This window comes from Mobula birostris, chromosome 7 (assembly GCF_030028105.1).
Source record: "Mobula birostris isolate sMobBir1 chromosome 7, sMobBir1.hap1, whole genome shotgun sequence".
NCBI classification, from domain to species: Eukaryota; Metazoa; Chordata; class Chondrichthyes; order Myliobatiformes; family Myliobatidae; genus Mobula; species Mobula birostris.
The window spans coordinates 121,776,722-122,065,079 of record NC_092376.1 but is presented as its reverse complement, the minus strand read 5'-3'; the positions used below and the strand labels follow the sequence as shown (position 1 = coordinate 122,065,079).

Below are 288,358 nucleotides of genomic sequence, written 5' to 3'. Positions count from 1 at the left end.
ACATGCAGCAAATCTGAAATTTAGACCAAGGCTGAAAACAGCTGGCAGATCAGTCAGGGTTTGTCGGGAGAGAAGCACATTCCAAGCGGATAATTTTACATTAGGTGTCCATACCGGCTTCCTGCAGAGAGATGATGAGCTCCCCCATCATTGACTGGCAAGGCATCAGGTCAGCTGTTGTCAAATACTTGCTGCTGGCTGGAACACTGCCTGCTGTCTTCTGTGCCCACTCTCATGGAAGCCAATAGAGCCAGCGTAGCCTGCAAATGGGATCTTCCAAGGGCACAGGGTGCCAGAGTCAGTGGCCCACCATTGAATAAGGCAGGTGGCCAATGCCTTCTTGGCCAGCGTAGGCAATCAGACCTTCGCTGTATGGAAGCTTGTTAGAATGAATAGCTCCCCAGGTTTGAAGTTCTAACTACTGACATACAACATCATTAACTATGTACACACAGAGCTCTGAGCTCCCCAGATTACAGATTCGGAATCAGGTTAAATATCACTGTCATATGTCATGTTGTTTCGACCCAGCATTCAATGTAATATGTAACATTATTTTTAAAACTATAAATTATAAATAAGAAATATATATAATAGGTAGTGCAAAAAGAAAGCAAAAAATAGAAAAAAAGTAATGAGGTAGTATCCACGGGTACAGAAGTCTGATGGCAGCAGGGAAGAAGCTGTTCCTGAAATGTTGAGTGTCTGTCTTCAGGTTCCTGTGCCTCCTCCCTGATGGTAGTGATGAGAGGAGTGCATGCTCTGGGTGATGGGGAGAAGAGGGCATGCTCTGGGTTATGGGGGAGAAGAGGGCATGCGCTGGGTGATGGGGGAGAAGAGGGCAGGCTCTGGGTTATGGGGGAGAAGAGGGCAGGCTCTGGGTGATGGGGGAGAAGAGGGCATGCTCTGGGTGATGGGGGAGAAGAGGGCAGGCTCTGGGTGATGGGGAGAAGAGGGCAGGCTCTGGGTGATGGGGTGAAGAGGGCAGGCTCTGGGTGATGGGGGAGAAGAGGGCAGGCTCTGGGTGATGGGGGAGAAGAGGGCAGGCTCTGGGTGATGGGGGAGAAGAGGGCAGGCTCTGGGTGATGGGGGAGAAGAGGGCAGGCTCTGGGTGATGGGGGAGAAGAGGGCAGGCTCTGGGTGATGGGGGAGAAGAGGGCATGCTCTGGGTGATGGGGGAGAGGAGGGCATGCTCTGGGTGATGGGGGAGAAGAGGAATGCTATGGGTGATGGGGGAGAAGAGGAATGCTATGGGTGATGGGGGAGAAGAGGAATGCTATGGGTGATGGGGGAGAAGAGGGCATGCTCTGGGTGATGGGGGAGAGGAGGGCATGCTCTGGGTGATGGGGAGAAGAGGACATGCTCTGGGTGATGGGGGAGAAGAGGGCAGGCTCTGGGTGATGGGGGAGAAGAGGGCAGGCTCTGGGTGATGGGGGAGAAGAGGGCAGGCTCTGGGTGATGGGGGAGAAGAGGGCAGGCTCTGGGTGATGGGGGAGAAGAGGGCAGGCTCTGGGTGATGTGGGAGAAGAGGGCAGGCTCTGGGTGATGTGGGAGAAGAGGGCAGGCTCTGGGTGATGGGGGAGAAGAGGGCAGGCTCTGGGTGATGGGGGAGAAGAGGGCATGCTCTGGGTGATGGGGTGAAGAGGGCAGGCTCTGGGTGATGGGGGAGAAGAGGGCATGCTCTGGGTGATGGGGGAGAGGAGGGCATGCTCTGGTTGATGGGGCAGAGGAGGGCAGGCTCTGGGTGATGGGGTGAAGAGGGCAGGCTCTGGTTGATGGGGGAGAAGAGGGCATGCTCTGGGTGATGGGGGAGAGGAGGGCAGGCTCTGGGTGATGGGGTGAAGAGGGCAGGCTCTGGTTGATGGGGGAGAAGAAGGCATGCGCTGGGTGATGGGGGAGAAGAGGACAGGCTCTGGGTGATGGGGGAGAAGAGGGCAGGCTCTGGGTGATGGGGGAGAAGAGGGCAGGCTCTGGGTGATGGGGGAGAAGAGGGCATGCTCTGGGTGATGGGGGAGAAGAGGGCAGGCTCTGGGTGATGGGGGAGAAGAGGGCAGGCTCTGGGTGATGGGGGAGAAGAGGGCAGGCTCTGGGTGTTGGGGGAGAAGAGGGCAGGCTCTGGGTGATGGGGAGAAGAGGACATGCTCTGGGTGATGGGGAGAAGAGGGCAGGCTCTGGGTGATGGGGGAGAAGAGGGCAGGCTCTGGGTGTTGGGGGAGAAGAGGGCAGGCTCTGGGTGATGGGGAGAAGAGGACATGCTCTGGGTGATGGGGGAGAAGAGGGCAGGCTCTGGGTGATGGGGGAGAAGAGGGCATGCTCTGGGTGATGGGGGAGAGGAGGGCATGCTCTGGGTGATGGGGGAGAAGAGGAATGCTATGGGTGATGGGGGAGAAGAGGAATGCTATGGGTGATGGGGGAGAAGAGGAATGCTATGGGTGATGGGGGAGAAGAGGGCATGCTCTGGGTGATGGGGGAGAGGAGGGCATGCTCTGGGTGATGGGGAGAAGAGGACATGCTCTGGGTGATGGGGGAGAAGAGGGCAGGCTCTGGGTGATGTGGGAGAAGAGGGCATGCTCTGGTTGATGGGGGAGAAGAAGGCATGCGCTGGGTGATGGGGGAGAAGAGGACATGCTCTGGGTGATGGGGGAGAAGAGGAATGCTATGGGTGATGGGGGAGAAGAGGGCAGGCTCTGGGTGATGGGGCAGAGGAGGACATGCTCTGGGTGATGGGGTGAAGAGGGCAGGCTCTGGGTGATGGGGGAGAAGAGGGCATGCTCTGGGTGATGGGGAGAAGAGGGCAGGCTCTGGGTGTTGGGGGAGAAGAGGGCAGGCTCTGGGTGATGGGGAGAAGAGGGCATGCTCTGGGTGATGGGGGAGAAGGGGGCATGCTCTGGGTGATGGGGGAGAAGAGGGCAGGCTCTGGGTGATGGGGGAGAAGAGGGCAGGCTCTGGGTGATGGGGGAGAAGAGGGCAGGCTCTGGGTGATGGGGGAGAAGAGGGCAGGCTCTGGGTGATGGGGGAGAAGAGGGCAGGCTCTGGGTGATGGGGGAGAAGAGGGCAGGCTCTGGGTGATGGAGAGAAGAGGGCATGCTCTGGGTGATGGGGGAGAAGAGGGCAGGCTCTGGGTGTTGGGGGAGAAGAGGGCAGGCTCTGGGTGATGGGGGAGAAGAGGGCATGCTCTGGGTGATGGGGGTGAAGAGGGCATGCTCTGGGTGATGGGGGAGAAGAGGGCATGCTCTGGGTGATGGGGTGAAGAGGACAGGCTCTGGGTGATGGGGAGAGGAGGGCAGGCTCTGGGTGATGGGGTGAAGAGGGCAGGCTCTGGTTGATGGGGGAGAAGAAGGCATGCTCTGGGTGATGGGGGAGAAGAGGGCAGGCTCTGGGTGTTGGGGGAGAAGAGGGCAGGCTCTGGGTGATGGGGGAGAGGAGGGCAGGCTCTGGGTGATGGGGTGAAGAGGGCAGGCTCTGGGTGATGGGGGAGAAGAGGGCAGGCTCTGTGTGATGGGGGTGAAGAGGGCATGCTCTGGGTGATGGGGTGAAGAGGGCATGCTCTGGGTGATGGGGGAGAGGAGGGCAGGCTCTGTGTGATGGGGAGAAGAGGGCATGCTCTGGGTGATGCGGGAGAGGAGGGCATGCGCTGGGTGATGGGGGAGAAGAGGGCATGCTCTGGGTGACGGGAGAGAAGAGGGCATGCTCTGGGTGATGTGGGAGAAGAGGGCAGGCTCTGGGTGATGGGGGAGAAGAGGGCAGGCTCTGGGTGATGGGGTGAAGAGGGCATGCTCTGGGTGATGGGGTGAAGAGGGCAGGCTCTGGGTGATGGGGTGAAGAGGGCAGGCTCTGGGTGATGGGGGAGAGGAGGGCATGCTCTGGGTGATGGGGGAGAAGAGGGCATGCTCTGGGTGATGGGGGAGAAGAGGGCAGGCTCTGGGTGATGGGGGAGAAGAGGACAGGCTCTGGGTGATGGGGGAGAAGAGGGCAGGCTCTGTGTGATGGGGCAGAGGAGGGCAGGCTCTGGGTGATGGGGTGAAGAGGGCAGGCTCTGGGTGATGGGGTGAAGAGGGCAGGCTCTGGGTGATGGGGGAGAAGAGGGCATGCTCTGGGTGATGGGGGAGAAGAGGGCAGGCTCTGGGTGATGCGGGAGAGGAGGGCAGGCTCTGGGTGATGGGGCAGAGGAGGACATGCTCTGGGTGTTGGGGGAGAAGAGGGCAGGCTCTGGGTGATGGGGGAGAAGAGGGCAGGCTCTGGGTGATGCGGGAGAGGAGGGCAGGCTCTGGGTGATGGGGGAGAAGAGGACATGCTCTGGGTGATGGGGTGAAGAGGGCAGGCTCTGGGTGATGGGGTGAAGAGGGCAGGCTCTGGGTGATGGGGGAGAAGAGGGCATGCTCTGGGTGATGGGGGAGAAGAGGGCAGGCTCTGGGTGATGGGGGAGAAGAGGGCAGGCTCTGGGTGATGGGGGAGAAGAGGGCATGCTCTGGGTGATGGGGGTGAAGAGAGCATGCTCTGGGTGATGGGGAGAAGAGGACATGCTCTGGGTGATGGGGGTGAAGAGAGCATGCTCTGGGTGATGGGGGAGAAGAGGGCAGGCTCTGGGTGATGGGGGAGAAGAGGGCAGGCTCTGGGTGATGGGGGAGAAGAGGGCAGGCTCTGGGTGTTGGGGGAGAAGAGGGCAGGCTCTGGGTGATGGGGGAGAAGAGGGCAGGCTCTGGGTGATGGGGGAGAAGAGGGCATGCTCTGGGTGATGGGGGAGAGGAGGGCAAGCTCTGGGTGATGGGGTGAAGAGGGCATGCTCTGGGTGATGGGGGAGAAGAGGGCATGCTCTGGGTGATGGGGGAGAAGAGGGCAGGCTCTGGGTGATGGGGGAGAAGAGGGCAGGCTCTGGGTGATGGGGGAGAAGAGGGCAGGCTCTGGGTGATGCGGGAGAGGAGGGCAGGCTCTGGGTGATGGGGGAGAAGAGGGCAGGCTCTGGGTGACGGGAGAGAAGAGGGCAGGCTCTGGGTGATGGGGTGAAGAGGGCAGGCTCTGGGTGATGGGGAGAAGAGGGCAGGCTCTGGGTGATGGGGGAGAAGAGGGCATGCTCTGGGTGACGGGAGAGAAGAGGGCAGGCTCTGGGTGATGGGGGAGAAGAGGGCAGGCTCTGGGTGATGGGGGAGAAGAGGGCAGGCTCTGGGTGATGGGGTGAAGAGGGCAGGCTCTGGGTGATGGGGAGAAGAGGGCATGCTCTGGGTGATGGGGGAGAGGAGGGCATGCTCTGGGTGATGGGGGAGAAGAGGGCAGGCTCTGGGTGATGGGGGAGAAGAGGGCAGGCTCTGGGTGATGGGGCAGAGGAGGACATGCTCTGGGTGATGGGGTGAAGAGGGCATGCTCTGGGTGATGGGGGAGAAGAGGGCATGCTCTGGGTGATGGGGGAGAAGAGGGCATGCTCTGGGTGTTGGGGGAGAAGAGGGCATGCTCTGGGTGATGGGGAGAAGAGGGCATGCTCTGGGTGATGGGGAGAAGAGGGCATGCTCTGGGTGATGGGGGAGAAGAGGGCATGCTCTGGGTGTTGGGGGAGAAGAGGGCATGCTCTGGGTGATGGGGAGAAGAGGGCATGCTCTGGGTGATGGGGGAGAAGAGGGCATGCTCTGGGTGATGGGGGAGAAGAGGGCAGGCTCTGGGTGATGGGGGAGAAGAGGACAGGCTCTGGGTGATGGGGGAGAAGAGGGCATGCTCTGGGTGATGGGGGAGAAGAGGGCATGCTCTGGGTGATGGGGGAGAAGAGGGCATGCTCTGGGTGATGGGGGAGAAGAGGGCATGCTCTGGGTGATGGGGGAGAGGAGGGCATGCTATGGGTGTTGGGGGAGAAGAGGGCAGGCTCTGGGTGATGGGGAGAAGAGGGCATGCTCTGGGTGATGGGGGAGAAGAAGGCATGCTCTGGGTGATGGGGGAGAGGAGGGCAGGCTCTGGGTGATGGGGGAGAAGAGGGCAGGCTCTGGGTGATGGGGGAGAAGAGGGCATGCTCTGGGTGATGGGGGAGAGGAGGGCAGGCTCTGGGTGATGGGGGAGAAGAGGGCAGGCTCTGGGTGATGGGGGAGAAGAGGGCATGCTCTGGGTGATGGGGGAGAAGAGGGCATGCTCTGGGTGATGGGGTGAAGAGGGCAGGCTCTGGGTGATGGGGGAGAGGAGGGCAGGCTCTGGGTGATGGGGGAGAAGAGGGCATGCTCTGGGTGATGGGGTGAAGAGGGCAGGCTCTGGGTGATGGGGGAGAAGAGGGCAGGCTCTGGGTGATGGGGGAGAGGAGGGCAGGCTCTGGGTGATGGGGGAGAAGAGGGCATGCTCTGGGTGATGAGAGAGAAGAGGGCATGCTCTGGGTGATGGGGAGAAGAGGGCAGGCTCTGGGTGATGGGGGAGAAGAGGACATGCTCTGGGTGATGGGGAGAAGAGGGCAGGCTCTGGGTGATGGGGGAGAAGAGGGCATGCTCTGGGTGATGGGGGAGAAGAGGGCAGGCTCTGGGTGATGGGGGAGAAGAGGGCAGGCTCTGGGTGATGGGGGAGAAGAGGGCAGGCTCTGGGTGATGGGGAGAAGAGGGCATGCTCTGGGTGATGGGGGAGAAGAGGGCAGGCTCTGGGTGATGGGGGAGAAGAGGGCATGCTCTGGGTGATGGGGGAGAAGATGGCATGCTCTGGGTGATGGGGGAGAAGAGGGCAGGCTCTGGGTGATGGGGGAGAAGAGGGCAGGCTCTGTGTGATGGGGCAGAGGAGGGCAGGCTCTGGGTGATGGGGTGAAGAGGGCAGGCTCTGGGTGATGGGGTGAAGAGGGCAGGCTCTGGGTGATGGGGGAGAAGAGGGCATGCTCTGGGTGATGGGGGAGAAGAGGGCATGCTCTGGGTGATGGGGGAGAAGAGGACATGCTCTGGGTGATGGGGGAGAAGAGGACATGCTCTGGGTGATGGGGGAGAAGAAGGCATGGTCTGGGTGATGAGGGAGAAGAGGGCAGGCTCTGTGTGATGGGGAGAAGAGGGCAGGCTCTGGGTGATGGGGTGAAGAGGGCAGGCTCTGTGTGATGGGGGAGAAGAGGGCAGGCTCTGTGTGATGGGGGAGAAGAGGGCATGCTGTGGGTGATGGGGAGAAGAGGACATGCTCTGGGTGATGGGGGAGAAGAGGGCAGGCTCTGGGTGATGGGGAGAAGAGGGCATGCGCTGGGTGATGGGGGAGAAGAGGACATGCTCTGGGTGTTGGGGGAGAAGAGGGCAGGCTCTGGGTGATGGGGGAGAGGAGGGCAGGCTCTGGGTGATGGAGCAGAAGAGGGCAGGCTCTGTGTGATGGGGCAGAGGAGGGCATGCTGTGGGTGATGGGGGAGAAGAGGGCAGGCTCTGGGTGATGGTGAGAAGAGGGCAGGCTCTGGGTGATGGGGGAGAAGAGGGCAGGCTCTGGGTGATGGGGGAGAAGGGGGCAGGCTCTGGGTGATGGGGTGAAGAGGGCAGGCTCTGGGTGATGGGGAGAAGAGGACATGCTCTGGGTGATGGGGAGAAGAGGGCATGCTCTGGGTGATGGGGTGAAGAGGACAGGCTCTGGGTGATGGGGGAGAGGAGGGCAGGCTCTGGGTGATGGGGGAGAAGAGGGCAGGCTCTGGGTGATGGGGGAGAGGAGGGCAGGCTCTGGGTGATGGGGGAGAAGAGGGCATGCTCTGGGTGATGGGGGAGAAGAGGGCAGGCTCTGGGTGATGGGGGAGAGGAGGGCAGGCTCTGGGTGATGGGGGTGAAGAGAGCATGCTCTGGGTGATGGGGGAGAAGAGGGCATGCTCTGGGTGATGGGGGAGAGGAGGGCAGGCTCTGGGTGATGGGGGAGAAGAGGGCATGCTCTGGGTGATGGGGTGAAGAGAGCATGCTCTGGGTGATGGGGAGAAGAGGACATGCTCTGGGTGATGGGGGTGAAGAGAGCATGCTCTGGGTGATGGGGGAGAAGAGGGCAGGCTCTGGGTGATGGGGAGAAGAGAGCAGGCTCTGGGTGATGGAGCAGAAGAGGGCATGCTCTGGGTGATGGGGGAGAAGAGGGCAGGCTCTGGGTGATGGGGAGAAGAGGGCATGCTCTGGTTGATGGGGGAGAAGAAGGCATGCGCTGGGTGATGGGGGAGAAGAGGACAGGCTCTGGGTGATGGGGGAGAAGAGGGCAGGCTCTGGGTGATGGGGGAGAAGAGGGCAGGCTCTGGGTGATGGGGGAGAAGAGGACAGGCTCTGGGTGATGGGGAGAAGAGGGCATGCTCTGGGTGATGGGGGAGAAGAGGAATGCTATGGGTGATGGGGGAGAAGAGGAATGCTATGGGTGATGGGGAGAAGAGGGCATGCTCTGGGTGATGGGAGAGAAGAAGGCATGCTCTGGGTGATGGGGGAGAGGAGGGCAGGCTCTGGGTGATGGGGTGAAGAGGGCAGGCTCTGGGTGATGGGGGAGAGGAGTGCATGCTCTGGGTGACGGGGGTGAAGAGGGCAGGCTCTGGGTGATGGGGAGAAGAGGGCAGGCTCTGGGTGATGGGGGAGAAGAGGGCAGGCTCTGGGTGATGGGGAGAAGAGGGCATGCTCTGGGTGATGGGGGAGAAGGGGGCATGCTCTGGGTGATGGGGAGAAGGGGGCATGCTCTGGGTGATGGGGGAGAAGAGGGCATGCTCTGGGTGATGGGGGAGAAGAGGGCAGGCTCTGGGTGATAGGGGAGATGAGGGCAGGCTCTGGGTGTTGGGGGAGAAGAGGGCATGCTCTGGGTGATGGGGTGAAGAGGGCAGGCTCTGGGTGATGGGGGTGAAGAGGGCAGGCTCTGGGTGATGGGGGAGAAGAGGACAGGCTCTGGGTGATGGGGGAGAAGAGGGCATGCTCTGGGTGATGGGGGTGAGGAGGGCAGGCTCTGGGTGATGGGGGAGAAGAGGGCAGGCTCTGGGTGATGGGGGTGAAGAGGGCAGGCTCTGGGTGATGGGGAGAAGAGGGCAGGCTCTGGGTGATGGAGAGAAGAGGGCAGGCTCTGGGTGATGGGGAGAAGAGGGCATGCTCTGGGTGATGGGGTGAAGAGGGCATGCTCTGTGTGATGGGGCAGAGGAGGGCAGGCTCTGGGTGATGGGGGAGAAGAGGGCATGCTCTGGGTGATGGGGGAGAAGAGGGCATGCTCTGGGTGATGGGGGAGAAGAGGGCAGGCTCTGGGTGTTGGGGGAGAAGAAGGCATGCTCTGGGTGATGGGGAGAAGAGGACATGCTCTGGGTGATGGGGGTGAAGAGGGCAGGCTCTGGGTGATGGGGTGAAGAGGGCATGCTCTGGGTGTTGGGGGAGAAGAGGGCAGGCTCTGTGTGATGGGGCAGAGGAGGGCAGGCTCTGGGTGATGGGGTGAAGAGGGCAGGCTCTGGGTGATGGGGTGAAGAGGGCATGCTCTGGGTGATGGGGGTGAAGAGGGCAGGCTCTGGGTGATGGGGGAGAAGAGGACATGCTCTGGGTGATGGGGTGAAGAGGGCAGGCTATGGGTGATGGGGGAGAAGAGGGCAGGCTCTGGGTGATGGGGAGAAGAGGGCAGGCTCTGGGTGTTGGGGGAGAAGAGGGCAGGCTCTGGGTGATGGAGAGAAGAGGGCAGGCTCTGGGTGATGGGGGAGAAGAGGGCAGGCTCTGGGTGATGGGGGAGAGGAGGGCAGGCTCTGGGTGATGGGGAGAAGAGGGCAGGCTCTGGGTGATGGAGAGAAGAGGGCATGCTCTGGGTGATGGGGTGAAGAGGGCATGCTCTGTGTGATGGGGCAGAGGAGGGCAGGCTCTGGGTGATGGGGGAGAAGAGGGCATGCTCTGGGTGATGGGGGAGAAGAGGGCAGGCTCTGGGTGTTGGGGGAGAAGAAGGCATGCTCTGGGTGATGGGGAGAAGAGGACATGCTCTGGGTGATGGGGGTGAAGAGGGCAGGCTCTGGGTGATGGGGTGAAGAGGGCATGCTCTGGGTGTTGGGGGAGAAGAGGGCAGGCTCTGTGTGATGGGGCAGAGGAGGGCAGGCTCTGGGTGATGGGGTGAAGAGGGCAGGCTCTGGGTGATGGGGTGAAGAGGGCAGGCTCTGGGTGATGTGGGAGAAGAGGGCAGGCTCTGGGTGATGTGGGAGAAGAGGGCAGGCTCTGGGTGTTGGGGGAGAAGAGGGCATGCTCTGGGTGACGGGGGAGAAGAGGGCATGCTCTGGGTGATGGGGGAGAAGAGGGCAGGCTCTGGGTGATGGGGGAGAAGAGGGCAGGCTCTGGGTGATGGGGGAGAAGAGGGCATGCTCTGGGTGATGGGGGAGAAGAGGGCAGGCTCTGGGTGATGGGGGAGAAGAGGGCATGCTCTGGGTGATGGGGGAGAGGAGGGCAGGCTCTGGGTGATGGGGGAGAAGAGAGCAGGCTCTGGGTGATGGGGAGAAGAGGGCAGGCTCTGGGTGATGGGGTGAAGAGGGCAGGCTCTGGGTGATGGGGTGAAGAGGGCAGGCTCTGGGTGATGGGGGAGAAGAGGGCAGGCTCTGGGTGATGGGGTGAAGAGGGCAGGCTCTGGGTGATGGGGGAGAAGAGGGCATGCTGTGGGTGATGGGGAGAAGAGGACATGCTCTGGGTGATGGGGGAGAGGAGGGCAGGCTCTGGGTGATGGGGGAGAAGAGGGCAGGCTCTGGGTGATGGGGAGAAGAGGGCAGGCTCTGGGTGATGGGGGAGAAGAGGGCAGGCTCTGGGTGATGGGGTGAAGAGGGCAGGCTCTGGGTGATGGGGGAGAAGAGGGCATGCTCTGGGTGATGGGGTGAAGAGGGCAGGCTCTGGGTGATGGGGGAGAAGAGGGCATGCTCTGGGTGATGGGAGAGAAGAGGGCATGCTCTGGGTGATGGGAGAGAAGAGGGCATGCTCTGGGTGATGGGGGAGAAGAGGGCATGCTCTGGGTGATGGGAGAGAAGAGGGCATGCTCTGGGTGATGGGGGAGAGGAGTGCAGGCTCTGGGTGATGGGGTGAAGAGGGCAGGCTCTGGGTGATGGGGGAGAAGAGTGCAGGCTCTGGGTGATGTGGGAGAAGAGGACAGGCTCTGTGTGATGGGGAGAGGAGGGCATGCTCTGGGTGATGGGGGAGAAGAGGGCAGGCTCTGGGTGATGGGGTGAAGAAGGCATGCGCTGGGTGATGGGGTGAAGAGAGCATGCTCTGGGTGACGGGGGAGAAGAGGGCAGGCTCTGGGTGATGGGGAGAAGAGGGCAGGCTCTGGGTGATGTGGGAGAAGAGGGCAGGCTCTGGGTGATGGGGTGAAGAGGGCATGCTCTGGGTGATGGGGGAGAGGAGGGCAGGCTCTGGGTGATGGGGGAGAAGAGGGCAGGCTCTGGGTGATGGGGGAGAAGAGAGCATGCTCTGGGTGATGGGGGAGAAGAGGGCAGGCTCTGGGTGATGGGGTGAAGAGAGCATGCTCTGGGTGATGGGGGAGAGGAGGGCAGGCTCTGGGTGATGTGGGAGAAGAGGGCATGCTCTGGGTGATGTGGGAGAAGAGGGCATGCTCTGGGTGATGGGGGAGAAGAGGGCAGGCTCTGGGTGATGCGGGAGAGGAGGGCAGGCTCTGGGTGATGGGGAGAAGAGGACATGCTCTGGGTGATGGGGAGAAGAGGGCATGCTCTGGGTGATGGGGGAGAGGAGGGCAGGCTCTGGGTGATGGGGAGAAGAGGGCAGGCTCTGGGTGATGGGAGAGAAGAGGGCAGGCTCTGGGTGATGGGGGAGAAGAGGGCATGCTCTGGGTGATGGGGGAGAAGAGGGCATGCTCTGGGTGATGGGGGAGAAGAGGGCAGGCTCTGGGTGATGGGGGAGAAGAGGGCAGGCTCTGGGTGATGGGGTGAAGAGGGCAGGCTCTGGGTGATGGGGGAGAAGAGGGCAGGCTCTGGGTGATGGGGTGAAGAGGGCAGGCTCTGGGTGATGGGGGAGAAGAGGGCATGCTCTGGGTGATGGGGGAGAGGAGGGCAGGCTCTGGGTGATGGGGGAGAAGAGAGCAGGCTCTGGGTGATGGGGAGAAGAGGGCAGGCTCTGGGTGATGGGGTGAAGAGGGCAGGCTCTGGGTGATGGGGTGAAGAGGGCAGGCTCTGGGTGATGGGGGAGAAGAGGGCAGGCTCTGGGTGATGGGGTGAAGAGGGCAGGCTCTGGGTGATGGGGGAGAAGAGGGCATGCTCTGGGTGATGGGGTGAAGAGGGCAGGCTCTGGGTGATGGGGGAGAAGAGGGCATGCTCTGGGTGATGGGAGAGAAGAGGGCATGCTCTGGGTGATGGGAGAGAAGAGGGCATGCTCTGGGTGATGGGGGAGAAGAGGGCATGCTCTGGGTGATGGGAGAGAAGAGGGCATGCTCTGGGTGATGGGGGAGAGGAGTGCAGGCTCTGGGTGATGGGGTGAAGAGGGCAGGCTCTGGGTGATGGGGGAGAAGAGTGCAGGCTCTGGGTGATGTGGGAGAAGAGGACAGGCTCTGTGTGATGGGGAGAGGAGGGCATGCTCTGGGTGATGGGGGAGAAGAGGGCAGGCTCTGGGTGATGGGGTGAAGAAGGCAGGCGCTGGGTGATGGGGTGAAGAGAGCATGCTCTGGGTGACGGGGGAGAAGAGGGCAGGCTCTGGGTGATGGGGAGAAGAGGGCAGGCTCTGGGTGATGTGGGAGAAGAGGGCAGGCTCTGGGTGATGGGGTGAAGAGGGCATGCTCTGGGTGATGGGGGAGAGGAGGGCAGGCTCTGGGTGATGGGGGAGAAGAGGGCAGGCTCTGGGTGATGGGGGAGAAGAGAGCATGCTCTGGGTGATGGGGGAGAAGAGGGCAGGCTCTGGGTGATGGGGTGAAGAGAGCATGCTCTGGGTGATGGGGGAGAGGAGGGCAGGCTCTGGGTGATGTGGGAGAAGAGGGCAGGCTCTGGGTGATGGGGGTGAAGAGGGCAGGCTCTGGTTGATGGGGGAGAAGAGGGCATGCTCTGGGTGATGGGGGAGAAGAGGGCAGGCTCTGGGTGATGCGGGAGAGGAGGGCAGGCTCTGGGTGATGGGGTGAAGAGGGCATGCTCTGGGTGATGGGGAGAAGAGGACATGCTCTGGGTGATGGGGAGAAGAGGGCATGCTCTGGGTGATGGGGAGAAGAGGGCAGGCTCTGGGTGATGTGGGAGAAGAGGGCAGGCTCTGGGTGATGGGGGAGAAGAGGGCAGGCTCTGGGTGATGGGGTGAAGAGGGCAGGCTCTGGGTGATGGGGTGAAGAGGGCAGGCTCTGGGTGATGGGGGAGAAGAGGGCAGGCTCTGGGTGATGGGGGAGAAGAGGGCATGCTCTGGGTGATGGGGAGAAGAGGGCATGCTCTGGGTGATGGGGGAGAAGAGGGCATGCTCTGGGTGATGGGGTGAAGAGGGCAGGCTCTGGGTGATGGGGGAGAGGAGGGCAGGCTCTGGGTGATGGGGTGAAGAGGGCAGGCTCTGGGTGATGGGGGAGAAGAGGGCATGCTCTGGGTGATGGGGGAGAGGAGGGCAGGCTCTGTGTGATGGGGGAGAGGAGGGCAGGCTCTGGGTGATGTGGGAGAAGAGGGCAGGCTCTGGGTGATGGGGTGAAGAGGGCAGGCTCTGGGTGATGTGGGAGAAGAGGGCAGGCTCTGGGTGATGGGGAGAAGAGGGCAGGCTCTGGGTGATGGGGGAGAAGAGGGCATGCTCTGGGTGATGGGGAGAAGAGGGCAGGCTCTGGGTGATGGGGGAGAAGAGGGCAGGCTCTGGGTGATGTGGGAGAAGAGGGCATGCTCTGGGTGATGGGGAGAAGAGGGCATGCTCTGGGTGATGGGGGAGAAGAGGGCAGGCTCTGGGTGATGCGGGAGAGGAGGGCAGGCTCTGGGTGATGGGGGAGAAGAGGACATGCTCTGGGTGATGGGGTGAAGAGGGCAGGCTCTGGGTGATGGGGTGAAGAGAGCATGCTCTGGGTGATGGGGGAGAAGAGGGCAGGCTCTGGGTGATGGGGAGAAGAGGGCAGGCTCTGGGTGATGGGGGAGAAGAGGGCAGGCTCTGGGTGATGGGGGAGAAGAGGGCAGGCTCTGGGTGATGGGGTGAAGAGGGCAGGCTCTGGGTGATGGGGGAGAAGAGGGCAGGCTCTGGGTGATGGGGTCCCTATGATGGATGCCGCCAGTTTGAGGCATCGGGGTTTGAAGGTGTCCTGGATGTTGGGGTGGCTCGTGTCCGTGATGGAGCCGGCTGAGTTTACAACTTTCCGCAGCTTCCTCTAATTCTGTACAGGGCCCCACCATACCAATTGGTAATGCGGACAGTTAGAATGCTCTCCAACGTACATCCGTAGACACCTGTGAGATTCTTTGGTTATATAGCAAGTCTCCTCAAACTCTAAATGAAATACATCCACTGTCATGTGTTTGTAGTTGCATCAACATGGGCCCAGGATAGATCTTCAGAGATGTTGACACCAGGAACTTGAAACTGCTCACCCTTTCCACAGTTGGTCCCTTGATGAGGACTGGTGTGTCTTCCCTCGACTTCCCCTTCCTGAAGTCCACAATCAACTCATCGAATTTACTGACACGGAGTATAAGGTTGTTGTTCTGACACCACTCAACCACCTTACTCCCATATGCCTCCTCATTACCACCTGAAATTCTGCCAACAATTGTGTCGTCAGCAGACTTATTGGTGGCATTTGAGCTGTGCCTAGCCACACAGGCAAGGGGGTGGAGAGAGTAGGACAGTGGGCTAAATACACATTCTTGAAGTACACCATTGTTGATTGTCAGTGAGGAGGAGATGTTAATTCTGATCTGCACTGACTGTGATCTCCCAATGAGGATGTCAATGATCCTGGAGCAGAGAGAGCAGTACGAAGGCCCAGGTTTTGCAGCTCGTTGATTAGTATTGATGGTGTGAGTGTGTTGAACGCTGAGGTGTAATCAATAAGCAGCAGCCTGATGCAGGTATTGCTGTTGTCCTGCTGATCCAAGGCCGAGCAGAGAACCAGTGAGATTGCAGCTTCTGCAGACTTATTGTGTTGAAAGGCAAATTGCAGTAAGTCCAGGTCCTTGCTGAGGCAGGAGTTGATTCTGGACATGACCAACCTCTCAAAGCACTTCATCACAGTAGGTGTGAGTGCAGCTGGGCGATAGATATTGAGGCAGCTCCCCCTGATCTTCTTGGGCACTGGTGTTATTGTCACTCTTTTGAAGCAGGTTCGAACCTTCGACTGCAGCAGTGAGAGACTGAAGGTGTCCTTAAACATTCCCACCAGCTGGTTGGCACAGGTTTACAGTGCCCTAACTGGCATACCATCAGGCCTGCCACCTTGTGAGGGTTCATCCCCTCGAAGGATTTTCTAATGTCAGCCTCTGAGATGGAGATCACAGGGTCACCAAGTTCTGCAGGGTCTCATACAGGAATCATTTAATTCTCCCTTTCAAAACGTGCATAAAAAGCATTGAGCACATCTGGAACTGAAGCATCACAGTCGTTCATGATGTTAGGAATTAATAGCCTGCAAACCCTGCCAGAGCTGACGTGGAGCCAATTCCACCTCTAACTTCAATTGGAGTTGCATTTTTGCTCTTAAAATAGCCTTCCGTAGTTTGTATCTGGACTTCTGTATAATTCTGTTTCACCAGTCTGCATGCTACAGATTTAGCCCTCAGCAGAAAACGAATCTCTTGGTTCATCCAGGGCTTTTGATTTCGGTATGTTCTCACACACTCAGTCACACATGTCTTGATGAAGTTGATGACAACTGCAACATACTGTATTCATTCAGATTTGAAGATGAATTCCTGAATATGACTCAAAGCAGTCCTGTAAGAGTTCCTCTGCCTTCCTTGCCCATAGCTTCTTGGTCCTCACCACTGCCGCAGTGGTCTTTAGTCTCTGCCGATACACTCGGAATAGAAGTACTGTCGGGTGATTGGACTTTCCAAAGTGTGGTTGTAGGGTGGCACAGTGAGCCTTCTTGATGATGGTATAACAGTGGTCTAGTGTGTTGGCTCTTCTGGTTCCACTGGTGATATGTTGGTGGTAGTTGTTCACAGACTTCATCAAGCTGGCCTGGTTGAAATCCCCCGCAGTGACAGGGAAGTCATCAGGGTGCACGGCTTCATGATCACGGAGCTCAGCTTCTCCTGAGCCGACCTGATGTTGGTCAGAGGTAGAACGTACAGTCCTACACGTTTTTGCAACACAGTGAGATGTTTATCCAGTTGGTCCATAGTTCCCATCATCCTACCCAGTCCCACCCTCTTACAAACACAGGAAATAGGAGCAAGAGGCCACCTGGCCCATCTGCTCCAGAATTCCTTAAGATCATGGCTGATCTGGTCATGGACTCAGTCCCACCCACCTGCCTTTTTCCCATAACCCTTAATTCTTCGAATATGCAAAAACTTAACTGTAACTTCAATACATTTAATTGGGTAGCCTCTTCTGCTTCCTTGAGCAGGGAATTCCACAGGAACGCTGTTTTCCAGGAAAAGCTGTTCCTCCTCACCTCTGTTCCAAATCTTAAAACATAGAACATGGAATAGTACAGCACAGTACAGGCCCTTCGGCCCACAATGTTGTGCCGACCCTCAAACTCTGCCTCCCATATAAGCCTCCACCTTAAATTCCTCCATATACCTGTCTAGTCGTCTCTTAAACTTCACTAGTGTATCTGCCTCCACCACTGACTCAGGCAGTGCATTCCACGCACCAGCCACTCTCTGAGTAAAAAACCTTCCTCTAACATTCCCCTTGAACGTCCCACCCCTTACCTTAAAGCCATGTCCTCTTGTATTGAGCAGTGGTGCCCTGGGGAAGAGGCGCTGGCTATCCACTCTATCTATTCCTCTTATTATCTTGTACACCTCTATCATGTCTTCTCTCATCCTCTTTCTCTCCAAAAATTGAAGCCCTAGCTCCCTTAATCTCTGATCATAATCCCCACTCTCTAAACCAGGCAGCATCCTGGTAAATCTCCTCTGTACTCTTTCCAATGCTTCCACATCCTTCCTACAGTGAGGCGACCAGAACTGGACATAATACTCCAAGTGTGGCCTAACCAGAGTTTTATAGAGCTGCATCATTACATCGCGACTCTTAAACTCTATCCCTCAACTTATGAAAGCTAACACCCCATAAGCTTTCTTAACTACCCTATCCACCTGTGAGGCAACTTTCAGGGATCTGTGGACATGTACCCCCAGGTCCCTCTGCTCCTCCACACCACCAAGTATCCTGCCATTTACTTTGTACTCTGCCTTGGAGTTTGTCCTTCCAAAGTGTACCACCTCACACTTCTCCGGGTTGAACTCCATCTGCCACTTCTCAGCCCACTTCTGCATCCTATCAATGTCTCTCTGCAATCTTCAACAATCCTCTACACTATCTACAACACCATCAACCTTTGTGTCGCCTGCAAACTTGCCAACCCACCCTTCTACCCCCGCATCCAGGTCGTTAATAAAAATCACGAAAAGTAGAGGTCTCAGAACAAATCCTTGTGGGACATCACTAGTCACAATCCTCCAATTTGAATGTACTGCCTCCACCATGACCCTCTGGCCTTCTGCAGGCCAGCCAATTCTGAATCCACCTGGCCAAACTTCCCTGGATCCCATGCCTTCTGACTTTCTGAATAAGCCTACCATGTGGAACCTTGTCAAATGCCTTACTAAAATCCATATAGATCACATCCACTGCACTACCCTCATCTATATGCCTGACCTCCTCAAAGAACTCTATCAGTCTTGTTAGACATGATCTGCCCTTCATAAAGCCATGCTGACTGTCCCTGATCAGACCATGATTCTCTAAATGCCCATAGATCCTACCTCTAAGAATCTTTTCCAACAGCTTTCCCACCACAGACGTAAGACTCACTGGTCTATAATCACCCGGACTATCCCTACTACCTTTTTTGAACAAGGGGACAACATTCACCTCCCTCCAATCCTCCGGTACCATTCCCGTGGACTTGAGGCTATGTCTCCTAGTTCTAGTCTTACCAATCAGTGAAAACAACTTTTATGCCTCATATAAAATCCTTTCATAATTTTATATGTTTCTATCAGATTCTCCCTCGTTATTCTGAATTCCCATAGATATAATTCCAGGCCACTCAATCTCTCCTCATAAGCTAACCGTCTCATGTCTGGAACCGACCCAGTGAACCTCCTAATACACTACCTCCAACTCCATGTATCCTTATCTTACGGACATCTTTAACGCGGCCCCTTATCAAACACCTTCTGGAGATCCAAGTCAACAACATTCACCTGTTCCCCTCTGTCCTCTGCACTCATTATATCCTTAAAGAACTCCAGTAAGTTTGTCAGACAGGACCTGGCCTTCATGAATCCATGCTGTGTCTGCCTGATGGAAGTACTTAAACAGTAATGTGTATTTTAAATTGAATAATCAGCCTAAATGATGTTAATATTGATAATTCCCAAAAGGTTTTAATTAGTCGATATACAAATGAGTACAGCTTGAGGTCAATATATTTGACCAACATTTTATTACATTATTGCTTTAATTAATAAGAGATATTTGCCAGCATGCCATTTATAGAAGTTTTCCTTTAAAAATTTATCTGCAAACTTCACAAAATCTAATGTAGTTCAAAAATTTCACTCCAGTTTTCTTAAATAACAGTTCTAAGTATTGGGCACTTTAAAGTGATAATTCAGCTTTTAACTTAATCAGCTTATTTTCATCCACTCTGCTTTAACTAATAAATTAGAATGATCTAATGCTATATTAAACAGCACAATTAAGTTAGGGTGTTGATTAGTGCTGAAGCAAGAAACTCGGTGTGTGCTAGCTCCTAAACATCTCCCGGAATGCAATACAAGAGATTTCAGTGCAATAAAGGCACCTGACCAGAATTGGTACTGTTGCAGTGCTCAACGGGGAAGCAGGAGGATATTTCTGCTGACAAAGGAGTAGCTAATAACATATAATTCAAGGAGGCCAAAGATGATGGCGGGGGGGAATCTTCACTCAGAAGATGGAGGTCTATTGAATTGACTACCAACTGTAGCAGATGCTCAGTCATTGATTATATTTAAAGCAGAGATGGATAGATTTCTAGACATTAAAAATGAAAGGCACATGGGGATCAGCAAGAAAATGGTGGTTGAGGAAGAGCAGCCATAATCTCACTGAGTAGGAGAGCAGATTCAAGGGGCCAAACGGCATCTCCTTTCATTTATTTATGCTCAAGATCAGAACTTACATTTATCAGCAACCTTTAGACCCTCAGGATGTCCCAAACAATTGTACTAATTTTCTAATTTAATTTAGGAAGCATGGTATCTAATTCATGCCTTGCAGATTGTCACAACCAACAAATAATTAGCTTAGAGATTCAATAGCATTATACATTTTTTTGTTCTATATATGATTGAAAGAAAGACTAAACGTAAATACAGTTCCAAAGATCCTTGGAACAATTGGTAAGGAATGCCTCTGTGCAGAGAATGTATCTGTGCATGGATATTATTCAGCATGCAACAGCTAAGTCAATTGGTTTGCAGTGGGAACAGGGAGAACCTGGGCCACTTTGATCCTTTTCTCCAATATCCATCTCTGCTACTACAATATTTAACAGCCGAAGGGCTGGCTGTCTTATCATACATCTGCCTTGCCTTTCCAAACACACGTTTATATAGCAGAATTCACTCCTCTCCTTACAGCAACATCTCTCGGCAGGACAGCTGCCTTGGGAACTTCTAATATGGAGAGACGCCAGACAAGTAAACTTCTCCCCTGAACACCAAAGTTGTGCTTGATTACAGTGCATAAGTGTGATACAGCCTGGAAATCACCAGCAATTCACAACAGCCACGCCAAGAACCGATAGCAGTTAAGTGATCATACACCATTTTTTGCAAGTTTCCATCACCCACTCAGGGTAGACAGACCCACTTACAATTGGCCCCGTCTGGTTACATCTGTACTTTTCTGTCAATTGCATGCAGTTCTGCGAAGCCAGTGGTGCTCCAGTGTATTGCACAACACCATGAACAGTTTTTCTTTATCCGGAGAAACGCACCTTTCTGATGACAGTTCAGTATAAAGCACATGTTTATGACTTTGCCTTTAAGATAGAAAGAACAATGTTGGTAGAACAAATGCAGACAGCTAGCAAATTGTTCACTTGAACAACTGAAAGGATTCAAATTGGACAGACCGCGGAAGATTGTAACATCGTAGTGGCGAATTACTGGTCTCTGCTCTCGTTCTTGCAGGAGCGACCTCTCTCTTCCTGGAGAGGGACAGCCTGTCTGAGATGAAGAAGTGCTGAGTTATGAACTGTAGTTTTTGATGGGCTCTAGATCAAGGTCTCTTTGGGGGCTTTTGCTGTTGCTTGCATGGTGGGGGGGTTGATGCTTCTGCTGGCACAGGAGGTGGGCGAGGTGGATGATTCTACTCCTGCTTGTGCAATGGGAGGAGGCGAGGGGGCTTCAGGGTTCTGATGTTTCTATCATTCATTCTATGGGATCTCTTGTTTTCGTGGATGTCTGTGAAGAGTAAGAATTTCAGCTTGTATACTGTATACATTCTCTGATATTAAATTGAACCATTTGAACCACTTGGCTGTAGTGTATTTAATATTTCAGCGGTATTTGAGTAATATTGTAAATATGTAGTTTGATTAAACATTCTTTATTTATCTACATAATTCATTAAGGGTTATATGTAAGAAGTATGTGATTAGCATACATCATTGTGCCACCATGTCATATTTGTGCATTCCACTAAAGTAAAACAAAGTAGACATGTTTTTCCGAGCTCTCATGTGAGTTTGCCTGATAATGTGAATGTAACGCAGGAACAGCCAAAACCATTCTTGATTGCACAATGCTGCAGGTTTCCTAAGCATACTCAAAAGGCAGCTGAGTCCACTTCAGCTTATGTGGCCGAAATGAAGAGATTTTCTGAGCATTGTCAATTCCGTATTGGGTTTAATTTGCATTAATGATACATTGAGAAATCATGTAGTTTGTAGAATCTTACAAGAAAGCAATCTAAAATGGCTCCTAACTGAAGCATTACTCGCATTTAAAAGAGCAGTTGAAATTGCTGTATCAATGGAAACAGCAGCCAGAGATGCAAGTGAGTTGCAGTCAGTAATGAAAGTGAGGATGGACAAAATTGCAACATCTGAAACACAATTTATCGGCTTGAGATACCACTGTGGCTCATATACAAACACCAGACCAATGCAAGTTTAAAAGTGAACTTGCAGAAAATGCAACAAAGCAGGGCAGATACGTCCAACGAGCATGTCAGGTAGACAAAAATAAATTGATTGCACAGGGAAGAGAAAAAGATAAAATGTCAAGCTGCAGTTTCAAGAAAAACACTAATCTGCATGCTGCTGGTGAAATATCTGATAATGACGAGAGTGACACTGAACTTGAGTTTTATAATGTAAAAACTAACTAACAAGAGACAAGCGATATGGTTTACACCAGAAGTGAACCGAGCTAATTAAAAAAGAATTAGGCATCATTGGCTCAGCTGTTTCAGTTATTCCACACAATGAGTTTGAACGCCATTTCAAAGATACCAAACTGAAGCCTGCAGATATCCAGCTAAGAGTTTATATTGAAGGGAAGATAACTCCTATAGAAATGACATCCATAACAGTGAAATACAACAACCAACAAGCCACATTGAGCTTGTATGTGGTGAAGACAGGAGGGCCAGCATTTTGAAGCTGTAAGCGACTACAATTTGATTGGAGTTTCATCTACGATTTGTAAGCCACAGCCACTTCAACTGAGTCAACGGAAGGCAAATTAAGAAAGGTACTGGATGACGCCACAGCTGTGTTCAAGGATGGCACTAAAAAAAATCAAAACATATCAAGGGTAAAATAGTGATAAATGAAAATCTCACACCCAAGTTTTACAAAGCCTGTCTGGTTCCTTATACCATCCATGATGAATTAACCAGTGAGCTAGTTCACATTGAGGCTGAAGGAATTCCTTCCAAGGTTGAGTGGAGCCCATGAGCAATGCTAGTGGTCCCCGCAGCCAAGGAGGATAGGTCTGTCAGGATTGGTGGCGATTTTAAAGTCACCATCAAACTAGCACTATCAATACTCTCTGCCTAGAATAGAGGATATCTTTGTAAACCTTTCTGGGGAGAGACACTTCAGCAAAGTGGACTTAGCTGTGGGCTACATACCAATGGAGATGGAAGGAGCGTCCAAAATGTTTCTCACCATGATCACCCACAAAGGGCTTTATCTCTATAATAGGCTTATTTTTGGAGTAACATCTGCACTTGCACTCTGACAGAAGGCTATGGATCAAGTACTGCAAGGCTGTCCTCGCACTCACTGTAGCCTGGAGAACACCAGGTGAAAATGACAAGGATCATCTCCAAAATCTCAGCACAGTGTTGAAAGATTAGAAGGTTATGGGCTCAGAGCATGACGTCACAAGCATGAATTATTTAAACCAAGTATCACCTACTGTGGTCATACCATTGATACACAGGAAATTACACAAGTGTGCTGAGAAAATTCAAGTAGTGCTGGATACCCTAAGCCAAAGGATGTATCACAGTGCAGTCCTTTTCAGGATTTGTCAATCTCTATAACAGGTTCCAGCCAAACTTGGCTACAGTGCTCCACCCTTGAACTCATTACTACAGATTGGGAAGAAATGGCAATGGACAAAGCAGTGTGAGGTGGCTTTTCAAATGACCAAGGAAATGGTGACATCAAATGCAGAGATGGGCTCTGTTTCTTGGAGGACACAATTACAAGATCGAATTCAAGACCATGACCAATCATGGAAACGCTCATGGCTTGTTCCATTTACCCTTGGAAATGGAAATACCTGAAAAGTTTACAAAACAGCACAATTCTCAATGTATTCTCACTAACACAAATTAAAAGTCGGCAGAGGGAACATAAAGGGAAACTGGGATGAAATTGCCCTTGGTGGAGCTTGCCTTATGTGTGGATTGAGAGTTGTTGTACCATCCAAGTTGAGAGCGAAAGTGCTGGAAGAGCTACATGCCAGTCATTCAGTATCTTGCACAGCTTTGGGCTCCTTATCTAAGAAAGGTTGGGCTGACATTGGGCTTGGGTTGGATTTAGAGGAGGTTCACAAGAATGATTCTGGGAATGAAAGGGTTACCATATGAGGACCAACTGATGGTTCTGGATCTGTACTCACTGGACTTTAGAAGAATGTGGGGGCGGGGGGTGGAATCTCATTGATAACTATCAAATGTTGAAAGATCTCAACAGAGTGGATGTGGAGAGGATGTTTCCTAACGTGGGGGAGTCTAGAATCAGAGGGCACAGCCTCTAAATAGAGGCACATCCACTTAAAATGATGATGATGAGGAATTTCTTTAACCAAAGACTGGTGAATCTGTGGAATTCATTATCACAGGCGGCTGTGGAGGTCAACTTATCTGGTGTATTTAAGGCAGAAGTTCATAGATTCTTGATTAGTAATGGTATCAAAGGTTACATGTAGAATGGAGATGAAAAGGAAAATAAATCTGCCTTGATTGAATAGTGGAGAGGCAGTGTTAACTCAAGCCTTGGGAAGTTCATGGCTTTGGGTGAATGTTTAGAAAGGAAACCTTCTTCCTCAGATGAGGAATTCCTCAGAATTCGTACACTGAGCAGCACCAAAAGTAGTCTGTATCCCAAAAACTAACTGAGGATTATTCCCCCATTGTGGGCTTTGTTTTATACAACTGATTGCAAAGTTAAAAGATTAATGATGGAAAGCATAAGAAGGTATTTGTAATAATCGTGTGTTCATCTCTCTTCAGAATAGAAATATACATAAAGAATTGAAAGTCTGAAAGCCAGAAATTCATATGCAAATTGTTAACATGGATTTATATTACCAACGGTTATAGCGGGTAAATAATAAAACTGGGCTATCACTCACCATTTAAAGGGATTCAGCCATTCTGGACAAACAGCTTCTGAATGCTGAATGGGCAGGTCACACCTTGCTGGGGTGCCTATTACCTGAGCGACTCCATCTCCCATCTCTTGTGGCCGGGAACAGCTAGGGCTGATTAGGACTGCGCACAGCATTCACCTGACAGTGATGACAGAGGAGATGTGTGCAAGGCAGGCATGTGTTGTGAACAATTAGGACGAGGGAAAACAGGGCTCGGGTGACATAATCGTAAGTACAAAGTATCCTGCAGATGGTGTAAATCCAGAGCAAAATGCTGAAGGAACTTGGCAGGTCAGGCAGCATCTAGAGAGGGGAATAAACAGCTGACATTTCCAGCCAAGACCCTTCATCAGGACTGGAAAGGAAGAGAAAAGATGCCAGAATAAGGAGGTGGGGAGGTGATGGGAGGGGAAGAAGTACAAGCGGGCAGCTGATGGGTGAAGCCAGGTGAGGGGGGGAAGGTAGCTGGTTGGGGAGGCGAATGAAGTGAGAAGGTGGGAGGAGATAGGTGGGAAAGGTAAAGGGCAGAAGAATTTGATAGGAGAGGAGAGTGGACCATGGGAGAAAGGGAAGGTGAAGGGGCACCAGAGGGAAGTGATAAGATGTTGAGGAGAAGGGGAAAGAGTTGAATGAGAATGGAAAAAGAGAGAAGGAGGAGGGAGGAGAAATGACTGGAAGTTGGAGAAATCGATGTTACTGCCATCAGGTTGAAAGTTACTCAGATGGAAAATGAAATGTTGCTCCTCCTCCACCTGAGAGGTGCCTCATTGTGGTAGTGGAGGAGGCTACAGACCAACACATTAGAATGGAATGGGGAGTGGAATTAAAATGGGTGACCACTATGAAATCCTGTGGACAGTGTGAAGGTATTTGACAAAGTAGTCCCCTAATCTACGTCGGGTCTCACCGATGTAGAGGATGTCACACCGGGAGCACCAAATACAGAAGGTGATACCAAGAGACTTGCAGATTAAGTTTTGTCTCACTGGCAAGGACTCTCTGGGGTCCTGAATGATGGTGAGGGAAGAGGTGAATGAGCAGGTGTAGCACTTGTGCCTCTTGCAGGGGTAAGTGCCAGGAGGGAGATCAGTGGGGAAGGATGGATGGACAAGAGAATCACAGAGAGAGAGATCTCTGTGGAAAGCAGAGGAAGTTGGGGGTGTGGGGAGGTAAAGATGCATTTAGTGGTAGGATCCTGTTGTAGATGCTGGAAGTTGTGGAGAATGATGTGCCAGATGTGGACATAAGGACAAGGAGAACTCTATCCCTGTCATGGCAATGGGAAAATGGAGTGAGGGTCGATACTGGGAAATGGTGGAAACGTGGGTGAGGACAGCATCAACAGTAGAGGAAGGGAAACGCCATTCCTTGAAGAAAGGGGATATCTCAATTGCTTTAGAATGGAAAGTCTCATCTTGAGCTATGTCTGTCTTATCGTTAGCTATGTGGAACAGTCCAAGTTCCAAGCCTTCAAGCCTGGTAAAGCTCCTCAACTCTTTCTGCGCCACATTGAAAACTGCTTTGGTGTTGCTCCCTGCACCTATGCTGAGCTAATCAATTTCATCAACTTTGCCTCCAACTTGCACCCTGCCCTCAGATTCACTTGGTCCATCTCTGACATCCCTCTCCCCTCTTCTCCTTCTCTGGAGACGGATTGTCTATGGATATCTTTTATAAACCTATTGACTCTCATAGCTAGCTTGACTATATCTCTTCTACCCCCTCCCCCAACTGTCAAATTGTAAAAATACCATTCCCTTTTCTCAGTTCCTCTGTCTCCACTGCATCTGTTCTCAGAGTGGACCTTTCCATTCGATTTTATCCTCCATTTGATTTTATCCTCCACTGAGTGTCTAGTTGCTCACCACAACTTCATACGACCTTAGAATCTCACTGATAGTGCAGGATATACCAAAGGTTATGAAACATGACAATATTGCCGCATTAGTACTGAAGGAATGTACCATATCTGCTGAACATCCAGTCCAGTTATTCCAATCTGGCTCAGGTATCTCCAGTCCATAAGTTGGACAAATCCAATGCAGTCAAATATCGTCTCATTAGTCAATTCAAATTATTGATACATGATGAAAAATATCAGCAGAGTGGAAGTGATTGCTGTTTATTAAGAACAGCATAGCTGGTATAATTGCAAAATTACTGTATTCCTTTCTGATTACTTTGGTCACTTGTAAATTGTCTAAGTTCTGTCACTTGATCATTGCTCACCAAGAACGTGTGGAAATTCTGGAGTTTAACAAGTACCAGGTACCTCTTGAGATAATAAGCAAAACCTTAGATAATCTCTGGACAAAAATAAAAGTATATTTTGACAACTTTAAGATCCCCTAAAGTGCTATCATCATAATAAAGCAGTTTTGGAGTATTATCATTACTATAATGTTAACAGTGTGCCAGGGTCATCTACAGTATCCAGTGCACCCAGTGAAAGCCAACGTAGCCTTGGGAATTGCATTGTTCAGCACTTTTGCTCCATCCACAAGTAGGATTTCCCAGTGGCCAACTGTTTTAATTCCAATCCTCATACTCATTCCAACATGTTGGTCCATGCCTTCCTCTACAGCCGCTCTCAGGTTGGAGGGATGATGCCTCATATTCCTCCAATACCAACCCACAGACAAAGGGGGTGCTGTAGTAGTAAGGTGGACTGACTTCTATCCTGCTGAGGTCAGGTGGCAACTCTTAGACTCCTCCACTTCCTAACCCTTTGAAAAGGACCCCACTCCAGGCCATCAGGTCGCTGTCTCCCACACCACCACTAAACTGGAGAACTCCCGTCCACTGCCACCAACCTCATAGGCCCCATACCCTGCATTGCTCATTTCTACTTGCTATCCAAGATCCACAAACCTGACTGTCCAGGTAGGCCCATCTCTGCCTGCTCAGTCCCCAACTCCATTCTATCCATCCTGGATCAGTCCCTTTCCACCCGCATCCGCAACACTTCACATGCTCTTGATCTCCTCAACAACTCTCAATTCTCTGGCCCTGACTGCCTGATTATCACCACAACTGTCCAGTTCTATCCTCCATCAAGGAGGTCCTAAATCCCTCCACTTCTTTCTCAACAAGAGACCCAACCAATTCCTCTCCACCTCCACCCTCCTCTGACTGGCAGAACTTGTCCTCACTCTCAACAATTTCGCCTTTGGCTCCTCCCACTTTTGCCAGACTTAAGGGGTAGCCATGGGCACCCGCATGGGCCCCAGCTATGCCTGCCTTTTCATTGCCCAGTCCATGTTCCAAGCCTTCCCTGGTAATGCTCCCCGACTCTTACAGCACAATATTGACGACTGCATTGGTGCTGCTTCATGCACCCATGCTGAACTCATCAATTTCATCAACTTTGCCTCCAACTTCCACCCTGACTTTAAATTCACTTGGTCCATTTCTGACACCTCTGATTCCCTTCTTGATCTCTCTGTCTCCATTTCTGGAGACAAACTTCAAACCAATATTTTGTATAACCTACAGATTCCCATGGTTATCTAGAATCTGCCTTTATCTCTTCCCACCCTGTCTCCTGTAAAAATGCTGTTCCCTATTCTCAGATCTTTCATGGCACCACATCTGTTTCCAGGATGAGGCTTCCCTTCCTAGGGCATCTGAGATGTCCTCCTTCTTCAAAGAATGGTGTTTCCTTTCCTCCACCATTGATGCTGCTCTCACCTACATCTCCTCCATTGCAAATATATCTGCACTCACCTCATCTTCCTGCTGCCTTAACAGGGACAGAGTTCCTCGTGTCTTCACCTATCACCCCATGAGCCTCCCCATCCAACACATCATTCTCCACAACCTCTGCCATCTTCAAATTGATCCTACCGCCAAACACATCTTTACCTCCCCCCACTTTACCACAGGGATCGCTCCTTCTGTGATGCCCTTGTCCACCCCCCTCCCCCGCCCCACTTTCCACTAATCTCCCTCCTGATGCTTATCCCTGCAAGCAACAGGAGTGCTGCACCTGCCCATTGGCCTCCTCCCTCACCTCCGTTCAGGGCCTCATACAGTCCTTCCAGATGAGGCAACACTTCAGCTGCAAATCTATTGGGGCTGTCTATTGTACCAGGTGCTCCCGATGCAGCCTCCTCTACATTGGTGAGACCTGATACAAATTGGGGGACTGCTTTGTCGAGCACCTCTGCTCCATTGACCAAAAGCAGAATTTCCCAGTGGCCAACCATTTTAATTCCTATCGCCATTCCCATTCTGACATATTGGTCCATGGCCTTCTCTTCTGCCGCTCTCAAGGCAGAGGAGCAACACCTCATATTGTGTACAGGTAGCTTCCAACCTGATGATATGAACGTCGATTTCTTGTGACACGAGTCCTTGACGAGGATGGTTTGGACTCAAATACTGGAATATCCCAGCTGAGGATAGAGACACGATATCAAACTGGACTGAGAACTGAGCACAAAACAAACACTAGACGAAATCACTAGTTGGGCTTACCATTGAGCACTGAGGTTCCGTTCAGGTGCTCTTTAAATACTCGATTCTTGGCGCCCAAAACATGATCGCCAATTAGCAGGATGGTCCTGAATCTTTAAAGGGACTGCGGCAGTTATCCACACTGCGCAGAGTTAGAGCGTCTAAACCCCAGAAGATGGCATGGTTGGGTGCGTGTCGTGACAGGACCCCCTCCCCTATGGCTGACTCCTGAAGGCCCTGGCTGCTCGGAGTGACAATGATTGTAGTCATGGATGAGATTCAGATCCAAGACGTCCCTGTCAGGAACCCAGCACTGTTCCTCAGGTCTGAATCCTTCCCAGTCCACAAGGGACCGCCAAACACCCCGAACAGTTCAGAAATCTAAAATTCTTCATTTTAGACCTGTTCCCCATCAACAAACCAGGCTGGTGGCAGGGCTGATGGTGGGTGGGCTAATGCTGGTTGGGCTAACAGGCTGGTGTTCATCGGCTTTAATTTGGAAATGTGGAAAATGGGATTGATCTTGAGGTTTTTGAGGAACTGGAAGGTGTGCCACCGAGTTTACTTGCCTGAGAATCCTGAAGGGTCCAATGAAAATGGGCGCCAATTTCCCAGAAGCAAATCCTGAGTCAGCTTCCAGACCAGTTGCCCAGGCTGCAAAATTGGTCCCTGTCTTCTTTTGCAGTTAGCCTTTATTTCAGCCTTCTGGGTAGAAGTTAACAAAATCTCCCTCGTTCTAGTCCATTTCTACTTGCAGCGTTGGACAAGATCTTTGGCCCAGGAACCCCAACCTTGGCCTCCTGCTCAGGAAGAGCAGCAGACAGCACACAAGTGGGCGTTTGAAAGGGGACATCCCATGCACTGAATGCTGTAAAGTATTGTGGGCCACCTCCTCCCACATCAAATGGTCGCTCCACACACCGGGTCTTTCAGAGGCCAGGCACCTTAAGGTACGTTCCATATCTTGGTTCACCCGCTCTGTCTGGCCATTGGACTGTGGGTGAATCTCAGAGGAAACTCTCGCTGTTGCCCTAATCAGCTTGCAAAACACTCTCCAGATACATGATGTGAATTGTGGACCGCAAGCCGACACAATGTCCACCGGAAAACCGTAGATCCTGAAGACCTGGTGCAGGAAAATATCGGCCATCTTCATCGCTGATGGTAGTCTGTCCAAGGTGCTGAATTTGCAGGCCTTTGAAAAACTGACCCACAATTACCACAATGGCCTTCTGCCTGGAAGGAGGGAGATCCGTGACAAAGTCCATGGAGAAGTGAGCCCATGGTCTGTCCGGAACAGGTAGCGGTTGGAGAAGCCCTTGAGGTCAGGTATGGGGCTCCTTGTTCTGTGCGCACACTCCCAACGTCTGCATGTAGTGCCAAACCTCTCTTGTCATTCCAAGCCACTAATACCTCCTCTTGATAAACTTGAGGGTCCTGACAATCCCTGGATAAGTAGTCATTCTAGAGGAATGTCCCCGTTGGAGTATCTGGGATCAGATGGAACTTGGGACGAACAGCCAACCCGGAGGACCATTCTTAGGCTATGTCCACACTAGGCCGGATAATTTTGAAAACGCCAGTTTCAAGTAAAAACCACAGACATCCACACTACACGTTTTTCAAAATATCTCTGTCCACATTAAAACGGATATTTGGGCGAATCTACTCCTATTGGGCGTATGCAGACACATCTATAGAAAACAAGCGAAGAGGAAACGGTATAATATTTACATTTCCGCGGCTGCATTGTGCTATTTCCATAGAATAAAACTAGAGTACCAACAACAACAGCGAAAGAAAGTTTTCAACAATGTCTTCGAGGAATACGAAGAAAACCTCCACTGGAAAAATCAGACCGGACTTCTCCGTTTAGACCAGACAATGAGGTCGAGCTGTTTCTGCGAGTTACAAACGATTACAAAGTCAGCAAAGCAGTAGGGATGTTTAATTCCAAACAAACTATTAACGTAGACAATAAAGTAAACAACACACGCATGAAGCCATCCTCTACCCAAGATCAACAAGTGAGTGGAATCTTCTGCCACCAGACCTGCACAGTATTTCTGACATTAATATTTTTAAAGATAGACTCAATCAAATCAATTTAGGGGATCTAGTTAAAAAAGCTCACTTTACAATTTAACTCTCACGCCGTTCACACTGACTGCGCATTATAACAGCGGTGGTCAGTCAGTGACAGTGCCGGCTTGGAGACCCTGGGGTACAGGAGATCGAGGGTACGACCACCGCAGACTGGGAGACCAGAGGATACGGGCAGAAGAACAGAGGATGCAAACACAGAAACCGAGGGAACCAGCTTGAAAGCCACTTCCAGTTTAAATTCCATGCGGAATATTTTGGAGGATCAAGAACCAAGAACCAGGAACCAAGAACAGCCGTCCAGCAATGCTTGTGCAGCACCAAGCAAAAGCAGAAAAAAGCATTGTTGTTGTGGTGTTGTCATGACAACGTTTTAAAATCTCTCCGTTTACCCTGTACACACTACAACGCGAAACAATCGTTTTCAAATTTACACACTGTGGGGGATGTTTTTTTCGGGGGATGAAAATGCCGGTTCAGTGTGGATGGAGGGTCAAAACGAAGACAAAAAGCTTCGTTTTCAAAATTATCCGGCGTAGTGTGGACGTAGCCTTAGGAATCTCACCTTCCACTTGGGCCTCTCAAACAAGAGTGTTGATTCCCCGACGAATTGGCGCTACAACCCTGGCTTGAGGCAAAATGGCAGAAGGCTGTTCCTCTCGTAAGGGTTCATAAAGCTGACAGGACAAGGCATCTGGCTTCTGGTTCTTTGACTAAGTCCTTAGGTCAGGGTGAAATTAAAGTGGTTAAAGTACAAAGACCAGCTGGCCTGCCTGGAATTCAGCCTCTCGGCCTCCTGAATATGTCAACTTCTGGTAGTCTGTCCAAACCTCGAGCCATTGACACCTTTCCCCCAAATCTAACTTAACCAAAGAAGCTCCTGATTCACAATGTCATAGTTCACCTCTGCTGGAGATAGCTGTCTGGAAAGGAATGCATACGAGTGCAATATATTGTCCGAAGGTGTCTGTTGAGATAGCACTGCACCCACTCCGATGTCTGAGGTGGCCACCTCCACGATGAAAGGAAGGTCTGGGTTAGGTACAACCAAATTGGGAGCTGTCGTGAATCACTGTTTGAGCTCTGCGAAAGCAACCTCCGCTTCGGTAGTCCAAACAGGGCGCTTGGATCTCTTGGTTAGTGCTGACAGTGGAGCCATCACTGAACTGAAGTTCCTGATGAACTTTCAGTAAAAGTTGGCAAATCCCAGGAATCATAGGACTTGTTTCACACTGGATGTTGGTGGCCAATCTCAGACTGCTTGTGTCTTACTAGGGTCCATCTTCAGATTGCCATTAGAGATGATGAAGCTCAAAAATGAGATGGTGGTTGTATGAATTTCGGACCTCCCCAGCTTGACGTAAAGTCCATGATCTAGAAGCCCCATACCTGTCCTCAGGTACTCCTCCACGCACTTCGAGAAAAATAGGATGCTGTCCAAGTAGACAAAGGCATACTTATGGAGAGCATCCCAGAGCACGTAATTTATAAAGGCTTGGAAAACTGCTGGCGCGTTTGCAAGGCTGAAGGGCATGGCCAGGTACTCATAGTGCCCTGTCAGTGTGTTGAATGTTGTCTTCCACTCGTTGCGTTCCTTTATGTGAACCAGATTGTACGCACTGCACAAGTCCAGCTTCGAGAATACTCTTGCCTCTCAGAGAATCTCAAAGGCAGTGTTCATGAGTGGAAGAGGATAACGACTCTTGACCATTATGTGATTCAGCCCTCTATAATCAATGCATGACCTCAGGCTCCCATCCTTTTACAGTATGAAGAAGAAGCCAGCACCGGCTGGAGAGATGGAGGGCCAAATGAATCCCAGGGCAACAGCCTCGGCTATTAGCTCCTCCATAACACTTCTCTCTGTCTCAACAGTCTCTCTAAAACTACACATTGCCTCTGTTTGCAAACCAACTACTTCTTTAGCATTATTATCTACCTTTCCTACGATACTTCTACCATGAAACATATACAGCTCAGGACACTAGTTGCACCCTGCTCAACCTTTTGATTCCTAACTTTGTCTGAGGTCTTACCAACATCTGCCTCCACAACCTCTCCACTAACTGTTCAGCACTTGGGTTCCCATCCCCCCTGCACTCTGGTTTAAACCCCACCGTGCTAGGATATTAGACCCTTCCAGTTCAGGTGCAAGCCATCCCTTCTGTCCAGATCCCTCCTTCCCTGGAAAACAGCCCAATTATCCAAAAATCTTATGCTCTTCCTTCTACACCAACTCCTCAGCCACGTATTAAACTGTATAATCTGCCTAGTTCTGGCCTCACTAACACATGATATGGGTAGCAATCCTGAGATCACAACCCTGGAGGTCCTACCTATTAACTTAGCACCTATCTCTCTGAACTCCCAATACCAAACCTCGTCAGTCCACCCATGTTATTGGTCACCTTCCCACTTAAGAATGCTGAGGACTCGACCTGAGGTACCTGGCACTTGGGAGGCAACATACTATCTGGGAATCTCATTCTCACTCACAGAACCTCCTGTCAGTTCCCCTATCTAAAGACTTCCCTATCACCACAGCTTGCCTCTTCTTCCCCCTTCCCTTCTGAGTCACAGAGGCAGACTCAGTGCCAGAGACCTGACCACTGTGACTTTCCTCTGTTAGGTCATTTTCCTCCCCCCCAACAGTATCCAAAGTGATATACCCTTGTTGAGAGGGATGGCAATAGGGGCACTCTGCACCCACTCCTTTACCCCTTTTCCCTTCCTGATTGTCACCCAGTTTCCTGTGTCAATAGTTACAGTTCAATACCTGCAGTGAATGCATTATGTGTGTTAATGTTGCACTGGGTCAGCCACAAGTATTGCCACACACTCCAGCGCCAACATAACATGCCCACAACATTCAACAGAACAACAGCACATCACAACACAGAATAATGCAAGAAGCATCAACAACAACAGGACAAAAGACAACAGTGAGACAGGATTCTTTTCCACCCTTCCACTCTCTCTCACATGCACACACACACACACACATGCACACACACACACACACACACACACACACAGGGCTCCAACCCCAGGACAGGCTGCCTCCAGGCGTTCAGTTATTGGCTTCAGAATCTCGAATTTGCAGACACCAGGCCTCCATCCTTCAGTCTCATGCACAGACTCCCAGACTTACAGATATACCACTGAGCTCAGCCGTTTTTTTGAAGTACAAGTGGTTAGGTGTGGTTACCTGGGTAGAGGCAACCTGTAGAAGATGAACAAGTTGTGCTTGTAACGAGCATAAGACACAGGAGCAGAATTAGGCCATTCAGCCCATCGAGTGTGCTCCGTTATTCCACCATGGCTGATCCTGGATCCCGCTCAACCCCATACACCTGCCTTGTCGCCATATCCTTTGATGCCCCAACTGATCAGGAAAGTGGGGGTCCAATACCCTAGTGGGGAAATTTGCTTTTGCTTGCAGTGCTGGCTTAAACTAGACTGTCAGGGAGGGTTGGGTGGGACTCAAAAGAGCAAAGTCTGAAGAAGGCAGGAGTACATTCCACAACAAAAGAGTGTAAACCTAGCAATCAGGATAGCCATGTTTACAGTAAAAGGTCAGATAGGACCACGACTTTAAATTGCATCCGTTTCAATGCATGTAACATAATAGGTAAGGTGGACGAACTGAGGGCATGAATTGCCTCCAGGTCTGGGATAACATGGCTAAGAGAAGTGGAGCACTACCAACACAATGTTACAAAATACCAATGCTTTAGGTGTGACAGCAACAGGCAAGGAGGTAGTGGGTGTTGCCTTTTTGAGAAGGGAGAACATTACAGCAGTGCTTAGGATATTCCTTAGCAATTATCTAACAAGGTCATTTGGTAGAACTTGAAGTGAAAATCCTAGGGCTATATTATCGAATGTACCACCTTCAACCCCAAATAGTCAGTGAAACTTTAGGAGAAGATGTGTCAGAAAAGTTCATGTAGTTTTGAGAATAGTAGGGTTTCCCAATTTCCCAATACAGTATCGACTGAGCCATCCTGAATGGAATGGGTCTGGACGGTGCAGAATTTGTGTGGTGCATCCAAAACAGATTCCTCACACCATACATAAAGGAACCAACTCAGGAAGGAACAACCCTGGACCTCCTCTTCGGGAATGAGGTGGGCCAAGTAACTGAAGTGGCAGATGGGCAGCACTTAGGATCCAGTGATCACAATTCTGTAAGTTTTTAAATCTTGATGAAAAAAATCAGCTCCACAGGTTAAGGTCCTGAATTGAAGTGACATCAGCTTTGAGGACAGCAGGGGTCCACTGGGTGACTATATAAAGGCAAAGGAGCATTTGGCAAGTTGAAGACTTGGACATTGCAAAAATCCCAGAGGCAGCATGTTCCTGTTAAGGTGAAGGGTGGACATACCAAGTTCAGGGAACCTTGATTGACAAAAGAAAGAGGCTCTGGTGAGGAAAAAGAAGGAAGCATATGTTGCTTTTAAACAGCTAAGTGAAAATGAATCCCTCAATGAATATAAAAAGTTTAAGACCAAGCTCAGGAGAAATATCAGGAGGGTGAAATGAAATTACAAGATGGATTTGGCAGGCGAGGTTTAATATAATCCCAAGAGGACCTTCAGTTATATTAACAGTAAAAAGATGACTATAGAGAAACTAAGTCCACTTGAAGACCATTAGGGATGTGTGGAGCCACAGGAGATAGGTGAGATCTTTAATGTGCATTTCTCATCTGTGTTTACTAAGGAGAATATCATGGATGACAAGATTCAAGGTAATAAGTAGTGAGGTCTTGGACTATATGCATATTATGAGGAAGAAGGTAGCTCACATCCTGGCTACTGTTTGGAGGCCTGTAAATAAATCCCATCAGGGTCTTCCTACCCTTGCACCCACAAGGATTCTACATCTTTTAATCCTATGTCACCTCTTTCTAAAGATTCGATTTCATTTTTTACCAGCAGAGGCACTCCTCCTCCTCTGCCCACCTGCCTGTTCTTTCGATGCATAGTGTATCCTTGGATATTAAGGGACCCCTGAGTACATTTATTTACTTGCTGGCCATAAAAGAAAGTGTAATAAGATATTTGTCTAATGGAGAATTCTTCATTAAAATAATAGGATTCTTCACCATGTTCTAGTCCGGGGGTCCCCAACCTTTTTCGCACTGCGGACCGGTTTAGTATTGACAATATTCTTGCAAACCGGCCGACCGGTGGGGGGGTTTAGGGTTAAACTCACCTCAACATGTCTTTTACAGTTAGGGTTGCCAACTTTCTCACTCCCAAATACGGGACAAAAGTAGCAGTCAAATCTTGATGAAGGGTCCCGGCCCGAAATGTCGACTGTATCTCTACCTATAGATGCTGCCTGGCCTGCTGCATTCACCAGCATTTGTTGTGTGTGTTGACGGGACACTTGTGTTTATCTCGAGAAAGACTATCATGACCATGAAGCCTTTCGCGGGCACCTGCGTGAGCATGCGTGACGTGTGCATATGTGCCGATTTTTTTTTCCACAAATCGGTTTTGGCTTAATCTTCCCGACTACACTGTACATACGTTATTTCTACTTTATATAGGCTGTGTATTTATCATATCATTCCTGCTTTTACTATATGTTAGTGTTATTTTAGGTTTTATGTGTTATTTGGTATGATTTGGTAGGTTATTTTTTGAGTCTGGGAACGCTCAAAAATTTTTCCCACATAAACTAATGATAATTGCTTCTTCACTTTATGCCATTTCAGCACGAAAGGTTTCATAGGAACACTCTACCTTAGCAGGGGAAATACGAGACAAGGGCGGTCCCGTATGGGAGAAACCAATTTAGCCCAATATACGGGATGTCCCGGCAAATACGGGATAGTTGGCAACCCTATGTTCAAGTTCAACAGTGCGTGACAGGGAATGAGGAAAGGTGCAGATGACTCATGTCGTTTCCTAACGGCCTGGTAGCACATGCTTTGCAGCCCGGTACCGGTCCGCGGCCCAGTGGTTGAGGACCTCTGTTCTAGTCTAATGATTTCAATGCCATGTTCCTATGAGTGAGGCCATTCAATGATATAACAGCGTCTATACTTTTCTTCAAGCACAGAAGGATCCATATTAAGGGATTTGTTTATTAGTTTACCTTCAGTATCTGTGCTGGAACCTTTCAGGTTTGACAGGGTTTATTAATCATTTCAGTAAGTGATTCTTTGCCTTCTTGTGTATCTATGGTAATGTCATCTGCAATACCGTCTGAGTGAATGTTTATGTGGACTGGGAACAATCACTTTGCCAGAGGCAAGTTTTAAGGGTTCCCGTGTAGGAGTTCACATATGAGCAAGAGGTAATGGCCATTTAGTGATACTTAAATTAGAATCATAATTGCTCACAGATCCCCTTGAATAATATACCAAAATAGGATACCAATAGTTTCTTCAGATACATGAACTGTAAAAGAGAGGTGAGAGTGGATATGGGACTGCTGGAAAAAAATGCCGGAGAAGTACTGATGGGGGGACAACAAAACAGCAGATGAACTGAATTAGTATTTTGCATCAGTCTTAACTGTGGAAGACATGAGCAGTGTGGTGGAAGTTCCGGGCATCAGGGGGCATGAAGTGTGAGAAATTACCATAACTAGACAGAAGGTTGTTGGGAAACTGAAAGGTCTGACAGTGGATAGGTCACCTGGACCAGATGGTGTACACACCAACGTTCTGAAAGAGGAGGCTAAAGAGATTGTGGAGGCATTAGTAATTTATCTTTCAAGAATCATCAGATTCTGGAATGGTTCCAGAAGACTGGAAAATTGTAAATGTCACTCCACTCTTCAGGAAGGGAGAGAGGCAGAAGAAAGGAAACTAGGCCAGTTAGTCTGATCTCATTGGTTGGGAAGATGTTGGAGTCACTTATTAAGGGTGAGGTCTCAGGGTACTTGGAGGCACATGATAAAATAGGCTATGGTTTCCTCAAGGGAAGATCTTGCCTGACAAATCTGTTGGAATTCTTTGAAGATATTATAAGCAGGATAGACAAAGGAGGATCAGCTGATGTTGTGTAGATGGATTTTCGGAAGGCCTTTGACAAGGTGCCACACGAGGCTACTTAACAAAATACAAGCCCATGGTATTATAAGGAAGATTCTAGCATAGATAAAGCAGTGGCTGATTGGTAGGAGGCAAAGAGTGGGAATAAAAGGAGCCTTTTCTGGCTAGCTGCCAGTGACTAGTGATGTTCCACAGGGGTCTGTATTGGGACTGACTCTTTTTACATTATATATCAATGATTTTGATGATGGAATTGATGGCTTTTTTGCAAAGTTTGCAGACGATATGAAGATACCTGGAGGGGCAGGTAATTTTGAGGAAGTAGAGAGGCTACAGAAGGACTTAGACAGATTAGGAGACTGGACATAGAGATGGCGGATGGAATGCAGTGTTGGGAAGTGTATGGTCATGCACTTTTGTAGAAGAAATGAGAAGGCTGACTATTTTCTAAAAGGAGAGAAAATACAAAAATCTGGAGTTTGGGTCTGTCTTACTCTGAAAACAACAACGCATTCTCGATATATTATCCCTGGCCACTGTATCTATGAGATCTATGAGAACAGGAATTTTTTTACAATGCTTTTCAGACCTAAACATGTGTTATCTTTTCAATCTCACTCTCTCCACTCGTTTGGGTGTAGGGGATCCATGGTGGACCCATGTACTGCTCTAACGTAAGGGCTCCACTCATTCTGGAGGATAAATCCTGCTGGGACAGAATTGATGTTACTTAGGGAGACTGTTTTACTTACAGTCTTGTTTCTCCTCCTGGTCTCAATTACCACAGTCCCACCGTTGATAGCTGTATAAGAAGACAAGGAGGTCTCCATCCAGGAAGGAATCTTGGGTTGGAATTATTTTTATGGATTTTCTTTCCTTGGACCCAGTCCCCTTTTTGTGGTCTCCAAACTGTCTTGTCAGGTTCTTTTGCTTTCTCTTGAATTCCCATAGGAGTTTCTCTGGTTAGCGGATGATTTCCCTCCACGCCTCTCTGACGTCGTGGGGAACCACGTACGAAGCAAGTTACGGCAGTGGTTTGCCATTGCCTTCTACCGGGTGAGTTTCCAAAGAGATCACCAGCTCGTAACCCAGCACGGATGGAAAGCGAGCAGGGGAGCCAGCTGGATTCGAACTTAGGACCTTTCATCCCGAAGTCCGGCACCGATGCCACTACGTTCCCATAAGCTCTCTCAATTCCTTGAGGAGAGTTCTGTCGGGTGAGGGCAATGGTTGGCCTGAGTGGTGATCAGGGGTGTATTTAGGTGTATAATAAGAAATAAGGTACATTCTAGTGCACTCCTGTTTTCACAATTGACACTTTGATTATGGACAGTTGCACTTCGAGGACAAGTGTAGCCAACTTTGCCGCTAGAGTGGGCCAGTTTTGCCAGACCTCCTTAATCGCTCAGCTCCTTCAGTCCACCGTGCCATTCGATTGGAGTTGGAGTGGAGTGCTGTACTCCATTAGTATGCCTGTTTGTTCACACATGGCTCGAAATCTGTTACCACATTGGTCGACATGTGTGCAGGCAGAGTGCCAGCATGTGGGGATATAGAGTTTTGAAGTGCTGCGATGTTTGAGATCTCACTACACGGAGTCGTGGAAATTAACCACATATATCCTGTACAAAGATCACAAAAATATATTTATTGGGTTTCCGATAAGGTGGGTTGCTTTGTGGGATGCCAGAAATAGGCCTTTATATCAAGAGTTTGTTTACCAAGGCTGTAGGACAATCGTGTTGAATGCCGAACTGAAAAGTAGAAACAGTATTCTGACGTGTGTCCTTGTTTTCTAGTTGTGTCCGGGCCAGGTAAATGACAGATGCTATGACATCTGTCGTAGAGTGGTCCCTTTTGTAAGCATATTGGCCAGTGTCCAGTGTGGCAGGAATGGTTTTTGATATGCGTCATTACCAAACACTTCAAGCCAAGGTAGAGGATGCATTTGGGGAGCACCGAATACAATAAATGACCCTAACAGACTTGAGGGGAAGTGTCGCCTCAACCGGAAGGACTGCTTTGGGGCCCTGAATGGTGGCAAGAGAGAAGGTGCACATGCTTACAAGGGTAAGAGCCATGAGGGGAACAGCGGGGAGCAACTGATTATTAACCCTCTCCAGAGATGCTGCCTGAGCTAACCGTGTTTCTCCTGCACTTTGTACGTGTTGCTCAGATCTCCAGCATCCACCAGGATCTCTTGTGCTAATGGTGTGAGTGACAGCTGAAGATCGATTCTCTGCCTGGAACTTGAGACTCACAGTGCTGCCTTCAGGGTTAGTATTGGGACTACTGTTATTCATTATTTGTGTAAATGATATGAACGCACGTGTCACAATGAGCAAGTTTGCTTTTGATATTAAATTAGGGGGCCTTGTTGTTGGTGTAGCAGGTTGCAATAAAAATTGCAAAGAAATCTTGACCACTTAGGGAAATGGGCTGAGGAATGGCAAATGGATTGAGCTTGCAAAAGTGTGAGGTGACAGTCAAACCAGGTAGCACTTACAGAGTGAATGGATGGGCACTGACGAGTGTTATGGGACACTTGATCCTGCGAGTACAAGTGCACAGCTCACTGACAGCAGCCACACAAGTGGACAGGATGGTGAAGACATCGGTCAAGGCACAGAGTTTAGGGTGGGGACATTACGTGGCAGTTATACAAGCCAGTGGTGAGAGCGCACTTGAGTATCAGATACAGGTTGATCTTGTTACAGGAAAGGTATGGCCAAACTGGAGAGGGTGCAGAGAAACATGTGAGGATGCTACCTGGACCAGAGAGACTGGCCATGCTAACCTCTCAAAACAACCAAATCCTAATTCCCCGGAGCACGGGAGAATGAAGAGAGACCTTCAAAATCCAAAGTAAGTTTATTATTAACACGTCCAACCCTGAGATTCATTTTCTTGCGGGCATACACAATAAATCCATAATGGAAAATTAACCATAATATAATCAATGAAAGACTGCGCCAACTTGGGTGTTCAACCACTGTGCAAAAGACAACAAACTGTGCAAATACAGAAAGAAAGGAATAAAAAATAATTAAGTAATAATTTTCAAGAACATGAGATGCAAAGTGCTTGAAAGTGAGTCCATTGGTTGGGGAAACATTTCAGTGATGGGGTAAGTGAAGTTGAGTGAAGTTATTCCCTATGGTTCAAGGACCTGATGGTTGAGGGGTAATAACTATTCCTGAACCTGGTGGGGTGAGTACTGAGACTCCTGCACCTTCTTCCTGATGGCAGCAGCAAGAAGAAAGTGTGGCCTGAGTGGTGGGGGTCCTTGAAGATGATGGATGCTGCTTTCCTGCGACAATGCTCCATGTAGATGTGCTCAAAGTGGAGAGGGCTTTACCCGTGATAGACTGGGCTGCATCTGCTGGTTTTTGTAGGATTCTCTATTCAAGGTCATTGGCAGTTCCTTGCAAGGCTGTGTTGCAGCCAGTCAATATTCTCTCCACCACTTGTCAAAGTTTTGGATGTCATGCCAAATCCACACAAATTTCTAAGGAAGTAGAGGCACTGCCATGCTTTCTTAGTAATTGCACTTACATGCAGAGCCCAGGACGGTTCCTCCCAAATGATAACACAGAAGAATTTAAAATTTCTGACCATCTCCACCTCTGATCCTCTGATGAGGACTGTCTCATTGAACAGAAGACTGGTGTTTGGGGTTGAGTGGGATCTGGGATCAGCCATTACGGAATGGGTTGAGTGGAGAGCCAATGAGATGGCATCTGCTGTGGAACATGTTGTGCCAGTAGGTAAATTGGAGGGGATCTAAGTTGCTAATCAGGCAGGAGCTGATATATTTCATCACCAATCTCTCAAAACACTTCGTCACTGTGGATGTAAGCGCTACTGGATGGTAGTCATTGAGGCAAGTTACTACGCTCTTCTTGGGCACCCAGTCTGCTTGAAGCAGGTGGATACCTCAGACAGCCAAAGCGAAGAGGTTAAAGATCTCAGTGAACACTCCAGCCAGCTGATCAGCACAGGTCTTTAGTACTTGGCCGGTACCCCAACTGGGCCGGATGCTTTTCATGGGTTCACCCACCTGAAGGCAGCTTGCCCGTTGGCCTCAGAGACTGAAATCACAAGATCATTGGAGGCTGTGGGAGTTCTTCCATGCTTTGGTGATCAGAGTGAGTATAGAAGAAAAGCCTTATCACCTATATTGCTTGATTCTTCATTATAAGAGGTTATGGTATTCTAACCCTGCCCACAACCGTCAAGCATCATTTGTTGATTACAGTTTAGTCTGGAATTGCCACTTTGCCCATGAGGTGGCTTTCCAGAGATCATATCTGGACCTCTTGAGACTTTCTTGGTCACCAGACTGGAATGTCTCCGATCTGACCCTTAGCAGATCGCAGATCTCATGGTTCATCCAGATCTCCTAGCTGGAGAAGACTATGTGTCATTCTGAACTGTACGGTCACAACTGACTTTAAAAATTTTTATTTATTCAGATCCATAGATGGGTCCTTGAACACAGCCCAGTCCACCAACTCAAAGCAATCCCGTAGCCGCTCGTCTACCTCCCGTGACCACCTCTTTGTTGTCCTAATTCCGATAATGATCACGGATGGGAACTCCCCAAGTAAATTGAATAGACGGCATTTGATTGTTAGATTTAAGAGATTTGAGTGAATTAAGAGTGAGAGTGAGCAGCCAGAAGTTGCAGTACCAATGACAGGGGTAGGAAGAGTGAAGAGACCCTGCAAGGTAAGTTCAGGGAGTTAGATGCTAAGCAAAAGGACAGGACCTCTGGGGCTGTGACCTCAGGGTCGCTACCTGTGACACATGCTAGTGAGGCCAGAATCCGGAAGTTAATACAGATTAACATGTAACCAAGGAGATGGTGCAAGAGGGAGGGCTTCAGGTTTTTGGATCATTGGGCTCTCTTCCAGGAAAGGTGGGGCCTGTACAAGAGGGACAGTTTGCACCTGAACTGGAGGGGGACTAATATCTTTTCATTAATGCATGGTGGTGGGGCAGGGTGCAGTTTAAACCAGAATTGCAAGAGCCAGAGCAGAAACTGGGATGACTGTGGGGGAAAAGATGTTGTTCCATACAGAGTTAGGACTCGAAAGGTTGAGCATATTCTGAGCTGAGCATACTTCAATGCAAGGAGAATTGCAGGAAAGGCGGATAAGCTTAGGGAATGGATCAGCAAGTGAAATTAAAACATTAGTGAGACTTAATTGCAGGAGGGGCAGGACTGGCAGGTCAAGGTTCCAGGGTTCTGTTGGTTTAGACATGATAGAGCATGAGAGGATTAAAGTGGGAAGGGATGGTTTAACAGTCAGGGAAACTGTCACGGCTGTGTTCAGACAAGACAGACTGATGAGCTCATCAACTGAGACTATGTGGGTGGAACTGAGGAATAAGAAAGGTTTGACCACATTAATGGGATTATATTATAGACCACCCAATAGTCAGTGGGATTTAGAGAGGCAAATTTGTAGACTTGCAAGAAACAAAAGGTTGTAAGAGTGGGTGATTTTAACTTTGCACATATTGTTTGGGACTCCCATACTGTAAAAAAAGGGCTGGATGGGGTAAAGTTTGTCAAATGTGTTCAGGAAAGTTTCCTTAATCAATACAGAGGAGTCCCAACTAGAAGGAGTGTGATACAAGATCTCCTGTTAGGGAATGAGACAGGGTAGGTGACAGAAGTTTGTATAGGGATCATTTTGCATCTCGTGATCGTAATGCTAATACTTTCAATGTAATTATGGTAAAGGATAGGTCTGGTCCTTAGGTTGAGATTTTCAACTGGAGAAAGATCAATTTGATGGTACCAGAAAGAATCTGACAAGTGTGGATTGGGACAGGTTGTTTTCAGGCAAAGCTGTGCTTGGTAATTGTGACGCCTTCAGAAGAGAAATTTTGAGAGTACAGAGTTTGTATTTTCCTGTCAGAATAAAAGGCAAAGATAACAGGTTTAGGAATCCTTGGTTTACAAGAGGTATTGAGGGGTTTGTTAAGAAGAAGAAGAAGGGGCATTGCAGGTATAGGCAGGAAGAAACAAGTTAGGTCCTTGAGTATAGAAAATGCTGAGGACAGTCATGAAGGAAATCAGGAGGGCATGAGGTTGTTTAGCAATATTCCACAAAGAGTATTGAGTTAATAAATAATCATTAGTTAGTTACTACTGTTATGCCGCTGGTGTTTACGACAGCAATGAAGGTCCTCCATCTCTGCCTGCCCTTAGCCATCTTCCCTATTGTACCCCAAGTGTGGTTCAGGGTTCTCATTACTGCCTCAACAGTACGGCACCATGTTGGCTTCAGTCTCCCGTGTTTCCTCCGTCCTTCAGGACTGTCTTGATGATGGAGTTGGCCCCTCTTCTCATCACCTGCCCAACCCATCTCCAACATTGCCTCATGATGATTGTGGCCATGTCCTCTTGGTGACACTGAAGGAGTAGGGCATGGCTGGAGATCTTTCTTGACCAGAAAATGCGGAGGATCTTCTGGAGGCTCGTGGTGTGGGATGACAACAACTTGGCAAGGTCATTCTCTGTCGTACCTTCCAAAAACCAATTTTGGTCTTGATCTTGGAGGAGTTCAGGGCTTTCTTCATCATGTCAGTAGCTTGCTCTTGGTTTTCAGTACTGTCAGTCATGCAAGTCCCAGATGGAGACTCAGGAATACCATCGTGCACAGATATAGGATTCTTCATTGCTGTTTTTCTGACCAGTCAGGATCATTAACCCTGAGCTGAACCCCCAAACCTGGAAGACCAGTGGACCACTATTAGTCTGGCCTCTACCCTTTGACCTATTTGGAAAGGGTGACCCTACCAAGAGCCAAAGCTCAAGGCCCTGACTCCAGCCAACGTAGCTCTCCGGGTCATTGAGGCATGCAAGCCTCCAAACCCTACGACGAGGTTGTGGTCCTCCTGGAGGTTGATAAGTAATTAGTGATAATGATTAAGGGGAAGATATTGGTCAAAACTGGTGAGATCATCTGAGGACTTCAAAATACCACCTTTAAATCCTCCCCCCACTTGGGAGGGCAGATAGTGGTGGTGGGGATGGGGGGGGGGGTCAAGTAAAAGCATCTGAAATACACCACTCTTTCAGCATTGCACAGGAGCTATTCTATACTTGGTCCCACTTTCCGTGGCTTCTCTCTAAATTAAAGCCAACTGTTTCAAACTGTCATCATTATTGAAACCTGGGACATTGGAGAACCTTCACTGAAAGTTGAACATTTGCAAGGTGCAATCCAATCATGGCACCATACAGTTCTAATTACTGTGTCTGAAATAATCAGAGCAGAAGACTGACGAGGGAATTCTGTATAACCTCGGGTTCTAATTTGCCTGTGTCTAAACACGTCCTGTAAAAATTCCCCAACATTTATTCCATTAATTATTGTTCAAGCATTCATACAATAAGCTGACACAGAATGACACTTCTGTGAATTAGCATGAAAATAATGTGCCCCGAGAAGCATTTGGTAATATTTTCCTGTCTTGATACTAGAATAAAGAAGTGTTGCAGTCAATAGTTGAGAGTTCTTGGCTCAGTTTGAACTCCTCTGCTGAGACTTGCAATCAGGCACTGATGGGTAATATTTATAGCTACAGCTTTCAAAGGCTGCTGTTACTTGAAGTTCATTTTCATTGCAGAGGGACGTATTTTCACAAAGGACCTCTGGAATCATGTTTTTGGGGTGATATCACAGGGAAAAACATGCCACGTTCTTGACACATTCACCAGGCTGATCAAAAAGTTTTCTGAATTTGACGTTATTGAAGCAGCCAGCTATCCCGACACCAAACAAAAGCTCAATCACAGCTACGTTCTTAGCAACACGCGCAAGATGCTGGAGGAACTCAGCAGGCCAGGCAGCATCCATGGAAAAGAGTAAACAGTCGGTGTTTCAGGCCTTTCATCAGGACTGGAAAGGAGGGGAGAAGTCAGAGTAAGAAGGTGGGAGGAGGGGAGGAAGAAGTACAAGGTGGCAGGTGATAGGTGAGCGGGAGAGGGGGAGGGGTGAAGCAAACGGTGAGAGGGGGAGGGGTGAAGTAAATGGGAGAGGGGGAGGGGTGAAGCAAACGGGGAGAGGGGGAGGGGTGAAGTAAATGGGGAGAGGGAGAGGGGTGAAGTAAATGAGGAGAGGGGGAAGGGTGAAGTAAAGAGCTGGGAAGTTGATTGGTGAAAGAAATAAAGGGCTGGAGAAGGGAGAGTCTAATAGGAGAGGACAGAAGACCATGGATGAAAGATTCGCAGTTCCTAGTTCCTGGTTCTATTACCATTCGTCTTAAACTGGTTTACTGTGGTTTTAGGCCCAAACATCAGTAAAACAGAAGTTTTGTTTCATTTTCTACTCTATCACAACCCTTCATAATTTTGGGTAAATTGATTTTTTTTTAATATTCTCTGGTGCAAGGAGCACAATCTCTGCTTCTGCAAACATTCCAAATCTTGATAGACAGTAATTCCAACAGATTTCCCTGGGCCTGGAATGGGAAAGGAGGCAGAGAGGAGACATGAACACTGGCGACACAGGATCAGTGCAGAGGTGCAAGACGATGACAATGTCAACACCTGGGGTATTCAGCTCAGCTGGGGCAATCGTCAGACAGGGGCAGGAGCACAGTTGATGAAATGCAGTCAACAGCAGGTTTTACGGTTCAGTAATTAGTTCAGCGGGTGAATCAGCAGCTAGCAGGTTCATTGTCTCATGCCAAGCTGGGAGATCAGTGATTACTGGGTTGGGAGATTGAAGGGTGTAGGATTGCTTGGGATGGTGAGACATCTCTGCTGGAGACCCAGCTCAGTAAGTTACTTAAAGGAATGCGCCAGTCTGAAGATTACAATGCTAGACAGGGACCTGCTCCTTCTCATCGCCTTTAATGCTGCAGATGCACTGAAAGCCCATTGTGAATGTCCTATGTCAAAAACCGCCTATCCAACGCAGTTGTAAATTGTCGCGACATTCATTAGACAGGGAATAATGCAAACACCACTGCAATGCTTAGGCAGGCTGCAGATAGGTGCTGTGCATCAGATGCACAGTGTGTGCCTGAAAGAAGATTGCGTACTTTTTGATCTATGCTGTAAATATGATAAACACTCAGTGATCATTTCATTAGACACCTCCTGTACCTAATAAAGTGGCCACTGATTGTATTATGTTCATGGTCTTCTGCTGCTGTTACCCAACCACTTCAAGGTTTGATGTGTTGTGTGTTCAGAGGTGCTTTTCTGCACAGCACTGTTGTAACGCATAGTTATTTGAGTTACTGTTGCCTTCCTGTCAGTTTGAACCAGTCTGGCCATTCTCCTCTCACCTCTCTCGTTAACAAAGCATTTTCACCCACAGGAAATGACGTCATTTTGTTTTTTGCACCGTCCTCTGTGAACTCTAGAGACTGTTGTGCGTGAAAACACAAAAGGGATCAACAGCTCAGACCACATTGTCTGGCACCAGCGGTCATTTCACGGCCAAAGTCACTTAGCATATACTTCTTGCCCATTATGATATTTGGTCTGAACAACAACTGAACCTCCTGACCATGTCTGCATGTTTTCAAGCATTGAGTTGCTGCAACAGGATTGGCTGATTAGATATTTGCATTAATGAGGTGTACAGGTGTCCCTAATAACGAGACCACTGACTGTGTTATCATACGTTGGATTGCGTTGCAAAGAAAATCATGCCTTCACAGTACAACTTACAACGCTTCAATATCTCAGTCATACTTTCAGTTTACGGGACATGACATGAGGGAGGAGATGAAAGGCAGAGGAAGTTCTATTGATATCAATGGATCTGGGCTTGAGAGGGTGAACAGCTTTAAGTTCCTCAGCAAAAACATCACTGAGGATCTCACGTGGTCTGTACATACCGGCTGTGTGTGAAAAAGGCAAAACTGCGCCTCTTTCACCTGACGGTTGAAGAAGTTTGGTATGGGCCCCGAAATCCTTAGAACTTTCTGCAAGGGCACAATTGAGAGCATCCTGACTGGCTGCATCACTGCCTGGGATGGGAACAGTACTTCCCTCAATCGCAGGACTCTGCAGAGAGTGGTGCGGACAGCCCAGGCCATCTGTAGATGTGAACCTCCCGTGAGTCAGGACATTTACAAAGACAGGTGTGTAAAAAGGGCCTGAAGGATCATTGGACACCCGAGTCACCCCAACCACAAACCGTTTCAGCTGCTACCATCTGGGAAACGGTACCGCAGCATAAAAGCCAGGACCAACAGGCTCTGGGACAGCTTCTTCCACCAGGCCAACAGACTGATTAATTCATGCTGATACAATTATATTTCTATGTTATATTGACTGTCCTGTAGTACATACTATTTATTATAAATTACTATAAACTGCACATTGCACATTTAGACGGAGACATAACGTAAAGATTTTTACCCCTCATGTATATGAAGGATGTAAGTAATAAAGTCAATTCAATTTCCATTTCAAACTCATCCTGTAGAGGGAGTATGTCAGTATAACAATGGTGCCCTCCACCACCACCTCCCATCGCACAAGAAAATAGCCTATCAAACACACAAAATGATGGAGGCACTCAGCAAGTCAGGCCGTGTCAATGGAGGGAAATAAACTGCTGAAGTTTCAGCCTGAGATCTCTCGTCAGGACTGGAAAGGAAGAGAAGCCGGACTGGGAGGGAGAGGAGCACGAGCTGGTGGGTGATTGATGAATCCACTTGAGGGGGGTAAGGCATGAGGGTAGGGGAGGAGGTGTACAAAGGGAATAATGTGAGCAGCTGGGGGATGACAGGTGGGGGAGTGAAGGGCCGAAGATGAAAGAATCTGGTAGGAGAAGGCAGTAGACCATGGGTGAGAGGATGGTCGGGAACCAAAGGGAGTAAGGTGATATTGATGAGAGTGGAGTAGGGGAATGAGAACGGGGAACAGGGCCACAGGGATAAGGGAAAGTGGGGGGGGGGAAGAACTGGAAGGGAGTGGTTACCATGCATTAGAGAAATGGATTTTGACACTGTCAACCTGGAGACTATCGAGATAGAATAGGAGGTGTTTTTCATTCAGTCTGCATCTGGATTCAACTTAGCAGCAGGGCTGGATTAACCTAGTAGCAAAAGTAGCATATGCTACAGGCCCTGCACTAAATGCTTGCAAGCTGCAGTCTGGTGAAATCGGCATCTCACTGTATTCTCACCATGATCTGGCAACGCTGTTGTTTTCATGTCGGGGGAGCTGCATGGTATGTGTGTGCAGGCATGTGTTGGCTCCTTGCTGCGTCGTGGTGACCTTTGCGCTATCTCCCACACTCCTTAGCCGCAGCAGAGTGCGCTGCTGACTTTAACTGTGCGCTATGTTTTGCCGTCTGGACCAGTTGAAAGATTTGTGAAATTTTTGGATATGGAAGGTCATAACGCTGAACAGCTCACTCACAGTTTACTTGACTTTTTAAAGGAAAATGATATTGATATAAAAGACTGCCATGGTCAAAGTTATCACAATGCCAGCAACATGAGTGGCAAGTACAGTGGCTTACAAGCACAAACTAAAGAGCTGAATGAGTTTGCGGATTACATTCCATGTTTTGCACATTCACTAAATTTGGATGGAAAATGTTGTCAAGAAGAATTAGTTTTCTTTCAATTTGTAGAAAGCCAGTACACATTTTTTTCTGCTTCTACTTATCAGTAGGATTTCCTTTCTGCTGCATTATCTGATGGTGGTGCTCATTCGCCCATTGTGAAAAGAATGTCAGATATCAGATGGTCAGCTCATGCAGATGCAACAAAAGCACTTTTACACATCTCTTCTGCAATAAAACAAGTCTTGGATGATATTTCAAATAACAATGATCAGAAGGCAGAGTATCAACAATAGGCTCGTGGACTTTCAACCATGATGAAGTTGGAAACAGGAATAATGGTCATATTGTGGGATCAAGTGTTACAGCATTTTCAAATAACCAGTGCTTCTTTGCAATTTTCTGGCCAAGACTTGAACATAGCTTGTGCACTCTAGGAATCCTTGCATGGATATATTCAAGCTATACGGTCTACTTTTTCAGACATTGAGCAAAAAACCAAGGATCTGACTAAGTGTGAAGATTATCAACAGCAAACTCGAAGAAAACAGAAGCAAAATCGTGTGTATGATGATTTCAGTGATTCCAGCACTCTTGATCCACTTGTTGAATCTCAAACACCTTCTCAGAAGTTTAAAAACCGAGCATTTCTTGCCATTATTGACAGCTTGCTTTCTGCCCTGTCAAAAAGGCAGAAAGCTTATCTAAAGGTGAGTGGTGTTTTTGGATTCCTTCATCAGTTACAGTCATTTACACTCGAAGAGATTGTAAAGAGATCATCAAATCTTATTAAATCATATCCGGAAGATCTGGAAGAAGGTCTTGATGAAGAATTGTGCAGTTTACTGAACTGTTGAAAACTGATCTTGCTTCTCATATTGGTGCCAAACAAGACCTTGTAGAGTTACAGTTGTACCGTTTGATAACTGACAATTCTTTGGAGTCATGTTTTCCAAATGTAGAAAATGCTTTGCACATCTATTTGTCACTCATGGTTACCAACTGCAGTGGAGAACGCTCATTTTCAAAACTGAAAAGGATTAAAAATGAACTAAGGAGCACCATGGGTCAAAACAGATCGAACAATCTCACTCTAATGAGCATTGAACATGAACTTCTGCATGAAATAGACATTTCCAGTATCATCAACAAACTTGCTCATGCTAAATCTAGAAAATGTAACTTGTAAATTGTAGTTTTGTTACTTCTGACATTTGAAATTGATACTTACATGTAAGTAATACTATTACTGAAGTGTCAGACATTTGTCATATTATCAGGCTGTATAGCAAATGAAAAAATTGAATTACTTTACTATGCAAGTAAATAATTTATGATTTATTACATATGTGCATTTTTTAAATTTAGGGCCCCTTTATAACATATGCTACAGGGCCCACACTAGCTTAATCCGGCCCTGTTTAGCAGTGGAGGAGATAGACAGGTCAGTGTGTAAATGAGAAGAGGAATTAACTAATCTGGCCAGTAGGCGATCCTTGCTGTTGAAGCTGCTTGACAAAGCTGTCCTTCAGTCTGTGTCGGATCTCACCGATGTGGAGGAGGCCATGACGGCAGTGTCAGATACGATAAACAACACTGATGGATTTTCATACAAAGCGTTGCCTCTCCTGGAAGGTCTGTTTAGGGCCCCTGAACGGCGGTGAGGGAGAAGGTGTAGGGACAGGTGTAACACTTAGATAGTTGCAGGCTACATGCCAGGAGGATGATCTGTGGAGAGGGACAAGTGGGCAAGGGCGTTGAGGAGTGATCCCTGCAGAAAATGAAGAGGGCAGGAAAAGACATGCTTAGTGGAGGTGTTGGATGTGGAAACCAGTTGGTTAGTAGATAGTAAATACCTTTCACCTGTTGCCCTGCTCCCTCGTCCTAATCAATCCCACTAGTACAGTGCTGCTGACACCAGAACACATTCTATTTCAGAAGTATTTGCAACTGCTGTGGTCATACATGTTCCTGACGAAGCCAAAGCAGTTAGCAGCAGCTGGCATTACATACTCCATGTAAAGGGCAGACCTGCCTGGGTATACAGTATTCTGCTTTGGGTATTTCAGAGGTGAATTTTAAATAACTCTACCTACTGAATCTACCAAGCAGCACCCACCATCAAAGACCCCCACTGTCGAGGCCATGCCCTCTTCTCACCGCCATCAGGGGAGAGAAGGTACAGAAACCTTAGGTTTCACACCACTGGGTTCAGAAACAGTTATTACCCCACAACCACCAGGTTCCTGAATAAGCGTGGATAAATTCACTCACCGTTACTCCACACTGATTTACGACCTACAGACTCACTTTCAAGGACTCTTTACAACTCACGTTCTCAGTTAATTTCACTTCCATTTCCCTCTTTTGCACATTAGTCTTTGTCAGTCTCTGTTTACGTATAGTCGTTCACAGAATTCTATTGTACTTCTTTTTCCTGTGAATGCCTGCAAGAAAGTTTATCTCAAGGTTGTACATGGTAACATACATATCCTTTGATAATAAATTTACTTTAAATTGCAGAGAGCATAGGGACACCGGGTGATGGGCTCAGAGGATAAGAGAGTGAAACCTACCAAATATTAATAGGTCCAGGTGGTGTGAATGTGAGCAGGATTTTTCCTATTGTGGGAGAACATTGGACCAGAGGTCACAGCCTCAGAATAGAAGGATGTCCTTTTAGAACAGAGACAAGGAAGAATTTCTTTAGCCTAAAGGTAGTGGCTTTGTGGAATTCATTGCCACAGATGGCTATGGAATCCAAGTCATTGGGTATATTTAAAGTGGAGGTTGATAGGTACTAAGTTAGTAAAGGCATCAAAGGTTATGGAGGGGAAAGCTAGGAGAATGGGGCTGAGGGAAAATAAATCAGCCATGATCAAGGGTAAGAATAGAGTCAATGGGCCGAATGGCTTATAGTCATATAAACAGGAATCCACTTTTGAGATCTGGATGACAGTGTGACCGGTACTTTAAAGGAAGGAGCTGTCCCAATTTAATCTTCTCCGATTGTTAGAGAGGGGTACGAGCCACGTGCATGGAAAGTGGATCTCGCTACCCATTGACAAATAATCAGAGATCAGCGTGAAACATGGTGGATCTGCGCGGGGTGAAAGTTAATAACAGATAAGGACTCAGTGGTGCGAGTAACAGAAGACGAGGTTGGTAAAAGTGCAGTGCACATCCCCAATCTAGCTGAAATACATAATTCATGTTCTGCATGCAGAGTTGACAGCTCCACCAGAATGAATTATGCGAGCCGTGAGCGTTGGGGGGGGGGGGGAATCAAACAGCTGTGGGCTCATTCCGAAGAACAACTGGTGCGAGTTGCAGCCATAGCAACCCCTGCTCAATAGCTCAAGCTGAGCTATCTAGTGTCACTAGCAACGCACTCATGGTCTGCAAATGGGTTAAAATAGGTATGACTTTCTTGCTCAGAGGATAACACAACCACCAACCTGAAAAACATCCAGTGTAAGGAAATGCTGACAAAAACTTAACAATTCTGATTACATCGGAATTATAATCAATGTCAAACTAAAATTGGGGTTTGTTTTATTTCAATGAAAACAAAGCCTTCATGCTATCTGCTAGAACGTAAATGGATACAATGCATTATTCTTTGTATGAAGGGGAAGAAATTAGTTATATTCCTCATAGTAACAACTCAGAACAGCGATGGACTAAGAGACTGGTCAGATTATTTTGTGGAGTTTGAAGGATAAATGTGGGATAGGAAGCCAGAGGGGGAAAAAAAATCTGATTTGAACTGTTCAAAATAACTTTTACAATCTACTGAAACAGGCAGATAGGACTTCTGCATCACATATTGCGTGAAAGATGACACTTGTATTGACAGAACATCACTGAACAATTGTTTCTAAACTGAAACTCATTTTCTATTTCTTATAACTGAGAAGACAAACTTGAAACCTAACAGACTTGATAGAAATACTCCCGTGATCACTTTACGATATTAAAAAAATCTTGCTATGCACTATTCAGTTCCATTGGAGTCCACTTCATTTCAATAGAATGGGCAGTGTAAAACATTTTCTTCAGGTGAACGTCTTGCATTAAGTTCATATGGGAAAGGCTAGTATTAATTGCCTAAGATTTATTCAAATTTATCTGAAATCTTCACATTAGTAAAAAAATAGAAATGTGTTAGAAAAAGATCTTGTAGCTTCTTCACATTGACAACATTTATATGCTGAACAAATATGTATCCAATCTGCTGCCTCTACAAATCTAATGTTTTGTTTACAATAATGATATATTTGCAACAAACATTATCAAAAATTATGAAACTACATGTGGTACATGCATATTTCTTAATGACTCCAATATTGCCAGTGCTTTTTCACCCGGGTTTTGTGGAATTTGAGCAAGTAAGCAGTTCACCTTACAGTTCACATCTTTTGGTGTTTTTCCACCTCCTAGCCTCAACAAATGTGTTCATGAGGGGATGTATTTCCATAGACGCTGGTACTTTGTTCAAGTAGTCATTCTACTTCTGTGATTCACAATAGTGGATGTGGCAGGCTGTTCAATTGTGAGAATCAGTGTCAGATTCATTCCTAATACTGTTTATACTCAGTGCACTGTGTTTTCAACATGTCCAATGGACACCCATCAGAAACTTTTTATTCCCTTATTTCAATATTGTCAGGGGAGGACATAGCATCCCGCTTGGTCCCACTCCTTTTCCTCTTTAAGACTAGCTGCTCCTTAATTACCGACCAAGAGTAAAGTTTAAAATATTCTACATCTGTATGGTTCATTTCAAAATCCCATTGTTCATTACAAATGCTATTACGGAGAGAAGCTTGAAGTGCAGAATTTTAAATCTCAATCACAGCAAGTCCTTTGACAGCGTAATCATTTCATCTAACATTAAAATTATTAGGAAGACTTCCTGCGGCTTTCTAATTTTCACTCATAATAAACCAGGAACCACAGTGATGCAGATTTTATCAAAGGTGGAAACTAATTTTCCTAAACAAAAGTAATTCACCTTATAAGGATCTTGTGCATATTGATTCTATAACAGATTTGAGTACTTACAAAGTTGCCCGTTACAAACAGGGCTTCGGTTTGATGAGAATCCTACACAATGAGGACAATTTTCTTAAAATTGTTTGCTTTTGTGAGATTTAAATGAATAGGACGGTTAGTCTTAAAGTGAACAACTGTGACCTCCTACGATAATGTCTTTCTTTATATCATAATTTGCAAAGTAAGTTTGAAACGATGAATGACTAATTCTAACAAACAAGCCAGCGCGTTGCAGCGCCGTCAGTGTAGCCTCGTTGTGGATTCGAGATGGCGGCCGTGGGCACGGTCTATCGCTTTGGTGTGACGACAGCGAAGAGCGCCGGAAGTGCGACACAGGGCCTGTTGTTGTCGTCGGCAGTGGCCTGAATCCTGCTCGGGCGCTGGGACGAGAGGGTGCAGATGTAAGTAAAGTTCGCGAGTGATCGGCAGCGGCGGCAGGTTTCGAGTTGCACCTACTCGGCCTTAGTGCGGCGGTGATGTCGATATCGTGGGAAGAGCAGGCACCGTCATTTTGGTTTAACTCTCCTACCGTTGACGCTACCCACACTCTCCTCAGAAATCTACCCATGGTTAATGGTCCTAAACTCCGGTGCGAGCTAGTGGGCACCCAATGATTCTCTAAATGTGTTGGGAGAGGAAGGGAAGGGGAAAAGGGTGCTGTTAATGTCCCTTCTGTAGCCAGCTACTGTTTATAATTGCCAGGACAGTAAATATTGTAACCCTTATTGTCCAGGAGACGGTCAATGTCTGTTGTACGTCCTCTAATCTTATTATAGAGGACACCCTGTATCCGACTAGAAGTGTTTCGATTTTTTTGGATTTTGGAATAATTGCAGCTATATAATGGGATACCTTGGGGATCGGACCTAAGTCTAAACACAAAATTCATTTCCCTTACATGTACAGCTTATACATATACCCTGAAGCTAGTTCTATGTAATATTTTTAATAATTTTGTGCATGAAAATATAACGTACAAATGGAACCATCAGAAAGGTGAGCTGTTAGCACTTCGGCTGCCGAGATGGACAGTCATTGGTTGTTTGGCATCTCCATCATTTCTGACTGGCTTTATGTTCTACTGGTCAACAATCTTTCTCTTACACTTGTACGTCACACATGTACTTAACAGTAAACATGTTACATACCGAAAAAGGATCTCGTGCTTTCCCAGCATAAATGACGAATAAATCCTTCTCGGGCTTCCAGCCGGAGACAGGTATTGATTATAACCGACATTTTGATGACCGACTCTGCCACCTGCATCAGGGATACAACAACTTTTCAGAGACGACTATGACATCTTCGTAGTGTGGCCTCATGGACTCTGTGCACTCCAACAGTTCCACGACCATCTGAACAATATACATCGAAACATTCAATTTATGATGGAGATGGAGAACGGTGGTTCCTCTCATTCCGAGACGTTCTAATACAACAGAAACCGGACGGTAGCCTCGGACATGATAAATATCGGAAACTCACTCACATGGACTTATACCTCAAGAATAACAGCCACCATCACACCTCCCAATGTAGAGCAATTCTTTCTACTTTGAATAACTGTGCAAAAACTATTTTGGACCTGGAGAGTCTCCCTGAGGAAATAAGACGATTACGCACGATGTTCCTACAGAATGGCACAAGGTGAAGGAAATCAATTGGGCTCTTAAAAGGGCCGACGGAAAAACCAGGAAACCTGACAACGAGGAAGAACCCGTTGCTACCGCCTGTCTTCCCTGTATTTCCACAGCTTCTGAAAGGATCATCAAGATCCTGAAGAAATACCAATTAATACCATCCACAAACCTGTAAGGAAGCTCAAATCACAGTTTATGCGGGTGAAAGATGATCTGGGACTCCAGTCAGCTGACGTTTACAGGATTCCCTGTGAATGCAGAGCCACGTGTATCAGCCAGCCAGGACGCACGATGAAAACCTGCATCAAGAAGCACAGGAGGCATATCCGTTTGGATTATCTGGAGAAATCAGCAGTAGCAGAAAATTGCATTTGCAATGGCCATAAGATTGACTTCGGCAGCGTGAAACTACTGTGCCGTGCCAATGGCTTTTTGGACCGCCAGTGAAAGAAGCCATTGAAATTAAACTAGAGATAAAGAATTTTAACAAAGACGAAGGTCTCATTTTAAGTCACAACTGGAATTCGAAACAAGGTGGGAGAATGGAAACCTGATTGGATGAGGATTAACCGATCAGGAGATACGGATGATGGGGTTATAAATACCACTGGACTGGACATGCCCAGGTGTCATCCCTGATGAAGATGGCATAGTTTGTCATCGAAGCGTCGGTTATAATCGATACCTGTACCCAACTGGAAGCCCCAGAAGAGTTTATTCGTCTTATTACATACCATTAATATAAGGAAAATGCAATGTGTGCAGGGTAACAAAAGCAGCATAGCAGCATCGGGAGAATACCTGTATCAGCTGTTGAACAACAATGGCAGGCTTTCAGTCTCCACCTACGATGCCCTCTTTTGATTACGAGTTTACAGTATACTGTGTTTGTTGTTTTTCTTTTAGCTTTTACGTAAGGTATCAAAACAAAAGATTGAATTTAATTACAAGTGAATGTAATGAAAACTGTGAAAAAAGTCAGCATTTTGTTTTGAACGCAATGATGATGCTGATCGTGTTACACTCGGTGCAGATTCCCTGCAGTGTACACGAGCCACTGGTACAAAATCTTTGTGAAATAATTCAGAAAAGATCTCCTTGGCAATCCGTGTCCTTTTGTTAGCATAATGATAGACTGGTAAGGTCTTCACTCCTTTAAAACAGCAAGGACGTGCGCTTTTGCCTACCACAGCAAGTTTACACTGATGCACGTCAGTTGCATTAGCACATCCCAGTACAATTGTTCTGTCCTTGTCATCCTTCATTCCTGTAGATGATGTGGGTAGACTTGCTCTGGTCCGAGGTTTTCATCAGTGACGATCTTGGCAAACTCATCAATAAATTTCCCTGCTGCCTTGTGATCAGCAGATGCTTTATCACCACAAATCTTTAAAAATTTAATGCCATGCCCTTTCTTAAATTTCTGCAACCAGCCTGCTGAATATTCACAATTGACTTCAAATTTTGTGTTGGTGTGATCGACCTTTGCTTGTTTCATGATCAGTATACTCCGCTGACGAGTCCACTCTTTCAATACATGAGAGAATTTTTTTTTGCTTTATGTGGTGTTTTTTCATTTTTCATTAACTTCTGTTCACTACTTTCTTTTTGTTCTTCTGTTTCTTCAGGTTGTAGATGGTGGTCGTTCCTACATCATACTCTTCTGTCAGATGCTTCACACTTGCACTGCTGTCATGATTTTCTAACAACTTGACATTCTAATAATCAGAAATGCTTCCTCTTTTTCTTCTCACCATTACCAGGGGTAGCTGCAGATCTTTTTGATATTTTCAGCAATATCTCCACAGCGCAGAGCAGAGAGTAAGCACAAAACACATGGTAATCACCGTGAGTAATGCACAAAGGTCTGACTATGACTGCTGAGAAACTGGCACCAACAGGGCCCCACTCAGGCTGTGTGAGGTCACTGCTCAGAACTTTTTATCGTGTTCCTCACCTGGGAACCTTCCCAGCACATTGTGGAATTTCCCATTCGTGGCATCATGTCAGCACTTTAAAAAATTTAGGATTTCAGATAGGGGATGCTCAGCCTGTGATATACTGTAGGCAGATTTCTCCAGACAGAGCACGTATTATCCCTGAATGTGTTGGGTGGGGGGATGGTAGCAGGGAATCAGTTAATAAGACACAAAGCCATTTGTCCCATGGTTGCTCCATTCTAGAGTAACACGCATACAATGCTGTAGGAACTCAGCAGGTCAGGCAGCATCAATGGAGAGGAATAAAGAGCTGACGTTTCGGTCCGAGGCCCTTCACCAGGACAGGAATGGAAGGGGGAAGAAGGGGGAGGGGAAGGAGTATGTTAGAAAGTAGTAGGTGAAACCAGGTGAGGGGAAGGAAGGTAGGTGAGGGAGAGGGTTGAAGTGGGAAGCTGGGAGATGACAGGTGGAAGAGGTGGTGGGTTGAAGCCGAAGGAGTCTGATGGGAGAGGAGAGTGGGCCAGAAGGAGGTGATAAGCAGATGAGGAATGAGAAGGGGTAAGAGGGGAGCCACAGCAGGAAATAGAAAAAAGAAAGGAGGGGGTGGGGAGAGAGAAATTACCAGAAGTTAGAGAAATTGATGTTCCTGCTGTCAGCTTGGAGGCTATCTAGAACCAGGCTCTTGAACCAGTGGGGATAACTTCACTTGCCCCTTCACCAAACTGTTCCCACAATCACTTTCAATGATTCTTCATCTCATGTTCTTCAGACCAAGACTTCTAGGAACCTAAAGCTCTCAACCTCAGCGCTGTTGATGAAGAGAGAAGCAAGTGCATTACCTCCCTTCCTGATGTCAATGACCATCTCTTTTGTTGACATTGAGGGAAAGGTTGTTGTCATGATACTGTGTCACTAAGCTCTCTATTCCTTCCTGTACTCTGACTTCTTGTTATTTGAAATGCGACCCACCACGGTGGTAGCATCTGCAGACTTGTAGGTGGGCTTAGAGCACAATCTGACCATGCAGCCATGAGTGTAAAGGGAGTACTGTAGGGGTCTGAGGATGAATCCTTGTGGAGCACCAGTATTGAGAATAATCATGGGGAGGAGGGTGGGTGTCTTTCCTTACTGATTGTGGTCCACTGGGAAGGAATCGTGGGGTCCATTTGTAGAGAGAGATGTTAACTCCTATGTCTTGGAGTTTTTGTTGAGTTTGCTTGGAATTATAGTATTGAAGGTGGAACTGCAGTCAATAAACAACAGTCTAAAGTAGTAGTGTTTACTGTCTTGATGCTCCAGAGGCGAGTGTAGGGTTGGGAACTTGGCGTCTACAATATAGACCTGTTTCGGCAGTGGGTCGAAGGCTGTCTAAGCGGCCAGGGTTAATGCATGCCGTGACCAGCCTCGCAAAGAACTTCACGATGGAGCCTCTGAATGGTAGTCGTTTGGCACAATACCTTGTCTTTTCTTAGGTACTGAGATGATGGTGTTTTTCGTAAAGCAGGTGGGAACGTAGGACTGAAGCAGGGAGAGGTTAAGGATATCTGAAAATACTGCTGTGAGCTGATCTGTGTCTGATCGATGGACGTGGCCATCCGGGCCTGAGTCCTTCTGCAGTTTCACGCTCCTGTGGACTGATCTTGCATCTGCAGTGGTGATTGTGGGACTGAGTGCATTGGGGGCTGCTGACATACAAATCCCTTCTGTTCAAAATGACCATAGAATGCATTACATTCATTGGGAAGGGGTTTGTTTATGGTAGAGATGCTACCTGACTTAGTTCTGTAGCCCTTTAAAGCATGTAAGCCCTGCCACTAACGATGGCTGTCTGAGACTCAGCTTTGGAATGGTGGATTGTCTTTTGGCATAGTTGATAGTTTTATAGAAGTCATTTCATGATTTGTAGACAGTTGGTGTTACTTGATTTGAATGCTGCATTCCTGGACTTCAGTAGGGAGTGGAGCTCCTCGTCCTTCCAAGACTTCTTGGTTTGGGAACACACGGATTCTCCTCTGTGGTACGCAGTCCTCAACACGTTTGCTGATAAAATCCAGGGTGGTGGTGACATACTCATCGTACTCATCGAGGCCGGCAGCTGAGTCTCTGAACGTGGACCAGTCTGCTGACTCTGAGCTGTCATGTAGAAGCTCACCTATTTCCTCAAAGCTGCATTGTGTGGCTTCCTGGACTGGATCCTCCTGCTTCAGCTTCTGTTTTTTTTATGTAGGGAGAAGGAGCACAACCTAGTGGTCTGTTTGCAAATTCACAAATGTCACTCCACTCTTTAATAAGGCCAAAAAAACAGGAAATTATAGCCCAGATAGCCTGACTTCAGTAGCTGGGAAGACGTTTGAACCCATTATTAAGGATGACGTTTCATGGTACTTGCAGACGCGTGATAACATAGGCCAAAGTCAGCATGGTTTCTTCAAGGGTAAATCTTGCCTGACAAATCTGATGGAATTATTGTCGGGTATAACAGGCAGGATAGACAAAGGAGAGCCAGTGGATATTGTTTACTTGGATTTTAAAAAGGCCTTTGACAAGGTGTCACACATGAGGCTGCTAAACAAGATAAGAGCTCATGGTATTTCAGGAAAGTTACCAGCGTGGATAGAAGATTGGCGGACTGGTAGAATGCAACGTGCTGGAGTAAAGGGGGCTTTTTCTGGTTGGCTGCGAGTGACTAGCAGTGTTCCTCGGGGATCGGTGTTAGGACAGCTTTTCACATTATATGTCAGTGACTTGGATGACAGAATTGATTACTTTGCAGACAATACAAAGGGGCAGGGAATCTACAGAACAGCTTAGGAGAATGGGCGAAGTGGCAGATGGGACGTGCATGGTCATGCACATTGGTGGAAGGAGTAAATGAGTAGACTGTGTTCTAAATGGGTACAAAATTCAGAAATCGGTGGTGCAAAGGGGCTCGGGAGTTCTCATACAGGAATCCCTAAAGGTTAACTTGCCGGTTGAGTTGGTGTTAAGGAAGGCAAATGCAATTTGAGCATGCATTGCAAGAGGACTAGAATATAACAGCAAAGCTGTAATGCTGAGGCTTTACAAGCCATCAGTCAGACCCCACTGAACGACGAGTACTGTGAGCAATTTTAGGCCCCTTATCTAAGAAAGGATGTGCTGCTCTAAAGGGCCCTCTCCAAAACTAGCAAGAATGATCCAGGAATGAAAGGGTTAATGTATGAGGCTCTGGGCCTGCACTCTCTGGAGTTTAGAAGAATTAAAGGGTATCTAATTGAATCATATCAAGTATTTAAAGGCCTAGATAGAATGTCTTGGACAGAGGGCACAGCTTCAGATTGGAATGATGTCCCTTTAGAACAGATGAAAAGGAATTTCATTAACAAGTGGATGGTGAATCTGTGGAATTCGTTGCTATAGATGGCTGTGGAGGCCAAGACATTGGGTATACTTAAAGCAGTGGTTGACAGATTCTTGATTAGTCAGGGATTCAAAGGTTATGACGAGAAGGTGGGAGAATGGGATTGAGAGGGATAATAAGTCAACCATGATGCAATGGTGGAGCAGACACAACAAGCTGAATAGCCTAATTTTGCTCCTTGTGTCTTATGGTCTGATTTACCAAAGTGTGGGCAGGGTGGTGGGGGATGCCTCAGTAGGCACGCTTGGTTCAATAGCAAAGGTCAAGGTTGTGTGTGTGCATGGTAGAAGAGGAGAAGTGCTGGTAGTATTTTGATGACACATTCTGAAGTTGGCCCAATTGAAGTCACTGACAATGAAGAAATGGCTTTCAGATGTTGACCATAGAGTGTAGTTCATAGAGCATGGGCTTTGTGACCCTCCGAGGTGGGATTGAGACTGCCATCAGGACAGCTGAAGTGAACTCCCGTCGCACTTCATCTCTTTCTCTTTCATGTGCCCAACCACACTGGAGGCAATTTAGTTTGGCCGGTTTATCTATCAGCACATCTTATTTCTAGCGGTGACGATACAGTCCACAGAGGAGAGGTTAACACCCTGACACAGTGGTGCCAGGATAACAACCTCTCCCTCAATGTCCGAAACACAGAAGAGCTGATAGTGGATTACAGGAGGAATGGAGACAGGCTCACGCCAATCAACATCAATGGGACTGCAGCTGAGAGGCTGAGTAGTTTCCAGTTCCTCGGTATACACATCACCGAAGATCTCACCTGGACTGTACACACCAACTTTGTGGCAAAAAATGCATAACAGCGTCTCTTCCAACTCAGGCGACTGAAGTTCAGCATGAGTCCCAAAGACTCAAGACCTCCTACAGGGGCACCATTGAGAGCATCCTGACAGGCTGTATCAGCGTCTGGTACAGAACTGCACCAACCTTGGTCGCTGGGCACTGCAGAGAGTGGTATGGACAGCCCAGCGCATCTATGGATGTGAACTTCTCTCCAGTGACGACGTTTATAGCAGCAGGTGCAGAAAGGAGGCCTGGGAGATCATCGGGGACTCCAGTCACCTCAACCATAAACTGTGTCAGCTGCTTCCATCTGGCAAACGGTACCACCGCACTAAAGCCAGGACCAACAGTCTACTGGTCAACTTCTTTCCACAAGCCATTAGACTTATAAACTCACGTCTGTACATTGTGATGGAGTCGTATTACAAAGATTTTTACTCCCTCACATTGTGGGACGGATGTAAGATTTAAATAAATTCAATTCCATTCAAATTCAGGTGTGGGAAGAAACCGCAGCATCCAGTGGAAATGAGTGCAGTCACATGGAGAACACAGAAGCTTCATGCAAGCAGCACCCAAGGCCAAGAATTCTGAGAGACCAGCAGTAGCTCTTGTTCCTGCATGTCATCTATTTGTGGTTTGTTTTACAGCTCTAATGCTTATGAGTTTTGTTTGAATTTTCTAGGTGCAAGTTTAACCTTGTAAATTACTGAACAGAACCCTAACCCTAACCCAAACAGGTAACTGAATGGAATTCATCAATATCTGTTAATTGGATGTAATTCCTATGTGGGAATACAGGCCAATTTAGCTTAACAGCTGGAGGGGAAAATATAAGAAATAATTACTAATGGTGATACATTGACGTTATCAGAGAAATTCTAGATAAGCGGTCGTGTGACACCACGTGTAAAATTATTGCAGAAAACAGAGGCTCTGTGTAGGATGCAACGTATTGTTATAAATTGATTGACTAACAGGAAATGGAGAGAGCTGTAAATGAGTCATTTTCTGTTTGGTAAAATGTAGTAAGTGGTACCGATTGGTGTTGTCTCAACTTTTTCTACGTTAATAAATGATTTGGATGAAGACGTTAGTCTGATTGCTAAATGTTCAGACAGTTAGGAAACTAATTTGTTAAGATGGAAAAAGACAGGCTCTTTAAGTGAGTGAATGACGATGTAGCAGATATGACATTTATTTTGGCAGGAAAAAAACAAAAATAAATGTACTGTTTAAAGATGAGAAATGGATGGATTTGGGTGATTCACAAAAGGCTGGTTTGCATTTACAGCAGGGAAATGTGTAGGCTAATAAAATGTTAATTTTCATTGCTAGGGAATTAAATACAGAAGTGGGAAGGGGGTTATTAACTCCACTGTGGAGGGTCCCAAGCCCAGCTACGAAAGGAAGAGAGGTGGGAATGGGGCTAGCAGCCCCATTCCATGAAAACCCAGACTTTCAAAAATGCCAACAGAAGCTCCGAAGACCTCATCCGTGGGAGAGGAAGGATCTTTGCTTAGAAGGCATATGAAGTAGCACGATGAGTGTGGAAGCCACAGGGATGATCAACTATTGGCCCAGGACAAAGGACTCTGACGAGCTGCTGTCGGTGGCTTTGCCCCAGTAGGGGTGAAGGGCTTGAGAAGAAGAAGATTGGTGGAAGTGGATCAGTCAGGGGTTTTAATACGAAAGTGGCGAAGGAAAGTAAATTTTCTGAGCTATGGGGAAGGAGTTGTGGGTGGGCGGGCATGTATTGATTAAAGTGAGTTAGTATTGACTTTAAGTTCAGTGGACTCCTTCTGTGCAGAAATGGAAACAAAGAAATATATTTCCTTTTTGAGGGCAGCACAGTAACATAGTGGTTAGTACAATGCTCTACATTACTGGCGACCTGGGTTCAATTCCCACCACTGCCTGTAAGGAGTTTGTACCTTCTCCCCGTGACTGCGTGCGTTTCCTCCGGGTGTTCCGGTATCCGCCCCCATTCCAAAGACGTCCCGGTTGGTAGGTTAATCGGTCATTGTAAATTGTCCCGTGATTAGGCTCAGGTTGAATCGGGGTATTGCTGGGCGGCGCAGCTCGAAAGCCCAGAAGGGCCTTCCTTGTGCTGTATCTCAATACATAAATAAATAAAACTTTGACTGTAACTGCCTAGATTTTACTGGTGATTATTTTAAATCTGTAAGTTTAAGCTGTGTAAATACACTCAATGCCACTTTATTAGGTACATCTGCTCAATAATGCAAATATCTGATCAACCAATCATGTGGCAGCAGCTCAGTGCATGAAAACGTGCAGGCAGGGTCAAGCGGTTCAGTTGTTGATGAAAACAAACAGCAGAACAGGGAGGAAGTGTGCTGGAAGTGATTCTTGATGTTAGACGGGCTGGTTTGAGTATCTCAGAAACTGCTGACCTGTGTTTTTTGTGCACAACGCTCTCTAGTGTTTATAAAGACTGATGCAATGTCCAGTGAGCAGCAGTTGGGTGGGTGAAAAAGCCTTGTTAATGAGAGAGGTCAGACGAAAATGGCCAGACTGGTTCAATCTGACAGGAAGGCAACAGTAACTTGAGTAGCGTTGTGTTAGAACAGTGGTGTGCAGAATGCACAACACGTCAAACCTTGAAGTGGATGGGCTATCGCCCGTCAGACCATGAGCGTACACTCAGTACATACAGTACCTAATAAAGTGGCCACTGGAGTGTCTGCTTGTTTTCTTTTCCCAGTGCTTTCCTTGGTTAAGTAAGCTACCTTTTACTGACTTTTATCTGTCTCTTAGCTGCTCTGGTTGTTTTCATTAATCTACTTCCTGCTTTTCTCATCTTTTATTCTGTTTTTCTTTGTTCTTGCTTTGATGTTCAGATCCCTTGATCTGAAGTAATCACAATTGATGGGAGATTATTCCACATACCCAGCATGTCTTTTCTCATGTTACATCTGAAGCCATTCATTCTCTATTGCTTGTTCCAACCATCCACCTTGTCTAATTATCATCAGGCATAAAGTATCAAGGGATGGTAAATATTTAATTTTTTTTTCCCATTCTGTTCCTTTGTAGTGCCTTGAGGGATTTCCTATGTTAATTTTACTAACTGAATTCAGAATGAAGTTTCTATGGCTCAACCTGTTAAGAGAGGGAAAACTAAAACAAAACTCAGATATCAGTTGATGCAAAAGGCTTGATTATGTGTTGGAGCTGTCAAATTTTGCCTATTTCAATGCTAGGAAGTTTGTATTTAAAAACAGCATAGTCGAATGAGAAAGCCAATAACATAGTGATAGTGAGTTCTAAACTTTGCTCCTGTGGTGCTCAGTATTGGTAGATGTTTCAGTGTTAATACTGGAAACCAGTTCCTGTACCTCATGCCAATCTGCCCTGCATGGGACTCATGAATCCCCACATTGATTACAGTGATCTACAGAACAGGAAGTAAAAGCTATGTTCCTTTTCTAAATTACTTTAGGTTTGCTCCATTTAATTATTTTTAATGTCTTAGCATTTTGTAAACAAGAACATTAAACACAAAATAATCTGCAGATGCTGTGATCAAAGCAACACTTTCAGTACGCTGGATGAACTCAGCAGGTCGGGCAGCATCAGTTAGAAACGATGAGTCAACGTTTCAGGCCGGAAACCTTCGTCAGGACTGAAGAATGAAAGGTGGGGAAAGATTTGAAGAATGCTTGTAGCTTCAGTTGAAAGACCAGTAATTTGAAAGACAAAGGGGTGGGGGAGGGGAAGCGTTGATGTCATAGCCCTGAAAACAATGGGTAGTAGAAGAAGGAGGCGGAACCATGAGGGAACTGGGAGAGGGGGCAGAGTGACATAGGGATAGAGGAAGGGAGGGGGAGTCTCCAGCCCCTTGGTATGAACATAGAATTCTCCGGGGAAGTTGGAGAATTACCGGAAGTTGGAGAATTCTATGTTCATACCAAGGGGCTGGAGACTCCCCCTCCTTTCCTCTATCCCTATGTCACTCTGCCTTAAAAGTTTGTAGGATAAAGTATTTTCTGTGTTCAGCAACACACTAAAGGTGACGACTGGGCTATACCACTGGAATCTCAAACACTTTGGGTCAGGAAGCCAGACTACGAAATGCATAGTGACCATGAGCAGCAAGCTTGGCCCATTGCGTTGGTGGGAGTACTAGAAGAGCAAGAAAGAGTGTTGAATTGGGGCCTGTGGAAATCTTATTGCTGATATTTGCATCGGAAGTGGCAATCAGGGATCCTTGAAAGGATGGAAGCCCTGAACTTTAACTGAAAGAAGTATGTAGCTTCACTTTCTTACATGAAAGTTGATGTAGTAATCAACACATCAAAAATACTCTACAGTAGAACCTCTCCTTTTTAGTTGGACTGTACAAAAATTTAAGCTTGCTTGATTTCTTTTCTCTCTGTGCCCAGACAGTATCTACCCAGACACATTTTACACGCCACAGTTCCCGAGGAGAAATTGGATTGCGTAGAGGGAGGGAGAGTTTAAACGATGTGAGCAGGGGCATTTGGCATATTCTACACTGCACGATTCCCGGGGAGACATTGGATTGCGCATAAATTAGGCACTTGGCAAGATCTAATAAAAGAGAAGTTAAGTTTAAGCGGAGCAGCCATTGTGTGAGTGGGCCATTGTAGGAGTGGGGAGTTGAGGCTTTGGTAAAGAGAGGCTTAAGCTCCAGGGAAGTATCTTTCTTTGTTATTTATTCTTTTTTTCTTTCTTGGTGCTCATTTAGAGAAGTGGGAATGCCTGGCAGGATAGTGGAGTGCTCCTCTTGCAGAATGTGGGAAGGCAGGGAGACCTCCAGTGTCCCTGACAACTACACCTGCAAGAAGTCCATCCAGCTGCAGCTTCTAGCGCTCTGTGTTAAGAAGCTGGAGCAGGAACAGGATGAGCTCACGAACATTCAGGAGGCTGAGCGGTTAGTTGTAGGGTGGTAGTTGCACCCAAGGTACAGGACACAAGTAACCAGGTGAACGTCAGGAGGGGGAAAAGGGATAGCCAGTCAGTGCAGATACCCCGTGGCTGTTCCCCTCAGTAACAGGTATGTCACTTTGGATGCTGTTGGGAGAGATTACCTAGCAGAGGAAAGCTACAGTGGTCAGGTATCTGAGTCTGACTCTGTGGCTTCGAGGGATGGCAGTGGGGAGAAGAGGCAAGCTACAATGAAGGAGGTTCATTCCTTAGGGAACGGAAAGGAGGTTCTGTGGATGAGAACGAGATTCATGGATGGTATGTTGCCTCCTGGGTCAGGGTCAGGGGCACCTCAGATCGAGTCAGCAGCATTCTTAAGTGGGAGGGTGAGCAGCCAGAGGTTGTGGTCCATGTTGGTACCAATGATGTGGGTAGGAGGGGTGACTAGGTCCTGCATAGTGAGTACCCCAAGTTCTGATCTCAGGATTGCTACCCATGCCATGTGCAACTGAGACCAGAAATAGGAAGACCAGACAGTTTAACAAGTGGTGCAGGTAGAGGGGGGGGCTTCAGATTTTTGAATCATTGGGCTCTCTTCCAGAGAAGGAGGGACCTGTGCAGAAGGGATAGTTCGCACCTGAACTGGAGCGGGGCTAGGGGAGCTAATATCCTAACAGGAAGTTTTGCCAGTACTGCATTTGGGGGGGGGGCGGGGGTTAAACAAGAGTAAGACAGATAAGAACTAGGGTGCCAGGACAGATAGTGGAATGGTTGTGGAGACAGCCTACATACAAAGTCAGGAATCAGAAGGTTGAAGGTGGTGGGACTATTGTTTGAGCTGCGTGTATTTCAATACTATAAGTATAGTAGGAAAGGCGGATGAGCTAAGGGCATGGTTCGGTACGTGGAATTATGACATTGTAGTCATTAGTGACACGGTTGCTGGGGAGAGAGAGAGGGCTGGCGGCTCAGTGTTCTGCGGTTGTTATTATAGACATGATAGAGCAAGAGGGATTAAAGGGGAGAGGGTGGCATTACTCGTCAGGAAAAATGTCACGGCAGTGCTCAGAAAAGCCAGACTGGAGAGCTCATCTATTGAGCCTTTATGGGTAGAACTGAGAATTAAGAAAGGTATAGACCATGTTAATGGGATTATATTATAGACCACAGAAGAGTCCGATTTAGAGGAGCACATTTGTAGAGAAATCACAGAGTGTTGTAAGAAACATTAGGTTGTGATAGGTGATTTTAACTTTACACATATTAACTGGGACTCTGATACTGTAGAAAGGTTGGAAGTCAAAGAGTTTATCAAATGTGTTCAGGAAAGTTTTTTTTTAATCAGTACATAGAAGTCCCAACTAGAGAGAGTGTGATACTTGATCTCCTGTTAAGGAATGAGACAGGGCAGGTTTCAGAAGTTACAGTACTTTCTGTCTAGTGGTCATAATGCCATTAGTTTCAAGGTGATTATGGAAGGGGATAGGTCTGGTCCATGGGTTGAGATTCTAAGTTGGAGAAGGGCCAATTTTGATGGTATCAGAAAGGATCTGGCGAGTATAGATTGGGACAGGCTGCTTTCTGGCAGAGATGTACTTGGAAAGTAGGAGACCTTCCTTTCAGAATAAAAATCAAGATTAACAGGTTTAAGGAACCTTGGCTTACAAGAAATATTGAGGCCCCGGTTAAGAAAAAGGAGTAGGAAAAATGAGATATTTATGGAGTACAAGAAATGCAAGAGAACACTTAAGAAGGAAATCATGAGGGCTAAAAGAAGACATGAGGTTGCTCCAGCAGACAAAGTGAAGGAGAATCCTGTGATTCTACAGATATGTTAAGAGCAGAAGAGTGATTCTGGAAGGTCAGAGTGGTAATCTTTACGTGGAGCCAAAAGGGGTGGGAGATCTTTAATGATGTTTTTTGCATCTGTATTTACTCTAAAGACAGACACAGTCTATAGAAATGAAGCAAAGAAACAGGCAGGTCATGGACCGTATGCAGATTACGGAGGAGGAGGAATCGAGGCAAATTAGGGTAGATAAATCCTCAGGTCCTGATCAGGTAGACTAGTGCAGAAATTGCAGGGGCCTAGCAAAGATACTTAAAACATCCTTAGCCAGGGCTGAGGTGCCAGAGGATTGGAGGAGAACTTATGTCATTCCATTGTTTAAGAAAGGCTTTCAGGATAAACCAGGAAATAATAGGCTGGTGAGCCTGACATCAGCAGTGGGAAAGTTAATGGAAGGTATTCTAAGGGACTGGACATAGAAGTATTCAGATAGACAGGGACTGATCAGGGATTGTCAGCAGGGCTTTGGGCATGGTAAGTCATGTCCAAACAATCTAATAGAGTTTTTCAAGGAAGTTACTAGGAAAGTAGATGAAGGTAAAGGAGTGGATGTTGTCTACATGGACTTTAGCAAGGCATTTGATAAGATCCCACGTGACAGGTTAGTCAAGAAGGTCCGGTCACTTGGCATTCAAGATGAGGTAGTAAATTGGATTAAACGTTAGCTTGGCAGAAGTAGCAAGGGAATGATAGTATTTGTGACTCGTGGCATGCCAAAGGGATCTGTGTTGCGTTCATTATTGTTTATAATCTATAACAACAAGCTGGATGATAATGTGGTAAACTGGATCAGCACATTTGCAGATGACACCAAGATGGGGGTGTAGTGGACAGCGAGAAAGACTATCAAAGCTTGCAGCAGGATCTAGACTGGCTAAAAAATGACAGGTGGATTTTAATGCAGGAAGTGTGAGGTGTAGCACTTTGGGAGGACCAACAAGGGTAGGTCTTACATGTTGAGCGGTACAGCACTGAAGAGTGCAGTAAAACAGAGGGATCTAGGAATATGGATCTATAGTTCCTTGAAAGCAGCATTACAGATAGTTAGGATCATAAAGAAAAATTTTGCACATTGGCCTTCAAAAGTCAATGTATTGAGTACAGGAGTTGGGATATTGAAATGACATAAGACTTTGGTGAGGCCCAATTTTCAGTATTGTGTCCAGTTCTGGTCACCTACCAACAGAAAAAATGTAAATAAGGTTGAAGGAGTGCAGAGAAAATTTACAAGGATGTTGCCAGGACTTGAGGACCTGGGTTACAGGGAAAGGTTGAATAAGTTAGGACTTCATTCCCTAGGAAGAAGACGATTGAGGAGAGATTTGATAGAGGTATACAAAATGATGAGGGGTATAGATGGGATGAATACAAGCAGGTATTGCTCACCCACTGAGGTTGGGTGAGACTTCAACTAGAGGTCGTGGGTTAAGGGTGAAAGGTAAAATGTTTAAGGGGAACATGAGGGGGAATTCCTTCACTCAGGGTGTTGAGAGTGTGGAATGAGCTGACAGGGCAAGTGGTGTTTGCAGGGTTCAGTTTCAACATTTAAGAAATATTTGTATAGGTACAAGGACGGGAGGGGTATAGTCTGGGTGCAGGTCGATGGGACTGGGTAGATCAGTGGTTTGGCATGGACTAGGTGGGCCGAAGGGCCTGTTTCTATGCTGCAGTGTTCTATAGTTATATCTGTGACTGGAAGGCCTGAAATTTTATTGCTGAACGTCAATTCACTTCAGATTTGGTTTGGGACTGTTTTCCTTCACGCTGTCATCCTTGCTACGTGAGCAGTTTTGCTACATGAGCAGTTTTGTTACCTCTGGAATGCTGTTAGCTTTTACAGTGGAGACTGAACTCATTATTAGAACTGTATGTGGCAAATAACTTTACTAACTAGTAGCAAAAAAAAAGGTGATCTTGCTGCTGACACGTAATAAAATCAAGCACAATAAATCAGAGTTTCAAGGTTGCTGTGTTAGTATATATTTGTACCAGATGGCGGCAGAGTATGCTGCAGCTGTCAATCTCAGTACCGTACAGTGGAAATAGTCAAAGCTTGAAATGGAGCTGGTGGAGGATGTATGAAGAATCGTCAATGCCATGGAGACACTACATCAAGTTCACGGAATGAAAAGAGTTTATAAATCTTGAAATTTTGTCATGCAGTGTGCAATTAGTTTCAGATAAAATATTTGATAATTACGTTGCTGTACATTAAGTGGCAATCACCTCATAAATATAATGGAGCTTGACAAATGCCATTAGCTTCTATCTGCTACAGTCTTAATCACAACCTCACAGATCCTGGTTTGTATAATGATATAAAATTGAACCATTAGAATGGAAATATAAGAATTAATAGAACCAAGCAGTAGTATACATTTTTATTTCACTATATTTATGGAGTACAGTGCTTATTTCCTGAGAGAGGACATCTGCAGAAATCAGTGAATTATGAGGATCAGTTGGTAAGTTTTCTTTGTGTATAACACATGTCAGAACAAGTTACTGTAGAGCTGATTTCTGAATTAGTGCTCAGTCATTTTAGCTACTGGATATTTAAGACAATTAAAGGTTTTGATTTTTCACTTCTGAAAAAAGTTAACAGTGTTCGATTTATGGTACTTTTACCTGGGGGATTTGCGGTTCAGGTGTGCAAATAATTTTGGAATCAAAAGAAAGTGGTTCAGTTAATCTATGTACCATCAGGGAAAACCATTCACAAGGTTATGGGTAGTTAAAAACTATAATAATCTGACACCCTGGCACTTTGATGGTACTGGACCAGCAGATTTTCCAGGCTATTGGATGTTTCTCCTATTAAAATCTCAATACACACTATATTTAACTTTTAATATGTGCTGCACATGTGATTTTGTAAATTGTAGTATAACAGTTTTTCTCCACTGAGTTTAAAGGGAGCAGCAAACAGTACCTGGGTCCATTTCAGTTAATCAAATCAATCTGAACATACAAGCGTTCTGGACTCTGGCTGCTGCTGTAAGTTTCCTGATCTTTGGGGTTCTCACCCCTAACTCCAGCTCCGTTCGCACATACAGTCCACACTGTCAAAGCCCCAGGCAGCAGTCTGGACCCTGGCTTGCTCACCAGACTAATGAGTCAGCTAGATGGTGAACCACTGGAATTTCCAAGTAGTCAGAGGCTGAGAGATTTACTGTAGTACAATTTGAGTGGATATCACTATTATAAATTACCTTTGCAAATTTATTAAATTTTGCTTCAATGAAAGCATGCCAATCATTTTTAAGATAGGTATGTTATTACTAAATTAAAGTATGTTTGTTGCTTTCAGAAGGTTAGCTACTACTTTCCACAGAAAATTATTTGTACATTAACTGAGTGTCATGATAGTGTTTAGTTTTCAATATTTCATGTACTTTCGCACACTGTGCATCTTTCTTCAGCTTTAATCGGTTAGCATTCAGAACATTTTCACTTCTTGTTGTCACTCAGGGTTGGAAGATTATCAGGAGAGAGTGCTTTCCATTTAGGCTTTAGCAAACAGTTAATCTTAGAGATGTAATAAACTGCAAAAGCTAGAGCAAAAAACAAGCTTCTCAAGGAAATTAACAGGTCAGGCAGCATCCATGAAGGAAAATGGATAATGTGTTTTGGGTCAAGACCCTTTATCTCAACAGTTAGATTCTTTTTTTAATACTTTGTTACTTTCTGAGGCAGCGTGAATCGTCACTGCATTTGCCAGAGAGAGCAAGATTGCTCCATTTTGATTGGTTTCTTAATCTGCAGTAGTCTTGAGTAACCTTGTAATTTTTTTTTATTCTTTGTAAGTAAACTTTTTTTTGCAGACTTTTGATGAGATGACTGATCTCCTCATTGAATCTGTTTTCTCAGCAGCATAAAGAAATAAAATGTCAGTGATATCTCAGTAGTTAAAAGGTAGCGAGATTAAGTGAAAAATATTGTTTCCACACGAATGTTCAGGAAGAGAAGGCAGCTCATTTAAAAGCACTCTTGCCTCATGGGGCATTTTGAAATAAAAGATTTTATTAGCATGAAGTAAATTAAACTCAACTTAATTATATTGTTATGATCATTTCAAGATATGCTCTGTTGTAGTGTATATATTGGACCTCCTGTTAGAAAATGAGGCTGGACAAGTGGCACACACAAAATGCTGGTGGAACGCAGCAGGCCAGGCAGCATCTATAGGAAGAGGTACAGTCGACGTTTCGGGCCGAGACCCTTCGTCAGGACATCTTCCTATAGATGCTGCCTGACCTGCGGCATTCCACCAGCATTTTGTGTGTGTTTGCTGGACAAGTGGCTAATGTTTCAGTGGGGGTACACTTTGGGATCAGGACCATAATTCTGTCAGTTTCAAGATCATTATTGAAAAAGATAGTTTCTTGAGTTAAAGTTCTAAATTAGGGCACAGCTAATTCCAATGCCAGCAACTCGTGAAAGTTGATTGTGGAGAGGTTGTTAGGAACTAAGTAAAGGAACGTATGGCAGCTGGAATGCTTTTAAAAGTGAAATAGGTGGAGTTCCAGGACTAGCAAAGATGTGTACAAATACAATATTTGAAAGACATTTGTGCAGGTGGATGGATAGGAACGGTTTAGATGGATATGCCAAATGTAGGCAAATGCAATTAGATGATATAGATACCTTGTTTAGTGAGGACAGATTGAGACAAAGTGATGTGATTCATTGGTGTGTTACTTGAGCAATAACATTGTGAAGGCTTATGCTGTGTTTGTCCATTTTATGCTTGCATGGTATTATGCAGGTCAGCAGTCTGTTGTTTTTGCTGCCTAAAGGTAACCATCGAATCAAGAATAATCAATAATTAGAAAATCCTTCATTTTAGTTGAAAGATACATTTTGAAACCCCATAACAGAGTTATTGAGGTATTGACAGATATGATATTGCTTTTCAGTTTGCCGATGAAGATCGGGAATTCCTAAACTCAAGGCAGTGTAGAATCTGGAGCTGTGCAAAACATGAATCCGCCTGCTTCTGAGGAATCTGCTGGTGTGGTGGGCCGCGATGAACCAAAAAAGATGACACGCGAAGACTGGAGAAAGAAGAAAGAATTAGAAGAGCAGAGAAAGCTTGGTAATGCTCCAGCAGAAGTTGATGAAGAAGGAAAGTAAGTGACTGACCTTTAAATTTAAAACGTTTGCATCTAAGTTTGTTGCTAGAGGGACAGTGATCTGAGTTTTTGCAAACTAGGGCAGAAAGTGAATGTCAATGCATAAACTGATCACATTTCGTTAAGCACCTTTCTTCTGTCCGCCGCTAAATGTGGGAATCCCAGTGGCCACCCATTCCAACATGTTGGTCCATGGCCTCCTTTATGGCCAAAATTAGGCCATTCTCAGGCTGGAGGAGCAACATCTCATATTCCATCTGGGTATCCTCCAACCTGAAGGCATGAACATCAATTTCTCTAACTCGCATTTGTTTCTCTCTGCTCTCTCCTCTCTTTTACCATCCCCATTCTGGTATCTTCTCACCCATTCTCACCTGCCCATCACTTCCCTCTGGTGCCTCTCAACTTTCCCTCTCTTCAAAGGTCCACTGTCCTCTCCTCTGTCAGATTCCTTCTTCAGCCCTTTAACTCTTCCACCTATCATCTCCCAGTTTATTCTCTCATTCTCCCTGCCCCACACCCACCTATCCCCTCACCTGGTTCCACCTATCACCTACTAGCTTGTACTCCTTCCCCTTTCCCACCACCTCATTTTGGCTTCTGCCCTCTTCCTTTGCAGTCCTGATGAAGGGTGTCAGCCTGAAACATTGGCTGTTTATTCCCCTCCATTGATGCTGCCTGACCTGCTGAGATGCTCCAACATTTTGTGTGTGTTGCTCAAGATTTCCGGCATCTGCAGAATATCTTGTGTTCATATCTATCTTCTGATGGCTTTGCTTTGGAAGGGCAAAACTGTAGGACAGATGTTCATAGTGATTAGAGTTTGAATGGTAGGATGGAGTATGGAAACTCTTCGATATCATTTACTGCATTTATAATGTTCAGTTACTGCTTATTCAGTATGTTCGACTTTCTTCAGTTGTAGTATATACATTATTTTAATGTATGCAATAAATAATTCTTCTACAACTTAAATGTTAGCTTATTAAATTAAAATGCCTGATTCACTTTCCTGAAAGACCGAACTTGGAACTGTTGTGCTACTTTATTACAGCTAGGAGATCTTCATGGGCATTCCTCACGATGACAGGTGCACTGTAGAAATAGGTAAAACTAACTTCAGGCTGATTAACTTTGGGAGTTGATCTCAAGACTTGGAAGCCTTGACCATAGTCCAAGAGATTTGGAGAGGGCTGTCATTAGAACTCGAGGGTATTGAGAATCTAGCGATCCTGTCATCTGCTAATCCTCGAAGTCTGAGGTTACCAGAAACTGCTTTATGGATCCAGAATTGGCTTGCCCACAGAAGAGTGGTTTTAGATGGGTTATATTCTGCATGGAGGTCGGTGACCAGTGGTGTGCCTCAGGGAACTGTGCTGGGACCCTTCTCTTTGTGATTTTTATAAATGACACAAAGGTTGTGGGTGTTGTGGACAGTGTGGAGGGCTGTCAGGAGATACAACAGGACATTGATAGGATGCAAAACTGGGCTGAGAAGTGGCAGATGGAGTTCAACCCAGATAAGTGTGAGGTGGTTCATTTTGGTAGGTCAAATATGATGGCAGAATATAGTATTAATGGTAAGACTCTTGGCAGTGTGGAGGATCAAAGGGATCTTGGGGTCCGAGTCCATTGGACACTCAAAGCTGATGCCCAGGTTGACTCTGTGGTTAAGAAGGTAAACGGTGCCTCGGCCTTCATCAACTGTGGATTGAGTTCAAGAGCCGAGAGGTAATATTACAGCTATATAGGACCCTGGTCAAACCCCACTTGAAGTACTGTGCTCAGTTCTGGTCACCTCACTACAGGAAGAATGTGGAAACTATAGAAAGGGTGCAGAGGAGATTTACAAGGATGTTGCCAGGATTGGCGAGCATGCCTTATGAGAATAGGTTGAGTGAACTTGGCCTTTTCTCCTTGGAGGATAAGAGGTGACCTAATAGAGGTGTATAAGATGATGAGAGGCATTGATCGTGTGGATAGTCAGGGGCTTTTTCCCAGGACTGAAATGGTTAACAGGAGAGGGCACAGTTCTAAGGTGCTTGGAAGTAGGTACAGAGGAGATGTCAGGGGTAAGTTTTTTACGCAGAGAGTGGTGAGTTCATGGAATGGGCTGGTGGCGACGGTGGTGGAGGCAGATATGATAGGGTCTTTTAAGAGACTCCTGGATAGGTACATAGAGCTTAGAAAAATAGAGGGCTATGGGTAACCCTAGGTAATTTATAAAGTAAGTACATGTTCGGCACAGCATTGTGGGCTGAAGGGCCTGTATTGTGCTGTAGGTTTTCATTGTTTCTATGTTTCTAATATAGTTCATGTTTTTGTGAGAATGAGGTGGATCTGATATGTTAAAGAATTTGGAAAGGAACATCTGAACATTGGAGTTGTTGAGATCTGGTAATATTAAAGTAGTTGGCTCTAACACTTATACAATGGTGGCTCAAACCAACTACATCTTCCAGAACCTCTGTCACCTCGATTAACCATCATTTTCTATTTTTATAGTCTTGCCTAAAGCATCCCTGTTTAATTTTCTGCTTTTACATTGGATTAGAACGCATTAACTAATATTCACACATAGCATGTGTTTGAAACACAATTGCCAAAACTGCGAGCATGCTATTTGTAGTAAAATTATGAATTATTGAGTAAATCATTCAGTATATTGCTTATGAACTTATAACTTTCCACAAGCTTATTTAAAAATCAAAAATATTTTGAGATTTATAAATTGAAGTTATGGAACCAAAAGTAGTTAATTTGAAAGTTAGCTGTACCTATCAACAAAGATCCTTCAAAGCTTCTAATGTTACTTGCATTTTTATCTAATTTAGTTGTGTCCAGTTGTTAGTTGGTTTTAGTCTTTTGCCACTAAGTATTGCTGGGGTATGGTGTTCTGACCTGGTCAAGACACTGACCAGCATCATGGAGGTGGCACGTTTGATGTGCCATCTGCATTCCGGTCACCACTTGGATTCTTAAGTAAAATGGCAGCTTACTCTGGTTAAATGTAAAATGTAGTGTTATATAGTGATGTTTCCCGTGGAAGTCCATACTGCATTCCAACTGAAGGGAACAGATTCACCAGCTAGTAGGTGTGTAATAATCTATGATAAGGTAAATTAAGTGTTCTTGGGGATTGACAATCATTCCTTTCTTCATTAGATCACCCTGACCAACTCCATTTCTGATGTTCCATGCAGAATAATTTGAGATTTTTCTTTTTGGAGGTATTTTGGATGTTGTCCTTGGTTAGCAAAAACTCTTCATCCGTGCTTTTTCAAAACAAAATGTAGGCCCCTGATTATTTTTTGTTTTCACTTGTACCCAATAGAGACATCAATCCACACATTCCTCAGTATATATCATCGGTTCCATGGTATATTGATCCTTCCAAAAGACCTACTCTCAAGCATCAAAGGCCACAAGTTGAGAAAATAAGGAAATACAGTTCGATCGGAGAGTGGTACAAGAAGGGTGTACAGGAGGTATGCAGCGTGTATACATTTGCTTGTTTGTGGGGATTTTAATTTCCTTGTTTTAAAAGAAAATGAGAATAAGTACAATTGTAGAGATTTTCAAGCATTTTTGATGGAGACAAAATTTGTTGAATACTCTTGTAAAAAGAAAACGAAAAAGTAGCATGTTACAGAAGTAGACTGCGTAATCTAAAACTGAATATGCCATTGAATGTAATTCTAGTTTAAAAGCCCCAGAAAAATGGATTTCTTTAGCAATTAAATTTGACCCCAGAGAAGGTTTCTGGAAGGGTTTCATAACATACAAATCATTTAGACTAATTTTAAATTAACTTTATAAGTGGTCCCTAAAGTTAAAATCTGCCTTGCCAAAGAGAAATCTCGTTTAGTGTAGTTTGAGTGCTACTAGGTTATGGTGAAGCAATGGGAAATTTGAAACTTTTTCTTGAATTACTGCTAATTTGCACTACGGAGATACGGCATAGTATTTTTGTGTCTCTTTTGAGCTGTGTACGTTATTCTGTACATTATCAAGGGAGAATCTCTTCTGTGAAGATAATAGTGTGACACAAAATTCATTTGTTATGGTGCTAAATATGGGTATTTGTAAAGCCAAGGTAGTTAAATTCAGGAGACCAGACACAGTGATAGTGTGTGCTCTTTTACTCAGGGTTCCTTGGTTACCAAATACAGAAGAGGTGCATGTGAAAATTGTGGAGCATTAACACATGTGAGAAAAGATTGCATGGAAGTAAGTGATGCTTGGTTACATTTTTACATTATTGACTTCCTTGGGGGTTTTCTGATGGCACTGCTTTACGACAGAGACGTCAGAATGAGAAATTATTTCCAAAATCCTGTCTCTACGGAGGTGTACTGTTCCAGAAATAATCGGCCAGTTTCCTGAACTTGAGTTTCCAAGCATACCCTGAAGTGGTTCTGTTCACTTTAGTGGAGTATGTAACTCTACATTACCTCAGCTAACCCATCACCAATGCACCAAAACATAAACCCAAGTTCTTTATATTTTGCTGCTGTGGGTTATTTTGGTTTTAGAGTCTTGCGTTAGATAATTCACCATCTGATGTGGCACGTAGAAGTGGGAATGGGTTTGGAGTGAATTGGGAAGGTAGTGGATTACACTCTGATACTTGAATGTCTGAACTGTTTTACAGATAAAACAGTTCAGTTCTTTGGCATCGGTATAAACATTCATATTGTGGCTCCAGTGCCACCATATATAAAATGCACTGCAATTATGCATATGGCAAGCCTGCATTCCCCAACCGTTAACAAAGATGATCTAATGAATGGTAACATCACCACCTTTAGTTTCTCCTGGTTCATTCATAGTTTCTGGAACTCCCTACACAAGAACATTGTAGTTATGCTCACCAGTAGAGCACAGTTCAACAACTTAAGAACAATTATGAATAAGTGATGTCTGTATCCTTTAAGAATGAATAAATGTGTTGTTTAAGATTAATTGCCAGCCTAATTCAAAACTGTGACATTGGAATTGCTACAGAATGTAACTGATACTAATTGTGACTTATTTATTATAAGGTCCAAGGTGTATTCTCGGTTTAGCTAGCTACTGAATTTGTTTTAAACCCTGGATTGTTTGCCTCCCAATTACATCTATATCTCATATGCTATGTACAGAATTTTCTGCACTGCTGATTTTCTATTTGTGAAGGTATGAAATGAAAGTTTTTTTAAGAGAGGTAAAATACTACTTTTGAAAATATTTGGTGAAATAACACTACATATTTGTAGCTGCTTTGCTCAAATTCTGTGCTGTACTATTCTCTCTGATGTTACCCTTATTTTTTGAAAAGAGACCTAGAAAGGTAGGAGCAAAGTTTACCGGTATCGGCATTGCTCCAGATGAGCACATGCAGCCAACACTTGCGTTCGACTATGATGGAAAGCGTGATCGTTGGAATGGTTATGATTCAGAAGAACACATGAGGATTGTGGAGGAGTATTCAAAAGTTGACTTGGTATGTGATCGAATACATTATTGAATTTGTAATTAGCCGTGTGGAAGGATATCTAGGCAACATTCCAGTGTTCACACTTGCAGTTAAATGTTAAAACCAGGAAATTGCTGTTGCAGCTACCTGAACTCCCTCAAGCCTTGTACTGGAACTGAAAAATAGTAGTTGCACATTGTTGGCTTAGCCTTTCAGGCTTTAATCATACTTGGAAGCTTAAAGGTGCAAAGTAAAAACTTGCACTTTTTTACTCTGTCACTCCTTAGTCCTTTATTTCATTTTCCGTTTTTTCTCCAGTGCAATTTAACATTCTACTGAGTAATCTGACTTCGAGACACTCTGATGCTTTCACTATTGCAACAGATTATTTTTCCCCTTACAAAGAGGGTTGTTTCCTGCTTTGGCCACAAGGTCTTGGGCAAGTTCTTTCCCCGTTGAATGCAAAAATCCATGGCAATGATGCTGACATAGAAAAAGCTCTTCAGTTTAGAGGTTGAGGAGCAAATTGCATGGGGTGGAGGAGAAGATTGAGACTGGTTTAAAAAAAGGCATAAAAACCTGAAGTATTGTTATGTGACCTGTAGATGGAGCCAAATGCATGTCCTATTACTTGTACCTATGGATTTAAATAGCTGTTGAAATGCAGTTGAGAGAACACCCATGGTGTATTGCTGTTACATTTGTGTTGCTTCTACATCTTTGTACCTACACACAATTTGAGATCTTTGAGAAATAACTGATATGAGTATTTTTTAGTGCAAGATATCACACTGGTATTATAGGCACATAGGTGAGATTTCCCTGCTATAAAGATAACAGTTGAGTTGAGGTATAATGGGCTATAATAAAGGGTCCTGACAGCATTCCCAGTGGTGCATGTTGCTAATGACAAAGTCAGCCTTTCGCCAACAATTCTGCCTAAGTCAGTGCTGGGTCCAACATTCCAGATTGTCTTGGATTACACGGCTCTAGCCTTTTGGACCAGTTTTCAATATGAGTCAGAGTCAAAGGGCTTTCTGAAGTCCATGTAAATAATCAACTCTTGTATTGCTTTGGGGAAAAAAAGATCATTTAGCTTGGTGATACAGAGTCTCCTCCTAACAAAGCCATACTGATCATCACTGATAAATTCTTTCTTTTCAAGTGCATATTAACTTGATTTTGGAACTTCACCTCAAAAATAAGAGACACAAGTTGAGGACAAGATTTTTGATGTGCATTTGTGGATTAATGTTGGCTGACTGAAGTATTAGTAATTGTCTGGAACTTTTTAGTGAATAAAATAAATTTTAGTGAAGATGATTCAGAACTATCGAGTAACACAAAAAGGGGTTAATCATCATGTATATAGCTGTACATAGATTGCTTTTGTGTGCATTAAAGTAAAGTGGGTGAAGATTTGTTCATCAGTAACAAGCTGAATTTGTATAGTGCCTTTTGAAGTTTAAAGAAAATGTGATTTTCCCTTAGTAATTGTGTAAGTTTAAAATGTGTCTACAGAATCAGCATGCCTTGTGCAAACTGTCGGGAACTTGAACTCTTTTCTGGTCACAGCTTAAATTTTGTTCAATCATTTTAGGCCAAGCGGACTCTTAAAGCTCAGAAACTGCAGGAAGAGCTAGCGTCTGGGAAGTTGGTAGACTATGTGGTGAGTATAAGAGCCCAGAAGCACTTCATCTAATGCTTTGATGTGATGTTATATGCTTGTGCCGAGCTTCGTAGAAATTGTTGCTGGAAATGACCATGATCATATATAACAGTTTTGATAAATATGTTGATGTTACAGAAATAGATTTACATCCATGGAGTGCTGCTACCAATACCAAGGAAAGAGTTAGCTTTTGAATTGGGGTGGACTTTGCTTGAGGTGGGCTAGGACAAATGTTTCAGTGCTATACCTCTAAGTTTTCAGCTACTTCTCAGGTCATCAAGGTATTAAGAACATAAACTCCAAATGAAAGTCTGATATAAAACTGCAGATGATGGAAATACTTGGCACTTTAAGCTATTGCATATGGTTCAAATAAAAATTTCTAGATAACAAATCTTCTACAATAAAATGCTTCATAGGCCAAATAGCATTAGCAAAGTGAAAAAATGTTTTGGATCAATGACCTTTCATCAAAACTGAACTTTGGTGCTTGCTTAGTACATACACAGTGTGTGAAATTCACTTGTGACAAAATACCTATGACCAAATGGAAGGCATTTTTTAGTTTAAAAAAAGGTGACAAAACAGCATTTGAACAAGAAATATGTGGATGTTTGTTATTGCTTCTTGGAATAAACAGCAAATGATTGCTGTTAAAGCAACAGAATGGATACAAATCTATAGTTACTGTTGTGCAATTGTGCTGTGTAGTTGATCTATATTTCTTGTGTTACTGTAGAGTTCTTCACGATCTCAGCAGGGAGAAGAAGATCATAATTCAGGGGTATGCGTTTTAATTAAATGGAAAAAAGATTCTGATAAATCTTTTGTGTTTGATTTGGAACAATCTGCTAAGTGTTTCCACTTGGAATTGATGACCTATCCAATTTCTATTTTCCACTTTCTTCAGTTTGCATTCCTGATTTGTCTTTCAGTCTTGTTCCACAGAGCTAAGGTGCCATTCTTTTAGGACCCATAACACTAAAGAGCTCGTCTCAGCTGTGAAATTGATCTGTAGTGCCCTAGTGCAGTCCTCAACTTGTATATCCTTCACCACTGGATGCTGATCAGGAGGTTAAGCTTGAGTCTTTCCTCCAGCCAACCCAATTAAAACACTCTTACTTCTGAGTGCCTTTCACTTAAAATCTTACTATTCTGCATTCCATTGTTTTCCATTTGTTCTTGCAACCATCTGAAAATAATACACAAGTAATACTAGTTAGATAAAAACAAAGTTAAACAAATTTATATTTAATTATTAAGTTAGTTAGTAGACTGTTAAAGTCTGATTTATTCATCATGTATGATTCATTGTACCAGTGATAGAGCAAAAAGGGTGGTACTGTTTTTTTTTAATTATTTGGGACCTGACAAGAACAATTACAAGTAAATGGGTTTATAATATGATGGGTCACTACTGAAATTTGTTGCTTTTTTATGAAGATCTGGGCGTATATCATCGAACTTCGTAATATTTTTTCAGGAAAAGGACAACAGTGAAGATGAGGATGAAGATAAGTATGCTGATGATATTGATATGCCTGGGCAGAACTTCGACTCCAAGAGAAGAATTACAGTTAGAAATCTCCGCATCCGTGAGGACATTGCAAAAGTAAGAATATACAGTGCAAGTGTTTAGGTTTAAGCATAGTCATTTCTGATCTTCATTTAGACCCCTCTGCTGAACAGTATCATTTTCTGATATTGAGGCCTGAAATAAAATGACTGCAACTTTTAATGTTGTCAATCTACAGACTGAGACATTTTTATTTTATAAAGATAAATTTCATGTCCCTTTTGCATGGGCTTCAAAACTTCTCTGTATCATGTTATTAATTTGATAGTGCACCAGCCACGAAAATGTTTTCAGAGCCCACGTTTTTTCCCTTTTGGATCACATTCCACAGTAAGCAAACCCGGCTTGCTGTGTGTGCCTTCTGATTTAAGCAACTGATGTTTCTCAGCCTGCTTTCAGTAGCTGCTGAAAAATTACCCAGATTTACTTGCATTCCTGTAGTATTTCATTATTTAAAGTAATGTTCTGTATAATTCTGTAAAAAGCCTTTGTTAATTTCAAATGTAAATTATCTTTTAGAGCTCATTCTGATTTCTGTGACGATAAGGTCCCAGCCAAGCTGATTAAGTTCTTTTTATTATTTACATTTTCTAATCTATACAGAAAAATGTGCTTCCATGTGTTATTTTGAGCTCTACAGATACAAGTCTCTCATCATCAGTATTTGTAGAACATATCTTAGAAACAGCGTATGTTTTTGGCACTCCAAGTTAAATCAAGAATGGGGTTTCCTTTCACTTTTCACTTTGTCCATCCTCTCAAGTGCAGAGACAGACCGATTAGAACTCCACTGCCAGACCTTGATTGATCCGCACCACGCCAAAACCATACTTATTGAGTCAAGGATTTGTACGTCTCAAGAAAACTATATTTCATGCATGAGTGCTTAAGTTTTGTTGTGTTGTTGTGTCGAGAAACACCTACAAAAATGTATTTGCCATTCTTATTTTGTAAAAAGCCAAACTAAGGATATCAACAAAATAGCGAAGTCTGAGAAATTAAATCTGAATGAGAGGTGAAGGTTGTGACTCTGTACACACTGTGGATAATACTTCAGCTATAAAAAAACGAATGCTCAATTTAAATTTAATTGTGTTTCTGTGCTGGTAACTATGTTTTTGTACTTGGTAGTATCTCAGAAACTTGGATCCAAATTCAGCGTACTACGATCCGAAAACAAGAGCCATGAGAGAGAATCCGTATTCGAACACTGGCAGAAATCCAGATGAGTAAGCTATTGGTGATGAGCACTCACTTGAATGATTACCACAGTTTGATCAGGGGATATTTATTGCAATGTTTATCCATATCAGATTTTTTCTACATAAGCTGATACAATGTATTGTGCCAGTATAACAGGATAGCAGGGAGTGATTTAGAATTCCCAAAATGAGGACAGAGGATTGATCAAGAAGAGTAAATAGAGTATGAGAGTAAGCTTGCAGAGAACATAAAGTCAACAGTAAAAGTTGTTGAAGAATTTCATTGCCAATTTACTGTAAGAGAATTTACCCTGTTATCAAACAGAAATAAAGACAGCGACCTCGGTATACAGTTAACCCTTTAATACGTCATCACAGAGCGATTTCAAGACTCTACCAATGTCAGGTTACACCTTAAATTTATATAGTAAATTTTGGGCAATAGGCAACAGCTAAACATACTTGGTCAGCGATTTCAAGGAGCACCTGTTAGGTATCAGCCGGTTTACGGATGCTTCTGTGCAGTACACAAAATTAAATCTGCATGTCCACATTCAGTTCCTCTATTAGCCAGAGTCGGACAAAGGTTAGCAATACCTTATTACTGGCATAATCTAGCTAGCACAAGCAAGACAGAGTCTGTGTCTTATCCTGTCACCCTCTTGACCCAAATCTTGGGCAATACTTAGCTAGTCAAGCTTGACAACAGAATTTTATTTTCTTCCACACAGTTCAAAAATAACTCATAGGCTGGGAAAAGTTTTGGTTGTGCTTTAGTATTGTGAAAGGTGCATAATGAGTTAAATTCATCATGGCATGTGATGACAATGTTTACAGAACATTGTGCATAATTCTTTTGCATCTTTTTATTCTAGAGTTGGGTATGCAGGAGACAATTTTGTGCGTTACACAGGTGACACGGTCAGAATGGCCCAGACACAATGTAAGCTATCTAATAATTTAAAAGTTTCCTAAGCTTTTGTTTTCAGTTTGGAGTTTTGCTATCTATCACCACATGTTCTTTTCAACAGTGTTTGCCTGGGAGGCGTATGAGAAAGGTTCAGAGGTTCACCTCCAAGCTGATCCTACAAAGCTTGAAGTCCTTCATCAGTCCTTCAAAGTTAAGAAAGAAGAGTTTGAGAAACAACAAAAAGGAAGCATTTTGGAGAAGGTATGAATTATATTTTGATTATATAGCTTCACTTAAGTTGTATTATCAATATCTGGGCTGAGCAGTTTTCATCCTATTTTACTATTTTACTGGAGAACTTTTGATTTTCATTTGTGTTTAACTTTTTTATCTGCACAGTATTTCCTCATTTGGGTTTCCTTTTCTGGCTTTACTTGATACAACGAGGGTAAAGATTGGAAAGCCAGTCTGAAGCCTTGATCTTGTAGTCAGTTAGTGCATCACTGTTAGTTATGGCATTAAACCATACCTAGAAGTGTGAATAAATTATGCAAAAACTATATTCTTTGTCCCTTATTATAACCTGATTTACAAAATTAGGAATAATTATTGTTGCAGTGAACTCTGGTCGAGACCCAATCTTTTTACTCCAAGCGAGTGGATAAAATTCTGTTCAGAATTTGGTAAACAAGTTCGGCCTGTAGCTTATAATGGATTATGAAGTGCACAGGAGTAACTAAAATGATGATCTGAATACTTTTTATAAACTACTTTCTGTAATGACTATCATAGTAATCCAGAAATTGTTTTTAAATTGTAATTACTTATCATTACAGTATGGAGGCCAGGAACACCTGAATGTCCCACCACGGGAGCTGTTGCTAGCTCAAACAGAGGATTATGTAGAGTATTCAAGGCATGGTGCTGTCTTGAAGGGTCAAGAGAAAGCGGTTGTAAAGTCCAAGTATGAGGAGGATGTCCTGATCGGTAACCACAAAGTGAGTAATTGAGTCTTGATGTTAGAACTGCAATGCCTTTGATCTCCAGAAGTGTTTGATGAACTGTTTTTGTTACAATTTTCTCTTCAGGGACTTGGCATGGTTATGTAATGGAATTTACTTTTCACTAAGAATCCAACAGCTCTCTACTCCTTCCTCATCCCATCTGATTTCTCAGATCCGCGTTGAACCATCCTCTTGACACAATCACCAACCATTATCTAGTACTGTCTCCTGTTTACTTAAAAATATTTCCATGGATTCTGTACTTCGTAAAAATGTAATGATTAAAACCACTTTGCAGTAGATATTTTAAAAACAGGAACTGGCTTTTGTTTTGGATTTTTCGTTAACTTGACCAGTGTTTTATCTTGGGGAAATATAATTTAAACAGCAGGGTTCAATGAAATATGTTGCTTTTAGGTGTTGGCTGAGATATTAATGTTGACTGGACCCCTGTTCCTCTTCGTGAAGGGTCATAATGGAATAAAATAATGGAGAAAAAAATGAAAGTAGGCCGTGAAAAAGGCTGTGATTTAGGATTAGACCATAAGACATGGGAGCAGAATGAAGCTATTTGGCCCATCAAGTCTGCTTATATTATCCTTGACAATCAGGGTTTACAGGAGAGAGAGGGATAGACACTATGGAAAATAATTAGCTGAACTACAGGGAGTAGGGTTGACTGTGTTACTCTGCAGAGATCTGGTAGAGGCTCTGAGCTGAGTTCCAAACTGTTTCTATGGTTTTACACAAGGATGAGAGGGCAAAGAGGAATTGGAATTAATATTTCGTCCTTTTGGATTGGCGTAGTGTCACTTCTGGATTTTATCATGCTCTTGAGGGCATAATCTGGGATAGCATTAAATTTTCCTGAGACAAAATCCTTGACATCTCCTGAGAGTGTCTGTCAGTAGCCCTCTCTTTGCTTTTCACCCCCCCCCCATTTGCTCTCGTACCCTTCTTCACCCCACCACTCTAGTTTTGCATTTGGGGTATGTCTGGCCCCATCAGTTTGGACTCCTAAGCAAAAATGATAACTTTGTCATGTCTGATCTAGTTCTGTGAGTCATAATCGGTGTTGTATGGGTCAGCATTTCCTAATCCCCTGGTTATTTTTTCAAGTCACAAATGCCAGACTCGAATCTTCTGGCTGCTCTCCAGCCTTAGAGCATGATAAATGATAGCCATACATTATTGTATTATTTTGTAGCAAGGGGTGGGGGAGAGGGAGTTGAAATGTTGAAATGAAACTAAAATTATCAGTGAGAATGAAAAACCTTTTGTGAAAATAAGAGAGATCTAAATAAGAGTCCAAATACTCCAGAAGGAAGAATAAATCTAATCTGTTTATTAAAGTCTCAAAATGACAATTATTTTAGTTCGAGGAGAAAGAGATGTTAGCATAATAATTACAGCAGAATTACAAGTGCACAATACCACACAAAGTGAAATGTTCTGAAATTTCCACATCTAAAATAGTTTAATACAGAAATCCAGTTCCTTCCCACCTACATCTGCGACACTTCACGTGCTCTCGAACACTTAAGAAACTTTCAATTCATTATCACCATGGATGTCCAGTCCCTCTACACTTCTATACCCCCTTCAAGAAGGCCATAAAGCTCTCTGCTTCCTTCTCAGCGAAATGCCCAATCAGTTCCCCTCCTCCACCACCACCCTCCTCTATCTGGCAGATCTTGTCCTCACCCTCAACAATTTCTCCTTCGACTCCTCTCACTTTTTCCAAATTCAAAGGGTAGCCATGGACCCCAGCTATGCATGCCTTTTCTTTGGCAATGTGTAACAGTTCCAAGCCTTCCCTGGTAATGTCCCCCAACTCTTCATGCTCTACATTGACGACTGGATTGATGCTGCTTCAGGCACCCATGCTGAGCTCATCAAGTTAATCAACTTTGCCTCTAACATCCCCCTGCCCTTAAATTCACTTGGTCCATTTCTGGTACCTCTCTCCACTTAATTTCTCTTTCTCTATCTTTGGAGACAAACTCTCTACTGACATCTTTTATAAACCTACCGATTCCCACGGCTATCTTGACTAAACCTCTTCCCACCCTGTCTCCTGTAAAGATGCTATTCCCTTTCTCAGTTACCTTAATCTCCACCACCTCTGTTCCCAGGATGAGGCTTTCCTTTCCAGTACATCAGAGATGTTTTCCTTCTTCAAAGAACGGGGTTCCCCCTCCTCCACCATTGATGGTGCCCTCGCCCCGATCTCCTCCATTTCCCAGATATCTGCGCTCACCCAGTTCCTCTTGTTCTCACCTACCATCCCATGAGCCTCCACATCTAACACATCAGTCTCTGCAACTTCCGCCATCTTTAATGGGATCCTATCACCAAACACCTTCACATCTCCCACCGCCCCCATCTCCATTTTCTGCAAGGATTGCTCCCTCTGTGATTCTCTTGTCCATTTGTCCCTCCTGGCATGTATCCCTGCAAGTGAGAGAAATGCTACACCTGCTTCCTTACCTCAACTCAGGGCCCCAAACAGTCCTTCCAGGTGAGGCAACGCTTCACCTGCGAATTTGTTGGTTGGCTATTGAGTCTAGTGCTTTGGATGCAACCCCCTGTACATTGGTGAGACTCAACGTAAATTGGGGGGAGGGGGAGGGCTGCTTAATTGAGCACCTCTGCTCATTATGCCAAAAGCGGTATTTCCTGGTGGCTAACAACTTTAATTCCTTTTCCCATTCCCATTCCGACATGGTCTACCATGATGAGACCACACTCAGGGTGGAAGAATGACACCTTGTATTCTGTCACCAGCATAAACATCAACTCCTCCTTTTTTCCCTTCCTTCTTCCCTCTTCTTCTATTCCCCACTCTGGTCTGTTGCCTCTTCCCCTAACCTGCCTATCACCTGGTGTCCCTCCTCCTTCCCCTTCTCTCGTGATGTACTCTCCTCTCCTATAACCTTCTACCTCGTGTTCCTTCCCAGCTTTTTATTCTGATCACTTCCTCCTTCTTTTCCAGTCCTGAAGGAAGGTGTTAGCCCAAACCATCAACTATTCATCTATTTCCGTAGATGTTGCTTGATCTGCTGAGTTCCTCCAGCATCTTGCATGTATTATCCTGGATTTCCAGGATCTGCAGAATCTCTTGTTACAGAAATCCTGGAATTGGTTCAGACATCCTTGGTTAAAGCAGCCCTTTTCTGACAGTAATCATTAATTATTGAGCTGAGTCTCTGGTCTTTACAGATATATTCTGAAAATCTTTTTCTTTGTTGCATGAGATAGAAGTGATTCTTAATGTTGGACTCGGCTATAGTTGCTGCTTAGAAAGCCAGCCATCTCTAAAACAATCTATCTAAAAAAAGAGGATTTTAAAATTGTACTGATTAAATGTTTATCACTTTTATTATTTACAGTCTGTATGGGGATCCTACTGGAAGGAGGGGAAATGGGGGTACAAATGCTGCCATTCATTTATCAAAACTTCCTACTGTACTGGCGAAGCGGGGAAGCAGATTGTTGTAAGTACTGTAGTTCTACAGAACAACCTGTTATGTTATTGTAAGTGGGCATAATTTAGAGGTTAAAATGTTATAAGGTTTTATGGTTAGCTTTATTGCATTAATATCATTTGCTATTTCCTTCACCTTGTGCTGGCACTTAACAGATTTTGAGTTTTAATATTCAGTATTAGTTTTAGCCTGTACTTTTCAGGAAATAACATTGGAATCCACCGAGTAAAATGGAAAACTGTTCAGTTTTGACAAAGTGCAGGGCAGGTCCAATCTGACACTTGTCATCGTCACCCTGTCTGTTTGAAGGTTTCATCGACCGTGCATTGTTGAGGCACTTGTATTCTACTTACTGGTACACAAAATGGTTTACTTTAACAAGGTGAAAGTTGCTGTTCCTGAAATCATTATTTGACTGAACATGGTATTTAGAATACCACAGCACATCAGAATCCAGGAAAACATGCCTGTAGTTATGACTGCCTGGTATCATGTCTATGGGGTGGACTGCCATTTCCTGTGAGTTAAGTTATAAAAACATTTCAGCATGGACATGGATCAGCCAGTAGAGGGTGCATGCTGCTGCCTTAACAAAGGAGTCAGGAGTGAAGTTGATGACAGGAGACACCCTCCCCACCCCCACATTATAGCAGTTCAGATGATGTAAATTGGCTTGATAAGAATTCACAAATCACTAACAGGAAAATCTAAGATATGAAATAGTGCCAGGTTTATTTTATTTTCATCTTGAAGCAGGAGAATTATTTTCTGGGAGTGCATCCCCTCCACCCTCCCCACCACTCCCCCCCCCCACCTTGTGCGCAGGAGTTGCCAGTATTTAATGAATAACCTGCTATTGAGATTACAGTGAAGGGCGATTGCACAATAAAACCAGCAGCAGAAGTAAACTGAAGAGGCTTCTCTGTGTTTTCCCTCACTTGGAAGATTGGTCAAAGGGCAGAAACCAGAAGACACACTGAAACAGTAAACTTTCAAAAGAGCACTGTTTGAAAATAAAAACTAAAGTTTTATTTCTGCTTTCCTCAGAAAAAATCTGCACATGAAATTTTAATCTGTTTTTAAAAGTTTTAGATGTTGGTGAACTGCAGTGTTGTTCCATCAACATCAGTTTTAGCTACCAACAAGTTTTACATGGAATAAGCAATGTCCAATTGCTCTCTAAGCTATACTGTTCTTTACTTTCTCCTTGTAGGAGGAGGATGACGTGAACTGCCTTCCTGAAATTCCAGATTCTAACCAGGAAGTATCTGAGAGTATACCAAAAAGTTTAGTTGAGGCAAGTATCATTCTGTACAAATATAATGGAACATTATAACAGCATATGAAACAATTAAACAATGACTTGGAAATAACAGTCTTTGAATTGCTGATCTTGAGAACTGCGAAATCTTGGTGGCAACTTCTATAGATTTCTTTGTTAGAGTAACGAGAATGTTGTAGCGGATATTGAGGTGTGTACAGGTATTTATTTGGATCCAATGGTTCTGTGCAAGGGATTCTGTGTATATTAAATACTAATTAATTAATTATCTGCCAAATCAGGACTATTCATTGTAAAATAGCAGCAAAATGTTGGGATATACATGATGGAAAATGCACGGAGATCTGTGTGTCTTGCAAGACGATCCGGATATTCCCTAACTGGAAACCTTGGATGAATTATGAGGTCATGTCCCTTTTAAAGGCTAGAGCTGCGGCGTTTAGGTCCGGGGATACCAGTCGCTACACGGAATCCAGGCGTGAACTCCGGAAAGCCATTAAGGGTGCCAAGAAGCAATAACGATCCAAGTTGGAAGCCCAGGCTAACCAGAGGGATGCCAGTAGACCATGGCAGGGTCTAAATGAGATCACTGGGTGCAAAGAAAAGACTGGAAATATCAATAACTGTGGCGCTTCTCTTCCTGACAAACTTAACCTATTCTACGCAAGATTCGAAAAGAAGAGGAGCGTCCGGCTCCCTCCGGATGAACCGGACCTGGTGGCATTGAGATTCATCGTCGCCGAGGAGGACGTTAGAAGGGCCCTTCTGAACTTAAATCCAAGGAAGGCGACGGGCCCAGGTGGTGTTCCGGGACGGGTTCTCCGGGCCTGTGCAAGCGAGCTAGCTGGAGTGTTTGCTGACATCTTCAACTGCTCCTTGCTTCAGTCTAAGATCTCTTCGTGTTTTAAGAAGGCAACGATAATCCCAGTGCCGAAGAAGAGCAAGGTGGCATGCCTGAATGACTATCGACCTGTGGCTCTGACATCAATTTCTATGAAGTGCTTCGAGAGATTGGTTATGGCACACATCAACCGCAGCCTACCAGTCAACCTCGATGCTTTGCAATTCGCCTACCGGAGCCACAGGTCAACAGCAGATGCCATCTCTCTGGCCCTACATTCCTCCTTAGAACACCTGGAGAATAAAGACGCATACGTAAGGCTCCTTTTCATTCACTACAGCTCTGCCTTTAATACCATCATTCCAAATGTAGCCCCCCCCCCAGCCACCCTCAGGTTCGCTCGGCTCGCTGTCGTCTAGCGAAACGGCCCTCGGCCCCGGCAAACTGGGTAATTCGTTTGTGTGGATGCTGTGTGAGGTACCCCACCCCACCCAAATAACAGACAATACACCAGATGCAATTAAATGATATACAGTTTATAGATATTACTGGAACTATATAATTAAAAGAGAATAAAATATGAAAGGAGAATAAAAGGCGCCACACTTATCAAAGTTCAATCTCTTCGTGCACAAAAACCGTTGGAGCTCAAGGACGACCTTCACCTTGTGACCCCCCTCAGACCACCTCGACCGGCCGCCTGGGACCAGCAACGGTGGTCGACCAGACGCTCCACACGAGTCCGTCTCCGTCTCCTCACCGAACGCCCTCCTCGGGGTCCAACCCCGTTAGCGGTCTCACAGCACCTCGTCCATCCTCTGTCTCACTCTCCCACCTTCTTCTTACAGGCTCCCAAGAGCCGTCGCACCAGAGGGGAGTTAGTCCCCACCAGCAGGGCAGCACCACCGGTTTCTACCAGGTCCGGACAGACCAACACCAGTGTCTCAAAGGCTTCCGACACTCCCACACCTCCCTCCGAAAATTCCAATCTCACTGACAAGTACCCATTGTACGGGTAATCACCATCACTTATGCCCCAAATCTCCAATGCATTAAACGGAGTTACTGGCAAATGCTTCAGATATTTGTTGTAGAACAACCGGTACGGTAAGGTAACCTGCGACCGGGTGTCAAGGATAGCTTTTGCAAAGATTCCCTCTATCCGTAGGGACACGCTGGAACGGGGTCCCACCAGTCATCCACGTGGGCTTGTTCTTTCTGGGGTTCCATAGCTGTTTTCTGGGAACGTGTTCCTCCCGAGACTCCAGTCCATTCCCTCACTGAGCCTCTCCTAAGTTTCACGACACCTCTTCCTTCTTGGTGGCCCGGGGGCCCTCCCCCCTCGGCGCCATCTCGTCTCTCACAATCCGTCTGCAAGTGGCCCGCTTCCCCACAGCTGTAGCACGCCCCCGGCCACTCACATTCCCGCTGGAAATGCCCCTCTCTCCCACAGTTATAGCACCCGCTACCCGCTCCCTCTCTCCTCCCGATACGCCCTCCCGGGGACCCCTTGGATTTCTCTGATCTCACCCCGGCTACCACCTCCTGAACCGCTGAAGACCGTCCCTGGGGGTCCGAGCCCCCTGGTCAGCCCGAAGCACACTCCTCGGCCCGTACCTCTCGGATCAGCTGTCCAAATGATGGGAGGGGGCCCCACTTAAATGACTGCCGTACACTCCAAGCCACTCTGTCATCCTCGCGGGAACCGCTACATATCTGGCTCATCCTTAACTTCGCCACTTCGTCCTCCTTCACTACCCCTCGTCGCAGCAACCCCGTAAGCTTTCCTTCCAGCCTGAAAGCATAGTCGGAGAGCTTTTCCCCTCTTCTCTGCCCCATCCGTTGAAACTCCGCTAAATGCCACCAGGGATCTCCTGACAGTCCAAACACTTCCTCCAAAGCGTCCAAACACTCCGATAGGGAAGCCAAGGGGCGTGCCGCTCTCAGATCGCGGACCACCCGAGCCGCCCTGCCCCTTAAGCTTTCCACCAATCACTGTCTCTTTTCCTCATCCGAAACTGGCCACACTTCTAACAACTGGGATGTATCCTCAACCCAGGTCTCATATTCATCCTCTCCTTCCAGGGTGGGCCTGGCTCCCGAGAAAATTCTCAGCTTCGGGCGGGGCCCCTCAACCCTTCTCACCAGGGAGGTAATGGCAGCCGCTAACTCGGAAGTCTCAGCACGTCCATGGGGACGGGGTCTGGCCAAACCTTCCCACTCCACACCTCCACCCCTTGCTACTGACACCTCCCCTGGGGCCTCATCTAGCTCCTCCTCTGGCACCTCCTCACTTGTGTCCTCCGGGAGGGTGTGGAGACCCCACGGCCCTGCCTCTCCCTGGACGTGGACTGTCGCTGGTAGTTCCAACGTCATGACGTCGGCACTCGTCCGCACCAACATCCAGCTGGACTCCAGTTCTTTCCCACCCCTTCTAGCTACAAGTTCTACCTGCCCGATACCTTTAATCAGACTCAACCCTCGCACCAGTACATCTGCCGGAATGCGATAATCGACCCCGCTTAACACACACGCATGATTCACCGGTACCTCCTCCCATTCACACCAAGTTACAATCTTACCTCGATCCATCTTCACACCACTTAACGCGATGACTAGTACAACTTTACCGAAAATCCAAATCCAGGACGGTAGCCCCCACTTGTAACGTTCCGTTATATTGGCTCGTGTATGTCTAGGGAAAATCCAGCCCAGCACCTGCTTCAACACTCCCCACAGGGTCAGTCGCCGCCCGAATCAATCACAACATCAATCATCAGCCAGCGCACCCAGTAAATTTTAACAAATACACTCTAAAGCAAAAACAAGCTGCTAGCGCAAACTTTCTCAGCGTTTAACACAACAAAGCCACATTCCCCAGATTAACATAACAAAGACGCCATTTTAATTAGCCTCCGCAGTAACATAAAAGTCGAAACCCCCTTATGACAGGTTCCTAAACTGATTCCTAAGCTCCGGAACCTGGGCCTTAGCACTCAGATCTGCAGCTGGATCTTCAATTTCCTCCCAGACAGGACCCAGGCTGTAAAAATAGGGGACAAGCTCTCCTCTACAATCACTCTGAGCACCGGTGCCCCACCAGGCTGTGTACTCAGCCCCCTGCTGTACTCACTGTACACCCATGATTGTGCAGCCAAGTTTCCATCAAACTCAATATATAAGTTTGCTGATGACACAACAATTGTAGGCCGTATCTCGGGCAATGATGAGTTTGAGTACAGAGAGGAAATTAAGAATCTGGTGGCATGGTGCGAAGACAATAACCTATCTCTCAACCTCAGCAAGACGAAGGAATTGGTTGTTGACTTCAGAAGGAGTAGCGGACCGCACAACCCAATTTATATCGGTGGTACGCAAGTGGAACAGGTCAAAAGCTTTAAGTTCCTTGGGGTCAATATCACAAGTGACCTGACTTGGTCCAACCAAGCAGAGTCCACTGCCAAGAAGGCCCACCAGCGCCTTTACTTCCTGAGAAAACTAAAGAAATTTGGCCTGTCCCCTAAAACCCTCACTAATTTTTATAGATGCACCATAGAAAGCATTCTTCTAGGGTGCATCACAACCTGGTACGGAAGTTGTCCTGTCCAAGACCGGAAGAAGCTGCAGAAGATCGTGAGCACAAGCAGCACATCACACAAACCGATCTTCCGTCCTTGGACTCACTTTACACCGCACGCTGTCGGAGCAATGCTACCAGGATAATCAAGGACACGACTCACCTAGCCAACACACTTTTCGTCCCTCTTCCCTCCGGGAGGAGGTTCAGGAGCTTGAAGACTCGTATGGCCAGATTTGGGAACAGCTTCTTTCCAACTGTGATAAGACTGCTGAACGATCCTGACTGGGATCTGGGCCGTACCCTCCAAATATCCGGACCTGCCACTCGGTTTTTTTTGCACTACCTTACTTTCCATTTTTATATTTTCTATTTATGATTTATAATTTAAATTTTTAATATTTACTATCGATTTGTAATCCAGGGAGCAGGAAGCGCAGAATCAAATATCGCTGTGATGATTGTACGCTCTAGTATCAATTGTTTGGCGACAATAAAATATAAAGTATATACATGTACAGTGGGGATAAAAACTTATGCAAGCTTTTGTCCTGTGCCATTTGTGTTTCTGCTTATTTGAATGAAATTGATGACTTGTTCAACCATGTGACATTAACGTTTGTAACAGATATCTGTCATAACGCTCAGTAAGTGATTGATGATGGAATGCCACCTAATAGGAAGAGAATAAAGGTTCAGTATAAGTCCTGCAGTGGATTAGGAATTGAGTGACAAGACAGAGGGCCTTCTCGTGATATTTCTACTGGTTCATAATTGAAGTATTAGGATCTAGGTATTGTGTAGAAACAAATCTAACAATACATTTCCAGGACCAGGTTGCAGAATTACAGCATTTGAAATAGAATTTTATTGGTTCATATTTTTAGGATTCTGTCAGAGAACTACAAAGTGGAGTGTTGCATGGCCAATGGTGTTGCTTCGTTGAGGTGATCTGCAATTTCAACTTGTTGACCTAGTATGGCATATCATAGCCTAATAAAGTTTGATATTCAATTCTTCACATTTTCTCCTTAGTTTCCCTGTGAAGAGCTAAGTTGCTGGAGTTGGTGTGCAAGATCTAGGACACGGTCTTTGAAATGTTTAAATAACCTATGCATAACCTTAAAAAAGTACTTTACACTAATTAGGGATGTTCAGTAAGTACAGGTCTTGCCTGTATAAATTATTGTGACAGCACATTGAAAGCTTGCTGTTTTTGTAGATACATAAAGAAAAGCTTAAAGCAGAAAAGAAGAAGAAAAAGAAGAAGCACAAGAAAAGTCATGGCTCAGATAGTGAAGATGAAGATGCAAAAAAGAAAGATAAACTGAACAAGGTATGTTGCACTTTACTAACAACCTTGCTAACCAAAAGTAGAAGCAGTCTGCTCGTCCCCTCGAGCCTGCTTGGCCAGTTAAGAAGATCGTGATTGATCTGATTGTTACTCTCTATCCATAGTAACCTTTCGCCTCCCTTGCTCATCACAAATCTATTTATCTCTATCTTAAAAATAGTCACTGGTGCTTCCATCAACTTTTTAGACAAAGAGTTCATCAGATTCATGCCCCTCTGAGAGGAAAAAATTGCCACTTATATATTTTAAGCATGTCATCCCTCAATCTTTAAACTTAAACAGGTACATACCTAGTGTGACCAATTTTTCTCATAAGGCAACCTCTGAAAGTCAGTATCAGCTCACTTTTTTAAAATCTGGTTCCTGTGCATTAATATTCTATTTTAAGTAAGAAAACCAATGGAGTCCACAGTACTCTAGTGGAGTCCTTCCAATATGCTGTATATAATTGAGGCATAACCTCTCTACTTTTGCAATTAGTTCCCCTAGCAACAACATTTTGTTAGTTATCTAATCACTTGCTGTACCTGAGTACTGTTTTATGAATCATTTATCCAGACTCCCAGATCCCCCTGCATTCAGAGCACACCAAATTTTCTCAATTTGAAAAAAAAATTTCAAACCTTTCCTCCCATTATGGACGATTTCACATTTTCTTGTATTGCTTGCTGTTTCTAAACCGATTTTATTTGTCTATCTCTTTTTTTTTTGCTTCATGTTCATCACAACTTACTTTCTACCTATCAACAAATTTAGCAACTGTGCCTTCAGTGTCTTCATTGAAGTTATTTATATAAAATGTAAAATGCAGAGCGTATGCCTGCTGTTTCTCCTGAAGTTGCATATCTCTTGGAAATTTTGACCTGTGTGGTTTGACTAGCATTTCCTTTGCCTAACTTCTGTAATTCCTAGTTTTTGATAAATCAATTGATGCATGTGAATAATTCTAGTTCAAATGAATAAACAGTTATGACATTTTTAGCCCTTTAATCTTTTAAGTCATTTTAAAGATATTTGTTGCTAAATATATCATGGAAATTGAAAATTTAAAACAAAATCAAGCAATGTATGTTCAGCCAAAGTTCATACCTAATTTATGTTCACACTTGTATTTATACACTTACCCTAGATCACAGTTTTCAATAATTTTGTGACAAATTTTGGGAACCAAATGTTAAACTTCCAGGTTTAACAATGGAAGATAACATACTTCTTTTCCCTTACTTAGGCCCTGCTAGCTGAAGAAGCTCGTTTGAAGCAGGTTGAACACATTTTGCAAATGGATGAACGCAAACGAAGTTACAATAGCAGATATGAAACAAAAGAGCCCACAGAGGAAGAAATGGAGGCGTACAGAATGAAACGCCAGAGACCTGAAGATCCTATGGCTATATTTCTTGAGCAATAAGAAACACACCTTTTCAATCTCAGCTCATGTTGATGCCTCATTTATGCTACAGAAGATTAAACTTAAATTCAATACAAAATTTATTTGATGACTTCTTTTGAGGGACTACATAATATATGTAATATTTGCTGTGTGGTGAAACTGCCATTTTACATTGTCTAACCCTTATATGTCCGGTTTAGAGAAATAGATTTCTATTCTAAGATTTTCTCTGATAATGTAAGTCAGCATTATGTTCTCCAAGTAAGTTGAATTCATTTGTATGTGAAATACATATTTCTTAAGGTGAAAATCTGCCAGTTCATTTCTTGTTTTACCATAAGTTCTCAACCTTGAAATCATAGATACAGTTTTCCACAGAGAATGGATGCGGTTTCTCTTTTTTCCTGTTGATACTGTGCTCACATCATTTTACCAGCATCTCTTTTTCAATTTGGATATTTGAATTCCAGTCCCTTTGAATACAAATTGATGCTTACATTGCTTCTTATATAATAGCCTGCAAAGTAACAAGGCTCCAAGGCTATTTTTTCTCCATTTATGATGATCTAGTTATTAAACAATCCATCCCATATTCTTCTATTACATTCCCAAACTCTACCCTGTCACGTGGAACCTCGCTTTATCATTGCTGCTCTTATTTTGATCACAACTTTAGGGAAAGTGCAGCATGATTTTTGTAAATATATTGCATCTGTTTTCTGTATTTGCGACTATGCCTCCAAAGCTATATTCAAAAATTTACAGAACTTGTAGAGTAAGACCTGCCCATTCATCCTTCAGCATAACTGGAACACTGAGGAAGCTGTTTGAGCTTGCACTTAGACTAGTTATTCATTGTCAACTTGGGGTACACAGTAGCGTAGTGGTCAGCACAACACTTTACAGTGCCAGTGACCCGGGGTTCACAGTAACGTAGTGGTCAGCACAACACTTTACAGTGCCAGTGACCCGGGGTTCACAGTAACGTAGTGGTCAGCACAACACTTTACAGTGCCAGTGACAGGGATACACAGTAACGTAGTGGTCAGCACAACACTTTACAGTGCCAGTGACCCGGGGTACACAGTAACGTAGTGGTCAGCACACTTTACAGTGCCAGTGACCTGGGGTTCACAGTAACGTAGTGGTCGGCACACTTTACAGTGCCAGTGACCCGGGGTTCACAGTAACGTAGTGGTCAGCACAACACTTTACAGTGCCAGTGACCGGGGTACACAGTAGCGTAGTGGTGAGCACAACACTTTACAGTGCCAGTGACCGGAGTTCACAGTAACGTGGTCAGCACAACACTTTACAGTGCCAGTGACCGGGGTACACAGTAGCGTAGTGGTGAGCACAACACTTTACAGTGCCAGTGACCGGGGTACACAGTAGCGTAGTGGTGAGCACAACAGTTTACAGTGCCAGTGACCGGGGTAGACAGTAACGTGGTCAGCACACTTTACAGTGCCAGTGACCGGGGTACACGGTAGCGTAGTGGTGAGCACAACAGTTTACAGTGCCAGTGACCGGGGTACACAGTAGTGTAGTGGTCAGCGCGGCGCTTTACAGTACCAGTGACCCGGGGTTCACAGTAACGTAGTGGTCAGCACAACACTTTACAGTACCAGTGACTGGGGTTCACAGTAACGTAGTGGTCAGCACAACGCTTTACAGTGCCAGTGACCCGGGGTTCACAGTAACATGGTCAGCACACTTTACAGTGCCAGTGACCCGGGGTTCACAGTAACGTGGTCAGCACACTTTACAGTGCCAGTGACCCGGGGTTCACAGTAACATAGTGGTCAGCACAACACTTTACAGTACCAGTGACCTGGGGTCCACAGTAACGTAGGGGTCAGCACGGTGCTTTACAGGGCCAGTGACCAGGGTTCACAGCAGCGTAGTGGTCAGCACAACACTTTACAGTGCCAGTGACCGGGGTACACAGTAACATAGTGGTCAGCACAGCGCTTTACAGTGCTAGTGACCCGGGGTTCACAGTAACGTAGGGATCAGCACAACACTTTGCAGTGCCAGTAACCTGGGGTTCATAGTAACGTAGTCAGCACACTTTGCAATGCCAGTGACCCAGGGTTCACAGTAACGTAGTGGTCAGCACAACACTTTACAGTGCCAGTGACCGGGGTACACAGTAGCGTAGTGGTGAGCACAACAGTTTACAGTGCCAGTGACCGGGGTACACAGTAGTGTAGTGGTCAGCGCGGCGCTTTACAGTACCAGTGACCGGGGTTCACAGTAACGTAGTGGTCAGCACACTTTACAGTGCCAGTGACCCGGGGTTCACGGTAACGTAGTGGTCAGCACAATGCTTTACAGTGCCAGTGACCCAGGGTTCACAGTAACATGGTCAGCACACTTTACAGTGCCAGTGATCCAGGGTTCACAGTAACGTGGTCAGCACACTTTACAATGCCAGTGACCCGGGGTTCACAGTTACGTAGTGGTCAGCACAACACTTTACAGTGCCAGTGACTGGGGTTCACAGTAACGTAGTGGTCAGCACAACACTTTACAGTACCAGTGACCCGGGGTTCACAGTAACGTAGTGGTCAGCACAACACTTTACAGTACCAGTGACCGGGGTTCACAGTAACGTAGTGGTCAGCACGGCGCTTTACAGTACCAGTGACCCGGGGTTCACAGTAACGTAGGGGTCAGCACAACACTTTACAGTGCCAGTGACCGGGGTTCACAGTAACGTAGTGGTCAGCACAACACTTTACAGTGCCAGTGACCCGGGGTTCACCTCCCTCAGCTGCCTGTACAGAGTTTGTATGTTCTGTCCGTGGCTCTGTGGGTTTCTACCCAGTGCTCCGGTCTCCTCCCACAGTCCAAAGACGTACCAGTTGGAAGGCTAATTGGTCATTGTAAATTGTCCCGTGATTAGGCTGGGATTAAATTGGAGAATTGCTGTGTGGCACAGCTCGGAGGATTGGAAGGGCCTATTCCACGCTGTATGTCAGTCAATAAGAAGGAAGCCCCACCTTCCAGTATACCTACGTTCCATCTGACAACCATATATGCCTAGTGCAGTAGGACACTGGTTAAAGATCAGGAGCAGATGAGCTTTCTAGTTATATTAATTAATTAGATGGTGTGCCAGCCGACAGTAAATTGTAAGACTTTGTGTATAACTTGATACTTTGAAGTTTAATTACCTCATTCTTTCACCTATTATTCTTTCTCACAGCCATAAAATTGTCATTGACCCCACCGGCCCGTGTTCAGTGGACAGATACTGCTGCACTCGTGTTGGAGGTCAACACGTCCGTACAGGATACCTGGACCTATTAGTACGTGGGATGAATGCTGAGAGTTCTCCCTGCAGAACTGCCCAAGAAATTCCAGCCTAATGGTCACTTTTCCCTCTCCTCAGCCCAAGCCTTAACTTATTTCTGGGTCTGACCACTGTTCAGTCTTTGGTGATAACTCCTAAAGTCAAGATTTCAATCACTTAATCATTTTACACAGCTTGGTTTCTGACTTGGCGTCATTCTGTACCGTATCCAAGCCTCAAGACCAACCACAACAACAGAATGTAACAGTGTGATTAACAATTGGCAAGGAGTGTCTCCATTATTGGACTTGGTCCATCTCAATTTGCTGTTGAATGAGTTTTTAGGGATTTGAAAGATGAGCTTGCCACTCTGTTCCAAAAAGGAGCCGCAAATAAACAAGAAAAAAAATATTCATACATGTGCAGATGACAACTTTTGTTCACTCAGTTTCAGTCAGAGAAAGAACGTTTTTAGGATCGGGTGACATGATGAGTGAGGTTAAGGACCAACTAAATCTCCCCTCTGGTGTGTTCTGGTTGCTAGAATAAGGTTTGGGTATGTGATGGTGACAACCAAGTTTTTCCTCTAAATTAGGAACTCTTTGACTTGTGCCAAATCTATTTGTAAAATCTCAAGGAAAAGCTGAGTAACTTGTTAAGAGTATTACAGATAATTGAATTATTTCAAATATAAAATGAGTTGCAATAAAAAGATTAAAAAAGTCAATTAATTTAACCTTTTTAAAGATTGAGATAAAATCTAATCTAAATTATTGCCTCTGCTGATGGGATGGAAAATGGTGTTCCCAGTGAAGAGTATCATTTTATTGTGGTGTCCTGTCTGTGCTAGTTTATGTTTAGATATTACTTTCTGACTTCATTACAGCCTAGATGGACAAAGGGGACTGGACATCCATAGTGAAATTAATAAATCAAGGCCAGTGAACTGAAAGTTGTTGAAGAGATCAGTGATAAAATGGAGTCGAGGTATGCAGACACAAGTTCAGTGTGGCAGGAGCAGGCAGCAACAATGGGTCTACCTGGGCAGTCAGGTTTTGGATCTTGGGTAGGAGGTAGAGGAGCATTTCTTGTTGAGGAAAGTATGAGGTTGGTGACAGTGGGATGGGAGATCTTCTAAGCTGATGAGGTTGATGATGGTGCAGGAGACAATGACCTCATGGTCCTCTTCGAAGGGTAGATAAGAGGAGGTGTCTGAGAGTTGTAGCCTGGCCTCAGCAAGGTAGCAGTTAGTTTGCCAGACTACAACAGCAGCCATTTGTCTGTGGGTGTGATGGTGAGACAACACTTCCCATCGTTGAGTTAAGGTTCAGTTCAAGAACCTGCTGGTTATAACAGAGTACCTGTACACGAAGGTGTGAGTCCGATGGCAGGAGTGAGATGGTGGAATGACCCGGATGGTGAGGATGAGAGGTGAAAGGTGATCTGCAAGTCTGTGGGGGTCGCCTGTATCTGGCGTGGCTTCCACTACATTAGTGAGATTCAACATAGATTGGGGAACTGCTTTGCTGACCGTCTTTGCTCTGTCCGCAACAAGCAGGATTTCCCAGTGGACAACCATTTTAATTCCGCTCCCCATTCCAATATGTCAGTCCATGGCCTCCTCTACTTCCACAATGAGGTCACTCAAGTTGGAGGAGCAACATGTACTCCATTTGGGTTGCCTCCAACCTGACAGCATGAACGTCGATTTCTCAAGCTTCTGTAAGTTTCTCTCCCTCCCCCTTCTCTCATTTTCCATTTCCCATTCTGGCTCCACTCTTACCCCTTCTCCTTGCCTACCTGTCTCTTCCCCCCCCCCCCAGTGCCCCTTCATCTTCCATGCTCCACTGCCCTCTCCTTTCAGATACCTTTTGCAGCCCTTTACCCTTACCGTGTATCACCTCCACGATGGCACTTGCTGGCGATATACAGCGACATTTTGCAAGCAGCTAACAAAACTATTAGATGTCAGGCAGCAAGGTAGTGTAGTGGTTAGCACAACACTTTACAGTCCCAGCAACCTGAGTTCAGTCCCTGTAGCTGCCTGTAAGGAGTTGGTATGTTCTCCCCTCAACCGTGTGGGTTTCCTCCAGGTGCTCTGGTTTCCTCCCACAGTCCAAACGCACCCTGATTGGTAGGTTAATGGGTCATTGTAAGTTGTCCTGTGATTAGTCTAGGGTTAAGTTGAGGGGGTTTACTGGGCGTAGTGGCTCGAAGGGCCTATTCCACGCTGTATGTCAATAAAATATACTTCTGAACTGTGATTGGAGCAATCTGCAGTCTGTTATTTCCCTTTTAAAAACGTACTTTTGAACTGTCTAAACAAACTAGCGATTTTATGATCCCCTGATGGATTCCACAAACTTGACTCTCAGGAGTGCGGGTAAGGCACCTCGAGACAGACGAAGGCCGGGGTGAGTTTAGAGCCAGGTTGAAGCGTCAAAGCCAGAAAGCGGAAAACGAACTAGTGTTCAGCCCTGCTACTCTGTGCAAACCAATATACCCCACCTGAGCCTGCCCCACCTGCCTTTCTTTGACCCATCTCCCTCTCTGCCATCGGGCGCGAGGTGCAGGAGTCTTGGGTCCCATGCCAGCATGTTCAGAAACAGCTGTTGCCCTGCTGTGTGGCACTGGTGTGCGCGGCTTCGCCCACCCCAATGCTGAAATGACTCCACAGCCCGTGCACTCACTTTCAGAGATTCTGCAGCTCCTGTTCTCAGTATTATTTATTTACTCCTTTATCATCTGCACAACTTCTCCTCCTTTACACATGAGATCTTTGCCAATATTTGTTACTTTTGTATTTTTCATGGGTTCTGTTGTGTTTATTTTCCGGTGGGTATCTGCAAGAAAACGAGGCTCAAGGTTGTATATGGTATACATACCTGGATAATAATCTTACTTTGATCCATACTCTTACTTCCACCCACCTTCCCCCTCACTTGGCCTCACCTCTCACATCCCAGCTTGTACACCTCCCCTCACCCCCTACGTTATTATTCTGGCTTCCTTTCCACTCCTGATGCAACACCGACTCTTTATTCCTCTCCACACAGGTGCTGCCTGGCCTGCTGAGTTCCTCCAGTTTTTTTCTGTGCCAGTGGTGTGTGTGCAGGAGTAGTTTATGAAGTGGTTCCCTCTTCCTTTTACATGTACCCCAGATGCATGACCTTAGTACTTGAGATATTCCAAACACTCCTTCACCACTTTGGGTAGAACACCACAGCAGAGGACTGAGCCCTTTGTTCACTGTGGGCCAGAAGTTCCTTTGACAGAGGATGTTTCATCAAGGACTCTGAATGTTTTCATCAGCCCATCTGGTGATCTCTTCCTCAAAGTTCAAAGTACAACTGCACTGCGGGATCCAGCTCTAAGCACATTGTTAAGTTCGCTGATGACACATGTCCTCGTCAGCAACAATGACAAGTCAGCATGCAGAGTCACGGTAGAGTATCTGATAGACTGGTGCTAACACAGTGACTCGGGTTTCAATGTGGCTAAGACTAAAGAGACCATTGTGGCTTCAGGAAAGTGCAGGCTGACCACTCCCTATAACACATCAATCACTGCTCCATGGAGAGAACTGGAGGCACCAAGTTTCTTGGAGTGCACACCATGCCTGATCGCACCTGGTCCCCCAACACCACCGCTTTAGTCAAGAGAGTACAGCAGCACCTCCACCTCCTGAGGAGATTGAGGTGACCAAGACTCCCCACCCTCATTCTAACCATATTCTACTGGTGCATCTTTGAGAGTGTCCTGACCAGCTGTATCACCGTCTGGTATGCAAATTGCAAGACTCTGCAACAGATTGTGAGGACTGCTGAAAGAATCATTGGGGTCTACCCTAACCAGGACATACACCATAAACACCACATTTGTAGAGCCCTCAGCATTGTCAAGTGCCCTTCCCATACGTCCATCAATCTCTTCAACTCCTAACTTATGGTAGAAGATACCACAGTATAAGAACAAGCACTGTTAGGCTGGGTTACAGCGTCTTCCTCCAGGCCATGAGACTTCTGAATACCGTGTTACCATCCACCAGACAATATTTATGACTGCATCAGTAGCAGTGATACTGTTGTATATTTAACCATATTCTACATGTACTTTATGTCAATTTGTACTTCTACAGAATACTTTTTAATCTGTTAATATTATTGTGTTAACATTTTATGTTCTGTATGTGTGATCTATGTGCTGTATTTTGACCTTGGTCCTTGAAGAATATTGTTTCATTCATCTGTATCCATTGTGTATCATTGAATAACAATGAGCTTGAAGTTGAGTTAATGTCACCATAGGCTACCCCGAGATTCATTTCCTTTCAGGTATTCACGTTAGAACAAAGGAATACAATAGAATCAATGACAAGCCACACAAAAAAAAAGGACTGGCAAACACTAATGTGTAAAAGAAAACAAACTCTGCAAATACAAAAGAATAATAGTAATAAATAATACTAATAACATGATTATAGAGTCCTTGAATGTGAGCCTACAAGTTGTGGAATCAGTTCAGTGTTGAGATGAGTGAAGTTCTACAAGTTTGTGGTGGCCAGTGTGATCATGTTTGCTGTTGTGTGCAGGGGCAGCAGGCTGAGGGTAGCAGACACCAACAGAATCAACAAACTCATTCGTAAGGCCAGTGATGTTTTGGGGATGGAACTGGACTCTCTGACGGTGGTGTCTGAAAAGAGGATGCTGTCTAAGTTGCATTCCATCTTGGTCAATGTCTCCCATCCACTACATAATGTACTGGATGGGCACAGGAGTACATTCAGCCAGAGACTCATTCCACCGAGATGCAGCACAGAGCATCATAGGAAGTCATTCCTGCCTGTGGCCATCAAACTTTACAACTCCTCCCTTGGAGGGTCAGAAACCCTGAGCCAATAGGCTGGTCCTGGACTTATTTCATAATTTTCTGGCACAATTTACATATTACTATTTAACTATTTATGGTTCTATTACTATTTATTATTTATGGTGCAACTGTAACGAAAACCAGTTTCCCCCGGGATCAATAAAGTATGACTATGACTATGTTATCCACTCTGGTTCAGGAGCCTGACGTTGGAAGGGTAATTACTGTTCCTGAACCTAAGGCTCCTGTACCTCCTTCCCAACGGCAACAGTGAGAAGAGAGTGGGACCAGGACGGTGGGTGTCCATGACAGACATTGAAATAGAGTCTTTCAGAAATTTGGTGGTAGGCATGCAAGCAATGCAGCCAGTGAATTGAAAACAACTGATGGTAAGTAGGTTAATTAGTGGGAGGGGACATTGACGTTTGATCATTTGACCTTGCAGTGAATTTGGAGAGTTTTGCAGACATATCATTAGTGGTGTCTTCTAATGCCTCGAGAAACCCGGTGTAGGTGAGGTACTGCATTGACATCACAGCAGCACTTGGCCAAATGTGTACCATTTCCAAATAAATTTGGAGTTCATGGTAAGTTCAGGCTGAATTTGCATGTTGTACAAAGGACGTTGGTGTGGAGGTAAATCAAGTCAGCCTCTGGTATCACTGCAAAAGTTCCTTTGAGCAGCTCCCTAGGTCTAACCATTTGCGGCTTCCATCATTTTTGGTTAAATTTATTTTAAATAACTAAAATAGCATAACCTTCTCCATAATTATACTCCTGTTTCAACTTATCTGTAATTGCGATTTGATTAGTGTTTATACTTTCAACCTTCTGATCAATCACCTGTCCAGTAATAAATAGTTGGATGAAAATGCTATTTATTGTCTGACTCTCATGAATTTTGTCAGGGTCAGACAAATTGACTTGTATTCTATGTTTTAAAAATCCTTTATTTTCTTGGTTCTGTAAGTTGCATCATGTTTTCCAAGTAAATTAAATTCATTCATATGTAAAATACACAAATGTTAAGGTGAAATCCTAGTGATTCATTTCTGCCTTGGAAAAAGTGTTTTTGTGTGTGTGTGTGTGTGTGTGTGTGTGTGGGAGGGGGGTGGGTTGGGCTGTGAGACCATGTGCCCAAAAGATCTATGAACATGCAATGACCAATGATCACTTAAAACATATGAGAATCTAGCTATTTGCCCTAACTAATTAAATAGCAGCACCATCACTGAGCGTCTCAGCAATTTTTTTGGAAACCATCACTGACCACAAATCTAGCTCAGCCAACTACATAAACATGATGACTACAAGAACTGGCAAGCCTTTTCCAGCAAGCGTGGCAGGAGTGTAATAGAAAAGCTGTAAGTACAGTTCCAATAGTGCTCAGGGTCTGTACAGAGCAAATCATCACAAAGGAATTGTAACAGACCCATATGTACGACTGCGGCCTATACCATTTGTACCGAATGCAACATTGCCCAAGACTGTGACCCGGGAAATGGTACTATCTGCAAGTTACCTTGTCAGGTCACTCACTGTCTTGGTGTAAATATACCACAGCTGTGTTCAAAACCTGGGAACTCCCATCTAATATACCTTCACTAGAAGGTGCTAGTGTTTTTGGACACCTCAAACATAAAAGGGGATTGATAATAAACTTTGATCATGCAGAGTTTAACATAAAATAACTTCGGGAAACATTCTGGTAGTGAAGAAAAAGCATTCTTTCACAATCACACTTGGATTGCTTTTCTTAAAACTATTGGAGACTAATCTGTATATTTCTGTGGAGAAAAGAAATTAGAATCACATTAACAATTTTGTTGGGCCTCATGTTTGAAGTTCCTTAAAGTCGTTATGGCCAGGGGTGATAACGGGGACCAGTTCCTGTTACCTATTAAAATGTTCCCAATGGTGTGTGCCTCAAATAGCCTCTGACAGCCAAGTTCAGCTCCTGGCCTTCATGTGGATTAGCTACTAAGCCTGGTGGATCTGTTTATGTTGACAGGAGAAGGGGCAAAGGTGGGTTACTGGGGCCTTAAAACCAATTGCTTCAGACAGTTGGGGCTCGTCAGCCATAGCTGGCAGCTCAGCTAGGAGGAGGAAAAATCTGATCTCAAACCTCGGTTGCCTTGTGGCCGTACCCATTTATGGAAGTAAACCCAGAGGGAAAGATCTGGAGCTGGCGTCCCTAAAGCAGTCCCATGTTGAATTCAGCACTGACTGGCAACTCCTGCAATGCTCTTGGTACCAAACTGTATCGGTCTCTACTGTTCCTGAGGGTTCATCAGATCCGTGGAGAGGGGGAGTTTGCTACATGGGCATCAACTTGCTCTCCATATTGTACTGTCCAGGCTTGCCTATCTAGACAGTTAGGATGCAACATCCATGGTTGATCCTGACTGACGGAGGCCTCATGTGCTGGAAGTACATGTAAAAGAAATGTATTTTCTAAGTATTTTGGGTTGTATTAAACAAAAGTTGACTCCTGAAATGGTGGTGAAAGAGAACTGAAAGCTTTCCAGAAAATGACATGTTGCACAAGATTGTAATATAGTAAGAGTTTATTACTTGCCACAATCACCCACAGGTGTATTAAAAGAGGCCCTGGACTCTGATGAATGCCAATTAATATTTTAACAGGTGTTATTCAGCACTTTTTTCCTTTAACATTTTATCCAGGAAAGGATTATTTCCAACCAAATGTGCGCTCTGTGTGGAACTGGAAAATTATTGTTTTTTTTCCAAGTTTTGCTCAGCAGTACTGACAAGTGACAAACTATCGACTGGTTCATTGTCAAATAAGTGCAACAGCCCAAATGAGATTACTCTTAGAATTGGCCCCTCTCCAACAGAACTGCAGCTATACAAGCACAAACACTTCCCCGCTCTTCTTAAAATTGTCCTACAGGATGGTGATGTCAGGATGTTTTTCTAGTTGGAAGTCTGTGACTAGTGGTAATGCTCAGTGAACTGGAAGACAAGACAATGATGATTTAAATTTGTTATTTGGGTGGCTGTAGTGTGGATGTGAAGGGGAGGTGCAAAGGTTGTGTGTATTTGGGTGACTGTAGTGTGGATATGCAGGGGAGGTGTGAAGGTTGTGTGTATTTGGGTGTCTGTAGTGTGGATGTGAAGGGGAGGTGTGAAAGTTGTGTGTATTTGGGTGTCTGAAAAGAGGGAGGTGTGAGGGTGTTGTGTAATTCAAAGGAAGCATTGTAAATATGGAATTGTCCTTTGACCTTTAGCATATAAAATGCCGTGTAAGACCGGACTTTTTCCTCTGAAAGGAGTCTCAATATGAAGCTTGCTGTGTTTCATTTTGTTGAATAAAGACACCACTCCATATCTGTCAGTACTTCTCTCTGGTGCCCGTTCACACCACAACAGTTTGCAACAGTTCGCAAATGACATGAAAGCTGGTGGTGTTGTGGGCAACAAGGAAGGTTACCTAAGCCTACAGTGGGATGAAGATCAGATGGAAAGTTGGTTGGAACATTGGCAGATGGAATTTAATTCTGATAAGTGTGAGGTAAGGTATTTTGCAAGGGCAAATAGGGCAGTACATGTACAGTAAATGGTAAGGCACTAAGAGATTTTAAAGAGTGAGATGTAGGGATGAAGGTCCATAGATCCCTGAAAGTGGCAACACAAGTCGATAGGGAAGGGGCATTTGGCACACTCGCTTTCAGAGTTGGGATGTTGTGGTGCAACTTTTCAAAATGCTGGTTAGAATGCACTTGGAATATTGTGTGCAGTTCTGGTCACCATTCTGCAGAAAGGAGGTGACTATGCTGGCAAGAGTGCAGAGAAGATTCACCAGGATATTATCTAGATTGGATGCTGTTAGTCTTGGGGAGAGATTGGAGAGGTTGGGCTTGTTTTCCCTTGAGCAAGAGAGGTGGGGGGGGGTGCGGGGTGACTGGAAAAAAAGTATCTAACATTTTAAGAGACATTGATAAGGTAGATGGTCAAAATCTTTTTCCTACAGTCAGGATAGCAAAACCATAAGTTTAAATTGAGGAAAGGGTGTTAAAGAGGATCGGAAGGGTACACCATGTTTTTGCAGAGTAGTTGATCTCTAGAATGCAGTGCTAAGGGGGTAGGGAGATCAGATACAGTTACAATGTTTAGTGTTTAATGTTTAACCCTTAAATAGCCCAGGTAGAGAAGGAAGTTGAATCTGGTGCATTCCACCAGGGGCAGAGAGGTGCTGCGTCCAGGCTGGAGTCAGTGCTGCTCCCCTGTATTCGCTCGGTAGAAGACAAGCTGTATTGTGGTCGACTGCAGATTTCTGCAGCATTCATGGACTCGGCCACAAGCTGCGGTGCTGCCTGTTTCCAGCCGGCTGGAGAGAGATGTCAAAGCCAGTGTGCTCCACTGGGAGGCAGTGTCGCATGGCATCTGGGCTGTTGTCAGTGCTGCCCCCAGCATTCACTCAATGGAGAACAACCTGTATTGTGGTCAACCGCAGGATCTGGACTATATACTTTTGGCGTGGCTGCATTTTACTGATTTCTTACATGTGCTTCCCATTTGTACGTGCTATATGTGCCTTGTGCCGTGTGTGATTGTTGGTATTGTGTTTTGCACCTTGGCCCTGGAGTAACGTTGTCTCATTTGGCTGTATTCACGTATGGTTGAATGACAACTGAACTTGAATTGAATTGAATTGATATGCTCCAAATAGGATTGGAGTAGATGAACAAAAGGTTAGCATGAGAATGAAGGGCCAAAAGGCCTTTTCTATGCTGTACAACCTTATATGAGCATCATTGGCAATCCTGATATTCATCACCAAATGCCCTTAAATCTATATGGAACATTTTGTGGGCATTCAGAATTCTGGTAAAACATGTAGGTCACATTGGATAACAACATTTGGATTGATTCTCTAAACTGGATGTTTTATTTAGGAAAATCTATTAATAATATTACAGTATTAATTCCAAACATTAACTGGGTGTGTGGAGAGGGTGTCAAAGCATAGAGTAGGATCTGGTAAACGGCAGACTCGTGATCTCTCTTTGCCCTCGACGAACTAATTTCTCCTAATTTTTAAACTTTTACTTTAAATGGTAGGATACTTCTTCCCCCTTCCATTGCTGTCCTGATGAAGGGTCTCGGCCCGAAACGTCGTCTGTTTATTCCTCTCCATCGATGCTGCCTGACCTGCTGACTTCCTTCAGCATTTTGTGCATGTTTAAACATAAGCTGCCCTGCTGAATAAACACTAAAGATCATCATTACAGTAAAACACCACTAACCTGACGACATGAGACTCTGGCGCCAGACCAGCAGGTATTCTGGAATTTTGATATTATTCTATTAATGTTCCAACACATTTTAAATTGTTTTCGATGTTACACAGTAAGCAGTAAATCTCAAAGGAGAATGGAAAACAGAACCAGGTGAGTTTAAAGAGAGCACGGGAGCTGGGGCCCAAGGTGAGTGAAAGGGAACGTGGAATGAGATCCCCGTGGAATACCAGGAAGAGTGGGAAATGGGATCCCAGCAAATGGAATGGAGTGCAGGGATCTGGGAACGGGTGAGTGAAAGGGACACAGGAACTGGAGACTTGGTGTGTGAAAGTACTGTTGAAGTCAGCACATGGTATTCCAGATGCCAATTTTTTGGGATTTCCAAATTGTTGAAAAATGATTATCAGGATCTTTGGCATCTCATTCCATTGTGAAAATAATAAAATTTACTGGAATTGGAATCAAATGGAATCTGATGTAGTGCTGCAAGCTCCCTTAAGACTTTGCCTCCCTGTGAACAGGGAACCGCTTCAGACACATTTACAAATGGAACATTCTACGGTACATTTATATTCCAAAACTATGAACATAAACGTGGATCAATTTCAATAATTTTTTTTTACAAAAACATGAAATTGACAAATAGCTTCTTTAAAATCAATTGTAATCTTAAGGAAATTTAAAGAAAAACATGTGGTGCAGAGCAGAGATTCTCCATCTGTAACAAATCAGAATAAATTCCGTTTCAGGAGACCATGCCGTGCATTGTTTAGCGGGGAAAAGCAGCAGGAGCATAATTAAATCCTACATTGTGAAGCAAGAGCAAATTAACTTGTGTCCTTTTCTTAACAGCAAAGCTGGATATTTCTAGGAGTGACCATTGAAGCTGCTTGGATTGACTGTGTGCTCACCACCCAGTCAGACAGAGTGATCCCGTTAGTACCATTTCCCTCGTCTTTCTCCACAGCTCTGAAAACCATTCTCTCCAAGATGCATATCCATTGAAGGCATTGCTTCCATCACGCTTGGAGGCAGTGAATTCTGGATCAGGTTTGGCACATTGTGGACGGCCAGGCATGATCCTTTTCCTGTACTTTGGTCTGGATCCGAACCACTCCTGGAGTCCTACAGCACTGAAACAGGCCTACTGTGCCCTCGCTGATGTTTAAACATCCAACTAGATTATAAAATTGGTTTACTCCCTGTGACCGTGTGGGTTTTCTCGGGGTGCTCCGATTTCGTCCCTCAGTCCAAAGATGTACCGGTTGCTAGGCTAATCGGTCATTGTAAGTTGTCCTGTGATTAGGTGGGAGTTAAATCAGGGGTTGCTAGGCAGCCAGAATGGCCTATTCTGCACTCCATCCCAATTAAAAAAACTAAAATATTTGTTAGTATAGATTCTGCACTAATGCCATTTACCAGCATTTAGTCCATAACCTCCCAAGCCTTGGCAATTCAAGTACTCATCCAGAAGTGCTGCTTGTTAAATGTTTATTAGACTACCTGCCTCCACCACCGTCCCAGGTTGTGCGTTCCAGATGGCAGCCACCTCAGGGGTGGAAAATGAAGTTTCCACAGTTCCCCTTTATCCACTTCTGTGTGTCCTGGCTAATGAAACCCAGCATCCACATACCTGCTTCAACACCTTATCTGTCTGTGCTACTACTTTTATAGACTTGTAACTACTCAGAATGGGATCCCCAATAAATGAGCATTATTCCTAATGCTCCCTTTGGCACAATACTTTAAATCTGCTTCCTTGGTACTTGACACACCTGCCGGAGGCAGATTTCCTCAGATTAACTCGTCGGAACTAGCCACGATCTTTTACATGGAATCAGTAGACCGAAGTCATTCAGTCCCATCATGTCTCTCACTGAGTATGGAATCCACAGGTCCATTGACAATGCCGTCTGTTGTGGCCCTTCAATCTATTTTCTTTCAAACACTCTCACAGTTCTCTTTTGAACACTACTATTACATTTCAACTAAGAGGAGGTGCGGGTCCCTCATCCCCTTGGGCTTGCTGTGTCACTTAATATGACCATGGCCGATCTGATTGCAGTGTCCATTCTGCACTTCCCATCAAGAACTCCATGGTCACACGGCTCTTTGAGAGAAGGAGGTACCATGTTGCCTCTAATATAAATGCAGGCCCCTGATTTTTAAACTGTGGTCTCCATTTCAAGAGTCTCCCTCAAAAGGAAACATGCTCTTCACGTTCATCCTGTCAAGGCCCTTCAGGGTTAAACTTTTCAATCAAATCCAGCCTTATGCCTCTAAACTCCAGCAAATGCAAGTCTAGCTTGTCCACTCTTTGGTCGTAAGACAATTTGCCCTTTGTAGGTATTGGTTTAGTAAACCTTCTCTGAACTGCTTTAAATGCAGCAATACGCACAACACGCTGGAGGAACTCAGCAGGTCAGGCAGCATCCATGGAAACAAACAGTCAACGTTTCGGGCTGGAACCCTTCATCAGGACTGAAGAGGGAGGGGGCAGAGGCCCCATAAAGATGGAGGGGCGGGACATGGGAAGGAGAAGGCTGGTAGGTTCCAGGTGAAAAACCAGTAAGGGGAAAGATAAAGGGGTGGGGGAGGGGAAGCAGGGAGGTGATAGGCAGGAAAGGTGAAGAAGGAATAGGGGAAAACACAATGGGTAGTGGAAGGAGGCAGAACCATGAGGGAGGTGATGGGCAGCTGGGGGAGGGGGCAGAGTGAAATAGGGATGGGGGAAGGGAGGAGGAGGGAATTACCGGAAGTTGGAGAATTCAATGTTCATACCAAGGGGCTGGAGACTACCCAGACCGTATATGAGGTGTTGCTCCTCCAATCTGAGTTTAGCCTCATCATGGCAGTAGAGGAGGCCATGTATAGACATATCTGAATGGGAATGTGAAGCGGAGTTGAAGTGGGTGGCAACCGGGAGATCCTGTCAGTTGCAGTGGACAGAGCGGAGGAGCTCGACGAAGCGGTCCCCCAATCTGCATCGGGTTTCACCGATGTAGAGGAGACCGCACCGGGAGCACCGGATGCAATAGATGACCCCAACAGACTCACAAGTGAAGTGTTGCCTCACCTGGAAGGACTGTTTGGGGCCCTGAATGGTGGTGAGACCTCAACTATACCTCTTTCCACCCCGCCGTATGCAAAAATGCTATTCCCTATTCCCAGTTCCTCCGTCTCCGCCGCATCTGCTCCCAGGATGAGGCTTTCCGTTCCGGGACATCTCAAATGTCCTCTTTCTTTAAGGATCGTGGTTTCCCTTCTGCCGTCATCAATGATGCCCTCACCCGCATCTCCTCCATTTTCTGCACTTTGGCCCTCACTCCGTCCTCCCGCCACCACACCAGGGACAGAGTTCCCATTGTCCTCACCTACCACCCACCACCCTCCAGATACAGCACATTATCCTCCGCAACTTCCGCCACCTTCAACAGGACCCCACCACTAAGCACATCTTTTCCTCTCCACCCCTCTCAGCTTTCCACAGGGATCAGTCCCTCCGTGACTCCCTGGTCCACATGTCCTTCCCCACTGATCTCCCACCCGGCACTTATCCCTGTAAGCGTAAGTGCTACACCTGTCCCTACACCTCCTCTCTTGCCACCATTCAGGGCCCCAAACAGTCCTTCCAGGTGAGGCAACACTTCACTTGTGAGTCTGTTGGGGTCATCTATTGCATCCGGTGCTCCCGGTGTGGCCTCCTCTACATCAGTGAAACCCGACGCAGATTGGGGGATCGCTTCGTCGAGCACCTCCGCTCTGTCCGCCACAACAGACAGGATCTCCCGGTAGCCACCCACTTCAACTCTGCTTCCCATTCCCATTCAGATATGTCCATACATGGCCTCCTCTACTGCCATGATGAGGCTAAACTCAGGTTGGAGGAACGACACCTCATATACTGTCTAGGTAGTCTCCAGCCCCTTGGTATGAACAGAGAATTCTCCAACTTCTGGTAATTCCCTCCCCCTCCCTTCCCCCATCCCAGTTTCACTCTGCCCCCTCCCCCAGCTGCCTATCACCTCCCTCATGGTTCCGCCTCCTTCTATTACCCATTGTGCTTTCCCTTATTCCTTCTTCACCTTTCCTGCCTATCACCTCCCTGCCTCCCCTCCCCCACCCCTTTATCTTTCCCCTTACTGGTTTTTCACCTGGAACCTACCAGCCTTCTCCTTCCCACCCTCCCCCCACCTTCTTTATAGGGCTCCGGCCCCTTCCCTCTACAGTCCTGACGAAGGGTCTCGGCACGAAACGCTGACTGTTCATTTCCATGGATGCTGCCCGACCTGCTGAGTTCCTCCAGCGTGTTGTGCGTGTTGTTTTGACCCCAGCATCTGCAGAGTATTTTGTGTTTAAATGGAGCAACAATTTTCCCTTCATTAAGTTCACCCAACAATAACGTTCTGCTAGATTTCCTAATTAGTCGATGGCTCTAATTACTTGCGGAGGCTGCATTCCAATCTGTTGCAAGTCATGCACAGAGCCACTCAGTCTGCTGCATCCCAGAGCTCAACAATCTTCTGTCACTTAGGTAATATAACTTTGCGTCATTGAACCTGCCTGCAACACCCTCACTGCTTGTGTGAAAATTTTTCTTACGATCTGCATGTTTATGCGCCATCCCCATATCAAGAATTAGTCAGCCACAATAAAGATAGACAATCAAATTAAGACTATATCGGCAATTTAGAGAGGTGACACAAAAACATTTGACTGGTTTTTGTAGTTTGTGGGATTCCACTAGTTGCCACCTACGAAAACAATTTGCTTTGCAAACTTCTATGTGCTGGTTGCAGGCCACACAAGACCAGGCATTTTTACTCTCTCAGTATTAGGCGTAAGAAGTGGAGGTAAGAGTGACCCATTGGTATTCTGCCCATGGTGGTCTTTACCTTACAGTCACATCCCTGCACTATCCACCCCTCCCTTGATCCTCTGTTTGGTTGAAGATCTGTTCAAATTCTAAGGAATTTATTCAGTGACTAAACTCTCTGGAAAAATGACTTCCAAAGATTCCATGCCCACCCACTGGGTGAAGAACTTCTATCTTTACCCTGAATGGTTAATTCTTTAATGTAAGACTGTGATCCCTGTTTCAAACACCCCAGTCCACTCCTGCATCTTGCCTGTCACAAGTTTTGTCTTTTTCAGTTACATTACTTCTAATTCTTCTGGGCCTGTAACTATGAACTCAGACTGCCTCGTCCTTTCTGATATAATAAACACACAATTTCAAGATTCAATGTGGTAAACGTTCCTTCCGTTGCAAGCATATCTTTCCTTAGATAGAGAGATCAGACGTACAGACAAGAACTCAGCTGAAGTCTTACTCAGTAATTGGAGCAAGTTATCTCCAGTCACACCACAGATTCAGCTCCTGAGTCAACATGCTACAGGAATGAGCTCAAACAGCTAACCAGAAACAGTTGCCTTAAATGTGATTTGTAAAATTTTAATCAATGAATTATGACATTTACAGACATCCCACACTGCAAAAACTCACTTCAGGGAGGTAGAACCCCCGCCCCCCACAACACCATATCCCCCCCCCACATCCCCGTCGACCTCCAAGGGTGTATGTAATACTTTGTTTAGTGATTTTGTCTAATCTGTAAACCAAGTTGAGTATATGCAGAAAATGTGACATTAAAATATGTACTTATATTATATTATCATGTTTACTCTATTACAACTTTAAGCAAGTCTACAGGGAGTTTGGCCTCATCAAGTAGAACATCAATAGAGTAGCTCCTTAGCAGCTAGCCAGCTAGTTTAAATAACGTTAGCTACACTAATGAATGAATGACACCTGTTAAACTCACCTCAACATGTCTTTTACATTTTAACCCACCATGGGCAATAGAAAAGTCAGCGAGCAACACTGTCATTATTTGTGAGGTCGACTGTAAAGCCCGCCCACAGAGAAAACTGATAGGTCTACTTAGCAGGGGTCCGCAATCGTTTTTTCACCGCAGACCGGTTTAATATTTACAATATTCTTGCGGATCGGGCCGACCGGGGACGGGGGTGTTAATCACAACCGGAATATAAGTGATAAGTCAATCACATCATAACATTTTAAGTAACGTTTGGATATTAAACGCACAGCTCATATTTTCCCCGTATGAACATATAAAATCATTGCAACACACCAATATCGCTGAATCAGTGGGAACCCTGGGCTTGTTTTCCTGCAACAAGACGGTCCGATTGAGGGGTGAGGGGAGACAGCGATACTCGAAGGGGGTTCCTTATGTCCAGTCTATTCCGCAATTTAGTTTTCGTTGTATTCATTGCAGAAAACCCCGCTTCACAGAGATATGTTGGAAATGGAAGCAACTTTTTCAGTGCTTCTGTGGCTATCTCAGGACATTCAGCCTTATCTTAGATCCAGAACGCTGGCAAAGATGTTATGTCAAACATACTTTTCAGCGCGCTGTCATTTGCAAGCTCAAGGAGCTGATCTTTTTCCCGCGCTGACATGGATGATTCACCGGGGACAGTCACAAATGGGTCACGGATCCATTCCTTTGCACGCCTTGGGTCACTGATGACCTCGGTGCATTAAAATTCAACAGTGCGTGACAGGGAATGAGGAAAGATGCAGCTGACTCATATCGTTTCATATTGCCAAATCATATCGTTTCCTTGTGGCCCGGTGGTTGGGAACCACTCTTAGCACGAAGAGAGACCAATCAGGATACCGCTCTCCCTCTCCCTCTCAAAAAAGTCTATTTCCGGGATATTGTATATAATTTCTGGGCGTCAGGGAGCCACTATCGATATGCGGGAGACTCCTGGAACCTCCAGGAGAGGTGGGATGTCTGCATTTATAATAGAAGTCACTGGTTATTGGAAAGGTAGGAACTAGGCCTCATGCAATGATCAACTTATCTGCCTAATATTATAAGGCACCCAAACTGCCTTGGATTGTTTATTAAATTATTTAATGCAAGACATATTGTTTTGACTGAATACTTGAGCCTAAATGGATTCCTCTAGGTCACAATGAAAAACACCTACCAAGCAATCCAGTCTGCTGTGGACAACTGGACTCCACTTGTCCGTCCCAATAATGCAACAACGGAACGAGGTACTCTCTTGTGGGAAAAGTGGAGATGATTTCGTATTACAGAAATGTAATGTTACAATTTTGAAGTTTTCACAATACAATCCTTGTTGATTGTTTCATAGACTATCATTAATTCCGATCTGTTTGCTGCAGACTTTGAGAGGTGTTTGAAGCTGCCCTGCAAAGTCCCTCGACGTCCCACTAAATAGTGAGAAAAGTAAAATTAAAAAGTAGCGCATGACAGTCAAAGAACATCACTGAGAAACATTTTTCTTGGTCTCTGACTTTTATGACTTAGCCCATTCATTTGCCTGCGCTACAGTTTTCTGAAAGATAAATTATTTGGATTTTCTGTTAATCTTGGCAAAATCTAGAAGTGGAAGCATGCCTTTCAAAAAGAAATATCTTGCAATTGTTCTGGTCCTGTAAAATCCAAGCTGCACAACACACGCAGTGATTCTATAGCACTTACAACTCATCACTCAGGCATTTCCTCATCGTAGTTCTGTATATAAAGATATCAGTACTTTCAATGGTGATTAATTACAGGCAAGTCAAACATGGTACCAATTTAAAATTCCAGCCAAAATGAGAGACTAATATATTCTAAAAATGACACTTATACTAGATTGTTGTGTTGCTTATGCGGTTCAATACTTCATCTTCATAAATTTCATTCAATTGGAGGGGAAGTGATATTGATGGTCCCCATTGTTTTTATCCATATGGTACGATAGGTCTTAGCCCGTTTTTAAACCAACTGTGCGCTGTTATTGTTTTGTTTCATGGCTCGTCCAGGCTGCAGCTTTAATCTTCTATATTACCAATACAACTCAAGCAACGCTGTGCAGCAGTAAAATTGCTTTCACTGGGGTAACATCTACAGTCAGAGTAGCAATATATCATGCACTTTGCTTTCACTGGGGTACCATCTACCGTCACAGTAGCAATATATCATGCACTTCTGATAAGTCTGCCCAGCATCAATTACTAACAAAAATATTAATTAAGGAACTGTGTGGAATGAGCCTGGTTATTTCCTTGCATAAAATGGATTGATAAGCACAGCTCTGTCTGGTGCTGCCTGCCTGTTGTCAAGTTAAAATAAACTGAAAGATAGGGAAATCTCACAAGACCAGTGCTAAAAATTGACCAGATCCCTGTGACTTGAATCCAAGAACAGAACAAGCCATCGTCTTAAAACTGGAGTTAAGCCTGGTGAGATGCGTGCCTGGCTATCTTACCAACACATACCTACCCAAGTCATGAAAGCATTTCTTGAAACAGACTGGATACTAAAACCAAAAAGACAAATTATTTGATCTATTTTTAATTCAATGCTCTCTTTATATTTCGTCAATTAGTTGTGTTCCTGGACTGTCGCTGGGAAAAGCCTTTGGATCATTGTATACAAGTTAAAATACGAACTCAAAGAGAGACAACTTATTTTCACAATGGAATGAGATATCAAAGATTCTGTTTTGCAAAAGAGGAACCAGGAAAACACGTTTGTCCTAAACAGGAGTTTGATATCCAGTCAAAGTGGCTTTCAACTATTAATCCGGTAAGAAAGTTGGTATTGGTTCTGATTTAACAGAACTAAATTAATAGTGAATATAGCAAGTCTGAACTCCAAAGAAACAGATTAAAATGAAACAAGCTGAGACTGGCCATCTGACATTTTTGGCATTGCCCAGGGGGAAAGTACACTAAAGGTCCAGTTGGTTCATTTATGTGAGAAAATCAAATGAAGCAGCAAATGCGATCAGTGTCAAAATGACAAACACTATCCATTCCTTTTCCTTATTCGCTCTTTTTTGTATGCGGAATTTATGACATCATTGTGTTTCTAATCTTGTCATTCAACAAGACTTCATCAGAGATTCCCATCAAAAAGCCCGATTAACTGGAGACACAGGAGACTGTAGATGCTGCAATATGGAGAAACAAGAAGATGCTAAAGGAATTCAGCAGGTTAGGCTAATGAAGGGTCTCAACTCGAAACATCAGCTGTATCTTCCCCTTCACTGATGCAGCCTAATCTGCTGAGTTCCCCCTGCATCATCCTTGTTGCTACAGCATGATTAATGAAGGGAAAACTACGATGATTAAAGGCTGATTTATACTCTGCGTCAAATGGACGCCGTAACCTATGCAAGTGGCCTACGCACGTTGTGAGCATTTATACTTGTGTGTTGGTGTGTCTGCGTCGCTCTGCAATCCGGGCACGTCGCGCATGCGCACACACCTGCCCGTGCAAGGGCTTCATGGTCATGGTAGTCTTTCTCGGCGTAAACAAGTTTAAAGCGAGCCTCTTTTGTCGTAAGAGCGAAATGTGTCCTCCACAATTTCGGTGGTCTGTAAAGCTTTGTGGAAAGCATTGCAGCCAGAGTTCCTTCCCTGCCCTTCAGTCACCCAATGGGAAGCTATTGCAGCGTAGGAGGAAATGCGATGCTACCAAGCGGACCAATCACAGTTGTTGCGGTCTGCGTTGCTGCGACGCGCAGTTACATTTTGGGAGAGGTGCGTGTCAGCCCATGGCGTAGGGATCTGCATAGGCTCTGTGTAGGGTTCGTGGCCGCGCCGTACCTACGGCGTCGATTTGACACAGAAATATAAATCAGCCTTAACCCTGAATTCTTTGCCACGTATATGGACAATAGCCTGTCCAGAAAATGAAAAGGGCAAGGCAGAAAATCAGAAAGAAGAACAAAACTCAGGAGACAGATCTATGCACCAAAATATGTGAAAATAATTTTTTTATTGCACCTGTCTGGTAAAAGTAAGCTTATTCCCTGGTACATCTCACATCAGTGAGAGCACAACCTTTGAGCACACCTACATGAAATGCTGCTGCAGGAAAGCATCACCCGTCATCAGAGATCCCCACCACCCAAGCTATGTCCTCTTCGCGCTGCTGCCATCAGATAAAATGTACAAGAGCCTCAGGACTTGTACCACCAGTTTCACGAACAGTTACTACCCCTCAACCACCAGGCTCTCGAATTACAGGTGACGAGTACACTCACTTGCTCCATCATTGAGATGTTTCCTACAATCAATGATTTCACTTTAAGGCTTAATCTCATGTTCTCGTTATTTATTTCTACTTGCACATGCACAGCTCATTATCTTCTGCCTTCTGGTTGATCTTTCATTGATCCTGTTATAGTTACTATTCTATAGATTTGCTGAGTTCACCCGCAAGAAAATGAATCTCAGGGTTGTGTATGGTGACATGTCTGTACTTTGATAATAAATTTTACTTTGAACTTTGAGCTTGAACATTTACTTAATATATTCCTGGGTTTAAAGAGAGCACGTGTACTGAAGAAAAAGACTCCAAAGTACAAACTGATCAGTAAGAGGGAAGTGTTGTAAGGAGAAAAACAGGCCTGAACATGGGAAAAGAATTTGAGGAAAAAATGAAGCTAGCAATATGTACAAGTTGAGCCCTGTTCAATTATTTCAATTGTTTTCACTTTCTCTTAGAAAATCATAAAATGATTAATGAAAATTTATTGTTACAAATAGGTCCACATGCCAGAAAATCATGAAAATAGGTGAATAAAAAGCATATTTACGCACTTTATTTGTTAAACATATAACATGCTTAAAACATACAAAGTAAGCATGGAAAAGTAATTTGGCATTTAGCTCCTAGCAGAACATAGGATCAGTGTGCTTCGAACTCCAGAAACAATCAATGTAGGAATAGTGTGAATGGGTTCTTAATTAAGATGGGCTGTGTGAGCCGATAGGCCTGTTTCTGTGCTGTGTCTCTCTACGATGTTTAGCCCCATTCTGTCACTGGAGATCTTCTCCTTGTGCAGTTCCTCTGGACTGGACAGACCGTCAGATAGCTTGTGAACTGCCGCTTGCATTGAACCTCTCTGTGACTCTGACGCGTAGACTTGAGATTCTCAGTGTCATCGTCTATGCCCTTTTGCTGATTTGAGCGAACACAAACCAAAGGTTTAGCCTCCAGCGTTGAAGCTGATGCTGGCAAAAACCATTGCATGTTGGTTCTCTGTCAGGTTGAGCCTAAGGCACATGTTTCTGCGGAGAGTGACGCTAAGACGCTAAGACTAGTGACGCCTGATGATGATTCTATCTTCAGGGAGGTGTTCTCTTCTGGTTTGCCCCTCCAGAAAATGTACTCAGATCCTTGTTCCTTAAACCTTGCTCCTGTTCAGTAGCAACGTCGATCTCAAAGCAGCTAATTTCCCCGGCTCTGATGGAGGAGCAGGAGCAGCTGCCACCCTGTTGTGCAGTGGAAGCTGCCTAGGCATTGCTTCTTTTGGGGGAGGTGTTGCACTGGAGTTCCCACACGCTCTCGATCCAGTGGCAAAAGGGACCAATACATCTGGAGGCCAGATTCCACCACACGGATATTTATTTTTATTGGGTGATGCTCAGGCAGAATTTTAAAACCAGAGGACAGGGATTTTCAAAGTAAAGTTAAAAGGAACAACCACTCAAAGTGAAAGAAGTTAACAAGAAAACAAAGCGTACGCATTATAAAATGAGGAACCGGAGCAAATAATTTGTCATGAGAATGCATTGAGATAACCGAAATATACCAACATAAGGAACAGGACTTACCATTGAATATTGTAAGTTTATTTCACACGAAACGTACTAATGACACTGCATTAGAGCTGGTCCGTTCAGATTACCAATCTTTTCCAGTTCACGGTTCAATTAGTCCCTTCCCATGTAATGTCAACTACCTTTAACAACGTCATACAGTCCTGGTAGGTTAATTAGTCATTTTAAGTTGTCCCGTGGTTAGGTTTGGGTTAATCAGCATTGTGAGGTTGCCGGGGCAGTGTGGCTCAACGGGCCGGAGTGTCTCCTGGGGTGCTGAGAGTATGCAGTCTAACAGTAACACACAACAATATGCATAGTGCCTGCTGTGTAAATTTTTACCTGTACCAATATGATGATGATGGCTGATTCTTCGCTTGCGAGTCCTTTCTTCCCCTCTGCACTGCGTACGTTTATAGTGATGATCGGTGTGCCTGGGCCGATTCCACTCTGTAGGCCGGGAGGGCGTTCCACAATGGCACAGTGAGCTGCAATGACTGTGGCAATCACAAGGCTGCAGGTTGAGTATCGGAGTTTTCCTGCTCCTAGACAGACTGCCTGGTAAGGCCAACAAGTCCACCTACCCGGGTTTGGAATCAGAGTTGACCGTTTCCTAGGCTGGCTGCCTACGAAGGCTGATGAACCCAGCCTGTCCGCCCAGTTATGCCGCTGGACACTCGGTCGCGCGTGACACAGCAAACTCAGTAAGAACAGGGGCGCCATGTGAAGGCACAGCAGTGTGGGGGAGGCCATATGCGAGTGACCTCCAGCACGGCAAGCCCAACAGTGGTCCTGCAACGATCACTACACCTGGAAAGGAGAGGCTGTGAGAGATGCTTCACCTTCCTTAAACGAGCAGGATGTCCAGCCCAGGAATCACCTGCCTCCTGTACTAATTTACAATATTGTTATATCACCTTCAGTTATTGCATGCAAAACAAGTACAAAACCTTATAAAGGCAAACAAATTATAATAACATCATCGGTGAATTGTATCATAAGAGTGAAAATGAGATATTCTGTAACTGTGAGATTACTGTCAAACACAATACTATTGAATAATTATACTGCAGGCAAATACCATTGGTGGTTGAGGTGCATTTAATAATTCAGTAACATTGAAGTAATTTTGTAAATGTGTTGTTGATTAAGTATTCCTGTTCAGTTAAAATAATTCATCACGGGTTAGGTATAAATATGTGAAATGCATATGTCATCATGCTACCACATGATACACGTGTGCCTCGCTTCAAGTGAACACCAAGTTAGACCCACATTCCCACTCCTGTGTCCTCCTTTTAATTAGTTTAACGTTTTGAAGTTACAAAACATAACAGTTATGTTCATGGTAAATGGTACCTTTCAAGGTAATAACAGGAGTTCACTGCCACAATAAAACATGGAAGAAGATCACGTTTTCCACCATTGCATTGCCTGAATTAATCGGCTCTTTACGATGTCCTCCCCGTGGAACGCGTGGGTTTTTTCTGGGTTTTCCGGTTTCTTCCCACATTCCAAAGACCTATCAGCTAGTAGGTTGATTGATCGTTGTAAATTGTCCTAAGATTAGTCTCGGTTAAATGCAGGGCTGCCAGCAGCAAGACTCAAAGAGCTGGATAGGCCTATTCCATGCTGTATCTCCAAATAAAATTTTAAAATAAAATAAATAAATAACCACTATGTCACCATGACACCCATGTTTTGCTGCTTATAAAAGGCCAGGATGCATCTAATTAACTTAAATAAGTCTGCCACATTCTAATGCTTGCAAACTATCATCTATAACCAAACCATAGTTTGGCCAGGAATTGCTCAAGTCAACATACTTAAAGTGATGAATTCCACTTTTTTTTTGTATCACCTACTTCTGGTAAAATGTTTTGAATTCTTATTCGAATCTGCGTCATCGTCAGGCTACTCCTAGAACTTATCCTCACACCAGCAGTACTGGATGTCCGTCAACTCTGATGTACACTACTTTTAAACGTCTCCAACTTTTAAAGCACCTTCTGACGGAAATAGTTTGTCTATTTCTACTGGGAAAAGCCACGATGTGTTCTGTGTCAATAAAATCAGATTACAGGGGATTGAGAAGAGTATAGGGATTCCCAATCTATGGAAGAAGAGAGGAATGTCAATTTGTTGCCAAGAGCAGGATCATATTCTATATAAGTACTCTATATACTGTATAGTGTGTTGAGCATAGTTTTATAGCACAGAAGTACGACATTCAGACTATCGCATCCCTGCCGAGTTCATTCCTCCTCGGGAAGTTATATTGCAGCTTTATAAAGCTCTAGTTTGACCACATCGGGAGTATTGCATGCAGTTTTGGTCATCCCACTATGAGTAGGGTGTCAAGTCTTTGGAGAGGATGCAGAAGAAATTTACCAGGGATGTGTCCGGATTAGGGGGCGTGAGCTATAAGGCAAGGTTGGACAAACCTGGGTTGCTTTCTCTGAAGTGGTGAAGGCTGAGGGGAGATTTGATAGATATTTATAATATTGATAAAGTAGCAGCCAGCGTCTTTTGCTCAGGGTTGAAATGTCTAATAGATTTAAGGTGAGAGGAGGTCAGTTGAAAGGAGATGGATAGGGCAAGTTCCTTTACACAGTAAACCTTTATAGTATTGATTTTGATACTCATTCCACAGCAAAAGGATTTTATTTGCCCTAGCAGCCCCTGTTATAATTTTATATACCTCTGTCGGGTTTTCTTGCAGTTTTACATAAAACAAGCCCAGCCTATGCAATCTCTCCCAATAACTAAAGTCCTCCGATCCAGGTAATATTCCGGTGAACCTCCTCTGGACTTTCTCCAGTGCTCGCAGTGTGACAACCACAACTACGCACAATGCTCCAAGTGTGGCCTAACCAGTGGTTTGTAAAGTTGAAAGATAACATCCCAACTCTTATGTTTTGTGCTTCAGCCAGTGAAAACATATGCCTTCTTCACCAGTGTTGAATTTCAGGGAATTATGAACTTGAGCCTCAAGGCACCCCTGTTGATCAAAAGTTCCTTGGAGCCCTGCGATTCACTGTACATATGCTACCCCTACTTAACTTCCCAAAATGCATGTGCTTGCACTTGTCGGGATTGAGTTCAATATTTCAACTTTCCATTAATTCTACATCCTGCTATATCCTTAGACAAACTTCCTCACTGTCCACAAACTTACTAATCATACCTTCTACCATTGATATCAAAATCATTAATATACATCACAAACAACAAGATTCTCAAAAAACAATCAGAAAATCATCGTACCACCACAACCACCTTCAGAATCAGGTTTGTGAGTGAGACAGAAAACACCAACTCAAATAAGTATATTAATAATTTATTTACAAACAGTAAAAATTTGACCAAACATTCATGTTCCCCAAGTTACAGAAACTACAAGGAATATTCAACAAACATACTTAGCTAAAAGTGTGCCCGAGCATACCTTCCCGATGGTCATGTGCACTGATTGCCTCAAACAAAGGGGGAGAGAGCAAGCCTCTCCCATGTGCGACTTTATACCTGGGATATTTGAAACTGGACACTAGGAGGCTAAGCAATGGGAAAAGCAGCCGCAGTTTCTAAACTGCACGACAAAGCAACTTTTGAAATCAGAAAAAGCTATGCCCCCAGAGGACATTCCTTCCCTCGGAAGTTGTGATTGTGATGATCCACCCCTCAGATGTATGATTCTGGTGAACTCCCTACTAAGTTACATATAAAACACAAGAGTACAATACCTAGTACTGTAAACCCAGTTGTCACCTCCCGGTATACTACAGTAGGCCACTAGCCTCCCTGCACCCCAAAAGGCCACTGGCCCCACCCCGGAGAGTGATAGCTGATGAGTTGGTCCTCCCCACTTAACCTGATACACTGACTCTGAGATGTGATCAACCCGGTGAGCTACGTTCACCAACTCATCAGGAATGCAAGTGCCTTATTCTTCACCATTAACGGTACAAGTGCCAGCTTCCTTTGTGAGCAGGTAATCCAAGGCCATCAAAATCAGTTCCCGCGACAGCCTGGCCACATTCAAAACCTTCCTTCCTTTGTCATAACCGACCAGCATGGGCAAGGTGCTCATCTAGGGCTGGGGTGGGATACATACAGCACCACATATCAGCTGCACCGCCCTGTGGAAACTGCAGGTAGGCTTAGGAACTGCATATGCAGTAAGTGCCATTCAGCGTCCACCACGTGCCCATCTGGCATGGACACAGTCATCCCAGGATACTGTTCCTGCTCACACTTGCCATCCACCTTGCACGTTGTACCTGTACTCAACATACCACCTGCACCAACACTCTGCCAGGTGGGGAATTCACCCTAAGAGCCAGGACCTTCCAATTAAGCAAGTGGTACACAGAGAAATAAGAGCCCTTAAAACTTACTCCACTTGGCCTATTAAAGCTCAAATCCCTTGAAACTGTTACCATACTCTGGGTCGAGGTTGGCTGGGAAAGAATGCTCCCTCCCGGCTCCCCCAACACAGAGTGTCCAAACCGGTGAAGTCAGATAACTTTCCCCAATGGTTTCTTTCGTTGTTAAAGGGATCAATATCAGTGGCACCCTTTCTGCAGTGTAGTAAGGAGATCTCATATAAATTCACCAATCTGGCCCATTGGTCCAGAAAGCAAATTCAACGACATCCCCAGGAATGTATCACAGGATCTCCCACCACAATCAGCATCCACCACTTTGCCATTCTAAATGCAGGGGGATACAAATGCACTTGGTCCTGATTAGTCACTGGCTATTTAGAAAACACATAACAGAACTACTAGAAGTGTTCCCCAAATGATTATGCTCCTCTGAAATATCATTCTCATATCCAGAATAAAGTTGCCCAAATTTCTAAACACAAAATACTCTGCAGATGCGGGGATCAAAGCAACACTCACAACACGCTGGAGGAACTCAGCAGGTCGGACGGCCTCTGTGGAAAAGATCAGTCGAAGTTTCGGGCCAGAACCCTTCGTCAGGACTGAAGAGGGAAGGGGCAGAGACCCTATAAAGAAGGTGGGGGGAGGGTGGGAAGGAGAAGGCTGGTAGGTTTCAGGTGAAAAACCAGTAAGGGGAAAGATAAAGGGGTGGGGGAGGGGAAGCAGGGAGGTGATAAGCAGGAAAAGCGAAGAAAGAATAGGGGAAAACACAATGGGAGGCAAAACCATGAGGGAGGTGATAGGCAGCTGGGGGAGGGGGCAGAGTGAAACTGGGATAGGCGAAGGGAGGGGGAGGGAATTACTGGAAGTTGGAGAATTCTATGTTCATACCAAGGGGCTGGAGACTACCTAGACGGTATATGAGGTGTTGCTCCTTCAACCTGAGTTTAGTCTCATCACGGCAGTAGAGGAGGCCATGTATGGACATATCTGAATGGGAGTGGGAAGCAGAGTTGAAGTGGGTGGCTACTGGGAGATCCTGTCTGTCTTGGCAAACAGAGCGGAGGTGCTTGACGAAGCAGTCCCCCAGTCTGCGTCGGGTTTCACCGATGTAGAGGAGGCCGCACCGGGGGCCCAAATTTCTACCCCACCAACTCTAACTTCACATGGCCTGGGGAAACGTAACAAAGCACAAAGTAACAGATTAAGACACAATAAACGTGATATAGATTTTTTTAATAAAAGGGAAACAAAGTAAAAGACTACTGTAAAAAACACAAGAAACACACACATACACACTCACCCACAAAACCAACACATGCAGCCTCACATATTTCTCCACATTCAAATCATTCGCGCTCTATTTACAGGGAGGAGGGATGCAGGTCAAATGACCCGCTCCCTATGAGGATGAGATGTGAAGGCACTAGTCATACCCCGATTTCCACAGCAGCCAAATATTAGCCATGGCCCTTTGTAGGGAATCCTGAATGGAATGCGAGGAACCTGGCTGAGAAAAAAAAAGGGTCCTTATCAAGAGAGGACTTGAACAATGACCTGTGTCCTCAGCAGTCTCTTTTTAATATTTGTTCTGACACTGCTTCCTCCACATTGCATAGAGGGTGGAGTGGGACCCCATTTACCTGCTCCTCTGGAATTCCAGCTTTGAGCAATGCTAACAACATTTCTTTACGGGATGTACGGGATCCCCCACTCCTCATCTGATAATCTAATTTTTGTACTTGGCTATGGGCATCCTCTTGAACATACTCTAAACCTTGTAATAATTGAATCACTGGACTTACAGGATGACTGACAGCTGGTGCTATTAAAGACAGTGTTATTCCTTTTATCTGAGAAGCCGCCAAAACCACATGTTCTATCATTCCAGAAGTTAATTCAATGCCCTCTGGTGCATTACCACTATTGCGGTATATTTCTGTGATAAGAGAACTTTAGTAGAACTTTAGTACCCTTCTCTACTGTGCTCCATTCCACTTGGATTTTTTAATTCCAGTTTAATTTAATTGTCAAAATTTAACCGCTGCTATTACTCGATTCTATAGTAATGTATTATGCTCAGGGGAAGCAAGCAGCATTCTCAGAGTATTACTGATCACATGTTGGGATGATAGGCTCCCTAAAGCACTCATCTCTCTGTTAGATAAATCACTCCAGTACCCCCCTCATCCCATATCCTCAACAAACATGCGGCCAAGGACTCTGCAGGCTTTTGCCTGTACCAAGTTCCTGAGTGGACAACTCCCTGCTCCCCTCTAGCCTCAGAGAGGCCCAGTGCACCATCCCCCACACGGTCCTGATTCTGCTCCCCCTCCCCCGCTGAGAGGAAGAAGCTGCGGGTAGCTGACCCCATGGTGGGTGTGGGAACGCGTGATCACTGGCCTGACCCGTACTGTTTCAGATAGGCAGGGTAGAGGGTGATCTTTTTGAGGATTAAACTGAGATGTCCACACTACCCTCTCCCTCTCATTTTCATTCTCCAGCCAGAGATCCCCATCTCCCAGTCTCACGATAGGATCATGGCGCCACCTCATCATGGCTCGAACCTTAACAGGTCAGGCTGCCAACCAGCTCGGCATGCAGCGTCTAATTGCTGTACCTTCAGCAGCTAACAAGCCATCTCTATATCCTTATCCTCTAACCTTGTTGCCCTATCTGAGCCATCAACAGTGATTCTCTCAGAATAATACAGCGCTGACTGAGATTTTTCCAATTCATTCTTAAGACTCGCTATCGTTTTATACTGATGTCTTACTATCATTGCAAACAGCCAGAAAGCATCCCGTCGGCTATCCTTTCTCCTGGGAAAACCCAATGATTTAAGTATACAAACAACATGGTGTCCCTTTTCATCCCCAGTGAAATCTAACTGGTCTGACTGATTTACCGGTATCCCATAACCCATTGGTAGGTTAGCGAGACTTCCAAAGCCTGCACTATTATCTGTCCACCCTGGGACTCTGTATCTCTCAAACGGAGGGTCCTCTCTTTTTAATAACCTCTTAAAGAAAAGCATTTCTGCTCAAACGCCATACCCTGCTTGCAGCGCCAAAATGTAACATTGAATCAGGGTCAGGGGTCTGGTGAGTGAGACAGAAAACACTGACTGCAAATAAGTATATTAATCATTTATTTACAAACAATAAAAATTCAACCAAACATTCATATTCAGGTTACAGAAACTACAAAACTGAATATTCAATAAACATACTTAGTTAAAAGCGTACTCAGAGCATACCTACCCAATGGTCATGTGCACTGATTGCCTTAAACAAAGGAAGGGAGAGCAAGCCTCTCCCATGTGCTATTTTATACCTGGGAGATTTGAAGCTGGACATGGACAGCTAACCAATGAGAAAAGCAGCTGCAGTTTTGAGACTAACCGATCACAATGGAAGTGACTTTCAAAAACACAAAAAGCCTCACAGGATAGCATCCTATCACCAACTGTCTTGAAGAAGGGTCTCAGCCTGAAACAGCAACTGTTTATTCCTCTCAATAGATGCTGCCCGACCCGCTGAGTTCCTCCAGCGTGTTGTGAGTGTTGCTTTGACCCCAGCATCTGCAGATTACTTTGTATTCCTTTCCATAGATGCTGCCTGAACTGCTCAGTTCCTCCGACATTGTTGCATCCTATCACCAAGCCAGTTTTGGATCCAATTAGCCAGCTCACCTTTGATCCCATATGCCTTAACCTTTTGAACCAACCTGCCAAGGAGGATCTTATCAAATGCCTTATTAAAATTAATATAGATGTCTTCCACCTTGGCTTCATCAATTGTCTTAGATGCCCATCCATATTTTCCAAATTGTTTAGAAACACCATCCTTACAAAAAATAATCAGATTGAAGACTGGCATGAAAATATCTGTCCTCTCCTTCCCAGTCTGTAAGTGCCAGCTGACAGTGGTGGAAATCACAGCATCACTAGCTCCACACCACTTCTTACTAATGACCATTCTAGTGTGAGAATGCAAGGTATGTTAACATGAGAGACCGTAGAATCATTCACTCAATCCTGCCATCACTTGGCACCTGAATCTATGCACTATTTAGCAGAATTCATATGTTAGTGTTCTGGAATTGAATCTCTGGGAGTTTTTCCCTTTTAAAGGTGATCCCGCACATCCAAAATTGTTCACTTCCCCAAACCACCGCTCCTTCAACAGGGCTGAACCATGCCAACAACGCATTCCTCAAAAGAAGCATTTGAGAAGTTCATTAGCAATTGGTAACCGTTACACTGGACAACAAAGATTTTGCTGCATGAATACTTTTGGGCGCATTTTATGGATTTTGGGCTGATGATCATGAAAATCGCCATGAAATTTTCCTATCACGCACCATTTTTTTGAAACTGCCTACATTTGTTATTTCAATTCAAAATTTAAGTCAGAATAACTGATTGCAACATTACGGAAGGCATTTTTGTTGGTCCGCAAATCAAACAGGTCATCAATAACAGGCAATTTGAAGAACTTCTAGTGGAACCATAAAAACTGCGTGAAAGGACGTTGTTGAAAATTTTCTTGGCAATGCGGAGCACCAAAGTACATGCAGCTGGTTGACAACATGCTTCAGGCATACTAAACCAGAAAGTACAACACGTCACTGAATATTTATTTTCTGTGTTCCCAGTTAGACTTCTTTCCTGCAAATGTTGGTGCTGTCAGTGACGAGCATGGTGAAAAGTTTCACCAAGACATTGCGGTCATGGAGAAATGGTATCAGGGCAATGGAATCCATCAATGCTGGCTGATTACTGTTGAACACTTAAGCGAGAAGCCTCAGACATGGAGTACAAATGAAAATCATCAACACAACGTTCTTAGCTCAGTTGAACTACTACAAAGCATCAGCACTGTCATGCAATTAAACTAGTTACATTCAATAAAAGTTAATTTCATGTTTCTCTAAATTCCTACATGATACAAGTTGTCTGAAATAAGATTTGTGTTCAAGTGGCCTATCATAAACACCTTCAAAAAATGTTGCTGTCCGGTGTAATTGCCACGTGTACTCAGATGTCGTGAAAAGCTTTTGATTGCTTACCATCCAGACAAATCATTCTAGACACGTAATCAAGGCAGCATTTTTGAGGCATCGCTCCTTGAAGGTATCCTGGATACTACAGGGACTAGTGCCCATGATGGAGCTGACTGAGTTTACAACTTTTCGATCCTGTGCAGTAGCACCACCCCTACAAACCCCCCCCCCCACCCCCCATACGACAGCGAGGCAGCCAGTTAGAATTCTCTGCATGGTGCATCTGCAGAAAGTTAAATTTGTAAACTTTGGTGATCACAAAGGATCTAACTTTCAGTCTGACAACAGCACTCACTGAAAATTTGCTCGCCAAAATCAAATTTAACATGAATATTAAGCAAACGATAAATGTGTAGGTGGAAGATGTTTCGCTGGAGTTTAGTTTGGATGACTCAAGTTAACCTTCCATTTCCATTTCTGAGCTGAGTGAGGTCAGTCAATAATGAACGTCCCACTAGAGCCGCCAAAGAATTCATCAGCCAAATGTGCATTAAAGAGGAGCATTGCCCTTTAGGAGTAATTGGAGCATCTTTGTAGTTGCCGCTTTTTAAACAGAGGCACGGCTAACAATAAAATTATGGGGTATAGAACACAGTGAACTGTCAACTAAAAGCAAGGATAATGTATCAAAACCCTTGCTACATGGTACACTCAGTGTATTAAGATACACTGATACATAGGCACCCCACCATTAACAATGGTTATATAACTGTAAGCATTGTCGTGCCTACCTTTAAGAGCTGGGTCTGCCAAGTGAATTTTAATGCAATGCATTAGCACCCGCATCTCATCAGAGAAGTCTGCTAATCTTGTTTAAAGCTGCAATTGAGAATTCCCGAAGCTGAATGTTTGACCACACGTGTAGAGGAGAGATACCAAGTTGAAAGGGGGGTATGGAAGCATAATCCTGAGCATAGCTACCTTACAATACAGAAATATTGATCATTTCCTGATCAGCCAGGGCATCAAAGGATATGGCAAGAAGGCAGGTGAATGGGGTTGAGTGGGATCTGGGATCAGCCATGATGGAGGGTCAGAGCAGACTCGATGGGCTGAATGGCCTAATTCTGCTCCTGTGTCTTATGGTTTTATTGTCTAATATGCTAAGCAGGAGGTAACTAAAGAGATGGTAACTCACAAAGGGATTTAGAAGAAGCATCAGGAAGCAGAATCATCTTTTAATTCGTACTCTTGAATGATGATTATTATAAAAACCCAGATGAGGTGCTTCTTGTAAATATCACTGGAAGGTTGAGCTGGACGTGTCAAGTAAATAATCTGCACTTATGATTTGAAGAACTGGTGAAATTCACGTTGAATTTATGTTGCTCTATATTTAATACAGCACAGTTTCTCATGCAATTTTCTTCTTCTTTGACAAGGGTATGCCCATTCTTCTCAGCATGGCTGTCAGCTGCATTGAGCTGACTAATGTCCCCACTTGGGCAATGGTGGTGGAGCAGTCTGAGTCATCACAAATTGTGTCCTACCTGTCCCAAGGGTGCACCCCACCACTGAGCCTGGTGACTCCCAGGAAGGCTGAGGTCTTCAACTAATCCCAGTTGATTTGCCTTTACACCTGAGACTGATTGGAGGTTCAGGAAAAGGCCATTCAACGAACACAGCACTGACCATCATTCTGGTCGTAATCCCCAGTACTCAGTGGACGTTGATTTTTTTTATAATTCACTACCCATCGGAATAGAGGCTCTCTTTGTGAACAAAGGGTCTTTTTTTACGCAGAGAGTGGTGAATGCGTGGAATGCACTGCCGGCGATGGTGGTGAAGGCGGATACGATAGGGTTTTTTAAGAGACTCCTGGACAGGTACATGGAGCTTAGAAAAATAGAGGGCTATGGGTAACCCTAGGTAATTTCTCAGGTAAGGACATTTTCGGCACAGCTTTGTGGGCCGAAGGGCCTGTATTGTGCTGTAGGTTTTCTATGTTTCTATGAATTTGATAGAATTTTGAATATTAAGAATGACGAGAAATGGGCGGTACAGAAAATATCACTGAAGGAGAAAAGTCAAATGAAATGGTGCTGCAGATGCAGGGAGCTAAATATCTAACTCTTATGGTTATGTTCTTCTGTTCAATTTTGTTCACTGAAAGTGTGTTGCTGGTTAATATTTCTAATGCTGGTTACGTAACCTTTTTGGAATGGAATCAGAGCAGATTAGGAGACAACTTGTATGCAGCATGTGTATCACATCGCCTCCTGTGTGCCTCTATCTTCCTGAGGGCAACTGCTTTGTTTCTATTTCCATCTTGTTCAGTTGTTCCATTCGATGGGGTGGAATCTGAACAAGCTGCTTTAACAAGCAGGGAAGCCATTCGTCAAAACCAGTCACAGAATACCAGAAGAATTTCAGCTGTTTTCTTTGTCTTATTAATTTATTCTTTTCATGTAACACAGAAGGAAGCCATTTGACCCATCAAGTCCTTGCTGCCTGTGGAGGAGTCCGAGGGCAGACAGGTTGGCATAGGAAAGGGGAAGGGGATTTGAAATGCTTGCATCTGGGAGCTCAGGATGGTGACTGTGGCGAGAGCATAGGTGCTGTGCTACCAGCCGCCCAGCCTGCGCTTAGTCTCTCTGATGTAGAACAGGCCACATTGGGAGAACTGAATGCAGTAGATGAGGTTGAAGGCTGAGCTGGTGAAGTGCATTTGCCTCACCTAGACAGGGCTGCTTGGTTTCCTGGATGGCGGTGAGGAAGGAAAAGCATATCAGGGTAGTAATATGCCACGGGTCAGAGAAGGGTGGGTGGGGAAGGATGGGAGGAACTGGGAGTCATAGTAGATTCAGGTTAATTGTCGCTGACATACAACATAAAGCTTGTTGTTTTGCTGCAGTGGTACAGTTTGCGCATAACAAATTATGTAAGCTACACAAAATTCTGGAGGAACTCAGCAGGTCAGGCAGCATCTATGGAGAGGAATAAGGAGTTGACTTTGTGAGCTAAGATCCTTCAACAGGACATGAGTGCCTGATGCAGCACGGTAGTGTAGTGGTTAGCACAACGGTTTACAGTACAGGCGGCTCAGGTTCAATTCCCACCAATGTCTGTGGGGAGTTTGTACGTTCTCCCCGTGACTGTGTGGGTTTCCTCCGGGGGTTTCCTCCGGGTGCTCTGGTTTCCTCCCACAGTCCAAAGACGTATCGGTTGGTAGGTTAATTGGTCCTGTGATTAGGCTCAGATTAAATTGGGGGTTGCTAGGTGACACGGTTCGAAGGGCCAGAAAGGCTACTCCACGTTGTAGCTCAATAAATAAATAAATAACTGTCCTGAATGATGGATGCCGCCTTTCTGAGGCACTACCTTTTGAAGATACCATCAATGGTGGAAAGGCTTGTGCCTGGGATACAGCCGGTTATGTCTAAACTCTCTGAAGCCTCTTACAATCCTGTACCCTGGCGCCTCCATACCAGGTGGTGATGCAACCGGTCAGAATGCTCTCCATGGTACATCTGCAGAAATTTGCCAGCCTTTGATGACAAGCTAAACCTTCTCAAACTCCTAATGAAATAGAGCCACTGGCATGCCATCATCATGATTACGTCAGCATGGTAGGCCCAGGACAGGTCTGCAGAGATGTGAACGCGCAGGAACTTGAAGCTGCTTAACCTTTCCACTCCCAAGCCCTCAGTGAAGATCGGGGTGTGTTCTCTTGACGTCCACTTTCTCGTTCCATGCAGAGAGCATAGAGAGAGTGATTCCTGAGGAAAGCAGAAAGTGGAGGAGAAGGGAAGAGTGGCTGGTGATGGGAAGCCATTGAAGCTAGGGGAAAGGATGAACAATAATATGAAGGCTAGTCAGATGAAAGGTGAGGACCAGGGAAACTCTATCACCATTTGTTTTGGAGGGACAGGGCGTGACAGCTGAATTCCAGGAAGCAGAGAAAATGCAAACAAGGGCTCCATTACTGTAGAGAAAGAGAGAGGAAAGCATATTTCCTGATAAAGGAGGATGTTCCAGATACCCTGGAATGGAAGGCTTCATCTTGAGAGTCGATGTAATGGTGACAAAGAAACTGAGAAAAGGAGGTGGATTTATACAAGAGACAGGTCGAGAGAAGCGGTACTTGAAGTAGCTGTGGGAGTTTATACGCTTAAAGTAAATGTCAGGAAATAGTTTGTCTCCTAAGATGGAAGTGTCAGAAAATGGTCCAAGTGAATTTGAGGGCAGGGTGGAAGTTAGTAACGAAAGCAATCAAATTGGCAAAGATACACACAAGAAAAGGAAGCAGCACAAATGAAGTTCTCAATGAGGCAAAGGAAGAGCTGGGACTGGTACCAGAGAATATATGGAACAAGAGCTGTCTATATAGCCAATGGAAAGACAGGTGTAGCTGGGGCCAGTTGAGGTCCCACAGCTGCACCTTTGATCTGAGGGAAGTGAGAGAAATCAAAGGAAAAGTTGTTGGGGCTGAGAACGAATTCTTCAAGGTTGATGAGAGTGGATGTGGAGCTGAAAGAAGTGGAAGCTGTAGGACATTCCAGATGGGGATTGGAGGTGTATGATGTCTAGACCTCCATGAAGCAGTGGGGCCGGGGAACTGGCAATCATCAAAATGGTGGAGGGCATATGAGGTGTCTTGGCAGTAGTCAGGAAGGCACTGGGTAGGGGGAGACGGGAAAGAGTCAAAATTGTTTTGGAATTGATTTTGATTTCTCTTTCCCTTTTGCATCAACAGCAGCATTCTCAAGATCCTGATAATGTGGGAAGTGTGTAGGTAATGAGACTGAAGCAGTGAGGCTTATTTTTGTTTCAGACTGTTCAAAACCTGAAGAGGTTCATGATCATATTATTAAAAAAAAGTTTATGGGAGGGGTACAATATTGTTAGACTATGTAGAGTTGGATAAAATTAAACAAAGTATTATAAGCTTAGAAAGTGGGTGTGCGAGGAGAAAAGGGACGAACTGGAAAGGTGGAAATGACATTGACCTCAACCACTGTTGGAATAAAGCTCAAATTAAGACTCAGAACTTCCAGATTCACATCATCTTTCTGCAAAGCATCCTTCCTCTTGTTCCTCTGCAGGTACGCTTCAATTTTAACTTGATTTCCTAACTTGCTTCTGCTTTACACCTGACCATCAGGTTTTTAACAAGGCAGTGGCAGATTTCCTAATTGATCCCCAGAAGCCATTGTGTGTAAAGAATAGAGATTCAAATTCCTCTGTCAGGTAGCTGCTTTTCACCGCAACACCCTGGTGCGTCTGTTCATCTGGGTCACATAGAGCTCCTCGAATGACCCAGAATGTGTTGCGCACAAAAAAACTGAGTAAGATGTACCTCGAAAAGGAGTTGGTTTACAATTGATGACAGATCATCAGAATAGCATTCGTTTTCTTTCTTCTGCAAAATAATTCTGAACTACCTGCAGGTAAAGGTTCCCCATTTTATTTTATCTCCATAGAATGACAACTTTAGTTTATTATTATAAATCGATCCCACCCTGCAGATTGTGCACCTCAGAAGTGTTGCTTCAATGCTCTGACAGATATTTGGATCGCAATCCTTCTGTTTGACTTGTAGCTTGTTAGAAGGCAAAATATTTCACAAATGCCTTGTGCAGTATGCCTTGTATTATAAAAGGAATGTTAAACATGTGGATTATGATCTTGAATTTTACCAAAGGAAAAATTGGTTGGAGTCACTTAGCATGTTAGTGCAAGGGTGTTTATTAGGTGTGTCAAAAATCAAACCTATACAAAAATCAGTGAAAATAGTGCAAAAATGCTAGTATTTACAAAAAGATTTTTACAAAAAAAACCCACAATAACAGCTGCATACTTGTTCTTGTCCAGTGTGAACTCCTAACAGCCCCTATCTCTCCCTCACACTGAGGGCAATAAACTCCTATAGGCACTAGGACGTACCATCTTGTCATTCTGCTGTCTTTGTGGTGAGAGTATGCATTTAAATGTATTCCCTGGTATGTTCTCACATTAACCTACGCTTTCCCTTCCGCATTCAGAGTCAGACACCACAGCTTAGTTTAATTTCGTTCTTTATTTGTATGTATCTATCTCCTTTACCATAGCATTGGAGAGGGACAGGAGCAGACAAGTTAGGAAAGCGCTTAATTAGAGTAAGGGGAAATATGAGGCTACCAGGTGGGAACTTGGAAGCATAAATTGGGAACAGATGTTCTCAGGGAAATGTATGGCAGAAAGGTGGCAAATGTTCAGGGGATATTTGTGTGGTGTTCTGCACAGGTATGTTCCAATGAGACAGGGAAAGGATGGTAGGGTACAGGAACCATGGTGTACAAAGGCTGTCATAAATCTAGTCAAGAAGAAAAGAAGAGCTTACAAAAGGTTCAAAGAGCTAGGTAATGATAGAGATCTAGAAGATTATAAGGCTAGCAGAAGGAGCTTAAGAAAGAAATTAGGAGAGCCAGAAGGGGCCATGAGAAGGCCTTGGCGGACAGGATTAAGGAAAACCCCAAGGCATTCTGCAAGTATGTGAAGAGCAAGAGGATAAGACATGAGAGAATAGGACCAATCAAGTGTGAGAGTGGAAAAGTGTGTATGGAACCGGAGGAGATGGCAGAGATACTTAATGAATACTTTGCTTCAGTATTCACTACGGAAAAGGATCTTGGTGATTGTAGGGATGACTTACAGCGGACTGAAAAGCTTGAGCGTGTAGATATTAAGAAAGAGATTTTGGAAAGCATCAAGTTGGATAAGTCACCAGGACCAGACGAGATGTACCCCAGGCTACTGTGGGAGGCAAGGGAGGAGATTGCTGAGCCTCTGGCAATGATCTTTGTACTTCAGTCGTTGATAAGTTGATGGAGAAGATCCTGAGAGGCAGGATTTATGAACATTTGGAGAGGCATAATATGATCAGGAATAGTCAAAATGGCTTTGTCAAAGGCAGGTCGTGCCTTATGAGCCTGATTAAATTTTTTGAGGATGTGACTAAACATATTCATGATGGTAGAGCAGTAGATGTAGTGTATATGGATTTCAGCAAGGCATTTGACAAGGTACCCCATGCAAGGCTTATTGAGAAAATAAGGAGGCATGGGATCCAAGGACACATTGCTTTGTGGATCCAGAACTGGCTTGCCCACAGAAGGCAAAGAGTGGTTGTAGATGGGTCATATTCTGCATGGAGGTCGGTCACCAGTGGTGTGCCTCAGGGATCTGTTCTGGGACCCCCACTCTTCGTGATTTTTATAAATGACCAGGATGAAGAAGTGGAGGGATCAGTTAGTAAACTTGCTGATGATACAAAAGTTGGAGGTGTTGGGGATAGTGTGGAGGCCTGTCAGAGGTTACAGCAGGACACTGATAGGATGCAAAACTGGGCTGAGAAGTGTCAGATGGAGTTCAACCCAGATTAAGTGTGAGGTGGTTCATTTTGGTAGGTCAGTTATGATGGCAGAATATAGTATTAATGGTAAGACTCTTGACAGTGCGGAGGATCAGAGGGATCTTGGGGTCCAAGTCCATAGGACACTCAAAGCTGCTGTGCAGGTTGAGTCTGTGGTTAAGAAGGCATACGGTGCATTGGCCTTCATCAATCATGGGACTGAGTTTAGGAGCCAAGAGGTAATGTTGCAGCTACATAGGACCTTGGTCAGACCCCACTTGGAGTACTGTGCTCAGTTCTGGTCACCTCACTACAGGGAGGATGTGGAAACCATAGAAAGGGTGCAGAGGAGATTTACAAAGATGTTGTCTGGATTGGGGAGCATGCCTTATGAGAATAGGTTGAGTGAACTCTGCCTTTACGCCTAGGAGCGATGGAGGATGAGAGGTGACCAGATAGAGATGTATAAGATGATGAGAGGCATTGACCATGTGGATAGTCAGAGGCTTTTTCCCAGGGCTGAAATGGCTAGCATGAGAGGGCACAGTTTTAAGGTGCTTGGAAGTAGGTACAGAGGAGATATCAGGGATAAGTTTTTTACGCAGAGAATGGCGAGTGGGTGGAATGGGCTGCTAGCGACGGTGGTGGAGACGGATATGATAGGGGCTTTTAAGAGACTCCTGGACAGGTATATGGAGCTTAGAAAAATAGAGGGCTATGGGTAACCCAAGGTAATTTCTAAGGTAAGGACATGTTCGGCACAGCTTTGTCGGCCGAAGGGCCTGTATTGTGCTGTAGGTTTTCTATGTCTCTATGTTTCTAATGCCCTGGTTCACATTTTTACTGTTATGCTGTATGTTTTTCATTTTGGCAGCTCTGTATGAGCAGTCTGTTCTGTTTTCAGCTTGTTTGGGTTATTGTTGAATATAAGAGATGAGGAGAAATGTGTGCTATTCAATTAGGATGGTCAAATTAAGGGGAGGTTTCTCTGGTGAGGGACACTAAGTTTGGGCTTGGGTCTTTTGTTCGAGGGGAGATGGAGAGAGAAGACGCTGAGGAGAACCAGTCGTAGCATACGATCTGGCGGGAGACCCGTTTGTTCGAGTGACGTTCGGAAGATGGTGTGTGCTTTCCCGTTGACTAAGGGCCCAGCATGTGGGTGACAGAGAAGGTCAAGATGAGCTCCAACTTGTGCACATTTGACTGTTTAATTAGAATGGGCCCTTTTCTTATGTTATTCTTTACTAAACCTTCAGTTAAGATTCATAAATATAATTCCTTTAATCACATGCAGAGTACTGTCTGTCAATTTGTGGCATTAATTTGTAACAGGGCAGCAAATTACACAGCATCCACACAAACCGAGGTTTGGGGTGGGATCCAGCTGCTCACTCTCACGAGTTTGTCTTCCCTAGACTTACGCAGCTGAAGAAACCAGGGTGTTTCATGTACTTAACTGTAAGTGTGCAGTTGTATTGAGCATTCTGCTGTTTCATGCTGTTGTCTCCTGGCAGTTCCATGGCGTCTGCTGGGTCCTAAACTGAGCTGACACTTTCTGGTTAACTTCAGGGTGCCTTTCCCACCATACACGGTGAAATATTCCATTTCTTTAATAACGGGGATATGTAAATGTGTATATGTTGTTTGCATTTTGTATTTAATTTAGATACCTCTGTTTATTTTGTAATATGATTGTAATTATATGGTGGGGTGTTTCATATTCTAATTCATGTGCAGCCTTGATAATTTCCTTGGTAATTAAAGATGGTACGTCCTATTGTCTGTAAAAGGAGTTTATTGCCCTCAGTGTGAGGCAAATCAGGAGGGGGCTACCAGGAGTTCACACTGGACAGAACTATTTTTGTATTTCTTGTCTATAACTTTTTGTAAATGTTGGCATTTTTTCACTACTTTCACCAATTTTCATGATTTTTTAAAGTTTGATTCCACACCTAATGAAAACCCTTGCACTGAAGTGCTAAGTGACTCCAGCCATTTTTTTCTTTGGTAAAATTAGAGGTCATGACCCACATTTGTAACATATTGTATCGAGCATTCGGTCCATGTTGATAGACGAGAAAAGATCATTTAACTCAACAGTTGTTTCTATGGTGACAAACACAAAAGCAGACCAGGCGCTAAGACCCAGGGAGAGAAGGTACTCAATCACGTACAGGCGGTGGAGGTGATTATTACACACACTGGTTACAGTCAGGGTGACCCACAAACACACCAGTGAACAATTGTATAATGCAAGCTAAAATGTAACAGTAAATGAATTGAACATCCCACCATAGCCTGGCCACTAGGAATGCTGGGCTGGGCTGTCGACTATGCCCATCCCTCCCGCCCCCCCCGGAATGCCACACTGCCCCCACCTGAGGGTCAGCCACCCCTGGCAACCACAGAGTGCATAACAACGTCTGAAAATCCCGGTGTGGATCAATGCCGCCTCCTGGGGTGCTGTGGAGGGTGTGTAGCCTCCCCCCCAATAGGAGGTGCTGTTTCAGCTGAAGCAGGAGGCAGGACACCTGGAGTGTCACTTTCTTCCTTCAGCCTTACTGAGTCGGTGGTGGCCGAGGGTCGAGACAGCCTCAGCCGGTCCCAGCGCAGCCCTACTGGCTTCCGCTGCTCAGGCAACCACACCCAGAATACCTCATTGGAGGTGCAGACGAGCACCTTTCCTGGCCCCTTCCTGTGGCTTTCAAGCTTGGGGGATTGTCCCTTCTTCTGGGTGGGGCAGTAGGTTCATGCTTTGGACTCCCACGGGGTACTGTTGCATTGGCAGACTAGACTGGCGGCCCAGCCCCTTCTGGGACATGCAAGTGTCGCAGGAGTGTGTGACCAGCTCCACATCCTGTCTGTACCCAGGCCGATAGGAGCACTCGTGAAGCTTGCCCGTCGTCTTTGTGGCTCCAAAATGGCCGGTCTCCACCAGCCCGTGTGCCAACCGCAGCCCCGTGGTGCAGGACCGCCAGCTGCCGGAGATGCCCGTCAGCATTGGAGAACTGCCACCACTGGAACAGCAACCTGTAGCGTGCCCCACTGTGCTTTGGTCCCTGGATCCAGAGCAGAGGCCTCTGTCCACTCCAGCCGCCGTCCTGTGCTCAGAAACCCCCTCTCCTGGGCCAGCGCTCGCTCTCTGCGCAGCCGCTGGTCGGTGGTGAGGAGGACCCCGCCACCTCCGCTCTCCTCGAGTTCCGCAGTGTTGTGTTGGGCGACGGTGGGGTGCGCTGTGCTGTGGCGGGCCACTCTGACAAAGATGGCGGCTGTTGCTGCCCCCGCCCGGCCAGGTTTGCTTTCCGGAGCTGCTTCAGTGCTGAGGTAGAGCGTTGCCCCCGGCACGTCCACACGGGCCCCCCCAGCCGGACAACAGGTCCAGGCCAACGATGCAGGAGCCCCAATGTCACCTAGCCACACCCTGTGCTCCACGGTGTTTCTCCCCAATGTGATGCACAGCCTCCTCTTCCCTCGGTCATCGCACAGTCATCAGTGACCATAGCCAGCTGGACCGCCGTCATTGTCCACCCAGGCGGGGATGGCTGGTCTGTGTTGGGGAGAGCACCGGGACGGATGACAGTTATGGTCGACCCCATGTCCACCAACGCATGGCATCTGATGGCCTCCACAACGCGGTCCACATATAAGCCTTGCTCTTCAGCCAAACAGCCCACCGGGAGGGGTGACAATGGAAGGGTTCTGCTGGAAGTCTCTGCTGGCACCATCCTCCCTGCATTGCCCAATGGCTGTGCTGGGCAGTGGCATGGCGCTGGTGCGGGGCAGTCCGGGCACATGGCCTGCCTTTGCAAAGCAGCGGAGGACAAGCCCTTCCTGGGCCGGGGGAGGGAACTGGGGGGATGGGGGGTAGCCATGCTGAGCAGAGTGCACAGAACTGGGGGAACACCCCCAGGCTTTCTCCCACACAGTGCCATCTGCTGCCCGGTTCTTCCCTCATTGCTTCCTCCAGTGGCCTCTGCCCAAAACACCGCTCCAGAGGCACTACAAGGGCCCAGTAGTCATGTTGCAGGGCATCTCCCTCGAGAGCAAGGTGCACCGCTGTCTCGATGGGGCTCCGCCCATTGTGCCATGCAGCAAATCTGAGTTGCACCAGCTAAGGCTCCAGGCGGCTGGTACCATGGTATCTGGGGAGTTTCAGGGTGGACCTTGAGGTATTAACTGCTGAGGTCTGCTGGCCCTCCTCTTGCTCCTGTGGCAGTGGTGGGGTCTGCCATGTTGCCCATACTCCCATGGCTGCGGCATCTGTCGACCAGCACCCCCTCAGAGTTCCACAATATCCTGCATAACCACACCAAATATAGTACAGGCTTTGTCTGCTGGTAAATGTGTATGTTTGGTCATATCTGATCCCCATTGCTGGAGATGTATAGCTGCATGACTTTGCCATATCAACATGGGCCAGTACAAAAACGATATAAAATGGCCAGTTTGTGACTTGTCCAATAGAACAAATGTTGGTTGAAGAGATGCTCAGGGTTTGTCACCAACTGCTCAATGACATGGTAAAAACGATCTTCTGCTGAGTTGCACCAAATGGTTAGGTTGTCAGGGTTACTATTTAGACAGAGCTGGATCTTCAGACTGCACTTCTCTACAGAGTGAATTATCCATTTTCCCATCCATGTGGGCACTAGGGCCATTAAGTTGAAAAAAGAAATTCTGTTCTTGCCACACTTGAACTCATCAGCATGACCCTTTATAGAAACTTGCATTTCTACAGTGGCTGTCGCACCCTCGATAAGTCACGTACTTCTTGCCAGTAGCCACGAGTGATCAATTGTGCCTCAGCCAAGAGGAGAGAATGGAGTAACTCCCATTGCGATGGTCAGCAAGAGAATTGAGTGCCCAGAAACAGTGAAAATGGCCAAAGAAAAATCACCCTGTCTTCCACCTCTGGTGTGAAAACATGTACATCTGCTTCCACTAGCAAAACAGTCCACAGTTTACCATCTCATTCAGTTTCAGCTACGGGTACACGCATTGAACGCTTTTGTGGTACCATATATCGGACAGAATGGGTGCAAGCTGCCTACCAGAGAAGACCCTTGGAATTCAAAATTCAAAGTGAATTTATTATTGTCAGATTATGTACAGTATTTGTTACCGTATAAGGCATCACCTTCCAGGCCATTACCATCTAGAATGACGAGAACAGCAGATACCTGGGAACACCACCACTTCGAACTCCCCCTCCAAGTCACTCACCAGCCTGACTTGGAAAGATATCACCGTTCCTTCATTGTCGCTGGGTCAAAATCATGGAATTCCCTCCCTAACAGCACTGCAGGTGTGCCTACACCTCAGGGACTGCAGCGGTTAAAGAAGGCAGCTCATCACAGGCAGCTAGGGATGGGCAACAAATGCTGGCTTAGCTGGTGACACCCACATCTCATAAATGAATAAATTTTAAAATGAGATTTTTTTCTTGCAGTTATTTACAGGAAACAGGAATTTTATGAAAAACTATACCTAAGCATCTGAAGTCTGACAGGCAAGCCAAGTGCATAGGAAGACAAACCATGAACAAACCATTGCTGCAAGCAGGAGTTGCAAAGAATCCTTGAAAGTGAGTCCGTAGGTTGTAGAATTCGTTCAGAGTAGTGGTTATTGAAGCTATCCACACCGGTTCAAGAGCCTGGTTGTTTGGGTATAGATGTTCCTGAACCTGGTGGTGTGGGACCTAAGGGTTTTGTACATCCTGCCTGATGGTTGTAGTGAGAAGAGAGCATGGTGTGGATGGTCGGGCTTACAAAATAGTACAATCCGTGTTTGATCTTTAAGTCTTCATAATTGCAATATGAATTTGGGAGACTCCAGCACAGAAGTAAATTTAGAATAAAGTCATTTTTATAGCATTTTGCATTTTTGTCATCGCCTTTCCATCCATAGCCTTTTCAAAGATTCAAAGATTAGAAGTGCACTTATTATCAAAGTATCTATGCCTGGGAACACCATCTCCTGGAAATCCTCCTCCAAGTCACTCACCACCCATGGAAAGGCAATGACAAAATGCAAAATTCAACCCTGAGATTCTTCTTCCAACAGACAGCCACAAAACAAAGGAAACCCTGGAACCCATTCAAAGAAAACCATCAACCCCTCCCCCCAGGTGCACAAAAAAAACAAACAAATTGCGCAAACAGCAAAAAAGGGAAGAAAAATTGGCATTAAATACAGAATATAAAACACAAAATCAAAAGAATCTAGGCATATTCAGTTCAGTTCAATCTAGCTCTGTGCTTTTTGTTATCTATGGGCTACCCCGATCAAAATCACCCAAAATAGGAACAAAATGGGAGCGACCAGAAACTAGAACCAGATCATAACGTGAACTACAGAGTCTAACACACAGTGTCGATTAAACCTTGCCCAAGACTCGGGACTCCAGCACAATCCTCCGGCAGCATATCTATTGTACATATCTGTTGCAACTGTTATCTAGTAGGTTTAGGTGGATTTTACCTTGGGAAAGATACTTCCCTGGCAGATTGTTCAAACCACCTTCAGGAACAATGAGAAAACACAGCTAACACTACAGCTGACTGAAAGATTAAGTCTAGTTAAACTATGTTTTAACATGCAAGTTTCATTTAGTTATGAAGCAGTCTGAAACTATTTCAACACATATATCATTTAGGATTTAAATGTTTAGGAAAATTTCAACGTTAATTACTGATGGAATGATTTAGTGGTTTTAAAATGATTTCAGGTAATTTATGCTGAATCCCCACTATGGGATTTCCACCATTTGAAGTTCTGTGGTGCAGTGACAGATCGCAAAAACACATGCACAGGAATATATAAAACTTACAAACTTCATTAGAAAAACATTGCCAAAATTTATTTTAGGATTTTAATCTCAGAAAAATTAAATAAATGTAGAAGAGTTACAGGCCCAATCACAATTGCAATAATATTCATACAAAATGCAATCCTCATCTGTTCAAATAAAAATGATACAGAGAATTAACAATGTGCTTGGTTTAAACGATTGATATTTAGAGATTAACTTTCCCTGAGTGGCGCTTTTGAGAGCATCAAACTCCATATGGATAGTGTACACTGCCAATTTATTTTTCCACTAACTGTACTTCATTTCAGTTCCTATTCAAAACTATCCCTGCCATTTGCAAAGATGAACTCAATTGAATTAAACCATTGTTATTTCCATGTTTGCCACAAAATGGATTTATCTCCGGAAAAAAGTTAAATTGCTGGTTTCTGCTGAAAAGACTAACAAAGTGCTTGTGCTTTATTAACCTTTTATCCCCCATAATTCACTTAACTGTAGGAGTTAACTGAAGGAATTAGTAGAAGTGGAGTGAGTTCACGTTTAATTCTTTTCATCTCAGTATTGTTGAGCAAATCTAAAGAGAAAAAAATATCAAAGCAAATCCAGAAATAAAATCTACAAGCTAGTTTGGAGATAGCTGTCAATACAGCTTGGTGTAGCAGATGCAAACCGACTCTCTCTGACCAGTGCTAACATGTGCAGTCGTATTCTGAACGCAGTCAACATTTCCAGCTACATGTGACATAAATGGGAGGTTTTCCAACTCATTACATAGTGGAAGAAGAATGTACTGGAAAGAGGAAGAGAGAAGGGGATAGACCAAAAAAGCTGTTCGGAGTTGGGAAGGGGTTTAGGAAGAAGGATGTGTCTGTACTGCGTTGTTTTTGAGGCATTAACTTAAAAAGAAAATATTGTTTGAAAACAATGACCATATGACAACAGGAAAGAACAAATTGCTTTCCTGACCAAATGTTTGAAGCAGCTTATGGTACATGCTAGTTTAAAATTACTATTTTTAAACATCGCTACAACTACACCACCACACAGCTATAATCTGGTAAGTTTGTTTACATGTTTTTATCTTAACCTTTTACTTCTTCTCAGCGTATCAGTATCAGACATCTAGAAAAGGCTAACTGAAGGAAGTTTAATTTCCTCAGTTAGCAACAGCGAGACGATAGGTTACCCATGTAAACTACTGAGGGGAACAACTGGTACATTAGGCGATATGTAGTTATCTCTTCTCTCTTTAAACGTTACTTTTAAGGGTTGGATAAAGTGCTTAAATTATCAAACAAGCAATGCTACACCTTACTAATTTAGCCCCCAGTCTCACTCGAATTGACTTTAAATTGAAGTTAACAGAGAAAATTGCTGCAACACCAAGCACGCTTCCATTGGATTTCTGGCACTGTGTCAGGTCTGATAAACTATCAGAAGCTGAGATTAAAATCAGGAAGACCAACATCACCTTAGGAGACCTTATCCTTGACTTGTCATTTCTGTCACAGATTTATGTACTATTTCTGTAAAATAATTCTGTCAGCACAGACACCCTTGTGTATTTTTCACTATGGTTTGGCATAAACGTGTATTTTAAAATACGATTTGCAGAGGACAAAGTGTCCGACAATTGCAAAACATACTGAACGCTCCTTTATTATCCTTAATGAACAGAATCCCTCTAATGGAGGTTGGGAATTGGCAGATAATTGAACCTACATCCAAGTTGTGATAGCATTCTCTGATACTGTGCAATGTCAGGACAGGGAGAAGCAGTCTGTAATATTGTTTTATCAAAAAAAGCATAGTGTTTCAGTTACTGAATCAACTGTGAAAATGCTGCACCACTAGTCTGAAACATGAGTTCAAATTCTAAAATTGCAGCTGGGGACATTCAAGTAATTAAAAATGTGAAGAGCTAATGAAAAATAGTCTCTGTAAAAGTGACCATGAAACTTCCAGATTGTTTTAAGTAGAAACATCTGGTTCAGTAATGTCCTTAAGGAAAGGAAATCTGCCGTTCTTACCTGATCTGGCCCATACGCAAATCCAGACCCATCAATGTAGTTAACTCTTGACTGCCTGCTCAGTTCATGGACTATTAGAGATTGACAATAAATACAGCTATTGTCAGTGATGTCCACAAAAATTAATGGAGACATGAATGGAAGTAACAAACTTGTGCTTTCCAATTTAATCTGTGATTTTATTTTGTGACATTTTTGTTGGATAATTGCAATGCAAATGAGAGGACACATACTGTACATAAAATATTCTGCTTTAAGAAGATGGCGTATTTCATTTCAGTCATAAGTAATAGTTATTATATTATAAAATTAATTTACCAAGCAATATTTCCTGAACTCTGAGGCCATCTCTTACTAATTTTGGATATACCATGAGGGGGATGAAGTAGCAAAATATGATGTAAAGTATTTATTTTACTCTTACTTTGGTTAGGTGCCACCTTACAGAAAATGTAGCACTCAGTTAAAGAAAGATTAAGGATTAGTTTTATTTATTACATGTACTCCAGTGAAATGTGTCACTTGCGTTAATGACCAACACAGTCTGAAGAAGTCTCGGTGGCGGCTCGCGACTGTAGCTATGCTTCCGGCATCAACATAGCAGTCCCTCAACTTACTAAACCAAACCCGTACGTCTTTGGAATGTGGGAGGTAACCAGAGCACCCGGAGGGAATCCACATGGTCACAGGGAAAATGTACAAACTCCTTACACAACAACAGTGGGAATTGAACTATGTCACTGTAATGAATTATGCTGTTATGCTACTATGCAACAGTATTACAGTTAATACTGGCTCAAGATAATAGTATTTTAGAATGTTACTTGGTTGGGTGCAAGTTGTTGCTGAGTGGTGTGGTTGGAATCTTGAATTTGCCTGCACCGGAGTACTTGAATAATGTAATGCATTCTTGGTGTATAGTGCGCACAATGCCAAAGAATAAATTGGTGAGAAAGACAAAATCACAACTATTTATTGCAAAATAAGTGAACTTTATTTTTACACTGAGTTTAATGACAATAATGTGAACTGGATAAGTTGAAGCAACACTGTAACACATCATGGTCTTTATTTAGTAATGCTAGCTTGCATGAAATTCACCTCCTTAGCTTGGACTATGTTAACCTGGTCGCCCAGGATGTTATCCTAAACAGGGGAATTAACACCCAACACAATTTTTGAAACTGAGCATCAAAGTATGAGGCACCCTTGAAATCCACAACTAATTCAGTGTAAAACATTTGAAAAAATGATTGGGATTTAACATTTGATTCGGTCATTTGGTCATGAGGAATGCAAGAAAGATGCTGAACATACAGCAGGAACTAACGGTGAGTTACAGAAGATACTTGACTACTATAAGGGAGTAAATCTCTTGTTATTACTGTACGTTTAGAACATAGAAGGGTAGAGCACAAGACCAGGCCATTCGGCCCCCAATGTTGTGCCGAACCAGCTAAAAAGCAAATCAAAAGCACCCAAACAGCAGTCATTCCTACCTACACTACATCCATATCCCTCCATCTCCCTTACATCCATGTGCCTATCCAAGCGTCTCTTAAAAGTCTCTGATGTACTTGCCTCTACCACCACATCAGGCAGCACATTACAGGCATCCACCACTCTCTGAGTAAAAAACTGACCCCTCACATCCCCCTTGAACCTCCCCCCTCTCAGCCTCCGCCACTCCAGAGAAGACAAGCCAAGTTTATCCAGCCTCTCATGATAGCATATGCCCTCTAAACCGGGCAGCATCCTGGTAAGCCTCTTCTGCATCCTCTCCAAAGCCTCGACATTCTTCCTATAGTGGGGTGACCAGAACTGTATGCAGTACTCCAGAAGTGGCCTAATAAGAGTTTTATAACGTTGCAACATAACCTCCTGACTTTTGAATTCAATTTTTTGACAAATAAAATCAAACATTCCATAAGACTTCTTAACCTCCTTATTGACCTGAGTAGCCACTTTCAAGGAGCTATGAACTTGTATCCCAAATCTCTCTGCTCAGCAACACTGTTAAGGATTTTGCCCTTAACAGTGTACTATCTCCTTGCATTTGCCCTACCAAGATGCAACACCTCATAACTATCTTGGTTAAACTCCATCAACCATTTCCCAGCCCATATCTGCAACTGATCTATACTGTGCGGTATTTTTTGCCAGCTTCTACGCTATCCACGACTTCACCAATCTTGGTATCATCTGCAAACTTATTAACCCATCCATCTACCTTGTCTGCCAGGCCATTTGTATACATCATATACATCACAAACATCAGAGGTCCCAGCACAGATCCCTGCAGAACACCACTAATTAGAGACCTCCAGTTCAACTAGTCTCTCCAACCAGTGCTGTCTGTCTTCTATTCACAAGCCAGTTCTGAATCCAAACAGCCAATTCATCACGGACCCCACGCATCTTATTCTTCTGGATTAGCCTCCTATGAGGGACTTTCTCAAATGCCTTACTAAAATCCATGTAGACAGCATCCACTGCCCTACCCTCATCAGTCACTCTAGTCACCTTGTCAAAGAACTCATTTGAGTTGGTAAGACATGACATGCCCCACATAACGCCAAGCCGGTACTCCCAATTATGTCCTGGCCAAATGCTCGTATATCCTGTCTCCAAGAATTTTCACCAGCAGTTTCCCTACAACTGATGTGTCTCACCAGTTTATGGTTCCCAGTATTTTCCCTTGTTCCCTTCTTCAATATAAGTACAACATTAGGCACTCGCCAGTCCTCCAGAACTCGTCCTGTGCTAGAGACGACACGAAGATACTGGTCAGGGCTCCAGCAATGTTGTCTCAATAACCCGGGGTAAATCCCATCAGGGCCTGGGGACTTATCCACCTTAATACTCATTAGGAGGCCCAACACTTCCTCCTCCTTGACCTCTAAATGCTCTAATATATTTATACACTCAGCACTGATCTCCTGGACCTCCATATCCTTTTCCTTGGTAAATGCTGAAGCAAAGCACTCATTAAGCACCTCACTCACATCTTCCACATCAAAGCAAATTGTCCCCTCTTTATCCTTGAGCGGTCCTGCCCTCTCCCCAGATATCCTCTTGCTCTTGATGTATCTACAGAATGCCTTGTGATTCACCTTAATCCTACTTGCCAAGGACTTTTCATCGACCCTCCTGTCTTTCCTAATTCCCTTCTTTAGTTCTTCTCTAGCTTCTCTATACTCCTCCTGTGCTTCGTTTGATCTTAACTTAAAAGTTTTACATACTTTTCCTTTTTCTTCTTGACTAAATTCAGCACCTCTCTAGCTATCCAAAGTTCTCTTATCTTTCCATCCCCGACCTTCCTTCTATCAAGAACATACCTTTCCTGTACTCTGCGCAATTGATTTTTAAACACCCTCCACGTGCCTGATGTGGACTTGCCAGAGAAAAGGTGTTCCCAATTAATGCCTTTTAGTTCTTGCATTCTATACATACATCAAGAGCAAGAGGATAACTGCGGAGAGGGTGGGGCCACTCAAGGATAAATGGGGGGGTGGGGAACATTTGCTTGGATGCGGAGAATGTGAGTGAACATAATTTGCACTGCTCCAATTTAAAACTTTCCCACTAAGACCATATCTATTCTTATCTATAGCTATCTTGAAATTAAAAGAATTGTGGTTATTGTTCCCCAACTGTTCACCCACTAAATGATCAGTCACGTGGCTAGGCTCATTTCCCAACATCAGGCCTTGTACAGTCCCTCCTCTGGTTGGACTGATTTAAGAAACCTTCTTGAATACATTTAACGAATTCTGCCCCACCTAAACACCCTGCACTAAGAAGGTCCCAGTTTATATCAGGTAAGCTGAAATACCCCAGATCAACACTATTATTTTTACACATTTCCTTAATCTGATTACATATTGGCTCCTCGATGTTCTGGTGGCTATGGGGGGTCTGTAGTACAATCCCATCAGTGTGATTGCACCCTTCCCATTCCTGAGTTCCACCCGAATGGAGTCAGTGTCTGACCCTCCATTATGTCTCCCCGAGTGCAGCTCTGATGTTGTCCCTGATTAGAATCAGAATCAGAATCTGGTTTATTATCATCGGCATGTGTTGTGAAATTTGTTAACTTAGCAGCAATACATAATGTAGAAGAAGAAAAAAATCAATCAATCAATCAATTACAGTATATGTATATTGAATAGATTAAAAATCATGCAAAAAACAGAAATAATATTTATTAAAAAGTGAGGTGGTGTCCATGGGTTCAATGTCCATTTAGGAATCAGATGGCAGAGGGGAAAAAGTTGTTCCTGAATTGCTGAGTGTATGCCTTCAGGCTTCTGTACCTCCTACCTGATGGTAACAGTGAGAAAAAGGCATGCTTTATGGTGCTGGAGGTCCTTAACACTGGGCGCTACCTTTCTGAGACACTGCTCCTTGAAGATGTCCTGGGTACTTTGTAGGCTAGTACCCAAGATGGAGCCGACTAAATTTACAACCCTCTGAAGCTTCTTTCAGTGCTGTGCAGTAGCCCCCCACCACCTCCTCCATACTAGACAGTGATACAACAGCCTGTCAGAATGCTCTCCAGGTACATCTATAGAAGTTTTTGAGTGTATTTGTTGACATACCAAATTTCTTCAAACTCCTAATAAAGTATGGTCGCTGTCTTGTCTTCTTTACAACTGCACCAATATGTTGGGACCAGGTTAGGTCCTCAGAGATCTTGACAGCCAAGAACTTGAAACTGCTCACTCTCTCCACTTCTGATCCCTCTATGAGGATAGGTTCGTATTCCTTCATCTTACCCTTCCTCAAGTCCACAATCAGCTCTTTCGTCTTACTGACGTTGAGTGCCAGGTTGTTGCTGCAGCACCACTCCACTAGTTGGCATATCTCACTCCTGTACGTCCCCTCATCTCGACCTGAGATTCTACCACAATGGTTGTATCGTCAGCAAGTTTATAAATGTACTTAAGCTATGCCTAGCCACACAGTCATGGGTATAGAGAGAGTAGAGCAGTGAGCTAAGCACACACCCCTGAGGTGCACCAGTGTTGATTGTCACTAAGGAGGCTATGTTATCACCAATCCACACAGATTGTTGTCTTCCAGTTAGGAAGTCTAGGATCCAATTACAGAGCCCAGGTTCTGTAACTTCTCAATCAGGATTGTGGGAATGACGGTATCAAATGACGAGCTATAGTCAATGAACAGCATCCTGGCATAGGTGTTTGTATTGTCCAGGTGGTCTAAGGTCGTGTGAAGAGCCATTGAGATTGCGTCTGCCATTGACTTATTGTGGTGATAGGCAAATTGCAATGGGTCCAGGTCCTTGCTGAGGCAGGAGTTCAGTCTAGTCATGACCAATCCCTCAAAGCGTTTCATCACTGTAGATGTGAGTGCTACCAGGCGATAGTCATTAAGGCAGCCCACGTTATTCTTCTTAGGCACTGGTATAATTGTTGCCTTTTTGAAACAAGTGGGAACATAGCAGTGAGAGGTTTAAAATGTCCTTGAATACTCCCGCTGGTTGGTTGGCACAGGTTTTCAGAGTCCTACCAGGTACTCCATTGGGACCTTCTGCTTTTTGATGGTTCACTCTCTTTAAAGACAGTCTAACATCGGCCTCTGAGACAGAGGTCACAGGGTCATCAGGTGCAGCAGGGATCTTCACAGCTGCAGTTATATTCTTCCTTTCAAAGTGCGCATAGAAGGCGTTGAGTAGATCTGGTACTGAAGCATCACCGCTATTCATACTACTGGGTTTCACTTTGTAGGAAGTAATGTCTTGCAAACCCTGCCAGAGTTGTCATACATCCGATGTCGCCTCCAACCTCATTCAAAATTGTCTTTTCACCTTTGAAATAGCCCTCCGCAAATCTTACCTGGTTTTCTGGTACAGGCCTGGAGGAGGTAAAAGAGAGCAAGTAGTGCAACTCCCTCTCTTTTACCTCCTCCACTATCTTTTCTAAAACTTGAAAAACCTAGTACATTAATCACACATTCCTGCCCATCTCTGGACAAGTTTCAGTAATGGCTACAACACCGTGGTTCCACGTACTGATCCATGCTCTAAGCTCATCACTGTTATCCATAATACTCCTGACATTAATATAAACACACCTCAAACTATCAGGCCCTTTATTTCAACTTTACCTTTCAATACTTTCCCTGACATTTACCTGCAGGTCCCATCTCTCTCCTTCTGGCCTTGGGCTCTGGTTCCCAGCCCCCTGCAAAGCTAGCTTAAACTCTGCCGAGTAGCGTCAGCAAACCTCCCAGTCAGCATATTGGTTCCCCTCCTGTTCAGGTGCAATCCATCCCTCTTGTACAGGTCACTCCTTCCCCAGAAAAGGTTCCAATGATTCAAGAACTTGAAACCATGTCCCCTGCACCATCTCCTCAACCACTCATTAATCCATGCTCATTCCTACCTGCACCAGCCCGTGGCACAGGGAATAATCGGGAGATTACTATCTTGGTAGTCCTTCTCTTCATCTGTTTCCCAAACTCTATATATTCACTGCGTGGGACTTCTTCCCCTTTTCTGCCTGTGACGTTATAACTAAAGTGAAAATGTTAAGGCGGGAGGAAAAGATGACAATGCGACGCAGTGCGTGCAGCTCTCCGGTGAAATGATATACTTGTAAGTAGAATGCCATGCACAATTCTGATTTGATGGAAACAGACGTGAGAAGGCACAGAGGAACATCTGGAGAAATTTCTGAAATGCCCGGTTCACTGCCGCTGCTACTGTGCAAACGAGAATCTCCAGAGGGTAGGCCCCAAAATCCCCGGCTTTGCCTGCTGCTGGCGACTGAGCTGAGGTCGAAATGTTCGGATAGAGATGGTGCTCGGTACTCTGTGTCGGAGAGCCGATCGGAGTTTGAAGTTTTCGGATGACTCAGAGTCGGACTGTGGTCGGGCATGACAGGGAGAGTTTTCTTCCTTCTCCCGTCTGCGTGAGATGTGGGACATTCGAGAGACTTTGAACTTTTTTCTGTGACCATGGCCTGTTCTTCATCAAGTTATGGTATTGTTGTACTGTTGTAACTATATGTTATAATTATGTGGTTTTTGTTAGTTTTTCAGTCTTGGTCTGTCCTGTGTTTCTGTGATATCACACCGGAGGAATATTGTATCATTTCTTAATGCATGCATTACTAAATGGCAATAAAAGAGGACTGTGTGTCCTCATAATCTAATAATCTAATCTAAAAGATTTGCTGTTTGTTGCTGTCATAAGAGTAATCAAGTTACTGAAGTTTTCTGCTCGGAGACGGAATGTGTCATTTACCTCTGGTTGTTGTACAGTAAGCACGTGCACTAATGTAATCACATTAGGTCAGCCAGTCTCCAGACTCTGTTTCTGCAATTTACACAACATTAGCACCTGTACAATCGATGAGAGTACCAAACAAGCCATTAATCACATTGCCTCTCAGCCGATTAGCACCTATACAATCAGTTCCTCATTGATAACATGATCAATTAGTTAGTTAGTATATATATTTATATGCTCTCCCCCGTGATGCTGCAAACCCCCCGGTCCTCAAGCTTAACCCCTTTCCTCCACAGATGACTATTCGATGTTTGTAAAATCTGTGGGCTCAAACCTCTAACTCCAGTGCAGAAAGTACAGATTTATACATGAGGCCTGGAGAACTCGCTCATGTGTGTTCAATTTATTCACATTCTCTTCACAAACTGCCTCAGGAATTTTCTTCATATATTGTTGTTATTAAAACAGCATGGTAGTGTAATGGTTAGCACAACACTTTACAATACAGGTGACCTGGGTTCAATACCCCTCACGGTCTGAAAGGAGTTTGTACATTCTCCCTGTGTCAGTACCTCCAGTTGAACTCTGTCTTTTTGTGTGTTTCTCCCTAGCTGTCAGTCTGTGGTTTTGTATTGCCATGTGCTCCTGTCCCCGCTCCTGCTCTACTCCGGCCCCTGTATTACTGAGTACTCCGTCTCCCATCTGTTTCTCATTATTACCTGTATTGCTGCCACCTGTGTCTCATTGTGCTCCACCTATCATCTGCCTCTCTGTTTACTGCTCACTGTATTTCAGTCCTGTGTTTTCACCTGTTTGTTGCTAGATTGTGCCAGTGAATTTTCCTGAGCCATTCCAGCATTTGTGTCTGTCTGAATATCGACCCTGCCTGTTTCCCGATTCTGGTTTTTGGATTTCTCTGGATGTTTTGATCTCTACCTGAACTTTGACACCAACTTTGTTTGCACCTCAGGATTTGTTACTCAATTTATGTCACTGTGTGCACAGTACTGGGTCTGCAATTGGATCCCTGATCCAGTGTCCTGACATGCCCTCATTCACCCAATACCATACACACGTTAATAGATAAGCTGTCTTGAAGCAAGTACATGTGGCTACTTTACTATTGCAAATTGCTATGTCATTCTAGTCTTGTGGATGCAATAAAATTCAAGCACAAATGTTTAGGGCTATAGAGTGATCCCAAGGTAGGTTATGGATCCAGGAGCAGGAATTTCATACCTGTCGTTAAGAGAAAACAAGATGTTGGATTTGTTTCCCCTGACCCATGTACTCAAGAACCCACCTGTAGGCTGGGTTGTGTCACTTTCATTACCAGTGTGACAGGCGGCCCTCGTGTCTCTCTGCTTCAATGCTACTGCAAACCCCCCCACAAACCAAACCTGGCCCCGTGAACAGCACAATTGTCCTACCACCTTACAGTTCATCTTGCTTGCAGTTTCTCAATCCGGAATCTCTGTTTAGGAGCTGAGTAGCATTGGGGGTTTCCTTTTGCAGGTTATGAGAAGTATTGATTTAACTGTAATTTGTTTTGCCTGCGAGACTTGTCCCAACTATTTACAGGCTGTGCTTGTGGATCATTAACATCTGTTGCTTAAAGTCAGAACTGAAGAGAATTAAGTATGATTTTCCCCAGATGACTGTGTTTATAAGTTAATATGGAATTTCCTTAAATATTGCCATCACTGCCAAATTTCTTGAGGGCTGTGTCAGTGGTAATGCGTAATTATTGCAAGCTAGTATTCTGTAAATCACTAACACCTATGTGCTCAGTTATGTCGGCCTGTCTCATTATTATCCACAGCTTCCATTCTCACCGCACTACAGTTCCAATTCAGACGCACAACACAATAGCCAGGGGTTCCTTTTGCCTGGAATCTTCCTTGAAGCACATTTACCCTTGTATTTTTGAAGATGGATTGAGCATAATGCAAGTTTGTTTCAGGAATGTGGTGAAAACACACTAGTAATTCTTGAAAATCAGTAACACCTCATATCTGAGAGTGGACAGAGTGCTTCATCGGACTATCAGGCCATATATAGTAATAATAGGTTCAATAATCATAGCCAATCTTGTTGACTGTCCACATGAAGGTTGGAGCTGCAGCTTACTTTAACCTCCCTTACAGCTATTGAGTATGCCCAGTGCTGAAACTAGGTGGAATTTAAACATAGATAAAGCCATGATCTTACTGAATGGCCACAAGCAGGCTCATGAGAATGAATGGCTTTCTGGTTGTCATGTTTTAATAGGCAGGTTTTATTCAGCAGTACTGCTTCGATTTAAAAAAAAATGTACAAATGGGCTCATTTGTGGTGTGTGTGAGAGAGAGTGATGGGTAACTAAATTTGTCATTGTTATTTTGTTTTTGACGTGTGCCTGCGTGCATGCGAGTCTGTGTGTGCGTGTGTCCATGATGATGGCTTTTTCATGGCTTTTTACAAGGCGCAGAGAGAGAGAGAGAGAGACTGTGTGGCGCGCCACTCCTCACACAGCCATTTCGCAGTATTTTCCCCTTTATTTTACGAGGTTCAGTGGCGATCTTGACACTCAACCCAGCACGGATGGAAAGCGTACTCGGGAGTGGATCTGACTGGTTTCAAACCCAGGAACCTCCACTCCCGGGTCCGGCGCTGATGTTATTGCGCCACCAGCCGGCCCTTGTCATTGTTATTTCATTGAAATTAATTTCTAACAAACAATTTAAGTAATCTAATTTATAAAAAATGCAACTCAGAATTGGGTTTATTATCACCGGCATATGTCGTGAAATTTGTTAACTTAGCAGCAGCAGTTCAATGCAGTTCATAACAGAAAAAAAAATAATAAATAATAAAATAAATCAATTGCAGTATACGTATATTGAATAGATTAAAAATCATGCAAAAAAACGGAAATAATGTATGTTAAAAAATTGAGGTAGAGTCCAAGGGTTCAATGTCCATTTAGGAATCGGATGGCAGAGGGGAAGAAGCTGTTCCTGAATTACTGAGTGTGTGCCTTCAGGCTTCTGTACCTCCTACCTGATGGTAACAGTGAGAAAAGGGCATGTCCTGGGTGCTGGAGGTCCTTAATAATGGACACTGCCTTTTTAAGACATCAGTCCTTTAAGCTGTCCTGCGTACTTTGTAGGCTAGTACCCAAGATAGAACCGACTAAATTTACAACCCTCTGCAGCTTCTTTCGGTCCTGTGCAGTAGCACCCCCCGCCATACCAGACAGTGATGCAGCCTGTCAGAATGCTCTCCACAAGTTTTCGATTGTATTTGTTGACAATTTCCGATTTACATAATAGGAACTAACTTAAGACAGATTCAGTCCACACAAATTATACATATGCTGGAAATCTGAAATACAACCACAATGGAGCAGTTAGTACTGTTGCTGCCTCACAGTTACAACGATTGGGTTTCAATCCTGATGACTGAGGAGTTTTCACCCTCTCCAGATGTCTCCCACAGGCCAAGAATGTGCAGGGCAGTGGGTTAATTGACCAGTCTGGCACATTCTCAGTTGCAGGAGTACGTGCTGAGGGACGCATAGAAACTCAGTGCAGCCACCCCAGGGGCCCGGTGGGGAAGAACCACAGTATAGGTTTCTTCACCAGTGGGAGGGGTTGGGGGGGCGGGGAGTATACCCCTCAACGATGATATGGTTAGCTGAACTACTGGAGTGCCACGTGGGTGGCTATAAATACGGATATGTACTGACTATAATGGAAATGTATGTAAAGGATGAAAAGTTATTGAATGGTTCATTGTATATATTTATTTTTGAATAAAGTATATCTTGAAATAAAAAAATTGCCTGAATTGTGACTCGCAGAAAGCAGCGGACCGGAAGGCAGGCAGGGGGACTTGGAAGCTGAATGTAAAGCTGCTGACCCCAGAGAACATCGAGGAACTAGACAGGGAGTACACAGGTTGGAGAACCTTGAAAACCTTCTTTGATTCCCCTGTTCACCGGTGGGAAGCCACCAAGGAGAACATCAAGAGGTTCTTCATTGGCAAGGGTATCCAGAAAGCAAGGCAGGAGCAGAGGGAACTGTGTAAACTCCAGACAGAGCTGCAGCAACTTCTCCTTCTGCAGTTGAAGGGGGTGGATGTCAGGGATGAATTGCGAGACGTGAAGGGCCAGCAAGCCCAGCACCTCGCCACCGAATCCTCCAAGATCATCTTCTGATCAAAGTTCCAAACCGTGGAGCAGGACGACACGTGCTCACGGTTCTTCTTCCAAAAGGTGCACAGGGGGAACTCTGTGATCCACAACCTTAAGGAAGAGGACGGCCCAGTCGCATCCTCGCAGACTGACGTACTGAGGATCTGCAAGTCCTTCTATGCTGAAAGATGGCGCCGGTAACTGGCGACTCTGTGCATGTTCTACCGAGCAAACTGCCCTCTCCACTATCCTATAACCGAGAAACCCTTCTAAACCTACAATCTGCTACATCTAGCAAGATCAACAACACCCTGGCGAAGCTACTGACCCAGCTGGAGACCACCGCGCCAGAACTGCTTAAACTCCGGACCGCACCTGGACCCGACCAGCAAGACCCACCACGTTCCCGGAGACCCGCAGTCTGTTACCATGCCGGAGTGCTTGGAGATGCGGCCCATTCCAACCAGCACCTCTCTGGAGCAGACGGCCACACAGAAGTGACGGCGGAGACCTCAAGGTGCCCCAGACGCTTCCCCAGAGCGACCACTGTAAAGCCCCGTTGGTGGCCATCCACAGCTGCCGGAGGTGAGGCCTCTGCCGCCGACCTCAGAAATCGAGCCCGAGGCTCGGCTGGAGCAGAGGCCTCCGCAACCGTGACTCGGCTTAAGGACTTGTTTCAGCAAGGAGCCCGGCCATCCGGGATTAAGTGTTGGCATCGGGGCCCGACGCAATCAACAGCCTGGGCCCCCGGCAGCTGGAAATGGCAGCGGAGCCTCCCCCGTTACTCGGTCCGACCCGGAATGCACAACGTGACCTGCCCATTGATCCCCGCAGGATGCGTCCACCAACATCAAAGAGCTGCCAACAACACACTGCATCGATGGAAACCTGGAAAGATGCACTATTTACCGAGGAAGCGTGGGAAAAGAGCTGAGCTGCTGGTCAGACTGAAGCTGAGGGGCTTCAGGGTCCTATGCCCACCATCCTAACGCTAATGTGCAAGCCATAGAGAATAAGGTGGATGATCTTAAAGGGAGACTCACCTACTGCAGGGAGATGCAGAACTGCTGTGTATTCTGTTTCACCAAGACCTGGCTCTCCCCTGCCACCCCCGACTGTGCCATATGACCGGAGGGATTTTTGATCTATCGGATGGACCGCACGGCGTCTTCGGGCAAGACAAGGGGAGGTGGTGTCTGCCTACTGATCAACACTGCGTGGCGCTCGGACACAGTGGCACTGACAAGCTCCTGCAGCCCGGACCTGGAACGCCTGTGGGTAAAGTGTCGTCCCTACTATCTGCCACGGGAAGTCACCTCGGTCTTACTGACAGCAGTCTATATTCCCCCCCAGGCGGACGTGCAGTGTGCTCTGAACATACTGTATGCCAACATCAGTGAACTTGAGACCAGGTATCCAGAGGCTTTGCTCATTACAGCCGGGGACTTTAACCAGGCTAACCTCAGAAAGGCGCTGCCAAAGTTATACCAACATGTCTCCTGCCCCACTAGAGACCCAATTATACTTGACCACTGCTACACAGCAGTCAAGGATGCCTACCGTTCCGTCCCACAACCTCACTTTGGAAAATCAGACCATCAGGCCGTACTCCTCCTCCCGGCTTACAAACAGAAACTGAAGCGGGAGGTCACGGTATCAAAAGTAGTGTCGCGTTGGACGGAGGAAACGGATGCGATCCTCCGTGACTGCTTTGAATTAGTGGACTGGATAGTATTCAAGGACTCAGCAGCTAACCTCGATGAGTATGCCTCAGCTGTCACAGACTTTATTTGGAAATGCACAGAGGACTGTGTGTCTTGCAAGACGATCCGGGTATTCCCTAACCGGAAACCTTGGATGAATTATGAGGTCAAGTCCCTTTTGAAGGCTAGAGCTGTGACTTTTAGGTCCGGGGATACCAATCACTACACGGAATCCAAGCGTGAACTCTGGAAAGCCATTAAGGGCACCAAGAGGCAATTATCGAGCCAAGCTGGAAGCCCAGGCTAACCAGAGGGATGCCAGTAGAGTATGGCAGAGTCTAAATGAGATCACTGGGCGCAAAGAAAAGGCTGGGAATATCAATAACTGTGGTGCTTCTCTTCCTGATGAACTTAATGTATTCTACGCAAGATTTGAACAGAAGAGGAGCATCCCGCTCCCTCTGGATGAACCGGACCTGGTGGCATCAAGATTCATTGTCACCGAGGAGGACGTTAGAAGGGCCTTCCTGAAGATAAATCCAAGGAAGGCGACGGGCCCAGATGACGTCTCAGGATGGGTTCTCCGGGCCTGTGCAAGTGAGCTAGCTGAAGTGTTTGCTGACATCTTCAACTGCTCCTTGCTTCAGTCTAAGATCCCCTTGTGTTTTAAGAAGGCAACGATAATCCCAGTGCCGAAGAAGAACAAGGTGGCATGCCTGAATGACTATCGACCTGTGGCTCTGACATCAATTGCTATGAAGTGCTTCGAGAGATTGGTTATGGCACACATCAACCAGAGCCTACCGGTCAACCTTGACGCTTTGCAATTCGCATACTGGAGCAACAGGTCAACGGGAGATGCCATCTCCCTGGCCCTACATTCCTCCTTAGAACACCTGGAGAATAAAGACGCATATGTGAGGCTCCTTTTCATTGACTACAGCTCTGCCTTTAATACCATCATTCCAAATAAGCTGATTCCTAAGCTCTGGAACCTGGGCCTTAGCACTCAGATCTGCAGCTGGATCTTCAACTTCCTCACAGACAGGACCCAGGCTGTAAAAATAGGGGACAAGCTGTCCTCTAAAATCACTTTGAGAACTGGTGCCCCACAAGGCTGTGTACTCAGCCCCCTGCTGTACTCACTGTACACCCATGATTGTGTAGCCAAGTTTCCATCGAACTCAATATATAAGTTTGCTGATGACACAACAATTGTAGGCCATATCTCGGGTAATGATGAGTTTGAGTACAGAGAGGAAATTAAGAACCTGGTGGCATGGTGCAAAGACAATAACCTATCTCTCAAGGTCAGCAAGATGAAGGAATTGGTTGTTGACTTCTGAAGGAGTAGCGGACCGCACGACCCAATTTACATCGGTGGTGCGCAAGTGGGACAGGTCAAAAGCTTTAATTTCCTCGGGGTCAATATCACAGATGACCTGACATGGTCCAACCAAGCAGAGTCCACTGCCAAGAAGGCCCACCAGTGCCTCAACTTCCTGAGAAAACTAAAGAAACTTGGCCTGTCCCCTAAAACCCTCACTAATTTTTATAGATGCACCGTAGAAAGCATTCTTCTAGGGCGCATCACAACCTGGTATGGAAGTTGTCCTGTCCAAGACCGAAAGAAGCTGCAGAAGATCGTGAACACAGCCCAGCACATCACACAAACCAATCTTCCATCCTTGGACTCACTTCACACTGCACGCTGTCAGAACAGTGTTGCCAGGATAATCAAGGACACAACCCAACCAGCCAACACACTTTTCGTCCCTCTTCCCTCCGGGAGAAGACTCAGGAGCTTGAAGACTCGTATGGCCAGATTTGGGAACAGTTTCTTTCCAACTGTGATAAGACTGCTGAACGGATCCTGACCCGGATCTGGGCCGTACCCTCCAAATATCCAGACCTGCCTCTCGGTTTTTTTGCACTACCTTACTTTCCATTTTTTCTATTTTCTATTTATGATTTATAATTTAAATTTTTAATGTTTACTAATTTTTACTATTTTTAATATTTGTAATCCAGGGAGCAGGAAGCGCAGAATCAAATATCACTGTGATGGTTGTCTGTTCTAGTATCAATTGTTTGGCGACAATAAAGTATAAAGTATGCCGGTCTGTACGACGTAAAGGCTATAGAATCCACAGTCTCCCGCAACTTCCTGTCGTCCATCACGCAGGTCTTAGACGATGGCAAGTGGGAGAGTCTGGATCAGCCACTGACCCTGGACGAGCTGACAGGCTCCATCAGTTCCTTCGAGTCGATAAGACTCCTGGAAGCAACAGTTTACCAGCTGAGTTGTACACGGCTCTGTGGAACTGGATAGGCCCAGACCTGCTGAAAATGTGCAATGCTATGCTTCTGGCCAACAGTATGTCGGAGTCCATGAGGAAGGGCATCATCACCCTCACCTATAAGCAGAAGGGGGAAAGGGAGGACATTAGGAATTGGAGGCCCATCTCTCTCCTGAATGTGGATTACAAGATCCTGTCCAAGGCTATCGCCAACAGGGTCAAGTCTGCTCTGGGACAGGTGATCCACCCGGACCAAACCTGTGCTGTACCGGGCAGGAAGATCTCAGATAGCCTCGCGCTGCTGAGGGACACCATCGCCTACGTGCAGGACAGGGGGATGAATGCCTGCCTGGTCAGCTTGGACCAGGAGAAAGCCTTCGACAGGATATCGCACACGTACATGACGGACGTGCTCTCCAAAATGGGATTTGGGGAGGGAATCCGGAATTGGATCAGACTGCTCTACACAGACATCCATAGTGCAGTCCAGGTCAAGGGGTGGGAAACAGACAGCTTCCCCATCAGGTCTGGAGTCAGACAGGGCTGTGCCCTTCCCCAGTCTTGTTTGTCTGCTGCATTGAACCCTTTGCCGAAGCCATCAGGAGGGATGAGGGCATAAGAGGGGTGACGCTGCCAGGCAGTGGAGGGACCCAAGTGAAAACCTCCCTGTACATGGACGATGTCACCATCTTCTGCTCTGATCCGAGGTCAGCTCACAGGCTGATCAACATCTGCGAACAGTTCGAGCTAGCGTCGGGGGCCAGGGTCAACCGCACGAAGAGCGAAGCCATGCTCTTCAGCAACTGGCCTGACCGATCCAGTGTCTCCTTCACCATCAGGTCTGACCACGTTAAGGTGTTGGGGATCTGGTTCGGAGGGGCTGAGGCATGCAACAAGAACTGGCAGGAGCGGACTGCCGAGGTGAAACAGAAACTGGGACTGTGGGGAGGGTGCTCCCTGTCGATAAAAGGCAAGAACCTGGTCATCAGGTGTGAGGTGCTCTCAGGGCTGCCGTACTTGGCGCAGGTCTGGCCCGTTCCCTGCTCCTACAGCTCGGAAATCACCCGGGCTGTCTTCAGATCCGTCTGGGGATCCAAGATGGAGCGGGTGAGATGGACCGTCATGCACAAGTCCCTGGACAACGGAGGCAAGAACATCCCCAATGTCGACCTCACCCTGATGGCCAGCTTCGTATGTGGCTGCATCAGGTTGTGTGTAAAACCCAGGTATGTCGGCACCAAGTACCACTATGTGCCCAGGTTCTACCTGTCACCCTGGCTACGAAGGATGGGTCTGGCCCCACTCCCGCGCAACGCCCCAGTCAGCTGGTCATTGCCGCCATACCTGTCCTTTGTAGAAAAGTTCTTCCAGGAGAATGCCTTTGACCACAGGGCCATCAGGCAGTGGTCCCCGTAATGTCCTGCAGGCACTGCAGGAGAAGGACGTGATGGACACAGTGGGGTGGTTCCCTGAGCAGACTGTCCAGTTCATCTGGCAAAATGCCTCATCGCCAGATCTCACCAACAGGCACCAGGACCTCGCCTGGCTGGCGGTGAGAGGGGCCCTCCTAGTCAGAGCCCTCCTGTACGCCCGGAACGTTGTTTCCGCACCCCACTGCCCACGGGAGGACTCCAGTGAGGAGGAGTCTGTGACCCACCTCTTTGCACACTGCCAGTTCGCAAAGAGGGTGTGGAGAAGGATGGACGGGCTATTGTCACGTTTTATCCCCAGCAGCTGCGTAACAGAGGACTCTCTGATCTACGGGCTGTTCCCGGGGACGCACACGGAGACCAACATCCGGTGCTGCTGGCAGATCATCAACTCGGTGAAAGACGCTCTTTGGTCAGCCCGAAACTTGATGATCTACCAGCACATGGAGATGTCCGTGGGAGAATGCTGCCGACTGGCACACTCTCGGCTGCAGGAGTACGTGCTGAGGGACGCACTGAAACTTGGTGCAGCCACCGCAAGGGCCCGGTGGGGAAGGACCACAGTATAGGTTTCTCCACCCGTGGGAGTGGGAGGGGGCGGGTGGCGGGGAGTATACCCCTCAACAATGATGTAGTAAGGTGAACCAACGGATTGCCACGTGGGTGGCCAAAAGTATGGATATGTAGAGACCATAATGGAAACGTATGTAAAGGATTGAGAGTCATTGAATGGTTTATTGTATATAATTTTATTTTTGAATAAAATTAAAGTTAATTTAAAAAAATGCCTGAATTGTGTAGGCCTCGTAGAATTTAGGGGATGGGTTGACTGACAAGAGTGTGGAGAGAATAAAATAGTCTAGGATAAGATTATTATAAAGATGAGTGTTGAAGTTCAGCAGGCATTCAGTGGACCAAAAGGGCCTGTTATCATACTATGAGAGTCTAAAACGCCACATTTCAGAGAAGTGGTCCAGACCTTGCAGACAAAGCAATGAAAATTCACAAGATTGGTGCCTATTGTAAACCAAGAGGTTTTGGTTCTATAAAAAGACAGAGAAGGTGATGTGGTTTTCATCAGAGCAGAGATTTAAAGGAAGAAATTTAAAATCATGATTGAGTTTCATGGAATATATCGAGAGATTGCTTCAACAGACAGAAGATTATAGATTTTAAGTGATCGGCAAAAGTGCAAAAGATGAGGCGAACATAATTTTTGTTTTTTGTAACCTGTTATTACGTTCTAGAACAAGCTGTCTGAAAAGAAGGTTCATACAAATGTGCAGGAGTAATAAAAAACATACATTGATATAGTGCCCTCAGGGCATCCTGAAGCTGAAGCATCCGATAACTAGCTGTTTTTAAGGTGTCGCTGGAGTAATGTTTGGAAAAACTTATACGTAAAGTGCTCCCATAAAGACCTTGAATGGTGTTGACTGAGAAACAAATATTAGCCACCAGACAGCAGGAACAAGTTCCTGACTAAACAACGGTGCAAGATACACACATCAAAGTTGCTGGTGAACGCAGCAGGCCAGGCAGCATCTCTAGGAAGAGGTACAGTCGACGTTTCAGGCCGAGACCCTTCGTCAGGACTAACTGAAGGAAGAGTGAGTAAGGGATTTGAAAGTTGGAAGGGGAGGGGGAGATCCAAAATGATAGGAGAAGACAGGAGGGGGAGGGATGGAGCCAAGAGCTGGACAGGTGATTGGCAAAAGGGGATATGAGAGGATCATGGGACAGGAGGTCCGGGAAGAAAGATGGCGGGGGGGGGGGAACCCAGAGGATGGGCAAGGGGTATATTCAGAGGGACAGAGGGAGAAAAAGGAGAGTGAGAGAAAGAATGTGTGCATAAAAATAAGTAACAGATGGGGTACGAGGGGGAGGTGGGGCATTAGCGGAAGTTAGAGAAGTCGATGTTCATGCCATCAGGTTGGAGGCTACCCAGACAGAATATAAGCTGTTGTTCCTCCAACCTGAGTGTGGCTTCATCTTTACAGTAGAGGAGGCAGTGGATAGACATGTCAGAACGGGAATGGGATGTGGAATTAAAATGTGTGGCCACTGGGAGATCCTGCTTTCTCTGGTGGACAGAGCGTAGATGTTCAGCAAAGCGGTCTCCCAGTCTGCGTTGGGTCTCGCCAATATATAAAAGGCCACATCGGGAGCACCGGACGCAGTATATCACCCCAGTCGACTCACAGGTGAAGTGTTGCCTCACCTGGAAGGACTGTTTGGGGCCCTGAATGGTGGTAAGGGAGGAAGTGTAAGGGCATGTGTAGCACTTGTTCCGCTTACACGGATAAGTGCCAGGAGGGAGATCAGTGGGGAGGGATGGGGGGGACGAATGGACAAGGGGGTCGCGTAGGGAGCGATCCCTGCGTAGAGCAGTGAGAGGGGGGGAGGGAAAGATGTGCTTAGTGGTGGGATCCTGTTGGAGGTGGCAGAAGTTACGGAGAATAATATGTTGGACCTGGATGCTGGTGGGGTAGTAGGTGAGGACAAGGGGAATCCTATTCCTAGTGGGGTGGCGGGAGGATGGAGTGAGAGCAGATGTACGTGAAATGGGGGAGATGCGTTTGAGAGCAGAGTTGATAGTGGAGGAAGGGAAGCCCCGTTCTTTAAAAAAGGAGGACATCTCCCTCGTCCTAGAATGAAAAGCCTCATCCTGAGAGCAAATGCGGCGGAGACGGAGGAATTGCGAGAAGGGGATGGCGTTTTTGCAAGAGACAGGGTGAGAAGAGGAATAGTCCAGATAGCTGTGAGAGTCAGTAGGCTTATAGTAGACATCAGTGGATAAGCTGTCTCCAGAGACAGAGACAGAAAGATCTAGAAAGTGGAGGGAGGTGTCGGAAATGGACCAGGTAAACTTGAGGGCAGGGTGAAAGTTGGAGGCAAAGTTAATAAAGTCAACGAGCTCGGCATGCGTGTAGGAAGCAGCGCCAATGCAGTCGTCGATGTAGCGAAGGAAAAGTGGGGGACAGATACCAGAATAGGCACGGAACATAGATTGTTCCACAAAGCCAACAAAAAGGCAGGCATAGCTAGGACCCATACGGGTGCCCATAGCTACACCTTTAGTTTGGAGGAAGTGGGAGGAGCCAAAGGAGAAATTATTAAGCGTAAGGACTAATTCCATTAGACGGAGCAGAGTGGTGGTAGAGGGGAACTGATTAGGTCTGGAATCCAAAAAGAAGTGGAGAGCTTTGAGACCTTCCTGATGGGGGATGGAATTATATAGGGACTGGACATCCATGGTGAAAATAAAGCGGTGGGGGCCAGGGAACTTAAAATCATCGAAAAGTTTAAGAGCGTGAGAAGTGTCACGAATATAGGTAGGAAGGGATTGAACAAGGGGGGATAAAACCGTGTCAAGGTATGCAGAAACGAGTTTGGTGGGGCAGGAGCAAGCTGAGACAATAGGTCTGCCAGGACAGGCAGGTTCAGGGGCAAGCTGAGACAATAGGTCTGCCAGGACAGGCAGGTTAAGATCTTTCTTTTATGGTGCAAGATCTTTCTTTTATGCCCACCAGACATTAAACAAGATTTGGGTTAACATATCGGAGAGTTGGCTTTGCATCAGTTTATGCTTAAAGTATCTGACTAGATTTTTGTGCTTACATTTCTAGAGTGGGGGCAGAATTCACTGCCTTGAAGCAAATGTAAATACTACCGACTGGACCCCACCTGGCACTATAGTTTCAGTAGTAACTTTGGAAAGGGAATTGGACCTATATTTCAGAGTGGGGAAAAAGGAATAGAGTTATTTTGATTGTTTTTCTCAAAGACCCAGCATAAGGCCCTAAACTTTCCATACATTAAGATTTTAGGTGCCTGCTATGACAGTTGAAGTAATACTCAGAATGTGTTGGTTAAAGTTTGCTGCCGTGCTTCCTTACATCACAATGGTAATCGAATTTGTAACTGTGAAATGTTCGGGACATGCACAAGTATTAAAGTTTACTGCACAAATACATTTTTCTTGCTTTTGACCTATGGAACTAAGCCCAACAAAAGATGAAAGGAAAATTAACTTTTTTGAAAAAACAGGATTGAATATATATTATGAAGAATTGAAGATTGTGAAAGCCATGCATCTATTTTCTGTCTATCTGTGTTGTATTTTGTGTTGTGTGTTTATTAAGGGTAATTTGTCACATGGGTGAGGGCGTGGTAGGAATGAAAAGTATTCGTACTTTGTCTTTACTTCAGTTTTAGTCTGGTTAGATCGGGGATAAGCTGGGGGAATGATTAGTTACTTTTAAATACACTACTAATATTTAACTACGCTTAATGCTAATGGTTTAAATACATTTGAATATACATAGACTGCTTATTTCATTATATTGTTAGGTTTAGTTTCATTAGTTTTTTTTATTGTTACAAGGTTGTTTGTCTCTGCTGGTTTCTTACTAAAGCATCGAACATGCTTTTTTTGACTTCGAATTTCATTATTGTGGAGCACGTCATAAAGTTCCAATCTCTCCCCTCCCCCCCCGCCTGCTTAGCCTCTGAATGGCTTTGGTTTGTCTTAAAGGAACTGTCAACCAAAAAAAACTATACAAAACGAACCTCAGCCTACAGATAATGATTGCCTCGCGCCTGTTGGCAAAATTGGAATCACAACACTGAACTTGCAGCAAGTAACGACCTTTTGTGGATTCACGCTGTGTTTGTGGTTTGAACAGAGTTTGGAATGGTCAGAGCTGCCTGTCTATTGGGAATTATTTGCTTCATGATGTGGTATTTGCCTGAATGTTCGTGGCTTTGTTCCATTGAAATACTAAAGTATTCTGGTTACTGACATTTGAATTGAATGTAAGCAACACACACACACAAAATGCTGGAGGAACTCAGCAGGCCAGGCAGCATCTATGGAAAAAAGTACAGTTGACGCTTCAGGCCAAAACCCTTTGGCAGGACCGGAGAAAAAAATGCTGGAGTAGATTTGAAAGGTGGGGAGAGGGGAGAGAGAAAGACCAGGTGATTGGAGAAACCTGGACAGGAGAGGATCAAGTGAAGAGCTTAGAAGTTGATAGGTGCAAGAGACAGAAGGCCATGGAAGAAAGAAAAAGGGGGGAGGAGCACCAGAGGGAGGAGAGGGAGGGAAAAGAGGATAGAGTAATGGTGAAGGGGGGATGGGGTTGGGGAGCATTACTGGAAGTCTTAGAAATCGATGTTCATGCCATCAGGTTAGAGGCTACCCAAATGGAATATAAGGTGTTGTTCATCCAACCTAAGTGTAGCCTTATCTCAACAGTGGAGGAGGCTATGGATGGACATATCGGAATGTGAATGGGAAGTGGAATTAAAATGGGTGGCCACTGGGAGATCTCGCTTGTTCTGGCAGATAGAGCGTGGATGCTCGGCGAAGCTGTCTCCCAGTCTACATTTGGTCTCACCGATATGCAGGAGGCCACACTGGGAGCACTGAATTTGTATTGAATGCTATTTGTTTGGTCTGGTATAAGCACTGAGGATGCACGAACAATAAACTATGTTTATTGAATGGGAATTATTGCCAGTGTTGCCAGCAAAGAAAGGGTTATTTGTGAGTGGCACAGCTAGGAAAAGTAACATTAGCGAATTTAAGTTTGGAACTGATGTCAGTAACCTTGAAGTTGGGAATAAAAGAGAAATTAAACTTTAGCGAGTTGAATCGAAAGTCTTCAAAGGGAATATAAGAAAAATGTGAGCAAAGTTAAAGGTTTAATACCATCAATTACAGATCTGATGGGAGATGTGGAAAGTGCCTTCCAAGTGCAATCTTATCTTAAGGACTTGAATAGTCTCCGTGAAGCTGTTGATAAGCAGCATTACATGTTGTTGTTTTTAATTCCAGAGCCAAAGCAGGGTAAGCAAATGGAAAGTTTTGTAGATATTGAATCCCTTAGTAGTGCAATCTTTGGGGATGTTGAACAATGGCTGAACCAAACATATAATGTTGAAGGTCATGTTGTTGAAACAAGTGAAAATGTTTCTCAAATTTCAAGGCATGTTTTGACTATGCATATAGCGAAGAACCCACAGGGTGATGCAAACCTGAGCGTCAGAATGTCCAATGTCCATGCTCCAAGTTCTGCTGCAAGCAGAGCATCTTCTGTATCTAATACCTCTTCTGCGCATATTAAAATGGAGGCTAATTGATCACAAAGCAACAATTATTGAAGGACAAACAAGTGCTGGAAGAACAAGAACAACAGATGGAAGAACAGCTACGGAAAAGGGAAAACAACTATAGGAAGGGAAGGAGCAGCTACAGTGAACAAAGAGTAGTTGAAGTTGCAGGAAGAAATTGCCACGCAGATGGTGAAAGTTAATGTGCTAAGGGCTAGATGTGAGATGGACACTGAACGTGTTCCAGCAAGACAATCCTATGGTGTGAGTCCCTATATTGACAGGGCAGAGAGAAAACCCTACACACTCAATGTTGATTCATTTGTTCCTCAAATGTCTGAAACATGAGTTAGGACTCTAAGAGGCAGTTCAGGGTGTTCACTCTCAGCCTGCACTAAGGGAGGTATCTGAACTTATCACATCCAACAACTCACAGTGCTGACGAAGACATTAGCTTACAGTATAGAAACACTCTTATTTAGATGATAGAGGTCTGAATAGTACTGTGGGTGTAATGAAGAGGCAAAACCTTACTGATACAACAGTGTATGTCATCTCTGCCTAAAAGAGAGATTCCAATCTTCGATGGTGACCCACTACATGGTGACTGCAGTATTATGCATTAATGAGGGCTTTTAAGAACAGTGTTGAGGCAAAATAGACAATTATGCTGTAGCATTAGGCTACATCCAAAAGGACCTTGTTTAGGCACCGATCAGATCTGAAGACATGAACACTATGCAGGACTACGGCCTGTTTCCTGGAGGTTGTTGTAATGCCATGGAAGAAGTGCAGTACATGCAAGAGCCAACGTGTCGATTGTTATAAAGAAATTGCCTTGTGTGCTTTGGAATAATTGGAAAATGGCGGTCTGTAAATTGCAAGGAAGGCACAACTGTAAAATTACTTTCACCGACACTGTTAATTTTATTGAAAGGTAAGTAAAGATTGTTACACACCTGGTGTTTGGGAATACACAGGAAGCTACCTCACTGACACAAAGCAAAGGTGTGAACAAAACTAAGTCACAATATCGTTCTAAGGCTAAAGGAAGCAGCTTTGCCACTATTGTTACCACTGAGAGAAGTAAAGCTAAAACTGAACCTGGAACTAATGTAAGGGAAGTGGTCTCGTCAGCCAAAAGGGTTTGTTCTGCAAGGGTGAACACATGTTGGATTTGTGCCCTCAGCTGGAGGAAAAGGCTCATGGTGAGAAAATCCCCTTTCTAAAATAAAATGGTTTCTGCTTTAGTTGTTTATGTATGGGACACATCAGCAGGGATTGTAGGAAGCGTCTTTCGTGCAAGATATGTAGTGGCAAGCATCCCAACATACTCTATATTCACTCTGATGAAGAGGGTGCTGATCAAAACAAGCCGTGGAAAAAAATCAGGCACAGCAGTGAGTAGTGCCCTGGTATCTAATGGCTTTACAGGGAATGGCGATCATGATTGTAAACTTCACATAATTCCAGTAGAAATGAAGTCTAAGAAGGGTAACAAGAACCTGGTTACTTATCAAGGAAGTACAGCAGTGTTCTGCACAGTGGGCCTCATGAACAAGCTCAACCTCACGGGAACACATTGATGAAGGTAGAGCAGTAGATGTAGTGTATATGGATTTCAGCAAGGCATTTGATAAGGTACCCCATGCAAGGCTTATTGAGAAAGTAAGGAGGCATGGGATCCAAGGGGACCTTGCTTTGTGAATCCAGAAATGGCTTGCCCACAGAAGGCAATGAGTGGTTGTAGTCGGGTCATATTCTGCATGGAGGTCGGTAACCAGTGGTATGCCTCAGGGATCTGTTCTGGGACCCCCTCTCTTTGTGATTTTTATAAATGATCTGGATGAGGAAGTGGAGGGATGGTTAGTAAATCTGCTGATGACATAAAGGTTGGGGGTGTTGTGGATAGTGTGGAGGGCTGTCAGAAATTACAGTGGGACATTGATAGGATGCAAAATTGGGCTGAGAAGTGGCAGATGGAGTTCAACCTAGATGAGTGTGAGGTGGTTCATTTTGGTAGGTCAAATATGATGGCAGAATATAGGATTAATGGTAAGACTCTTGGCAGTGTGGAGGATCAGAGGGATCTTGGGGTCCAAGTCCATAGGACAGTCAAAGCTGCTGAGCAAGTTGATTGTGCGGTTAAGAAGGCATACGGTGCATTGGCCTTCATCAACCGTGGGATTGAGTTTAAGAGCTGAGAGGTAATGTTACAGCTATATAGGATCTTGGTCAGACCCCACTTGGAGTACTGTACTCAGTTTTGGTCACCTCACTATAGAAAGAAAGGCTGCAGAGGAGATTTACAAGGATGTTGCCTGGATTGGGGAGCATGCCTTATGAGAATAGGTTGAGTGAACTTGGCCTTTTCTCCTTAGAGTGACGGAGAATGAGAGGTGACCTGATGGATGATGAGAGGCATTGATCGTGTGGATAGTCAGAGGCTTTTTCCCAGGGCTGAAATGGCTAACATGAGGAGGCACAGTTTTAAGATGCTTGGAAGTAGGTACAGAGGAGATGTTAGGAGTAAGTTTTTTTTATGCAGAGTAGTGAGTGCGTGGAGTGGGCTGCTGGCAACGGTGGTGGAGGCGGATACAATAGGATCTTTTAAGAGATTCCTGGATAGATTCATGAAACTTAGAAAAATAGAGGGCTATGGGTAACCCTAAGTAATTTCTTAAATAAGTACATGTTTGGCACAGTATTGTGGGCTGAAGACCCTGTATTGTGCTCTAGGGTTTCTATGAAAAAGGACACACATTTTCTTGCACACCATGGTTCAAGAGAAGATCCTGAGTAGCTGCGTTGTTTCAAGATTGAAAGTGACTGACTTTGTTGTTGGTGTTCAATTGTTCAGTTGAGTCCGACTCCTCGGGACCTCATGGACCATAGGGTCCACAGGGTTTTCATGGCAAGATACTGAAGTAGATTGCCAGGCTTTTCTTCCACACAGATACTGCTGCTGCCCAGGTTGGGACCTGGCTGAGTTTGAACTCAGGACCACCTGCTCTGAAGTCCAGTGCTGATGCCACTACACCACCAGCCAGCTTAGATGTTGAAAACTATTGTGAATTAACTAACATCTATACGCAGGAAATTATGCTTGTCCACAAAGGGAACTTACCTCATCAGAGGGATCTACAGGGATGATCTCACCTGAAACAGCTCCACTTGCCAGAGATTAATTCAGAAATTGAGCTGCTGATAGGGACAAATGTACCTCAAGCATTGGAGCCATTGCCAGTGATTTGCAGTGTTAATGATGGACCCTATGCAATTAGACCAGTGTTGGGCTGGACTGGGAATGGACCACCGAAAGGAGACCATGGCGATGGAAGAGACTGTGCACAGCCAGAGCTGACAGTGAACAGGATCTCGGTTTTTAACTTGGATGAGCTTTGGCAGTGGCGGTTCCTGGCAAGCTTCCCTGAATGCAGTCAGGACGAGCAACCTGCTTTGTCAAGAGAAAACCACAAGTTCACAGAGCTGGTTGCAAATTCTGCAAAAACTGGTGGATGGGCACTACCAGACTAGTCTACCTTTGTGGAAGAAGGATGTTAACGTGCCTAATAATAGCAAGATTGTTGAACAATTTGTTCCAAATCTAAGGAAAAACTTTTGTCATTTCACACTGTAGGCACAGCTTTCATGAAGGTTGTCATCTCCAAAGGTTATGCTGAAAGTGTACCAGCAGAATCTGGGAAAGTCTGGTATAATCCACACCATGATGTTCATCACCCCAGAAAAGGGAAACTTCGTGTTGTGTTTGACTAAGGAGCAACTTGTCAGGGAATATCACTTAATGCTCTGCTTTCACAGAGAACAGATCTTACTAGCTCACTGACTGGAGTCATGACCAGATTCAGAAAAGAATCAGTGGCGATCATGGCAGATATTGATTCAATGTTACATCAGATTTAAGAAACTGCAGAAGATGCAGATCTGCAGAGGGTTCTCTGCTAGCCTGATGATATCGGCAGCCAATATGGTGGATTACGTCTCTTTGGAGCAACTTCATCTCCGAGCTGTGCCAACTTTGCCCTGAGGAAATGCACAGAAGACAATGAAGAACAGTTCAGCCGCGAGACGGTAGATAAGGTTTTGCATTGCTTCGATGTTGATGACTGCCTTGTGCCAGTGTCCTCTGAGGAAGAAGCAGCATCTCTATCATGCATCCATTTGTGCTAAAGGTAGCTTTTGACTCTCAAAGGGTTAACCGAAAGATACAGTGTGCTATCTGTGATACCAGAAGAGCAACAAGCGAAGGATAGGAAGGATTTGGATTTGGATCAAAATATTCCTTTGGTGGAGAGAGTACTGGGTGTGCAATGGTGCATTCAGTCTGACACTTTCATGATCTAAGATAGACCACGCACCAGAAGGGGTCCCTCTCCACACTTAGTTCCATCTATGATCCTTTACGAACCTTGATTCTGGTGGTGTTACCTGCTAAGAAGATTCTACAAGATATATGTAAGAAAGTGCTTGGCTGGGACAATGCTATACCAATATCAGTTGCTCATGAGGGGACAAGCTGACGGGAAGAACCCTGCCTGCTGGAAGACTTCACAGTTGTTAGATGTGTGAAACCCTTGGATTTTGGTGAAGTTACTGCTGTACAGTTACACCACGTTGCAGATGAAAGCGAAGATGGTTATGGAGCAGTGACCTGCCTCCTTTTTTTGCACAATACATGTTCTCAGGTGCACAGTGTTCTTATCATGGGAAAATCCAGGGTAGCTCAGTTGAAGTTGGTTTCTATTCCTCCTATGGAGCTCCTCACTGCTACAGTGGAAAGCCGCATGGACACCTTCTGCAGGAAGGAGTTCCACATGCAGCTTCAGGGCTCACTCGTTTGGACTGACAGCACTCCTGTGCTGAAATATATCAAGAATGAAACTTCCAGGTTCTGAATCTTCATTCCTAACAGAGTTTCAGAGATTATTAAGGTCTCACAAGCAACTCAGTGGAGGTATGTAAACACTTCAAGCAACCCAGCAGATGTGGCCTCAGAGGGCTGAAGGTGGAGGCTTTTCTGAAGAATAAGACATGGGTGACCGGACCTCAGTATCTTCTTTAGCTTGAAACCAAATGGCCTGTGAATCCTGATTGTTCTGGAGAACTTCTGCTGGATGATCCGAAAGTAAAGGGGATTGTAACAATGAATGTCATTCAGTTTGACAAGAAGGTGGATGCAGTAATATGTATAATCCATCACTTCTTGCCTTGGATCTGATTGAGAAAGACAATGGCCTGGAATCTTAGATTTAAGAACCTGCTCTTGTTTCTTAGTCAGAAAAGGAAGCAAGTGAGTATTATTCTTGTTCAGTCTAACTTGGCTGAAGAACAACAAGGATATTCTTTGGGGGGAGAGATCGAGAAGGTCAAAGGTCAGGTTGACTGAGACTGTCTTTCGGGGGGAGCTCGAAAAGGCTAAAATGGAGATCATTAGTTTTTGCCAAAGAATTTCCAGATGAATTCTTGAATTTGCTAAGAGGAGAAAGTGTGCAAAAGGTCATCAATTCCACTATAAACATACAGAATCTTGATGAAAAGGATTTCCACCCAGTTCTCTGTGAAGTAGAGGCCATTATCAATGGTGGTCTAATTGCTAAAGCATCATCCAGTCCTAATGATTGGAAGCATTAACACCCAACCATCTGTTGTTTCTGAAGATATTTATGCTTATCATGGATAGAAGCAAGTCCAATACATGCCAAGCTTGCTTTGGAAATGGTGGGTCAGGGAGTACTTACCACAGCTACAAGAACATCAGACGTGATCAGCTACAAAACACAATTTCCTTCCAGGAGATGTCGAGCTTATAGTTCGTGGCACAGCAACTTGAAGTTCATGGATCACGGCAAGAGTCATTCAAGTCTTTCCAGACAGAAGAGGATTTGTGCAGCAGCTGTGCATCAAGACCAAGATCAACTGTCTGGGTCGGCCTATAACCAGGATCTGTCTTCTACAGGAGGCAGAGGTTTGAGGAGCTACAGCTCTAGAAGCTTCATGACTTTGACTTGACAGAGAGTGGTGGTAAAGATCACTCTGTACTGGGCTAAGTGCTGGTAACCTCTAGCCTAGGTGACTGTTGCATGATTTGTCTGGAAGAAGAAAGGGGACATTTGTATAATGTTAAGATTTCATGTCCCTTACTTTTAGTAGTATGTGGTTGTAATTATTATAGTGTAATAATTAAGGGGCTGGGATATAGGAGTCATGTATTTATTTTCTGTCTATCTGTATTGTATTTTGTGTTGTGCTTTTATTATGGGTAATTTGTCACGTGTGTTGCGGCATGGTAGAAGTGAAGAGTATAGTTACATATTCATGCTTTGCCTTTAGTAAGTTTCATCCTGGTTAGAGCAGGGGGTAGGCCCAGCGAAATGATATTTTTTTTAATTGACTGCTTAATTATAGTTAAATATGCTAATATTTAAATAAGGTTAACACGAACGCTCAAAGGGATGCTTAGACAGCTTATTTTGTTATATTGTTAGTTTTAGTTTCATTAGCTTTTTATCTTGTTTGTCTTTGTTGGTTTCTTAATAAGGGATCAAGTGTACTTTTTCAACTTAGAACTGTGTTATTGTGGAGAATGTCATACAGTAACATTCTGTAATACTGCAGCCCCCTGCTGTACTCACTGTACACCCATGACTGTGCAGCCAAGTTTCCATCAAATTCAATATATAAGTTTGCTGATGACACAACAATTGTAGGCCGTATCTCGGGTAATGATGAGTTTGAGTACAGAGAGGAAATTAAGAACCTGGTGGCATGGTGTGAAGACGATAACCAGTCCCTCAACATCAGCAAGATGAAGGAATTGGTTGTTGACTTCAGAAGGGGTAGTGGACCGCACGACCCAATTTACATCGGTGGTGCACAAGTGGAACAGGTCAAAAGCTTTAAGTTCCTTGGGGTCAATATCACAAATGACCTGACTTGGTCCAACCAAGCAGAGTTCACTGCCAAGGGGGCTCACCAGCGTCTTTACTTCCTGAGAAAACTAAAGAAATTTGGCCTGTCCCCTAAAACCCTCACTAATTTTTACAGATGCACTGTAGAAAGCATTCTTCTAGGGTGCCTCACAACCTGGTATGGAAGTTGTCCTGTCCAAGACCGGAAGAAGCTGCAGAAGATCGTGAACACGGCGCAGCACATCACACAAACCAATCTTCCGTCCGTGGACTCACTTTACACCGCACGCTGTCTGAGCAGTGCTGCCAGAATAAACAAGGACACGACCCAGCCAGCCAACACACTTTTTGTCCCTCTTCCCTCCGGGAGAAGGCTCAGGAGCTTGAAGACTCGTACGGCCAGATTTGGGAACAGTTTCTTTCCAACTGTGATAAGACTGCTGAACGGATCCTGACCTGGATCTGGGCCGTATCCTCCAAATATGTGGACCTGCCTCTCGGTTTTTTTGCACTACCTTACTTTCCATTTTTCTATTTTCTATTTATGATTTATAACTTAATTTTTTAATATTTACTAATTTTTACTATTTTTAATATTTTTAAATATTTAAAATTTGTAATCCAGGGAGCAGGAAGCACAGAATCAAATATCGCTGTGATGATTGTACGTTCTAGTATCAATTGTTTGGCGACAATAAAGTATAAAGTGTCATCCCTGTCCTTGACCTCTGAGCTGTTTTGATTTGTTCTGAAGTACCCGCTTCAAAGATGAACGTCCTCCCAATCTCACATCCAAATTTATGTCAAAATCCATCCATCGGGGACATTTATCAGGAGCACTGCATACACAGGACCCTTAGCGTTATTAAGGATCGCACCCATCCATCCAGCATCCTCTGACATTCTACCATCAGGCAGGAGACTACGATGCATAAAAACAAGAATGGTCAGGATGAGGAACAATTTCTTCCCCCAGGCCATTAGGCCTCTGCACTTCCGGCTGCATTGTATTCAAATTGTCACTGGTTAATCTGTTCCAAACCTTAAAATATTTAATATTAATGTACTTCAGTTTGTTATATATGTGCTATTCACCTGTAGATTTTATCCTTACCTTCATAAGTTATCACAAACAAAAGAAAATCTGCAGGTGCTGGAAATCCAAGCAACACACACACACACAAAATACTCCAGCATAAGTTATTGTGTGTTATGTGCTATGTACCCTGGTTCGAAGAGATGTTTTCTTGTTTCTATATACAAACGTTTGTACATTATATGGTTATATACCTGTATATAGTTAAATAATAAACTTCACTTGACTTGATAATAGTACACTTTAAACCATTCGAGTGGTATTCAGTTGAACATTTGAAATACCATGGTAGAGAAAGCCATGAGGACCATGGAATTAGTGTAGATACAGTCAGTACTTGATGGCTGATCTGTCACGATGGGCCAAATGGCTGGTTTCAATGCTGTATGACAATAATACTCTGAAGATGGTATCAAAGTTAACACTGGTAATTTTACATGCAGAAAAATATCAATTGACAAGAAAAAAACAAGTCAGCAAAACTCTTCAGCAAACGATTCCAACCTTACCCCTAAACAATGAAATCAGAGAGAATGTATACTTGCCACTGTTAAGTTTTCAGGTTCATGCATGAAGATTCAAAGAAAAATTCTCATCTGTAAGTCACGGTACAATTCTTAAAGGAAGAAAATTGTGGTTCTTCTTGACTAAACTCCACAGGGATAAAAACTGAAGTTTATTACAAAGGAAGCAACTCACGAAGTAGCCAGAGGAAATGATTCAATAAATCCAAACCAGCTCAGATCATTGGAAACATTTGGTTTGCTTTGAAGATGTGGCCTAATTTCTTGTTAAATATACGATGGTGATCCCGTATCTTTATTTATAAGAGCCATCTGACGGGACCTTTAGGGTTAACATGAAAGCTGCTGAGGCCCCCTTCAATAACTCTGCTGGCTTGTAAATTGTAACATGCTGTACTTTTAAGGAAGGAGATCTGATAGCATCACAATAGAAGGCTGTACACTTATTAAATAATGTCACTGTTTGTAAACTCTGTTACAGAATAATCCCCTTTCAGGTAGAAAGACATCTAAACAGCAAGGAAGTGAAGTAGATGGAATAAAATGATTAAATGACCAATGCACACTACTGTGGGAGCCAGATATGATCTCTTTATAATTAGACTTCCTCCACCAATCATTACCTATGAGACTGTTCTACACACATACTGTACACCTCAAACAAGAGGTAGTTGTAGGTAACCTCACATGTGCCCTCAGCCACTTTCAAATTGTATCTATTTGCTTTCTACAATACTGCCCCATTCATTTTTCCTCCTTATGCCAAACCTGGTTGGGTCCAACTGACCTGGCAAAGGTTGGTATGGAGCTGTCTCTGTAACGTTCAGTCTCAACACAACTTCTTTTCCAAATGACCGTGTTTTTTACACAAGTTTCACAAATGGCCTGCTTCATATTTAGCCTCCATTCAGTCTTGAACTTGGGAACTGTCACAGGGTTAGCAAATGCTTTTGGATTTTGAGCTCGATGAAAAGCCGCTGAAAGCAATAAACAATAAGCTGTGTTAACTTTCCCAGATCTGATGATGCTCCAGCTGCTTCTACTTGCCTGCTTTACATCCCATGCTGCCAATCAACTCCCGACAAAACAAAAGTCATCCATTAAGTTTGATCCTTCCCAGCTTATCTGCAGTGCACCTGGACCTCCGGGAGTTCGTGGGCCTTCAGGCTATCCTGGACCTCCAGGCCCTATTGGACGAATGGGATTCCCTGGAAAAGATGGTATGGATGGGAAAGATGGTCAAAAGGGAGAGAAAGGAGAAGAAGGTAAAATAATGGTGCTGCTACTTTCAGTATTTTCCATCAGCATGTCTGGAATTTATAAATCTGGCTGTCAATATTTTTGCTTGATTACATGCAGAAAGCATGGTCACAAAGAGATAGATAACTTGTATAAATATTAACAAGTTTTACAACAATTCATCAAACTTGTAATAGTGTGCACCTTGCAAAATAATATCCTCATAGCAAGTGACCTATACTATAGTTCAAATTATATATAGTTAAGGACTAGTTCAAGTTTAGAATAGCAAACAACAGGAATTCTGCAGATGCTGGAAATTCAAGCAACACACATCAAAGTTGCTGGTGAATGCAGCAGGCCAAGCAGCATCTGTAGGAAGAGGTGCAGTCGACGTTTCAGGCCGAGACCCTTCGTCAGGACTAACTGAGTCAAGAGTGAGTAAGGGATTTGAAAGTTGGAGGGGGAGGGGGAGATCCAAAATGATAGGAGAAGACAGGAGGGGGAGGGATAGAGCCAAGAACTGGACAGGTGATAGGCAAAAGGGGATACGAGAGGATCATGGGACAGGAGGTCCGGGAAGAAAGATGGGGGGTGGGGACCCAGAGGATGGGCAAGAGGTATATTCAGAGGGACAGAGGGAGAAAAAGGAGAGTGAGAGAAAGAATGTGTGCATAAAAATGAGTAACAGATGGGGTACGAGGGGGAGGTGGGGCCTTAGCGGAAGTTAGAGGTCAATGTTCATGCCATCAGGTTGGAGGCTACCCAGGCGGAATATAAGGTGTTGTTCCTCCAACCTGAGTGTGGCTTCATCTTTACAGTAGAGGAGGCCGTGGATGGACATGTCAAAATGGGAATGGGATGTGGAATTAAAATGTGTGGCCACTGGGAGATCCTGCTTTCGAATAGAAATGTTTAGAATAGAAATGTTTTCATAAAGTTCTTAACCTCAGTAAATTAAGATTTTAAATCTGTTAAAATTATATAGTTTAAATAATAAATCTAGCACATTAACAAGCAATATTTACAATATTCAAAGATTTATTATCAAAGTATGTATAAATTATACAACCCTGAGATTTGTCTGCTTATGGGCAGCCACAAAGCAAGAAACCTGAAAGAACCCAATTAAAAAAAAGACCAACCCCCAATGCACAGAGAAAGAGAGAAAAAAACCCACAAATCATGCAAACAATAGAAGCGAGCAACAGCATTCAGAACAGAATTGAGTCCTTCGATCGGAATCCTGGGAACAGCCTTGGGTAGGCCCAAGCTTCAGTCTCAGTTCATCATATTAGCAGGGGGCAAACTGCCGCGAAGCCAGGGCAGTCTTACAGCCTCAGCGCGAAATCTGCCCAACTGCCACCTCCGTTCCCGACACCCTGACTTTCCCGTCTATCTGGGCTGGCTCTTAAGTTGTCCAAAGTACGGATCCTGCCTCGCATTAGGGCCATGGCCCCACCACGGCGATACGTTCTGGGCCTAGACCTCACTGCCCAGCACGAAAGCCTGTATTTTCAGTCTTACAACACTCAACATAGTTCTTCTAAAATGTCTAACTTGTTTATTCTTTATTTATTTTTATTCTGCACCACGACACAGATTGTGAACATTGATATGCATTTCTATTACACTTGAACATTTCAGAAGCAATAAAGAGGAAAAAATTGATTTGTTAATTTCTACTCACAAGCTCATGCTCTTTTTACCACTTTGCCTAACTACATCATCCAAACAAATTTAGAATGTAAAATAGCAATCTATTTTACATATTTTTCTGTGGAAACATCAAAATCAAAATTTCATATGTTCAATATATTAAAAAAATAAAAGGAACTATTTATGAGTGTAATGTCACAAAAACCTTCAGATATTAGTAATCATATGCACAAAATGCAACACATTTTCATTATTCCATATGGGATTTGAACAGTAACAATTAATATTTACAATGTATTTTAAATGATGACAGCAGATTTAGATCCATTTGGTATCTCTCTCCTGGCAGACCCAGTGATTTATAATTGTTAAAAGGTATTTCTCAGTTTGCTTTGCTGGAAAGGCTCTCAACTACATCTCTTCCGTTTCCTGCACTACATACTCAACCTGTCCTCTGCTTTGTCCTCATCTTCCACTGCATCAGCTTCAACATTCAGTGGATTGTTCACCCAGGCTTTCACCAAATCGAATAGCATTCCACCCCTGAAAGTATCATCTCCTCCCCGACTCACACAAAATGCCGGAGAAACTCAGCAGGTGTGACAGCAAATATGGAGGGGAATGAACACCCAATATTTTGGGCCGAGACCATTCATCAGGTCCTGAAACGTCGACTGTTTATTCCTTTCCAAAGATGCTGCTGAGTTCCTCTAGAATTTTGTATGTGTTGCTCAAATTTTCTAGCATCTACAGAATCTCTTGTGTTCATCATCCCATCCCCTCTCCTTTTAGCACTGAGCAGACTATTCCCTTTGTGAACACCCCGGTCCTCTTCTCCATCTCCAACAACCATTCCCCTTCTCAGGGCACTTTCCCATGCAATCATGTGAGATGCAATACCTGCACTTTTATTCCTTCTCTTATCATCAGAGGAAGCTAAACATACTTCCATGGGAAGCTGCAGATTGTCAACTGTATTTGGTGCTCACAAGTAACACAATGTGTATTAAATGTACCACCAATTTCTAGTCCTCTGTTTTCAAACTCTTTGACGGACTTCTTGTATGATAAGATGGACTTTTGGCCTCAAAATTCACCTTGTTATGATCTTCATCGTTTACCTGCGCTGCACCTTTTCAGGAGCTTTTACATTTTATTCTGCATTGTTATTGTTCTATCTTTCTCTAGCTCAATCCTCTGTGTAATGATTTGATCTGTATAAACCATATGTAAGACAAGCTTTTCAATGTACCTTGGTACACATAATAATAATAAACCAATACCAATGTGCCCCCCTCTACATTACAGAAACCAAATGCAGTCTGGGGTGCTTTGCAGAACACCCCTGTTCAGTCTGTATGCGTGACACTGGGCTTTCAGTCTCCTGAAGTTCCAGCCACCTGTCACTTTAATTATCCGTCAAATACCAATTCCGATCTCCCCAATTTTCACCTTCTGCATTGCTTCATTGATAGCTAACATAAGCTCTAGAAACATCACCTCATCTTCTGTCTGGGTACATTCAGGACTTAACAATTTTAGGAAAATTAACAATTTTAGGTAACCACTACCTTTCTGTTCCTCTCTTTAATCCACAATTGTATCTATACTTTTATTTCAATTTGTTTCTTCTTTTATTTTCTGTCCCAACTGCTGGTTTTTAATGTTCTCATGCCCACTTCTCCTCAATTTAAAACACTTTTTTTAAAACTTTTCCAGTCCTGATGAAGGATCCTCAATCTGAAATATTAACAAGTTCTCTTGTCAGTGAAGCTACTTGAGCAGCTTCCAGCATTGACCATTTTTGTTTTGTATTTCCAGCATCTGCAGATTTTTGATCCAGGTTTTTCCCCCAGAGTACTAGTTGGAAAAGAGTGAATTGCTTACAATTCCAGTTAATAGATATATGATATGAAAGGTTAATAGATCCCAATAAGCTAGTTGGTACATCTTTCTCTCAGAGTGAATAATGTTAGGTGTTGAGCCACTTAATCTCAGTCAGAATAAGAATTGAAGTTTTGTAGTAGCCCAGTCCTTGGAGAATAAATAAAAATGGACAGTTGTTCTCCCAATTAATCATACAAGGACTTCTGCCAGAAAATGCTTCAGTGGACACAACATTTTGATCAGATTGGGTTACCGTATGCTGAATGAAAATGGGCAATTCAGTCAACTCATTCCACTTCCAGTAGCTGGCAAGCACATCTTACTTATTGTCATAGGAAGACTTGCATCAAAAGCACTGGGAATCTTCTGTGCCCCATTTAGAATCATACTAAGTATCTAACTGGGCTCACCAGTGGGGTAGTGGCATCAGCACTGGACTTCGGAATGGATGGTCCTGAGTTCGAATCCAGCCAGGCCCCAGCCTGGGCAGCGGCACCATCTGTGCGGAAGAAAGGCCCGTAAATCTACTTCCGTATCTTTCCACGAGAACACTACAATCAATTACCCTATCCATAGGGTCGCCATGAGTTGAGTCGACAGCAGTCGATAACATAATTAGTCTATAACAAATGATAATTAAATATAAAACTCCCTGGACTTTAAATATAAAATCATAAACAGCATTTTCTTTTCCCAACCTTAATACTCCTCCAATCTCAGTCCTTTATAAGGTTAAAACATGTGAACAGACTTTGTTTTCTAATTTTATTCACTAATTTGAAACCAATGTGCATGTATAATAATAGAATGATGTGGTATGGAACTGTACACATATAGTTCTGATATTTGTACCATTCTAGCCCAAAGCTTGACTTCTGTTGTGATAGTGTTAGATTCACTGTCCTCAAAGCCCATCTGATATAAGTATCTGGGGGTACCCTCTCTACAGAGAGATTATACGGTATCACCTTGCTCTTCAGAGACTAGCTTTCTTCCCTGTCTAGTCTACATTTACATGTTTACATTTGGATGAATATTTAACAATCACAAAGGATTTTTGATTTATAAAGTATGTCCAAATTCCAAAAGACTTATAAACTACAACGGATTTCCAAACACAGGTACAATTCTTACAAAGTAAAAGAACAAACCTACAATTTGCAGATGAACAAGTCATCTGTCACAAAAACCGAAGACTGAGGAATGAAGTCGAGTTCTTCTTTCTGTCATTCTCCTTGTCATTTCAAACAATCCGCAATGCTTTCTGACATTTATACTGTTTTTCTACCATTAGACATTATCTGCATGTGACGTTTTTCAGATACCTTTGCAGGAACAAAGTAATTCACACAGATGGTCTGAAAGGTTCTGGTGACAGTGCTTCCAGTCACCCACATTAATGCTGTGAGGGCTGACTCTCTGAGTACACAAATTGTCCCAACTATTGATTGATCAACTATACCCGTGACTATGTTTGATGTGCTAAGTGACAAAATCTGTCTGGCCTGAGTTTAAGCTTCCTTAAACTCAGTCACAATGGCGCAAATAACTTAGCCAGGGTTGTCAGGTTTGATGCAAGCCAATTAACATAACCCCATTGTCTTCTTTAGTTAAACATAGATCCACAAGACCTCATTATTAACTTGTTTACAACAAGAAACTGAACAAGAAATATAGGCTAAAAGTTTAACATTGTCAGAGGCAACATTTGGAAAGGCCATGCTGCTGCAGTAGAAAGCTGAAGTTAACAATAATCCTCTTGGGCCCTGGAAAATCAATATCTATCTCATGGCCAGTATGGATTTGGGTTTCAGAATAAATTCTAAATTCTTTAACAAACATTGTAAATGACCAGAAAATAAAGAATGCAATGCTAACATATTACTAGCTTTTACTATCCACTCTAGGTAGTTGTACAGTTTAACATTAAAATTACAACATTTTAAGGATTACAACACGCAATAGTGTCATGAAAGAAAATGGAAAGCATCTGAAATACTTATACACACAGTAACAAACAGAAGTATCTATGATTGGATTTAGTAATTGTTCTGGCAGGTTCCTTAAACTTCATGCTAACATAGACTGATTCTTTAAACTGAAGTAGCTGTGCTTTGTGAAGGTAAAAATGATTCACCTTTCATGACCTCAGGATGAACCACTTAATAATAATAGAAATACTTTGGAAGTGAAGTCACTGTTGTAGCACAATTTTGCACAATTGTGACCAATTATGCCACCAGAATGTTTTGATTTTCTGTTTCAACACAGAACCACTATAATCATGCAGAGAAAAATAACCTTGTTTTCTTTTCAGGTGACAGAGGAAAAGAAGGAAGAAGTGGAAAACCTGGAATGAAGGGAATACGGGGAGCTATTGGCAAAGCAGGCCCCCGAGGACCAAGGGGTCTTAGAGGTGTTCAGGGTAGTAAAGGAATACGTGGACCAAAAGGCACTAATGGAAACAATGGTGAGCCTGGTTGGCCCGGAATCTGCAAATGTGGCACTAACACAGCAAGATCCGCCTTCTCTGTAGCCATCACCCATAGCTATCCCAAGGAACGCATGCCCATCAAATTTGATAAGGTTCTTTTAAATGAAGGAGGACACTATAATGTTTCCAGTGGAAAATATATATGTGATATACCTGGCATTTACTACTTCTCCTATGATGTGACCTTGGCTAATAAGCACCTTGCTATTGGGCTGGTGCACAATGGTCAATATCGTATAAAGACCTTCGATGCTAACACTGGTAACTATGACGTGGCTTCTGGTTCGACTATCATGTACTTGAAGCGTAAAGATGAAGTCTGGCTGCAGATTTTTTATTCTGAACAGAACGGCCTGGTCTATGATCGTAACTGGGCTGATAGCTTATTTACCGGCTTTATGATTTACGTTGACCAGGACTATCTCAACGAAATTGATGAAGAACTAATCTTCTAGGAAGCCCATTCTTTATACCATGATGGACGTCCAAAAATGCTGCAATAGTTTGTTCAACCTGTTTATAAATACCCTTTTCTGGAATTTACTCTCAGTGTTAACAGCCATCACCCTAACGAAGTAACAATACCTCGATCACAAGAGACAAAAGAATGCCACAAGGAGCAAGAAGGTTTTTAAGTAACATATTTTCTGAGCAGATACATTGACAAGTTTACATTTAGCACCCATGCCGGTTATCCCTAGAAAATAACAATGGTCCTAAATGATATTTTTCAGAACAGAATGATTTGCAGGGCTGTTTTGGAGGCCACAGTATCAGCCGATGAATGTGGCCTGGAACCGTTTGAAGATCTAGCTGGGTCTTCCAATTTCACCCCGAAGAAAAAAATGAATTATTTAGGATTTTACAACTGCCTGGCAGCTTTCAATGTGATTATTTCTTGAATAATAACCACTCTTAATTAATCTAGCCCCTAACCCAGCTCACAGAAGGCATGCTGTAATTTTTTTGCCACTCTCTGCCTTGACTGTCAGTGAAATTTTGACTTGCATTGAATAGTTTCCGTGAGAAAGAACAATATCCACTTTTAAGATCACTGATTTTGAGGAGAATGGGAGGTGGGTTGGGGGTGCTTTGGATTAAGAGGAAGGAAACGAGTACCCACTTGTGTGCTGATGTTGTGCTTCATTTCAACTCTGAGGAACTAGGAGGTCTGAAAGGGACACCAGAATTCTTTAGAAAAACACACCATTAGGGTTTCTATGATGCAATTAAGACTGTGGCTACGTCCACACTAGACCGGATAAATCCGTAACCAAAGCTTTTTCTCTTCGTTTTGACCCTCCGTCCACATTGAAATGGCGTTTTCCTCCCCCGAAAACGGAGATTTTCTAAAACGCCCTCCAGAGTGTGTAAATTTGAAAACGCCGATTGTGCAGAGCAGTGTGGGGGGGGGGGGCGGAATGGATATTTTTAAAAACGCTCTCATGACATGCCGGAACAGATGGCAGTAGCGCGGCATTTCATTTTCTGAACGCAACCCCCCACACAACCTAACAATTTCAGAACAGACGGCAACGAGACTGAAGCCAGAGGAGTTAGAAATGTACTCACCAAATACTTTGACCCATAGCTTACTGAATGAATAAGTATGCTCACTTTGCCGTTTTCTGTCCTTGCTTATATGAAGGTGCTTTACCTATTTATGCAAGTACTTCTCTGACAATAGATGTGTAACAGCCTAATGTAACATTGTGTGGAAATACAAGATAACACTGATGCAGACTTGTTTTATACATTTAACAAGGTGCTTTATTAATGCAACAGAGTTAGTCAGTTTTTCAAGGTTCGTCGTCAGCTGGGTCATACTGTCCGTGAGCTCCCCGTCGGTTGCCTCCATACGTTCCAGTATTTGTTTTTTTTAGTTTTAAGTCCTCCTGCGCGAGAGCCAAGAGCAATTCCTTTTAAGTTTTTCTAGTCTGTAACTGGACAAATGCGCACCAAGTATACTGTTTCTTCTTTGCTTGTTTTCTGTGTGTGCTGCGCATGTCCAGTAGGAGGAGATTCACCCAAATATCCATTCTAATGTGGACAGAGTTATTTTTAAAAATGTCTGGTGTGGACGCCTATCATTTTTATGCGAAACCAGCGTTTTCTAAATTATCCGGTCTAGTGTGTTTGTTGGGTTTAATAGAGATTCTGCCAGAGATTCTAATTGATAAGCAGAAATAGGGATAAGCAAGGTCGACAGCAGTCTTAAACATACCTTGACTGGTTGTCTTTCTCCTCCACCGCAACTTTCCTCATTCTCATATTCCACCAAACATTCTGTATCATCTGACCTTATGCTCTTTTCTGCCACCCAGTTGGTGATTTCAGTTAGGAGTCCAATCACAGGCAATGGAAGTGACATTTAAATCTCTCTGGGCTTCATGTGACAGCCAGGGTGTGATCTGATGACATTTCCAAGCACCCATGCTTGTACGTGGGACTGCAAAGATTATGCTTGAACTGTCAATCTCAAGGCTTGTGCTCCTACTTTGAAAAGTACACTACGAATATTCCGTTATGACCAATATAGCATGGTTGGATATATAATCATGGTAATGTATTCACGTACTAAACAACAGCACCATATAGCATCAGGAGTTGGACACAAATACACTTTTGGTAGAATAGGAAAAAAAATCCCAAATTTGACTTCCTACCACTTTGACTCAGATTTCTAACTCAGGTAGAAATCTTGACTTTTTACTTTTACTCTGGCCTTACTATGTTTTATTAAAATGTATTATGACGTGCAGTAGAAGTCTATTAACTTGATGTGGTGCTGCATTGATATGTGTATATTCTGGAATTGTGAAATGTTTGCAATGGAGACATGTAATTGAGGAACATTTGATTACAGATGGTATCCATTAGGAAACATGATAGAAACGTTGACAATGCTGTGTAAGGACATAAACATGTTGAAACTTGAAATAAAGAACATTTATTTGGGAAGTAACAACTCATTGTTATTTCATTAAAATTAAACACATAGTGTGCAAAGTTAAAAGCAATGAAACTTAGGATTAAAAAAATTAAAGTGTAACATACTGATTTTAAATGAGTTTTACAATCACTTTTATCATGTTTACTAAATCAACATTTCAAAGGTGATTCAAAAGTTCTTGGTGAGTGTGGAAAGCAATAACACAATGCTCCACTTCCATAAGACTACAAGAAATAGGAACAGTGGTATACCATTCAGTTGTTTGAGGCTGCTCCACCACTCCTGACCATGGCTGAATCAACCTTTGATTTTCCCACTGATTATCCATCACAAGGATCTTTATTCAAGGATTCAGCCTCCATTACTTCCTGGGGCAATAAAAACTTGTAAAGACTTGGAAGCCTTTAAGGAAAGAAACCCTTTCTCATCCCAGTCTTAAACAAGCTAAACTTAATCTTACACCATAACATCTGGTCCAAAACTCTCCCGTAAGGGAAAACAACCATACAGTATTTACCCACTAAGAGATCGCCAATGAGTACAGGCTCAGGTTGTTCAACCTTTCCCCCAAGATGAAGCCTCATCGCAGACAACCTTCTCTGAATTGTCTCCAATGTTAATATACGTTTCCATCAAGGGACCAAAACTACACAAAGTACTCTTTCGGTGGTCTCTCTAGTGCCTTGTACAGATGTAATAGATCTTCCTTAACTTTCACACTCCAACCAACTGAAATTAAAAGTTAGCATTGCATTATGTCCTGGCATAATTTACATATTACTATTTAACTATTTATGGTTTTATTACTATTTATTATTACTATATAACGAAAACCAATTTCCCCCGGGATCAATAAAGTATGACTATGACTATTACACATCCCAATTACTTACTGCACCTACGAGGAAATCTGCAGATGCTGGAAATTCAAGCAACACACACAAAATGCTGTTGGAACGCAGCAGGCCAGACAGCATTCACAGGCCCAAACATCGACTGTGCTTCTTCCTATGGATGCTGTCTGGCCTGCTGTGTTCCACCAGCATTTTGTGTGTGTTACTTACTGCACCTGCACACTAGCTTTGTTTTCCATGTAGTTGGAACCCCAAATCTTATTCTGCAAACCCCCACAGTATTTTTTTTTATCTAAATCAATTATTTCCCCTTTGAAACGAACACATGATCGTCTATTTGCCTATATTTGCTTACTCACTCAATCTATTAATATCTCTTTAAACTTGCATCATGCCCCTGCTCCTGCCCAACCCCACCAGCTTTTGTTTCATCAGCACAATTTGCTACAATGCCTTCACTTCCTTCCTCTAATTCATTAATATATACAATAAACAGCAACAATCCCATCACTGATCTCTATAGTACCATATTTGTTACATGTTACCTCCTTGAAAATGATAACGTTACTCTACTAAATGTGTCCGGCTAGTTAATCAATCCTCTACCTGTGCTAAATATATTTTGTTGAGCACCATGAGTTCTTAACTTGTAATATAACTTCCATGAGGCACCTTGCAAACTTATAAAAACAGAAATATATTACATTAACTGGTTCCTTCTATCCACTCTGAATGATACTTCCTCAAAAGAACTCTAAAAGATTTGTCCTCCTTAAGGGACATGAACTCCTTGGGAAGTGAGGGGGAGGTAAACTTATTGAAATATGCAAGATCCTTAGGGAGCGGGGGGGGTCAATAAAGTAGATGTTCAGATGTTTTCTCCACTAGGAGAATCACAAATAAAGAAATGAAATAAGGGGCTGGTGATTTAAAAATAAGGAGCATAGCAGTATCCCTTGGAGACGGGTGAATCTCTGGAATTCTCTGTTCCCAAGAATGTTGAAGGCCAGATTATACAATTAAAATGGAGATGGAGACGTATTTCAAAGATCAAGGAACAGAGATTGTAGGAACTAACAAAGAACAGTTAAAACCAGATTAGATTAGCCAAGATACACTAAATGGTGCAGTGGGTTTGAGGGTGCTGGTGGCCTACTCCTGCTTCTATTTTCCCATGTTTATTTCTGACACGATTTCCTCTTCATGAAGCTAAACTGATTTCCCTCGATCTGAATGCAACATTCCAAGTGCTCTACTATTACCTTCTTAATATGTGTTTCTAACATGTTTCCAATATTAAACATCTTCCCGCCTAAAGTTACCTGTTTTTTCGCCCCACTCTTTTTTAAGGATATAACATTGGAATTCCCTCTCAATTCTTTGGGATCTCTCCAAAATCAAAGAATTTTTGAAAAATTAAGGCCAATGCTTTTATTATGTCTCACTCCTTTTTTTAAAAAAAGTCCCTAATACGTAAACCATCTGCTTTAGCTAAACTAATTCTCTAGATATTGCACTTAATTTCTCCCTTGCATTTTGTTGGTATTGACAGGGTGTTTGTAGTATATTCCACTCTAAACATTCTGAGATAAGATCTTAGAGTAGAAGAATATTTATTCAATTTGTCTTATTAGATATTGCCCGATCCAAAAAAAAATTGTTCCTTAGTTTCCTCCATAACAAATTGCTAAAGGAAAATATTCTGAATGCATGTCAGTTTATTCTTGTGGCTACCAATTCCAATTTGATTAAAATCACCTATGATTAAATGACACTCCTTTTTTTTATTACCACATGATTTATGTCAATCCGTTTAAGCCACTAACAGTGCAGGACACAGATACATTTTGTTTTTTTATATAGAGGTCAGCATTAAGATCATCAAATCCTCTAGCATCAAGTGTCCTGGGATCACCACAGGTCAGAAAGCTAGCTGGTGCAGCAATATAAATACTCTACCTACAAGGGCAGGTCATTGACAGGATATGATGACTTCTTCACTCAGCAAGTAACTTTATAAATTATATATTTGAACTGTGATGAGTTCATTTTCAACAACATTCAATATATTCAACACTATCCAAAACAGAGCAGCCTTGGTTCACTCTCCTCTCCTATCAGATTCCTTCTTCATCCCTTTACCTTTTTAACCTATCACCTCCCAGCTTCTTACTTCATCCCCCTCCCCCACCCACCTACCCCTTCACCTGGCTTCATCTATCACCTGCCAGCCTATACTCCTCCTTCTCCTCTAGTTCTTATTCTGACACCTTCTCCCTTCCTTTCCAGTCCTGATGTAGCCTCTTGGCCCAAAATATTGATTGTTTATTCCTTGGATGCTGCCCAACCTGCTGAGTTCCTTCAGTGTTTCAAAGGTACATTTAATGTCAGAGAAACGTATACAATATACATCCTAAAATGATTTTTCTTCGTGACCATCCACAAAATCAGAGGAGTGCCCCAAAGAATGAATGACAGTTAAATGTTAGAACCCCAAAGTCCCCTCCGTCCTGTGCGTAAGCGGCAGCAAGCAAAGAATCCCCCTCCCCCAACCAGCAAAAAAAAGCATCGGCACCCACCACCAAGCACTCAAGCATGCAGCAAAGCAACAGCAAAGACATAGGCTTGCAGTACTCCAAAGTCTACTTGGTCACCCGCTATCTGACATACCACAGGCTCTCTCTCTCTCCCTAATAAGGGAGAAAGAGTCATCTCTGTTTCACAGCGAGAGGGGAGACATAACAAACAACTCGCTGGTTTACGATGTTAAAAGTCAGTTGCGTTGCTTTTTCCGAGCTCTGTGCCCAAAGATCTCAGGTCTCTGGACACACAGCCAAAGATCTTCCAGCTCCCATGACACACCGGTCCAGGACACCGACCTTCAATCTGCCCGTCTTTAGAACCCCCAGATCCTAGGCCTCCAAAGGCGAGCCAAACTTTTGGCATGTTGGATAATGGCTAGCCATGACACCCCGAGAGCAGGTCCCATTCCCGCAAAGAACTGTAGTCAGCATGTAACTCCAAGCCAGGGTCTTCAAAAGAACCTTGAAAGGGAAAAATAGAGATATTAAAGATGGAAATAGAGCTGTTTCCGAAGATGCAAACAAAGGAGTCGTCGTTTAGCACCATCTTAACTAAGTTCCGCACTCCGAGATTTTGCATGTGTTACTCTGGATTTCCAGCGTTTGCAGAACCTCTTGTGTCCAAAATATAGTAGTCTGCTTAGTCTAAGTATTCAATCCCTGCACAACCAGGGCAACATGGCTGCACTGCATACCACTATAAGCGGCCTGCACTGACTCTTCTACAACGCTACAATGACACCTTCCAAATGAAGAATGTGCCAGCTTAAAGGTCAAGGCCAGTTTCCCTTCCTAGTCACATACATCCCAATAATATAATAATGTTGGAAATATTTCCTCTTCCTCCTCATTCCACTACTGGAGATAAACCGCCAGCAGCAGCTCGCCAGGGTCCTGTGTCCAAGGCCAGTCTTTCAATTGTCCCCAGGTGTCTCCCATCTTTGAAAAGCCTTCCTCGCTCAAGAATGAGGCCTTTGGAGCTTCTCTTCGTCTTTCTGTAGCTCTGGGTTTTTATGGGATGGAGCTGCTAGCCCCATGCCCAACCTCCCCCTGGGCTTGGAACCATCCATGACAGAGTTAACCTTATTTCTGCTGGGTCAAAATACTGAAAATAAGCTATTTTAAAGACACAATGTGAGTACAATTCATCACCATTGCCTGCACTCCTCGTCTTAAAGGATGAAAGAGAAGCAAATAGCAAGGACTAAGATTTCGAGTTGTTCCAGTTTGAATAGTGTTCGACAATAAAGCTGTGAGTAACGAGACCTGGATTAAGGTTTGAGCAGCAGGGGAGGAGAGAGACTGTATGAAAGGTGGTAATTCCCTGTAGTCTCACCGCTCTAACAACCAAGTTCAACCCTGACCTCTGAGAACCACACATTTCCACGTGACCATGTGGTGCTCTAGATTCTCACACATGCAAAAAAATATACTTGAAAGTTACTGTAAATTAGCCTTCAGTGTGGGTGTCAAAATGGCCCTTTATATCCCATCATGAACCATTTCAATGAAGCACATTCAATAGTTTAATAGCTCCAGTTAATATACTATATACAACCTGAAATTCTTACTCTCCACAGACATCCTTGAAGCACAAGAAAAAAACCCAAAGAATGAAGGACAGAAAAAATATAAGAACCTGCTGCATCCTCAACACAGAACTACATACTTGCTAAGCAGCCTGCTTAGACAGAGCCAAACAATCACATAGTCAACTGATCTGATCAAAACTCTGCAGATATGCTATGTTCAGTCCTAAAGGGAAAAGGCAACTTCATGAAGAATCCCAAACTTAATAATAGTGGGTCCCAGCATCATTCAATATGGAAGGAACTGAAATGTCTGCAGAAGTCTTCAGGCACAATTCTTGAGTGAAAGATCCATCTGCCCTCTTCCATTACAGAAATCAGCTAACTGACTCTTTTATATTATACCAAGAAATGGCTGAATGTGCTGGATGTAGGACGATTTTTGGACCTCAAGCATAATACTGATGCTACCTAACCAAAACAATAGCTGATGTAACACTGCAAAAACTGTCTATTGCGCTGCATTTACCTTTAAAGCAATTCTGCCATCAGATCAAGTACAGAAAGAGACAAAAAGAGAGATGGAAATTGGGAGAAAAAAAACTTAAAACATGCAAAATATAACATTTTTATGAAATTTGAACAACAATTAAAATTGGATAGAATGAAATTCTATACTTAAAACCTGTAAGCAATCTGTCTCTTCAGGCCAGCTCTGCACTATTTTCAATGCCAATGACTTTAGTTTGACAGCTGTTTAAAGAAAACTTAGGCCGAGTTGGAAAAGTTCAACTTTTTGTTTTGAACTTCTCTTACATAGCATGTAAGCACAGAAACTACACATCACTCAAGTATTAAGGCAGAAAACAAAATGCCATGTCCATAAAACTAATACCAGACCAAAGACAGGATCTTTCGGACACAATTATTAACATTGTAACTATTTCTTGGCTGAAATTGCTGCATCGTGCACACATTAATTTCATTATTAATTTACTTGAAAATTCTGGCCTAAGGTTTACAAACTGAATAGGGAAAGTTACATTTAAGCAATAGATGCAAAAGCCAGGATGAATGAATATCTCTTTTATCAGTCCATCCCTTTCACTTTGTCAATAACTCTTCTTTAGTGTGTCTGTCATTAGACAGCTCATACTAATATGGTATAGTCAACAACTAGGCTTTCAGTACTGAAGTTACTCAAGGTCATCCTCGAAGTCATTCTGCAGTCTCCCTTCCAACAAGTCTGTAGCTTTCCATCATCTGTATTGCAGCCATTTTGTGGTAACTTCAGGACCTATTGAAAGATACACTGCCTGGACGGGTAAATGAATAATATCGCATCTACCAAACTGAGTAGTTTTTTCCCAATGAACCACATGAGACTATGGAAGAAATTGCTCTTCTCCAAAACCCACTACCTAAAGGACTGCTCAGAGATACGTGACACAGTTAAGGTTCTAGGAGACTGGCTCACCGGCAGGAGGCAAAGAGTGAGAATAAAGGGTGCCTTTTCTGGTTGACTGCTAGTGACTAGTGGTGTCCCAGAGGAGTCGGTGTAGGGACCACTTCTTTTCCCATTATATGTCAGTGACTTGGATCATGGAATTGATGGCTTTGTGGCCAAGTTTGCTGATGATCCAAAATAATAGGTGCAGGGGGTAGGCAGTATTGAGGAAACAGGGAGTCAGACAGACTAGGGGAATGGGCAAAGTGACAGATGGAATATAGTGTAGGGAAGTGTGTGGTTATGCACCTCGGTAGAAGGAATAAAGGTGTAGACTATTTTCTAAATGGGGAGAAAATTCAGAAATTGGGGTGCAAAGGGACTTGAGAGTTCTTGTGCGGGATTCCTTGAAGGTTAACTTGCCGGTTGAGTTGGTGGTAAGGAAAGGAAATACAATGTTAGTATTCATTTCATTAAGACTAGAATATAAAAGCAAGGATGTCATGCTGAAGCTTTATAAGGCATTGGTCAGACCATCCTTGGAGCATAGTGAGCAATTTTGGGGTCCCTTATCAAAAAAAGATGTGCGGGCATTGGAGAGGGTCCAGAGGAGGTTCACAAGAATGATTCCTGAAATGGTTAAAGGATGAGCAGTGTTTGATGGTTCTGGGTCTGTACTTGCTGGATTTTAGAGGAATGGTGGTGAGGGGTAGTGAAATCTAATTGAAACCTATTGAATATTGAGCCAAATAGAGTGGATGTGGAGAGGATGTTTCCTACAGAGGGGGAAGTTTAGGACCAGAGGGCACAGCCTCAGAATGGAGGAATGTCCCTTTAGAACAGAGATGAAGAGGAATTTCTTGAGCCAGAGGGAGTGAAACTGTGGAATTCATTGCCACAGGCAGCTGTGGAAACCAAGTTATTGGGTATATTTAAAGTGGACATTGACAGTTTCTTGATTAGTAAGGAGGGGTGAAAGGTTATGGGGAGAAGGCTGGAAGATGGGGTTGAAGAGGGATAATAAATCAGCCTTGATGGAATGGCAGAGGAGCTTTGATCACCAAATAGTCTAATTTTGCTCCTATGTCTTATGATCTTATAGTGTAATATCACTCTAGCAATTGACATGTTTAATGATTGTATTGCTTCTGTTAATAGGTTGGAAACACTTGCTCCTGTAGTTAGTCTTTACAATTCCTGCCCTCTGTCATAAATTTCAGCAGAAGAGGGGAAATAGTTTATGGTAGTGGTGGTGGGTTCGAGGCCTGAGAGCAGCAATAAGGTGAGCTGCTGTCAAAAGATGTGAAGATAACAGTGAAACTTCAGTCTTCACTCTGAATAAACAAATATAGACAGAGAAGAAATGTTCCTATTGAACAAAGCATGGTACAAGGAAGGTTTGTGTATCAATGGCTACTAGATCCTGGTATGCAACACAATCATTTGATGACCACTAAAGTATTATTTAATAGTAAAGGAATATTAGAGAACTTTGCAGGGACATGGTTACTGGAGGGAATGGATCTGCATAAACAAAACATCAAATTTAGCGGAGATGTTGCCTAAAGACTCGGACACAACAAAAAAGTGAATGCTGAACTGAATTAAAAAAGCAATGTGATCCAAGCATCAACCAACTCTATTATTTCTTGGTTAGTCTGTGATGCTGAGTTTTAATACATAAAGACTAAGTGCACACAAACTTTATTAACTGAAGAACACAGCTTGGCGAAATCATCTTCACCAGGAACCCGAGAACAAGTCAACAGAGAGAGAGCGAGCTGTGGGTGATCAAAAGTGCCATCATTTGGGTAGCTGATTCCATCTTATTCAATATAGAGGGGTGCAGGCTTTGCAAGTCATTAAATTATTGTATGAGGAACCAATTCTATCAGTAAGTTATATTGTGCCACTACAGGCCAAGTTTAGCTAGTATCACAATTGGCATACAATGCAGATTCAGATTTAATTATTTATCACATCCACACTGAAAAATAGAATGAAATGTGTCATTTGTGTTAACAAACAACACAACCTAAAGAAGAGCTGGGGCAGCTCGCACAATCCAGCTTAAGATGATCTTGGGCTGCCCACACAGTCGGCTTTAAGGTGGCACTGGTGAAGACCAGCGGTTACTTACTGGTGGCAAACATAACAACAAATACAGCAAAGTACTTTGTTAATAACACTTTTTCTTGTAAAATTTATGGCGAACAATCACCACAAACAATTGAGAAGTGAGCAAAGGCAAGGCTGAGTTGAGGGTTGAAGCTTGCAGGTGGGAGGCAAAGTTGAGGCACATTCGAGACAAAGTCGAAGTGAACAGATGAAATGGCTAGCATGAGAGGGCACAGTTTTAAGGTGCTTGGAAGTAGGTACAGAGGAGACATCAGGGGTAAGTTTTTTACGCAGAGTGCGGTGAGTGTGTGGAATGGGCTGCCGGCGACAGTGGTGGAGGTGGATACCATAGGGTCTTTTAAGAGACTCCTGGATAGATACATGGAGCTTAGAAAAATAGAGGGGTATGGGTAACCCTAGGTAATTTCTAAATTAAGTACGTGTTCGGCACAGCATTATGGGCTGAAGGTCCTGTATTGTGCTGTAGGTTTTCGATGTCTATGTTTCCATGTAACAGAGTGGAGGAAAGTCAGAGCAGAGGAGAGGCAGATTCAAGGCCTGTCAACCTAATCCAAGAGCAAGGTTTAATCCATCTAAATGCTGGCCGATTTGGGAAGGTTGGGTACGGGCCAAAATGTGGCAGAGGGGTCCAGACCCAGTGTATCAGCGTGACAGGTCCTCCGTCCTAGTGTGAGGAATGACCCAATGCTTGAACGATTTGAATGCTGGCCAAGACAGATCGAAAGGGCAGGACATCGGGCCAAGAGGCAAGGGTCGGACCGGTTCTGCTCGCTGCTCTGCAATCTTTACTCAGCTCCGGTCTGTTCTGGCTGCTCCGGTTGTCGTGTCTATGGCCTCACTTTTGTTCTGAATGCTTCATGCTTACTTTTATTGTTTGCACGAGTTGTTTTTGTTCCTCTCTACGCATTGGGTGCTTGATGGTCTTCTTAATGGGATTCTTTGTTTTGCGGCTGCCTGCAAGGAAACGAATCTGAAGTTGTGTAATGTATGCATACGTTGATAATAAATGTACTTTGAACTTTGAAGTGTCATTGCACATTCCTGTGCCAACTTATCATGCCCATTATGGTCTCAGAACAACACAATGGACAACGACGACAAAACAAGCCTGAGTCTTTTGTTTTCCAACCGCAGGACAGGCTGTGATTGGCTCCAGCCTACAACTACAACAGATTACAGGAGCAGTGAAGGTTCTTCCACCATCTGAAAAATACAAAGCTTCAGATGCTGGAAATCTGAAATAAACAATCTACCTGTGGAGAGAGAAACAAAGTAGATGATTGGGGTCAATGACAATTCATTGGAACTGGTTGTCTCTGCCTTGCTAAGTATCCCCTGCTTTTATTTTTTTTATTCTGGTACATTTCCCTGCTGTAAATTCCTTCCCATTGTTTTGGTTCCACCTCTTCCCTGCATTTTATTCATCTTCATCTGCTCACAGGTAGCGCCCCCCCCCCCCCAGTTCTCAGAACATTATGCACAACAGCTGCTGTGCTAACCCTGCGAGCAGAGATCCCATCTTCAGACGGCCCAACCACTGCAAGGTAAATACAGTGAGACCTGAAGAATTAAGTTCGATCGAGTAGAGCTGCTTGTCCTAGATGGGTCTCATGATAACTTCTTGGTTAGGAAGTTTCTGCACCATTTTGCATTCTGGTGAATGGCTTTTGACGAGTGTCTGAAAAAATATTTGTATTGTCTCAACCCGAAACATTAACTGTTTATTCCCTTCCCTAGATGCTGCCTGGCCTGCTGAGTTTCTCCAGCATTTTGTGCAAGTTACGCTGGATTTCCACCATCTGGTGAATCTCTTGTGTTTACATTATATGGTTAAAAATGGTCAAAAATATTTTTGTTCAATTGTAAAGGCAATATGAAAAGCATTAATATGAAGCATGTGTTATGTAATACATCCCTTTTCTCCCATTTCCAGTTGAATATTTCTGTAACGTTTACCAATCCCCAACTGATAACATGCAACAAACATGTTCTTGTGATTTTATTTTTCTCCATCCCCCCCCGCCTCCCCCTCTCCTATACAGCTGTGTTCTAGGCAATTAAGTATTTCTGATTTTCACATTAAGTTGGATTGGGGGTTAGAAGATTCATGATTTCTAGTGTCGGCCAAGTTTACGACCACAGGTAAAACAATCTGTCGTGATTAATGGCAGGAGCGAGGCAGCAGTCAATTAATCTGACAAGCATGGATATTTCAATGGCTTTGCTTAATTGATGATCAAGGTAGGTTAGTGATCACTTTGCTGGAACAAGCTCTTATCATTAGGGCCTTTGTTCAGCTTAAAAATATCAGAAATTTTGATACAAATAATCATTATGTTCTACAAAACTAGTGGAGACACCTACCGACCTGTAAAATACAACTTCAGAAAACACTAACATGGATGGAGATTTGAAAAATGGAATTGTTAAAGTGAATGACTCTGGGCAAAGACAGGGCAGCTTTTAGATCACCTTGAATCTCTACAGAGCATATGGTTGTCCCCTGAAGTCATTCAACCACTTCTATCCAACCTTGCTCAGTGAGTTAGAATAGATGACAGGTGAAAACACAAATAGCAAAATTCAACAAAAGTGCAATGATGCAGGTGGGAGTCTTGGTGATGAAAAATCAGACAGGACACCAAGCCAAGATATTTTGTGGTGAACTGATGAAGGCAAGCGGCCAAGAAATGGAAAAGTGCATGACTGTAATGGTATAAAGGCTGTTTGAAATCAGCAGTGAAGCACTGATGTTGACAACTAGGGATAGGTCATTTCAAATCATAAAGTCTGGCTAGGAATAGTCATTAGAGGACCAACTGACCATGAAACGTATGCATCAAAGATAAAACCAAGAAAAGATTCCTGACTAAATTGGACTTCTTAAGCTACAATGAATTTAGTGTAAACAGGGCAATTCAACAAATGATGACGTCTGGAGGGCAAGTCACATGGGAATCAGAATCAGGTTTATTGCCGCTGACATATGTTAGAGTGAGTTTTTGGGTAGATGATTCATTTACACTTAGATGACTCTGGCCACCAGTCTTCTGTTTGACAAAGTACTGTGGATTGAGTTCACAACAATGCACTTCCTAAAAGCTGTGAATATCGGGATACTAGCCAGACGGTGCGGATGGAAGTGTGAAGTTTACAGGTAGTTTCGAAGACAGCCTTATCTATAATTTATAAATATGAATTGTCCGCTATGTTAGCACGTAAAATACCAAGTAAGTGTATTGTAGATTTAACTTGCATTCCTAAAGGCTGTGAGTACCAACCCAGACATGCGGGCATCAGGAGGAAAGGATGAAGTCAGAAGGTGTGGTGTTTTGTATGTAGCTTCAAAAGAAAGCATTGTCTATAACTTCGTAAATAGGAATTGTCCTTTGCTTTTAGCAATTAAATATCGAGCCTACATTGGGCTAGGAGACCCTTCCACCGAAAGCGCCTCCGTCCCTATGACGCCTGCTGTATCTTGTTGTGCCGAATAAAGAAGCTGCTTTGTATCTACCAGTGACTCTGTCTCTCCGGTCATTTCACCCACCCCACAACATATGCTGTGAAATTTGTCATTTTGTGGCAGCGGTACAGTACAAGACATAAAACATTTACTGCAAGTTTCAATGGGGCACCATCGTAGCGCAGAGGTTAGCATGACGCTATTACAGCTGGGGTCATCGGAGTTCGGAGTTTAATTCCGACGCCATCTGTAAGGAGTCTCTGTATGTCCTTCCCATGGAATGGGTTTCCTCTGGGTGCTCCAGTTTCCTCCCACAGTCCAAAGACGTACTGGTTGGTAGGTTAATTGGTCATTGTAAATCGTCCTGTGATTGGGCGAGAGTTAAACCAAGGCCGAAGGGCATATTCCGTGCAGTGCCTCAATAAACTATAAACAAAATTAAATAGAGAGAAGGAGGAATTGTGAGGTGGTGTCATGGACCAATCAGAAATCTGATGGCAGAGGGCAAGAAGTTGTTCCAAAAATGTGGAGTGTGGATCTTCAAGTTCCCACAAAACACCCCCAATTCTACTCCAAATCAGGAAGTAGCTCTCTAAAATAGTGAGAGTTCATAAAGAGGAGAGAGAAGGTTTCATTCTAGAATGAAAAAATCTAATTGTTCCCTGCCTAGCTTCACAAGTAATGGATGAGTACAGGGAACAAAGCAACAGGAGTCATTCAATCCCTTGAGCCTGCTAAAGTATGACCTTGGTGGATCTATATTGTATTTTCTGCATAAGAGGAAAGGGTGCTGGAGGAACAACTGAAGTGGGGGGGTGCATAAAACAATGTTTTAGCTTACTTCGAGCTAGAGAATTACATGGGCACCCTATAGCAATAACATCATCGACCTTACCAGTAGCAGCAACTTAATAGGTTCCTGCTCTCTCCAGCACCACAAGTAGCTCCATAAGCATTCAGTCCACCAACAGGAGTTGGACTTCAACCCAATATTAAAATGAAAAGAGAAAAATCAGTGCTGGAAACTACTGCTGTTCCTGCTCCAATTTCCTTAATCTCCTCCAAGATGATGACTGAGATTTTGCCCTTTTGTTTGAAGGACAAAGGCAAGAAAGGGGAGCAGACGGTTGCTGACCCAGGCAGAGTGAGCTTTTATCAGAGTTTCAGCTAACCATGTAGCTGTTAATGACTGCCCTGTGGGTATGGCCACCAGTCCCAGGCAGATGGTTTCCTGCTTACGTTTCAGAATGCTTGGTAGAGTGGTTCACTGTCACTGCAGCTTCCGTAAACTCGATCACAGCACAGCACGAAGGGGAATGTCCCAGTATTTCTGGGTTTAAGTTCTTTAGCCATCTTTGAATTTCATCATTCTCCTGCATGAGGCCTAGTTTTTTTTTTGGAATTTTACACCCATCTGATCAGGAAGAAAACAGAAGATAGTCATTCTCCATCTTCCCATTCCCTGTAAACAAGGATGTCAACATCACTATGAGTAATCATCTGGGCTATTGTGCATGCATTTGAATAGAGGGATGTGCTTGTGGAATCCACGGAGTGTCACTGTGTCGCACAGCATGGAACCAGGTCCTTCCGCCCACTACGCTCATGCAGCCTGGCATGGCGAAGCTGACACTGTTGTGCAGGAGGAACCCGGAGGGCCGAGCCGGTCGAACCGCTGCCTCGCAGTTCCAGCTGCCCGGGTTCTAATTTGACCCAATCTCCGGCACTGACTGTGTGGAGTTAGCAGGTTGACGCGCTCCAGGTTCCTGCCACCTCCCAAAGAGGTGTGGTGTAGGGGGATGAGCGGCCACTGTAAATTGCCCCGAGTGTGTAGATGGCTGGTATAATCCGAAAGGAGGTTCCAGGAATGTGGGGCTCCCATGCTGGAGGAGCCACTGCCCAGACACCAGTACTGAGTGAAGTGCAAGCTTCTGCAACCCAGGCCTGTTCCTGTTCCAGATAGAGTAATTCTATAAATCTTCAACCATCGAGCACCCATTCACACCAATCCCATTTTATTTTTCCCACAATCCCATCAAAACTGTCCCATACCCCAGTCACCTACACACTTAATGCAAGTTACAGTGGCAAATTAATCGACTTACCTGCCTACTTCTGACATGGGGGAGGAACACACAGCACACAATGGACAGGGTAAAAATGCGCAAACTCCAAACGGACAGCACTGGAGTCACCAGAGGAAAGTCACAGCGACCAGGTGACTTCAGAAGGGAAGTGGTGGTGGGGGCTGCGGGGGGAAGAAGAGACAAGCTGTGGTGATGGTGTATTCTTTAGTTAAGGGAACAGAAAGGAGGTTCTGTGGACAGAAACGAGATTCCCAAAAGGTACATTGCCTCCAGGCTGCCAGGGTTCGGGACATTTATTTATTGACCTCTGATTGAGTATTCGGCATTCTTAAGTGGGAAGGTGAGCAGCCAGAGGTCACGGTTCATAAAGGTACCAATGACATAGGTAGGAAGAGGGACAAGATTCTGCATAGGGAGCTCAGGGACTTAGGTGCTCAGATAAAGGACAGCACTTCCAGGGTTGTGACCTCACGATTGCTATCCGTGCCAGACGTTAGTGAGGTTAGAAGTGTTACAACCAGTTTAACATAAGAGCATAAGAAATAGGAGCAGGAGTTGGCCATCTGGCCCGTCGAGCCTGCTCCGCCATTCAGTAAGATCATGCTGATCTGGCCATGGACTCACCTTCACCTTTTCCCCGTAACCTTTAATTTCCCCAACTATGCAAAAATCTATCCACCATGTGGCTTGAGGAATTGGTGTAGGAGAGAGGGCTTCAGAATTTTGGATCTTCCAGGGAAGATGGGGCCAGTACAGAGTATCCTAGTGGGAATATTGCCAATTAGATGGTACTGCATGGGGGTGGGGAGGATTTAACTTAGAGTTGTAGGAGGACGGGAAACAGGGCACCAGAACAGGAACGGTTGTGGAGAAAGATGTTATGAAGTCTACATACAAAATCAGGAATCAAAAGATTGAGCACAATGAGATTAATGTACTGAGTTACACATATTTCAATGCAAGGAGTATTGTAGGAAAGGCAGATGAACTCAGGGCATGGATCAACACATGAAATTATGATATTGTAGCCATTAGGAGGGGCAAGACTGGCAGCTCAGTATTCTGGGGTTCTGTTGTTTACACATGGTAGAGCGGGAGGGAACAAAGGGGGCGGGATGGCATTATTAGTCAGCGAAAATTTCACAGCAGTGCTCAATCAGGACAGACTGGAGAACTCATCGTGTGGCTTTTGAGTAGGACTGAGGAATAAGAAAGGTATAATCACATTTATGGGGCTATATTATAGACCATTCAACAGTCCATGGGATTTAGAGGAACAAAATTGGAGAGAGATCGCAGACTGTTACAAGAAACATGAGGTTGTGATGGTAGGTGATTTTAACTTTCAACATATTGACTGGCACTCCCATACTGTAAAAGGCCTAGATGGGATAGAGTTTATCAAATGTGTTCGGAAAAGTTTCCTTAATCAGCACATAGAAGGCCCAATGAGAAAGTGTGCAGTACCTAATCTATTAGGGAATGAGATAGCACAGATGATAGAGGGAAACACTTTGCATCTAGTGATCATAAGCCATTAGTTTCAAGGCAATTATGGATAAGGATAAGTCTGGTCCTCAGGTTGAGATTCTAAATAGGAGCAAGGCCAATTTTGATGTTATCATAAACAATCTGGCAAGTGTGGATTAGGATAGGCTGTTTTCTGGCAAAGATGTACTTGGTACGTGGGAAGTCTTGAAAAGTGAAATTTTGAGAGTACAAAGCTTGTATGCACCTGTCAGAATAAAAGGTAAAGATAACAGGTTTCGGGAACCTTGCTTTTTGAGAGATATTGAGGCCCTGGTTAGAAACATAGAAAACCTACAGCACAATACAGGCCCTTCAGCCCACAATGCTGTGCTGAACACCTACTTACTTAGAAATTACCTGAGGTTATCTATAGCCCTCTATTTTTCTAAGCTCCATGTACCTATCCAGGAGTCTCTTAAACGACCCTATCGTATCCGCCTCCACCACCGTCGCCGGCAGCCCATTCCACACACTCACCACTCTCTGCATAAAAAACTTACCCCTGACAGCTCCTCTGTACTCACTTTCAAACACCTTAAAACTGTGCCCTCTCATGTTAGCCATTTCAGCTCTGGGAAAAAGCCTCTGACTATCCATACGATTAATGCCTCTCATCATCTTACACACCTCTGTCAGGTCACCTCTCATTTTCCACCACTCAAAGTTCACTCAACCTATTCTCATAAGGCATGCTCCCCAATCCAGGCAACATCCTTGTAAACCTCCTCTGTACTCTTTCTATAGTTTCCACATCCTTCCTGTAGTGAGGTGACCAGAACTGAACACAGTACTCCAAGTGGGGCCTGACTAGGGTCCTATATACCCCTTGGCTCTTAAACTCAATCCCATGGTTGATGAAGGCCAATGCACCTTATGCCTTCTTAACCACAGTCAACCTGTGCAGCAGCTTTGACTGTCATATGGACTCAGACGCCAAGTTCCCTCTGATCCTCCACACTGCCAAGAGTCTTACCGTTAATACTATATTCTGCCATCGTATTTGACCTACCAAAATGAACCACCTCACTTATTTGGGTTGAACTCCATCTGCCACTTGTCAGCCCAGTTTTGCATCCTATCCATGTCCCGCTGTAACTTCTGACAGCCCTCCACACTATCCACAGTACTCCCAACTTTTGTGTCATCAGCAAATTTACTAACCCAGCCCTCCACTTCCTCATCCAGATCATTTATAAAAATCACGAACAGAAGCAGTCCCAGAACAGATCCCTGACGCACACCACTGGTCACCGACCTCTAATGCAGAATATGACCCGTCTACAACCACTCTTTGCCTTCTATGGGCAAGCTAGTTCTGAATCCACAAAGCAATGTCCCCTTAGATCCCATGCCTCCTTACTTTCTCAATAAGTCTTGCATGGGGTACCTTGTCAAATGCCTTGCTGAAATCCATATACACTACATCTACTACTCTAGCTTCATCAATATGTTTAAGTCACATCTTCAAAAAATTCAATCAGGCTTGTAAGGCACCACCTGCCTTTAACAAAGCCATGCTGACTATTCCTAGTCATATTATGCCTCTCCAAATATTCATAAATCCTGCCTCTCAGGATCTTCTCCATCAACTTACCAATGACTGAGCTAAGACTCACTGGTCTATAATTTCCTGGGCTATCTCTACTTCCTTTCTTGAATAATGGAACAACATCTGCAATCCTCCAATCCTCCAGAACCTCTCCTGTCCCTATTGATGATGCAAAGATCAATGCCAGAAGCTCAGCAATCTCCTCCTTCGCCTCCCACAGTAGCTTGGGGGTACATCTCATCTGTCCCGGTGACTTATCCAACTTGATTGTTTCCAAAAGCTCCAGCACATCCTTTTTCTTAATGTCTATATGCTCAAGCTTTTCAATCTGCTGTAAGTCATCCCTGCAATCACCAAGATCCTTTTCCGTAGTGAATACTGAAGCAAAGTTTTCATTAAGTATCTCTGCTATCTCCTCCGGTTCCATACACACTTTTCCACTGTCACACTTGATTGGTCCTATTCTCTCACGTCTTATCTTTTTGCTCTTCACGTACTTGTAGAATGCCTTGGGGTTTTCCTTAATCCTGTCAGCCAAGGCCTTCTCATGGCCCCTTCTGGCTCTCCTAATTTCATTCTTAAGATCCTTCCTGCTAGCCTTATAATTTTCTAGGTCTCTATCATCACCTAGTATTTTTTTAAACCTTTCATAAGCTTTTCTTTTCTTCTTGATTAGATTTTCAACAGCCTTTGTACACCAGGGTTCCTGTACCCTACCATAATTTCCCTGTGTCATTGGAAAGTACCTATGTAGACTGCCACGCAAATATCCCCTGAACATTTACTGCATTTCTGCCGTTAATTTCCCTGAGAATACCTGTTCCCAAGTTTCTGACTGATAGCTTCATATTTCCCCTTACTCCAATTAAACACTTTCCTAACTTGTCTGTTCCTATCTCTCTCCGATGCTATGGAAAAGGAGATAGAATTGTGATCACTATCTCCAAAATGCTCTCCCACTGAGAGACCGGGCACCTGACCAGGTTCATTTCCCAATACCAGATCAAGTACAGCCTCTCTTCTTGTAGGGTTATCTGCATATTGTGTCAGGAAACCTTCCTGAACAAACAAACTCCAGCCCATCTAAACCACCTGCTCTAGGGAGATGCCAATCAATATTTGGGAAATTAAAATCTCCCACCACAACAACACTGTTATTATTACACCCACAGAGACTCAGTAGACAATCCCTCCATGACTTCCTCCTTTTCTATAGCCATGTTACTATCTCTGATCAGCAGTGCCACCCACCCACCTCTTTTGCCTCCCTCCCTGTCCTTTCTGAAACATCTAAATACTGGCACTCTAAGTAACCATTCCTACCCCTGAACCACCCAAGTCTCTGTAATGGCCATAACATCATAGCTCCAAGTACTGATCCATGCTTTAAGCTCATTCGTTTTGTTCATGATGCTTCTTGCAGTAAAACAGACACAGCTCAAACTATTGGTCTGAGCACACCCTTTCTCTATCACCTGCCTATCCACCCTCTCGCACCGTCTCCAAGCTTTCTCCATTTGTGAGCCAACAGTCCCTTCCACCGTCTCTTCAGTTTGGTTCCCACCCCCCTGCAATTCTAGTTTAAACTCCCCCCATTAGCCTTTGCAAACCTCCCCGCCAGGATATTGGTCCCCCTGGGATTCAAGTACAACCCGTCCTCTTTGTACAGGTCATTCCTGCCCCAAAGGAGGTCCCAATGATCCAGAAATCTGAATCCCTGTCACCTGCTCCAATCCCTCAGCCACACATTTATCCTCCACCTCACTCTATTCTTATACTCACTGTTGCGTGGCACAGGCAGTAGTCCCAAGATTACTACCTTTGAGGGCCTGCATTACAACTTCCTTCCTTCTGTTTTCACGACCTCCTCCTTTTTCCTGCCTATGTCGTTGGTACCAATATGTACGCCAACTCAAGGACTTCTACAGATATATTAAGAGCAAAAGGATTGTAAGGGACAAAATTGGTCCTCTGGAAGATTAGAATAGTAATCTATATGTGGATCCAAAAGAGATGGTGGAGATCTTGAACAGATTTCTTTGCATTTGTATTTACTGTGAGACAGTCTATAGAAATGAGGCAATGTAGCAGTGAGGTCATTGATGCTATACAGATTACAGAGGAGGGTTTGCTGTCTTGAGGCAAATTAGTGTGGACAAATCCCCAGGGCCTGACAAGGTGCTCCCTCAGACCCTGTGAGAGGCAAGTGCAGAAACTGCAGAGGCCCTAGCAGAGTTTTTTTGAGGAAGCTACCAGGAAAGTTGATGAAAATAAGGCAGTGGATGTTGTCTACATGGATTTCAGCAAGGCATTCGACGAGGGCCCGCATGAGAGGAAGGTCAAGAAGGTAGTGGATTGGATTGGACATCGGATTTGCAGGAGAAGCCAGAGAATGGTGGTAGATGGTTACCTCTGCGACTGGAGGCCTTTGACTAGTGGAATCCCACAGGGATCGGTGCTGGGTCTGTTGTTTGTCATCTATATCAGCGATCTGGATGATAATATGGTTAACTTGATCTGCACATTTGCGGATGACACAAGATTGGGTGCGTGGTAGTTAGCGAGGAAGACTGTCAAAGCTTGCAGTGGGATCCTGACCAGCTGGAAAAAATGGACTGAGAAAACAGCTGATGGAATTTAATGCAGACAAGTATGAAGTGTTGCACTTTGGGAGGACCTGCCAGGGTAGGTCTTACACAGTGAGAGCTAGGGCACCGAGGAGTGTCGTAAAGAAAGATTTTGGCATATTGGCCTTCATAAATCAATGTAGGAATCCAGGAATTGAGAATTTTTGGGCTGAAGGGGATGTTCCTGTGTTGCAATGTTCTGGGTGCATGTTGTAGGGGTACAACAATTCACAGAACTGCTTTACTGAGACACGTCCACTCCTTCAGTTGGAAGCAGGAGATCACATTATGGCCTTTCACTTTCACTGTCCATCTCATTTCCAGTTTGCCCTCTGTTTACGGATTTCTATGAAGCTGATTGAATGTTCCCGAGATAGCACCTCATCTTCCGTGATTTGGCACGTCACAGCCTTCTTGAATTTGTTCATCTCCTGCCACCTTACTTCTCTTACAAACATACCTTTTTGCAGTTTACCAGTCTTCACCACATTTTTTAAGCTAGCACCACTACCACTTAAGATATTTTTTTCTGTTTTCTTAAAAGAACTTGACAAAGATCATGCACATAAACCAATAACTCATACCAGAGACAAGAAGTAGGAGGAACTCAGTGGATCAGGCAGCATCTGTGGAGAAAAATGGCCGGGCTTCAGGTCAAGACTCTACATCTAGAGTAAAAGATAGAGAGGTGCTAGCCAGTGTAAAGAGGTGTGGGAAAAGGTCAAGTACTCGAGCTGGCAAGAAATAGGCAGATCTAAGTAAGGAGGTCTGATAGGCAGGTAGCAGAGGGAAGAGAGGAAATAGAGAGGCTGGAAGTGTCAAAGGTCTGCAGGTGTTGGAATCTGATCAGAAAGGGAGGTGGAGCATGGAATTACATAAGGGAGGTAGGGTAGGCAGACAGGAACAGCGGGGTGAGGAGAGCGCGAAGGTGATAGTCAGTTGCTATAGTCGATAGGCAGCAGCTTTCAAAACTTTCTCGTATCCATTCATAGACTATGGCCACGTCAACGATCATCAGACCGCTATCTCCATTGCCTTTGAAGACATCATTACTTCAGCTGAACTCGTCTCCACTGCCTTTTGTTTGAACACTATCACGGTTCTTGCTCCACTATTTGCCTCACCTCTTTATTCTGACAATCCTTCAATCCAAGCGAAGGGTCCCGAGTGAAACGTCGCCTGCCCATCATCCCCTACGCAGAAGTTCCCTGACCCACGGAGCTCCCCAAGCATCTTGTTTGATCCGTCAGCAGCAGATTATTGTCTCTACAGACGTTCGCTGACCCGCTGAATGTTTCCAGCATTTTCACTTTGCATAACAAATTTCCAGCATCTACAGTTCAATTCACAGAACTGCTTTACTGAGACACGTCCACTCCTTCAGGTGGAAGCAGGACATCCCATTACGGCCTTTCACTTTATGGAGGCAAAACTTCATTCTTTCATTTCCATTCTACTTTTTCCTTTTCTAACATCTCCCAGTTAGCGTCGCTTCTCTCCACAACTGCTGCTTGACCCACTGCTTTCAGTATTTTTAGTTTGTGCAAATTTCCAGCATCCACAGGTGAAAAAAAGTCTCTTTCTCAGCAACATTTAACTTGCATCACTTCTAACTTTTTCCAGTTAACATTCGCTCTCTCTCCACAAATACTGTCTAAGCTATTGAATTGTGTAAGCATATTCTGTTTACAGTTGACAGACAGCAGCTCCACCACTCCGTCTCCACGGTTCTGTACACCGATCTCCTCTGCCAGCCTCATCATTTGGAGTACTACCACCCCTCTACCCTTTCCCCACAGCCTGTATCAAGCGCTCTTCGGACCCACCCGCGTCTCTGGCCCCGCCTCCTACGTCTAGCCGTGCCTGTGACTCCACCCCTCGACCGTACCTGTCTCCCGATAGCCCCACCTCGACCACGCCCCCTTGCACGGGGCCCTTCCCCCCGTCCCTGCCCCTTTCTCGGCCCCGCCCTCCAGCGGCTTGCTCTCGGCGCATGCGCAGTGTCTGCCGTTGGGCGGCCAGCCCGAGCTGCAGCCGCTAGCGCTTCGCTCGGAGCTGAGGTCCGGGCGGTGGTCCGTCCGGCGTCCGTGCGCCGCCAGCAGCTGCGTCCTCTGCGCCCTTCTTGCCGCCACTCGCAGGGTGTGGGGTGGGTGGGAGGGGGGGAAAGGCGGCCATCCCATCGCCCGGCCGCTGGCGGATGCCCGTGCGCTCGGATCGGAAGGGCCCCTTTGTGTGGATGGGAAGGATGGAGCCGGAGGAGCAGTGGTGGAAGGGGCAGCTGGCCGGCGACATCCACCAGGCGCTGAGAGTAAAGGTCTGCGCTTACACCTCGGCCGGAGGGCGTGGGCGTGGGTGGGGGTGGTACCGGCTCATCGGTTAGCAGCTTCGGAGCGGGGCCCGACCCGACCCGACCCTGCTCGGCTTGGCTTGGCTTGGCTTGTCTTGTGTGTCTTGAGCCAGAAGCCGGGTGAGGCGGCCCGTTATTATTGAACCGCCTACACCCCCGGCCCGAGCCATTTAACTGTCCCTTTTGTTCGGTGCGTCTCTTTGAAAAGTTTCACAACTCGAGGTCCCCCCCCCCCTGCCGCTGAGAAGGTGCTTGATTCCGTTTTTTTGTTAGAGCAGTTCTTCACAGCTTGTAACGAATATTGTGTTTTTAAAAAGGAACTATTTAAACCCAGTGGTTTTCCCACTACTGCCAGTTGTTTAAAGTCCTCTGATTGTGTTCGTTTGGTATGGGTGAAATGTTATCGAGTCGTTACTTTTGTTTTATTAAAATAACAGACTTGTTTCTGTTGCGCTTAGGTTTATTACCGATCAGAATTGTGAGAACTTTTTTGTTTTTGAGAACTCGGATAGTGACATTTCAAAGCATGTTTAGTTCAAAATCATAATAAAAATATGAACATGATGTAATGTTTCTGGTGGGATCTTTCGTACAACTGCAAAATGGTGATGTTGGGGTCAACAACAATTTGATGTCATAATACTGGTTACTGGCTTTTTAAAATAAGAACACCAATTTCCTTCAAGTTCTTAGAAACTTTTGATCTTTGCTTGTGGGTGGTGTATAAAAGCTTAAATCTTAAAAATGACAAAGCTGGCTATACAGAGCTCCAAATTGGTTATTGGAAGTATATAAATCACTTTGTTTCAAGATTAAGCATTTTTTAAAAATCCACGTTGTTCCAAATAAGTATGAATATTTATGAAGCCATTTTTTTGTTGAAATGAATATTGAAATATTGTCTATTTTATATTAGTCACTCCCCCCCCCCCAAAAAAATTAATTGGATGCTACTCAGCAATTCTTTATCTTTTGTTGTCCAAACAATACCAGAACATTCTAGTTATCATGGTTGGTTTTGGACTCAGTTGCTGCATTGAGTCAGGACTGAAGTAAGAAAGGAATGATTTCAGAATCAGGTTTAATATCGCCAGCATATGTTGTGAAATTCATTGACTCTACTACAACTGTACAGTGAAATACATGTTAAATATAGAGGGAAAAAACTTACATTTAGTGTGTGTGTATATATGTAGTGCAAAAAAAAGTTATTTTAAAAGAAGTGGTGAGGTAATGGGAAGCAAACCTACGGTTGTTTCCATGCCAGTGCTGGTTTTTTAGAGGCAAGCTATTCATAGGAAACCTCTTGTAAGAGGAATTTGATTGCCATAATATAATCTTTAAATTAACATGTACTATTTATTTTTGCTGAAACCTTTCTGAAGAACTGTGCCTTCCATGTTTGAAGTTATAGTTCCTGTTTTGGTGTTGAAGCCATTCCCAGTATATGAGCATTTTCTCTGATATTTACAAATGTGTATAGATATTGTGCATTTCCATTCTTTTTGAATACTGCCCAAATTGCAGGTGTGGCATCATTGTAGGTAGAATAACCTTTCTGTTGCTTTGTTTCTGTACATACCAAAGGAGGTCATCTGAATTTTATCCTTGTGCCGTGAATGTCCATATATCTATTACTTTCTCTTGCTAGAAAAGTTGACAGTCCTCACGGGAAATTATAAGTAAGAAACCAACATTGTGTGTACTTTCTCAAAACAATCAAGAGGTGGAAGTTTCAAACCCAGAAAATGATTTCAAAATTGCTTAAAATATATCAGGCCAAATCAAATATTCACCGTATTGTAGCTCATGTTTTGAAGACGGTCTGGGTGCAACTTTTGTTTTAGGGCAGTATGAAGTTTTCTAATTCCAATGTTTACTCTAGAGCGCAAGTTGCCAAATTAGTTATTTAAAAAGCAATCTGATACACTTGCATCACAAGGTTTCTTCCTCTGATGTATAATTCAATGAATATTTTTAATTTTCAAATCTGAATTTTCCTGAGGGGGATATGTTACCTGGTCATTTTTGAGATTCCAATTTGGTTCTTGAATGTAAACCATGAGGAAAGTAAACTAGGAGTAGCTAACTGTTAAAACAACAAATATCAATTTGACACATCTTTTTATCCCACCAGGAGGTCTAAATGGGTGATAGAATTTGAAGAGATGCTGGAAAACAATTGGAAGGGGGTCAAACGGCAAGCGTGAATTTTTTTTTGCCCTGTTAGGTGTGATTGCAACCAGTTAGACTGCTGTCTGAAATGTGGCTTTTTATTTACATTAATGAGGGTCACCTGCAAGCATCAAAGTTCTGGCTTCACCAAGCTCAGCATGCAGCTGTTCATTCATTGCCAAATGTGGCATTTGACACAGGCTCTGAAAAGCCTGGAGCTTACTGGAGCGTGCCCTGGTACTCTGCTTGGGGGTTTATGAGGTTTTCCTACCACAATGACACACCTCCCAATGACTGGCTGTGCTTTGCAATTTTTTTCCTTCCTTGTCTAAATCCTATGCTGACAACTGTTCTGTATTTTTTAAAATTGTACTTTGTTGCTAAGCAGCCAGACCATACTAGCAGGTGGTAAGCGAGAGTTTCTAGGTATTCTTTCTGTCAAGACACACACACTTGACGCTGTCTTTTCTTTTCCCTGCTCTTTTGCATTGTGTGTATAGGAACTGAAGCTGCCTGTCTACAAGGCTCATTCACCACAGATTGGCTTGCGCCGCTATTTTGCTGACCTCCTCGCCATTCTGAGCAATCGCTACCAGCTATGCCCCACAGCACGTCACCTCGCTGTTTACTTACTAGATCTCTTCATGGACCACTACGATGTTGCAGCAAAGCAACTTTATGTCATTGCCCTTTCTTGTCTCCTTCTAGCTAGTAAGTATGATTCTTCTAATTGGGCTGAGTTAAGTTTTAATTTTGAAAATTGTTCCTGGGCTTTGGAACTACCATATTATAAATCTGTTAATTTGTAATGAAGAAGCAGTTGATCTGTGTGGATGATGCAAGGAATTTTTATTTCATATATATGCCTTTCTGAATCATGAGCAATTTATACGTGAATGTATGACATTGGAGCACCTAATTCATTTTAAGAGCCTTTAAACATAAAACTACTAACTTGTAACTCTAAGGTTTCTAACCTTCTGGAAAATGAGGATCATCTTATTTAAAAATTTAAAACTTAGGTTTCTCAACTTTTTAACTTGAACTTTTTTTGTGCGGTGGAGTGACTGTGCTGATTTTTTTCCTTTAGCAATGGTATGGTAGCAGAAGTAGTCATGTTCAATTATGTTCCTTTACCCTTTTAACCTACATTTAAGAGGTATTTAGAGAGACACTTAAAAAGACAAAGCATAGAAGGATGTGGTCCTAATATGGCTAAATAGGATTAGTGTACATAGGCAAAAAAAGTCGACATGGATACGTTCAGATAGAGGGCCCATTTCTTTGCGTGCAACTGACCCTAACCAGTGCTTGCATTTTATGGGAAACACTGTGACATCCAATCTGTTGCATCATTTTGGATGTATTTGCATTGCAGCTACCAGACTGACTCCAGTGGCTGTTTTTCCATCTATGTTGCTTGACTTCTGTTTAGATAGAACTTCTAATCATTTAGCAGAGGGAATCGGCAAGCTTTGTGTGCCATTGACAGAGCTGTCTACAGAAAACACTCTTAAGTCCAGTGTCTTCTGGAGCATTCTGCAGTGAAATTAAATCAAGTTAGCAGGGGTTTAGATTATCAGTGCAGTGTTCAAATCGATTTACACCAACAATAAATGGGTAATTCAAATGCATACCTTTGTGCAATTTGTAATAAAAGATAGTACAGTCAGGAGAATTTAAAATAAAATCCAGTATGTTATTACACTCTGCTTGAACAATATTCGTGCTATGATTCATGTAAAATTGCCTAGAAATGCTGTTGGCTTAAGTTGAAAATTTTTTGAAAATTGATACAAAATCATTTTGAGATTTATGGCAAATAATTTGACTGAGTATCTGGATTTTTCTTGTTGTCTTTTTCTCAATTGCTCACCCCAGTCTCATCTCCACCCTTCCTCTTAAAGTTATTCTATAGTTTTTAACTGTTTCATTGTCCTAAAATTTAGTCTGTACCTATGTGTGAACGTGCGTTATGTGTCTGGATATTTAGCCATAGTAGCAATTTATTTCTTGATCTTCCTATTGTCCTTCATACAGCTGCGGACATGGGCCAAACTTCCCTAATCCAGTGCTTAAAACTCTTCCGTCAATTTGGCCTTAGCTCAAAATCAGAACATTCTGGGTTTAAGCCAAAATTCAGTGTTTTAATATAGCAAAATATAAATTAACACTGTGACACTGAGGAAATGCCAGCTCTGCTATCTTTTGAATTAGATAAGCCTGTGGCTGTTTGGGTGGACAATATGTTCCTTCAAACTTCTGGAAAAAGAGTAACTGAATTTCTGTTAGTTTAGCAATTATTTCTAGCCAATTTGCTCAAAACAGATTTTTTGATTTATCTCATTATCATTGTGGTTACTTGCTGTGCACAAATTGGCTATTTGCATTTTCCTCCTTTAGAATATTGAAAAAAGTACTTTGGCTGGACAATTATTTGAAATGCTTTGACATGAAAGGTGCTATAGAAAAGCAAGCTATGTGTGCTGTTGCTGTACTTGGGGGTAGCTAATTTGTACAAACAGGGAAATAAATTAAGAGTTTTCTAGTCTTGTCCCAACAGTTTCCTGGATGCCATTGCTTTCACTCAAAAGTATTTAGGCTGAAACATCAGTCTATTGAGTGGCTTGCAAAGTATTTTTAACATTTTGTTAATTTAAAAAAATCTTTAAAGTTTAAGTTATTTTTTAATGATCATTTTGCTAAATTGTAAAGATTTAAAAAGGTCAATTTTTGTGCACAGTGGTCAGCGTGTTGCTGAACTAGTGATATGGGTTGGTTCATGAACTTAATGGTTGAAGAGAAGTAACTGTCCTAGAACTTGATGGTGTGAGTCTTCAGGATTCTGTACCTCCTTTCTGATGGTAGCTGCAAAAACAGCCTGCCTGGTGAGGATCTTTGATAGATGGGTAACATCTCTCTGGTATATTCTAACAATGGTGGAGAGGGATGTGCTTGTGATACGTTGGGCAGAATCCATGACTTTCTGCGCATTCTCACGTTCCTGTGCATTTGAATTGCCATACCAGATCATGTTGCAACCAGTACAGTACACCTGTGGAAATTGGTTTGTGTCTGGTGGCAAGCTGAACCACCTTAACTTGCTACGAAAATAAAGGTGCCTTTGCTTTTAGCATATTTCTGCTGTTTAATACTGGTGAAAGAAAAGGATATGATTATAATTCTGAGATAATGACAGAAATTCTGATGTAATTGTCATAGGTAAAGGGCTTGTCATTTTTCAGCCCATATCGATATTGACATCTATACATTTATGTTAACATTGTAACAGCAGCCAGCCTTTTGACCTACTTGAACATGCTTGGTCATTTATCTGTTTCTCCCGTATATAATCCATTATGTCTGCTGACAGAGATTGGTTCGTGTACCTCCTGTGTTTTTTTGGAAAAAAAAGTTGCTTCCAGACTTTAGTTAATAGTCTAGTTTTAATTTAATGTTGTTACTGGATTTCCTTACTAGACCAAGTGTCTACCGAGGAGAAACTCCTAGAGTTCCCTCCCCCCTCCCCCTCAGCTGTTTCTGAGATACATTATTAATTTAATGATATTACTAACAGGAAATCCATTCGGCTGAGAGATTCAAACAATCATGCCATTTTGCTTATGACACCTTCTATATCCGTCGTGAAGATATTAAGTGGGGAGAGAATAGTTCACTGCAAGCCTTCCAAGTTTACTCCCTTCTTCCTAAAGCTTTGTCGGGCAGTAGACAAAGTGGTTATTGCAACCAAATTTGGTCCTTGGATAGTTTTCAGGCAGGATTCATAATCAGTCCATCCTGCTTACCGGTTGGTTCACTCTGCATCTTGATGGAATCTCTGTGGCTCTGACCAGTGCATTAAATCTTATTCCTACATTGCAACAATGCATTGGATAAATCAAAAACAGGATATTCAATGTAGCAAAAAAAAATAGTGGGAAGCTAGTGGATTGGGAAGCTTAAAAACCCACTAAGAAAGCAACTAAAAATAAGGAGAAAAAAGATGAAATATAAAAGTAAGGTAGCTAATAAATTAAAAGAGGATACCAAAAGTTCTGTTAGATCTAAAAGTAAAAGACAGTAATGGGGTTTAAAAGAATGGAGGCGAACTGAATAAGTATTTTGTGTTTTCTGTGGAAGAAATTCAAGAGAGTGAAGGGGCAGAAGTGAGTGTAGTTGCAATTAATAAGGAAGTATGTTTGGGAAAATGAAAGGTCTGATGGTAAATAAGTCACCTGTAGGAATATATCTCCGTATTCGGAAAGAGGTGGCTGAAGAGATTACGGAGTCATTAGTAATGATCTTTCAAGAATCATTAGTTGCTGGAATGGTTATGGAGGCTTGAAAATCACAAATGTCACTCCACTAATTAAGAAGGGAGTGAGGCAAAAGAGAAATTATAGACCAATTAGCCTGACTTCAGTAGTTGGTAAGATATTGGTAAGATATTAGAATCTGTTATTAAGGGTGAGGTTTCAGGGTATTTAGCCCAAAGTCAGCATGGTTTCCTCAAGGGGAAATCTTGGCTGACAAATCTGTGGAATTATTTGAGGAAATAACAAGCAGAATAGACTATTGTGACTATGAACAAAGCCACGGGAGAGGTGCAGCTGGTAGATAGAAGTCTTTATTTGGGACCATGTGAGCTGACAGGTTTTGGAGTCACTTGAGAGAGAGGCTTCCCTATTCAACATTACAACATATTTTTATATGTTAAGGAACAATGGTAATGGTAACTATGGTTACAATGCCTTCATAATGCTTCTTTTGAATTACTTGCAATTTTCCAAATACACCCTATCCTCGTTATATGCATCTTCAGACAATGCAGATTCACAGTTACGCGAGGAACCTATTTCTACCAACATCTCCTTACATGCATCCAAACCTCAGTTATGTGAGGAGCACTGCTTTCCTGCCAATACAAGTCACATGCGCACACCTCACAGTCTCACTCCCGCCAGTCTGACATTGGTTTTGGCAATGCATGGATGAGCTATTTTGCGCTCTTAAACTTTTGTGTTTTTACTTACGGTGCACTGATTTTGTGCTTGAAATATTTAACTATGCCTCCTAAGCGTCTGATGTCAAGTCCTGGGCCATCAGCCAAGCAGTAGAGAACCGCTTTAACACTTGGAAGAAAAAGTTGGAAATTATAAACGGCGGCTTCAGGTGAAGGTAACACAGCTCTGGGACGCTACCCTGTGCAGTTGCGGGCTATGGTAGCTGAGTTAGGCAGCACACCAAAGCAGGTGTTTAATGCAGATGAGACCGGGCTTTTTTTTGGAAGCGTATGCCGAAACGCACTTACATAAGTAAGGATGAAAAAACTGTCAGGTTTCAAGACAGCAAAGGATAGATTGACTTTGCTTATGTGTTCCAATGCCGAAGGAGACTAAGATGAAGCCTCTCTTAGTTTACCATTCACTAAACCCTCTTGAGTAAGAATATGCTTCCTGTCCACTGGGCAGCTAACAAGGAAGCATGGGTCACTGGTCAAATCTTTGAAGATTGGTGTTGCTAATCATTTTGCGGTTGAGGCTGAACACTACTGCTGGGAGCAGAATCTTGCCTTTAAAGTTCTTTTTTTGCTTGACAATGTGCCAGCCCATCCTAAACATTTGGACAGCATTCATCCTAACATAACAGTGCGTTTCCTGCCGCCTAACACAACATCACTGATTCAACCACACGACCAAAGTGTGATATCCACATTCAAGGCATATTTTTTACGGCAAACTGTCTCTCAGATGCTGCAAGCGACAGAGGATTTTGAAAATCCCGGGAGTTTACAACGGTGAGGGAATGGTGGAAGTCCTTCAACATCAGACATGCCATCAACAACATTGATGAATCCTGGAAAGAGGTCAGGTCTTCCACTCTGAAGCAACTGGCAGAATTTTTTAAGGCTGCGGAAAACTTGGCACAAATGGCGATGGACATGGACCCAAGTTTAGAACGGAGTCAGCATTTCAGTCGTTCCCTGCAGTCAAGCCTTCTTCCCTACAAGCAAATTTATGCTGAAAAACAAAATGTTGCTAAGCAAACAACCCTCACCACTTTCTTCGAACCGCTGTCACCTCCTGCTGCCGGTGGTACTGAGAGTTTTGTGAGTCTTCCCTCACCCCTTGCTGTCCTTGATGATCCTGACGACACACAACCATCCACCTCATCCATGTAAAGCTGCCCGACACCACAACAGCCACTCATCTCCCGGAGCGAACACACCTGCCACTGTTGGTGAGTACTGTACTGTACACCCTAGTATGTTAACTTTCTCTGATTTACTACATTGAATATTACCTTAAGTTGATGAAATATAATACGAATGTTGCCTTGTGGTGCTGCTTTTGTGTCGTGTTGGTATGGAAATGTGAATAAATTACAGATAAAACATTCAGGAAGCCCTCAAGAACACATCCCTACACTCACAACACGCTGGAGGAACTCAGCAGGTTGGGCAGCATCCATGAAAACGATCAGTCGACATTTCGGGCCGGAACCCTTCGTCAGGACTGTAGGGGGAAGGGGCAGAGGCCCTATAAAGAAGGTGGGGGGAGGGTGGGAAGAAGAAGGCTGGTAGGTTCCAGGTGAAAAACCAGTAAGGAGAAAAATAAAGGGGTGGGGGAAGGGAGGCAGGGAGGTGATAGGAAAGGTGAAGAAAGAATAGGAGAAAACACAATGGGTAGTAGAAGGAGGCGGAAACATAAGGGAGGTGGTAGGTAGCTGGGGGAGGGGGCAGAGTGACATAGGGATAGGGGAAGGGAGGGGGAGGGAATTACCTTGGTATGAACATAGAATTCTCCAACTTCTGGTAATTCTGGTGTCCACTAACATTTCACATTTCCAGTCCCCTAATAAGCCTCTTGTGTACATCTATGGATGTACTGGCAATGGAAGCTGCTGTCAGCCCGTTGGTCTGACCTCACCAGCTCTATAATTTGGTCAGTAGTTCAATCAGAAAGAGAGGGCGCTGCTGTGGATTCTGCCTGCTTTGGTGATTGGTTCTCATGCTTTGCCCTTTTCAGGACACATCCTCCAGCCATGGTCTGAGAAGCTGCAGCTGCATGAAATCACCTCCCTTACCCTCCACCTATTCCAGCAGTACTTTGCTAGGTGCCCTGATTGCTGACACACAAAGCAAGTCCTGTGTGACGTCACAGTCGCTACATCCACTACAGTTACTTCATGATTTCTCTTCCCCCTTATCTAGTCTACCTCACCACCTGTGATACTATCAGAGAGTAGATCGATCTGACCACTATCCCCAAATCTAAAGCTTCATGGTGGGCTGAGTTAATGGTCATCCCTCCCTTGATTATCCAACCCTGAATAGTTAGACGCCCAATATTTACATCCTGCATAATCCAAGGCTGGCTCATCAGCTTTCTGAACCACTGACATTTTCATTCTCCAGTTACTCTCCCCTCCCCCCAGTCGCTGCCTCACTTCCCCTTTAAAGAAGCAATATCTCTGTTCATTGCTGGCTTTCCCAGTAGTTGCCCATATACCATCCTGCACTCCCTGGGCCATACTGTCCCATATATTCCTTGGACTTATTGATTTTACCTGCACATGTATATCTTTGGGGTGCACCTGGTGAACTTCAGTCATTTCTTCAAGCTTGTGCCAGACTTTATGCGCGGGCAGCTCTGACAAAGTGCGCTGCTTCTTCCCAGGGCTTATGGATGGCTGTAATCAAGGTCAGGGGCTGGCTTGTGACCTGATGTTGCCTGACTTTGATAGGTGCCATCCCGCTAGATGGGTATAACATCTCCACACTAATTCCCACTCTGCGGAAAATATAAATGATGGATAAATATCAAACAGTGCGTACAGTACTTAGAACCACACAGTATGTACTCTGCCATCTCCCAATTGTGCATGTCTGAACTCGTAATGCCTGTTCTATCCCTTTGCATTTAAAGCCATTACACCAAGGTTACAAACTTACTTTTAAAACACACTAACAAGTCTGCTACTATACAGTTTCACCAAACAAGTATACATGCACCCCACTGGTGTCCCGAATGGTCAGAAACCACCCTTCACAAGTGGTGGCCGTGTCTCACCAAATTACACAAAAATGTCTTGTCTCTTACATAAGCAAAAACTCATGCGCACATACACACCACACTATTTTTATATCTACTAGTTCAGCTCTGAGCTGTACTTGTGATACACTGTGATCCCGCATTCACTGACCTGAACAGATCCAAATGTGAGTGCTAATGATCACTGGCCACGTGATGGGTAATGAATGTATCCCGGAAGAGCCCTCAAATGTCCTTACTGTTAACAAAGCCACCAGAGGGATGCAGCTGGTAGATATGAAAGACTTTATTCAGGACACACATGAGCCTTTGGAGTTACTCTTGAGAGAGAGGCTCCCCGGTCCAATGTTACAGCACAGTTTTATATGTGAAGGAACAAAGGTAACAGGACAATTTCTATAGTTATAATGCCCTCATAATGCTTTTTTTGAATTACATATAATTCTTCAAATATCTGGATCTTCCCACTAACTCACCCAAAATGAGTGTTACAAATGAGAAAGTCTGCAGACGCTGGAAATACGAGCAATACACACAAAATGCTGGAGCAACTCAGCAGGCCAGGCAGCATCTATGGAAAAAAGCGCAGTCAACATTTCGGGCCGAAACCCTTTGGCAGTACTGGAGGAAAAAAGCTGAGGAGTAGATTGGAGAGGTGGGGGGGGGGGGGTTGACAGAGAAACACTACCATTCAGGGACCCAAACAGTCCTTCCAGGTGAGGCCACACTTCACCAGTGAGTCTGTTGGTGTTATATACTGTGTTCAGTACTCCCTGTGTGGCCTCCTCTATATCGGTGAGACCGGATGTAGATTGGGAGGCCACTTCGCCGAGCATCTACGCTCTGTCCACCAGAACAAGCCAGATCTCTCAGTGGCCACCTATTTTAATTCCACTTCCCTTTCCCGTTCCGATGTGTCTATTCATGGTCTCCTCCACTGTTCAGATAAAGCCACAATTAGGTTGGAGGAATAACACCTTATAATCCTTTTAGGTAGCTTCCAACCTGATGGCATAAACTTTGATTTCTCAAACTTCCAGTAATGCCTCCCCCACTCCCTTCACCATTTCCCATCCCTTTTTCCCTCTTGTGTTATCTCCTTGCCTGCCCATTGGCTCCCTCTGGTGCTGCTCCCCCCCACCCCCCTTTTTTTTCTTCCGACCTTCTGTCTATTTCACCAATCAACTTCCTAGCTCTTTACTTCATCCCTCCCCCTCCAAGTTTCACCTGTTGCCTGATGTTTCTCTCTTACCTTCCCCCTCACTTTTCAAATCTACTCCACAGCTTTTTTTCTCCAATCCTGCCAAAGGGTTTCGTCCCAAAACGTCAACTGCTTTTTTCCATAGATGCTGCCTGGCCTGCTGAGTTCCTCCAGCATTTTGTGTGGGTTGCTGAAAATGAGTGTTAGTTATCATTGTCTCCGAGTTGTATTCATGTCTCTGCAGGTCAGTGGAGTGTTGATTGCTTTCATGCATATGCAAATATATCACAAACACGAGAAGATCTTCAGCTGTTGGAAATCCAAAGCAACACACACAAAATACTGGAGAAACTCAGCAGGCCAGGCAGCATCTATGGAAAAGAAGAGTCTTGGCCTGAAATGTTGACTGATTACTATAGCTAGTTGGTTGCTATAGAAATTAATTTTGCTATATTGCATCATCAAAATATGCCCTAACATAGACAAAGGAGAGTCACTGGATGTTTAGATTTTCAGAAGGCCTTTGACAAGGTATTGCACAGGAGGATGCTAAACAAGGTAAGAGCACATGATATTACAGGAAAGATACTAGCATGGATAGAGGATTGACTGACTGGCAGAAAGGAAAGACCGAGAATATAGGGGGCTTTTTCTGTTTGCCAGTGACTAGTAGTCCACAGGCGTTGGTAATGGGTCTGCAACTTTTCATGTTCTATGTTAATCATCTGGGTGATGGAATTGATGGGTCAGTGTCCAAGTTTGTCGATGATATGAAGGTAGGTGGAGGAGCAGGTGATCTGCAGAAGAACTTGGACCGATTAGAATGGTCAAAGAAGTGCCAGATGGAATACGGTGTAGGGAAATGTAAGGTCATGCATTTTGGTAGAAGGAATAAAGGGGTAGACTTCTTTCTAAATGGCAAAAGAATTCAGAAATCGGAAATGTAAAGGGACTTGAAGTCCTAATGTAGCATTCCCTAGAGGTTAACTTGTAGGTTGAGGTGGCAGTAGGGAAAGCAAGTGCAAAGTTGCTATTCATTTGAAGAAGATTAGAATGTAAAAGAAAGAATATAATGCTGTGGCTTCAGAAGTTTTTGGCCAAATCACATTTGGAGTACTGTGAGCAGTTTTGGGTCCCCATACCCAAGGTAGGAAGTTCACAAGAGTGACACTGGGAATGAAAGGGTTAAAACAAGTGTTTCTTAGCTCTGGCAACACACGTCAAAGTTGCTGGTAAACGCAGCAGGCCAGGCAGCATCTCTAGGAAGAGGTACAGTCGACATTTCAGGCCGAGACTCTTCGGCAGTACCTCTTCCTAGAGATACTGCGTGGCCTGCTGCGTTCACCAGCAACTTTGATGTGTGTTGCTTGAATTTCCAGCATCTGCAGAATTCCTTTTGTTTGCGTTTCTTAGCTCTGGGTCTGCACTTGCTGGAGTTCGGAAGAAAGAGGAGATCTCATTGAAATCTCCAAATACTGAAAGGCCTGGATAGAGTAGACATGGGGAAGATGTTTTACATAGTGGGAGAGTCCTTGGACCAGAGGATACAGCCTCAGAATTGAAGGACATCTTTTTAGAACAGTCATGAGGAGGAGTTTCTTTAGCTGGAGTATGGTGAATCTGTGGAATTCATTTCCACAGATGATGAGGCCAGATCATTGAGTACATTAAAGCAGAGGTTGATATGTTTTTGATTAGTAAGGGCATCAAATATTGCAGGGATTTGAATTGAATTGACTTTATTACTTGCATTCTTCATATACATGAGGATTAAAAATCTTTACTTCTCCATCTGTTGCTATATTTGCTATATATGTTTGTTATATTGCTATATTTATACTCTATTCTTGGTTGGTGCAACTGTAACGAAACCCAATTTCCCTCAGGATCAATAAAATATGACTATGATTATCTAAATATGCAATGTGCAGTATATAGTAATTTATAATAAATAGTATGTACAACAGGATAGGCAATATAACATAGAAATACAGTTGTTTCAGCATGAATGGCCTGGTGGAAGAAGTTGTCCTGGAGCCTGTTGCTCCTGGCTTTTATGCTACAGTACCTTTTCCTGATGGTGGAGAAGGAGGTAGAAAGAGTTGAGACGGAAAATAAATGACCCGCAATCAAATGCTAGAGCAGAGTTAATGGTCCAAATGGCCTAATTTTGCTCCTATATCTTATGGATAATATGCCAAATCAGCTCAGTTATGATTCAGTATTGTTCGAAAATTCCACCTGATAATGTTTTATTACATCTTTGGAATATTCAATTTAACAGTTTGTCTGTTTTGTTTACTAGAGTCTCTGTCTGAAAGTTTCAGCTGTGCAGATGGGATATGATCAGTTATTTTTCCAAACACTTGTGCCCAGAAGGCATGTTTCTAGAAATATCAATGTTTCCATGTCTCCCCATGCTTTACAGGTGGGAATTGACTTGCTTTTCAGTTTATAAAGCCAGATGACAAAATGAGTCATGAGGAAGAGGGTCTGTGAAAAACATTATACACATTAAGTGATGGGTAAATAAATGGTAGCTGGATTAAAGTTTGAGGAAAGATGGGTTTATTCATTGAGGTCCAAAGTACAGGGAAACAGAATATATTTAAATGTTCAAAAGCTAGTAAATGCTTAAATATAGAGGGATTTGGTAGTACTCATACATGAAACACAGGATGCTTCATGCAGACATAGTGGTAAATTAAAAGCAAATGGTATGTTGGTCTTTATTGTAAAGAAAAACTAGGATCTTTTACTGCAGCTATGCAGCGTTTCGGAAAGACTACATGAGGTAGTTTTGGTCTTACCACCAAAGGATGATGTGCAGTGTATCACCTGGGTATCAGAGGACAGCTTCATTAAGTGTGTTAAGCCACTCTCAATATATGAAAATAGCATTTACCCAATTGAATTCTTAGAGGACATAATGCCTATGTTATGCTCAGAAACTGGTGTAATGAGGTTTTGTATGTAGATAGAATTTGGTGCAGTGTAGATTTACTGCATTGACTTGGAACGTACATTTGTGGAAAGATTTATTAGGCTGTGTTATGTTTTGTAAATCCAGAAACTAATCGAAAGCAAAGCACAGGAGATGGGTAACTCGTGTATGCTTCATTTTACTTTAGTGAGGCACCCACTTATGACAGCGTAATGACAGCTTGTATTCATGTACTTTTACATATCACTTGTAATGAATTATGTAAATAAAGAATGCTTAAACAAGGTTTACAATATTACTCAAATATTACTGAAATATTAAATACACATTCCTTCCAACATCATTCCTATAACTCTCTCTCTCTCTCTCACTCACACACTCTCACACTCTCACACTCTCACACTCTCACACTCTCTCACTCTCTCACTCTCTCACTCTCTCACACTCTCACACTCTCACACTCTCACACTCTCACACTCTCACACTCTCACACTCTCACACTCTCTCACACTCTCACTCTCTCACTCTCTCACTCTCTCACACTCTCACACTCTCACACTCTCACACTCTCACACTCTCACACTCTCACACTCTCACACTCTCACACTCTCACACTCTCACACTCTCACACTCTCACACTCTCACACTCTGGCGCTCTCTCCCGCTCAATAGAATTACTACATACATATCCAAAACACAGTCAATTTTAAATTGTTCCATTCAGGCCTAAATATTTAATTGCTGTGGAGGATTTCTTACACTTGTGGGATAACGCCTTTCCTGACCTGGGGGTGGTGGGGGAAATCACTCTGCTTGCCAGGAGAGACTTGTGGCTGTGAAACAATATTAGGTTCTAGGGCCTCCTCCTTTGCTGGTTGTAGGAGTTGATCCTGGTTTACAGGAAGTGCCTCTGACAGCTGTGGAAACTTTTCTTCTCTAACAATAGACTCTGCCAGGGCAATCAGGACATTTTCCAGGATCGAGAAGCACTGCTTTTGGTAGCATCTAGACGTGTTGACATCCCAAATAGTGCAAGCTGCTCAATTTGTTGATCTATCCCCAGCCACCAGACAAAGTTTTGAGCCAAGACTTTCATTTTGACCACGCCTGGATGACTGGCATGTAGCTCCTCAAACACTTTAGCTCTCAACTTGGTTGATACAACACCTCCCAATCTCCACAAAGCAACATCCGTCAATGGCAAGTTCATTCTGGTGCTGGTAATAATGGGGAACTGGAATTTTTGTCTATTCCAGTCATTTTGGATAGCCATGTAGATCTGAGGCTTTGTGGGTTTTTTTCTGGATTTCCTTTGGATCATCTCTGTCGTAATAGGGAGGCTTTCGATTTGCATGGGTGAGAATACATTGAGGAGTGTCCACTTCTGTCAAATTTTCGGGCATTTCCTTTTCCCAGGGTAAACGCAATGATCAATCTTCATTTCCATGATTAGTCGTCCTCTTGAATTTGACCTTGTAATTGAGACCTCTAAGAAACAGGGCCCTTCACTGCATTCATGCTGCTGCTGTTAGTGGAACACTTTTCAGTGGATTGAAAAGGGAGACTGGTTGATGATCAGTAATGAGGGTAAACTCTCCCATGCGGGTACGAGTTGAAACGTTTTACACTCCAAACCAGACTCAAGGCTTCTCTGTCAATCGGTACATAACTTTTCCTCTGTAGTGGGATGGGAACATGATGTAAAGGCTGTGGGTGTTCACTTCCATTGCTCATATCATATGACATATTGTACCTATACCATAAGGCGAGTTGTCACAGGCAAGCTTCACTGGATGATGTTGATCATAATCTGTGAGTACAGTGTCAGACGATACCATTTCCTTTGTCTTTTGGAAATCCACCTCACACTGCTTTGTCCATTGCCATTTCTTCCTGATCTGTAGTAATGAATTCAAGGAGTAGAGCACAGAAGCCAGGTTTAGCAGGAACCTGTTATATTTATTGACAAATCCTAAAAAGGAATATAACTATGACATGGCCTCTGGTCTTGGGGCAACCACCACTGCTTGAATTGTATCAACATACTTCTGTAATTAAGCATCAATGGTGTGACCACAGTAACTGAAGCTTGGTTTAAAGAATTCACACTTGTTGCATTATGCTCTGAACCCATAATGTTCTAATCTTTTTAATACTCTCTTGAGATTTTGAAGAGGTTTCTAGTCATCCTCGCTGCCATCCAGGTAACGCTGAGCGCCTGGGCAGCCTTGCAGCACCGGGTCCATTGCTTTCTGCCAGAGTGCAGGTGCCGATGCCACTCCAAAAATAAGCCTATTATTGTGATTAAAGCCCTCTGTGGGTGTTCATGGTGAGAAGTACTTTGGGCTTTTACATCTCCATCTATAAGTAGGCCTCAGCTAAGTTCACTTTGCTGAAGTATTTCCCGCCAGTAAGGTTTTCAAAGATGTCCTCGATCCTGGGCAGAAGGTATTGATGGTGACCTTAAAATCACTTCATATTCTGAAAAACCCATCCTTCTTGGGTATTGGGACCACAGACACACCTTGATATGTTTGAGGTTTTCAGTGCCATCCTTGAGGACTTAAGTACCTTCCTTAATTCACTTCCAGTCGACTGTTGTAGGCGATGTGACATGCAAATAGTGTATGGATCTAGTAGTCGTCGTCTCAGTCAATCACTGCTCTGCGATGCTGGCCCTCCTGCTTTTACCACATATAAGCCCAATGTGGCTTGTTGGTTGTTGTATCTCACTGTTAGAAGTTTCATTCTCACAGTAGTTATTACTCTAGTATAAGTTCTTAGTTGGATATCTGCAGGCTTCTGTTCATTTTCTTTGAAAGACTGAAACAGCCGATTGTGTGTCTAATAAAATTTTCAAAGGTTTCAAAGGTACATTTAATGTCAGAGAAATGTATACAATATAGGTACTGAAATGTTCTTTCTTCGCAACCATCCACGAAAACAGAGGAGTGCTCCAAAGAATGAACGACAGTTAAATGTTAGAACCCTAAAGGCCCCTCAGTTCCCCTCCCTCCCACATATAAGCGGCAGTAAGTAACGATCCCCCTTCACCCCCACCTGCAAAAAAAAAAGCATCGGCACCCAGCACCGATCACTCAAGTGTGAGCAAAGCAACAGTAAAGTTGCAGACTTGCAGTACTCCAAAGACTACATTGTTCACCCGGTATTTGACATACCACAGGCTCTCTCTCTTCCTAATAAGGGAAAAAGGGTGTCTCTGTTTCACAGCGAGAGGGGAGACAGAACAAACAACTTGCTGGCTTACGATGTCTGTTGCGTCGCTTTCTTTGAGCTCTGCCCAAAGATCTCGAGTCTCTGGGCACACAGCCGCAGATCTTCCAACTCTTCCGACGACACGCGGATCTCTTGCCATGACACTGACCTTTGATCCACCCATCTTCAGAGCCCCGAGATCCTAGGCCTCCAAAGTCGAGCCGAACATGCCGAACAATGGCCAGTTATTAAACCCCGAGAGCAGGTCCCATTCCCGCAAAGAACCATAGTCAACATGTAACTCCAGGTCAGGGTCTTCAAAAGAACCCTGAAAGGAAAAAATAGAGATATTAAAGATGGAACTAGAGCTGTTTCTGAAGATGCAAGCAAAGGAATTGCCGTTTAGCGCCATCATCACTTCGCTGTGCCTCCAGTTTAATTAATTTGCCATTCACTTCTGATATAAGCCATGTTACTTTGGATTTTAGTTTTCACATTGTGAATCTCAAGGTGACTCAGTCCCATGTAACTCATTATTATCAGATTTTTCATCAACAGCATGCAGATTTGTGCTCTTTTTGAAACTGCAACTTGACTTTTTATCTTCCCTGTGCAGACCACTTATTTTTGTCTGCCCAAATGCTCTTTGTCTCGCTTTGTTGCATTTTCTACAAGCTTTGCCTTTAAACGTGCATTGGTCTGGCATATGTGAGCTCTTGCCACAATGGAAGCATAATTTGTTTGGTCAGGCAGGTTTCTGTTCAGACGTTGCAATTTTGTTCACATTCACGTTCATTTCTGACTGCAACTCAATTGCAACTATGGCTGCTGTTTCGATTGATACAAGATTTCAACTGCTCTTTTAAATGTGAGTTGTGCTTGAATGCTTTCTTGTGAGAATCCACAAAATAAATGATCTCTCAGTGCATCGTTAAGCCTATCATGGAATTTGCGATGCTCGGACAATTTCTTCCGTTCGGTTACATAAGCCAAAATGGATTCCCCTTCCTTTTGATTCTGCTTATGAAACCTAATGCGTTCTGCAATCAACAATAGTTTTGTGTCTAAATGTTTCTACATTATGTTCACAATATCAGCATAGTTCATTGCAGCTGGTTTGTTTGGAGCAATTAAACTTCTAAGCAAACTGTATGCTTTTCCAGCTATTGTACTGAGCAAGGCTGGCGCTTGTTTCTCATTGGTTGTTTAATTTGTTTCAAAATACTTCTCAATTCATTCAGTATACATCAGCCAGTTATCTGTCGTGCCATCAAGCGGTCTATCTTTCCAATGTAGACAGCCATTTCTGCTGTTTAAAAAATTTATGATTATCATCTAGTTCTCAGTATTCTTGAAGACGAGGAATAATGTGATCTTTCACAGCTTTGCAGATCTTTAAATTGATCAGTTCCCATTAAGTATTTGAATATGTTCAAAAATTACTTTGAAATTATGTTATAGTTATTTATCTTCTATTTGAGCAGATATTTTTGCACAAAAACCTGCGATAAATGGGCTTCAGAGAGGGTGAAGATTCCCTATTTTGAAGATCACTACAATGGCACTAGCACAAATTTGAAAGTTGCAAACTATGCTTTTCACCAGGTTTCTTTACTCTTCACCTTTAGAGATTGTAATACTAAGATCAATGTTGCATGTTTTGTCTTCTCCAGTTTTGTACTTTCTCCCTGAAGCAGAGTCTAACTTGTGTAAGACTCTTGATTCTACAAATCCCATGTATGCATTTCCTCAGTAAGCTAGTGTGGGTACCCTTTTAATACAGAGAATATCACATTGACTGATCATTTTGCAAACCTGGGCAGGTTCTGGTTGAGTTGAAGTGGAGAATCTTGTTCAGATGTGTTGTTATATGAAAGATTAAAGATTTCAATCCTCATAGACTTTTAAATTGTCCCGTGCATTACTTTGAAGAAGAACTCAGTATTAGCTGTTGTGTCCTGGTCAATACTCATCTTACAACGAACATTATACAACATAAAACAGTTGGATCTTTTTGAACAATCATCCTATAACATCAATGAAGGGCAATTATCTTTTTTTTTCCCCTCTGCTTGTGCAGAGATTGACAGCTGCTCCATTACCAGCATAACAGCCAGGAAGTATGGTTGATGGATGTCATATCAGTGAGCAGAAAATTCCTCTTAATCTATAAATCATATAGAAAATTTGTTACTCTGATAGCTTTTAGATTTGCTGTTCCAAAGATTAAAAAAAATTGTAACTCCACAGCCCTTTACTAAATGACTTCAGTTTTTCTTTAATAGAAAAGGAACCTAGTCGGTCAAATTGCGCAAACAGCAAAATGCAAGCGAGTAATGCACAATATTAAACATCAAACTGCAGAGTCCTTGAAATGATCTCAGAGTGTTTAGTTCAGTTCAATTTAGCACTGTGTCATTTGTTAACTGCAGACCGCAGAGCCAGTCTGTGCCAAAGCACCCCAATTAAATCACGCAAAACAGCAGTAAAAAAGAGAAACCAGAAACATATGTAACATCCTCTAAAAACAGATTCACAGCCACAAGTCACACTTGCCCAAGACCTAAGACTCCTACAGCAGCGGGCGAGAGGGAGACCGGTCAAACACATTCAGATGCTGCTGAACACCCACTCCCTTCCACTCTCATCCACTCAAATCTTGTTCAATACATTAATCAGTGAGCTCCCACATTAGGCTGCACACTCCGTTCTCAATCTTTTCAAATTCCCCTGGAAACAGCAAAAGCGCCAGATCGCTCAGTCCAAAAATACATTACAAGAATGTAAATTAAGGCCCCAATTGCATGCAACTTAGTAGTTGTAGAATCATATTTAAAAAGAGAAATAGTAGTACTTGTTTCATGAACAATCTGCAGGACGTCCCCGTTGGCTGCTGGTGCCATCTTGATTTTAGTAATGTACTTTAAGTCAAAATTTGAATTTAATTATGTGTTTTTATCTGGATATGCATAATGGGTGTAGAGCAGATTTTTTTCAAAATGACTATTATTTGAGATCATCCGTGCATATTGTCATTGGTAACCAAGGCCAGGCTGTGATGCATTATTATTTGCGAGAGTGTCAGAACTGAAGCTGATCTTGCATATCCTCTTCCAGTAGTAATTTTAAATTTTTATTTGAATAGGAGCGATGGTTTTGTTTTACCGTGTGGATTCTGAAACTACTTGTAGCAGCTCTTGTAAACTAACTTAACAGAGTGTGAGAGAGATGCAGCATGGAAACAGACTCTGTGGTCCATTAAATCTGAACAAACTGCCTGCAGCCCATCTGCACTAACCCTATATTCATCACATTTTTAAAAATTCCCCTTGTATTCCCATCAGCTCCCCCAGATTTTACCACTCCTGTGACAGGCAATTCACAGTGACGAGCTAACTTCCCTCCCTGCATGCCTTTGGGTTATGTGAGGAGATATGATTACTCTGATAAAATCCACGCACAAACCCCAGACAGCACCCAAAATCAGTATCAACCTACCTACCTGCACCCCTGCTGTCCAGAGATGGTGCCTCCTTACCTCATCAGACAGTTTTTAATTGAACGAAGTATGGGGAGACATTATTTACTCCTGCAACAACCAATTTAATTTGAAAGTTTACTGCAATAAACAGGATATTGCTGTGTGCAAATAGGGTGTTGTGTTTCTCTACATACTATTGATGCAAATCCAACATAATTCAGTCCCTTTGGAGCTATTGAGCAGCAGTGATCCCCACCTTTCCTGTCTGCTGTGGGGTCATGGACAGACCACCATGGTCAATTTAAAGCACTAGCAAAGTAAAAGTAATGCCAGCCTTGCGTGTTCAGAATTTTCCAAACTGGTGCGATATGCAAACAGTCAACATTCACCCCAGTGTCTCTATTCCCAGTATCAAGGTTGCCATCATTATTATCATACCTGACACCAGATACAAAAACAAGCACTTACTCCAAGTTCCTTAGTGGGAAGAGATCTATGGAAGGACAACTAAAACAGCCCAAACACATTCTCAAAGTCTCATGTAAATGATGTAGACTTCTCGCTGAATCACAGAAATTCTTTGGCATGTAATTATTCAAAATGTAAGAGGAAAGAATGTGAAATGGAATTGTTAATCCTAGGGACTGCTTAAGGAGGAAAAGATTGTTATAGTACTTCAACACAATTAATCTTTTAATGAAATTTCTGTGTGACATACACTAGGTACATTCAAGTTCTTTCTATCATTCACTTGAGGTATCAGTTTACAGAAATTCTTGCATTTTTGGAATTGTTACTGCCAGCAGTATTGGAAAGTAGCTGTGCACAGTGAGGAGATGAAATAGCCACCACCTTTAATATGACTGCCTTTTGAAGCGGTTGTATAATCAGTCTATTTCATTTTTAACAGTTACTGAAGAATGAGAGATGTGTGCTTTACCATAGGGTTTGGAGTTTATACTCCGGTGGGGGGGGGGGGCGTGCAAATGTTCATAGGAGCACCCATCTGGCATAAAAACATTAAAGTCATCCGAAGCAAACATCTTTGGGCTCATCCTTTTGGGGTACTTTTTTTAAAAAAAGTAACTAATTACATATTTATGAGATAATTTAGTTTGTAATTAACTCAGTGACACATTTTATAATGTCTTTGTTGTATCCTGTCCTCTTGGAGCTGTCTTTCCGCTTTAAACTGTTTCTCCTTGCATGCCCTGAGGTGATGGATTTCTCCACAATTGCAAATTGCTGATTTGTAATGTTAGATCTTGGCCATTTAACGGATATTGCTTTCATTCAGTTTGCCATTTTTCGCTGCTGAGTCTGGGTTGTGATTGTCAGCATGGCTTTGGTTTGGTGAAACGGGGAGCATATTAACTGAGCCTAGATCTTGATCACTTTTGTATTTTTCAATAAATGATTAATGGTATTTTTTAAATCGCTGTTATGGGAACCCTGGGACAATGTTAATGCATTTCCAACAGCTATGCCTGGAAATGGCCAACTCAACACAGAATAGAGCCACAAGATCGCTTGTGAGGTGAGGGCAGAAGTTGGAGAGAGTGTAGGGGTGGAGGTAGGGTTTACATGCATGATGCAAAAATACATTCCAGAAAAACATAAGTGTAAATTTTAAAATCTGTGATCTGTTGTGCTACAACAAAGTTAATTTTGCATTTAACTATGTTGTGAAAAAGGGTTGAGTTAGGTTTGAGTGCCTCTATAATAGCTGTTAGTTAACCCTCAAGTGTTGATAGTTGAATGTGGCTGTATGTCCACCACTACTTTGACGTTGTTTCCCGTCAGTCAAGTTAAAGTTCAAGTTTATTGTCAACTGACTGTACATGTATGATTTATAATTTTTTTATTATTGTGTTTTTACCTTACTGTGTTTTTGCTGCCTCAAAATCCGAGTAACAATTATTTTGTTCTCCATTACACTTGTGTACTGGAAATGGCATTAAACATCTTTGAATTGTATGCCATCATTTTCAACAAATGTCATATAAACGTGGGTGAAGTCAGAGGAAGAAAGTTGCACTCGTGTCTGGTATCTCTGGACCTTACAGCAATAACTTTAAAGTGCCTTTGATGAATGCTTTTGATGTGTAGGTACTGTTTTCACCTAGGCTTTTGTGGGAGTCAAATTGTTCATGGCAGAGTCTGACAAACCTCATAGTGATAACTACTAGATAATATGAACTGCTGGTGCATAGAAGGCTGACCATCGTCCTTCCCCCACACATCCACAAATGCACTTCGGCAGCCCTCTTTCACCAACACTTCTACTGCCCGGCAAGGCCATAGTTTAATATTTTCCTTGAATGACAGAACTTTTGACAGTGCAGTTCCTTCTCACTATTGCACTGAAGTCAAGCGAAACTTTCCCTTCCCTGTCCTTGATAATGTGGGTAAAGTCAGAGAGGAAGACAGTGGCTATGTTTCATTAGGAGTTTGAGGAGATTTGGTATGTCACCAAAAACACTTGCAAATTTCTGCAGATGTACTATAGAGAGCATTTTATCTGGTTGCATCACCATCTGGTTTGGGGGTGCGCTACTGCACTCGATGGAAGTAATCTGCAGAGAGTTGTAAGATTAGTCAGCTCCGTCATGGGCTCTAGCCTCCATAGTATCCAAGACATCTTCAACGAGCAGTGCCTCAAAAAGGTAGCACACACTCAGTTATTCAGGGACTGCTTCTTCCCCTCTGCCCTTTCTGAATGGACATTGAACCCATGAGCACTACCTCATACTTTTTATTTCTTTTTTTGTACTAATTTAATTTAAATATTTTGTATATATACACAGTGATATATGTTTTTTTCTCTGTTGTATATTGCATTGTACTGCTGTCACAGTTAACAAATTTCACAACATATGCCAGTGTTATTAAATCTGATTCTGATTAATAAAAAATAATTATATTTGGAATGAGTAAATGCATATCATCGCCACATTTCAAACATGGTTCGTGAATTGTAGGAATAAATGGTGCCTTGACTGAAGTTTAGAAACTAAATAATTAAATGAATATTGTATGAAAATGGGTGCACTTGGCCAAAATGGAGCATCTGTGGACAGTTAGTTGTGTGAAAAGTGAGAGCTTTTTGAAGTGAGGGGCTTCAATTTGTTCTGGCCTTCACTTAACTTCACTCCAGGAGCTAGGTGTGAACAGTAGCGGCCTGGTATTAAACTGACTCCATTCATTACCCATGCTTATTGATTAGATTATTGTACCACAGTCTGCAATTCTGTCCCTGCTGGGAGCCATGAACCATTAAACAAAACGCACTCCATCACTGTCACGTATAAGGATGACTGCCTGCCTGAAAACAAGGATGGCTCATTTTAGTCAATTGGAATTTAACTATTGAATTAAAGGTTCATGAAAGTTGATAATGTTTCTCAATGTCTGAAAATTGATAATCCTACATTTGTTCACTAAATTATTCTTATCTCTGGTCAGTAATGTGTTTAGTGTCAAGTAACAATGTGTTGGTAATGCTGTGCTGGGGCGATTTCCTAAGTAAAACTTAGGAAGGTGCAAAGCTTGCTTTGGAGCTTTGCTGAAAGTGTTTCCTCAGATAGAGGTGTAACCTGTCAACTTGATTGTTGTGAGTCGTATAGTGAATGTTTTAGAAACACCGAAAAGGATATCAAATGGTAAATGAGCAATAAAAAGAGCCATGAAATATAGTAGCATGAAGCTCCAGAAGAAACTTTTGAAAGGCAATTATTATCTAAGTACTCAATTACAGAATTTGACAGGTCCGTGAAAGGTAATTCATGGTTCTGTCAAATGATTTTAAGAGTGGTGTGTTAAAAATGTATTCCATAGGTAAACAGAATTAGGACCAATAGGAAGAATGGTAGGGGATTAAGTGGGAAGCACTTGTGTGTGGGGCCCGGATCTTCAAGGGGTGCATCTTCATTTGGCAGCTGATAATGGGTTTGTAGTCAAATATCACTATCACTGATTTGGGGCATAAAGAGTATCTGAAGATATAGTAGGAAATTATGACTTTATTTAAAATCAAAGCAAAACTCGGCGACACATGAAAACCTTTCAGGTAAATTGCACAGAGCAAAAATTAATGGTAAGCAGAAAGAGGTTTGGGGAGTTCTGATGGGGGTAAAACCTGATTTATACTTCCGCGTTAACTGGATGCCGTAACCTACGCAAGTGACTTGCGCGCGTTCTGAGCATTTATACTTTGCGTTGGTGTGTCTGTGTCACTCTGCAATTCGTGCATGTCACGCATGTGCGCACACCTGCCTGCGCAAGGCTTCGTGGTCATGGTAGTCTTTCTCGAGGTAAACAAGACGCGAGCGTCTTTTTTCATAAAAGCGAAATGTGTCCTCCATAATTTCGGAGGTCTGTAAAGCTTTATGGAAAGCATTGCAGCCAGAGTTCCTTCCCTGCCCTTCAGTCCCCCAATGGGAAGCTATTGCAGTGTAGGATGACATGCGATGCTACCAAGTGGACCAATCACAGCTGATGTAGTCTGCGTTGCTACAACGCGCAGTTACATTTTAGGAGAGGTGCACATCGCAGCAACGCAGGCTGTCACGTAGAGTTCCGTGTCGGCTTTGCGGCGACGTGTTGACGCAGAAGTATAAATCTGGCTTAAGGAGACATGTATTGGGAGTTCTGGTGGGGTTAAGGAGACAGAGGTATGGGGAGTTCTGGTGGGATTAGGGAAAAGGGGTATGGGGAGTTTTGGTGGAGATGGGGTGTAAAGGATTGGGAGAGAAGAAATGGCAGATTGAGAGAGGGGAGAAAGATAACAGATTGGAAAAGATGGCTGTGTGTAAGTGTTTATAAATACACATCTTTTAAAGTTCTTTATTATGTTTGGAATTAGTGTTTGGTCCAGAATGTAAAATATGGAAAGTGTGGCTATTTGCTGGGAATGAATAGCTAGGAAAGAGCATTACTATTAATTGTGCCCTTGGGCTGTAAACATGCCTTTCATGGCACATGCCATATGTCCCAGTATTGAGAAAAGCAAATGCTGCCTCAGCAGCCCAATAAAGTTATTCAGCTGGGCTCTTGCCTTGTGAACACTTTATTGAAAGAGTAAAACTGAGCAGTGTGTGCCCAGGACTTTTAGTGCAGACGAAAGACAGGGAATAATGCATCTAGAAAAGCAGGAAGAAGCTGTCTGACAAAATGTCCTTTATCAAAACTTCTTTTTTTTTTACCTTATTCCAAGTAAAATACCCGTGTTATAGTATTTGATGTTACTCACAATTTTAATTTCAGGTAAGGTTTATTTGTTTTTTCCCTGTATATTATTAAAAACCATGACCAAGCTCACAGAACCTTATGATGTGCAAGTTATTATATTGTTGTAATTTACCTACTGCTACGTTAGGAGTAGAGGGAATGCAATCTCACTGGCTCTCCACTTGGCTTTGGACTACCTGGGCAACAGCAATATCCATTGCAGGCTGTTTGATTACTGCTCAGCGTTCAGAACCATCTTCATCTTAATACTAATCAATAAGCTTCAAAACCTTGGTCTCTGTATTTCCCTTTGCAAGTGGATTCTTGACTTCCACATTGGGAGACCACAGTCAGTAGGGTTCTGAAATAATACTTCCTCCTCCTTAGTGACAGTCTACACAGATTTGTCTCAAGGATGCATGCTTAACCCACTGCTCTACTGTCCCTACACTCATGTCTGTGCGGCGAGGCACAGCTCAAATGCCATCTGTAAATATGACAGAATCTCAGACGGTGGTGAGGTGGTATACAGAAGTGTAATAGATTGGGTGGTATTGCAACATTGCAGTCAACCTTGAATTGATCGTGGACTTCAGAAAGGGAAAATTGGGAAGACACATAACAATTCCAGCTCCTGAGTGTCAACCTATGAAGATCTATGCTGAGCCCAACATATTAATAGAATTACGAACAAGGCACACTAATGGCTATATCTCATTAGGAGGTTGAGGAGATTTGGTATATCACCAAGGACTCTTGCAAATTGCTACAGGTGTTCTGTGGAGGACACTCTGGTTACATCACCATCTGCTATGGAGGCACCATTGCATAGAATCAGAAAAGGCTGCAGAGTGTTGCAAACTTAGCCAGTTCCATCAAGGGCACTAGCCTCTTCACCATTGAGGACATCTTAAAAGGGCGATGCCCGAAGAAGGACTCTTGTCATCTAGAACATGATCTCTCACACCTCCAACAAGCAGGAGGTACAGGAGCCTGAAGACACACACTCAACATTTTAGGAACAGCTTCTTCCACTCTGCATCAATCAGATTTCTGAGTAATCCATGAACACCTCTGTTTTGAACTCTTTTTTGCACTAATTATATATACTCAAATTTCTGCTCCCGCATGAAATTTCACGACATATGTCAGTGACAATAAACATGCTTCTGTTAATTAAATAAACCAGCATTTTAAAATTCTCACCATCAGAATTGAAGATGTGTGAATGAAGGTGATAAGAAAAAAACTGACATGACAAGAGGAAAAGCTTTATTACACAGTGAGTTAAGGTCTGGAATGGGTGGGTGCAGGTTCAATTACACTGTTCAAGAAAGACCTAGATATGCATCTGAAAGGAAATAATTTCATGGCTATGGGGAAAAAAAATATTGGAGCAGCTCATTTGCTGTTGATTAGAGCTGGAGACAGACTTGGTAGGCTGGAGCCAGGTTTTTCATTTAGTAAATTGCCCGTGGGGAGCAAAGGGATCTTTCATAAATTCACCATGTCCCAGCTTTCCAGATTTTAGAAATAGTAGTGTGTTACCATCAAACAATTTGCATTCAGGATGTTGATTGGGGATTAAATGTTACTCAGTACAACAGGGAGAAATCAAATATTGTTTCTCCTTGAAATTTATTTTTACGTCCATGACATTTATTTAAAAAAAGCTTTAGTTTTATGTCTCATCTAAAACACAACACTTTTGACGGGAGCCTTGAGCCTTTCTTTAAGTACTGTAGTGAAATGGTCACTTGAGGTGGATGATTCAGAGAACTGGTAAAACAGATAATGCTGGATGGCATGATCTCGGAGCCATGAAAGCAGGTCTGAATTATGGTAGCAAGAGAAACTTGATCACTTTACTTTGCTTTACTTTGAGTTCCTCCAGCAGAGAATACTGAATATAAATTTCTTTTGCATATTTACTGTACTGCTGAAGAAGAGTTGCATGTCCTAATTTTAAAGTGCTCGATAGCTTATTGTAAAAGAGTTGTAACCAATATATAATTGTTATTGAACAACTGAAACTGCCAGTAGGTTTTGTTTTGAAAAGCTAACTTGTTGGAATCGGTTATCAAAGAGCAGCTAAAAACACAAGTTAATTTGCTTCCTTTCCTCCCTCTGACCCTTTCTACTATTTATTTCCAAGCTAAGTATCTAAACTTATTCTGCATTTGTTTTTGTTTTTCCCAGGATTTCTTGGTTCATTTGGTGGAAGTGGCAGTAGTGTGAAGAGAATGCTTTCTTTTAATTCATGTTGTTTTTGTATAAATTGAATTGACTTCTAATGAAGTGGAAATGAGATAAGTTTACTCAGATTTATGCTGATGTGCTCTTTAGGACCTCTGGGTTGCTATAATATTAATCAGGTCAGTCTTCTGTGCTTTTGATGGCAACAATTAATATTCTGCTGCAGCATGATTTGGGGTTACTAATTGTCATATCTGAGAGAAAGCATTGCTTGATTTGCATCATCTGGCAATTTGTTCTGACCTGAGGTGATCCATTTAGATTTTGTTCAGCGACAATTTACCCAAACAGCATGAAAAGCTCCCCTTCAACATAAGGAGCTATCTCCTATTTTACATAGGATCACTGCATGTTGTCTGGACAGTTTATTTGTTAATTGTTTAGTGCTTTAAATAGAATAGGCTGGTATTGTGTAGCTGCTTCTCTACATTACCTGTTTCTTCTCTCCCCCCCCCCCCCGGGGAAATATAATGCCTTATTTATTTAAATGCACAAAAATAGCAGTTTTATTTCCTCTTAAAGTTACTTAAAGACATGAATAAAAGACGTTACAAATACAACTTCGTCAACAGGAACATCAGTTAGGCTGCTGTTTGGTGCAGCAACAATTTCTCTTGGTTAATGTCAGCAAAACTAAAGAGCTGATTCTTGACTTGGTTCTTGAGTATCTGGAGGAAACCCACGCGGTCATGGGAGAACGCGCAAACTTCTGAAAGACAGCAGCAGGGTTTGAACCTGGGTGATGTGCCTGCCTATATTGGTGCAGAGAGTCTGCAGCTTTAAATTCCTGGGCGCTAGCATGTTGAATGACCTGTCCAGGACCCAGCACATAGATGCAATCATAAGCAAAGCATGCCAGCATCTGCACTTAGGAGGCTAAAGCGGTTCAGTATGTCGCCAGGCATTCAAACACACTTTTACAAATATACACTTGAAAGTATCCTGACTGGTTGGTTGCATCATAGTCTGGGATGGCGATTTGAATGTGCAGAAACATCAGCTCCAGAGAGTAGCAGACTCGGCTCAATACATCACAGACTTATTCCTCCCATCCTCAGTAGTATCTACAGGAGGTGCTGCCTCAAGAAGGCAGCATTCGTCAAAGATGTCCACTATCTGGGTCATGCCATCCTTTGACAGCAGGAGGTACTGAAGTCTGAAGTTCCTCACCACAGAGTTTAAGAACAGCTGCTTCCCTTCAGTCATTCAGTTCTTGAACCAACTGACAAAACCCTAATCACTACAGTTTAGCAACACTAAATTGAGGGCAGCATTGATGGGGGAGGATGGGAAGCACCATTCTTTGAAGGAGGAGGACATCTGCTTTGCTCTGCAATGAAAAACCTCATCCTGAGAGCAGATGCAGTGGAGACTGAGTAACAGAGACAGGAATGACTTTTTTTTACAAATAACAGGGTGGGGAGAGGTATAGTCCAGGCAGCTCTGAGGGTCAGTGGGTTTATAATAGACAGCAGTAGATAAGCTGTCTCCAAAGATAAAGAGACAGAGGTCAAGAAAGGGGAGGGAGGTTTCGGAAATGGACCAGGTAAGCTATGCTATGCTCTTTTCATTATACTGCCAGAAAGTTATGACTCCGTGCACTAAAAATCCACAGCACAGCATTTTTAAAGTAGCAAATGCTATGAAATAAAAATATACATTAGAAATACACCCAGGCATATCTCTTTCTGGCAAAAATCCCAAGAAACTCAAAAGATAGTTCAGTTTGCTTAGCAGCTTGACTAATCCCTTACTCCACATAAAATAATTTCCCAGGTATTGCATTAAGGACTTGGTCCTTTGAATAGTTTCCTAGCAAAAGTTGTAGCAAGCGCTTGTGAAGCTCTTAAATTTAACATTACCAATATAAATATCCTTATAATTGTCCTTATGCAAATGCCATAGATCTGCAGTTTTTTTTAAAGTAATGCATGTAGTTTTCAAGAACACATGCCATTTTTAACATTTTCCCAGAGGGCATATTTAGACAAGCACTTGCAGTTTCCAACAGAAGGTTTTTAACTTCCTTTATTCTGTCACTAGAATTTTGGAAGCTATTCGCCAAAAAATCTTTTTCAGTGGGTTGCATGATTTGCAGTGTAGAGAACTTAACCAGCATTTTATTTGCACCAAAGCCATTGCCTGTTGCCATTGAATTCAGCAGTAAAAATATAAAGGGTTCCATAGTTGTTGAAGCAAGGTAATAATAAAGGCAGTGATTACACATTGACAACTTATATCTAGACTTGTTTTTAAAAATCAGTTTTTTTCAAGATTCATTTGGTTTTTACTAAGAGTGGTTTTAGCTTGTAAAGCATTGCATCCTGACGTATACGTTTTCCTCTGGATTTGTATGATCATTTTTATAGAGAATTGTTTATACATTTTGGCATCTTTTGTCTTAAATACATCTATGGTGTATTTAAGCTCAGTGATAATTGCACCTGAGAGTATATGCCACTGAGAGTTGAGATATTTTTGCAGTCAATTACGATAACCCAAAAGCCATTGTAATAAGACTGAAGCTTGCAGTGCACTCTGCATTACTGATACAGTATATGGAATTTAACCATTCGTTCCACCAAAATTTCTTAGGGCGTAGCTGTTGTTTTCTATCTCATGCAAACTGTAAAACTGCCTCCAGACACCATGAAGAGCTTTGCTCCATGCAGAAGTGCAAACTTGTTTCAGTTTGCAAATGTAATTTGAGTATGGTAGTTTTCTCTGTTTATTGCATTGACTGACAAAAACACTTAAAATAAATGAATTGTTCTCCCCTGCAGAGAAGGAAACTGTGCTGACACTTCCTATTTCCTACTGATATTTATTCTGTGAGGCACTCCTCTTGGTTGAATAGTGCTCATAAAGTCAATAAAGATTGAATTCACTTATTTTCAGTCAATGGTATCACGCAATTAATGTAGAGGACAAGGGCTCTAGTGATTGTTCTTATCTGCTAAGCCTACAAGTACAAGAACTTATTGATTGAAATTGGAGTTGATGTAAAATGCAACCTTATTTCACTGGTTTATTGTGCTCGTATTCTAAAAGAAATGAATTGATGTACAGTAGTTCTGGTTAATTGGGACACATTGGGACTAGTACATTCTGGCCCAATTAAGCAGCTGCCGCAATTAGATAGATAGATAGGTATACTTTATTAATTCCGAGGGAAATTTGGTTTTGTTACAGCCGCACCAACCAAGAATAGAGCGTAAATATAGCAATACGAAAACCACAAACAATCGAACAACAAAATGCAAACTATGCCAGATGGAAAATAAGTCCAGGACCAGTCTATTGGCTCAGGGTGTCTGACCCTCCACGGGAGGAGCTGCACGTTCGATGGCCACAGGCAGGAACGACCTCCCGTGCCGCCAAGTGTTGTATCACGGTGGAATGTGGCCGAAGTCCAACAGTAAAAAGTTCAATATCCGGTCTACAAACACGTTCCTCGATCGTAATATGACCCGGATTGCACCATCTGTTGTTAAACCAGATCAGTAATCACCCAACTCCTTCACGCTTACCGCTCTCGGTGCACTTCTGGTCAGCCGGAACAGTATTACCCACCGAACTACTCTTCTCCATAAGTCTCTGTTGTCTCGACCCGGTCCTCTTTCCTCGACTTTGTGATCCCCCTCTGCATCCTCTGTGTGTTTTCCTCCGGATTTCAGCATGGGTGTCCGCCACTCTGCTTGCTAAACCGCCGGCATTAGCTGGTCCCTAGAATACACAATGCGACCTTGCTTCTGTCCTGCGTGTCGGTATGTAACCATCTCCAGTGCTTAAAAAAAACCCAAATAAAACTCTCTCTACCAGCATATTAGAGAGGGTGCAGCTTCGACGTGTTACCGTGAGAAAAAAAATACAAAAAATAATGTAAGTTTAATAAGAAGTAAGAAGAAGAATTAGTCGAAGTTTCATGGAAATAGTTAAAAAGGAATTTTAAAAAAAGGACAAACTGAGTAAATGATGTATTTAAATGAAATACAGAACAAATTAGAGCGATACCAAAATAGTACACAAACTACAGTGTACTAAAACTATTAGTTCCTAATACTAATAGTTCCTAACGGAGGAACTCGTCCAGTGTATGCAACGAACAAAATCAGTGCTGACTCCTAGTGCAAATAATGAAATGCCTTCATACAATGCTATCGCTGATTTTTTTTTCATTTTCATTGTAACATTCAAGATAATTGTCTATACCTTTGAATTCTTTGTAGTTCCTAACATGAAGTAATGAAATCATTTCATTTTCACTCCTGGTTGTTTCTGGCATCTCCAAGTCTGAGTGCTTATACAGGTTTTCCCCGCCATCCGAAGGTAGAGCGTTCCTATGAAATGGTTCATAAGCTGGAATGTTGTAAAGTGAAGAAGCAATTACCATTAATTTATATGGGAAAATTCTGTGAGCGTTCGCAGACCCAAAAATAACGTACCAAATCATGCCAAATAACACATAAAACCTAAAATAACAGTAACATATAGTAAAAGCAGGAATGCTATGAATACACAGCCTATATAAAGTAGAAATACTTCTCCACAATCGTTGCCGCACTGTTCTCAGTAGTGAAAATCTCATGCAAACGCACTCGGCAGAAACACAACCCAAGTGCTGTCGGCAAAAACACGGTGCAAGCGCTCTTCAGTAACCTTTAAGCTACGAAGCTGCCAAATCATACCAAATAACGCGTAAAACTACACAGCCGATATAAAGTAGAAATGTATGTACAGTGTAGTATCACTTACGGGAATCAGGAAGACAGCGCTGAGCACGCTGATGGTGTGTTAGGCTGAGTCGTCGGAGGTTGAGGTGGTGCAGTGGTCCCCACCCTCCGGGCCACCGACCGATACCGATTCGCGGAGAATGCAGAGGTAGCCAGAACGCACCCAGCATATCTTTAAGAAAAAATCCGAAATAAGCTAATTAATTAGGTGCTGCCTGGCACGTAAATGTCGACAATTGCCTCTGATCTGGGCCAATATTTACGTGCCAGGTGGCACCCAATTAATTAACTTGCTTGTTTCGGCTTTTTTTCTTGAAGATATGCTGGGTGCGTCCTGGCTACCGGTGTATTCTCCGCGAATCGGTATCTGTCCGCGGCCCAGGGGCTGGGGTGGTGGGACACTGGCGTGTCATCTCGTCGTCTGTTTCCATTAGGGCAGGCAGGTCATCTTCTTCGATGTCGAAGATCGAAGTTCGTCGTCTGCTGTGGCTGATGTGGAAGGCTTGAAAAACGACAGTATGCTTGACTGCTTAGCCTCGTGCATTTTTCTATCATACAGTTCTTTGTAAGCACTCAAACCATCCTGCAAATATGCCCTAAACCAACGTACCCTTTCAAAATTAAAGTTGTACTTGATCATTGCAGCGAAAATCTCACGCAGTTGCTTCACGTTCAGTTCCTGGACGACTTCACTTTCGGTAAGTTTGCTACTGCATTCGGTTTTGATTGTTATCCTTTCCTCTTCCAATTGCATCAGCTCTTCATCTATCAGTTCTTGGTCATGGGATGCCAAAACCTCTTCAACATCGTCTTCGTCAACTTCCACAAGCCAAACTCACTTTGTCCTTACTTCGTTCACCATGATCAAAACGCTTAATTATGTCTAGTTTTACACCAAATGTAACACCCTTACGAGCTCTTTCAGGCTTTTCTGATGCCTTAGAACTCACCTTGCTAACGGCTGCTCACAGACACGTGTTTAAGCAATGCCGGCTAGAATGCTGTTCCGAATCCGGGGGAGAGCGGCTGCTCGGGGTGCGCGCTACCTTTTTTTTCGCATGCTGCTTTTTTCATAACAGTGAAAACATCTTTTAGCGAAAACAGGTAACTAATGTAGGTCTTTCGTAACAGTGAGGTTTCGTAAAGTGAACATTCGAAAAGCGGGGGACACCTGTAACCACAGTGAGCAAAACAACTTGGAATTTTCTTACTACTATTTCTTGCCAACTATCTGACAAAAGTCACTTTTTGAACACAAACACACATGACTGATGCTATTGTAAAACTCTTCACTTTAAGCATGGTGCAGTGTCTGGCGGCCACACAAGTGCATGTGACTGACACTAGTTAGAACCTGTTTGGAAGAGCCTCCTGACTCAATTAAGCAGTATAATATCCCAAATAAATGAAGGGAAACTGACATTTTAAACGGCTGCTCTGATTAACCAATGGCCCAATTAACCGGATTCCACCGTCTTGTTTATGTAGGCCTCAATATAAGTGACTGAGATTAAAGCAGTATTGAACAATGCAGTATTAACCAGAAGGCACTTGGTGTGTCAGGCAAAAAGTCCTAATTATCATAATTTTTTTGTATGCATAACCATGTACCAGCTATGTAGTGAGTTGAGTAAACCAAGAGCCTGATGATGAACTTGCTGATTCAAAATGTAATATTTGAAGCCTTCTGCTTCTAATTTAGTGGTGGATATGCTGCTTTATAATTTCAGAATATTAACTTTGTGAAAAGCTATCTTAGAGTATCCCTGAGGCATTTTGTGACATTTTAGATGAACTCTGAGTCCTCTGATGAACGCAGTGGTTTATGTCATAAGCTTTTCATGCTTATGAAGACCTTAACATTCTTACTTTGTGCGGAGTCTCTCCTTTTAAGGTATGAACACAAAAAGGATTGTTTTCAGAAGACTTTAATACGTAGTTAGTGACATAAGTCCCAGTAATGCAATTATTCGGGTCAAAGTGACGCCTGCATACAATGCTCCTTAGGTCAACATCCTCTGGATAGATCATGAAACCATATATTTTTCTTCTTTTACGTTTTTTATGCTTGTTTTTCGTCTTGAATGTGATTCTGGAACTTTTGGAGCCTGTGATTTGTAGTTCAGAGGTCATTTGGGTCTTTCAGCGATCTGCAGTCTCTGAGAGGATTCCAGGAGTCAGAGGCAGCATGCGCGAGCCTCATGAGAAGGCAGCAGGGCAAGAGCCAATGTTTGACTCCATTTCCCTGATTATAGCGACAAGGGAAACAGGTCCTTTGGCCCACTGAGTTCATGCTATCTATCAACCACACATTTACACTAACGCTCATTCCATATTTTTAATTCTTCCTATGTTGCATCAACCACTCAAGATTCTATTACGCAGCTACACGTTAAGGGCAATTTACATGGGCTTGGGGGAGGGGTAGAAACTGGTGTGATCACAAAGTGAAAGTGCAAACTCCAAACAGGTCAACCGGATCAGCCCTACATCTCTGACATGGAGGCAGCAGCTTAACAGCTGTCCCAATGAATGCAATGTTGTTCTAAGCTTTAAATATGTGTTCTGTATTGTTACCTGTATATGACTAAAATGAATCCAGATAGAACACATGCTGATGCTTATTTTAGCACAGCTAGCAATCTTGCCCTGATGGCAAGGCACTTGGTGGTAGTGGTACTCTGAGAGCCTTTGTGATTACATGAAGTACTGGCATAAAAGGAGTTTGAATATCTACAATCACTAGATGTTGTGGTAGACTCTTGCCGCTATGTCAAAAGTGTGGGTTCAGATCATAGTCAGAAAAAACAAGCAGAAAATCTTAGGTTATTTAATGGAAAAGTAATTGTTCGGTTATTAACTTGTAATCCAATCTGTTTTTAGATGGGTGTGAGAGATTCAACTGCAATACTTGAAGAAAAGAGTGCTCATTTGTATCTTGAGGCTGTTACTTATTCCTCAACTAACTGCTAAATCAAATGGCCTGATGACCACCTAAGCTGTTAGGATACCTTTTGGATGAGAAATTAAATCAAAACCCACCTGCTTGTTGATGTAGGCAGGGAAGGTCCAACAGTTTGAAGATGCACAGGGAAGTTCTGGCACTTGGATTATCTTTATCTTCCGAAATTTCACCATTTGCCTTTTCCAGTTATCTTCTAAAAATTGAAAAGGGCAGATGATGACATGAGAAATTAAAACAAAATGCTGGAAACACATAGCAGGTCAGGCACCATTTGTGGAAAGAGAGTAGTTATTATTTTCCTCAGAATATCTTCATTAATTTCTTTCATTGAGCATGTGTGGCCTCTCAGGCAGGTTTCATTGTGAAGTTTGTAGCACCTAAATAGTCATCCATTGATGTAACTTGGGATTCAGAAGTGCAATTTTGTTTTGTTCAGAATTTTCCCTGTTTACAATTATTGCTGCTGAACTGCTATAAAAATTTGAAACTTGAATATTTCTGCCTTCCGAATTGCGGCATTTGTCCATTGCAACACCTGCGCTGCTGGCTTGATTTGCAGCTTGCTCAACCACTGGCCAACCATGCTGAGTCATCACGGTCTGTTTTGATAGATCTCTTTTGACTACTGCAGGAAAACTGGAAAAGTTGAGGTCATGGTTCAAAGTTCCCTATGCCTTCTAGGGTTGTTGGTCAGAAATTGAAGGTAATTGAAAACTTCATGAATTTTTCTGACCTCTGGCCAAAGTGCAGATATTAGGTCTGTTTCATAAGATGGCTTGTGTGGCAATGCCTAACCATCGAGTGGGTACAGTGAAAATATAAATTATGTATTCCAGTTATTCTCTGACAAGTACTTATATATTCACAAATTTAAAATTTAGTGATATTTATATTGCATTCTGAGAATGTTTACTTTTTCTTGAAAATAAAATATTGCCTACATTATTTAAAAAAGCAATACTTTGCTAAGTATTATATTTTAATACCTGTTCAGCTTTGAAATTTGTATATAGCTGCTTTTTTCTAGAGTAGCTTACATTACAGGTGGTGTAGGCAGAGCAATTTGGCTGCTTTTTTGGCAGTACCATATTTTGCTATTGGTTTCTCTGACGTTGATGCAAAACTCTGTGGAAATCAGTATTGAGACCCATTAAATTAGAAATATTACTGTCACAGTTGGATACTAGTTTAATGACAGGAAACGGAGGATAGTAGTAAGTAGTCGTTATTCAGATTGGAAGTCAGAAGACTGTTGCTCAGTGGCACTCACATGTACCCGCTGCAACTTACCTGTTACCACAATAGCTCTACAGCAGATGCAGTCTCCCTGGCTCTCCACTTGGCCTTGATTCACCTGGACAATAGCAATGCTTATGTCAAGCTGCTGTTTATTGATTACAGCTCAGCATTCAATGTAATCATACGCTCAGTTGTACTGAACAAGCTCCAAATCCTTTGCCTCTCTGTCTCTTGGATCCTTGACCCCCTCATTGGAAGACCACAGTTTGTGCGGACTGGAAATAACATCTTGCTGCCAGTCAACAGTGGCACACCTCATCAAGCCCATGGCTGTACTTTCTCTACACCATGCCTCTGATTGCGTGGCTCGACACAGCTCAAACGGCATCTATAAATTTACCATTGACCCAGCTATTGTTGGCAGAATTTCTGATGGCAATGACGAGTGTGATCAGCTGGTTGAGTGGTGTCGCAGTAGCAACCTTACATTCAGTGTCAGATCAAGGAATTGATCATAGACTTTAGGAAGGGAAAGTCAATGGAGCACACACCAGTTTTTGTATAGGGATCAGAAATGAAAAGAGTGAGTAGTTTTCAAGCTTCTAGGTGTTAGCACCTCCTGAGGATCTATCTCTCTTGGGCCCAACGTATTGATGCAACTTCAAAGAAGGCATCACAGTGTCTGATTTCATTGGGAGTTTGAGGAGAATTGGTATTTTACCAAAGACACAAATTTCTTCAGATGTACCACGGAGAGCATTCTAACTGGTTGTATCACCATCTGTTACAGATGGGCCACAGCACAGGATCAGGAAAAAAACCGCAGAGAGTTGTAAACCCATCCAGCTCCATCATGAACACTAGCCTCCCCAGCATATGAGACACCTTCGAAAAGCAATATCTCAAAAAGGTGGCATCCATCGTTAAGGACCACTGTCACTCAGGGCATGCCCCCTCTTTTCATTGCTGCTGTCGGGGAGGTACACAATGTCTCAGGAGCAGCTTCTTCCCCTCTGCCATCAGACTTCTGAATGGACAATGAACACTACCTCAGTATTCTTCTTCTTTTTGCACCAATTTAATTTTCTTTTTTATATACTTAATGTATAGCGTTTATTGTGTAATATACTGCTGCTGCAAAACAACAAATTTCACAACATATGGCAGTAGTTCTGATTCTGGTTCTGATTCTGACTGGTTTTCTGAAGGGGGCAGCGCTCAGACTAAAGTACTTACCAGTATTGACTGGCATAAAACTAAATGGCCAAAGACACAGCTCGAGACCCTACGCTGGAGTGTCTAAGGCTACTGACTGTCAACTCCTGCAACGCTGCTAGTACCAAACTGTATCAGTCTCTGCCGTTCCTTTGGGTTCATCAGTTGCGTGGAGAGGGGGAGCTTGCTACGTGGGCAACAGCTTGCTCCATATCGTACTGCCTGGGCTTGTGTATCGAGACAGCTGGGACACAATATCCGTGGTCAGCTCTGACCGACAGAGGCCTCGGACAGAGACTGCTCTGCAAGTAGCTACTTGAAGTTGAAGCTGTCCTTTTATGTCTTAATCTAGTATTCTTTCAAAAAAAAGTTTTGCTGATGCGTTACATTCAGCCAAAGAGACCTCCAGCTAATTAGAATGCTGAAAAGGAAATTCATTAGCATCCTAACATAGTTTTCTGATGAATTGGTGTGGCTACTCGTTGCTTGAGTACTCTGTGCTGGTTTACAACACACATGAAAATTGCAAGATGAAATTCTTAGAGCAGTCTACCCAAAATTCAGGCATTATTGTTTCGCTTTGAAGTCAAGTACTTAGATTGCTTATGGCATGGGATAAGTGGCAGAATTTTATAAAATTTTGTTTGTAGTTCGGGTCACCATACTATAAGAAGGTTGTGATTTCACTGGAGAGGACGTAAGGGAAATTTACCAGGATGTTGCCTATAATGGAACATTTCAATGATGAAGAGAGACTCAATAAGCTAGGTTTGTTTTTCGTCGAGTGGGGCCCTGATGGAGGTGCACAAAATCATGGGAACCGTATTAGGGTGGGTAGTGAGAAATTATTCCCCATAACGGAAACATTTTAAAACCTGAGGGCATAAGTTTAGGGTGAGGTGTAAGAGAATTAGAGCCTTTGAGAGGAAAAAAATCACCCAGAGGTGGTGAAGGCTTAACATTTTAAAAGTATCTAGAGCATTTGAATCATGTGGGCATAGATGGCTATGGGCCAAGTGCTGCTAACTGGGATTAGTAAAGTGGATACTTGATAATGGACATGGGTATAATGAAAGGAAGATCACGTTTCTGTGTTGTAGGAGTCTAGTTCTTAAGTCATAGCAAAATGCTTTGTTGTCAATGTGTGAAACTTAAAGTCAATGTCAGAAATCTCTGCATGAATGTAAAATCGCCCATAACAAAGTAGTTTTCACTGAGATTTTGTACAATTTAATCTCTTGACCAGTATTAAAATACAGGGACATCAGTTTATCTCCTTTGCTATTTTGGGATCTTGCTAGGTTCGAATATTAAATAAAAAATAAGACTTGGCAGTCTCTATCTCTCCTGTCAAACCAGGATAACTAAGCTAATTGCAACATTTCTACTGCTAGATGGAATACAATTGGTCAAGTTATGAGATATTGGTTTGAACCTCTTTCAACTGGTTTATACCATTGATTAAAGGTATCTTTGATTGATCCAGGTTAACAGTGTATGAAGCAAAGTTCTTTGCTCCCTAAACTGAAATGTGATTAGGTGTGAGGGCAGAAGATAACTGAAGCAGCAGGTAATGATGCAGTTTAGTTCAAGTCTCCAGTTTAAAACAACAGATGAATCAGTTGTGGAATTGCAGAAAGAAATATGAAAGTGCGGAGGACAGCTATCTGGTCTTTTATGCCTTTGCTTTGGTAGAGCTATCCATTTGATCTCACTTCCCCATTCTTTTCCCATGTCCCTGTAAATCTTTCTTTTCAATATTTCCCACCCCTCCCCCTATTTTGAAAGCTGCTGTTAAACGGCCTCAGGCAGTGCATCTCAGTCCCCGTTTCACAGAATTGCCCGTCATTCTTCTGACCACCATAAATATGTCTTCCGGTTCTTTCATTTCTATCTCTGGATTTAAAAAGTAAAAGTATATCACAATTCCAATCCCATATCTCAACATTTACCATTGCCTTCGATCACATTTGTTGCTTCTTTCAAAAAAGATCCTTTGCAATTTCTTCTATTGTGCAGAGTATTTGTGTAATATAATCCCAGCTTTCTGTTCTTACACTTCCTTTAAAGTTAGGCCACTTTGTTCCCTTTACCACTCTATCTTTCAGTGTGCTGCTTTGCACTTCTGATTTAAATTTCACTGGTATGTGTCTGCCCATTTTACCGATTGGTTTCTGGTCCTCAAAGTTTATTGCTATCTTGTTTACCATTTTCAGTTCTCTCATGGCAGTCTTTGAAATTATTCTTCTTCTACCCAAGATATTTAAATAAATTATTTAAATGAGCAGCAGTCCTGTTACAGACCCTTGGTAAATGCTGTTATATATTGTCCTCCAGTCTGAAACCTAGTTTTGGATTTAAGTTAGTTCTTTTAATCTTACAAACTTTAATTTTGTTAACACCCACTATATTTTTTAACTGCCACTTGAAAATGCATGTGTACCTTCATAAACTCCCCTTTATTAAGTTAAAATTCAAGTTTAATTATCATCTAACCATACACATGAATGCAGCCAAATGAAACATCATTCCTCTGGGACCAAGCTGCAAAACATGGTACCAACAATTATACACAGCACAAGGCACAAATAAGATAGCAACTACATTGACTTTCATTTACTGTACATATTTTTCCCTGTGCACCATGTTATTGACTCCAAACACTTTGCTACACTGCAATTAAACTTTAACAATTAGGTATTAAATTTACATCTGGGTCCTTGTAAAGACATGAATGCGAAATCTGTCATCCACAAGTTGTTTGGCATAAGCTATCTTATTTAAGAAATATTAGAAGAGCCTCGGCAATTTCAGTTATTTCCTAGGTCAGCGGTCCCCAACCACCGGGCTGCAGAACATGTGCTACTGGGCTGTGAGGAAACGATATGAGTCAGCTGCACCTTTCCTCATTCCCTGTCATGCACTGTTGAACTTGAACATAGGGTTGCCAACTGTCCTGTATTTGCTGGGACATCCTGTACATTGGGCTAAATTGGTTTGTCCCATACGGGACCGCACTTGTCCCGTATTTCCCCCACTAAGGTAGAGCGTTCCTATGAAACCGTTCGTGCCGAAATGGGGTGAAGTGAAAAAGCAATTACCATTAATTTATATGGGAAAAATTTTTGAGCATTCCCAGACCCAAAAAATAACCTAATACATCATACCAAATAACACACAAAACCAAAAATAACACTAACATATAGTAAAAGCAGGAATGATGTGATAAATACACAGCCTATATAAAGTAGAAGTAGTGTATGTACAGTATAGTCGGGAAGATTAAACCAAAACTGATTTGTGCGGAAAAAAATTGCCATGTATGTGCATGTGCATATCACATATGCGTACGTCACTCACGCATGTGCACACAGGTGCCTGCGCAAGGCTTCTTGGTCATGGTAGTCTTTCCTGGGGTAAACACAAGTGTCCCAGGATTTGCTACTTTTGTCCCTTATTTGGGAGTGAGAAAGTTGGCAACCCTAACTGTAAAAGACATATTGAGGTGAGTTTAACCCTACTTGAATTCCCCCACCCCCGGTCGGCCGGTCTGCAAGAATATTGTCAATATTAAACCAGTCCGCGGTGCCAAAAAGATTGGGGACCCCTGACCTAGGTGAATCAGATGAATCCTAACATGCCAGAATCTCAGAATCTTAATCAGGTTTAATATCACCAGTACTGTATATGTTATGAAAACTGTTAACTTGGTGGCAGCAGTACGATGCAATATATGATAATATAAAGAATAAATAAGTAACTCAGTCACAGTAAGAATATATGTGTATACTGAACAGTTAAGTTAAAAGTACTGCAAAAACAGAAATTTAAAAAAAAAGATGTAGTGTTCGTGGGTTTAATGTCCATTTAGGAATTGGATGTCAGAGGGGAGGAAGCTGTTCCTGAATCACTGAGTGTGTGCCTTCAGGCTTCTGTACCTCCTTCCTGATGGTAACAATAAGCAGAGGGCATGTCCTGGGTGATAGGGGTCCTTAATGGGCAGTACCTTTATGAGGCACCGCTCCTCGAAAATGTCTTCAGTACTACGGAGGCTAGTACCCAAGATGGAGCGGACTAATTTTACAACTTTCTGTAGCTTTCAATCCTGTGCTTTAGCACCGCCCCCCCCCCCCCCACCTACCAGACAGTGATGCAGCTTGTTGGAATGCTCTCCACAGTACATTTGTAGAAGTTTTCAAGTGTTTTAGGTAACAAACCAAATATCTTCAAGCTCCTAATGAAATATATCTGCTGTCTTGTCTTCTTTATAGCTGTATTGACATGTTGGGACCAGGTTAGATCCTTAGAGATCTTGACACCCAGGAACTTGAAATTGCTCACTCTCTCTATTTCTGACCCCTCTGAGGATTGGTTCTTACTCCCTTGTCCTACCTACCATTTCTGAAGTCCACAATCAGTTCTTTGGCTTTATTGACATTGAGTGCAAGGTTGTTGCTGCGACAGCACTCAACTAGCTGGTATATCTCACTCCTGTACACCCTCTCGTCTCCATCTGAGAGTCTGTCAACAATGGCTGTATCATCAGCAAATTTATAGATGGCATTTCTCAGCAAATCAAGCAGCATCTGCAGAGAGAGACTGGTGAACATTTGAGGATTGTGACCTTTCATCAGAACAGTTGATTTAATGCATCTGATAGAATATTTCTGGACACTTTTCTCCAGAGGTGTTACATGATTACTAAATATTTCCATGTTTTTGTTTTTATTTCATGTTTCCAGTATTTTGCTTTGCAGTCTTTACTGTTATATTGGTAGCATTTTCCTCTGTAGAAATCTGATGCAAGTATTCACTACTGTTTTCTGAAGGGTTGTTTGATGAAGTGTATACAAGGGCATTTATCTGCTGGGGGAGACAATACAAAAGTATTAATGAAAGGAAATGTTCAGAAAGCAAATCTGTGTAACCCTTTTCATTGTGCATGTGGTAATCATTTAAGTGTGACAGGTATAATTTTTTGTTTATTTTTCCTGTCAATTATCCATTATTGGCAGCATTCCAATCTCAAATACAGTCCTAGATTTTAGATTAACTGCATGATTAGATAGTGGAAAAGCAATAATTATTCCAGGACACATTCAATTCCATTCTAAAGTTAACATTTTGCCAGAATCATCTTATTTAAATAGTGAAAACTACAGAATTTTTGGAAAAGGCTAGTTGTATAGAGCTGTCCTCTTTTGTACAAACTAGTGAGCTAGGCAGAACAAAGCTGGTGCCACGAATGGTAATGTGCTGTGATCAATCTTGACAAGCTAAATCATGGACTTAGTGATTTTTAAAATCTTATAAATTCTCTGCAAGTGTAAAATTATTAATGTATTTTAGGAACTTGCATCAGTTTGATCTTTGAATTTACAGTTTTGAAGTTCAATATTAATATTTGAATGATTAGAAAACTTAGGATTTAAATGCTTCCAGGCAATAATTTGACATAGATGGAATACACGATAATATTGCTTTGACATAAATCTTTGATAGTTTTGACAAATTCTGAAAGCTATTCATATTTATAAAATACAATAAGATTGAATCCTAATATGATTAATTAAATAGAATAACCATAATAAAGATGTTGTTACACTTCATACTTAAGTAGCACATTTTCATTAAAGGAGAAATTGTGTAATTAGATTTAATGCAATTAATTCTATTCCAACAGGATTTCTGAATTATTCAATGTAGAATTTGACCTGGCAGCCCGAAAGCTTTTGATTCAAGCTGATTTTTTAAAAACTGTTTTTTGGGGAAATTTGCATATCTAGCTTCACACTAACACAGTTGTAAGGCTAATGCAAGCTTGCTCACCTTTCTTTGACTATTCCCTAAAATAACTCAGCATTTTTGTGAACCTTGTAATATTTAATAATGAGCTTTCAAAGCTGAAAAAGAGTTTTAATTTGATAAAAAGTGGAAAAATTAATAAAGGTATAATGAGCATGTTTAATGTGCTGTTTTAACAGTTTAAAAAAACTTAAGTAATTGTAAAAACACATGTAGATATAATTGTTCCCATGATAAAGTTTTTGTTTGTGTATAAACTTGTTTTTGATCTTGTTACTTCCTTCTATGTTGATGACTGCATAACAATCACTTTGGTGTCAAAGGATTACAATATTTGAGAAATGGAGCAATTGAAAAATTGGAAATGAAGGATTTAAAGAGGGGTTAGATTTAAATTTAAATCAGGGCCCTGAAGACAATCAGGACAGTGAGTAGCAAAAATCTGCAGATGCTCGAAGCCTGAAATGAGAGAATGTTGGTAATGCTCAGCAGGGCAAGCTGCTTCCAGGAGGAGAGAATCAGAACTGGCATTTCAGGTACTGCCAGGTCTGTGCAAGAGAAGAAAAAATGGAGGGATTGCCAGAAATTGTTAAGTTAAATAATGCCTCAAAAGATTCAATATACTGAGTTTGGAAATAAGCTTTAAAAAAAATGCATCTTATTTTGAGCAATTTAGGATATGAAGAAACAAGTTCAAAATGGGAGGTGATGGAAAATTAAGTTGATTGGCAGCTGCAAGTCCGGAGTTGCCCTAGCAGATTGAACAATGGTGTTCTTCAAAGCAGACACCTGGTCAGCTTTTGTTTTCTCCATTATAGATGCACTGTATCAGGAGCACCAAACCAAATGCACTAGGAAATGCTTGAGAATTGCCTTTCACCTGGTAGGAGTGCTTTGTTCCCCGGATGACAGGAAGAGAAAAGGTTAAAAGGACATGTAGTACACCTGCAGGGGAAAGTGCTGTAGATTGGGGAATGATTAGTGGGAATCCTTTTTTCCCAAAAGGTGTTTCTGTTTCAGTTTCTGCCTTCAGTGGACTGTTTTAAAAGTAATCTTACCTTGGAAACTGTGGTCTGCAATCTTATCGCATTTATTTCCCCTATTCCCTCCATCCTCGTTTCCTCACTTTTTCATTTTTTTTTGGTGAAGAGTTCTTCGCTCAAACCATAGACCCTTCCACCTGGTGCTGCTTGTAACACACACAAAATGCTGCAGGAACTCAGCAGGCCAGGCAGCATCGATGGAAAGCAGTACAGTCAAAATTTTGGACCAAGACCCTTCAGTAGGACTGGAGGGAAAGAAAGATGAGAAGTCAGAGTTAAAAGGTGGAGGGAGGGGATGGAGAAACACAAGGTGATAGGTGAAACCTGGAGGGGTAAAGTAGAGAACTGGAGAAGGAGCAATCTAATGGGAAAGGACAGAAGGCAGACAGAGATAAGATGAGAGAGGGAAAAGGGGATGAGAAATGGTGGAGGGGATGCCCATTACCTCCCCCTTCTCTTACATCCATGACCTGTCCTTTCCTATTAGATTCCCCCTTCTCCAGCCCTGTGTATCTTACCAGTCAAACTCTCAGAAAACCCAGAAGTTCTCTCTCCAGCACTCGTTTGAGCATTGTTCGCCTTGTGTCTCGTGTACAGACTTTGTCATTATTCCCTAAACAATGCAGTATAACAACTATTTACATTGTATTAGGTATTGTAAGTAATCTAGAGATGATTTAAAGTATATGGGAGGATGTGTGTAGGTTATATGCAAATACTACGCCATTTTATATAAGGGACTTGAGCATCTGCATTTTTTGGTATCTGCGGGGGATCCCAGAACCAATCCCCCGCGGATAAGGAGGGCCGACTGTATGCTTTAGAAAAAGGTCTTCATGATTAACATCCAGATACAGTTCTTTATTACTTTCATCTCTCTTTCTGTGCTCATTGATGTCAACTTTTATATCATGGCGTGTATTAAGTGAGCTGCAAGTCTAGAGTGCAACTTAATATAAGAGACATAGTTATTCTATGATACTTCCAGCTCAGTGATTGCCAACCTTGTTAGGGCTGCAAAAAAAACTTGACAACTTCAATTTTTTCACATGAAAGGTAACTAATTTACTTCCAACACCATATTGGGGTTGGAAAAAAACTGTTTTAATGGGATCATGCCAAGGAAAAATTGGGAAATATTCCTCCAGCTTTTACCTTAGCAAGGAGTTTCACAACTTCCTCTCTAATGAAAGTGACTGTGCAACTAGACTTGCTGCTTCAAAGCCCTTTGTATCTGTCAGTCCACTCTCCTCCTGCCACTTCCAATCCTTAAATAGATATAAAGGCTTTTAGTACAATGAGTAGATGTTTCTAAATACCCTGACAAGCCAGTATGTTTTTTGTTATTTCAAGATTCATGATTGTGTAATGTTATTTCCTTTGCACAAGTGTAAAGGGGAACAAAATAATTGTTACTCCTGATCGGATTAGAACAGAAAGAAACGATAAGATAAAGAACACAATTTAAAAAATACATTAAAAATAAATAGTTTATATACATAGATTGTATGTCCATAACTGTTTTTGAGTTTAGTGGTCCTGGCATGGATGCTATATAGCCTCTTCTCTGATGGGAATGGGACAAACATCCGAGAGCAGGGTGGGTGGAATCCTCCGTGTTGTTAACTGGCCTTTTTCCATCACCTTTCCGTATACGTCTTTGATAGCAGTGATGCATTGGGTAGTTTTGACTATCCATTGTAGAGCCTTCCTGTCCGCTGCGGTGCAGTTTCAGTACCAAGCGGTTTAGCATGCTCTCTACTGCACATCTGTGGAAGAATGTGAGTATGGATGTACGCGGTCCGTCTCTCTTCAGCCTCCTCAGAATGTAGAGGCTTTAGTGAGTTTTTCTGATGTTCCGGGACCATGAGAGGTTGTGTGAGGTGTGCACTCTTAGGAATTTGGTGTTTCCTCACAATTTTTATAACTTGCTCATTAACATCATACTCAACAACGTCTATTATCCACTATCATAAAATGACGCATCTCCCCGTGACCACATGGGCTCCCTCCGGGTGCTCCTGTTTCCTCCCACGTTCCAAAGATGCATGTCCAATAGATTAATTGGTCACATGGGTGCAATTAGGCAGCGTGGGCTCGTTGGGCTGGATGGGCCTGTTACTGTGCTGTATCTGTAAATAAAATAAATGATTTTTGCCGAGTTACACATATCTGGATAGAAACAGATTTATACACAAGAAAATTTGACATGACCTCCAGCCACTGTATGTAATTTTGCACAGGTGTGAAAACCCTTGTATCATTAGTTAGTGTTCTAGCTTAATGAGCTTGGGCTGAACTATATATCCATGCTGAGTTACTGGACAAGCAGTGAGCTCTCAACCAGTGAGGAGGTCACGTCCCTCCATGCCATCTCAGAAATTTAATTTGCTGTAATTAAATGCGAGTTCAATGAAAACAGCTAGTCCCAGCAATGGTAATGATAAAGCTACCAGATCCTAGCTTGTTCGCTAATGTCCTTCACTGCAGGAACTTTGGCTTTAGTGTGACCCCAGCCCACTTCTGTGATTGACTGTTAATTCTTGGAAGGATATAAAATTCCTGGAAAAAATACAGAAAAAATATAAAAAACGTTCAGCCAGACTTTTGACAGTGGCATTTAAATTATCTGTATCATTGAATCTGGGAATTTTGAGTGTGTCTTGGTGGAAGCTTTGATAATGAACAGTTTTATTGTGATGAAGAGTGGTTTTTGTGTGCAGTATTTGGTGAAACACGAAGTACAAAACTAGAAAAGTTTAGGAAAATGTCTTGGCAATGATTAAAATGCAGCTTAATTTTGACATTTCTAAAAGCATGGTTTAGAAATACTTTTAAAAAGGAATTAGTTGCTTGAAGTTTTGAAAAGTTTTGGACTGAGTTAGAAATTGAATTAGCAGAGATATAGATTGAATGGGCTGATTAATGTGATTCTCAAGGCAAAATCCTACGACGACTGATTATGGATGAGATCATCAGGTGAGTGTGACTATCCAGTGACTAATTTTAAGCAGTGATTCAGTGATGAAGATCTCAGCTCTGACAAATATGCAGTCCTTTTCACTTCTGATGGAGTTAAACTATGATTGCTAGAGTTCAAAGTAGAAGTGCTTAGATACTTCAACATCAGCTCAGAATATCACAGGGTCATGGATTAAGCAAGTTTACTGATAATTCGTGTCTGAAATAATTATCTTAAATTAAAATTCTAAAGTGGTGTGGTAACAGGTACTATAACTAAACACATGGATGCCTCTAGGAAATGTAATATTATGGTCATAATGTTATGTTTCAGAGAAGGGCCAATTTGGCAGCTCAGTGTTCCGGGATACTAATGCTTTAGGATTGACAGAGTGACAAGCAAGAGTAGAAGGAATATTGCCTTTTTGATATCAGGGGGCTTAACAACACTTAGGATATTCTTGTCATTTTGGACAAACTTGGAAATAAGAATGGGATGGTCATCTTGATAGGGTTATTTTATTGATCTCCCAATAGTCAGCGGGAAGTTGAGAAGCTTGTATATCAAGAAGTTGCAGTAGTTGTAAGAATAGGGTAATACTAGTGGGAGGTTTTAATTTTCCCCATATTGATTGGACTATCCAGACTGCAAAGGACCTGAATGGGGCAGAGTTTGAGTAATGTGTCCAAGACAGAGGAACCTACTCAGGAAGGAGCATTGCTGGATGTCCTGTTAGGGAGCAAAGCAGGCCAGATAACTGAAGTCTCAGTGGGGACCACACTGGGTGCAGTGATCATAATTCCGTTTTAAAATAGACATAGAAAAAAAGATCGACCAGGTTCGCAAGTTAAAGTGCTAAATTGAAGAAGAAGAGAAGAAAGACCTTAACTCCGAGTGGAGTCATCGGGATGCCGTCATGACGATGTTTTTTTTTAAGCAGGCTTTCTTATTTTTACGAGGCTGAGTTGCTAGCTCGACGCTCAACCCAGCACGGATGGAAAGCGTTAAAGGGAGCCAGCTGGATTGGAACTCGGGAGCCTTCGTTCCGAAGTCCGGCGCTGATGTCACTATGCCACCAGCCGGCTAAAGTGCTGAACTGGAGTGAAGTGAACTCTGAGGGTGTTAGGCAGGATGTTGCTGAGTGACTGTTTTAAAAGGTGAAGGAACATCTTGAAAATAGAAGGTCATATCAAGAGTCCAGAGGCAACATGTTCCTGGATGAAGGCTAGCCATACCACTTCAGGAAACTTTGGCTTATGAGAAACATCAAGTCTGTGGTAAGAGTCTCTGAATAAACATTGCATTTATTCAGCTGGGTATGAATGAATCCTGAGTGAATATAAAAAGTTTAAGAGCATGCATAAGAAGGAAAAAGATGTGTGATGTATTTGGCAGACAGGGTTAAAGATCCCAAGAAGTTTTTCCAGTTATTGTAACAGTAAATAGGTGACTAGGGAGAGACGAGGTCTTGTATAGACTATCAGGGCCACCTATGTGTGGTAACATAGTAGGTGGATGAGGTTTTTAATGGCTATTTCACTTGTGTTTAGAGTTGAGACCTCTTATTTATTATTTATGTGATTGATTTGGATATGAATATATATGACACAATTAGCAAATTTACTGATTCGGATGTTTTGTTGATAATGAAGCAGGTTACAGTGAATTGCAAAGGGTCCTTGATCAGTTATGGAGCTGGGCTAAGGCAGGGTTTCCAAACCTTTTCAATGGTTTGGACCAGTGCCGTTAAGCCAGGAGTCCATGGACCCCAGGTTAGGAGCACCTGAGCTAAGGAATGACAAATGGATTGTAACTTAGATAAGTTTGAGGTGATGCATTTTGGACTGTCAAACCAGGATGGGACTTGAACAGTGAATGGGAGGGCGCTAGCAAGTTTTGTGGAACTTGTTCAGGGAGTACAGGCACAGAATTCATTGAAAGCCGCTGTACAAGTAGACAGTGGGAAAGAAGACGTTTAACACGCTATCTTCATCCGACAAGGCATCATGTTTACGAGTAGAGACATTATGTTGCATTTATACAAGTCACTGCTGAGGCTGCACTTGGCATATTGTGTACAGTTTTCGTCACCCTGGAGAGGATGCAGAAGAGATTTTACAAAGATGTTGTCTGGGGTGGGGGGGCCTAACTTGTAGGAGAGGTTGTCCACACTGGTTCCCTGGAGTGCAAGAGAATCAGGAGTGATCTCATAGTTTATAAAATTATGCAGTGTATGGATAAAATAGACGGTCATAGTCATTTTTTCAGGGTTGAGGAGTCCAAAACTTGAGGGCACAAATACACGGGAAAAATTTAAAAGAAACTTGAGTCTTTACCCAGAAGGTAGTTGACATCTGGAATGTACTGCCAGAGGAAGTGGTTGAAGATACAATTGTATCACATGAGTCATTTGGATAGGTACAAACAGGAGAAGGACTTGGAGATTTATGGGCTATATGCGGACAAGGAACAGCACCTTGTATTCCTCCTTTGTAGTCATCGATCTGACAGTATCAGTTTCCAGTGACCATTGCCCTCTGGCCTCTCTCCCGCATCTCTTTCCCCTCCCCCATCCTTATTGACCTGCCATCAATTACACCTACCTTAAGTTCCTCACATCCTTCCCTTTTTTCCATGCCCCACTGTCTTCTCCAATCAAATTCTATTCTCAGGCCTTTGGCACTTTCACCTATCACCTCCCAGTTTCTAGTATCATTCCCACTTCTTCCCACCCTCCCACCTGTCTTCTCTGCCGCCCCCCCCACCTGGATTCACCTATCATCTGCCAGTTTGTGCTCCACCCCCTCCACTTACCCGCCCTCTTCCCTTCCATGGTCACTGCTTGGCCTGCTGAGTTCCTCAGCATTTTTTTTTGTGTCGCTGTCTATTAATTACATTTGCCTAACTTGTGTTGACCTAAATTTCTATTTCTAATCTGAACAAGTGGCAGAGTGCATTAAGAAGGCAATAACTTAACACTTAATGCAGACAAATGAGTGCCTTCGCTATGTTTTGATACTGCATTTGATTTTAATGCAATTGCTTATTAAGAGGGTAATCAGTTATATCACTGAATGCAAAATACTCCCAGACTCGTAGCTGGAAAATGCAAAATTTAATTTGCAATATTGCTGGCTTGTTTACGTGGTTAGTGAGTTTATTTTGAACGCCAATATGTTTGGTATTCTTTATAATTTACATTGCAAGAACTTGAGGATTGTTCACATCAGTGAAGGGCAGCAAAGAGCAAAGTTCAAACTGAACTGTACTGAGCAAGGAGAAGGCCGGTAGGCCCCCAGTGTAATTCCTCTACCTATGAATTTTGTGAGATGGCAAAACTTGAGGCATCAGATAGGAAAAGGGAAGGATGCAAAAACTAATGATCGAAGGAATTTCACGTGCTTCTGTATTCTGTAGGAATGAAGTCTGAAACTGGGAGGTGATGGGTGGTTGTGGAATCTGATAGGAGAGGAAGGTGGAACGTTCAACAAAGTGTGGAAGGTGGGGAAGACAAGTCAGTGAGAGGGATATGCAGGTGATGGGCAGTTGGCAAGGGTGTGAGAGAGGTATAGGGTGCTGGGGGCCAGGTAGATCTGGAGGAAAAAAGATGAGGGACAGGTGGAGAGCAATTGTTGGAAATGAGAGAATTTGGTGTTCACCCTGTCTGGTTGCAGACAAGCCAAGTGGGATGTGAATAGCTATTCCTCTAATTTGTACTTAACCTCTTAGCCTCAATTTGGGAGTTGAGGAAAATGACAGACATTTTGGTGTGGAAATTGGAACAAGATTTGAAATGGCTGAAACTGGGAGATCTGGGTGGCCACAGTGGACAGAGTGTAAGTGCTCAGGAAGTGGTAACTGAACCTGTGCCGGTCTTACTCGTGTAAAGGAGGCCACAACAGGAATACCAGATGCAATAAATAACTTGCAGCCCACAAAAGCAGGCCAGGTAGCATCTGTGCAAAGGAGTAAACAATTGACGTTTTGGGCTGAGACCCTTCATCAGAACCGGAGGGAAAAAAAGACGGGACGTCCAGAGTATGAAGGTGGGGGAAGGGAGGAAGAAATACAAAGTAGTAGGTAACGGGTGAAACTGGGAGAGGGGGAGAGGTGAAATAAAGAGCTGGGAAGTCAATTGGTGAAAGAGGTAAGGGCTGGAGAATGGGGAATCTGATAGGAGAGGGTAGAAGGGCATGGAAGAAAGCGAAGGGAGAGGAGCACCAGAGGTGATGGGCAGGTGTGGGCCTAGAAAGCGGCACCAATGAAGTTGTAGGTATAATGGAGAAAGAGTTGGGGGGTGTTGCTAGGAACATGGACTGTTCCATGAGGCCAGCGTAACAGGGGCTCGTGAGTGTCCATGACTATGCATTTGGTCTGGACAAGGTGGGAGCAGCCACAAGAAGTTGAAGTGTTATATCGTTTTTGATCTGATGCTTCTCCACAGGGTATGCATAAACCTAAAGTTGTAAGGTAACTATTGTCTGAATAGAGTATTTCAGCCTGAACCCAAGCAAAGATGGAAGCTATCAGCTGGTATTAAGAAAATGTGAGCATTGGTTGTATTACTTTTGAAAACAGAATTCCAAAGCAGATAATCATTGGTATTTCAAACTGTGTAAATTCAGGGACAGAATACTTATATGTGGTTTGTAAAGTGGTTTTCAATACCTCTAGAGCTCCAGCAAGCTCTGATCTTAATAGTGAAGGAACATAACATAAAGTACTGTGCAAAAGTCTTAGGCACATATATGTAGAGAGAGACTTTTGCACAGTACCATAGTAATTTTATGTTGCACTGTACTGCTTCCACAAGAAATATAATTTCCTGATATACATAAATGATAAACTTGATTTTGATATGCACTGAGAGTAGGAAGGGGACAGGGAGAGGGGAATCATAATTGGGAAAAGAGGAAGGGAGAGGGGAGGGAGCGGGAAGCACCAGAAAGACAATAATCCAATTGTTTGGAATCAAATGACCTTGCCTGGTGTCTCAGAGCTGGGTGTGTCTCTCCGCACCACAACCCTGCCACTTGTCCTGCACCCTCCCCTCCCTAGTAGCTCTTCACCCTCACTATTCCCAATATCCTTTGCTCCCACCAGATTTACAAACACACTTATGCTTACATTTTACAATATTCAGTGTAGGTCAAGCTTTCAAGCTTTCTGATTTCAAGATTATTTAATGTCATTTCCAGTACACAAGTGTAAAGGAAAACTAAATAATTGTTACTCCAGATCTGATGCAGCACAAAAAACCACAATAAGATAAAGAGCACAATAGTAAAAGAAAACAGTAAATGTAAATACATATGGTAACTTTGATACATGAAATGAGCATATGTCCATAAATTAACGCTAGGCACAGTAGTGTCTGCACATAAGGTGTCTGACAGGAAATGATAAAGTAGTGGTGGTTGGGGATGTGAAGGGGTGGGTTAGTGGGTGGAGGTATAGTGGTGTATTTGCCATAAATATAAAGTTTTTACAGGTTGCGGTTAGTTTTTCTTCTTTTCTGTTTTGTTTTATGGTTTATGCCATTTGAATTCCTCATGGAATCCAGTTTTGGATTTTTCAGATGTTTTTATCTATATTTAACTCTGAATTTAGGATCGCCTCTTGAACTGATCCAACAGGCTATCCAACAAATGTTGCCTTTGTGAAAAGAAAAAAATGTTGGATACCTTTGGGAATTACTTTCAGGTGGTGAATTATTGTTCATGCTTTTTAGAAGGATGGGAGGGGAACCAGCGTGTGTAGGAGCAGATATAGGGAAGAAGGAAGAAAAAGTTGTCTGCACTGTTAGTGATAAACAGAGTAAGAGGTGGAAAATCTCTTAACTGCATTTATTTTAATGCTAGGAGCATAGAAAGAAATGTGGATGAGCTTACAGCATGGATTGATACTTGGAAGTATGATGTTGTAGCTATTAGTGAAACATGGTTGCAGGAGGGGTGTGATTGGCAACTAAATATTCCTGGATTTCGTTGCTTCAGGTGTGATAGAATCGGAGGGACAAGAGGGGGAGGTGTTGCATTGCTTGTCAGAGAAAATATTACAGCGGTGCTCTGGCAGGATAGATTAGAGGGTTTGTTTAGGGAGGCTACTTGGGTGGAATTGAGGAATGGGAAAGGTGTAGTAACATTTATAGGGGTGTATTATAGACCAGGGGTCCCCGACCTTTTTGGCACTGTGGACCGGTTTCATATTGACAATATTTTTGCGGACTGGCCGACCCGGGTGGGGGGGGTGGGGAGGAGGGGGGGAATGGTTGCCAACGGACAAGAGTAGCAGTCAAATACATTGTGTTTACCCCAAGAAAGACTACAATGACCATGAAGCCTTGCGCAGGCACCAGTGCGCATGCATGCACGTGCCGATTTCTTTCCTGCAAATCGTCTTTGGCGATTCTGTTTGGGGGGGGGGCGGTGTTAATCACGACCGGAATATAGGTGATAAGTGATACACTCAATTTCGTTTCTAAAAGGGTTTATCTAACGAATTTAATATTAAACACCGCGCATATTTTCCTCGCATGAATATAGCGATAAGTCAATTATCAGGAGAGGACAGGGGAGCTTGAAGTAAGTGTTGAACGAACCTCCAGTAGAAGTGGTAGAGGCAGGTTCGATATTGTCATTTAAAGTTAAACTGGACAGCTATATGGACAGAGAGAATGGAGGGTTATGGGCTGACTGCAGGTCGTGAGACGAGGTGAGAGTGGCGTTCAGCATGGACTAGAAGGGCAAAGATGTCCTGTATCCATGTTGTAATTGTTATATGGTTATATAAGTGACTTATAGTCAATAGCATCATAACATTTTAAGTAACGTTTGGATATTAAACACACAGTGCATATTTTCCTCGTATGAACATATAAGATCATTGCAACGCACCAATATCGCTGAATCAGTGGGAGCCCTGGGCTGGATACTTGTTTTCTTGCAACAAGACAGTCCTATCGAGGGGTGATGGGAGACAGCAATACTCAAATGGGTTCCTTATGTCTAGTCTATTCCGCAATTTAGTTTTTGTTGCATTCATCGCAGAGATATGTTGGAAATGGAAGCAACGTTTTCAGTGCTTCTGTGTCTATCTCAGGATATTTAGCCTTGACTTTGATCCGGAATGCCGGCAGAGATGTTATGTCAAACATACTTTTCAGCCCGCCGCCATTCGCAAGCTCGAGGAGTTGATCTCCTTCCTGCTCTGACATGGATGACACGTGCATAATGAGCTCATGTGCATTTGAGCTCAACAGTATGCATGATAAGGAATGAGGAAAGGTGCAGCTGACTCATATCACCAAATCATATCGTTTCCTCGTGGCCCGGTAGCGCATGCCTTGCGGCCCGGTACCGGTCTGCGGCCTGGTGGTTGGGGACCACTGTTATAGACCACCTAATGGGGAGCAAGAAGTGGAAGAGTAAATTTGTAAGGAGGTAGATATTTTAGTAAGCACAAGGTTGTGATTGTGGGAGATTTTAATTTTCCACACATAGACTGGGAAGCCCATACTGTAAAAGGGCTGGATGGTTTGGAGTTTGTAAAATGTGTGCAGGATAGTTTTTTGCAGCAATACATAGAGGTACCAACTAGAGAAAGGGCAGTGTTGGATCTCCTGTTAGGGAATGAGATAGGTCAGGTGATGGAGGTATGTGTTGGGGAGTACTTCGGGTCCAGTGATCACAATGCCATTAGTTTCAATATAATTATGGAGAAGGATAGGTCTGGACCCAAGGTTGAGATTTTTGATTAGAGAAAGGCTAGCTTTGAGGAGATGTGAAAGGATTTAGAAGGAGTGGATTGGGACAAATTGTTTTATGGGAAGGGGGTAATAGGGAAATGGAGGTCATTTAAAGGTGAAATTTTTAGGGTACAGAGTCTCTATGTTCCTGTTAGGTTGAAAGGAAAGGTTAAAAGTTTAAGAGAGCCATGGTTTTCAAGGGATATTGGAAACTTGGTTTGGGAAAAGAGAGATACCTACAATAGATACAGGCAGCTTGGAGTAAATGAGGTGCTCGAGGAATATAAAGAATGTAAAAAGAATCTTAAGAAAGAAATTAGAAAAGCTAAAAGAAGATATGAGGTTGCTTTGGCAAGTAAGGTGAAAATAAATCCAAAGGGTTTCTACAGTTATATTAATAGCAAAAGGATAGTGAGGGATAAAATTGGTCCCTTAGAGAATCAGAGTGGACGTCTATGTGTGGAACCAAAAGAGATGGGGGAGATTTTGAACGATTTCTTCGGTATTCACTAAGGAGAAGGATATTGAATTGTGTAAGGTAAGGGAAACGGGTAGGGAAGTTATGGAAACTATGATAGACAATAGGTGCAGGAGTAGGCCATTCAGCCTTTTGAGCTAGCACCACCATTCACTGTGATCATGGCTGATCATCCACAATCAGTACCCTTTTCCTGCCTTCTCCCCATATCCCTTCACTCTGCTATCTTTAAGAGCTCTACCTAACTATTTTTTGAAAGAATCCAGAGAATTGGCCTCCACTGCCTTCTGAGGCAGAGCATTCCACAGAACCACAACCCCCTGTGTGGAAAAAGTTCTTCCTCAACTCCGTTCTAAATTGTCTACCCCTTATTCTTAAATTGTGGCCTCTGGTTCTGGACTCCCCCAACATCGGGAACATGTTTCCTGCCTCTAGCGTGTCCAATCCCTTAATAATCTTATACGTTTCAATCAGATCCCCTCTCATCCTTCTAAGTTTCCAGTGTATATAACTCCAGTCGCTCCAATCTTTCAACATATGACAGTCCCGCCATCCCGGGAATTAACCTCGTGAACCTACGCTGCACTCCCTCCATAACTAGAATGTCCTTCTTCAAATTTGGAGACCAAAACTGTACACAATACTCCAGGTGTGGTCTCACCAGGGCCCTGTACAACTGCAGAAGGACCTCTTTGCTCCTATACTCAACTCCCTTGTTATGAAGGCCAACATGCCATTAGCTTTCTTCACTGCCTGCTGAACCTGCATGCTTCCTTTCAGTGACTGATGAACAAGGACACCTAGATCTCATTGTACTTCCCCTAAATTTGTCAGATTGGAGGCCAGTGACTAGTGGTGTGCCTCAGAGATCTGTACTGGATCCAGTGTTGTTTGTCATATACATTAATGATCTGGATGAGGGGGTGGTAATGATGATTAAAGAAGAGGAAGTACTGGCGCTTTTAAGGAATATAAAAGTGGATAAGTGTCCTGGTCCTGACAGGATATTCCATAGGACCTTGAGGGAAGTTAGTGTAGAAATAACAGGGGCTCTGACAAAAATATTTCAAATGTCATTGGAAACGGGGATGGTGCTGGAGGATTGGCGTATTGCTCATGTTGTTCCATTGTTTAAAAAGGGTTCTAGGAGTAAACCTAGCAATTATTGGCCTGTGAGTTTGACGTCAGTGGTGGGTAAATTGATGGAAAGTATTCTTAGAGACAGTATATATAATTATCTGGATAGATTTGATTAGGATAGACAGGGTCTGATTAGGAAGAGTCAACATGGACTTGTGCATGGAAGGTCATGTTTGACAAATCTTATTGAATTTTTTGAAGAGGTTACTAGGAAAGTCAATGAGGGTAAAGCGGTGGATGTTGTCTATATGGACTTCATTAAGGCCTTTGACAAGGTTCCACAAGGAAGGTAAGTTAGGAAGGTTCAATCGTTAGGTATTAATATTGAAGTAGTAAAATGGATTCAGCAGTGGCTGGATGGGAGATGCCAAAGAGTAGTGGTGGATAACTGTCAGATTGGAGGCCAGTGCCTCAGGGATCTGTACTGGGTCCAATGTTGTTTTCATATACATTAATGATCTAGATGATGGGGTGGTAAATTGGATTAGTAAGTATGCAGATGATACTAAGATAGGTGGCGTTGTGGATAATGAAGTAGGTTTTCAAAGCTTGCAGAGAGATTTAGGCCGGTTAGAAGAGTGGGCTGAAAGATGGCAGATGGAGTTTAATGCTGATAGATGTGAGGTGCTACATTTTGGTAGGACTAATCAAAATAGGACATACATGGTAAATAGTAGGGCATTGAAGAATACAGTAGAACAGAGGGATCTAGGAATAATGATGCACAGTTCCCTGAAGGTGGAATCTCATGTGGATAGGGTGGTGATGAAAGCTTTTGGTATGCTGGCCTTTATAAATCAGAGCATTGAGTATAGGAGTTGGGATGTAATGTTAAAATTGTACAAGGCATTGGTAAGGCCAAATTTGGAATATTGTGTGCAGTTCTGGTCACTGAATTATAGGAAAGATGTCAACAAAATAGAGTACAGAGAAGATTTACTAGAACGTTACCTGGATTTCAGCACCTAAGTTACAGAGAAAGGTTGAACAAGTTGGGTCTTTATTCTTTGGAGCGTAGAAGTTTGAAGGGGGACTTGATAGAGATATTTAAAATAATGAGGGGGATAGATAGAGTTGATGTGGATAGGCTTTTTCCATTGAGAGTAGGGGAGATTCAAACAAGACATGAGTTGAGAGTTGGACAAAAGTTTAGGGGTAACATGAGGGGGAGCTTCTTTACTCAGAGAGTGGTAGCTGTGTGAAACGAGTTTCCAGCAGAAGTGGTTGAGGCAGGTTCGATGTTGTCATTTAAAGTTAAATTGGATAGCTATATGGACGGGAAAGGAATGGAGGGTTATGGGCTGAGTGCAGGTCAGTGGGACTAGATGAGAGTGAGAGTTCGGCACGGACTAGAAGGGCCGAGATGGCCTGTTTCCATGCTGTAATTGTTATATGGTTATATAGAAGCAATACTTTGCCAACAAATTTATGAGAACTTTCCTGTTCAAAATTTTGAGACTCAAAATAAAGAACAACTTTGATTGTCTTTTATTTCCAGATAAATTGACTAAAAGCTGCCTCCTCTTTGTGCTACTGTTTCATTCTGAAAGCTGAACTGATTGTAACTTGAGCTGATGTTCAGCTGTAAGTGCAGGATAGGATTCAGCATTAGATGCTACCTCCATCCACACTTGAAAGTTTCTGCTGACATCGGTACTAATTACTTTTTTAAAAAATCCATCTTCTTCCCTCCCACTATTATCCATATGAAGCTAACTGTAGTCTCAAAATACTCTTCTGGTTCAGGTGAATTGATTCAGCATGGGTGGAAATAATTTCTATGACCCACAGTAATACCTGAGCCATTCCTAACATTTCAAGTATCCTTGTGACACTGCCTGGAATTGCCTTGATCTACAGCAGTGACAGAAGCAAAAGGATTGTGAATTCGAGTGCCTTCCCATCAAATGTATTGGGCTTCCTGCAGAGCTGTGTCCAAGATCCCTTGCAGTTCAGACGTTAAAGCCACAGATGATATGTTTGCATATACACTGTATTACAAAGTGTGGAAGACAATTGTGTTTTGCAAAATATTATCAAAAAGTTACTTATGCTGGCAAAACTATGAATTTAGCCTCATGAAGGTGAGCTTCTGTGCGAAGTCAGACAAGGTGAAGCAATACATGGCAAAAAAAAAACTGGACACTGAACAGTGCAGAAGGAACGGGTTCTTGAAGTGTATGTTGGCAGATCACTAAAGGTAGCAGGTAGAACGCAAAATGGGCATAGCTTTACTAGTTAAGATATGTGATGTAACAGCAAGGAGGTTGATGTGGAACTTAATAAAATAGATCTTAGCTACGGTATTGGTACAATTTTGATCAACATGATACTGGAAGGATCTTGTAGCATGAGTGCTTTCAAGACAGGATTTTAATGTCGAGGAATGTAAAGCATGTGTTCTTCAGAACAAATGCTGAGCGGTAATTTAATCAAAGTACAGAATTAGGCAGAGTGTACATGAAGGACATGGTTTCATTGGCAGAGAGGTTTATAAAACAAAGTTAGTGTAATTTGAAAGGCAGAAGGATATAAGGAAAGATATGGAGCTTCCCTTCCCCACCACCTCTACGAATACCAGTGAAAATCTAGAACTCACTCCCTGAAAGACTGAGCCAAAAATCCTCTAACTTGCTAAAGTACCTGGACGCATATCATAATCTAAGAGTCAATGGAGCCATCAGTGGAAAATTAAGTTAGCTAGTAACTTTTTCCCCAGTCTGCCATTAATATAACAGTCCATATAGCTCCCTCCTTAATCTAAATTTCTACTACTCAAATGAGAAAATCAGAGTTGCACTCTACAATGGTTGTGCTTCAGTATCTCCACCAGATTATAACGATATTGAATTGTTTATCTTCTGTTTTTGTATCTATGTAAGATGATATTTGTGCTCTATGGTATTTAGTAACATTCTCTTGCAATAATGGTCTTTCCTGTATCTTTGAAGTGGGAGGATAGATATGCATACACAAATCTTTTCCAAGGATGAACTGTTTAAAATGCATTAATAGGGTAGCCTCAGTACAAAGCCTTCCACATTAAAAGACAGAAATGCCATCTGGTGCACTGCCAGTTAGCCTTGATTCATGAGTATGAAGGGCTGCCTCTATTACTCTGTATAATTTAGTGAAATGCTATCAAGAATGCATAACATTTAAAATAAATCATGTCAGAAGCAGTACCAGAGGGAAGCTATAAAGCTGTATATGTAAGCTTGTTGATATGCAACACAATTACTACAGCATTTCTGGTTTCGTAAGCACTGGGTATGCAAATTTAATTAGAAACAAAATTATAAAGCAGCTATGTGCATTCAAGTACCCAATTCAGTTTAAGTGAATAAACCATAGTTATAGATGTATTCTCTTATTAAACTTTGAATTGTGAAGACACTATGAAGAACAAAAAAAATATGCTAGGCAAATTAATAAAGCAATTGTAAGCAAAGAGGATTTATACATGTTTTTAAAAATCTGGATAACTTTGGATATGTGCTGTTGTGCACTTGGATCCGTCACATTCAAAAACTATGAAATACAGTAGAGAGTTTAATACTGTGACTGGAGAAACTTTACTGATCAGAATTTTAATTTTTGCCTGAAACCATTTCACTTGGTATTGTCACTTCAAGCATGTCTGCTTGTCATGACTAATTCTGTAGAAAGCTGTTAATCATGCCTTCTAACTAATATTTCTAATAATTTATTTAGATTTAATATGTTCAATTGGTGTCATGGGTTCAAGTCCACTCCAGAGACTTGAGCACAAAAACTTAGCCAGGTACGCCACTGCATGATTGAGAGACTGCTGAATAGTTTGACAACGTTGCCTTTCAGTTGAAACATTAAACCATGACGGCATCTGTTCTGTCGGCTGGCTTCCATCTGACTTTCAGAAATCCATGACATTTTCAAGAGATCGGATAGAATTGTTCTTTATGACCCAGGTAATCCTTCAATATCCATTGTTTGAAGCAGCCTGTTGGGTAATATCACATTGTTGTACATAATTTGCCCTCCATTTAGATAGGATGCAGAATACTTTGAAATGCCAAGCCCCTGAAAGGGGTATAAGTGCTTTTATTGCCAGACCGGAAATTGGAAGCTCCAAGTGTTCGTCTGACCTTTACAAACATTTATAATCCAGGTTTCAGTAAGCTTTTTCCTATTGTGGTTTGGCATTTACAAATAAGGAAGTGTGAGTGTAATGGATGTTGCTGTGTGTTGGCATTCTCAAAATAACAAGCTTTGTTTTACTTTAGTCAATTTTCTTTTTTCCTAGTAAATACAAATTATTTAACTCTTATAAATCCCAGGTCAAGAATTATGAATGCGGTATTTGGAGGAAAACTGTTTTGCACAAGCTACCCCAATCTCTTGAGTGGACTCTGCAGTCAATTCATTAAGTAATTGAAGTGATTGCTGCCTTAAAAATAAACTGTTTTTTAACCCTGAGTTTCTATTCTGTTTGAGGCATGTGATAAATCGGATTGGAAAGTGGAATTCTGACTCTTAATGCTTCTGTCTTAAGGCAAATTTGAAGAGAAGGAAGATCGGGTGCCGAAGTTGGAGCAACTCAACAGCCTGGGCTTCATGAATAGTCTGCATCTGGTGCTGAACAAACGAGATTTGCTCCAGATGGAGCTTCTGTTGCTTGAGACTTTCAACTGGAACCTCTGCATGCCCACAGCTGCACACTTCATCGACTACTACCTCTCAGGCTCGGTCCACGAGAGTGACCTCCACAATGGTTGGCCGCTTACCTCCGTTGCCAAAACCAAAGCCTTCATGGAAAAATATGCCCATTACTTTTTAGAAGTGTCTCTTCAAGGTATGTTAAAGAAATAAACTAGAAGCGTAATTAGCAAAATGCCTGAAGAACTCAGCAAGTCAGGCAGCATCTATAGAGAGAATAAACAGTCGATGTTTTGGGCTGAGACCCTACATCAGGACTGGGGGAGAAAAGGAGGAGTACACCTGGCAGGTGATCTGGTGAAACCAGGTCTAGAGGAGGGTGGGGGAAAAAATAAAAAGATGAAATATAAAACACGAAGGTGTTAGTTGGAAGGAGGAATCTGATAGGAGAGGATAATGGTCCATGGGAGAAAGAGGAGAAGGAGGCGAGGAGAAGATAAGAGATGAGACAGGAATTAGAGTAGTGAATGGAAAATTGGGTTGGGGGGAGAAATTATAGGAAGTCAGAGAAATATATGTTCAAGGCTACCCAAATGGAATATGCGGTATTGCTCTTCCAACTTGAGTGGCCTCATCATGGCCATAAAGAAGGCCATGGATTGACCTATTGGAATGAAAAGACAAATTGAAATGGTGGCCATCGGGAAATCCCACCTTTTGTGGCAGATGGAGCAAAGATACTTGACGAAGTGGTCCCCCAATCTGTGTAGGGTCTCACAGATGTGGAAGAGGCTGGATACAGGAGATGACCCTGACAGACTCGCAGTTAAAGTGTTGCCTCACCTAGAAGGCACATTTGGGGCGTTTAATGGTGGTGAGGGAGGTGGTATGGGGGCAGGTGTAGCAGGGATAAGGTGTTTGCAAGGATAAGTGCCTGGAGGGAAATCAGTGGGAAGAGATGAATGGACAAGGGATTCACAAGAGAGTGATCTCCACGGAAGGTGCAGGGTGAAGGGGAGGGAAATACATGCTTAGTGGCAGGATCCTGTTGTAAGTGACGGAATTGCGGAGAATGATATGCTGGATACAGAGGCTCATGAGGTGGTAGCTAAAGATGGGGGGAACCCCATCCCCATTGGGCAGCGGGAGAATGTAGTGAGGGCACATGTTTAGGAAATGGAGGAGATTTGGATGAAGGCAACATTGATGGTGAAAAAGAAACCCTATTCTTTTAAAAAGTGGACATCTCAGATTTTCTAAACTGGAAAGCCTCATCCTGAGAACAGATATGGTGGAGATGGAGGAACTGAGAAAGGGGAATAGCATTTTTGCAATTGACTGGGTAGGAAGAAACATAGCTGTGAGAATCGATAGATTTACAAAAGTTATCAGTAGATAATCTGTCTCCCAAGATGGAAACAGACTGAGAAAGGGGGGAGAAGTGTCAGAGATAGACTAAGTAAATTTGAGGGCAGTAAGGGCAAAGTTGATGAAATTGGCAAGCTCAGCATGGATGCAGGAAGCAGCACCAATATAGTCGACAAAGTAGTGTAGAAAGAGTTGGAGAGTGTTACCAGTGTAGGATTGGAACATGGGACTTTCCACCTAACTGACAAAAAAGCAGGTATTGTTCGGGCCTGTGCATATGCCCATGCCTACAGCTTAGCTTTGGAGAAGTTGGAGGAGCCAAAAGAGGAATTGAGAACTTGTTTCCCCAGACAGAGGAGGATGGTGGTTGGGGGGATCTAGTTGGGTCTGTGGTCCGGTATGTTCCCTCTTTTCTTCCCCCCACCTGCTTACAGCCTCCCAGCTTCTTATTTCATTCCACTCTCCCCCACCAATCAACTTTCTCCATCACCTGTTTCCTTTCCCCCACTTCAGATGTTGCCCACACCCATATCTCCTCCATTCCTCATATTTGCTTTCAACCCATCTGCCCTCTGGCCATAGCAGGGGTAGGGCTCCCCTTGTCCTTACCTACAACCTCCATGAGCCTCCGTGTCCAGCACACCATTCTCCATAATTTTCATCATCTACAATGGGATCCTACCATTAAGCAATCTTTCCTCCCCACTCCCTGCATTTCATAGGGATCGTTCTCTATGTGAAACCCTTGTCCATTTGTCCCTCCTTACTGATCTCTTCCCCCCACCCCGGCACCTATCCCTGCAAATGGGACAAGTACTACACTGGCCCCTACACCACCTCCCTCACCACAATTCAGGGCCCCAAACAGTCCTTCCAGGTGAGGCAACACTTTACCTTCAAGTCTATTGGGGTCATCTATGGTGTCTAGTGGTCCCAATGTGGCCACCTCTCTACATTGGTGAGACCTGACATGGATGTGGGGACCGCTTCATCAAGCACCTTCACATTATCTGCCACAAAAGATGGAATTTCCTGATGGCCACCCATTTCATTTCCATTCCGATATGTTGGTCTACAGCCTCCTCTACTGCCCGTGATGAGACCACCCTCAAGTTGGAAAAGCAACACCTCATATTCCATCTGGGCAGCCTCCTGATGCCATAAACATCAATATCTCTCTAACCTGGTAATTTCTTACCCCTCCCCTTTCTCTCTTCTACCATTGCCTGTTGTGGTTTCCCTTTCACCCCTTCTCTTCCCCGCCTGCTTACAACCTCCCAGATTCTTACTTTGTTCCCCTCTCCCCCACCAATCAACCTTCCCCATCAGCAGGTTTCACCAGCTTGTACTCTTTCTCCCACCACCTTATTCTGGGTTCAGCCCCCTGTCTCTCCAGTTGTGATGAAAGGTCTTGTCCCAAAATGTCGACTGTTTATTCCTCTCCACTGATGGTTCTTGACTTGTTGAGTTCCTCCAGCATTTTATGTCTGTTGCTCAAGGTTTCCTGCATCTGCAGAATCTCTTACACTTCCTGTAAATGTAATGATCCCTTGTTGTAGCGCCATTTGGTACTTGCCTCCAGTGATGAATGCTTCTAAATTTGAAGCACAAGTGGAATTTGCATTATATCCCATGTGCTATCCAAAAGACAGAAGCTTCCTTTCTTGCTCCCCTAAGGCACTAATTTATGGTGGGATAGGGTTTTACAGGAATTGGATGACCTTTGATAATACTTCCAAGTAGTCATTCATCATGAGATCCAGTTTATGTTCTTCAGATTTCCATCTTCCACCAGGCTTGGAGAAAAGCATCACATTTAAGCCATGCTCATTATCTCCAGAGGATTTTCAATCCCAAATAAGGCCTAAATGTAGTATCACAACTGCCGTCTTTGACAAGTTCAGCTAACTTTGCTGAAGATCAGAAATCAATCCTGAGGTTATGAGGAAATTTGGCCCATTGAGTAAAGTGTAATTAACATTTTAAGATAATTGATCCTCTGAGCAATGCTGTTCCTTTTTAATGCTGGAGCAATGTAGGGAGAAAGTCAAAATGCCTTGATTTAATAAAATATTAAAATTTTGCATTGTCATTAATGCCATCTTGCACATGAACCCATCTAACTGTTGGCTCTGCACTCATCCCAGAATGACATTTAAAGCTGCTCCCTTCTGAATTAGCACCACCACAAAACAATTTCTAAAAGTTCCATAATAGTTAATGCTAAATTTAATAATTTGTTGGGCTGTAAAGCACCTTGGGGTATATCCAAGATACAAAGAGCAACTATAAGTAGTCATTTGTTTGCCTTTTTCTTTTTTTTTGAAAAATAAGAATATGAATTATTGGCATCGGTAGAAATAAGATAATGAATGCTTCTTTGGCTTGTATTGTTTGATGGGAATGCTGGAAATTTGGGATCAGGAGGATGAGTGAAGCCAATGGAATTTAATCATTAAATGTGTGCATTAACATTTCACAGATGTGAAGAATTAAAGTGATGATGTACCGTTGCAGGAAAGTTTGTGAGCCCTTTGCAATTATCTGGTTTTCTGCATTAATTACTCATAAAATGTGGTCTGATCTTCATCTAAGTTACAATAATAGACAAACGCAATCTGCCTAAACTAATAACACAAACCATTATACTGCTTCTCGTCAATACTGAGTACACCATTTAAACAATCATAGTCTAAGTTCAAAATAAACTCTGTGAACCTCTGGGGTAATGCCTTCTACAAAACTACTTGGAGTCGGGTGTTCCAATCAATGAAATGAGATTGGAGGTGTGGGTTGTAGAGGTGCCCTGCCCTATTAAAAAGGACACACAAAGATAGGTTACTGACAGAGCCTGCTCTTCTCAAGAAAGGTTTGTTTATGTATACCATGCCCCAATCAAAACAACTTTCAGAGGACTATAGAAGAAAAAATTGTAGAGATGCATGAAGCTGGAAAAGGCTACAAAAGCATTTCTAAAGACCTGAGTGTTCATCAGTCCACAGTAAGCGAAATTGTCTACAAATGGAAGAAATTCACTAGTGTTGCCACTATCCCTCAGAGTGGGCATCTTGCAACGATCACACCAAGAGCACAACGTGGGGTGAAACCCAAGAGTAACAGCAAAAGACCTGCAGAAATTTCTAGAACTTGCTAAAGTTTCTCTTCATGTGTCCACTATAAGAAAAAGACTGAACAAGAATGGTGTTAATGGAAGAACAACATGGAGGAAACCACTGGTGTCCAAAATAATAAAAAAACATTGCTGCACCTTTCGACTTTGCAAAAGATCCTGGATGTTCCACAATGCTTCTGAGACAATTTTCTGTGAACAGATGAGACAACAGTTGAACTTTTTGTCAGAAATGCATACTGCTATATTTGGCGAAAAAGACCACTGCATACCTGTACCAAAACCTCATCCCAACTGTGAAGCATGGTGAAAGGAGCATAATGGTTTGGGGCTGCTTTGCTGCCTCAGGGCCTGGAGAGCTTGCAGTCATTGAGGGGAACAATGAAGTCAAGATTGTATCAAGATATTTTAGAGGAGAATGTCAGGGTAGCAGTTTGTCACCCGAAGCTTAATAGAAATTGGATGATGCAACAAGACAATGGTCCGAAATGCAAGAGTAAATAATAGTATGGTTTAAAACGTAAATTTATGTTTTGGAATGGCCAAGTCAGAGTCCAGACCTGAACCCAATTGAGATGCTGTGGCATGACCTGAAGAGGACTGTTATGCGGGGTATCCCAGAAATATTGATGAACTGAAAGAGTTTTGTATGGAGCAATGGTCTAAAATTCCTTCTCACCATTGTGCAAGTCTGATCAGCAGCTACAGGAAATGTTTGGTGGAGGTTTTTGCTGCTAAAGGAGGTTCTACCAGTTATTAAATTCAAAGGTTCACATACTTTTTCCAGCCTGGACTGTGAATGGTTAAACAATATGTTCAATGAAGACATGAAAAGTCCAATTTGCTTGTATGTTATTAGTTTAGGCAGATTGTATATTATTTTGATTTAAATGAAGATCAGACAACACTTAACGAGTGATTAATGCAGAAAGCCAGATAATTGCAAAGGGTTCACAATTTTTTTTCTTGCAACTGTAGGTTAACAAACTAGGTGACTTCAGTGGAGATTAGTTTGCAGACTGGATAACTGAGAATGAATAATTAGAAAGCAAAGAAAATGTACTAAAGTATTTAATGTAGGTGTACAGTGGTAGCATTGATGGGAAATTAATGTGAATACCGGAAAATAAAATGAGATTAGTCTAAGTGGCTGCTCAGTAGTGAACACAGTGGGTCAAAGGGCTTACTTCTGTGCTCTAATGCAAAAAATGCTTTTACATCAGTATTGCCATGCAAAATATCCTTGGGTTCATTACATGAACTGGAATCATGAATTATGGAATTACTGTGATTAATTCTTAATGACATTCTGCTCCTCTTCTTGTAGATCACAACTTTCTGAGTTTTCGTCCATCACTGGTAGCTGCGGCCTGCATCACGGCATCCCGTATTTGTTTACACATCAGTCCATCCCTAACCACTCATCTTCACCTGCTGACTGGATATACGTGGGAGCACTTAACTCCATGTGTTGAGCTCATGCTGATGTAAGATGCATCCACTTTTTTTTTCCCCTCTTGAAAAGAACAGTTGCTTGGTTTGCATTTTGATCAGTTTGCATTTGTATGGTTCTTATGTCCTCTTTGAATTGATTTTAAATGGTACTAGAAAATCCTCCTTTATCCTTTTTCTAATATTACTTATCTCTTAGAGTAGAATAAACCAAAACTGAATCTCAGCTTGCACTTTCATCAATTTAGAAGACTAAGAACAACACTGAGAACATGTTAAATCTAAAAGTGAATATTTTGATTTGACATGTTATACTCTTTTTTTTTTAAACGTGTGTGGGATGCGTTCCTCTTCAGGAGACAAATCTGCATATCTGTGATCTCTGGCTGTGTCTATATGGAAATAGTTGAATAAAATTGAGACTTTGGTTGCAGTGCCTGTTGTGTAATCCAGAGCCAATCTTTTTCACTAAGAGCAGAAAATGCTGGAAATATTTAACAGTTCAAGTTGAATCTGTGGAGTGAGAAGCAAAATTTACATCTTGGGTTGAAGCCTCAATCAAAACATTTTCTGTTGTTTTAGATCTCCAATGTCAGTAGTTTTTAATTGTCCTGTGCGATATTTCAGTGGGCAGAGTTTTCTTTTAAAAGGATAAGCACAGGGGTCCCCAACCTTTTTTGCACTGCGGACTGGTTGAATGTTGATAATATTCTTGCCGACCCGGCGGGGGGTTGGGGGGGTGTTCAAGTAGGGTTAAACTCACCTCAACACGTCTTTTACAGTTACGGTTGCCAACTTTCTCACTCCCAAATACGGGACAAAAGTAGCAGTCAAATACGGGACACTTCTATTTACCCCCGGAAAGACTACCATGACCATGAAGCCTTGTGCGGGCATCTGTGTGCGCATGTGTGAGGTGCGCATGTGCGTACGTGCCAATTTTTTCCCCACAAACCGGTTTTGGCTTAATCTTCCTGACTACACTGTACATACATTATTTCTACTTTATATAGGCTGTATTTATCATATCATACCTGCTTTTACTATATGTTAGGGTTATTTTAGGTTTTATGTGTTATTTGGTATGATTTGGTGGGTTATTTTTTTGGGTCTGGGAATGCTGAAAAATTTTTCCCATATAAATTAATGGTAATTGCTTCTTCGCTTTACGCCATTTTGGCATGAAAGGTTTCATAGGAGCACTCTACCTTAGCGGGGGAAATATGGGACAAGGGCAGTCCCATATGGGACAAACCAATTTAACCCAATATACGGGATGTCCCGGCAAATACAGGACAGCTGGCAACCCTATATTCAAGTTCAACAGTGCGTGACAGGGAATGAGGAAAGGTGCAGCTGACTCATATCGTTTCCTCACAGCCCGGTAGCACATGCTCTGCAGCCCGGTGGTTGGGGACCGCTGGATAAGCAGACTTAATATGTTCCTATTTATTTTATTTTCTATTTATTATTTACCCTGCAGCATAGGTCTTCCTGGGCTCTTGCCAGCAACCCATTAACTTAACCCTAGCCTAATCGTGGGGCAATCTACAAGGACCAATTAACCTACTCACTGTCTTTGAACTGTGGGAGGAATCTGGAGTACCCGGAGAACCTCCACATATTCCATACAGACTCCTTGCAGATGACATCGGAATTCAACTCCGAGTCCTGACACCCCATGCAGTAATAGCGTTGAGCTAAACGCAATGCTATCTTGCATAACAACTACCTAATGTGTTATTCTAATAAGTAAGAACAAGAAAACAATACTGCCCATTGTTAACTGTGTGCCTGTGAATTATTTTGTTTTAGAATTTGCACCTACTGATCCATTTCTTGAAAGGAAAATTAGAGTTCTGTCCTATCCAATGTTAATACCTATTGCTCAAATCCAGCATCTTGGGAGTAATGCTCCTGCTCACTGTTAACTGCCTTCTCATCTGATCATATACAGTGCTGTGCAAAAGTCTTCGGCACATGTAGAATCTAGGGTGCTGGAGATGTTTGCACAGTACTGTATTTGTCAGTGCGGAGCAGAGATCTAATCTGGCTGGAGCACAAGATGTTGGGAATGGCAAGGGTGGAGTGCCACAGAGGGGTGCAGGGCAGGTGGCAGAGGAGTGTCAGGGATTGGGTTGTGGCATATGTGTAGATACACCCCGCCCCGAGACACCAGGCAAGATTATTTGATTTCAAACCTCTCCCTCCCCCCTCCCTTCCCCTTTTCCACTCTCAGTCCACGATAGAAACCCATAACGGAATCAGGTTTATCATCCATCACATATGTCATGAACTTTCTTTTGTGGTAGCAGTACAGTGCAATACATAAAATTACCTCAGGACAATGCAAAATGTATATATCTAATCAATATACGTATCTAAGACTGTTGTTGAGTAATTAAAACGTCTCCAGTTTTAATTAAATTGGCCATTTTGTCGGCAGTACTAATCCAAGAAGTTTCTGATGTGTTTGAAAAGCATTAACAATTTCCTGCGTCATTTGTACTCACTTGAATGAACTCATGTATTTCTAGTTGGCATTATTAGGTACACTAATATCACTGTGAGAATTGGGTATGATATTTTACCTTCCTGGTTCAGAACACTAATTGGAAAGCATCTAGATCTGAATGTTTTTCTTTTGTGAGGTGTGTGTTTGCACTACTTCTTTAATTTAAGCTTTTTTAATATATACTTTACAGTTATGTCTTGCAAAGTACTGCTGCTGCATAGCAACAAGTTTCACAACATATGCCAGTGGTAATAAACCTGATTCTGGTTGTCAATGCAGCTTTGTGTTTTTAACCTTCCATTGCTATTTAATGGCACTTTCTGCTTGAGTCACTTGGAGAGGTTAGAAGAGGCCTTGTGTCAATTCAATAACTTAGTTAGAATTCAGTGCACTTTTCATCACAAACGGGTAATCAATTATCAAGAAATACAATTAATAAGATGTTGGAAACTATTCTAATGAGAAATTAAGTTTGACAAACTGAATTTTTCATGCCAACATATGATGAAAATGAAAATTGTAATGGAGAGTGTCTGATATTAGAAATGTTTTATTTTGTTTTTAGTGCCCATGACAATGATGTCAAAGAAGCCAACAAAACCAAAGGACAGCAGTCAGCAGCAGTGCAGCAGCAGCATCTCCACCAATCCTCACCCCAGCTCCTGTTTCAGCAGGCTCCATACCAACATCTAACCCAGAATGCCCCATCCCAGCTGGTACAGTTCCATTCACCTTTGCAACCTCAGGCTTCAATACAAGCCCATAGGAGCCATGTGCAGGGCCGCCGGGCTACCATTATCTCAGGAAGTTCTGGCAGCAACTATACTCTACAGTCATATCCAAGTTTGCAGGCCAGTTTACAGCCCACGGTTAGAGCACTGCCTGTTCAGGGACCCATTGCTATGCAGGTTGCCATAACCACAGAGCCCAGACACTGCATCACTGTGGCTTATGGTAGTAATTTTTTAAGTGGACATCACACATATACAACTGGCTGCTTTGACAGATGACAGTAATTGCCAACAAGTTATCTTTCAGCAACCTTCCGAATTGTTAAGTGCCATCTACTTCTTGGCCTCAGAAGAAATGCAATTTGTTAATGGATTGAACTTCTTATCTTGGATATGCAAGAGTGCATTCACAGTGTAGCTTTTCTCATTTAAAGTCCCTGTGATGAATGAATGCTCACTATTTTAGACTCTGTGAATGCTCCCACTTTGGTATTCTGGAGGAATATTTTTGAGACAAAGTAGTCCAAAGGGATGTCAGGAAGCCATATAAAATATTTTGATAGATTTGAAGTAAAGATCTTTTCTTTGTAAAGAGCGTTTTTAAGCTGCTGCCTTAACTCACATAAAGGTCTGTTATTACTGTGACATTTTTATATTGTTTACATGAAAGCTATCGGGGGCATGCTTTTTTTTTACTTGAAGACAATGCTGTTGCCTCCACTTGTTCTAATTTATCGCTGGCTGCCTGTGATGTTCTGGTATATAACCCAGGGAGTATTGAGACATTTCCAAGTGCAATATGGTTTGTATCTTAGCTGTATCTACACTTTATACTGTTTACAGCACTGTACCTTTTCATTTTAATTAACAGGCAAATCAGTAACATAGACATACTGCTCATAACAGTAGCAGTTGTAACCTTACCAGACAATGATTTATTACTCTCTCATTTATGAATTTTAATGTCATTTGTAGGGAGGTGTGGGTGGATGTGGAATATCTGAGAGCTGCTTTCATTGGGATAGCCTACTGAAAATTCAGAGTTTAAAATTAGAGCTATTTAGGGGATAGATTAGTAAAAGATTAAACGCTTGTTTTTTTCCCAATTCATGACTGTTTGCTTAGTAAAGGGATCAAGAGAAAGCTGCTGGTTTGTTGAAGGTGCATCCAATGAGCTGGCATGACCAAACTAGGAAAGAGTTGCATGTACAAATGCAAGGGTGAACTCAGTAATTCAAGTCTAAAAATTCTACAGAAGGGTAAAAGTATTAGATATCTCTCGCAGTCTTGTTGCCAAACATAAATGCATGACAATTACCTCAGTAACTGGTTTGCATTTCCGTTCCATTGCATTGAAGATGGCAAATGACAGTGCAAGAGTATAGCCACCTTTGCAAGCAAGTTACTTTTTTTGTATTTTTTATGTTGATGTAAAAGAATCCAGTGGCTTTAACTGCTAATTTTAAAAATGCATGTTTCTGAAAACTTTGCTTGATTGTCTTAAATAGACTTTATTGTAAGCTAACAAATGAAAATCATTTAAGCAGTAAAGTTTTAATCTCATATTAATTATATGTAAATTAGAACTCACACTTAACAAACAGCTAGCCATTTCCTTCATAAACATCTTTTGTTTTAGTAACTATACAGCAGTTTCATTTTCAATGCCCTTTTATTTAATTCTCATGAGAACAGTAGTATTTGTATATGTCTGGCAGTGTAGAATTGTTTGAATTTTTAAGTACTCCTATTTAAGTCAGTATTACTGATTGAAGATGCAAGCTATTACTTAGTCTGTCCGGCACAATTTTGTCCCAACCCTATCACTGTTCAGGTTAGTCCTGGAAAAAAAAGGTAGAAATTAGCCCAAACTCCCATTTCGGGTTACTTCAGGATTGTACTTTATGTGGACAGAATGAGTCTTGGCAGTGATCTCTGTGACTGAATTTCTCACTAATAGTCCACATTCATCCATGAAGAATTACTAAAAGGGTTCACATTTCTGAGTAAGGACAAGGAGAGAACTTTAAAGCTATATGTTTTCCTAATTTGATGGTAACCCTAGCTATGATTCTGAATATGTACCCGAATATCTGTAGTTTTCTTCACCACCGAATAGAGAAACTTATTTAAAATGTTCACCATTTATCTTTTAATGCGGTGAAAATTTTAGATTTCTTTAATGAGTGAATAGTGCAATGATCTAGCTTTAGTTTAATATTTACTGTAAGTCTTCTCTCTCTCTCTCTCTCTCTCTCTCCTCCCCCCCCCCCACCCTTTGTGTTACATCATGACCTGTGCCAAGAAACTGGTCACTTCCATTAAAGTTTTGTTTGTGATTGTGTGGAAGGGAATATAAGCAAACACATACCAAATAATTTAATAACATGAAGTTTAGTTGAGAGCCGCAGTGGTTTTTGGAATTGCTTCAATCTGCATAAGTTCCACATCAAGGTCACTCCAGCATGGAATACAAATGCTACTGCTGCAAATAATAAAGCAACAGTATGTTTGCTCATGTCAGGTTATTACACAAAATTAATTTGGATCAGTCATCAAAAGTGAGCGGTTGTTGATTGATTTGCCTTCAGCATGGAGCTTTTCCATGTGTTGGAGCAGCCAGAGGGAGCGCTCTGATTTCTGTCCCTTTGCTTGGCTGACAGTACAATTACAGACAGCTGGAATTCATTCAGTGTGCTGTTACGTCACTGCACTTGCCATCAAATGTGTGCTAAGTAAGCAGCTTGTACTTTTTATTAGTATAGGGATAGTATTAATATGTCCAGAAATACAACTTTTGATAAATTATTTATTTTTTTAAAGAACTTGTTAAATATGACACCGGGATGAGCTTCCATGAAGAACTTATTTGAAAACCTCTGATCAATTTCTGACCTCAGTCTGCCCAAAGTTTTTGGTTTGTGTGGTGTTCTTTTTTTTTACATAAAATATTTTTAAACTAAACAATCTCAAAACAAGTACATTGAGGGATGTCTACCCCAACAGATTTCACATGTAATGGTGTTTAAAGTGCCTTCTGCATTTAGATATTGATACTTTTAACACTTCATAAATATAAATTGATGTGAGGCATATCATCAAGCACATAATAAACATCTATTTTATTTAGCCTTACAAACTTTTGATAATTGGAATTAGCATCTTGTGTTGAGATGTAAATTAGTTTCACTGTAAAATGTATGATGGGGAGTATGAATAAAGTCATTTTGTATGGCATGCCAATTAGGACGTTGGGAGTCTTCCACCCAAGATTTATTAGACTTGTTGACTTTATGTCAAATGCAGACTTTGTTTGAGACATTGAGATGACCAGGCACTGGAATGAGGATGTATTATGTATGTGGTGTTATGCACACATCCTATTCAATAGACACTACAACCAGTAACTTGTTTACTGAGTAGAAGCAGGGTAATACACGTACTAGAGAGGATGGTATAATGTAAAATGCATTCCACTGAATTCATGAAGGAAATGCAAAGCTTTGGAAATCTTCCAATGCTATTAACTATATTTAAAAAAAAGTGAAATAACTCCTGACCAAAAATGTTGTTATAGTTCCATTCTGCTATACAAAGCTCATTTTATTCCTGCTGTTTTAAAGGGATTTCTTTCATTTGGTGATGTTTGCCAAATATCCATGTATTTTCAAGAGCAGTAATGCAAGAGTCAGTTACCTGCTGAGTGATACACTAATATTTGCTAGTATTTAAATAAATCTTAGATCTGGCTAACTGAAGTTTAAAAACATGACGGATGTGAAATTCTGTGTACTTAAAAAAATATCATAAATAAATGCCAGTCTATTTATTCTTGTTCTCATTATTTAATCTCAAATGTATGTCTCTGTGGTCACTTCACTGTATATTCAATTTCCTCGATATATTATGTTTTGATGCCTTGGTTTCTTTCTTCAATCTATCAGATCCAATGCTAAAATAGAAATTAGCCTAAATTTAGAGTGTGGACTAATCTAGGCTTCTCATTCATATTTCACTATAAATGGAAAGAGGATACGGTCCATGTCTCAGCTTAATCAGTCTATTCTTCTGAAAAGTTTTTTTTAAAGATGCAACTTGTTGAGTGGTGTACCCCTGCATGAGCAATAATACATGCATATTCAATGTAATTGCATCTAATCCTGTTCTTATCGAGGTTATATCAGTGCAGTTTTCAGATGTCACTGGATATAACTAAGAATTCTGACTTGTTATTTTCACACACCCAAAGACAAGAATTGTTGGTTCTAATTATAGAATATGTAGTTACGCAATTTAACTGACCACAACCTAGAATTTGAAACATGGTTCCCCTGTCTTTTTCATCGTCTATTTTATAACCTCTGCTTTCCATTGATAAAAACCTGCATTTCAGCATCTCATACGAAACTGTTTGGCATTCAGTTCAACAAAACTACGAGTCTTGTGCTTGCAATCCACTCATTCCCTTGTTTGGCTTCCTTTGCTATCAAATAAAGCATTTGTCAAGA

General features: G+C 43.6%; 3 protein-coding genes and 1 long non-coding RNA gene across 4 annotated transcripts; all 4 read left to right on the top strand.

The window, feature by feature from the left end:
* The first annotated feature begins 54,377 nt into the window (after positions 1-54,377).
* slu7 (SLU7 homolog, splicing factor) lies at positions 54,378-97,585 on the top strand. Its single transcript, XM_072263693.1, has 16 exons — positions 54,378-54,462; positions 73,519-73,731; positions 77,069-77,222; positions 77,884-77,964; positions 79,055-79,219; positions 80,793-80,861; positions 81,604-81,648; positions 82,348-82,476; positions 83,572-83,669; positions 84,518-84,585; positions 84,674-84,813; positions 85,389-85,550; positions 88,949-89,053; positions 90,258-90,341; positions 95,967-96,080; positions 97,327-97,585. The coding sequence occupies exons 2-16, from the start codon at positions 73,583-73,585 to the stop codon at positions 97,504-97,506; spliced, it is 1,743 nt and encodes a 580-aa protein (XP_072119794.1). The 5' UTR covers positions 54,378-54,462; positions 73,519-73,582; the 3' UTR covers positions 97,507-97,585.
* Positions 97,586-146,991: 49,406 nt separating this feature from the next.
* c1qtnf2 (C1q and TNF related 2) lies at positions 146,992-189,981 on the top strand. The gene is made up of 3 exons (XM_072264416.1): positions 146,992-147,243; positions 180,764-181,012; positions 186,850-189,981. The coding sequence occupies exons 2-3, from the start codon at positions 180,769-180,771 to the stop codon at positions 187,479-187,481; spliced, it is 876 nt and encodes a 291-aa protein (XP_072120517.1). The 5' UTR covers positions 146,992-147,243; positions 180,764-180,768; the 3' UTR covers positions 187,482-189,981.
* A 21,971-nt stretch (positions 189,982-211,952) lies between these two features.
* On the top strand, positions 211,953-287,665 carry ccnjl (cyclin J-like). The gene is made up of 5 exons (XM_072263692.1): positions 211,953-212,100; positions 214,809-215,019; positions 274,551-274,850; positions 280,480-280,639; positions 283,685-287,665. The coding sequence occupies exons 1-5, from the start codon at positions 211,984-211,986 to the stop codon at positions 284,127-284,129; spliced, it is 1,233 nt and encodes a 410-aa protein (XP_072119793.1). The 5' UTR covers positions 211,953-211,983; the 3' UTR covers positions 284,130-287,665.
* On the top strand, positions 260,594-273,942 carry LOC140200408 (uncharacterized). The gene is made up of 3 exons (XR_011886618.1): positions 260,594-260,668; positions 261,592-261,928; positions 273,857-273,942. It is a non-coding gene; the product is annotated as an uncharacterized lncRNA (long non-coding RNA).
* Positions 287,666-288,358: the final 693 nt, after the last annotated feature.

Bases quoted from the DNA above. Each gene is read 5' to 3' on its own strand.
- slu7 (XM_072263693.1), top strand. From the start codon at position 73,583: ATGAATCCGCCTGCTTCTGAGGAATCTGCTGGTGTGGTGGGCCGCGAT. The intron at 77,223-77,883 runs GTATGCAGCGTG...TCTTTTACTCAG, and splicing joins ACAAGAAGGGTGTACAGGAG to GGTTCCTTGGTTACCAAATA. The intron at 89,054-90,257 runs GTAAGTACTGTA...TTCTCCTTGTAG, and splicing joins AAGCGGGGAAGCAGATTGTT to GAGGAGGATGACGTGAACTG.
- c1qtnf2 (XM_072264416.1), top strand. From the start codon at position 180,769: ATGATGCTCCAGCTGCTTCTACTTGCCTGCTTTACATCCCATGCTGCC. The intron at 181,013-186,849 runs GTAAAATAATGG...TTTTCTTTTCAG, and splicing joins GGGAGAGAAAGGAGAAGAAG to GTGACAGAGGAAAAGAAGGA.
- ccnjl (XM_072263692.1), top strand. From the start codon at position 211,984: ATGCCCGTGCGCTCGGATCGGAAGGGCCCCTTTGTGTGGATGGGAAGG. The intron at 212,101-214,808 runs GTCTGCGCTTAC...TTGTGTGTATAG, and splicing joins ACCAGGCGCTGAGAGTAAAG to GAACTGAAGCTGCCTGTCTA. The intron at 274,851-280,479 runs GTATGTTAAAGA...CTCTTCTTGTAG, and splicing joins TTTAGAAGTGTCTCTTCAAG to ATCACAACTTTCTGAGTTTT.